The sequence below is a fragment of the Neofelis nebulosa genome, chromosome 2 (assembly GCF_028018385.1).
Source record: "Neofelis nebulosa isolate mNeoNeb1 chromosome 2, mNeoNeb1.pri, whole genome shotgun sequence".
Lineage (NCBI taxonomy): Eukaryota > Metazoa > Chordata > Mammalia > Carnivora > Felidae > Neofelis > Neofelis nebulosa.
The window spans coordinates 74380335-74668692 of NC_080783.1; the positions used below are offsets into that span (position 1 = coordinate 74380335).

The window sequence follows — 288358 nt, forward strand, 5'->3', positions numbered from 1 at the left end:
TCTTTCCATCTAATTCTTACCCTACCCAAAGGTATAAGAGTAGACACTGATATATAGTCTCCAGTTCAGAGTCAAACTTCTTCTCACATGGGAAACTCCACATAGCTGACTTCTGGGTAATAAGCAGGGATTTACTTATTTAACCATGTAGGATTCACTGGTCAGGAAGTCAAGCTGGAATACTAGTAAACATTTATTAAACATTTATTATATCCCCAGTACTGAGTGAATTACCTCACATGTATTATTTTATTTAATTCTCAGAGCTAACTTTATTTTTTGAGTTTATTTATTTTGAGAGAGTGTATGTGTGCGCATGCAAGCAAGGGAGAGGCAGAGAGAGAGGGAAAGAAAGAGTCCCAAACAGGCTCTGTACTGTCAGCATGGAGCCCTACCCGGGGCTCGATCTCATGAACCATGAGATCATGACCTGATCCGAAATCAAGAGGTGGACACTTAACCAACTAAGCCACCCAGTTGCTCCTCAGAGCTACCTTTTGAGGTGCAGTGATTCATTAAGGCTCTTTAGTTGGATCCCACATAACCAAAAACAGATTTATGAGTAGGCCTCTGGACTGGCTCGTGAATCAGAAGAGCTGCACAAACAGGGTTAGGAAAGACAGAAAGGACAACACTCTGAGGCACTCAGCCGCAGCTCTCGGTTCTCTTCTCCGTCTGTGGCCCTATCATCAGATGACTCTACCTACACTGCCTTCTACTTCTGTGGGTTTTCACTGACAATTTGAATTCCAAGCAGAGTTTAATTTGACTCCGCTGGAACAAAGGTACTATTGATGGCCCTCCCTGAGACAATGCCCACTATGGGCCAGAGGTACATGTTCAGTTATAGGGGGAAAAAAGAGTGAGCAGGAGGAATGGATCAGACCAAAGTGATAATTGCTTCATAAATAATATTACCCTCATTTTACAAATGGGAAAAAAAAAATTGAGCCTCAGAGAATTTGCAGCTTAGTAGCAAGTTGTAAAGCCATAATTTGAACCCACTTCTGCCCAACCTGAAGCCTGAATTCTTAACCACTATTCCCATCTTGGTATCTGCTGAAGCCCAGGAATCAAAGACAGATTCCAAAGCAGTTTCTGCATGAATTTCCAGCAAGAGTTGTGGTATTTCAGCCAATTTGGAGACCCAGGAAAGTAAATGTACAGTGAGAAATCTCTCTGTGCCTATTTTGTGAGCAGGTATTGATTGCAGTGTTGGATAAAATGGACATTTAAAAAAATGTTTATTTTTGAGAGAGAGAGAGAGAGAGAGAGAGAGAGAATGCAAGCAGTGGGGGTGGGGGAGTGTAGAGAGAGACACAAACACACATAGATAGGAAGACAGAGGATCCAAATCAGGCTCTGCACTGAGAGAAGAGAGCCTGATGCACGGCTGGAACACCCAAGCTATGAGATCATGACCTGAGCTGAAGTCAGATGCTTAACTGACTGACCCACCCAGGCACGCCTAAAATGGACATGTTTTATAGCTTAAGTGTGGTTGCAAGAAGGTAAAACCCAACTGTAACAAGCTTAAACCAAACAGTATTTATTGACTCAAGGGAATGGGCAACCTAAGGGAGAAACAGCCTTCAGCAAATCTAGATGCAGTGCCATCAAGACTGGTCCCTCTCACTCTTCACCTTCACGTTCTCCTTCCCTTTGTGTTCACTTCACTCCCAGGTAGACTCTATCTGTGTGAGAACAAAGATGGCCATCAGCATCACTAACAGTCAGCAACATCAAGGAAAAGAACTCTTTTTCTCCCTGCATACATGGCAATCCTGAGAAAAGATTCTGATTGGCTCTTCATGGATCAGGTGCTAAGTGACAAGCAGACCAATAACTGTGTCCAGAGAAATGGTGTACACATTCTGACATGCTGTTCTAACTCCTGTGTCGATTCCTATGGTAGATTACGTGGGACCACATGACTGACAGACTCACCAGAATCACACAGAGTGGGCTAAAATCATTTCCTAAAAAAAGAAAGAGAAAGGCTGTTGCAAAAAAATGGGGGTGGGGAAGGAGAGCGGGTATAAAAAAATTGTAAACACATTATAGACAAACCATGGTACACACCTTTGGGCCCAACTTCACCTACTGTATCAGAATATTTCTGCAGGATTCCTACACATGCTAAAGTTTGATCCATACTACAGTTTGTAAAATGAAAGGAATTCCAGGAAAGACATTGAGGAAAAATAAGATTATGAGGTGAAAGAAGTAAATCAGAGCTAGAATGAAGAGTAGGTAATAGATGGATGAAATAAAGGGGAGAAAGGGAGAAATAGAAAAGCAAAAACAAGCAATAGCACAAGCAGCATTTGGACAAACAAGGCATGTTCTCAGGAGTCAGTCAACTTTACCTTCATATATCCTAGGGGCTGTTGTATAGAAATCACTTCAGCACAGTGCTGGAAAGAGACGGGCTTAGGAAGGAGAAAGGCTTGGGTGTGAATTCTCATTTTGCCACTAATCAGCTTTATGAATTTAGGCAGATGACTCATCCTCTCTGGTATCAGTCTTCTGATCTATAAACTGGAGATAATGATATCTTGCTCACAATATTCTCCTGAGGCTCCAGAGACAGTAATGCATGCAAAAATAGTTGTTCTTGTCTTAGATGCCTCCCAGTTCTCTTAACCCTTGCTGCAGAATTAAGACCCAAGAGGTAGGGAAAATTTAGGAAGAGAAAGGCTTGTGCTTAATATGAAGAGCTTTCTAACAACTTGAGTCACCTTACAACCTAATTAGCTGTGACCTCATTGATAAGGACTGAATGTGTTTCCCCCGACCCCAGATTCATATGTGGAAACCTCAAACCCCAATGTGACTGTATTTGCAGAGAGAGCCTTTATTGAAGCAATTAAGCTTAAATGAGGTTATAAGGGTGGAGCCCTGATCCAATAGGATTAGTGTCCTTATAAGAAGAGGCATCAGAGAGTTTGTTCCCCTTTCTCCGTGGAAGGGAGACAGCAAAGAGGCAGCCATTTGCAAGTCAGAAAGAGAGCTCTCACCAGGAACTGATCCCTGCTAGAACCTTGATCTTGGACTTCCCAGTTCCCAGACCTGTGAGAAAATAAACTTCTGTTAAGCCACCAGCCGACAGTGTTTTATTATCACAGCCTGAGCAGACTAAGATCCTCTCCTCACTGGAATTAAAACAAGCTGACAGTCACCTTTCAGAGATACAGAGGGACTTTCCATAGGAGGACAGTAGAATAAGAACAAACTATCTCTAATTCTATCCCAGGACTTCTCAACCTTGGCTGCATATTAGAATGACCTGGGAACTTTTTATTCTTATTTTCCAAGATTAAATAATTATTTAAAAAAGAATACCACTCATGGGAGGGAAATCAACGTTATCTCCCATAATTCTCTGCATCTGGAACTATAGAAATATCACTGTCCCTGCCCCACAGCTTCAAATTAACATTCTCAAGTCACGACAATAACTCTTCCCAAAGGGACCTTCTGGAAAGACAAGCTATTTCATCAGCTCATATTTCCCTCTTTTTGTAGCATGTACTAGCTACCTATCCAAGAAATATACACTGGGGAGTAAGGAGGGGATCCAAGAAAGCCCCCAGTTGTTGACAGCCACAAGATTAGAGACAAGCACAAAGGAGTAGCTCAACATACTGGTAAAAAGTCCTATGACAGCTTGGGAATAACTTCATTTCGTTCATGGTAGAAACCCCACTGTCTAGTGCATAGGTAACAGAGCAGTGAGTTATAAAGCCACAAGGAAATGATGTCACCTAGGAGTTGAGGAATAAAACCCACAAAAAATCCTAGGATGCCCTCTTCACAATAGAAGGTTACTATGGGGTCACAAAGTCCACAGTACTTGGATTCTCTGCCAATGAATTGTACCATAGATCTCAGAGTTGGTCATGTGGAAGGGATTTATGATAAGGGTAGCAGCAGAACGAACCGTCATCTCTCCTGAGTTGTATCATTCATAACTTGGTCAAGGGAAGGTGTGACTTCTTTCTGTTCATTTCCAGGGCCTAAATCCTGTAAAACTTTACCATAGACCACAGTTCCAAGGACTCCTGAACACAGTCTTAGAGTCTGTGAACAACTCATGCTTCCCATCAATGCTCCCAATGTGCTGAACATGATAAAACAGACAGGAAACTGACATACTTGCTGCCCCCAAATATTTCATTCTATTGTTGGAAGAAGAGGCTTATATCCCACCTGGATGAGCACCTTCAAGTGCATGAGAGACTGGGACAGGATAGTGAGGCAGGAGCCCAGGAGCACTTGACAGACCATATTTGCTATGATGGCACCTGGAGATGGACAGACATATGGAACCACCAAGCAACTGAGTTACTCCCAGGTCTGACCTGGGAACTTTTTAAATATACTGATGAGAAAGAAAGAAAAAGAAAGAAAGAAAGAAAGAAAGAAAGAAAGAAAGAAAGACAGACAAAGGAAAGAAAGAAAGAAAGAAAGAAAGAAAGAAAGACAAAGAAAAGAAATACAAAGAAAAGGAAGGAAGGAAGGAAGGAAGGAAGGAAGGAAGGAAGGAAGGAAGGAAGAAAGGAAGGAAGGTACTGATGCCCAAATTCTCCCTCCTAGACCAATTAAATCAGGCTTTCTGGGTGTGTGCATTCTAAAATAGTGTTCCAGGTTACTTTAATGCGCAGCCACGGCAAGATTGAGAATCGATACCTTAAGAGATCTGAGACCCTTTCCAGCTCAGAGTTAGTATTAATTTATTGAGACTTACATCTGGTGACCTAAGAAAGGAGTATGTGTCATGAACCCCATTTTGCCAGTACGAAAGAGAGAAAAGAAATGAATTGTGAAGTTAGTTCCCCAAGTCATTAAACAAGCAGATAATGAAGTTGTAATATCTTATCTTTCCATGTATGACCTTTGGAATTCCTAAACTATATTTAACAGTGTAGTAGACATTTGTCATTTTTGCTAGCCAGCATCCTTCCCCTTGTATTGGAAGCAGCTTGTCTTTGGGGTGGCTACTCCTTACAATTCTATGGAGTCTTAATAGGACAGTCGATTACAAGATGCCCCATCACAAATTAATCCACCAGACTCTTTCTTCAGGGAGAATGACAGAGGGACTCTCGGTAGGTGGAGCTGTACTATTCCCATATCACAACTAAGGAAAGAGAATGTATTCCTCAGTGAGACCCTATAGCTCCCTCCTTCCCTTTCTTCCCAACACATGGCTCTCAGCATTTCCTTTAATTCTGTGAGCATTGGGTATGCTTCCACTAACTTCCTTTTTCCACCTAGATGATTCAGAGCTTCTTCCAGTAGTTTGCAGGACTGGTTCAAAACAGGTATCTGGAAGTAAGCACTGCAAGCAACAGAAATCTCAGCCGTGGAAATAACAGATGTAGGTAGGTACAAGGCAGTGGAAATCCTCCAATTCAGTTGAAAAAGTTGAAGCCAGTTCTTTTCTTGAAATTTCCAATTTTCACATGTATCAGTAAATTTCTTGTTTTGCTCAATCTAGTTCTGATTAAACAAGCTATGTATGCAAAATGCAAGGAGTCACAAGAGCAAGGTGTTCCCCTCTTTGTGGTTATTTGGGACATCAGTAGGTTGGGGCTGCCATTGGGTGGGCCTTATAGCACTTTTTTTTTAACCCATTAGAGTAGTCTTAATGCACATCAACACCTGGCTGAAACCAAGCCTTTTGCTGTTATAGGCCTCCAAACAATAAATGGGAATTGGACATTTAGGCCCAGAGTGTAGTACCCAACCAAACTCCCCATCTAAGATTGTTGTAATAGAAAGAGCCTATAGAAAGCAAAAAGGCAGAGACAGCAAGTGAACATAATAATAATGATGATGACCACCATTTGTTAAGCCCTTACTGTGAGCCACTGATCTATGATGTCATTTAATCCTAGAAGAGCGATACTATTATGTTTTGTTTTGTTTTATTTTGTTTCTAAGGTTGAACTGCAGATGCACAGAATTGAATTGATTCAGTCAGTCATTCTTTCCCGTTACTGGCATGATATAATCATCTGTCTAGACATGACCCCTATTTTTTCTATCTTCTTTATCCCTCATTCCTGAGTGTATCGAATATATGTTGTTCCAATCTATTCTCCATAGACTTACAGATCCACAAAAATATGTAGTGTAGTGTCTGCTTTTAAAATATATATAAATGGATCATACTGCATGTCTAACTCTGCAATTTGCTTTTTTTATTCAGCATTATGTTTCTGAGACCCATCCATGTTGATATATATAGAGAGAGCTAGTTCATCTGTTTAAACTGCTCCATGGTATACTATCATATGGATATACTATAGCTTATCTATATATTTCCCCCTGATAGAATCTATGTATAGATAGATATCTATGTATTTCTCCCTGTTGTTAATTCTTTCCTATTACAAAAAACGCTTCAATGAGTAATCTTGTATATGTCCCTCAATGCATTGGGCAAGAGTCTCTCTAAGATTTACCTAGAAGGAGAATGGTGGGGCTTTAGGCTTCATGCATTTTCAGTTTTAGTAAATCCTGCCAAATTACAGAGTAGTTTTGCTAATTTACACTCCCATCAACAGTATAGGAGAGTTCTTGGGATAGATACTATTATTATCTCCATTTTGCAGATGAGGAAACACACAAAATGTCCAAAGTTAAACACTATCTATCTGAACCACATCTATCTAACTCCAGGTCTACACAACACAATGTCACTACACAACATGCACTAATTAACACCTGGAAATACATTCAGCTGCAAGTGACAGAATCCCCTACCTGTGGCTTAAGTAGCATGAGTATTTATCATGCTTAACAAAAACTTAACAAAAACTTAACAAAAACTATCATCACTTAACAAAAACAGTAGAAGGAGGTGGTTCCAGAGCAGCTAAGCAGCCCAGCTATGTCATCGGCAACATGGACACTTTTCGTTTTTAATTTCGCTATCCTCTACTGTTGAGTTATCACCCCCATTTCATTTTCTCTCAGCCTTAGGATGCCTGACATTGCTCTGACACCATGTCTAAGTTCATAACAGTAAAGGGGGGTTGGGGATGCGCAGTGGCACCATGCATGAAGTTCTTCTTTTTCTTTTTTTATAATAAAGGAAAGAAAAATGCCTTCCATGAAGTCCCCACTCACTACATCCTTTGCCATTTTTTCTCATTGGTCAGAGCCCACAACTGGTCCAACTGGTCCAATCTTCGGGCAGAGTGGCATGAGATTATGCCTGGTTTAGATCAACCACAACTCAGCCACAGGGACTACAGAGAGGATTTATCTTTTTAATACCAAGCCATCTCCATGTCTCAAATCTGTTCTGTCAGCAAAGAAGAAAGACATTGGCTGTTGGATAGCAACTTGGTTTTCTTTCATCTTTGACATTTCTTCTCAATTTTTTTTACTGGCTTCTCCTCCTCACTCAGTTGTTAAATACTTGCTTCACCTTGGGACTTTTCTCTTCCCAAAATAGTTAAGAGAGGACTAACAGATGGCCAGCAGGTCAAAATTGAGTTTGTGACCCCTGCTGTATACCCTCTCCCTATGCTGACAGCATCCATTTTCATGGTTTCATATACCATCTACATATTGATAACTCCTAAATTTGTATCCCCAGTTTCTTCTTCTTTCTTGAGCTTCATATTCATATGTAACATAGCCTCTTTAGAGATTCCTCAGACATATCAAACTCAACATGTCCAAAACTGAGCTTTTCACCTGCTACCCAGACTTGCTCTTTCTTTTCTGGTACAGTCCATCTCCAAGAATACAATTCCCTTCCACTAGAGTCACCCAAGTCAGAGACCTGTTTCACTTCCCACACAATAGCTCTCAAGTTTGTTTGCTTTTCTTCACCTGTACTGCAAACACCTTAATCTAAAACTGCTAGTAGAGAGGCGCCTGGGTGGCTCAGTTTGTTGAGCATCTGGCTCTTGGTACAGGCTCAAGTCATGATCTTACTGGCATGAGAAGAGCCCCACATCCAGCTCTGCACTGACAGCACGGAGCCTGCTTGGTATTCTCTCTCTCTCTCTCTCTGCCCCTCCTCCACTCTTGAGAGCTCTATACCTCTCTCAAAATAAATAAATAAACTTTAAAATAATAAAACTGCTAGTAGAAACTTTGTGGTATATCTCCAGACCAGCACCTGTGCACCTGGGTTATAAATGCAAATCTTAGGCCCCACCCCAGATCACTCCTGGATCAGAATCTGCATTGTAACAGGATTCCCAGGCAATTAATTAAAATTTGAGAACTTTTCATGTTGACTTTTGCTATAGCTTATTAACTGGTTTCCCTGGATCAGTGTCTTGCCCCTAAAACTCTTTCTTGACACTACAAACTTCATAAGTCACTTCCCTTATTAAATCCTGTAACTAACCCTCCCCGCCCCCCAAGATCCCCCTCCTCACTGTTGCCTTGGAGACAGAAGGCAAAAGCCTACAGAATAGACACCTTATAGAAGTTCTCCTCCTGACCAATCTCCAGCTGCATTCTGGCTTGCCCTCTGGGCTCTAGCCACATTAGTCTTCCAATTTCTGTGCCCAGCCATCTTTTTCCCAAGTCAGGGACTTTTTGCCTACAATACCCAGCATGATCACAACTTTCTCTGGCACATAGCTAACTCCCACTCACTTCCTCAAAGAAGTCCCCCTCTCTTACAGGCTTTGGGAGGTCAGCCACTCTCATGTTAACCTCTCTTTTTGCACACTGTGCTCCTTCAGATATTTATCACAGTTGTAGTTAAAAAAAAATGGTGTGCATGTTTTATTGTTTAATGTCAGGCTTTCCCCATTGAATGGAAGCTCTAAGACAACTGCATCAGCTCTAGTGTTGTTACATCCTTCTGGCACCTAGAACAGTGCTTGACACATGTTCCGTACTCAATGAGTAGTTGTTGACTCAATGAATATGAATGAATAACAGTCCCCAGGGAGTTGTCCTGGCCCGCGGTGGCCCTGCTTTCTTAGTTCAACTGGAATTAAGAATCTGCAAAAGACTGAGGAGGGCCAAGGAAGCATAATTTGACCACCAGCAAGCTAACTGGGGATGAAAACGTCCAATTCTGACAGATGTACCCCGTGCACGTGCTGAAAGAAAAACAGAAGCAGCCGCCTGAGAGTGATGGTAAACATTTTGTTCCCCAGCCAGTGCCCTCCTCAATACACTCCCAAACTGACCTTTAGAAGGACTTTTGTATAGTGGGAGGTCTCTTTTAACCTCCAATGAATAAGAGTGTGAAGTGGTGTTTGCTTTTTTCCCTTTGTTCTCTGGCTGAGAAAAGTCTGGAGGCGGTAGAGTGAGGCTTAGCAATACAATTGCCTTCCCTTTCAAATGCTAAAGAGGGTTTTTGCTACTGGTTTAGTATAATCTGAGAGTTGTAGAGGTCTGGAAGGGATCCACTCCCCTTCCTTTTGGCATCTCATTTCCTGCAGGCTAGGGGCAACTTGGCAATTAATAGAAAAACCAAGGCTGCAAAAATATAGTCAACATTGTCCTCCAAGTGTCTCTGCATGGTGAATAGCAGAGAGCTAGATGCTTCTCTCAGGAGAAGTACAGGATGTATAAATTCCCACAGTTCTGGGATGGGCCAGAGATTGTGCGGTTTGTGGCTTTCTCTTCAACTGGGAGGGAGCTGGAATCAGAGGGCGACTCGTTCAAGATAGCTGTTAGCACAGCCTTTTGACTCCCCTCCCTACAGCATGGATCTGTGTTTTGAGGGACCATAATGTTTAAACAGTTTGGGCTCTTTTAAAGAAAGAGAACATAAAACTATGAATAAAAACAGATTCAGGGCTTTGGAAAGAACTGAGGGTCTTCATTGGCTTAATGATACATCCATCTCTGACCCCGTGAGTGTACAGGAAAAGCTGAGGCTTTGAAAGTCTTGGGCAAGTTATTCACTCCCTAGAGCCTTAATTGGGTAACCAAAAAAACAAGACCCTCTAGTCCTCCTTCTTAGAAATGGTTTAAGGAGAAGATGCATGAAACAAAAGTACCTGTTATTTGATAGGACGTGCTCAATAAAAATGTCATTTTGGAGACCTCCTCTTTAGGGACTTATAGATCCATTCGAGTCACCTTCTTTCCTTAGGTTTACTGAAGTTTTTGCAGGTGTTGCTATAATCTATCTGGAATAGATATGATTACTTGGAGACTTAATCAAAGTTCCCATACTGGTAGCTGAAATCAACACATTTTTTTGGACATTCCAAGGATCCCTAATAAATTTAATTTGTATTACTTTTTAAAAAGCTAGTCCACAGCTATTTGGTTTGGTTTTCGGTTTAATTTGATGTGTTGTTTAACGTGTGTGTGTGTGTGTGTGTGTGTACACATACCCAGGCTGAGAATCATATTGTTTACCATCCCTAACACTGATCATACTTTACCAGTTCTTTCTACGTGTATAATCCTAAAGGCATCTGAGTCTATAATAAATCAGGATCAGCAGTAAACCTGTGGAGGAATGGAACAGGAAGAAGGAAAATAAAAAGGCGATGAGGTGAAATCATAGCTAGCAAGTAGGTCAATAGTATTGGGGTTAGTGGGGGAGCCTCTGGCCTTGTACTTCCTTCTTCAACTCCCAGCTCTGCCACTTACCAGTTTTCACCTATAGCTACATTCATTCGAACCTTTTAAATCTCACTTTGCTCATCTATAAAACTGGGATATTTATAGGAGTTTCCTAAGAGGTTTGCTATGAGGATTAAAATGAGAAAATCCTCTCAATGTGCTAAGAACGGTAACTGGAACAGGGCAAACCCTCCATAAATGTTAGTTATTATTAAGAGCAATTCCTGCATAGCCTGCAGTGAGCATTACGTATGTCATGTCTTGTTCACAATACTGGGGGATTAAATGGCCCTCCCCAAATGGGGAACTATCAGAATTTAGACAAGAGTCCAGTTTTAATGAGTCTCTGTTTAGTGTTCTTCACCAAATCAAAGATCCATGGATTTGTAAGATGAATGCCTATTTCTAAGTAGTAAGATGTGGGGAAAAGTGTTTCTCAGAAATGAAATATAGTAGCGCTTTTTCCTCTGTATTACCTTTTGCATCTCTTCTACCGATTTCCCTTCACTAGAACTGTTAAAAGATAAACATAGGCATATGTAAAAATTTTAAGAGTTTATTTGGGCAAAAATAAACTCAAATCAAGCAGCATCCAAACTAGCAGACCGAATAGGGCTCCATGGAGCTGTACAAAATGGTAGAATTTTAATGATCTCGTGGTTCATGAGTTCGAGTCTTGCATTGGGCTCTGAGCTGATAGTGCAGACCTGCTTGGGATTCTCTCTCTCTCTCTCTCTCAAAATAAAAATAAACTTAAAAAATGATAGACTTTGATAGGCGGAAGGGAGCAGCTCTTTTTTTACTAGGCAAAAAAGTGGGTTGGTTATTGCAAGGTTACTTTCCTTTAGGGGGTGGGGCTCTATCAGGCGATTCCTGATTGAATGATTTAAGAATCCATTTCTGGGACAGCAGAAACTATGGTTAAGTCTCAGATTGGTGTTGTGGAGTTTAGCATAAGTGACTCTTCCTTGGGCCCACTGTGTTGTTTTGTCTTATTTTGTTTTGTTTTGTTTTACCAGCATATTGTTCAGTAGTGAATGTGCCCATTGCCAGAAATATTTATGTATAAAGTTAGGTTATATATAGAAACACCAGTGTGGAGTCCTGTAGAATTTTCATCATACCCTCCATTGTCATCACTTCAAGATATAATCCAGATACTTGGTAGATTAAGTTTGGAAGGCCACTCTTTTCCTATCTAAAGAAAACTAGTAGGCAACTACATGGTGATGTTCAAAATTATATCCTAATTCAGGTTTTGATCTGATGTACACTGTAGAACACTTTAGCTGAGGCTGAGAAGACTCAGATGTGGAAATCCCACTGTGGGGAACAGTGTGATGTAGTAAAGAAACATGTTTTTTGGTATGGAGGACTCAAGTCACAACTTCTTCAACACAAGTAGCCTTGAGACTTTGCGTGAATAATATTGCCTATAAAATGGCACCAATAATCCTACCCTGCCCATTTCTACCATCAGAGTAAGGGTCAGAATGTAACAAATGTGAAATGTGATACCTGTGGGTGTCCTGTAGAAATGTAACCTTTTTAAATGTAATTTTTAATTGCTATAGGTTGTTATTTTTAGAGGAAATGAGATGGTGGAAGTTGGACAAGTCATATGTAGAAAAAAATATATATATAATTATGTATGTATTCTGAAAAGTTTATAAGGGTATAGGCCAACTTGCTTACATGATGAGGCTTTCATATTTACTTCTTTATTTATGGATTGTTTGGATTCATTTTACAACAAGCATGTATTTTTATAATATTTTTATTTCAATAAATTCCTCTAAAAACAACAAAGAAGCCCTGTGCTAAAAAGAAGTTCTTTCAAAAGCTGTAATTTGGTCAAATTGAATCCATTTTAACACATTTTATTCCAGTCCCCCACCCCAGTATGTTATTAGATGATGTGAAAACAGCTCCTACTAACACACTTCTCTTTAAATTCTACGGCCTGGGGCGCCTGAGTGGCTTGGTTGGTTAAGTGTCGGACTTCAGCTCAGGTCATGATCTCACGGTCCGTGAGTTCGAGCCTCGCGTCGGGCTCTGTGCTGACAGCTCAGAGCCTGGAGCCTGTTTCAGATTCTGTGTCTCCCTCTCACTGACCCTCCCCTGTTCATGCTCTGTCTCTCTCTGTCTCAAAAATAAATAAACGTTAAAAAAAAAATTAAAAAAAAAAATTCTACGGCCTGATATTTGGTTGTTGGTTTTGGTTAGATACCCTCACATAAGAATAGAATACCTCTTTTGGAAGAAAAATGATGAATTTTCACAATTTCTAATCAAAAGGGACCCAACTGAGCAGAGGATTGGCAGTTTCCTCAAATCACAAGTATGATGTCTCAGAAATTGTTAGTTTCCATAACACGTTAAAGACAAAAAAGTTACTTGTTTAGAAAACTAAAATGTGTAATTTTACCTTGGTGGCCAGTCTTTGTCTGGCTCTTTTGCTACTCAGAATTCCTCCTCTCATCTTAGAAACTAGTAACATGTTTTATGTGTGTGTGTGTGTGTTTTAATGCAGCTTAACTTGTAATAGCCAAAAACTGGAAACAATTAACATGTCCATCAATAGGTGAATGGATTAACATAAATGTATGGTCACACAAATGGAATACAACTCCACCATAAAAATGGGTGAACTATTTACAAACACTATGGCATGCATAAATCTTAAAATAATATGCTGAGTGAGAGAAGTCAGATGAAAACAAGAGTACATACGTACCATATGATTCCATTTATATAAAATTCTAGAAATGCAAGCTAATCTACAATAACTAAAGCAGATTCAGTGGTCACCTGGAACCAAGTGGAGGGTGAAGAGGGATGAGAGGGAGGGAACCACAAAGGGCATGAATAAATTTTTGAGGGTGACAGCCACATTTCTTCTTTTTCTTTTTTTCCCTCATAACTATTCTCTTTATAGATAAGCTTACAATTGGTGGCAAATTTTTATAGAGTGGAAAGCTTTCACTATATATTGTCTATATTTAAAGCTTGTTTATCTTTCTGAAGAGAGAAGTTCTAAGACTAATAGGTACTGGAGCTAACAAATTTAAGAAATTAGATAAACTGCTAGTTTATTAAATTTGTTTAACCTGATAGTTATAGCTTGTTAAGTTAAAGTTATATATTTTGTTTGAGAGTGATTGGTAGTGATAAAAGTTATCGAAAACAATGACTCATGTGATATTTGGGCTTTAAAATGATACCATACTCCAAAAAGTATCAACTTTCATCTTTTAGGAATTGGTCAAATGTAAATACATGTTTTTCATTATATGTTTGTCTCTCTGGTTTATTTCTCACAATAGTTTTTGAAAACAATCACCATAACAGGGTTTATTTCACAGAGGGACTTATGCAGTGAAACATAGCCAACAAGCACTACTCATACACATAAGACAACTCAGTTACCAGTGCCTGTTCACATACCTTTTCTCTGTCATCCCATCTGAATGCCACACTCTCCAGCCTCAAGAAAACTGTCATTTTCATAACCAATTCCCAGATTACCAGGTCTGTCAAACTTCAGCACTCCTACCCCATCCATCACTCCCCATCCCCACCATATATACACACACTTCATTATAAATTCTTACATGCATCAAGCAACCTTAAGGAATTTAAAATCCATCATTCTAATATCAAATAGCTCTTTAAAAACTATGGTAAGCATAGAGCAACACAGAGGGCTTGTTGTAATGCAGATTTTCATGCCTACTCAGACCTTTTAATTTTATAGTTCTGGGTAAGGAATCAGCATTTTTATCTTGAATCTTTGACATTTTAATTATTACAAGTCATGGTGTGGACCTCCTTGGGTTTATCTTGTTTGGAGCTCTCTGTGCTTCCTGAACCTGGATGTCTACTTCCGTCCCCAGATTATGGAAGTTTTCAAGTATTATTTCTTCAAATAATTTTTCTGTCCCCTTACGCTCTTCTCCTTTTGGGATCCCCTACAATGCAAGTATTTGTTCACTGCTGTTGTCTAAGACATCCCTTAACCTATCCTTACTTTTTTTTTTTTTTTTAATTCTTTTTCTTTTTGCTGTTCAGCCTGGGTGCTTTCCATTACCCTATCTTCCAGATTGCTGGTCTGTTCTTCTGCATCCTCTAACCTGCTATTGATTACCTCTAATGTATTTTTTTTCATTTCAGTTATTGTATCCTTCAACTCTAATTGGTTCTTTCTTGTATTTTCTCTTTGTTGAAGTTCTCACTGACTTCACCCACTTTTCTCTCTAGTCTGAAGAGCACCTTCATGACCATTACTTTGAACTCTTTATCAGGTAGATTGCTTATCACTGTTTCATTTAGTTCTTTTTCTGAGCTTTTGTCTTGTTTTTTTTATTTGGAGCATATTCCTCTGTCTCCTCATCTTGCTTGACTTTCTGTGTTTGTTTCTATGAATAGGACAGCTACTGCTCCTAAACTTGAAGAAATGATTCTGTGTATGGTTGTACCCTATGTAAACTATGTGTGCCTGGTGACTTTGTCTGGCTGCCTGGAGCTGTGGCTGGCATGGACAGGGGGTCCTGGGACACTCTGTGCTGGGGCTGCCCTGGTGGGATGGCTGGTGCTGAAGTGGGCACAGGCCAGGGATGTCTATATTGAGGGCACCCTGGGATGACAGCTGACGCTGAAGTGGATGGAAGCTCAGGTATTTCAGGGTGCTCCATGCAGGGGAGACCTGGCAGGGCAGCTGAAGCTGAGGCATGTGTAAGCCAGATGCTCCATGCAGGGGCACCTTAGTGGAAAGAGTCTGGAGCTAAGGTGGGCTGTGGACCAGGGATCCTGAAGCACTCTGCGCAGGGGGTGCTGTGGCAAGACAGATAGAGCTGAGGCAGGTGCGGGCCATGGGGTCCTGAGGTGCTCTGTTCTGCGGGTGCTCTAGCCAGTCATCTGGAGCTGAAGTGGTGTCGGCCTGAAGTGTTCGGGGTATTCTGCATGCATGTCATGTTGGTGAGATGGCTAGAGCTATAGTGAGAGCTGACCAGGGGTGTCTCAGTAAGCTGGGGCTGCCTTGGTGGTACAGCTGGGACGGATGTGAGCTAGGGACCTGGGTCCCACTGAGATGGTAGACTGACTATGATATCCAGAATCCTGTTCCCATCTCAAAGTGGAAGGGGAATGTAAACCATGCACCTGCAAGCCTGTCTGACCCAGAGAGAGTTCCAGCAGCTCCCTTACCATTTGGCAGGGCTCTAATGTTAGTTCTTCTGTGTTCTAGTTGTTCTTTTAGACTACACCTTTTTTTTTTCCTGTGCCGTAGGGCATTTGGGGTTGGTGTGGGCTAGGGGCCTGGGGCCCTGCTGAGGTGGCAGGCCAGCTATGGTGCCTGGTACTCTGCTCCTGTCTGCACAATCAAGGTAGAGGGCAAATGTAAACTCTGGCACTCATCAGTTCCTCTGACCTGGAAAGAGTTCCAGCAACTCTCCTGCTGTTTGGCAGGTTTCTAGAGATGGCTCCTCTATATTCTAGTTGCCCTTTTAAACCATGGCTTTTTTTTTTGTGCCCCAGCGCAGATGAATCTGTTGATGGTCCCTGTACGTCCCTTCTTTACTGTAGTTCACCATGTGGGCAGACGGGGTTTCCCTTTGTTACCCTGCTTCCATCTTTCTTGCCATTCTCTATTTGCTCTGTTTTTGTTTTTGTTTTTGTTTGTTTGTTTTTCTTTGTCTATTTTTTTCTTCAGGAGGAATTGCTTTATAAATAGGTGTAGACTTGGTGTGTCCACCGAGGAAGTGAGTTCAGGGTCTTCCTATGTTGACATTTTGGACTGGAACTCTGATAACATGTTTATAGTCTAACCTCAGGCCAACCTTTTCCCTAACAGAATCTTCTATCCCTTTATTCCCCACACATCTGGTATCATCTCTTTGCGTGTAAATTCCAAATATTTTTCTCTAGCTTCAACCACTCTTTTCATTTCTGAAAGGCTTTTTAATTATCAACTCAATTTGGGTTCATTGCTGATCTCTCAACTCAAACATACTCAAAGCCAAATTAATCTTTTTCTTTTGTTCTTTCTCTTCCCCTCCTTTCCCTTCTCTTCCCTTCCCTTCCCTTCCCTTCCCTCCCCTCCCCTCCCCTCTTCTTTCTTTCTTTCTTTCTTTCTTTCTTTCTTTCTTTCTTTCTTTCTTTCTTTTTCTTTCTTTCTTTCTTCTTCCCTTTTGTCAAGGGAGACATGATAATTTCTCCAGCTAACTGGGCCTGGCCAAGACTATCATTTTATCTTGAACTTCTCCCTTCTCTGTGTCCATCTTCCCCACAATCCTTTGCTTAGACTTTTATTACCTACTTTGCTTCTTCCCACATCTACTTCCACCTCCCTGGTTCAGGCTCTTGCTTTCAAAGAAAACAACATGAGTGAAGAGAACAAGCAATGAGAAGCCCTCATAATGGGGCTAGCACAGGACTCAGAAATTGAAAGATATTTTCCTTGAGTAGAGAACTTTATTTCAAAGTAATGGAACATCATCAATAAAGGTAACCCAGGCATACAAATGCCTGGCATCATTAAATAAAGGCAGGGAAGCTTGTGGGGCTTTTTCAGGTTGGGTATGTATAGACATACTCAATGATTAGACTGGACAAGTATGTTCATTCTGGAAGACTTTGAATTTCATTCAGTAGCCAGTGGAAAAATACAGACTCATGTGGCATGAAAACCTGTTATAAAATTGTGTGATAGTTAAGAGAACATACCATGCAAGCATTAACTATGGCACTAGGAATTGATATACAACACATTTTGCTCCTAGAATTGATTGTTTTAGTGGCTAGTTGCTTGTGGGAGTGGAAAGGATGGGAGAGGAAGGTGCCAGAGATGACTCTGAGTTTGGTAGCCTGGGTGTTTATAAAAGCATGATTAACCTGAGGAAAAACACAAATTGAGTTTCGTGTTTGTGAATGACAGTGGAGTTCAGTCTTAGGCATGCAGAGTGTGATGTGTCAGTGGGATATACAGGTGGAGGTTTCCAGGACATACTATTACCTCTGTGAGGATGATCTAGAAAATCTATTCCTAGCTCACCATTGGATATATGGTTTTTATTTATATATTCCATCAACACAAAGACAACCTGTCTGGCCCTAAACCCATCATGACTGCCTTACCTCAAACATCTTGACCTTCCCACTGCCTCGGTTGGTTAATGACATTTTTATTTCCAAACCCCTTGTCTACTATCTATGGGTTGTTTTCAATTCCTCTCTTTCCTTTGATGCTCATATTTAGGCATCAAATCTTATTGATTTTTCTTTTACAGTGTGTCTCACATCTGCATATCTTCTGCCTCTTTTAACTTTACTGCCTAATCCTGGTCATTTTTTATAGCTTAATAACCACCTTCTAACAAGACTCTTCCTCCAGTCGGTCTGCTAAGAACCCATTCCGTCTACCACAATAAGATCACTCTTGCTAAAACATAAGTTGATCTTGTCACTCCCTTTCTCACAAACTTTCATTGACTTTCTGTCACCAATAAGAGGAAGTTAAAATTCCTTAATATTATAAAATTCATAATATACCTACTCTAGCATTCTCTCCAGCCAAACTGATCTATTCTGCATCTGACAACCTACTTTTCTCTCTCCCAGCCTTGCTTCATTGCCTGAAATGTTATTGGAAGTTTGTGAAGGGTGAAAGATGTTTATAGAAATATTTTGAGATGGAAGAAGAAAAGATCTTAGTATCCTGGCAAAGTCTCAAATGGGACGCTACTGAATATACCTAGCTCACCTGCCATGCTAGTGGGCTCCAATCACAGACCTAACATCTAGAGAAGGGAAGAAAAAGAAGAGGAAATGAGGGAAAGAAGGGGAGATAAAAGAAAGAGATGCATAGGAGTTATCCAGGAATATCAGAGCTAAATAACAGTCTTTATAAACCTAAGAGTGATTATTCTCTTGTCTTTAAGCTTCTCAAGGGCAGAAACCAGATCTTGACTCTCTCTGTCTCCTAGCACCCAGCACAATGGCTGGCATATAGATACTGCTCAGTAAGCATTTCTGAAATGAATTGTCAGCAATTGACTGGTCTTCAACTAAAAGATCTCAGTTCCCTCACTATTCCCTCGGTTGTATTTTGTAATTGTAAAAATTTCCTTTACTTTTTGTATGCCTTTTCCAATAAGTCCAGAACAATATTGAGGGAAAAAAAACACAGGACTCAAAAGAGTGTTTCAAATATGGTATATAATGGGGAAATTGATTTACTCCAACAAAGTCTTATTTTTTCAGTACATTTCCAGAATCAGACTTGACTTTTCTGTCTCACTTCCAGCTTATGAGCAACTTTAACCATTAACTCTTTCCAGCAACAATTATTCATTGTTAGTCACTGCCCTTGCTATGCTGGTATAATGTTTTCCCTCTTAATAAATGTATTACTCTGTGCTAGTTGCTAATGAAGTTCATTCTTTTTGCCTCCACCTCTTCTCCATCTTGCCAGACCATTTGGAATTCTAATCCTGTCCTGGATGCTAGCCCTCCTAACTGACGATGGGTGTCATCTGCTAACAGCATGTATCATCTGTCAGCTTTAGGAGCTTATTTTCTGTTCTATCCATGTAAATCATTGATGAAATATTAAAGAATCAGTCCCAGAATGAATGCTGTGGGACGTGATTTCTAATATCTCTGATTTTGACATCAATGCCATTGATAATGAACTTGTTGTAAGACTGCCTACCATACAGTCAACATTTCTCCAGTGTATTCATTGAATGCATTCTTGGAGAAGACAATCAAAAGTCTTTCTGGGGCCAAATAGCTATGGAAAAGTTTAGGGAGAAACTTAACATGCTGACTGCCTGCTTTTCTGCTAGGCATTTTATGTGTGTTAATTTAATCAATCCTTCCACAACTCTCTAAGGCAGTATAGTATAGTGGTTAACACCATGGTTCCTAAGGTTAGACTACCTGAGGTTGAATTTTTCCTCCATCACTTAGAGCTGTCTGATCTTGGCAAGATATAGAAATTCTCTGTGCTTTAGTTTTATCATCTGAAAAATAAGGAAAATAGAATTCACCTCAGGGGACTTTATTGAGGATTCCATTGCATGTAAAGCACTTAACCAGTGTCTGGCACGTAGTGAATCTTAAACGAATCTTAGTTATTATTATTATCCCACATTAAAGTTGAGGAAATTAAGGCTGGTATGTAATGGAACCAAAATTTGAGACCCAGCAGTGTCTGATTCCAATTCATAAGCTCTTTCTACTCTCCTGTATAGACTTTTAAAATTACATCCCAGGGGCGCCTGGGTGGCTCAGTCGGTTGGGCGTCCGACTTCGGCTCAGGTCACGATCTCGCAGTCCGTGAGTTCGAGCCCCGCGTCGGGCTCTGGGCTGATGGCTCAGAGCCTGGAGCCTGCTTCCGATTCTGTGTCTCCCTCTCTCTCTGCCCCTCCCCCGTTCATGCTCTGTCTCTCTCTGTCTCAAAAATAAATAAAACGTTAAAAAAAAATAAAAATAAAATTATATCCCAAATATTTTCAAAAGAGACTTCAGATGAAAATGGCCATGGCAGTCAGAAATATATTTGATTATACCCAAACTTTATGATTTAAGCCAATATATTTGGGGGGGGGGAGGGCGTTTATATTTGACTAAAATCTTTTTTAAAGACAAGTTACTTTATGAGAAAAACAATCAACATAAACTTAAAATAAAAATCATAGAATATTAGGTTTGAAAAACTGTAGGGATCATCTAGTTGAAGCTACTAGTGAATAAGAGATTTTGGAGGGTTTTTTTCTTTTTACTCCCCCCACCCCACCTCCCACTTACATAAGTGGTAAGTGCTCAACATACAAGACTTGGATAACCCTGAGAAGCTCTGAAGAGGAAAATCACCCATAATTCAAACATTAATGGCAATCATTATTAATGTTTTCATGTACGGACTTTTTAGTGTTATTCTTCCACGCACAAATATTTTTTTGACAAAATGGCATCACAATATATATGCTATTACAGCCTGTTTTTTTTTTCACTTAGTAACAGATTATGAGCATTTCCCATGTCATCATTTTATTGATGTTTAACATCTGTAAAATCTGTAAAAAATAAATAAATCATATGAGAGTACCATAATAATCTAATCCCCTACTGTTGGACATTTAGGTTGATTCTATTTTCTTTCCCACTATTATAAATAAAACTGTCATGAAGAGCCTTGTATTATGTTGTTGCATAATTCTCTCATTATGTACAAATCCTTTTTATCCTTAGCAGATGGTTAGCCAGCCTCTGTTTGATCACTTCCAGTAACAGGGAGCTCACTTCTTTGCCAGACAGCTCATTCCATTTATGGACAACTCTAATTGTTAGAAAGTTCTTTATTTTTAACCAAAATCTGTTCCCTTTAACTTACACTCATTGATTCTAGTTTTGTGGTTTGGAATTACCCAAAGCAATCTTTCCTTTTTGTACTTGGCAGCCCATCAAATACTTGAAAGAGGCCGTAGTGAAACTCCCCAAGTATTCTCTTCCTGAAGATAATTATCCATGCTCATGAATCTTATGATAAAAAAGGATGAGGAATTGGTAGCAGTAGGGGGTTCCTCATGAAAGATATACATTTGGTAACATAATATTTCCCTTTCTGCTTTGGCCTACTGGAAGCTCAGAGCCTCATTGGTTGCCCCATCTTTCTAACAGTATAACCCTATACCTGCATATCTTTGCGTTATCTTTGCCCTTGGGTCCAATAGCCTATATTTTCTTGGCTATTACTTTCCCTTAAAAAAATTTACTGAAGATGACTCTATAAGTTCTGTACCTCCATTGGTGCAAGGTATATTGTAATGAAAAAAAGTTTCTCTATTTCTTTTGGCAATTCTTTGTAGGAAACTAGTTGACATTTTTGTCCCCTCTCATCATTTAGGATACACGCATGTCTTCTACTCCCCAAAGCTCCCAGAACAATGGGATAGTTTCAATTCCCTGCCCCTTCTCTCTGTTGGAGAAGCTTAATGTAATGTGAGAATAGAAAGCCATCTCAATCCTCCTGAATCATTAGTTCCTATAAAATTGTCAATATCTCTTCTGTCATCCAGCAGCACCATTTTCTGTTCTTCAAAGAAATTAGAGAGCATACCTTTCCAGCCCCCAGATCCATGATGAACACGCGTGTGCCGCTGTAGGATGGGTAACCCTCCCCACAACGCCTCTGAGAGGATAGTAGTGTTATCCTCATTTACCCTAAGAGAACAGGGGCCCGACAGGCGAGGTTTGAACCCACGCCCCTCTGACTCTGAATCTGAGAGCCCATCCCGGTCCCTAAAGGGCGCGGGCTTCAGATGAGCTCTGGACTGACTCAGGCCACAAGGATTCCACTGCCATTGGGCGAGAGGCAGGCGACTCTGCATGTTCCTCCTTTCATTCAGGAATCCAGCTCTGATTATCCTCTTCCCACTGAGAGAAGTGTGGTGGCTGCCAGTTGCATATGGCTTGACGAAGATAGGAGAGGACATAAAGGCGGCCCCCCTCCTCTCTGTGCTCCTGGATGAGAATCAAGCAGATTGTTTCCTATTTGGAGGAAGTCGATGTGAGAAACCTAAGGCAGCAGGCAAACCCCAAATGGGTGAGAATAAAAAATACTCCCCCGACCCCCTTGTGAGGTTCTGCCTGGAGGAGCCAGGTGTGAAGGCACCAGGGCTGTCTGTGGGCCAGAGAGCTAGAATATTTCTGCCCCAGGAGCTTCCTTCCTGCATATCCCCTCCTGACGAGAGGCCGCGATTGCCTTCGGCCTCCCTCCCTGGAAGACCTCTTCTGCTGGCAGGCTGGCCTGTGTAACAGCTCTGAGTTGAAACCCTCTTAAAAATAGCTCTGTTCCCTTCTGGGTTGAGCAACTCACACTTGAAAAGCTCTCTATTCTTTATAATGAATAGAGAGCAGGGACTTTTCATTGAAAAAGAAGAGCGATAATGCAAAATAAAGGCAGACTGAGGGTAGTTGTTCTTTTGAAGCAGCGGACAGGGAGGGCTTCGGCACTCACAGCTTTTACAGGTAGCAACCCTTTCCTCGGATTATTCCTGGAATAGAGGCATGGAGAGGCTTTTGAGCGGCTCTTGCTGTCAAAAGCATGTGTGTGGTGGGCAGTATTTCAGGTGATAGCGCGGGCTAGAGACGGGGGCAGAGCAGCCTCAAGTTGAAATTTTGATCTCATTAATTGACTGAAGAAGCAAAAAGCCTCCCCCCTCGGCCCCCAAAAGAAAGCATAACTCTTTGCCCTCCAGACCTCTGAGGCTCACGCCTGTACCCTGGAAGGACCAAGAAAGGCTGGAAATTAAAGCGGGAGGCCAGAAAGCTGGTGCCTACCTTGGCAGGAAGAATCACAGTTAGGTGTGCTGTGGAGAGTCTTGTCTGTTAGGGAGGCCGGACTCTACTATTTGCGTCTCTTCCAGAAAGAAAGAGGAGTTCAGATGGAGAAATGAGATAAAACTCTTGGCCTGCAACGTCAAATCTTCTTTTGAAGTAGCGTGTCTCCTTTACATCAAGTTCAGTGCAACTCTTAGGATCCCAGTGAACCAGCAAACAGCTCTATCTCAGCTGTTACTTGGGTATCCTGCTCTATACCAGATATAAGCCTCTGAGAGGTATGTGTTGCATGGGAGCGAGGGGTTAGACATCTGAATTAGGCAGGGCAATTAAAGCTAGTTATTGTGTAAGAAAAAAAAAACAACAACTCCAGATCACAGTCTCTTAGGATAAGAGGTTTGTCCCTTACTCGCATGAAGTCCAACATGGATATTCCTGGTCAGGTAGCCATGCTGGGCAGCTCTTGTCAAGTGGTAACTCAGGGAATCTTTCCATCATGGGATCTTCCAATCATCCTCTGGGCTTTGCAATCCTTTGCTTCCTGCCACTCAGACCAGAAAGTGATTTAAGGTGGTAATGGGGAGATCATGGAGACATCCTTAAGGGGCAGGCCTAAATGTGGTGTACATTACTTCAGCCAGACTCAGGCACTTGGCTGTAATTAAATGGAAGGGGACTAGCAGATAAGAAGAATTGACTTGTGTATCCAGGAAGGATGGGTGAAGTAGATATTGATGGAATTTAGCATTCTTCTCCAAAATATCTAATCTTCAGGCCACATGATTTCTTGTTATTTTCTCTGTTCACCCCACGTGGTCCATACAAGCCAGGTGCTCTCTGTGGCTGCAGAATACAGTGAGGCTAGAAGCCATGTCCTCTTGTGGTCTTGCCACTTCTCTTGGTAAAAGGCATCATGGGCCCATCAAATCCTAACCCTTTCCTGCCTGGGCAAAATCTCTTTCTCTCTCTTCTCTGATCTTCTCTAGAACTCTCAGCATAAACTTTTCAACAAGCTCAGCTTTTCCCAGAAGATAAGAAACAAAGTTATTCTGACACAGCTTCAGGTTCAGCCAACCGATAGGCCAACCACCTTCTTGAAATGAAGGGAGAAGGAAAATACAGAGAACACATTACAAATCAACATTTCAAGAAACCATCATGCCACCAAAGTGCTTGAGTTCACTGGCATTCGTGAGACATTTGACTCAAGACACGTTTAAGCTTTTAAATTCAGGACTGCCATCTTTTCTTTAGACCTTTTTGATTTCCACCATAGCAATAAGAAATCACGTTTTCGCCCAGCATCTTTTTCATAAAGACAGAGCAGTTGTAATCACCATGATGAGATAAAGAGTACACACAGAACACATGGTTGAGATGGGGACATTGGGCAGGTGACTAGGCTGTCACCAGCTAGGTGAACTGATGCCACCTACCACTTATGAGAGTGGGCCAGACCAGATGCTCAGCAAAGTAACAAATGATTACCGACCATGGATCTCTGAATCTCTCAGGCAGTTGACAGCTTGGAGTGACAATTGCTATGGTTTGTTTTAATTTTCTCAAGAGACAAGATTTGGTAGGAATTCATCTGTTTGGTTTTTTTGAATTCACGTCTCTGGACCTTGGGAATTACATTCCAAGGGACTGAAGGAAATGCAAGTCCCATTTGACAGCCACAGAAATCTTAGAGGAATTGTGGTTCATGGGAGTGGCTTTAAAAGACAAGATAAAGAGTAGTCTGATTATCAGAACGGAGAAAAAGTGAGAATCATGGAAAATACCAATGTATAACTTGAAGGCTAATTCTTTTTAATACTCATCTAGGTTTTGCTAAACAGATAACTTGTAAGTTTTTATAAGAACACAATAATTGCTATGGACTGAGTGTTTGTCTACTCTCCCAGATTCATATGTTGAAACCCTAATCCCCAGTGTGATAGGATTAAGATACAGGGCCTTTGGGTGGTAATTAGGTCCTGAGGATACAGCCATCATGATGGAATTAGTGCCCTTAGAAGAGACACCAGAGAGCTTTCTGTCTCTTCCCTCCCTCTCTTTCTCCACCCCCTCCTCTGCCAACCCCAACTGTTTGAGGACATGAGATGGCCAACCAAAAAGTGAACTCTCACCAGAACCCTGACCACGCTGGCACCATGACCTTGGACTTTCCAGCCTCCAGAAGTGTAAGAAAATAAATTTCTGTTGTTCAAGCCTACCGGTCTAGGGTAATTTGTTATAGCAGCCTGAACGAAGATAACAATCATTTCAAACTATGATGTGTTTGCTCGGAATAAGTCGTACCTAATTCATTACTTTTCACTTTTTAGTTGGACTATCGTGTTGTCCGATTAGGGGAATATCATAGATCTGTCTTTAATCCTGATTATGTTGAAAGTCTTGAATAGTAATATATTTTGATACATTTAAAGCTGTTGAACAATCAAATGTAGGCTGAACAATGAGAAAAAGCCTGAGCTTTGTTTGGGGTACCTGGCTGTAGGTAGAGCATGCAACTGTTGATCTCAGGGTTGTGAGTTTGAGCCCCACGTTGGGTGTAGAGATAATTTAAAAAGTGAAAAAAAAAATTAATCTTTGGAAACAGGCAGTTAATAACAAATTGTTCTTATGTGCCTAGATTCTGAAGCAATGGACAAATAAATGTAGGTGTCAACCTAATAAAGAAAAAAAACCAAACAAAACCCCAGCCCTTGTTTTTGGTTAAACTGATGGAAGAACCTGACTGGGTATATGCCCACAATCTCTCCCCTAACAGTTCCTGATATTTCAACGCTATCCAGTCATGGCATAGCTGGGCCACAACAGGTCACCCCTGAGGAGACAGCTCAGTGTTTGGTGGAGAAGAGTTTCCTAGAGCAGAGGCAACTCCGAAGAACTCAGAGAGGATGCACTCGGGCTATTTTCAGTGTTTCTCCAAAAGTCACTAATCACCAACCATGGGCAGAAGTAGAGGGAGTAGACTAGAAGTGGCAGAAGTTATAAACCTGACATTTCTAGAAAGGCAGGAATTCTTATTTTACCAGCCAAGTCAGGAATGCATGGAGAGGACTAGAGTGACTACTCCTGGCAAACAATGAGAGAACCTAGAGTGAGTCTTCTCTTACTGCCACTGTTTCAGTCAATATTTTGCTATTTGATTCATATGAAAATACAGAAGGAATGTATATCTTTGTTGAAGCTGATGCCAAAATAGGGAGAATAGCTGACATGACAAATGATAACATTGCTATTAAACATTATCTTGGGGGCATCTGGGTGGCTCCATCAGTTGACTGTCCAACTCTCAATTTCGGCTCAGCTCCTGAATCCTGGGTCGTGAGATCAAGCCCCACATCAGGCTCCGTGCTGAGCGTGGAGCTGCTTGGGATTCTCTTTCTTTCCCTCTCTCTCTCTATCTCTTTTTCCCTCTGCCCCACACTCTCTCTCTCTCTCTCTCTCTCAATAAATAAATAAATAAATAAATAAAATAAATCCTTAAAAAAAAATAATCTCAACTGAGCTGGAATCCACCAGGCTGGAATCTCCTAGATATAACTGGCTTGCAATAAATATCAAGGCCTTTATTTAGGTGAAAATGTTAAAAAGAAAATTCCATACACAATGCAACTGCTCAGACACAGGGTAGAGACAGACAGCTTTGACATTAGTTTATGTAAAAAATGTTCTAGGGGTTTTAGTTTATCTGAACTTACTGTGACAACTATTATGTGTCTGCTGAAAATGTTAATGCAGTCTCCCTCTGCATTTGCTCAATAAATGATTGCTTACGGTGTATTCCGTAGAAGACACTGTGATGAGTTCTGGGAGCTGCCAGTAGCACAGTGTCTGGAGCAATCTGTCCAGTGAAGGGCACATACTTTATGAGCAGCATTAATAAGTTAAAATAGAGCACTGGTGGGTGAAGATTTAGTCCTACATCTTTAGGTTTTCATGAGGCAACTTTTACTAACCCGTGGGAACAACATTTGAGTATTTTATTGGTAAGAATTATTTTACCTGGACATGACAGAAACACTGATAGACCTAGCTTAAATAACAATAAGGAAATTTAGTTTCTTTTATAATTAAAACAACAACAACAGGCGTGCTTTGGTGGCTCAGCCAGTTAAGTGTCTGACCTTGGCTCAGGTCATGATCTCGCGGTTCGCGAGTTCGAGCCCCACGTCGGTCTCTGTGCTGACAGCTCAGCACCTGGAGCCCTCTTCAGATTCTGTCTCCCTCTCTCTCTGCCCCTCCCCAGCTCATACTCTGTCTGTCTCTCTCTCAAAAAAAAAATTAAAAAACAACAACAAAAACAAATGAACAAAGATAGAGCAAACCTGTTATAATTAGAGCTGGAAATCTATTTCTCTGCTCTTCTTTGCCTTTTCTCAGCCTCTAGGGGAAGGCTTTTTTCTTCAGACTGACTCTTCTGCAGTTAGAAGATGGCTACTCTCAGTCCTTGAACAAAATGCTTCCTCATTAGAAAATCTTTTTTCCAACTGTTCAAGCAAACGTCTTATTCAGTCTAATTAGGCTAGTTTGTATCATGTGCCCATCCCTGGTCCAATTGCAGGATCTAGAATAATGCTGTGCATTCTATAGCATTCTATAATAATGCTGTGCTGAAAGCTGAATTCTAGAACCAATCACTTGCAAGGGGATTAGAGGTACTACGATTGGCTTGAGTTGAGAATAGGGTCACCTTCCAACATTTGGGCAACGTGGAAGAGGGGTCTTCTATAAGTAACATTGGGGGTGTGTTTGAAAGAGACAAAATAGTGGGAGTGGGTGGCAAGTTGGCCACCAGAGGGGAAGGGCTGTCTTCTTAGATGGGTGAGTTTGAAGGAAGAGAAACTAGGTGTTTTTCCTTTCTCTTTCAGGAAAACCTGTCTACTAGTGGTGAAGCCTTTATATGGTAATAGCAGTGACTCTTATCCTCAAAACCTTGCACATTGGTGTAGATTCAAGCATCCTGCTTCTCTGTATCTGACTATGTCAGATAAGTTCAACTAGGTGGGGGTTATGAGGAAGGCTGATTGCAGTGAAGGTCCAAGTTGTACTCTCCATATATGTTTGCTGGAAATAGAGCTGACCTTTTGATCTTAATCTGCTGGATTCTAGTGTCTAGTTCTAATTAATGTATAATAATGGGAGACATGATTATCATCCCCAAAAACCTTAGCAAGTATGCCCCCAGCAGCAACCCAGAATCTAGTGGATTCTGAGAATTCTGTCACACAAGGGATATATAGATAGAGTTCAATATTGAGATATTCAGCTGCTATCAGTTATCTAGAGATGTCTAGATATATCAGATATTTAGAAAGTTCAAAGGGTGTGAATTTTCACAGGAATAGCTGTGGAAAAGGCTGCTCTGCTGGTAATGAGAACCCTGTCATTGGAAGTATTCACACGTAGACTGGATGACCATCTTCCAAGTATGCTTTAAAATAGAATTCCTGAACACAGTTGTTTCTACAGTATAATGCAACTTTTAGTTCTATGTACTCCTATTTTGTAGGTATCTTAGACCTGTAGTTTTCAAAGTGTGATCTCTGGGGCACCATCAGGATCACCTGGGAAGTTGTTACAAATGCAAATTATCAGGTCCCACCCTGGAATTCCTGTTATCTATTGTGTGCCCCCTGCCCCTTAAAAAGATATGTTGAAGCCTTAAGCCCTAGTACACCAGAATATGAAACAGGGTCATTACAGATGCAATTAGCTAAGTTAAGATGAAGTCGTACTGGAGCAGGGTGGGCCCTTAATGCAATATGACTGGTGTCCTTTTAAGAAGAGAGACATACCCAGAGACACAGACATAAGAGGTGAATGCTGTGTGATGATGGAATCAGAGATCAGAGCTACATACCTTCAAGCCAAGAATCACCAGAGATTGCCAGCAAACCCCCAGAAGCTAGGAAGAGGCAAGGAAGGACTCTTCCCTACCTAAGGAAGGCCTCAGAGGGACCACGGCCTTGCCAACACCTTGATTTCAAACTTCTAGCCTCCAGAATTGAGAGACAGCATAGATTTCTTTTGTTTTCAACCACCCAGCTTGTGGTAATTTGTTATGGCAGCACTGGGAAACTAGAATATACCTACTAAATCAGAAACTCTCAGATCGATGCCCAGCAATGTGTGTTTAATAATTCCTCCGGATGATTCTGATGCATGCTAAACTCTGAGAACCACCAATTTCTATTTTGGATCTAGACTGATGCCTCTTACTCGGACATGCGTATGAATGAATTAGGGATTTTGTTAAAATGCAGAGTCTCATGAAGTGGACCTGGGGTAGGGCCTGAGATCCTGCATTTCCAGTAAGCTCCCATGTGATGCCATACTGCTGGCTCAAGGATCAGACTTTGAGTAGCCACGCCTAGACCAGAACTGCCCAATAGAACTTTGTATGGAAATAGAAACATTCATATCTGTGTTGCCCAGCAGGTCACTAGCCACGTATAGCTGTCAGTCAAAGTGACTATTCTGACAACTGATTTTTTTTTAGTTTTATTTAATTTTAATGCACCTGAATTTATATAACCCCACGTGTTAGAGACAGTGCAGGTCATTGTATCCTTATTCCTAGACTTAAATGGCATGTTTTAGACAAAGCTTGCAGGGCTTCAACTTCTGTTCATCCAAATCATCCATAATTTAGTAGTTAGGACTAGTGGTGCCGTGCCCTATGGAAGACTATGTGTGCTCAACTGTGTACTAGGAGCCCCCGGAGAACATAAAGTAGATTAGAGGGTCTTTGCCCTTAAGGAACTTCCTGTTTGTAACCAACTCTCATTGTATTTCTACCAGTTTCTGCCAAGCCTGAAAGTGTTAGTTCAGTGTTAAAGGGGGAGGGGGGGGTGGAATTAAGAAATAATTAGAAGAGATGATGCTTGGCAGGGGCTTTTTTATCTCAAGGCTACCAGATTTTGTTCATGGAATTTGAGAACATGAGTGATTTGCATATGTTGCATAAATTTGCATCTTGTATTCAAGAGCCTTGACTCCAAGTCTATGAAGTACAATTTAATTAATTAGTGGAACCTACTAGCGTTGTATTCAGAACAGGATTCAGGGCATAACACACATGGAATAACTAGCTGTTGACAACAATTCAGGAGATTCCAGACCAGGTTAGGAGACCAAAAAAAAAAAAAAAAAAAAGGGGGGGGGGTAGTGGAAGAGGGTCACAGCTGAAGGGAAGGAAGAGGTACCAGGAGCTTTGTTATCGCTGACCCCTGCCTTCTCTGCACCTCAAGCCTTTGTGTAAGCTATGGTTTACTTTTCACAAACTGCACAGCGTCAGCTGAAGTTCCGCGAATGCATGGAATTATGCCTTTTGTCCCAGCGAGTGTCTGTTTCCTCCTCTTTGGTATACCCCACCTCTCTTGCCTTGCTTCTTGGCCTACAACTGAATTCTGCATGGGTGTCAACAGATCATTTTAAGGAGAAAAGAGTGGATGGTAGGCCTACAGCAAAAGAGAGGATGCTAGGCTCCGGGGGTAGAAAGTTAAATAACACAGGGTCTCTGCTGTGAAGGAGCGCAACATCGCAGCGGGGGGGGGGATGGACGCACGAGCAGTAACTACCATACTGTGTGTCAAGGAAAATGGCGCAGCTGCGTTTTAGCAGGAGGAGGGCCCACAGGAGACACAGCCAGACTCCTCTCCTGTGGAGGGGTGGGAGGAGAGTCTTCACACAGGAGGAGCTTCACGACAGAGAAGGACTGTGGGCGGGGTGGTGGGTTCCAGGCCCAGAGAACAGCATGGTGTGTTTAGCAAACTCTAAGCATCACTAAATGTGAAGGGGGGGAGGGAGGTCAGGGAGAGGTACGAAGGCCAGACCAGCCTATAAATGCGTCATTCACTCGCTTTCAGAGGCAGGGGGTTGTAACTAAAATAGAACACTTTAGGGGCACCTGGGTGGCTCAGTCGGTTAAGCGTCCGACTACGGCTCAGGTCATGATCTCACGGTCCGTGAGTTCGAGCCCCGCGTCGGGCTCTGTGCTGACAGCTCAGAGCCTGGAGCCCGTTTCGGATTCTGTGTCTCCCTCTCTCTCTGCCCCTCCCCTGTTCATGCTCTCTGTCTCTCTCTGTCTCAAAAATAAATAAACATTAAAAAAAAAAAAACAACAAATAAATAAATAAATAAAACAGAGCACTTTAGCCCACCTCACGGAGGAATGAAAACATGCCAGAAATCCAAACAGAAAGGCTAAAAGGTCTTTCCCCGAGGAACGATGTCATCCTCTCCTAGCATCTCCTGACCTACGTTTGCTGTAAATCTGCCTTAACATTTCCTACGTATGCCTTTTTCTCGGAGATTCTGAGTGCCTTTATGACCCGAGTTGACTAGGAACAAGCACCTATACAAAATAAGCTGTGTTTGAGGCACAGAACCAAATACACTCTCCTGTGTGCTGGGCGGCCGCGGGGGTTGGTTTAGACAGAGTGGATGCCAAACATGGCACTTAAGTAGATGTTCACGAAAACCACCCAAAGATTTCCCTCGATTATCTCACCTCTTCACTGTGATGGCATTTATTCCCTCTTTCTCTTGGAACCTCAGAATAAACATGGCCCCTGGGCGCAGCCCCAGAGATACTACAGATTCATTTGGACCCTGCCGTGGCCAAATCTGAGAGCCACAGATTTCCCATCACTGCCAAACTAGCAGGATGGCTCAAGGAGGGGGACTAAGTCTGGTGCCTCCCCTGTCTCACCCATGTAACGCTGCTGTATGAGAAGACTGGCTTCCACATCTCGTTGATTTACGAATTGTTTGCGAAAACACAAAGTATAGAATATAAATTAACTAACTCATGTACGTGCTCCTCAGTTTAAAAAATAAAACATTTCGGGCACCTGGGTGGCTCAGTCGATTAAGCATCCGATTTCGGCTCAGGTCATGATCTCGTGGTCTGTGAGTTTGAGCCCCGCGTCGGGCTCTGTGCTGACAGCTCAGAGCCTGGAACCTGTTTCGGATTCTGTGTCTCCCTCTCTCTGTACATCCCCTGCTTGCACTCTCTTTCCCTCTCTCTCTCTCTCTCTCAAAAATAAATAAACATTAAAAAGAAAAAGAAAAAAGAAAACATTTCAAGATCAGTTGAAGCCTTGTGTATCACTCTCTTCTCACATTCTGACCCTTCTTCTCAAGAAGTAGTCACTATCCTGAATGTGGTGTTTATCATACCAAATACTGTCTTTCTATGATTACTCTGGTGTATCATGTTTTAAATATTTTAAGATTTATAAAAATGTTATTCAACGGCATCCCGGTAAATGCTTAACAACTGGATCTCCAGGGAGGGAAAAAACTCGAAAATAAAAGACCTGATTTAAAGCATCTGCCAGTTTCTGTGGTGTAAACATTCCCTCCACAGCTGATTTCAAGCTACCACCTGATGTCAGTGAACCCGGAGCTGGGAAGGAATGAGCCCGGAAGACATGAACTAGCTCCCGGACTCCACTGATACGTCACACTGCTCTACATGTCCGGTAACTTGATTTTTTTCCCCCTCATCATTATTATATTTGAGATTTACTCACGTTGATGCATGTATTTCTAGGATCTTTTACTTCTAGTGCCATATAAGGCTGGGGATTGCGTGAATGCACTAACATTTATTGTTCCTTTTGATGGATATTTGGGTTACTCCGGATCGTTTGTGTCTTAAAAACAATGCTGTAAGAATCATTTCTGAATGTACTTCATGGTGCACTGATGCAAAAGACTCCAAATCTCAGAATAGAATTTCTGGGTGTTGGTTATTCATGTTTCAACAGGACTAGATTTTGCCTGATTTTTCTCCTCAGATTTCTTCTCCCACTAACAGTGTATGAGAGTCTCATTACCCTCATCTCCTATTCTTAGTTTTGACAGATGTTATGGGCTGAATCGTATCCCCTCAAAAGTCATATGTGAAGCCCCAACCCCCAATGTGACTGTATTTAGAGATAGAGTCTTTAAGAAGGAAATTAAGGTCAAATGAGGTCCTAATCTGATAAAACTGGTGTTCTTATAAGAAGAGGAAGAGGGGCGTGTGGGTGGTTCAGTTGGCTAAGTGTCCGGCTTCGGCCAGGTCATGATCTCATGGTTCATGAGTTCGAGGCTTGCGTCGGGCTCTGTGCTGACAGCTCGGAGCCTGGAGCCTGCTTTAGATTCTGTGTCTCCCTCTCTTTCTCTGCCCCTCCCCAACTCATGCTCTGTCTCTCTCCCTCTCAAAAAATGAATAAACATTAAAAAAAAAAGAAGAAGAGGAAGACACACCAGAGTTTTCTCTCTCCACCCACGCAACAGAGGAAAGACCCTGTGAAAACACAGTAAGAAGATTGGCCATCTTTGAGCTGGAGAGCTCTCACCAGAAACCAGATTTGCTGACACCTTAATCATGAACTTTTAACTTTTAACTTTTAACAACTGTGAGACAGTAAATGTCTGTCGTTTAAACCACCCAGTCTGTGGTATTTGGTTATGGCAGCCCAAGCAGACTTATTCTACAGACTTTAATTTTTGCCTTTAAACACATGCAGTTTTTCTTTGTTTTATTTTTAGAAACTGCTTCCTCCTAATCAAACGTCAACTCTTATCTAATTTGACAAAACAGGCCTCTCCCTTAAAAATGCACCTGTTTGCTTATTCCCAACTTACTTCCTTTGGTCCACCTAGGCTGATTTTCTCAGATTCCCCGAACATGCTCATTCTCATCTCTGGACCTTGCCTAGGATACTCTGCTTTCTTCCCTAAGGATATCCAAATCCTACCCATTTTTAAATACATCATTCAAATACCACTCTCTAAGAGTTAGGACTTTTGGTTCAAATGGCAGAAAATCCAAACCAAACTTCTGTGGGCACAAGATGGAAGTCTGGCTTCAGAAGAATGGAAGAACTTGTCTCAGGGAAGCCAGGAATCCAAACAGTGCTACGAGGTCCCTCTTCTCACATCCATCTTCCACTTCACTCTGCCTTGGACTTATTCTCTTTTCTATGCATTTCTTTCTCGACTGAAGGGGCTGACACAAGGCCACAGAAAGCTCCAAAGTTACATCATTCTGTCTTATGCATCACCCACAAGAAAGAACTTTTCCCTCTCTCTTTCACTTATAATATCTAGGGGGGAGGGGAGGAGGGAGGTTCATTGGCCTGATTTGGATCAAGTGCCATTCCCTTGTTCAATCATTCTGGCCAGAAGGGTGGGATGCTACAGTAGCTGAGCCTGGGCATATGCCCACGTATAGCCAGATACTTGCTCCAGAGAAGCTTTGCATTGTGTTATAATCACATGGTACTTGTAAAACCACTTGCAGGGTAGAAGATCAAGTACCCTGATGGGGTGCCTGGGTGGCTTAGTTGGTTAAGCATCTGACTCTTGGTTTTGGCTCAGGTCATGATCTCATGGTTTCGTGGGTTTGAGCCTGGCTTGGGATTCTCTCTCCCCCTCTTTCTCTGCTCCTTTCTGGCTGCTCTCTCTCTCTCTCTCTCTCTCTCACTCTCTCTCTCTCTCTTTCAAAAATAAATAAATGAACATTAAAAACATTTAAAAAAAAAAGAAAACAATATCAAGTTCCCTGAAGAAGGGATCTTAGGACCTACCACATGCCTTGTCCATGAAGCCCCCACTATTTCTCTAGCCTTCCTTACTTCTCGCCACTTCCAAACTTGTAGTGTATCTAAAGCATTTATCACTCAATTATCTTTGTGTTTCATGCTAAATTATATTCTTCCCAAAGTTAAGAATCATGTCTTCCCTTTCTGTGTATCCTTTGTAGCCCCTAACAGAGCTGAGCATGTAGGAGACGTCCAATAAATATATATTCATTCTTAGAACCTGTGGCCTGCTATTTCTTTCATTTAAAAAAAATAATGTTTATTCATTTTTGGAGAGAGAGACAGAACATTAACAGGGGAGGGGCAGAGAGAGAGGGAGACACAGAATCTGAAGCGGGCCCCAGGCTCTGAGCGGTCAGCACAGAGCCCGATGCGGAGCTCGAACTCACGAACCGTGAGATCATGACCTGAGCTGAAGTCGGACCCCTAACCAACTGAGCCATCCAGGTGCCCCTCTTTTGTTTTTTAAAAAAGATCTTATTTTCAAGTAATCTCTATACCCAATGTGGGGTTCGAACCCACAGCCCCAAGACCAAGAGCCTCATGCTCCACCGACTGAGCCAGCCAAGTGCCCCTGTAGCCTGCCTGCTATTTCTAATAGGAGCAGATCTTTTAAATCCATTCCCGTTGGCTTCAGCCACAGTTTTAACTCAGATTAGAATTCTGCAGCTATAATGAGATTCTGGAGATAACAACACTGCCAAAAACGTGTATAATGCATTGCAATTTAGGAAACACTCTCACATTCTATGATCCTTACAAGTGGATAGAAGGCAGGTGCTATCCCCATTTTATAGATGAAGGAACTGAGTCTCGGTGTAGTTGAGTGTCTCGCCCAAAGCAGACTGGCTGTTAAGTGGCAGAAACAGATAAACCACATTCTGACTGGGCTTTTGGGAACAAAGCTCTCTCTCAGCCCCTAGAGGAGGCTGAGTGTTGCAGAAAGTGTGACAGAAAGTGTGAAGAAGTGAGTCCTCTTCTAGAAACAGCACTCTGGGGGCTGTCCTCAAGAAGCTCTGATCACCTCTCATCACGTGAAGTGTCCATGAATGGACTGGCCTATGGAAACTCTACCTACTTTTGGGCACTCGCCGCCCGGAACATGTGTTTGAAGCCTGGAACTAAAGCATCTTTGTGGCCCTGGACGTTACTGAGGAGAGATTCAGCCCACATTTAAATGCCAGATGACAGAAGCAAGTGGCCAAGCAGTGCAGGCATTTTTGCCAAGTTGGAATGGGAGCAAGTGTGACTAAGCCAATGGGACTAGAGGTGGCAAACAATTCGTGTCTGGTTGGAACCAAGCACTGTGTTGGCGATAACACTTCCAGAACAAGCAAGGGTGACCATAAACCCGTGTTCCAAGGAGCCCTGCAAAGGAATGAGCTGCACACACTTCTGTTCTCTAACAGAAATTCACCAATGGGACCCATCTTTTAACCTCAGCAAGAACAGAAATGTCGGCAATGTCATCGCCAGCCTTCCCTGCTTCCTGCTGGCCCAGCAGAAGCTTGTAAAGGCAGAACTTCAGGGCCCAGACATCTTGTTTCTGTTGCTTTTGCCAGAGACTTGCTCCAGAGGAGGTTTGCATTGTGTTATAATCACATGGTTTGCAAAATGATAGTTAAGAGTCTGTTAGCATTTCCACCCCAAACCTCATATTTTCAGCTGCTCACAGTGACTCAAATATAAGAATTCTCTTTAGGCTGAAATTTGGCACACAGGGTCTCAGGCCCAGCTGGGGAGCAATTTCAACCTTTTTTGGGACCGGATTTCAATAACATCCATTTGGCTGTTTTTGAATAACAGCAGAAGCACAACAGAAGAGAAGTTAGCATTTTTATAGCAAAATGTTGCCATTATGTGACTCAAAAACTGGTGTGGGGGGTGGGGGGTGTGGGGGGGAACCACCCTAGCAACTTTCAATAAACCCTGGCAAGTGATTAGCCTTTGGGTGGACTAAACATGTATACTATTTTCTTAAATCTATATTAAAAAACCCAACCGCTAGTCTGTTGTTCAGAGCAGAGGAGAGATTTTGTTTAATAACATATTGTGTTTTTGAAAAGCAAAGTTGACTCAGGAACAATGACACATAGCGGTGGATATTGAATTTCTACTACACCCACACTCCTTGGTACAACTGGGGCAGTGGCAAATTTTAGGATGTAACTGCGTTCCCAAATGCAATGGGAAAAATTGCAAGGGGGAGGGAACCGGGAGAGAAAGGCAATGCCACAACTTGCAAAGATATGAGGAATATTGCTAATGATCTAAAATCAGGGACCCAAGGTCTTTCTTTCTAGAAGGAAGAAGACTTCAGAATTGAGTCTTTTCTCCACCTCTCTCATTAATGACAATGCATGAAATCACAAACAACAGATTCCAAAAAAGCAAATGATAACAAACTTATTTTTTAATGAACGATTTCAGAAAAAAATAGAGGAAAGCATGGGTAATAAAATATGTACCCATGTACCCACCACTCGGTGCATAAAATGAAACATTGCAAATACAATTGAACTCCCTTCTATGTATTAATCAGCATTTTTGATGATTTCCTTGTGTCTGTCTTTTTTAAATGTTTTATTTATTTATTTCCAGAGAGAGAGACAGAGAGAGAGAATGCAAGCAGGGGAGGGGCAGAAAGAGAGGGGGAGAAAGAGAGAGAGAGAAAGAGAGAATCCCAGGTGGGATCTGTGCTGTTAGTACAGAGCCTGCGGTGCTCAAACTCACGAACCATGAGATCATGACCTGAGCCAAAATCAAGAGTCCCATGCTTAACAGACTGAGCCACCCAGGCACCCCTCTTTGTCTCTTAGTGTAAAGGTTTATTATTGTTTTCTTTAAATAAGACGTTATATCTCCAGTTTGTATTTCACAGAAGTAATTATTTATGACCCCCCCCTCCTCTTCCTTCTACATTATTAAACTTTATCTAAATTCTGTTTAAATTCATGTTCCCCTCCCCACCCGGAATATTGTAGTTCCCACCTCTGAATAGTAGCCACCTATAGCAATGTTGAGAACTTGAGCTGCAGAAGCACCTTTTTGGTTATAGTCAAATGATGACAATTTCATCAGCCTCTGCCAAAATAATGCCCAACATACTTAAAGAATTTTCTGGCTGTTCCGTTGTAGAAGTTGATGCCCAGAGCCTCTAAATTCCAGCTTTGTATGCTTTCTGCCTATCAAACTGCTTATTCTGGGGTTTAGGAAAACTGCCTCTTGACATGGCCATCAGCCCCAACCCTTCTGCGCTGATCACTGCCTTTGCAAATAGAAACCTTGACCCACAGTCACCTTGATTCTGTGTGAGCCACCTCAGGTTCTCTCCTGATCTCCTAACCATGACCTTGAGAGAGCTTCTAACCAGACTAAAAATAAAATGGTCAATCCTGAGACTTAGAGATCCATTCGATCCAAGAAGTCTCAATGCAGCAGGCTGTAGAAATCACTGTAGTTCCCTCTCCAGAAGCCATCCCTTATCACTTCCTGGATCTTAGACCCCAATTTTGTTCAGGTGTCAGGTAGCCCTGGGCTTCAGGGAGGCTGGGCTCCTCTCCAGCCTCAGGGCAAGAAGCGGCACCACCACAGGGTGTAAGAATCTCAGCTCATTATTCCTTTATTTAGTAGTTGTGTGACTTCAGGTAAATTACAAAAGCTTTGTACGTTTCAGTTTGATTCTTGTGAGAAAGGGTTATAGCTGACATGCTGGGTCTGGCAGATTTCAATAAAAACAAACTTTGTCTAGAAACTTGTTAGTGTTATCGAGTCACTGAACTAACCAATCATAGAACATAAGCTCCCTGAAGACAGAGATTTTTGTCTGCTTTGTTTGTTCAAACGTCTCCAGCACCTAAAACAGTACCAGGCACTGTTGAATATTGGTTGAATTGAATTGTCTTGAATCTCAGATTCGCCAAATTTCAGACATTCCTTTTTGTTATACGAGATAACAAATATCCTCTTACTTATAGCCCAAAGCAACTTAATACTCAGATACCTTGTCTCCAGATAGTACCATCCTTTTCTAGGAACTGCCTCCTCACACCTAAACAAACATGGATATGATGGGAGCAAAGTTAATGCAGGGCGACCCTATGGTCACAGTTAATTCATTCAGGAATAAGTACCTGACCCAAACTTAGCCCTTACTAGGGAATTTGGAATTAGACTAAGAGAGTCAAGCTCTGTCTGGCTGCTTTTTGAAAATGGAAGAAATGTGAACTTGTGGCCTTTTGGTGGTATATTTCCTGTGAATACTCATGAGCACCAGAAATAGGTTAGGAGTCAGAAAGAGGGGAGAATGAAGCAGATCGATGGAGACACAAAGACAAAAGAGTATTTAAGTGTGGTTCCAGTTGTTTATGAGAACCACCTATATGCCACTTCTTGGATCTGGGAAACACATGTATATTCTTATAATGAAGTCTCCTCTTCCCTTGGGCTATGTTGAGTTCTGCTCATTGCAAAAAAAAAAAAAAAAAAAGACGCTAAGCATTTTTTGGTTAATTATAGCTATGAAAACTGTGCAAACTGTACCTTACTTCCTATAACATATATGTACCCATGAAAAGCAAAAGTTTAAAGTAGAAACACTGAGGGAAAACTATAACTCAAAACATAATCATAAACCTTTGGAAACTTACAGCAAGAACAAGCTATATGAGGCCAGTTGTCCCAAGTCTATTTTTAAGCCATCTTTTACAGCCCTTCCGATCCAATCCTCATTTGTCCAGACAAACATGGTGATCAGTTGAATATTCTTCAAGGTTTATAATGCCATGCTTCCCTATCACCCCCTGGTTTTTCCATGAGGTACATTCCATAACTAGAAACCCTTTCTACTCTAGCTGTTTAGTGCTTAACTCCTGTAATGCGCTCTTTTTTTGTTAGCTTCAAATAACTTTATGGTTTGGCTTCTATTTTCTTGGAGGCTTCAATGTACAATCAAGAACTATCTCTACCAACCTGAAACCATTGCTGGGTTCCACGTTGATTTTTTAATTTTTTTGCTGGACCATAAGGACCATCTGGTCTACAGCCATAGCTCTGTTTGCCATTTGTGCAGCTGCCTGCACATCTGTATGTTCTGATGCACCTTTTTATTGTCTGCTTTCCATTGCATGTTGTCAAAGACCTAGGGACTGCATCTGTTTGAATTTTATTTGTAGGCTGTGAGCATAAAGCAGTGTGTGGTTTGGAACATAGAAAAGATTCTTCTAAGCAAACTGGATTCATGGAGTCATGATGAATGGAAAGAACAAGAAAGATTTGAGCCCAGGAATAGGGACAGGATTCATATTCAACTCCTAGGTAAGAATGCTTGTTTTAAATGTTCCCATACTGAGCTACCTTCTTAGTGCATTGAGCTGAGACCTACTCATGTGATGGTTATTTCCCTGTAAATACTTATTATTTAGTTGAATGATCCTTTTACTCTTTCTCTCTCCCTCTCTCTTCACACACAGACATACATAGACACACACACACACACACACACACACACACACGTGTGTGTGTGTTCATTTGAAAAATCAGGCCTTAGGGCTGGATCTATACTTGGCCAACATCTTCAAGGTCACTGATGTTACCTCTTGCTTCTGCTGTGTGGGAGCCAACGAGAGTGAGTCATCAGGGTGAATAATGCCTGTGTAATACTACCAGATTGTGTTTGTCTCCACTTCAAAACTCTCAGCTTTAACAGAGTAGTATTTCTCCATCCCGCCCACCCAAACAGCAGTCTGGGGCTGCAAGGCAACAGTTAGATGAACAGTAGTATCATTTCCATTGGATGGACTATGCCTCCCACCCCCTAGACCCCCAAAAACTGCAGGACCTCTTGTGGAAGTTCTTAGGCCAAATTCTACACAGATTTTGCTGGCTGGAGATCACATCCCACCCCCTTTGTTTCTCTTTTTTCTTTCCTTCTTTCCTCATTCCCTCCCTCCTTACTCTTTCTTTCTTTCTTTCTTTCTTTCTTTCTTTCTTTCTTTCTTTCTTTCTTTCTTTTCTTTTCTTTTCTTTTCTTCCTTCCTTCTTTTCCTCCTTCCTTCCCTTTCTTTCTTTTCCTTTCCACTCTTCTTTCTTTTCTTCCTTCCTTCCCTTCCTTTCTTTTCTTTTCTTTTCTTTTCTTTTCTTTTCTTTTCTTTTCTTTTCTTTTCTTTTCTTTCCTTCCTTCCTTCCTTCCTTCCTTCCTTCCTTCCTTCCTTCCTTCCTTCCTTCCTTCCTTCCTTCTCTTTCTTTCTTTCTTTCTTTCTTTCTTTCTTTCTTTCTTTCTTTCTTTCTTTCTTTCTTTCTTTCCCTTTACCCATTTGCTTTTTTTCCATCCGAAAGAGTATGACTGGGTTTGTAAAAGAAAAAAGAAAGAAAAAGGTTTTATACCCTAGAATCTATTCCCATTTCCACAGCATCCTCATGACTCCTCTTGTAAGGGCTCATTATTTTAAAAGTCATGTTTATTTGGTGGAACCACAATGCCGTGGCCATGATGGAAAGAATAATGTCAGAATCACCATTACAGAGCACCTAACCATGGTGCCAGATATCTTATACATATGTTTTTTTAAATCCTCATAACCAAAGTAAGCCTTGTTATCTTTTTCAGACATGAGTAAAGTAAGGTTCGGGGATGTTGAATAATTTGCCCAAGGTCACAGCCAGTAAACAGAAAAATGGGATATATCTAACTTGATATGAGGCCAAGATCCATGCTTTCTTGTTCAGCAGCTTGGGTGAGAAGGGAGACATTAACTAGTATAGAATTCCTAATTTGTCCATGCTCTTCTTTCTAGATACCAATTTATGGAATAACTTGAAAAAGTATAATTTTCTTTCATCCTTCCTACGTTACTTCAGCCCAACATACCTCCTTGTGGTTGCTGATGGTATTTGAGTGTATCGTTCCCATACTAGTGAATAGGAAGCGTTAGACATTTTGCCAGCCCTTATTCATGTCCTACATGTGCTAATCAAAGTTCTTCTAGACCTCCAAGGTAATGAATGATATAATTAATCATACAAACTGGGACAATTTTGATAATGCAAAGAAGTGCTATTAATAACGATGCTGGGCAACTCAGGGCTGCCCCAGGCAAACTGGGATGCATGGCCACCCTCTTAGGATAAACTATAACCAAGCTAATATCTCCTATGCACAAAGAGAGTATGAATAGTCCAGCCTTAACTAAACACCACACAAAATAAGAGAACAGAAGCCAAAGCTACTAGATCCAAACCTCTGCCTCGCAAGCAATTGCTGCATTTCTGAGCCTGGCTGTGGGTGGTGGGAGAGGAAAGGCAGCTGGAAATGACTCAAAATTTGCATGATCACTGTTCCTATTTCTTCAGAAGGTGGCTCTCCAACTTCAGCGTGCTCAGGAATCACCATCGTTTTTATTCAAAATGAGGATCCCATAGCTTCAAGACGTTGAAAATACAGTGTGGAGTGGGCCCAGGAAACCATATTTTAATACCCACCCATAGAGATTTTGACATAGGTAATTTACGAACTGCCCTGGGGACGAAGAATGTTCTATGACGTAAAGTCTTTGCATACATACTTTGCAAAGACAGGCATGATTTCAGAGGAAGTCCCTGTAGGACTTAACACAACTGTTACATGACGATTTGTTCCCAGATACCATCTCTATGACCTGAGTCACCATCTGAATAAACTATGTCAACTACATTTACCTTATACTTACTTTCAACGTAGATTCCCAGGGATACGTGTGTATGTATATATGTACATACATTAAAAATAGATATATTTTTTCCTCTGTATCTTTATTTTGAATTCAAGGAAAAGAGAAAGCATGTTTTATGTTTTCTGATAATCACAGCAAAATATTTGCTGTGTATCGAATGATGCTCTTGCACTAGGAATTTATATACCTTTCTTCAAATACAAAACCCCTCAAAAGTAAGTCATGCTGTCTCTGTCTTATAGGGGATGGGTCCCAGGCTCAGAGAAGTTAGGGGACTTGCTGAAGGTCTCATAGCTAGTAACTGGCAGACGTGCCCTTCGAAACCAGATCAGCTGCCTCCCCCTGGAAACATGTAGAGAACTCCTAAGCACCCTGTGAGTACCAAAAAACCAAAACAAAAAACAAAAAAAAAACCACTTGCTGGAAGCTATATCAGGCATGTAAGCTAGTATGACCTTTCTAGAAGAGTAATTCCTAGACACAGAGAAGACCTGAGTGGTGACTTTGAGGAAGGCGGAGGCAATTCATTGCTGTAAAAAGGCAGGGGTAAAGCCAATTATCGGCTAACGTTTGGGACGCTTGGGGGTATTGCTAACCATCCTCCAGGCTGGTCTTTGGATTTATTTCTCTTTTGCTGGCTGTGCCGCTGCTATGGTCTTTATTCATATTTTCAAGGAAACACAAGTAAAGTGACTGTTCTCTAATTGCACTCCCTTGTTGCAGTCTGCCCGCTCCTTCTGAGCACCGCGGGCTGGTTCCATACACGGCTCGCATCGTGTGCAAGGGCTGGTGGCAGCTGCAAGTTGGTGTGTGACACATTGAGTAGTCATATTTCTCTTCTCTGTGGCCCTCCAAAGCCCTTTCCAACATAACTTTCCCCCATCTGTTCTCGTTTGCACTGCATAATAGGGGACAGGTTTTGGAACTTGGGATTCAAAAAACAACATTAAGAGAAAATAAAAATGAGATGGAATTTCAGTAGAAAGAAACTCACGGGCTCCACCCCCCCCCCCCCCGCCCCGAGTCTTCAGTTATTGGGATCATTACCAGAGTATTAAATCGATCAAGTTTGTACTTTAGCCTAGTTGGTCCTCTTTATGTGGTGGTGGGGAAATGTGAGAGCATTTAGAAATCTCTCTGAACTGTCTGCAGAGCAATAAGAAAGACAGCATGGCCAAGTCATTAGCAGATACGGTATTGCCCAGGACCTGACTTAAAGTTTTTCCACATTTGCTTAGAATCTCTAATAAGTTACGTTAATTGCCTCATGCCTCAGCTTCCTTCTCTATAAAATGGAATGTGTGATGTGAATTTTAGAATACTTAGAAACAGCGTTTTCCAAAGTGCCACGGGCCCACCTCTGTGCGTGCAGTGAATGGTTTGGAAACTATACAAACATCTTTAAATTTTAAAAGAAAGAAATTTCTTCTAATATACATTAGGGAAAAAAACCCTGCAAATAGCACAACATACCCATGATTTCCCAGATATTTTTTCATAGGATGAGCCTAAAGTAGGCATTTAAGTTCCAAAAATGAAAAATTTAAAGAAGAACATTCAGTAAGGAATAATAAAAGTGAATATGGCAGGGGTGCCTGGGTGGCTCGCTTGGTTAAGCATCAGACTTCAGCTCAGGTCATCATCTCACGGACCATGAGTTCAAGCCCTGCATCAGGCTCTGTGCTGACAGCTCAGAGTCTGGAGCCTGCTTTGGATTCTTGTCTCCCTCCCTCTCTGCCCCTTCCCTGCTCACACTCTGTCTCTGTCTCTCTCTCTCTCTTTCTGTCTCTCAAAAATAAACATTAAGAAAATTTTTTTAAATAAAATGAAAGTGAATATGAAAAAACAAAAGCAGAAGTACGAGAATGGTGGCTTAGAAAGCAACTGTAGCAGAGCAGTGGTTCTTTAATTCTTTCTTTATGGTTTTCTGGAAAAGCCTGGCTGTATGAGCCTCAGGGTCCCCATGTTGGATGAATCATATCCCTTGGGTCCCTGCTTTCACTATCACCATCCACCTAGTGGGGGCTTATCATCATTTTGAGATCACAGCCCTCTTTGAGAATCTGGAGAAATTTATGGATTTCCCCAGGAAAATGTATATTCTTATATATAAACAAACTCCTGCTTATAATTTGTGGGTGTTCAGGGCCACTTAGAGTTTATCTGTGGACTCCCGGAGATCTCAAGTTCATATATTCAAGGTTGTGTCCATTTGCTTGGCAATCCCATTCTTTGCTTTTTTTTTTTTTTTCCCACGTTTTTATTTATTTTTGGGACAGAGAGAGACAGAGCATGAACGGGGGAGGGACAGAGAGAGAGGGAGACACAGAATCGGAAACAGGCTCCAGGCTCCGAGCCATCAGCCCAGAGCCTGACGCGGGGCTCGAACTCACGGACCGCGAGATCGTGACCTGGCTGAAGTCGGACGCTTAACCGACTGCGGCACCCAGGCGCCCCCCATTCTTTGCTTTCTTAAGTTCATAGGTCGGCATTTGATCCTCTAAGCTACGCCTATATTTCTGCAAGGAACAGCATCTTCCTTCACTGTCTGCCCAGGGCAAAACCACGCAGGCTGCTACCAGGACTCATGTAGGTAGTACACAGAATACCCACTCTCTTCCCTCTCCCCACCATCCCCCCCTTTAAAGTCAGAAATACTACAAAAACGTCTGCAGTTGAGGTCTCTTGTGTTTTGTCCACCTCCTTTCCCTGCTCCAACAATGTGGTGTCTGTGAGTGCTGACATTTCCAGTGTGGCCATCACTGACTGGCCTCAAGCAAGGCACTTGCCCCAAGTCAGACAAGTAAGTGTCTTTCCAGTTTCCTTCAGAACTTGGAAAGAGATGCACATGATAGGAAACCCAGAAGAGGGTCCTTATTTGTTAATTGCGAAGAGAAGAATGCCAGGTACAGAGAAGTGGTCTCTAAATGTTTAAAAACGATTTTGTTAACGTTTATTTATTTTTGAGAGAGAGAGAGACAGAGCAGGAGCAGGGGAGGGGCAGAGAGACAGGGAGACACAGAATCCGAAGCAGGCTCCGGGCTCTGAGCTGTCAGCACAGGGCCCGACGTGGGGCTCGAACCCACAAACTGAGAGATCATGATCTGAGCCAAAGACTCATGCTGAGCCTCCCAGGTGTCCCAAAATAGTTTTGATGATACTGATTCCTTCAGCAGACCCCTTTGGAGATGAAAATGTAATCATTATCTTAACTTCCACTGTGATTTTTCCACCCTTTCCCCCAAATACCCAGTGATTTGTAAGAAAGGTGGAGATGTATTAATAAGAAGAGTAATGGAAACCCATTGCACTTACTGACCATATCGAGGGACCACACCACCCCACACTGTATGTGTACCGTCGTTTAATATCTTCAGCTCCCTCGTGAGACAGGTAATATTATCTTCTCTACTTTGCAGACAAGGAAATGATGTTTATGGCGTCAGAAAGGGCTAAAACCGGTCCACTGAACCAGGCCTGCCTCACTCCAGACCTAGCAATTTTTTTCTTCTAAACTTTGAACTTTTTCCTGTTCAAAGTAGTGAAACACCTTTTCCCTGCCTTTCTGTTGTTTCCATTCCCACTCACCCACCACTGTCTTCAAGAATTTTTGTCCAGTTGTACTAGCCAATATACATGGCTATTTCTCCTTTTTAACTCAAATGATAGCATGTAATTCAATTTCCTGAACTTTACTTCCCCACCCCCCTCCCACTTAACCACTATACTGAGGAGCTCAATCATATCAATACATTCAGAACTTCGTTATTTTGTTTTAAAAGCTTCATGGGATCGCTTCTGGGCCTTTTGGCTAAGATCAAGTGTAAAAGCTTCATGGTGTTCCACTGTAAGAATGTATCATAATTTAGGGACCGTGTCCTATCCATAAACATTTAGGTTGTTGGGGTGCCTGGGTGGCTCAGTTGGTTGAGCGTCTGACTTCAGCTCAGGTCATGATCTCGCGGTTCATGGGTCGAGCCCCACATCAGGTTCTGTGCTGACACCTCAGAGCCTGCAGCCTGTTTCGGATTCTGTGTCTCCCTCTCTCTCTGCCCCTCCCTTGCTCACTCTCTGTCTCTCTCTGTCTCAAAAATAAATAAACATTAAAAAAAATAAAAAAAAATACATTTAGGTTGTTTTCAACCTTTTACTTTCGCATGTAACGCTGCAATGAAAACTTTGTACATACATCATTTCATAGGTGGGTGAGGATATGTGCAGGAAATTAGGAATCTAGAATGGAATTGCAAGATCATAGGATAGGTGCATTTGTAATTTTGCAATATAATGTCAAATTACCCTCCACAGACCTTATACCAACTTCCAATTTGACCCTAATGAATGAGGGTAACTTTCAGCATTGTCCATATTTCAAGTATTTTTTTTTCTATTCCCACACCTGTAAGTTTCACCTTCTCTAAAATGTCTCAAATTGTTTTATTAAAAAGAAGCACATAAAATTTATGCCCAGTTTCTGCAACCTGGTTGCATACGCACAGGTAGAATTTTTTCTGTTGTACATTTTCACCTACTTTGCTTAGAGCTCCCCCTAACTTCCATCGGAAGCTCAGAGGATGCATAGTTTAAAGACTGGGATACCCTCAGTAAGTCAGTGGTGCATAACCACTCCATCAGCAGATGGTTGATCTCCAGGCCATTCACCACTAAGCCTTTCCGTAAGGTTTCCAAAAACATCTTCCTCCTCCCTATGCCCAACCCTCCCTCCCCTCTGTTCACCATCAGGCACACCCGCACAGACCCCCTGCCTTCGACCTTCCTAAGAGTTTGTACCCATTACATCTTTGCACCACCCCACTCTATTTATTCTTCACATTCTTTGGGAGGTTAATGACTTTGTGGAAATCTAAAACAGTCCCTCCTCAGGAAGTGGTAAAAGTCTCTTGGAATAACAGGAATGAGTCTTGAAAGAGTTCTTGAATTCATCAGCATTTTCAATTAATTAAAAATCCCAAAGAAGTAATGATATGCACAAAATTCAAGAGGCTATAATGAGCAGTGACCAAAACCTGATAATATGGATACTGTTATTTAAGTATGAACAATTCCAAATATCTAATGGGGGAACAGAAGCACCCTCCCTCCGTCTCTTTTTCACAAATTCACGTCCCTTCTCCTTTAAGTGATTTTTGGATATCCATTATTTAGGAAAGAAGACGAACCAGAAGCAGTAGCCTCTTTGTAGCAATAAGGCTTTGTCTTCACGGGAACTCAAGTTCAGTTCAGAAACTTTCAGACATGGTTTTAAAGGCTTTTGTGAGTCAACTGTAATGAATCACACAAAAGGGACCTTTATTAATAAGCATATTCTGTTCATTATAGAGAAATGAAAGCCTCAGAATAATTCACCAAATGTTTAAAGAGAAAACAAAAAACAATGTGGTAAACATATCAGGACTTGATGAGCTGTCTAGGTAATTGGTTGTTTCTGTGCACCTGGTTCCAAAGACAATATTTAATGTGTAATCTGTTTCATTTTGCTTGGGGAAGTAAGTGTAACTCTACCCCCTGGATCACATCTGCATTAAAATTAGGGGAGGCAGAGTCTTGTTTCAGTGAGTGGAAATTTATGCACATGAGTTGTCTTTTACATGGAGACAGCAATTATACCCCTAGAAATGCAGTCTGTGGGAGAAAATGACATATTCAACGCTGGGGAACAAAAGCCTAATGCTAAGGGGACATTAACAAGGTTGGGAACCCCCTTGCAACAATTAACATGATCATTTACAAAATCTGCAATCTATAAAATTATTTTAAAAACATGTTTTTTCAAAACAATGTGGTTTTTTCCTCCTTCTTTCTAAAAAAAAAAAAAAAAAAAGACTCAGCAGCAACCATGCAGAATCTATTCCACTGTAACAAGTAATATTTTAAAATCTCTTCAGATATATTTAAGGATTGAAATAAACAAACCCCACAAAGTGGTAGGTGACCCCTGTTTTAACAGCCTAATAAGGAAGGAGGGGAAAATGTAGCCAAGAATTTTTCATTTTTATGTGAGGAAGTTGTGGTGGTTGAAAGCAACAATTCCTAATCAGAATTCTAGAACACAGGAAGAATGCATGGAGCATATGCAAATAAAAGTCTGTAATAGCTAAAACTGGCTTTAAAGAAATGATTTGTTGGTTGACTTGTTAAAAAGGACAAAGCCAGAGCTGCTGAAATGGATTTAAGTTTTTGTTTTTTCTTTCCATCTTCTCTGGAGGCTGTAAGAAATGAATGAGGAGTTTTTTCTGCTCTCAATTCCACCATGTCCCCTCTACCTCCATGCTTCTTGGGAACATATAAAGTGTCGATGACCACACTTTATTTCACGCCCTAATCATATCATCAACAGAAAAATATATACCCTGCTTGACTAAAATAGGCTATAGTAAGTCAATTTGTCTTTGAGGTTTTTTACGTCTTTAGTGCTCGAGTCTACTTTTTGGTCTGTGTGTCTGTGCAATTTTGTTGGAGTAGTTTTGCTTCCCATTCCCAGTGAAAGCAGTAGCACTTTTCATTGGTCCGCTATGAGATTTTTTTGTTTTGTTTTGTTTTTTGGACAACCTGAGTCTCTGAATTAGTTTTGGCATTTTTTCAGAAAGTAACAGTTATAGAGTAACTTTAATGGGCCAGGCCTTAGGGAAAACCAAGCTGCGAATTCTAAGTCCTGACTAACTTTTGGAAAATACTGGGGATTTTAAATGTCAGCAAACGTGGCAGTAGAGTTTAAAAACGTTTCTAATGTTTTCTGAACCACCAGAACGCTAAAGACAGAGTTGGTGTAAAACTGTGGGATAGCAACATGGTATATGGGGAAGGTGTGATAGAATGGGATTAGGAGATTCCACTCTGTATTGATTCACTACCTCTTCTGGGGGGATTCATTATTTAAGCCTGCATCTCTTCAACAGAAAGTAAAATGGAGAAGCCCATTGAGCTGATCTTATCAACAAACTGATGGCGTCACCACCACCACTACCAACAAAACGGAGTGGAGTTGGGGGGAGGATGGAAGGATGAATTGATCTCAAAATTAAAGGAGACTTTATAAAACGCCAAACAGCCAAATGATAAAAAGTCATTGTCTGCATTCTGATCTGATAAAAGACTTCTCTGAGAAAGTCGATGCAATTAGACTCTCAACTGGGAATTGAATGTACCAAGTAATCATTAATTTTGTTAGGTTTGATAATGGCATTATGGCTGGGTAAGAAAATGTCCATATGTTTTAGACATGCTTGCTGAAATGCATAGGAATGGAATGCCATGGTGGCTGAAGTTTACTTTCAAATAATTTGCAAAAGCTAAGGTGGGGGGCAATGTGTGCAGGCTAATCTTGATCATTGCTCACCCAGGTGCTAGGTATATGAGGTTTGTTCTATTTTTTTCTCTTTCTGATTATTCTGTTTATTCTGATTATTTTCTGTTCGAAAATTGTCATTAAAAAGAAACACCCATATCATGAAATCTTTAAAAAAGGAAAAAGAAACCTGGAAGCTGTATTAAATCATTTCTAAATTTTCTTCAAAATAGAAAACCCCATCATTGTATTTCAAAGACTGAATAGTGATGGCTGTCAAAATATAAAGCCATTTTCAGGGGCTTCTGGGTGGCTCAGTTGGTTGAGCATCTGACTTCAGCTCAGGGCATCATCTCGTGGTTAGTGAGTTCGAGCCCTGCATCGGGGTCTGTGCTGACAGCTCAGAGCCTGGAGCCTGCTTCAGATTCTGTGTCTCCCTCTCTCTCTGCCCCTCCCCTGCTCATGCTCTGTCTCTCTCTCTCACTGTCTCTAAAAAATAAATAAACATTAAAAAAATAAAAACAAAATATAAAGCTATTTTGATTTTCAAAATCAAGTAATATCAAATTAAGGCTATGTTCTGGTTATTACATTTTATCGATGCCTGATATATCAGTGAAAACCCAGAAGTAGACAATTCACAGTGGAAGAACTTCTGATGAACAGAACAAATTTGTCACCAAATCTACACTTGATTTGTCAACAGGAAACCCCGACCTTTAGCAGCAGCAGAGTAAGCCTGGGTAAATGAAAAGCTCATCTCAGCTCTACATGAGGTTGTGGTATGTTCACCCAGATCAATAAATTGCCTTTTTCCTCTCTCTTTTTTTTTTTGTAATCAAATACATTATATGGCCATTTTATATCCATGAATAACACTCTCATCAACACTTTTTCCTTGGTGTTTGTGTATTTCTTTTGTTTTCCAAGGTCCATTCCATTATCGAGAGATTCACATGTTTTCATATTTTGCAACTCCAGTTTCTTAGATGTAATCAGATCTTAGATGTAATAACATCTTTAGCTATTTATTATTTTTATTTATTTATTTTTAACTTTATTTATTTAGTCTTGAGAGAGAGCGAGAGCAAGCAAGCGCGGGGTAGGCACAGAGAGAAAGAGGGAGAGAGAAGATCCCAGGCAGCCTCTGCATTGTCAGTGCAGAGCCCCATGCGGGGCTCGACCTCATAACTATGAGATTCTAGCCTGAGTTGAAATTAACCGAAATCAAGAGTGGGGCGCTTAACTGACCGAGCCACCCAGGTGCCCCTGTTTAGCTGTTTAAAGAGTGAGACGTTTACTTCCTTTCTTCCAGATAGGATCTCTGTTAGAAACTGGAGAGTCTGATAACCTTTAGTGCTCTGTGTGGAGCATCAGGAGGACCTGAGTTAGACTTAAACTTCAGACTGTTCATTGGTGTCACCACTCATGCTTGTTGGAGAGAAAAGTGAAGTGAGATGTAGGTGTATCTTCTACACCCTTGTGCTGTTTGATCCAGCATTGATGTCATTATCCCTTATAGGGACTGATGAATTTGGTTGAACACAACCTATATGGCTACTTGGGAAAATCAAAGCTTATTAATGCCGTTTTTATATTATTGGTAGTAAATATATTCTGGGGAGCTTTAGAATGAAATTAGCAAACAACCATTTTATCAAAATGTAAGGAACTACACAGACTGGTCCCTACCTCATCCCTAGCAATCTCTTTAGTACGCTAGAAATGCAGAGTCCCCCTAAAGAAAGGTAGCCAGTCCCACTGCAAAGATGTGGGAAATAATGACTGGAAACCAAGTTAATCTTTAGAAGTTATTAATAGATTGGAATGTCTACGTGCTCAGTGCTCAGCAGGAAAGAAAAAGAGAAAGCTCTCTATATTCTTATCAATAAAAATGATGCTAACATTCCAATGGAACAATAGGTAAAGGGTATTAACTGAAAAGAAAATTGGAAAAATACAAACAGTTGATGTATTTATGAGCAAGGTGCTAACTCATTAGCAATCAAATAAGTGCAAATGAAAACAGAATTTTTTTTAAATTTCCAAATTGGCAAGTATAATAGAGAGGGTCGTAACAGAGACAGTAAGGGGTGTGGTGAGTGGGACAAGCCCCTGGAAACGGTTCAAACCACCTAGCAATTGGAAATATGACCTAGATTCTTACTTTTAGGAAACTATCCTAAGAAAACAATGCAATGCTGTCAAACATGATACCTTCAGGGGTTTAAATCAATCCAAAAATCATACTCTCAGAGAGTATCTAATAACCTAGGAAAATCTTCGTAATATAATGAAGAAGAGCAAGGAAAACAATGCGTATTTATGTATAATATAATGTATATCAACAGAAAAGATAAAAAGAAAATTATCCAAAATATTATATCTGTTTATATTGGAAATAATAAAATTAAGTAATTTTACTTTCTTTGAAATACTTTTCTGTATTTTCTCTCTGGGTTTTTATAGTGAATATGGCATTATTTTAATTTTTTTCTTTTTTTTTTTGTTCTTTTAAATTTTTTAAAAAAAATTTTAAAAAATTATTTCTTTATTTATTTTTGAGACAGAGAGACACAGAGCATGAGCAGGGGAGGGGCAGAGAGACAGGGAGACACAGAATCTGAAACAGGCTCCAGGCTCCGAGCTGTCAGCACAGAGCCTGACACGGGGCTTGAACTCACGGACTGTGAGATCATGACCTGAACTGAAGTCGGACACCCAACCGACTGAGCCACCCAGGCGCCCCTATTTTAATTTTTTTCTAATAGATTTATTTTTATTACAAAAATAACAATCACTGCAAAATGTTTTGGAAATACGACACAAGAATAAAAAGTGTAAATATGGTGATGTACATAGGGTTTCTTTTGGGGGTGATAAAAATGTTTTAAAATTGATTGTAGTGATATTTGCACAGCTCTGTGAATATACTAAAAACCATTGAATTGTACACTTTAAGTGAGTGAACTGAATGGTATGTGAATTGTATCTCAATGAAGTTGCTGTAAAAAATAAAAAAGTGAAAGATCCCTTGTATTGCTATCATCCCAAGATGGCTACTGCCAGCATCTTGGTGTATAGCCTTATAGTCTCCTTTCTGTGCATCATACATACTTCCTTAAAGAATGAAAATCAGATCATACGATGCATACCATTTGAAAAATATTTTTAATTATAACATGTATAACTTTACAAACAAAAAGTATAATCAAACCAAAGGATGATTAGGACAACCAAGTTCCAGTTCCAGCCTTCCTTTAAGGAGCCATGAGAACTTGAGGAATCACAGGATTTTTCAGGAACAAACTTTTTCTTTTTTAAATTTATTTTGAGAGAGAGCACGATTGGGGGAGGATCGGAGAGAGATGGAGAGACAGAATCCTAAGCAGGTCCTGCACGGTCAACATGAGAGCCGACTGGGGGGCTTGAACTGACAAACCGTGAGATCATGACCTGAGCTGAAACTAAGAGTCTGATGCTTAACAGACTGAGCCACCCAGGAGCCCACCCCCTTTTTTAAAATGTAAGTTCTATGCCCAACGTGGGGCTTGAACTCATGATCCCAAGATCAAGAACAAAGAGGTGAATGCTCTATCAACTGAACCAGCCAGGTCCCCTGCAGGGACAAACTTTTTTATATGTAAGAGACAGAACTAGGACTAGATGAGATCTTGGTTCCTTCCAATTTTAGATTCCACGAGTCTCTGCTTCCCTGCGTGGGGCACAATAACAGAAATTTGGTATAATAGCTTTGTTATAATAGCAAAGTATTTATCAAGATATGCTGTTATATTGATAAATACGGGAGCAAAGGATAGCCGAGTGTATGGTATGCTACTATCCCTGTTAAAGCAAATGGGAATATGGGTATAGTTTCATATGCCTACCGCGTTTCTATAAGGATATAGAGAAGCTGGCATTAGGGGAGGGAAGTGGCTAGCTGAGAAGCTGGTAGTTCTGGAATTTATTTTTCACTATACAATATATCCTTTTGCACACATGCATATTTTGTATTTCTTTTTTAAACAAAATAATCGTCCGGGGAAATCTTGCTAATGGAAGAACATACATATCTTGGTCGTAATGATAAGTAATGTTAATTAAGCAAGCTTGTCACTCAGTCCCTTGCTTAGCCCCTTTCAGTCCCTTCCCTTGCACATTTCTTCTGAGACCTGCATGACTGGGCCAGGCCGCCTCAGTCCTCTCTAAGGCCTTTTGTCCACGTGGTCCTTTGATTCCTATCACCCTGGCTTCTGTCAGTTCCTGGAAGTCTTAAGCTCTCCGCCCCCAGAAATGTCAAATGCAGCATCCGCAACTTCAGATAATAAGCTTCTTTAGGACTTCCAACTCAAGTTGTGTAATTTCAAAACAGAGAGACCTCCAAAATGCAACCCATCCCTTACTTTGCACCTGAGGAGAAGTGAGGCTCTACAGTCTGAAGTTATCTGCCTGAGGTCACATAGCTAGTTCTCTGCTATATGTAATTAACCTTAGCAGCTGATCTCTGGAGTTTCATTAAACAAAAGTAGGTTAATAAAAAGGAAGCCTTTAGATTTTAGATATTGGTAGAGTGGGGCTACACTAGGACTTGGAAAATTAATTTGATTTCTTATCCATGAAAATGTCTTCATGATGCCAATGCTCAGAGGGACCAATCAGGCAAAAGAATGTTCCCTAAAAATGAAAAGCCTCTGTGATGTTGGATTCTACCAAGAACCACACAATTACATTTGAAATATATTTGTTTAATTTGAGGAAGAAATTAATTTGATAGTCCTGAGGGCATTCATCCACAGGACTAGCTTTTAAAATCCACATCTCCGCCACGTAGCTAAATTAACCGTAGTTAAGTAAATTAGAAACTCAAGCAGCTTCAGAATGTGAGCAAGACCACGGACAGTCCTGATGAGCATCTAGCCCTCAAGGTTACAAGGAAATGGGTCACAGACTGAGATGCAGGCAAAGGATGAGATAAGGCTGAGCCCTCCGGGAAATGATTTTCTGAAAGAAATGCACCTTCCTGCAGAGTACAGAAAATGCCAAATTTGAATTCCATTCTCTACACCCTACCTCCCACTTCGCAAGTATAAATTTATATGTAACTTTCACCAGTTAGGTTTTGTTCCATGATTGCCAGACTCTTTTAAAATATGTGCATTTCCACTTTATTTTAATTAATTAATGAATGAATTTTTCAGTAAGCTCTAGGCCCAAGTGGGGCTTGAACTATCAAGAGTCTCATGCTCTATTGACTGAGCAGTCAGGCACCCTGCATTTCTCCTTTCATAATGTGTTTTTTTTTTTTTTTAAATTTCTGCTTATAAAAGTAATGTTATAGAGAGGGTGGAACCCATAGACCTGTGTAAAGAAGAACATAAAAGTCAAACATATCCATGATGCAAAGATAGTTACTGTATATCATGGAATATTTTCCTCTAGTTTTTCACCTTTAAGGATATGTGAACATAAGAGATTCATGTGTTTATAAGGATTATGGAACCAAAATATAACCTTTATCATCCGTTTTTTTCAGTTTGTGCTTTATTGTTGGCATTTCCAAAATTAGTAGATGATTATCATTTTATACAAATCTTTGTGTGATTGATGATTATTTTCATAGCATAAGTTCCTGACATGGGATTAAAGTGTCAGAGGGTAGAAATATGTTTAAGGGGTTTGATACATATCACCTACTAATTATCTTCAAGAAATTGTTTTCCAGTTTACTCTCTCCGCAACAACTGAGCATCCCTTATAAAGTCAATCTTACCAATAGGGAATATGTTCATTTGCTGAAAAATTATCTGGAATATTTTATCTCAGTTTTGTTTATATTATCTTTCCTTGAATCTTTAAACTTTTTCCCTAATATTCACACATAATAATTTTGTTTTTGTCTATTCATAACATCTGACGAGCTTTCTATTAAAGGGTGCATTTTGTTGATTCATAAGTTTTTCTTTTTTAATATATTAAAGATTTTAACCCTTTGAGTATAGGTTGTAGGTAGCTTCACTACTTGGCTTTTCCCCTCCTTTTATTTGTTTCCTAAGAAAAAATTTAGGGAAAAATTTTTACAAAGTCAAGTCAACCAGTCTACGGCCATACCACCCTGAACGTGCCTGATCTCACCTGATCTCAGAAGCTAAGCAGGGTCGGGTCTGGTTAGTACTTAGTACTTGGATGGGAGACAAAGTCAAGTCAGCCAATCTTATTTATAGCTTTTACGTACAAAAGTCCTTTTCCCATCCGAAGATGAGCATCTACCTATATTTGCTTTGAGTTAACTTACAGTTAAAAAAAATGGTTAATTCTTATTCCCTCTGGAGATATTTTCAGGAATGGTGTGAGAGGGAGCACTAACAGTTTACTTTCCTGGTGCCTCAACACTGCTGAATGAATAATCTTTCCTTTCTGCAATGGTTTTGTAATGCCTCTTTTATCACATGGTCAGCCCATAGTTGTATGCTAGTTTGCATGTAACCCGCTGTGCTCAGAGTGTCTGGATTAACTTTCCCAGTGGGAAGCAGCTGTAGGCAGCTTGAGGACTCCCTGAGCAGCAAACACAGTTCCCTGAATATGGTGGGTGGCCAAAAAGGTCTTGTATGAAATGAACAATTAATGAGTCATTCCTACACCTGGGAAAGTTTAACTGGAAGATAAACAAGTGTCTGTCCTGACTGGTTAAATGTTTACCTTTTGGGGAAAGGGTGCCACGACTGATAAGATTTCTAGTGACCCTAACAGGTTATGATTTTCTCTTCTATCGCCCTACTGTTCTGATCCAGTTACTTCCATCTTTGGAAAGCAATAATGGTTTCTTATGGGCCTTAGGATTAGGAATAAATTCCATATCATTGTCATTCAATAAATTCATCATTTTCCAAGGATAGTTATGACGCAGCTGGGTCACTGTTTCTCATAATTTGAGTCCTATAAAGGACACCTTTAAAAAGAAAACAATCTCCACAGACCTTCAGTGATGTCTTAAATTATATTTATAAAAGTATCATTTCAATAAACTACATATTCTTATAGGTACATGGCAAAAAACGGGTAGTGGGATCATGGCTACATGATATTCATATGACCCAGAATATGCATCATATTAACATGATATTAATTTCTTTTAAAAATATCATTAACTGAAGCAAAACCACAAATTCCATGGATTCTATAGAAAACTTGGAGGTCCCTGGAGTAGGAGTCCCACTTCCAGTCTAACAAAACAGAAATTGCTTTCCCATAAGCCACATCCAACCCTCAAAGTCTGCCCTCTTTTTAAGCAGTTTGGATGCCTACCTTGTCTTCAATGCTCAACTTAAGTGTGAATAATCACTAAACTGGATGTGAACTAATCTCCATATGCTTATAACCATTACAGAACTGTAAAACCAAAATGAAATACGAACAAAGCTATAAAACCAATGTTTCAAATAACTTTATTTAATGAGACAGATGATATTGTCTTGCTGAACAAAAATGTCTGCTCACCTTGTAAACACAGTACTGATGTGTGCTAGGAACAGGGTTTTTTTTTGTTGTTGTTGTTGTTGGTTCTACATGCCCATACTGAGTGAACAGACTTATCAGAATTAGTTCATTTCTTCAACCATTAATCTTTATTTTTTATTTCAAGAAATCTTTAGAAACTAAACAGCAGCTTATCAGCCCATCAGGATTTTCAACAACAACACCAACTCTAAACATCCAAACATTCTAAAGAACTTGCTTCTGGAAGCTGGTATGTACAACTAAGCTGATGTTCGCTTTATAGGTTTTAATAAACCACGTTCTCTATACCACTATGAAAGGAGAACTATTTCGGTACCAAAGAGAAATAGCTTCAGGATGAAAGAAAAATCACTCAAAGTAGTTACTTAAATATTTTAAATGAAAAAAATTCTAAATATCACAATTTATATTCTATATCACTTACAATCTGAGTGCAGAGAGGCTGTGCGGTAAGTCCAAGAGCTTAATTGTAACAGGGACACTTGCTGCAAAATTTTATGGAATGAATCCTCCAAATTTTATAGGAAAATATTATACAGGACTCTTAGGTTGCTCAAGACTCTGTTTCCTAATAGTTTTTGAAAGCTGTTGACTTTTAGAAATGAACATGTTGATCTGGGTGTAAAGGAGGAGGATATGCAGAAAACAGAAGAGATGCCAATTCACAATGCAGCAGGCAATTAATTAACAAGAGTCGTGCTCCTTGAAACATATGATGGAAGAGATCTAAGAATCTTGGAATAACAGAAGATGTATTTCTTTCAAGTTACTTTACTTGTGTGATTTCTCCACCAGAGTTAAATCAATGGATTAGATGTTGGGGTAAAGGCACTAGTTCCCAATGGGGGCAATTTTGCTTCCAGGGGACATTTAGCAATGTCTGGAGGCATGTTTAAATGTTAAACAGTGGGGAGGTGGCACCTGGGTGGCTCAGTCGGTTAAGTGTCTGACTTCAGCTCAGGTCATGATATCATGGTTCATGGGTTCAAGCCCCACGTTGGGCTCTGTGCTGACAGCTCAGACCCTGGAGCTTGCTTCGGATTCTGTGTCTCCCTCTCTCTCTGCCCCTCCCCTGCGCCTGCTCTGTCTCTCTCTCTCTTAAAAATAAATCAACATTAACCAAAAAAGTAAAAACTATGTCACAGCTGTGGAGAGAAGGCATCCTGTTCGTATCTAATGGATAGAGGTCAAGGATGCTGCAAAACATTTTACAATGCACAGGACACACCCCACAGCAATTATCCAGCCAAAGATGTCAATAGTACCTAGGTTGAGCAACTCTGGATTAAGGTATCCAAAGGCAAAGGACTGTATCTGGGCTGTATCCTTGTGTGGCTAGGGCTTGTGTGACGGGCTATACCCTTGCGTATCTATCCTCCTGCTTCACACACACACATGCACATGTACACACATGTGCAATCATCAATTTATTGTTACAAGGCCACATGAACTACCTTGAATCCTCCCAGATAGTCTCCTGGAATACAAGTTAGTCACAGGAAGGTCGAGTTAGAGGGTTTTGCATTGAGCCAGTCACACAAGACCACTACTGAAGGAACACATAAAATGAACAGTTAAAAGCATAGCAGGATTCATTAGTTCATTTATTCACTTATTCAGCAAACTTTTGCTGGGCACCCACATGTGCCACTCTGCTAGGCATGATGATGATACACAGTGAACACCACCAAACCTGGCCCCTGCCCTCATGGAGCTTACAGCCTATGGGAGACTACAAAGGCCACCAAGAAGAGGCCAGTAAAATGAGAGCTCCAGAAACATACCCAATTGAGGAACATTCACACAGCACCTTGAGAAGCTTTTATGTAAGTGTAATTTCATTTGAATCACACAACAAACCTGGAAACAGGCTTTATTCCCTTCATAGAGGTTAAATACATGCCCAAGGTCACACAGTTTATAAATGACAGAGCTTCAGTTAAGTGACACTGAGATCCCTGTTCTAATGTTCTACAGAGTAGGTATGCATATAGGCACTTTTGCTTGATTGACCTGGAATTTCCACTCCTGATTCTCACCAGGCATACAGGTATTGTCTTTCCCTTTATGAAAAAATGCCCCCCCTTTTCTACATCTTTTTGCTTATATAATACCTGGGTATGATTTTCTAGATGTTTCACGTATATATGCCTTGCGTTCCTAATTGGATTGTAAACTGACCTGCAGGGACCAGATCTTCCATTTCCTTTGCAACCTTTGCAGTACTGCAGTCACCCAATAAATGCCTGCTGCATGAATGAACCTGTAGAGATAAAAATACTTTATGGTATCCCCATTTATTGGTTTCATGCTTTTATTTTGCTTTGTGATAGGACTGTACATTATAAGCTTCCAGAGGGCAGAGGAAATGGCTTGGTGCTTTCCTTACACTTCAGCAGGCACCATGCAAAATTTGATCCTCGCATGCCTTTTTGATGCTCTGGATAATATTAGAACACTGGAGTGTTTTTGTGTATCTAAGGACCGAGGTTGTCAGCCTCTCTGCGGCGGGGAATGTTCCTTCCTTTCCACAGTAAGCTCCCCTGGCGCCTAGGACAGGGCTAGATGACTGCAGAAGCCCCCTCCCCCGCACGCTCCCTCCTCCCCCTCTCCCCCCCTTAGTTTTATCGGTAAGGAGGCCGACTGCAAAAATGGTAAGCTCTTGCATAACCCCAGACCTTGCAAGGAAATGAGCAAAGTGGAAGGGGATTTGAAGGCAGGTCAGAAATGGCCTGGATGAGAACACTGAGGCTTCTCTCTGACCTGCAGGACCCCAGCCGGGCGCCGCCCGCAGTCCAGGGGCCCGGGAGGCAGCCCTCCCGCCCCTCGCGCCCCCGGGAGCTGTCCAGACGGCCCCGCCCGCGCCTACCTGGGCACTCACCCGCGCCGCGCGGCCTCTCCTCCTCCCACCCCGGCCGCGGGAGCCCGGCTCGGGCCTGCCCCGCCGCCGCCCCGCCTCTAAGAAGCCCCGCGGGCGGCAGCGCTCGCAGCCTCCTCCGGGCCCGCCAGACCGCGCCGGGCGCGCCGGGGGCGGCCAGGCCAGGCTCGGCGGGGCTCGGCGGGCTCGCCCCCGGCCGGGCGCCTGCAGGGGGCGCGGGGACGGCCCCGCCCCGCCGCCTTCCCTCTCCCTCCCGGCTCCCTGGATCCGCGCCGGGAGGAAATGATGTGTTGCTGCCTGGTTAATCACAGCTCCAGACACTCATTGGCCGAGCGCTCCGCAGCCACTTCCTTCTCCTCCTCCTCCCGCTCCTCCCGCTCCGGCTCCTGCTCTTTGCAGCCGCCGCCGCCGCAGCCTCCCCCTCCGCGCCGGGGGAACTTTTCTACTCTCAGTGACCGTCTCCCCCGCCGCCCCTCGGGCGAGCCTCCCCCCCGGGCCGCCCGCCCCGCCCGCGGCCGCCCTCCAAGCCCGTGCCGCTGTGCCTCGGGAAGTTTATTCCGCCCGCCCTCCTCCCCTTCCTCCTCCCCCCCCCTCCTCCTCCTCCTCCTCCTCCTCCTCCTCCTCCTCCTCCTCTTCACCCCGCCTCCCCTCCCTCCCCCGGCTCTTTCCCCCGGGTGGCTGCCGCTGCCGCCGCCGCCGCTGCCAGGCTGCTCCTCGGCCAGCCGCGCCGGCCCGAGGGCTGGGGAGCCCGTGGCCGCACGCACCGCCCGGCTGCAGCCGCCGCGGCCGCCGCTCGGGGTCGGCCGCCGGCCCTCGGCCCCGCAGAGTTCCGGGCTCTCTCGCCGGCTGCACCGCCCCGCCCCGCCCCGCGCCGCTCCGCGCCGACCTGCAGCGCCCGGCTGGCTCGCACTCCGCCTCCCGCGGCTCAGCCCCGGCCACGGCGGGACCAGAGGTGAGGGCAGGTCGCCGGCCGCGCCGCGGGACCCGGGAGGACCGTGGGAGGAGGGAGCCTGGCTGGAGAAGAGGCTGGGATTGGGGGTGGGAGGGTGGGCGTCTGCGGTGCCTCCCCCTTTCATTCCTTTCTCCCCCAGGCTTCATCCACTCTCGGTGGGGGAAGCAGCCGCGGAACAAAACTGTCTTGCTTTGGGCCTGAACTGCTGGTGGGATATGGGAGAGGACAGAGGCATGGAGTGGGGGGTCTCTGGTTTGCGGAGTGTGCGCGTGTGCCTCTGTGTGTGTGTGTGTGTGTGTGTGTGTGTGTAGTGAACTCCTTCAGGGTGTGCGCCGCTGACTTGTAAATCGATCTGGCCGCCTGGCCACGGGCTCACCTTCCCAGCTGAGCTTGGTACGGAGTGAAGGGATGGGCTAATCACCCCCACCCTCAAAATATCCGTCTCTTCCAAGAGGAATTTTCTGCTGGAGAGACAGCCAATAAACTCTGCTCAACTCCCTCCCGCCCTCCGTTCTTCCTAGCTGCAGTTTCAAAAAGCTTCAAAGCCAGGAATGTGGGATTCATCTCCCGATCCCCAGAAGGCAAATGTGGTTACAGATGTTGCACGGTACTTTGCCAAGTTTAAAACCCTTCCTTCAACACTGTAACCAAAACAGTGAGGCTAGAACCTTGGGCGCGCTGGGGAGAGATGTGGGGCCTCTGGGGCCGCTGGATTCACTAACTTCCTTCGGGTTCTAGGCTGGCTTAGGTCTGTCCAGTTTGCGCCAGACATGTCTCCCCTCCTCCCCTCATTTCCCTGGAGTTTTGAACGCTCCTTGCATGGGAGAAAAGCTGTAGAGGAAACTACTTAGGGAAGAAAACATTCCACTTAGTAGCAGAAGAAAAGTCTTGGTTGAAAAGTTGTGCTTAATTTGGCTTTTAAAGAGAGGTAGTAATCAGTGGATTTGTTCATTTTATTGGGCTTTCTTTTCTTTCTTTTTTGAGGTGTGTATGCGTGTGTGTGTGTGTGTGTGTGAGATGGGAGTTACCTGATGAGAAAAAGGACTGATCTCATACATAGTTTGTATATTTTTGAAAAGAGGCCCTCTAATTGTGACTTAGATATAACCCAGTGGTTTTAAAGAATCCTGTCCCAGAGATGCAGACTGCTCTGACAGCCCAAGGGAAGGCGGTGGCAAAAAATAGACACCACCTCCCTTTTCCCCCAAAAAAATTCTTCCTGGAAAGGTGGTGTTAAGAAATTTCAGAGATGGGCTGATCCAAGTGGCAGGCCTTAAATGGAAACACTATAGTATGTCTTGGCACTTGTCTCTGGAGCTGGGTGGCTGGCCAGGGGCCCGGGCTTGGGCAGCCAGCAGACATTAGACTTGTGCTGACCTCAGGCACTGGTCTGGCCATCCAGCTTTACAGTATGCCTAAGTGTGAAATATGGACCTCACCTATTTCACTGATGGGGACGTGGGTCCGGAAGTTATCTTAAGGCCTGGATGGGACTTGGACCATCTGGCTTCTAAGACCAAATCTCGTTTTTTGTGATTCAGTTGTTTTTTGTTTTCTGGCCTGGAACAAAAACCAAAAACAAAACGGAAGTCTTTTGAAGCTGAAAAGTGCAGGCCTTAAATTGATGGAATTGTGCGGTAGGTAATAGCATTGCTACTGTCACCTCTCATGCAAACACTCAAAGGTGGTGAATGAGGTTGCAATGAATTCTGGATAGCTGGCAAAAATCAAGGGCTGGAATGGGTATGGATGGGGTTCATGCTCATTTTCTGGTGGTTTGGGCGAATTTTACTTGAAATGGTGAGAGTGGTTTTGAATAAAATTTGATTTGGGTAGTAGTTTTACAACTTTTGTACCTTGGAAGAGAGTGATTATTTGAATCTGAGTAAGTTTCTTGTTATCTCTAAGTAATTTAAAAGAATATTAAGGATGCTGAGTAGAGATGGAGGAGTATGCCTTATTTGGGAATGTAATTAATTTCAGAAGTGGGGAACTTAATGCCATTAATAGCATTGTAATGATTTTTTTTTCAAAGTAGTGATTTACTAAATTTTCTGCATCTGTCCATGGAACAGCTAACAGTGATTGAATCGGTAGATAGAGACGATGCCTCTATCTTATTCTAGATTTCCCTGAACTAATACTGTGATGATCATGATAGACTTCTAGGTAAGGTTAGATCAAGTAGTCCAGCCTTCTGGGGGAGGAAGGGACAGGGCAGAAATGCATTTGAAAAATGATCCTGTGATTCAAGGTCATGAGGTGAAGATGGGATCAACGTGTGTGTGTGTGTGTGTGTGTGTGTGTGTGCGTGTGTGCGTGTGTGTGTGTGTGTGTGCATGTGTGTGTGTGTTTTGCAAGAACCTGGGGATCAGGGTGGAGGAGGTAGGTAGATGATAGAGCGTGGGTGACATTGTGGTTTTTGGGTTGAGTGGTGGGTTCAAAGGTGCTGATTTTATTTTTAGACTTCATAGCCTGCATACATAATACATATTTTTGTTTTGTAAAAAGATAAAATTAAACACATGACTATTAACATAATGATTACTTGGGGAATATTTCACCACACTATTCTGACTACAGGCTTAGCTTGGTGCTTGTGTGAATGAAGTAGGCATGCAAATCTGTTGGCCGATTGGTGAGACCCCAGGTGATAATTTTAAAGCAAGCTGATTGTTGTCATCCCTGAATGAGATTGCGGTATGTCCCCTCTTCTCTATTCTGCTGCCACATGCATTTCAATATTGTGACTAAAATAATAGCATGGGCTGCAGCATGGTTTCTCTTGATTGTGGTTATGGGAGACTTGGGCTTAGCTGAAGCTGGCACTTGTCAGCCTCACCTTGTCGCATACATCTAGTGCTCAGGATGGGACAAAAAATGCTGTCATGAAGTGTTAACAACGCTTTCCTTTTTACCCAGTGGGTAAGTATGGCCATTCCAAATGGGAAGCTGGTGTTTAAGTTAAAGCAAAGCCTGGGTAAAATGTTAACAGCATTAAACTGGTGAGGCTGGGAAATAAAGCCATCAGAGATTTTAATTGGAGTCCACATAGTCTCTTGTTTTATTTTCCCAAGCAAGTATTGGGCACTGTGGCTTTATTCCTGGAAATGAGAATTTGAATTCGGTTTCCTGGTACAAAATGCCTTCTTTGATCTCTTGGAGTGAGAACTTTGTGTTTCTTTCTGTGGCCAATTTCAACTCTCAGAAGGACCAAGTGGAAGGTTTACCTCTTCTTTTTCAGCAGTTGGCCATAGACTGCTCTTGCTTGCCGGACTAGTTTAAGAATCAGAAGTTCCAAAGTGGGATTTGTCTGTTGGAAAGGGCATTCAAATAAAAGATTCCTTTTGAAAGAGCTTCATCAGGATGGTGTGGTTGGCAAATCATGGCCTTTGGTTCAGATGGGAGGTAGTTTTGCTTGACCTTATGTTCCCCAAATGAACTAACGACACCTAGCAGATTCCTTTTTGAAGTTAAAACCGATACTTTCCCATCCCCAATATTCAAACTGCGGAGTCAAATAATATTCCTGTGCTCTTATATGCATTTGGGGAAATCTGAGCTTGTTTATATGTCTAAAGCCTCTTCTGTGATCCATGAGAGTTTTGTTTTTCAGAGCCACTACTCAGTTGTTTGATTTTTGGGTTTCAGCCTCTGACCAACATTCCACTTTGCCCATTCGGGTTGCTTCATTGTTTGCTCTGGGTACTTGGCCTTTATTTCTGTGACCAGGAAAGTGACACTGAATTTTAGTTTTTCCAAATTTTATGGAGGTTCATGCAGGTTGAATTTGTTTTTTTGGATCATGAGGCAAGTTTAGGGGGTCCCCTGTAGCATAGGTGTCCTGATAGGTTCTGCTCTTTCTCATCATAAGGCCAAGCCTTGGAGTCTGTCCCTTTGCATTGCCCTTCCCCCCCACTTTTGGGGACAGCCAAATCCTTCGGGGCTCAGAGTACTCTCATTATAGGAATGCTTCCTGGATTTTGTGTTTTGACATTTTCCTAGCATTTTGTCATCTTTACTACTCATCCTGGGACTTGATTGATATTTTTGAGGGCAAGGACTTCAAGTTATTCATTCCTCCATTTATTTGTTGGACACAATTCATTGTTCTTCCCAGTTTAAAACCTTTCAAAATTCTTTCACTGAGCTCTTTGAGGGCAAGGACTGTGTCTTATTCATCTTTTGTATATGTTTTGCGCCTAACACAATGCCTGGTCCAGACCACACAGTTAGTAAACCGTTTTTTTAATTGTTGAGAGACTAAATGGATGATTGCATATTAGAGAAGCAGACAAGCCCAGCACTCAGGGGGACAGCCTGAGAGAAGATGACCTCTGGTAAGACACAGAGGTCCTTAAGGATGAGTTTAGGAAATACTGTAACTTAGTGAATCATTTGAGTTTATGCTAACTTTTTTTTAAGGTTGTTTTGGATTTAAGGGCAAAAACCTTTTTTTTTTTTATTTTTTGGAAGAATATCTCAACTCATGCTTAATATACTACAGAACATGGAATCCTGTGTATATGGCTGGGACTCACTTTCTTGGATGAATTGACTCCTTCACTGACTTTTCTCCTGTTGAGCCTATTCACAAACGGTCGGCAGTGAAAACAGCATGGTAGGCAGTGCTCTTGTGAGAGGTGGAATGTGGACGACCTCTTTGGACGATGGATGGAATTCAGAGTGAACTTCTCTTTTGATAGGTTTTAAGGGCTGATTTGAGTGGGCGTGCCATGTAGACCTTTTCTGCTTGAATACTTGATAGTGGGGTGCCTTGCTCATCTTTGAAAGCCGGGATGGGTCTTTGCTAGCCTCCATGCAGCATGGATGACATTGAAAATAAGATGGTTCTGGGGTACCTGGCTGGCTCCGTCAGTAGAGCATGCTACTCTTGATCCTCAGGGTCACGAGTTCAAGCCCCACATTGGCTGTAGAGCTTACTTAAAAAATTGTAACAAAAGAAAATAAGAGTGCTCTAGTTTTTATTTTTCCCTTTTAGGCAATTATGAAAGAATTATTGATTGAACCTCTAAAAATAACCTTGAGTTTGATAGGAAGTGTACAGAGGGGATAAACGAACATAGGGGTAGTCTTAGGCAAAGCTGGATATTAGATGTGGGATGGTACTTGGAGTTTGAAGACAGTGGGTACTGAGAAAGATGTGCAATGAAAAGAACTTGAGGAAAAGCATTCAGGTGTAGAGGGGATGAGTTGAGGTGGTGTTTCTTTTTTTTTTTTTAACTGTCTTTAATTTTTAAAAAATTTACATCCAAATTAGTTAGCATATAGTGCAACAATGATTTCAGGAGTAGATTCCTTAGTGCCCCTTACCCATTTAGCCCATCCCCCCTCCCACAACCCCTCCCGTAACCCTCAGTTTGTTCTCCATATTTATGAGTCTCTTCTGTTTTGTCCCCCTCCTTTTTTTATATAATTTTTGCATCCCTTCCCTGTGTTCATCTATTTTGTATCTTAAATTCCTCATATGAGTGAAGTCTTATGATATTTGTCTTTCTCTGACTAATTTGGCTTAGCATAATACCCTCCAGTTGCATCCACGTAGTTGCAAATGGTAAGATTTCATTCTTTTTGATTGCCGAGTAATACTCCATTGTATATATATACCACTTCTTCTTTATCCATTCATCCATCGATGGACATTTGGGCTCTTTCCATACTTTGGCTATTGTTGATAGTGCTGCTATAAACATTGGGGTGCATGTGTCCCTTCGAAACAGCATGAGGTGATATTTTCAACCAAGTTCGGAATTGAAGCTGTTGATGAATGAATGACATTATGCTCTTGGTGAAAACATAATGTGCTTGACTGATCATTTTTCTTATGTTATAGGTTAATACTTATAAGTAAATACCACTAAGAAAGCTGGAGCTTTGGGGCTTGTAACTTGATGTCAGGGACTTACACAAGGAAGAAGTATACATAGGAACATCCAGTAGGAAGAAAAAGTGTAGGTGGTTATCTAGAGTTACCTTTACCTTCCTTTTGAGAATAAAGAACATGGTAAGGAGAAGTGTGCCCAGTGATATTTTCTTAAATGTGTTTTGAACTTGGAAGAACTGAACTGTTGTGTGCAACAGGTGGCAAGAACCAATATTCTCTTATTTTATGAGTATGGCCTAGTAAAAAATGGAAAGTTTCAATCCCTGGAGATTATATAAACATAAATGTTCTATTTCAGTGTTTTGAAAACATTTTCTACTCTCAGCAATCATTTTTTACATCATGACTGAGTACACACACATACACACATGCATATTAAAAATAAGGCTGAATTATATTTTTTATAAAACAGTACAGTGGTGGGGCACCTGAGTGGCTCAGTTGGTTAGGCGTCCGACTTCAGCTCAGGTCACGATCTTGCAGTTTGTGAGTTCGAGCCCCACGTCAGGCTCTGTGCTGACAGCTCGGAGCCTGGAGCCTGCTTCATATTCTGTGTCTCCCTCTCCTGCTCATGCTCTGTCTCTCAATAATAAACAAACATTAAAAAAATTAAAAAAAAAAACAATACAGTAGGGCTTCCTAATTTCTAGTCAGTTTTTTTATGTTTATTTTTGAGAGAGAGTGTGAGAGAACCTGGGGGAAGGGCAGAGAGAGGGGGACAGAGGATCTGAAGTGGGCTCTGTGCTGACAGCAGAGAGCTTTATGTGGGGTTCAAACTCACAAACCATGAGATCACGACCTGACCTGAAGTCTGACACCCAACTGTCTGAGCCACCCAGGCATCCCTCTGGTCAATTTTTATAAAAAAAAAAATCTGGTCTTGGGGTGCCTGGGTGACTCTGTCCATTAAGCAGCGACTTTGGCTTAGGTCATGATCTCACAGTTCGTGCGTTCAAGCCCCACATCGGGCTCTGTGCTGACAGTGTAGAGCCTGCTTGGGATTCTTTTTCTCTCTCCTCTCTCTCTGCCCCTCCCCAACTTACGCCTTCTCACTCTCTCAAAATAAATAAACGTAAAAAAAATTCTGATCTTTATTGACTAAATTGATTTCACAACTTGCTGATGAATTCTAGCCAGGAGTTTGGGAACAAAACAAAAACAAAAACAAAAACCTTCTAGATATTGTGGAAATCAGCCTTAATTTGTTTGTTGGACATTTGCTAACCTGGATGAGAATTTTGTTTTTCTTTTTGTATGAGTCTCAGTTATTCTACAGATGGCCTGGGCCCTTCTGCTCTCCCGCCGTTCCCCCCGAGCCATTGTTCTTTTCTCTGTGTAGGGGTCTTTGCGTGTTTCTCCACATCAGATTAAAGTGACTAATATGTGCTTTGGACCAGCTCCAAGAGGGTATCATCATCTTGATCCTAATCAGCATCAAAGGTGGGGCTAATTAATTTAAGCTGGTGGCAGGAGCCACTTAGCTCCCTGTTTGCTAAGATTATATTTGAATGGGATGGTGACTCTCAGTAATAAGGGGACAGTGGGAGTCCCTTTTTAGGTCACCTGTACCAAAAGGATGGGAGAGAGGTAGAGAAGATCACCCGATACAGTTATTGTTCACAAACACAAAACAAGGTTAGTAGGGGACAACTCTTTGCATTTAAAGATGTAAGAGCTTAATTGGTAGCTGCAGTCACCATTGTTGTCATTGTCCTTACCGTTTTTTTTCATTGTTCTTATCATTAAAATCTTCCTGCCTTGCTGCCCATCCTTCATCATTTCCCCTCTTCTTCTTCTTTTATTGAGCATTTATCAAGTCTTTCTGTCCTTGGGGCTGGGCATGGAGAGTACAGTAAAATAAAGTAGATCTTCAGGTGCACTTGAGGAAGGGATTGAAGAGTTGCACATCTAACTATAAATGGCAGAAGACCAAGTACCTTGGTCACAAGATACAGAGGGATAACGATCACGATCACACAACACCTTTGAGGAAGTGACTGTTTGGCTGGCCTTGGAAAAAGGTACCACTTTGATGTTATCCTTTTGAGAGAGATCCGTCTATGTATAGGTTGTGGAGTACGCAACCTGTCAAAACCGGGGAACGGGGCAAGTAAGTAAGAGGTAGTTGGCTTTTGTTTAAGAGCCAAGTTGTATAAAAACATAGTTGCCCATGTTTTCGTCGCTAGACTCAGACTCACCGCCTTGAGGTGCAGCTTCTCAGAGAGGCCTCGTGCACTGAGACAATTGGAAGGAGTGGCCGACTCATGTCTGGCTATGCGCTGATTCCACAGTCAAAGTTAAGTCCAATGGTGGGTACCATTTAAACGGTTCTGTTGTACCCCCTCCCCCACATTATTTATTTACTTTTTCTGCCGAGTGTGTATGGTAACTCCTGGAAGTCAAAAGCCTCAAGATGTGACGTGGCTGTGTAGAGTATACTGAAATGAGCAATGTAGAGGAAAGATTAGAAAGGAAGGCTTAGGGCCAAATGAAGGTTTATGTTGAATGCCAGGCTAACGATTTTTGACTTAATTCTAAAACAGCAACTGTAACGGAACATCTGTAAGGGAGGCCCTGGTCAGGCCCCTTACTTGCATTCTCTCATTTATCACTCACACCCACACTATGAGGTACCTACTTTTATTACCCCATTTTACAGAAGGAGAAACTGAGACTCAGAAGGGTGATGGAAAATGTCTGTAGTCATACATCTGAACTTTAACTTAGGCTGTATGTTCCAAAGTCACTTGCTGTAAAGCAGGGTTTGAAAACTGGTTGCCCCCCTGGACTGACTACACCTGAGAGTTATGTCCTGTCGGATTGCGCCTGTAAAACATTTTGTTTTCTATGTTATTTATTTATTTATTTATTTATTTATTTATTTATTTATTTATTTTTGAGACAGAGAGAGACAGAGCATGAATGGGGGAGGGGCAGAAAGAGAGGGAGACACAGAATCGGAAGCAGGCTCCAGGCTCTGAGCCGTCAGCCCAGAGCCTGATGCGGGGCTCGAACTCACGGACTGTGAGATTGTGACCGAGCTGAAGTCGGACGCTCAACCGGCTGAGCCACCCAGGCGCCCCCATTTTGTTTTCTTTTTGAAGTGGTTGCCGTTGTTTAAATATGGGGAGATTTCCTGTAAGAAGTTCCAATTTCCACCTTCTTCGGCGGAACTGCAAGCCCTGGCCGCCTGAGACCTGCATTCCTGCAGGAACCTGCCAGAGCCCCTTGTGATTCTGTCTGTCTGAGCGGACATGTGTGCTCTGTTTGCCACAGTCCTGGCTCACCCTGTTTTCTCCCAACACTGAGGCTCAGCCTCACCTGCTATTGTTCCTTTATTCTCTTAGCCTGCTCACTCTTACATCCTAACTTTACCTTGTCCCTACAGGCGTATGGGTTTGAAACCTCTGATATCTATAGCCTTCTGTATAGCCTGTTAGATAGCCACAGATTAATGGGAAGGGTAGAGGCCCAGCAGTCAAGGGAAATGAGAGTAGGTACAATTAGGGGTTTGGCCTTGGGCTGGAGAAGCCACAAGGTGAACAAATCATTTTTGTGAAGAAAGGAAGGGTGAGTGGGAGGCGGAAGTATCTGACGTATGGAACATGGATGTCCATACGAAAATGGTGTTGATCTTCAAACGAAGGGGTGAGAGGAGCTGGTTTTGAGCAGGGCTTGTATTGGGGTTCAGGTTCTGGTGGAGTAAACACATAGAAGAGGGCTTCCTTGAGGCTCACGTCAAGTTGGAAGTATGACACCTGGAACCGGCAGATAAGGGGTTGGCACTGTGGCTCTTAGATCTGTGTGAGAGGACGCTATCCTGGGACATTTGGATCTGGGGGAGAAAGGTCCCATTTGGAAACAGCAAGAAGTGGGCTAAGGTCTGAATGATAAAATGAACCAGTTACAAACAGCTCAAAGTCTCTTATTGACTTTTTTGGGGGTCAAGTGCCTTATCTTGCAAATAAATCAAATGTTTATCCTAAAAAAGGATACAGTAACAGTCTTCAAGTTTTGAACGTGGGACCTGATAAACATCTCATGGAATCAAAGACTGTTCTACTGTTTGAAGGATGACACCTGTACTTTATGTTTACGACTATTTCACTGAGCTTAACATAGGCAAAAAAAAAAAAAAAAAAAAAAAAAAGGAAAAAAAACCTGACAATGATTTTTTTTTCTTTTTTTAATATCACAGGTGATAGAAAAAGTGGTTGCTGTAGCCCTGAGATGGGGAAAGCAATGCCAGAAGTGAATGACTTCTTTTGAGATTTATTCTTTTAGCCTGTTTAGCATGGAATGTCCTTTTCAAATTACAGATGAGGGTTTTTTTTGGTTTGTTTTTTGTTTTTTCTTCTTATCTTGGCTTGTTTGTTTAGGATTCCCTCCAGCTTATTGTTACTTAATCAGCAAGGTCCTCCTCAGCTGCTCTCCTTCTCCCACTTGGTGCCCGTTTGGTCCCTGAAGGTCTTAACGGTTTAGGACATTCTAAGCACAGGTGGAGCGAATCTTTCACAGACGTGGATATTTAGCATGAAAATCTTCCAGGAGGGCATTTCCTTTGTTCTCATACTTTTATTTTAGAAAACATTTTTTAATATTTTTTGTTTTATTTTATTAAAAAATTTTTTTTTCATGTTTATTTAGTTTTGAGAGAGAGATGGAGCGTGAGCGGGGTAGGGGCAGAGGGAGAGGGAGTATCAGAATACAAAGCCAACTCCAGGCTCTGAGCGGTCAGCAGGGAGCCCTATGTGGGGTTCGAACTCACGAATCCTAAGGTCATGACTTTAGCCGAAGTTGGACGCTTAACCACCTGAGCTACCCAGGTGCCCGTTCTCATACTGTTTTTAAATTAAGCTTTTTATTTTAATTCCAGTACAGTTAATATACTGTATTGTGTTATTGTCATACCTTTTGTCTCAGACATTATGGTCTCCTTTTTGGGCCACATGACTCTAAAAAAATCACATTGGTGTTTTTATTTCTAATTCATAGCTTTATTTCATCACATGAGTACGTTAATATGGGTTCCCATAATTTTTTTCTTTTTTTAAAAAAAAATTTTTTTTTAACGTTTATTTATTTTTGAGACAGAGAGAGAGACAGAGTATGAACGGGGGAGGGGCAGAGAGAGAGAGGGAGACACAGAATCGGAAGCAGGCTCCAGGCTCTGGGCCATCATCAGCCCAGAGCCCGACGCGGGGCTCGAACTCACGGACGGTGAGATCGTGACCTGAGCTGAAGTCGGACGCTTAACCGACTGAGCCACCCAGGCGCCCCCATAATTTTTTTCTTAAAAATAAAATATATACTTTTTTTATAATAGCTTATGTTTTAGAGACGTCATTTATGTTGTATTACATGTGCTCCGTACAAGATTTGAAGTGTAGGAAGGTAACTTTTGTCCTCCAGACTTCTACTTTCTCTTCCTAAGGAAATACCATCATTAAAACTAATTGTAGGGGCACCTGGGGGGCTCAGTCAGCTAAGTGATGGACTCTGTTTCGGCTCAGGTCATGGTCTCACAGTTAGTGAGTTTGAGCGCCCAGTAGGGCTGCACAGCTTGTAGTGTGGAGCCTGCTTGGGATTCTCTTTTCCTCTTTCTCTGCCCCTCCCTTGCTCACACTCCCCGTCTGTCTCGAAATAAATAAATAAACTTAAAAAAGAAACTAATTGTATATCCTTCCAGTGATCATCTTTACATTTACAACCATACACTAATGTGTTTTTCTTATAAATACAGTATCATAGTGTGCATATTTCAGTTTTGTACCTGGCTTTTTTCACTCAGTTTATCTTGGAAATCTTTTCCTATTAGTATGAACAGTTTCCTTATTCTTTTGAAAGGTATTCCATAGTGTGGGTGTTTCATAATTTATTTAACTAGTCTTTTACGTATTTTAGGTAACATTATGTTACAATGTTGCAGTGATAATTTTCACATATGCTACTATGCGCGTCTATAGATTGGTTTATATGTAGGTGTAGATGTACCTGTCTGTCTGCTGTATATCTGAGGGTAAATATCAAAGACTGGAATTACTGAATCTAAGGGTTTTTACATTTTATTTATGTATGTATGTATGTATTTATTTTTTAAATGTTTGTTTATTTTTGAGAGAGAGAGAGAGTGCATGTGAGAGCAAGGGAGGGGCAGAGAGAGAGGGAGACAGAGGACCCCAAGCAGGCTTTGCGCTAATCAGCACAGACCCTGTTGCCTGGCTGGAGCTCACACACCCTGAGATCACAACCTGAGCTGAATTCAGATGCCCAACAGACTGAGCTACCCAGGTACCCCTACATTTTAAATTACAGTATAGGTTGTACCAAGAATTTAATTTTTGAGCTGTATTAGTAGAGCAAAGTGGCCTGGTGGAAATGACAGAGCAGCCCGCAAGACTCCAGCAGGGTCTGTTCTCTGGTGTAAACCAAGTTTATGGTCCAAGAAAGTCACTTTTCTGAACTTAAGTTTTCTTCGTGGTGCTTTTCTTTCCTCATCTGTTAGGAAGAGCATAGACTCAGCTGTTTCTAAAGTTTACTCATTTGTTGATTCTCTTTCAGTCTCCCTCCTTTTTGGTATTTCCAGTAAATGGAACCTGATGACTTTTTTTTTTCCCCCTGTGTAAGTTTGAGTCTAAAGAACCCTGAGCTTTGGAAGCCTTGCTAACCACAGCTTTACTTTGATTGTTTTAAAGCACCGTGTCTGGTTTGTGCTTTATGTTAAAAGCAGAGCTTATGGGGCTGATTATCTTTAAGAAAAAAAATACAGTGAGTGGTAAGTAGGCATTTAGTGACCAAGAAACTCGTATAGTCAGCTTTTTATTATTGATGAAGAATAGAGGCAATGGATTTTTAGACTTAGGGAAAAAAGTTTTATTTTTATAATAGGTTTTTAAAAAAGCAATAAGCCTTTGATAGACAGTTTTCAGGAAACAGCAAAATTTTATTTATGATTTGGGAGCATACCAGAGTGGACTGCTTTTGATCTCTCAAAGTTTTTATAATCTGAAGAAGATACAATAAGGGATTACTGGGAATTTTGAGTTGTCTAGCTGGTGTAGCTTAATAAAATAGTTGGGTTTTCTGGCAGTTTCCAAATTAGTTGATTTAAGAATTCAAACCCAAGTAAATAAAATTTAATATAAAATTCATGTTTTTTCCCATGCTGCATTTTTTCTTTAGAAATTGGCTCCCCCAGAATTAAGCAACATGCTTGGATTTTCCTTTCAAAGACCTAAAAATTTTGGACTGCTAGTATAAATGTAATTTTCCTTGAAAAGATTTTGAGCCCTTGGTTACTCAAAAGAAAAAAAATACCAACACTCTTTAAATATACAAATTTATTCATCTAGCTGTAGAGTAGCAACAACAACAAAGAAGGAAACAACTTAAATGTTCTATAATAACCTATGTATATAACATTTATATGTATGTTATATATATATACACACACATTTTTATTAATAAAATGGAATATTATATAATCACCAAAAGTATTATCCTAGATGAATTTTCAGGGACAGATCTCACCTTAAATGGAACCTTCTCAAAAGAGGGTTTTGCTGGCTATCCCATCTAGTTAGATTCTTCCTCCTTTTCTGTATGTTACATATATACTACTATATATATATATATAAATACGTATATGTATGTATATATGTATATATATGTGTGCGCGCACACACACACACATATATATATACACATATATATATATATATATATATATATATGTGTATATATATATATATACACACATACTACCAGTATCTCTGGGGTAAATACCAAGAACAGAGACTTTGTTTGGTACTCTGAGTGTACACGTGTATCCTGTGTCTAGTATACTGGTTTATTTTATTTTATTTTATTTAGGTATGCAGGAATTTTTGGAATGAATAGACCATGAAGAGTATACAAAACAAAATTAAGTAGAAAAAGTGGGACACAAAAATGGTACAATTCCGTATCCATAAATTGTATACAATTCCGTAAATGTAAGTAAACATAAAACATAGTACAATTCCACATTTGTAGTTATGTACGTATGGACATAGAAAAAAAAAAAAGACTGATAGGAAATAAACAGGAATATTAACAGTTACTGTCTTCGAGCTGTGGGTTGTGCCTAATTTTGAAGAGAAAAATCTTTTAATACAAATGGGTGAGGTAAATATTGGAAGATTATGTCACCTCAATAATGTATTTTACCCTTTCAGCATTAAAGGTGCTCACCTTACCTAAAATGATGTCTTACAATACCATGGCCTTTTCTCCTCTTGAGTAAAATGTACTGTATCTTTGTAGCGTGACAGGTTTTATATCTACTTTAGAATTAAATTATGATCTGAGAGTTGCACTTTTAAAAAACTGGTTTTAATTTTACATCAGTTGAAGTTAAAGGGTAGTGAAAGTATATTAGATCTGGTACAAGTGTCTAATTATAATTATTGACACATTTTCAAATGCTCTCTTAAGTATGATACATTGCCCATGATTTTGACAGCTGTGACTACATTAAAGCTGTTGGAACACTCTTTGCACAAAGGTTTGTTTAAACTTAGAATTGTCAGAAGGATTCTTTGTAAAGTAGATGAACACAGATTTGGAGGTCAAATGGTGCTTTATTTCCCACTGCGCCTGGTGATTTTAGTCTGTTAAATGTTAATCAGAAGATTATCTGGATTTAGTTTTCATTTTGAGAAAACTGGGAATTTTTTTTGTATAGTATAAAAAAAAAGGTGATGATACTCATTTATCTGCACTATTAACTTAAATTCTACTTACTTCTCTTGCTAAAGGTCCCCAACCATGAAACTCCAAAGCTTCAAACTTGATTCTGCATAACAACTTATTTTCTAAAGGTCTCCCTGGACCTTTCATGTATTATCTCCTTTGTGTGGCTACTCCTTCCTTCTATATAGATTTGTTGAGTAGCTACTATGTGCCAGGCACTGAGCTTATAACCATAAAAAGTCGTCAGAGAGCTCAGAGGCAGAAAGAAGAGTCCAGCTACCACAGAGCAAAGCACCAGAATGGAACTCTAAACATAAAGATGGGATGTGCAGTTTTGTTCGGGAGGGCATCTGAGGTCATCTTTTCAGAGGAATGATATTCTTGAGCATCTTAAAGGTTGAGGAGGAAGGTGGTAGGTGGGAAAAGGGCCTTTGAGGCACAGAAGTATCAGAAGAACAGTATCCTTCAGAACTGAATGTGACCAGAGCTCTGCTACTCAAAGGTGTGGTGCCTGGTTCAGCAGTAATGGGACGGTTTGGGCACAGGCCTTACTAGAAATGTGGAGTCTCAGGGCCACCCAGTTCTGCTGATTTAAAATCAGTGTGGCGACAGTATCCCCAGGTGATTTGAATACTTCTGAAGTTTGAGAAACACTGGACTAGAACATAAGGAATAGGTAAAAGATGGGAGAGCTGGGGACGTAGACGACCTGGTTAGGACTTTGGTCTTCGGTGTTCAAGCATGGGATTGATAATGAAGAGGTGACATTATCAGATTTATATTTTCCCCAAATTATGTGGAAGTACAAGTGAGGCAGCATGTTACAAGAAGTTTCTTGAAACCGAAATCAAAAAGTACACCACGAAAAAAATGCCCTCGAATAAGTTTGAGAAACGAAGGACATTATACCCTTTTCTCAGTGTGAATTTTCATACTACACTGAATGTTCTGAGAAGCCGGCATTGAGGAACACCTTATCTTAATCCTTTATCCTGGAATATCTCTGGAATATCCCTGGTCTTTCACATTATTCCACAGTGGAACCCTTTGTAGCTATATGCATAACTGTTAACACCCTAGGGAGAGTAGATAGCGTTTTGCAGAAAGCATTTTGGGAAATGCTAGCACTCATTCCCAAACTTTGGACACTGTCTTATCTGCAGAGGGTGGCCAAACTGTCTGGGATTACCTGGGACTGAACCATCCTAGGTTGCTGGACTTTCAGCTCTAAAGTCCTGGATCGGCCAGGTGAGTTAGGTACCCTTCCTAACTGTTTACTGTGCCTTTGACTAATTAGTTCCTTTTCTTTAGATGGGCTCAACCTTTTCCCTTAAATGCCTGTTTCAGGCTCATTCTAATGGGGCGATTCCCAAATCTGTTCTCACAGTGGAAGCACCTCACAGTGTGAGGGGGGTTCCAAACCCAGTGCCCATTCCCACCCCACAAGGTTGTGCTTTAATTGATCTGGATGTACCCTGTCAGTGGAAGTTTTAAAGGTCTCCAGGTTAGGGGCATGAAAGCTTGTTCAAGACAACCGTAACTGAAGATGCAGTATGGATGTGCACCTTAAGAATTTCATTTCATTTCATTTCGTTAATTTCTATTGTATAATAGAAACACTAATCACAGTAAAGAAAAAAAAAGTTTAAATAACTTTATCTAGGATCATATTGGGTGACCACCAGTAGGACCTGTTCCACACTTTGGGAAACACTTGTGTGGAGGCCTGGGGAGCATCAGAGTGGCCAAGAAGTGGTAACAAATGTAGCTGGAGAAGACACTGCAGATTTCAGAGCCATTTAGGGGGTTGAGCCGATGTGATCTGTGTGGTCTGGTAGAAAAGGAGGAGACTCTTAGGCTATAGCAGGTATGGATGGTGATCACATGGCTGAATAGGGAGGAGTAGAGAATGCAGGAAGGGGAAGGGCTGAATTTGATGAGTCCTGTTTGAGAGGCCTTGGGACCTCCTTGGGGAGGGAGGGTTGTCAGAAGAAAAGAGTCAGTGGCTAAAAAGGTCTGTTCTGGAAACAAGTAAGAGCCTCTCCAGGTCCGGGGGAAGTTCCAAGTGGGGAATCAACTTGCTTGGGGGAAAGGGTTGGGAGGGTGATCTACACCCAGGACCTCTGGTCAGTGTAGGGGTAAGGAGCCTGAGAGAAGAGTCTGGGACCAGCCAAGGAGTAGGCGTGATGCTAAGGAGAGTGTGTTTTCCTCCATTCGCCCCAAGGAAGGTAGACCTGTGAACCACAGATAGATAAGAGCTCTGGAGGGCAGTTTGTTTTGGTAATTTAGGACGTCATTAGTCCTGTTTGTGTAAATTTAGCATGAGGGAGGAAACAAGATTATAGCGAGTCCAGAAGAAACAGACTCACTAGAGCTAGTTTTAACTGAAGAAAAATCCTGGGATAGTATGGGATCTTAGGGAATGAATCTGGGTTTGTCTGGGAAATAGTCATCCTCTGGTTACTCATAGATGTTATTTCAACAAAGAGCAAAGATTATAACAAATAATCAGGTATTCACAGACAAGTTGCCTGAGCTCTCTGGGGCTCCATAAAATTGTTTTACTCTCCAATCATAGCCACTCACCGTTTCCCTCTTTTTCTTACTATTCCCTGGACACAACAATGTCAAATTCTGAATCTATATGTTTCTAAATGTCATTCAACATTTTTTTTTTTTTAATGCTGATAAGGCAGCTTGTGATTCAGTATGCCACCTTTGTTTCTGTGTAGTTCCCATTTGTGGAGGGCTTTGCAGTTTACCAAAGCAACACAGCATTTTATGTGAGCCTCTAAATAACCTTTGTGTAGAAGGCAGGGCTAAAACCAGTATCATTCCATTTTACAGGGAAAAAAGAGTAAAAGTTCTAAAGTTTAATATATTGAGGACTCGCCCATGATTAATGACATAATGATGGGTCCCGGATGGAATCCTGGTCTCCTGGCCCATTATTTTTTCCATCATATTCAGGAAGGGGTGGGGGCGGAGAGTGTGTTCTCCTCCCCCTTCCCCCTTTTTAAATTAGTTTATAAGTTCTTTGAGGGCAGCGACTGTGTTTTCGCTGTTGTTCATGAACTTCTTCACTCACTACTATGAAGAGGCCTTTGGAAGTGGCAGTGGGCAGAAGGGCCTGTTGGCCAAGCTTCCCTCTCACAAGATGCCTCACACTGGTCTTGACATTACTTTTGAATGACAGGGCCTTGGAAATAAAAAAAAAAACAGGATTGAAAAAAGGCATCATGAGTCGCAGAACACTGAACTTGTGTCTCATTACTGGACCATGTAATTATCTAGACACCAGCCCAGTAATATTTATTGGCCTAGCATGTTTTGTAAATATTTGATACATACACAGTTTTTGTCACTCTGTTTTGGCATTTCTTCATATTTTAATACCAGAAGTCATCTATAGCAGAAGAGGCCCAAACCTCTCTGGACATCAGAGGGGCTCTCCTTTATGGTATGAGATACTCTGACGGGCAGTGTGGAGTGCTGTGAAGGTAAATCAGCCTCTCTGACAAAAAAGTTCAGGAAAGCTATCTTATTGTATAATCCCTGCAAGGCATGTAGTGGGAGCTCAGCAAATACTTGTTATTTATTTATTTTTTTTCAATGTTTATTTATTTATTTTTTTTTATTTTTGGGACAGAGAGAGACAGAGCATGAACGGGGGAGGGGCAGAGAGAGAGGGAGACACAGAATCGGAAGCAGGCTCCAGGCTCCGAGCCATCAGCCCAGAGCCTGACGCGGGGCTCGAACTCACGGACCGCGAGATCGTGACCTGGCTGAAGTCGGACTCTTAACCGACTGCGCCACCCAGGCGCCCCAAATACTTGTTATTTTGAATAAAGGAGATGCTGTTTTGTATTCTTCCATTTTATCACCATAGACCATTACCAACTTTTTTTTTTTTTTTTAATGGTCTTTCTTTTCCCTGTGGGTCATTAAAGATACGGTGTTAGGATTTGGGGAAAGGGAATGATGAAAGAGAATGGAGAAATGGAATCAGCAGGTTTTAGGACAAGAGACAAGAGATTTTGAGTGAAAAGTTGAAAGCAGGAAGGCGTCGCCCAGGGGGAACTGGGAGGATGTCAGGCACTTTTAAAGGAGTCCACGGAGGGGAGGGGAGGATGAGACAGGAGTTATTCTAATCTGATGATGTCTTAGAGGAGAAAACCGAAGGTCTTTTTCAACCTTAATTATAGCCACAGGACAAAAGCACACTATAGCACTCACCCCCGCCCCCCACTTCTACTAAGGGTTGGTAGTGTGTAATCTTTTTTGTAGAGCCATGTCTAAGACTCTGTACCTCAGACTACATTAAAATATTTTATTTTTTAGAGCGCTACAGATTGAGGAAGAAGAATAAAATTTGGAGTCCCTTTTTTTTGTATTTACGTTAAAATTTCAAGCTACCGGTTCAGTATGAAGTGGGGAACTTTGTAGTCACTGAGGAAATTGAGGCAGATGAGTTAATGTTTGGTCATTAGAAAATGTCCCATTTGGAGCTTGTTTCTCTTGAGAGGAGAAAAAGGCAAAATATGAGTCAGAGCATAAGGGCATTTCTCGCACTTAATTCAGCCGCCACCCTCCTGCAGGACCGTTGACCCACAAGGCTAATTCAGACAGTCATGATGGCTGGCGTCTGTCCCGACCTTACCTCTGTATGGCTTCCCCCAGGATCACCCGCAGGTTTGCTCTGACTCCTGTATATGAAGTCAGCATTGCTGAGGAGCGGGGTGCAGGTGAGTTGTTTTTTTAGGGAAGGGGCTTTGATCAGTTTACAACCTAAAAGTGCCATCAAGTCTGAATGGGACCGAGTTTTCTTTAAGGGCCCTTCAGTCATTCATTGGCTTTCATGAAAGATGTGAAAAGGCAGTACTCTGGTTGGAGGAGTGTAAAGCTTTTTTTATGGATAAAGACCCCGCTGTGCATTGTGTGTTGGCCAGTCCTGTGGCCAAGTGCCATCTCTCTTTCCCTCTTTGTTCTTGATCTTCCAGTGGTTTCTATGTTGTGTTCCATTTTGCAGGTGATTCAGATAATGAAAACTTTGTGTGAATTTCTAACTGGAAATATGTCTATGGAAGATGGATGTGAATTGCTAGGAATAAAAAAAAAATGCTTCATTCATCTTTCTTTTTTCAAACTTTTATTATGTATTTATTGTCTTTTTATGTTTATTTATTTTGAGAGAGAGAGAGAGAGAGAGAGAGAGAGAGAGAGAGAATGAATAGGGGGTAAGGGGCAAATAGAGAGGAAAAGAGAATCCCAAGCAGGCTCCTTGCTGTCAGCATGGAGCCCATCACAAGGCTTGGTCTCATGAACTGTAAGGTCATGACCTGAGCCGAAATCAAGAGCTGGATGCTTAACCAACTGAGCAACCTAGGTGCCCCACCCCCACCCCCCCTTTTTTTTTTTTTTGAGAGAGAGAACATGCAAGAGCCAGAGAGAGGGGCAGAGGGAGTGAAAGAGAGGATCTCAAGCAGGCTCCATGTAGAGCCTGATGTGGGGCTTGATCTCATGACCACGAGAACATGACCTGAGCCGAAATCCAGAGTTGGGCTTGAGCTTAACTGACTGAGCCACCCAGGCACCTTTATGGTGTATTTTCACTCATGCTTTTATTTGTTCATTTTTTAAATCTAGTACAGGTGAGATGGTAGGCCCTGTGCTGGTTCCAAAGGTGCTGTTCCTAGCTTGGAGAATTCAGGGCTTCGTGAGCAAGACACACGCATCAGTGGTTGCAGTATAGATGGGCAAGTGCTGTCCATCACAGGAGTGTACAGAAGGTACAGCAGTGAGGCCAGAGAAGGAATACCTACCCCACCTTGCGGGGAAGGATCGAGAGAAGTTTCTGACCCCAGGAGGTACTGAGCACACACTTTAAAAATAAGCAACAATTAGCCTGACAGTGCAAGGTCAGGGTATTGTAGCACAGCAAACATTCAGAGTAAAGGTAGAAAGCATGAGAAGAGCATGGTGCATGCTGGGAGCCATAAGGGACTTTAGTTTAACTAAAGTTATGGTAGGTGGGGATTGATGCGGTGTGAGGTTGGAGAGATGGGCGAGGGCTGCATTATAAAGACTCCTTATTCTGTGCTGAACAATTTGATCTTACTCCCAAACTATGCTGGCTATTAGGGACTTTTAGGTAAGAAAGGAGTTTGGTTAGACTTGGATTTGGGAACATTTACTGGCAAAAGTTTTGAAGCTAATCTTTGATGATTTTATCTGTTCATCTATGCAGTGGACTGAAGTGTGTGTCCCCCCTGCCCCCAAACTTCACATGTTGAAACTCTACCCCCTCCCCTGCCTCCGCCCCAGTGTGATGGTATAGATCTCCCTCGACTTAGGATAGAACAATGTCCTACATTGAGAATATCCTACATTGAATATGTATTTAATACATTTAACTGAACTAAACATCAGAGCTTAGCCTAGCCTGCCTCAAATGTACTCACAACACTTACATTAGCCTACAGTAGGGCAAAATCATCTAACACAAAGCCTGTTTTATAATAAATTATTGCATACCTCATGGAACATATTGAACACTGTACTGAAAGGGAAATCCAAAATGGGTGTCTGGGTATGGAGCGGTATAGTAAGTGTATTAGTTGTTCACCCTCACGATCGCGTGGCTGACCGGGCGCTGCATTGCCGGGTATCACGAGAGAGGATCATTCTCTACATTGCTAGCCTGGGTAAAGATCAAAATTCAGAATTTGAAGTTTGGTTTTTATTGAATGTGTACCACATTCGCACCATCGTAAAGTAAAAAAATCATAAGTTAGGGACACCTAGGTGTCTCAGTCCGTGTCGCATCTGACTTGATTTCAGCTCAGGTCATGATCCCCGTGTTTGGTTCTGTGCTGAGTGTGGAGCTTGCTTGGGATTCTCTCTCTCTTTCTCTCTCTCCCCCTCCCCCACTCAAGCTCTCTCCCTCTCTCCCTCTCTCTCTCTGTCTCGCTCAACTCTCTCAAAAATAAATAAACATAAAAAAAATCATAAGTTGAATCATCCTAAGTGGGAGACCATCTGTATATGAAGAAAGGGTCTTTGGGAGATAAATACATTCAGATGATGTCATGAGGGTGAGGCCCTCAGGATAGGATCGATGCCCTCATAAGGAGACACCAAAGAAGCTTGCTGTCTGCCACATGAAGGCACAGCAAGAAGGCAGCTATCTGTAAATCAGGACCAGTGTATTCCTCAGGAACTGAATCGGCTGATCCCTTGAACTTAGACTTCCCAGCCTCTAGAACTGTGAGAAAGTGAATTTCTGTTTAAGCCACCCAGCCTACGGTGTTTTGTTGTGGCATTCTGAATGGACTGATACGGTCTATTTTATTTACTTGGGTAATAATGAAACTAGGCTTACTGGGAATCGATACCACTCAGAGGATCATGATACCTATGGTACCTATCTTGTGTGCGTTTGCATAGCTATGTAAACAAGAACGATGTTGAGTACCTTTATTTGTACGTGTGACTGTGTGTCTAAAACATGTCACCCAGCCCTTACTGTGTCCCAGATATTTTCAGGTTGAGTCTGTTCTCCTCTCCCAAGGTCTTGTTTATTCTCTGTCTGCCCTTTCCTCCCAACCTCCTCTAGTTTATCCTTTTTTGTTGGCTTTTGCCTTGAACTTAGAAATGGGTTTACATCTTCCCTATCATGAAACAAAATGTTTTGAACCCTATAACTTTCATAAGGTGCATCCTGAGGAAGCATTAAAAAAACAAAACAAAACAAAACAAAAAACAGTCTGTATTCATTGCTGCTGCCGCCTCTACAGCCGCTTGTCATTGTCCGTGAAACCTAACATTCTGTCTCTTTCCCCCTTACTCTTCTAAAGTTACTCCCCTTCACTAGATGTCTCTGTAATGCCAGGTTAAGGATCAGATGTGAGTGCCTCAGGGGTGTTTGTGGCTACCTCAGTGGTCTCTTCCTAGTGGTAGAGTCACAAGGTTGGGAGGCTCTAGTCCAACCACTCTGCAGGGCCTACCTCTGTGGGCATCCCCAGGGCTCACTGAAAGTCTGCAAAGTTAAGGGACACAGTGTCGACTATGAGCCCACTCTGCCTTTAGACAAGGTTGACTGTCAGGGGCTGTTGTTTGTTTGTTTGTTTTTGTCTGTAATAAGTGCAGCTGCTGTCCATCCTCTGGTCATAGTTCTTTGTTTAGCTATAAGACATAGAGTATACTACTGTATTTACATGATTAGAGCTTCCACATTCACCCCTGGTGCTCTTGTATCTGAGCAGAATCTCTCTGGAGCTTCTGGTGGTCTTGCCCACCTTGTTGCCCCTGTCTTTGTTTGATTGGAAGTCTTTCAAACTTGATATTTACAGCAGATTGCAATGTATCCGACTGCATTTTCTCTCTTCTAAGTTTTTGACTCCCATGCTTGTATTCAGCCAAAACTGCTATAATTCGCAGAGCCACATGGTCCTACTTAATTGAGGTGACTACCAATAGAAGTCTCAGAATTTCTGTTATATCATATCTACCTCATATCATAGATGCTGCTGCTGGATCATGTTTCCCTCGAATTCTGCTTGGTTACTGTGTCATTGTTTTTTATTCCCTTTACTACATAAAAGAACTGAAATGTACCCTGATTCATTTTCAGTTTGTCAGTTGCTATTTGTTGCAATAACCTTGAACATTTTGGATTCCATTTCCATAAGGTTAGGAAGACATGAGATCTTCCCAATGCACCCTTTGAATGCAGTAACTTACAGATACAACTGCTTATCTTTTTGCCCATCTTGACCACAGGTATTTCATAAGAGCCTTTGTCAGCCGCTTTGCTAAAATCTAGAAGTGTATGTTTCCTTGAACTCACAGTTTCAGAATCTTATTGAAAAAGGAAATTAGGTTAATCTTGTATGACCTGCTGTTAGCATTGGGGTCCCCAGGGATTATCACTCGTTAAGTGTTTAAAATCCATTCTCACATCTTGCCTGGGACTTTGGTCTGTGTCTGTATTCTGTTAACATTTCCCCTTGTTTAAAATTTTTTCAGAGCTTTTATTGATTACTTAATCCTTTCTGACTTGGTTCTTACTGGCTTCATTGTACCCTTTCCCCCACATTTTGGAATTTTCTGAGATAGAGTGTTTCTTTCTTTTAGTCTCCATCCTCTAAGATGATGATAATGATGATGATGATGATTCTTCTTCTTCTTCTTCTTCTTCTTCTTCTTCTTCTTCTTCTTCTTCTTCTTCTTCTTCAAGTTTATATAGTTTGAGAGAGAGAGAGAGTGTGTGTGGGTGGGGGGAGCAGGGAGAGGGAGAGACAGAATCCCAAGCAGGCGCCACGCTGTCAGCATGGAGCCTGACGCAAGGTTCGAACTCACAAACCATGAGGTCATGACCTGAGCCGAGATCAAGGGTCAGTTGCTTAACCTACTGAGCCACCCAAGGGCCCCTAAGATTCTTTTTTTTTTTTTAAGTTTTAATTTTAATTCTAGTTAGTTAACATACAGTGTTATAGCCGTTTCAGATGTGCAATATAGTGACTCAACACTTAACATCACCCAGTGCTCATCACAGGTGCACTCCTTAATCCCCATCACCTATTTCATCCATGCCCCCACTCCCTCCATTCTGGTAACCATCAGTGTGTTCTCTATAATTGAGAGCCTGTTTCTTGGTTTGTCTCCCCAGCCCCCACCCCCCTTTCCTTTTTCCTTTGCTCATTTGTTGTTTAAGATTCTTGATATTTCCATTGTCCAGTAAGGTAGCCACTAGCCACAATTTACATAGAGAGGTTATTGGCTCTAAGAAGGCTTCTGACTTCAAGTGGAAAGCCAGAGCAGGAAACACTGACACATAGAGTAGGAGGTTAAGGTTGACTATTCTGGGAATCAAAAGAAGAGCACCAAGGAGAAAAGTAGCCAAGATTTAACCAGTCACACTTGCCTGTTGCTATTGCCAGGTTATCCATGCATGGTATATTTGTGGCCCTGTCTGTTGCTAAGAATGAGTCATTTTGCAAATAAATATTAATACATTTTTGTGTGGAGTATTTTTTTTTAAATAAAGCTCTGTGGGTAGTGATGATTAGTTTTGCAAGCAAAATAAATCCTCAAATTGGTAATTTTGACATGTGATTCTGCATAGTGCTACTAATATATTTGTTGTCATTTCCCAGTGTTTGAATATTTTTATATGCTTCAGTTTTTGTAAATACTACTAAACTTAACATTATGTACTTATGAAATAATTTTTAAAAGAAATTCATAGTAGTAATGAGTGAAGAATATTGGAAATATTTTAAAAATAATTTGTGATTTCCAGAATTTCCAGGAATTCCAGCTTCTTGTTCTTAGAGCCCAACGGTTGATGTCTACAAGGGATTTGGACCCAGTAGTCCATAGTGTCCTTAGAGCCCAATGATTGATGAGTCCATAGTGCTTATCTCTAAAACTGCTTGTTCCTAATCTGTAATGTGATAGGTTCAGAAATTATGTTTAAGTGTTTAGAAGCTGTTAAGGCAGTTTGATGACTGACATGTGATCAGTGGACCCAACTCACTGGACAGGATGTTTTACATCCAGTATTGATCCATCCCATATGGTGAATTCAGCTGGATAAGCACTGGTCTGCATGAGAGATAGTGATGGCTTGGACCAGGCTTGGAAGTATGAGAAGAGGTTGATTAGAATCAGGATATGCTTTGAAGATAGAGCCAATGGGGTTTGCTGTTAGATTAGATGTCAGATTATTCTAGGTTATCTTTCCCTCAAGCCCTTCCTTTGTAAAATGGGACAGTTAGGAGATCTGCACTAGGGATTGTCTGTCTACCTCAAGTGTTTCTCTGGAGTTTGCTGGAAATCCCTTCTCTATGCTGCTGCTAATATAATCTCCCTAATCCATTCATATAATTCCCTTGACCTTTAACCCATCAACTACTCACCATTGCATGCAGAAGAAATTTTAAATTGCTTAGATTGATTTTTAAGATTATGTGGCATCTTCCTTCACACTCTTTCCCATGGTTACCTTCTACCACTTTCTCTTCTACTCTTGGCTGTACTATTCTAGTCTATTGCTGCACAATGTGCCATCCCAAATGTAGTGGCATAAAATTGCAACCGTTTTATAATGATCATAGTTTAGTGAATCAGGATGTGAACAATACACAGCAAAGACCACTTATCTTTACTTGTCTTTACAGTGTCTGGGGACTTAGCTGAGAATATTTGAAGGTCGGGGGCTGTAATTAATTGAAGTCTCATTCACTCACGTATCTGGTGGGTGATATTGTCTGTCAGCTACAACACACCTACATGTGGTCTCTCCAGGCTTCCTCAGAGTATGACGGCTGAGTTCCAAGAGCAAGTGTTGAGAAAACAGGGAATGGAAGCTGGTAAGTGTCTCGAGCCTTGTTCCTGGAAACCGTTACAATGTTACTTCTACCTCATCCTGTTGGTCAAGCATCACATAGCCCAGATCCAAGGGGAGGGGATATAGATCTCACGTTTTGATGGAAAGAGAGCCAATGACTTTTGGGGCCCACAACTTACTATTAGCCAGCTTCCTCTGTTCTGTGTTTAATTCTGTCCGTCAGCTGCTCTCCCTCCTCTTTCTTTCCCCCTCCACCCTCCCCTCCCTCCCTGGTTCAAATGCCATTTATTTTACCATGCAGCCCTTGCCACATCCTATTCTCTGGCTAAAATCAGTTTCTTTTCCCCTTAGTGCTTTATTATTTTCTCTATTGGTAGATTATAAACTTCTTGAAGGTAAAGGCCATATCTTGTTTACCTTTGCCTATCTCCTAGCAGATACGTTCCTCGAATTGAACATTCAGTATCAAACTCAGTCTTAAATTTGGGACCCAGATGGGTTGGGACTTGGCAGTAGTTAAGTAGAAAATTTTAATGAGAAACTTAAAAACTTACCTTTTAATACAGATTGTTTCCTTTTAATACAAATTGTTTGAAAGATTTTTTTTTTTATTGGCTTTCTGTTGAAAAGTGAAACTTCTGAACTTTTCTCCCCTGTAGCCTAACGTTGGAGGGGAGTAGCCTTTTGATAACATCTTTTTCCTGTCCAGTTCAATCCCTGTGAACCATGCTTTATTGTTTTTGCAAACTGTGGGTTGCTATCTATTACTAGATCAATTTAGTGAGTCATACTCAGCATTAGAAATAAAAGCTAATAAAAGTTTTGAATAAAAACTCACGTATTGCAAGAATAAGAATTGCCTTGTGAGATTTTTGTTTCAGTTTTATTTATGTATGCACGTAATGAGTTGAAATGTAAGATATTTTTTATTATAGGTGTGGATCAAAAAAAAAGCTTGAAAGATACTTCTATTCAATCGCCTTCTAAACTCTTGGTATTCTAGTTTGTTTCTTTTTCTTTAATTTTTTTAGTGTTTATTTAGTTTTGAGAGAGAGAGAGAGAGAGAGAGAGAGAGAGAGAGAGAGAGAGAGAGAAAGAGAAAGGGAAAGGGAGGGAGATAGGGCATGAGCTGGGGAGGGGGAGAGAGAAAGGGAGACACAGAATCTGAAGCAGGCTCCAGGCTCAGAGCTGTCAGCACAGAGCCCGATGCCGGGCTTGGACTCGCTAAGTGTGAAATCATGACCTGAGCTGAAGTCGGATGCTTAACCAACTGAGCCACCCAACCATTCCTTTTTTTTTTTTTTTTTTTTTTTAAAGTTTATTCCTTTTTATGTTTTTACCTAAGGGCTTATCTGTAGATAAGTACCATATATACATGATCTGGGTACTGTATATACATGATCTTTTATGCTCAAGCTTTTCTTCACCCCTCCAGCCCAGTGGCCCAGTGTGACATGTTGCTTTCTCTCTTCTCTTTTGAAGATTTTAAGCCTCCTCTTCTGTCCTCAAGAGAAGAGGTGGAATCAGATATATTTTCTTTTGTATTTTATATTATATTTTTTCTTTTATATTTTTACTGAGGTACTGCATACATACGGTAAAATATACACATCCTAAGCCTGTAGCTGAATGAATTTCGACATTTTATTTCATCCATGTAAACTCACACAGATGAAGATATAACACATTTTCATCCCAGAAGGAAAGAGCTTGTTCCTAAATCCTTTCTGGAGCAAGGTGGGTGGGTGAGTAAATTAGTAGATTCTCTCCAACTCCCTCCCTGGCATATGTAGGTAATAATGTTGAGTTTTGAAGTTCATGAGGGTCCAAAACAACGGAGTTAGGAAGTGTTAAAATAAAACATGTTGAACGTGAACTTGGGAAGACTAAAACAGGACTAGCCTAGGTGAACCAAGGGGATTGGTGAGAAAGAATCATTTTGGGAGGAATTCAGGATAAGAAAGGTTTATCCAAATTTCAGAGAAGAAAACATAAAACTTAGTTTGCTATTGCCACTGTAACAAATCGTGACAAAGTCAGTGATTTGAAACAACAGAAACCTATTTATTCTCTTACAGTTCTGGAGGCTCTGAAAGGGGAGCGTATTTCCTTTGGTCGGTGCCTCCTTTTTTCTGTTTTAAGCACACGTCCCTTTGTCCCTTGGGTCTGTTTCCATTGTCCCTTTGCTTTCTCTCTGCAGTTCAACCTCCCCCTGCCTTATTCCTAAAAGGACACTTGTGATTACATTTAAGGCCAGCCCGGATAATCCAGGATAATCTCCCCATCTCAAGATCTTTAGTTTAATCACATCTGCAGAGTTCCTTTGTCATAGAAGGTAACGTTCACAGGTTCTGGGGATTAGGACTTGGATACTTGGTTTCTGTTCTTCAAAGAATCTTTCTTCACAAAAGGAAGGTTTGTTAGATATTTGCTTCTAGTTCATTCTCCCTTTTCATGTTAGATTAATTTTCCTTGAACACTACATGGCACATTTGATTGCCTTGCTCAGACGTCTTTGGTGACTCCCGTATTAGCTAATAAAATTAACATGACCTAGATAGACGTTCCAGTCGCTGTCTCCCCTGTGTTACGTCCAGGCTTCTTTCTCTGGTCTCTGGGACCACAGTGTGCGTTTCCTCATTGTTGTTCCCCACCGCTGGTTCTCCTGCCTGTGCTGCCCTTGGCCATCCTGCAAGGCCTTTCCTCGAACAGCATTTTCTTCACCATCTGTGTTTGTTTCCCAGGGCTTCCATAACAAATCACCACAGACTTCGTGGCTTTAAAACACCAGGATTTTATTCCTACACGGTGGTGGAGATCAGGAGTCTGAAATCAGGATGTTGGACCTGGCTGTGCTTCTCTGATAGCCCTGGCGGGGTTCGTGGAGGGGAGGGAGAAATCCTTCCCCACTTCTGGTTTCTGGTGCTCCAAGCATTTCTTGGTTTGTGGCAACATGACTCCAGCCGCTGCTCTGTCTGCACATGGCCTTCTTCTCTTCTCTCCATGACTCTCTCTGTCTCTCTTATGAGGACACTTGTCTTTGGAGTTAGTGCCCACCTGGGTAGTCCAGGACGATCTCATCTGTACATGCTTAATTTAGTTATATCTGCAAAGACGCTTTTTCCAAATAAAGTCACATCCACAAGTTCTAGGAATTAGGATGTGGCTAGAACTTCTCTGTGGGGGGGGGGGGCACACCAATCAACCCACTACACGTCTCAGCCAGCAGTCATGGTTTATTCCACCTCTTGGCATTAGTGGCATAACTCTAGACTTGGAACCCCTCATCTCTGCCCTATTATTTTGTGTTTTAATGCATAATTCTTGCCCTTGAAGGCAAAAAGGCTTCTTTGGCTATGCAACCCTTAGCTCCTGGCAGGGAGCTTAAGAAATGATAAAGTTTTTTTTTTGTTTGTTTTTGTTTTTAAATAAACAGAAAGTGGCATGTAAAAATCCTGGCATGGTGATCGTTAGGGTGCCATTTTGACATATAGCAAGTGATCTTTCTCAGCGCAAGTTTTTTGTTTATTCATTTCTGGTATTCTTTTGGGGGGAGCTTCTTATTTCTCAGAAACCTTAAGTGAGGAGCTGGGAGAGGCTGGCACTGAAACAGAACCGAGAAGCCTTTGCAGGGTGGAGCGGACCTGGGGGGCCGGTGGGGTTTGGAGCCCTGCCACAGGTAAAGCTCTGGGGCTGGTTGGCAGACAGTCACTGTTGGAACTTTGTCTTACCTGCTCTCATGGAAGTTTTTAGCTTCACTGGAACTCTTTCCAGTGGATTCTGGAACGTTAGTGGACGGTTCTCGTAGGCACCAAAACTTGATCTCCCTCAGTACGATGGAGCACCCTGCTAAGGGCAGCACCCAACCTTGCTTTCCCTGAAGAGCCAGCCAGCTTCACAAGGTTCTCTCCTTGGCCTGCCCTGTGGGCACAGCTGCGTTCCTAACTGTTTTCGTCTCTTCATCTGGCTTAGTTTCAAGGTTATCTGATAATACCTTTTTTTTCTTTAGTCTCAGTCTTATTTTGAATGGATGCTGGCAGTCTAACCATATTAAAGTTTAAGTGGGACTCTGATGCTTTTTTGTACCAAGCATTTGAAGGTGACTGATTTTCAGCCTTTTTGGTATTTTCGAGCTGGTGATATCTTCATTTGGAATTTTACTATATCCATTGAATCCTAATATAACTGGTCGAGTCTGTGAAATGTAACTTGTTTACAGGGACATCATTCTGTGGCAAGATTGCTTCATAAGGTCCCTGTTAATCCTTCCCCATGATGCAGAGACTTTAACGGAATGGGCCAGAATGGCTGATGGTGTCATGAAACTGTGGGTGTGAATTTCTTTCTGCGGGGTCCAGCTTTGTGACCTTAGAGAACTTACTTAGCCTCTCCGAGCTTCAGTTTTGCTGTCTGTAAAATGGAGATCATAATTCCTGTTGCATCGTTATCCATGTTGGGGGACCCAGTGTGATAGTGGAGATGCTGATCTCTAACGGCACTCTCTGGTACTTGAGAAAAGTTTCAAAACTTGTGGGTGTTATTATTATTCACTTTGCAGGGAAAACTGGGATACTAGTAATACTAAGGAATGTTTCCAAGTTACCCACAGTAAGATCCTAACTTGTGGGATTTAGGAAACAGACCAGTGTTGTGTTGGGTGATGCAGTGTTGAATATGTCAGTCGTTATGATCTGGCTGTGTGATTATTTATTTGGTTGGATACCAAACATAGAAAAATGGCAGGAATAAAAACACATGGTCGGAGGCATGTATTGTGCTAGCTTTATAGAGCTACACTTCTCATTCGTTCAAGGCTTCTGTCTCCAAAGTCAATGGGAGGGTTGAATGTACAGTACGGCTCGATGAGTGTTAAGTTCATGTATTTAGTAATAATTTTGTGATGGTTACAGTCCGAGAGCTTTAAAGTCTGAGAGTAATTCTGTATCACCTGGCTTGTATACTAGAGATGTGATGAAACACATTGTTCTTTGTACTAGGAAAGCTTCAATTCATATACTGCCTCACTGATTTTCAGGTTGAAAAAAGAAACCTTAGTAGATGAGCATTGGAACAGTCCCTTGCCCAGAAGCATCATTGTGGATTAAAATGACTTTCCTTAAAGCCCCTCTGTGTATCAGATCATTTCAGGGGAAAAAAAAGAGGAGGGAGCACAAAGTGGTAGAAATTCAGTACATTGGGCCATCATCTTGATACTGAACTTTATTTTTGTGACTGGGTGTTGAAGACTTTTTCCAGAGTTAATTGGTTCATGACTTGAAGAATTCCTTCTATGTAGGGGTATTTGTTCTTATAATGGAGGGAATTTTCTCTCAGATTTACGTCCTTATAGCAGAAGACATGTGGTTAGATGCATGAAAGAACTTCCATGTAGAGTTTTCTGCCTGAATGTAAACTGCGTAAGAGTAGGAACTTGGTCACATTTGCTTAAAACAGTGCCTGGCTCCTTGTAGGTGCTCAGAACATATTGGTCAAGTGCATGAATGACCATGGGGAGGAAAGGCAGTGAACTTGGTAGGGTTCAGAACACCCTCTGCCCTCTATGCCGTTTATTTTTGGAGGGGCCTTCCCTAAGGGTCAAGAAGTTGTTTGGAAGAGAGATCCATCCATGCTGGGGGCATGGCATGTTGAGATGCCAACTGTATGCGCTGTGCCAGGTGCTAGAGATGAAATGGTGTAAAAGATCTTATCTAGGTTCTTCCTCACTATTTGGATCATTGTGGTTTCTCTGTTTCCACAGTGACTGTAACAAAAGGTATTTCCCCAGAATGACTCCTCCTGAAGTACTGGTGTGAACTCTGATTCAGGGGATCGGGTGGATCTTCGGCTAAGTCAGTCTTGAGAATTTTGGTCCATTTTATTGCCTTTGAGAAGCAGCTAGACAAATGCGTCATATGTTTACAGGATTGCCCTAAGTGGTTTTAGTGGGCTTCCTGTGCTGCTTTCTGTTCCCCACGAGTGAGGGGTCAGGACACCCTGCTCCCTCATATCCTCCAATAAAGAATGACTCTCGGGGTCTGGGATCCAAACCTCATGACCATCATGATGCAAAGGGGGGTTGAAAGTAGGTTGATCTTATTCTCTTCCTCTCTCTCGCAGTTCTGATCCTGTGTTGTACAGTGTCTTGTAAGCCCCAAACTGAGATTTAAGCCATAGGATTTTCAACTTTAAAGTCTCCTCATTTTGATCTTGGGGATCAGACGCCAGGTATGGATGAGATGAGGGTGGGAAGCAAGGCTTGCCAGGGCACTGAGCTCGCTCGCATGCATATGTCATCATTTTGGCCATCCCCCGGTTGTGCTGAATTTCTTGGGGGGAAAAAGGCCTGCAGTTAGTTCTATTACCAACAAGGGAGCAGGAATTGTGGTTGCTGTCGGGCCGGCAGCCAGGAGGATATTTATAGTTGTAGTGAGTGGCTGTGAGCCCACCGTGGTTCTGGATATGCCTCCTGCCTTAAAGTTCCCGGTGTTCTTGAACCGAACCCTGCCCTCGTTGGCCAGACAGTAGTTAATGATAAAGCGGACGGCTGCAGGATGTGGTGCGCGTGATGGCCTTGGCGGCTTGCAGCCTGCAGGTGCTTGTGCTTTGGCTGACCTGAAGCCCTAGCAGAGGAGCCGATGTCCCCCTCCCTCCTCTAGTCAGGGCAGCGACGCTTTCCTGGCCTTTCTCTGAGTCGGCTTCATTGATACAGTGCTGATGGACCACTTGCTGACCAGTGTCCACGTTTTCTGTGCCACATGGGCCAGGCCATGTTAAGGTCTGTGACACCAAAAGAAAATGCAGATCACGAATTTAGGTTTCTCGTTGCTCTTTCAATTCAGGTTAGAGGTTTAGACTGCCCTTGCAGAAGGGGCCCAAGTCAGACGATGCTTTGCATATTTTAGCAAATATGCACAAATAGGTGGCCATTAGGGTACAAGAACTAGAAGGGAAAAGTGAAAGAGTAAGTTCTCCAGGAAAACAACCAAAAATACAAAACCTTTTTCTTTCTTACATGGTAAGGTACAACATGTGTGTTTGTGTTAACCAGTGGGTGTTCTTAGGATGGAATGTTGGTTCATCTGTGAGTTTGCATTTGCAAGTGACAGAAAACCCAGACTGGCCTTAGTAAGATGAGAATTCAACTGTTGCTGTACTGGGGAGTCCAGAGTAGGGCAGGTTTGCGATTGAGGTTGACCTAGGACTGATGCAGGTGTCCCTGGGGCCCTATTTTCTCCCTAATTCTTCTTTCTTTGCCGGCTCCCTTCTCAGTCAGGTTCTCCCGTCATGGTAGTAAAATGGCTGTGGCATATTCTCCCAGATCCCAGTATAATGAGAAAATCAAACTTTCTTTTCGAGCGGTTCTGGTAAGATCCCAGGAGTCACTCTGATTGGACCAGCCTAGGTCACGTCCCACCCCACAATCGCATGCGGTGTGTCGATTGGGCCAGTCCCTCTACCCTAACATTCATTCAAGAAAGGAGGGATCGTAGCTCCATCCCAAGTCAGGGGTTGCTGCTGGAAGTGGGGGTGGTGTTGGAGAGGCACGCAGTTCCTAAAAATGATTCGACGATTCGTATCAGGAGCCTTTGTTATTACCATTTAAGAGTATTGTTTTGGGACCTTCTGGATTGTTGCTTGGTGGTTACCACCTTGGTTTTCAGGAAGTGGTAAGCTCTTGATGTGTTTCCTAGGTAAGTTTGGCGTCCGTGGGAAGCAGAGGGCCAGTGATTTTGCTGATGCCCCAGGGATGCTCACTGCAGGGTATCAAATTCCAGTAGGTCTTAATGGATGCCGCGCTGGGTAGCTCTTTGGTGTGACATTAGCTCAATTAGCTCTCACTGTATGCTGTGACATTGAAGATTGTAGCCGGACAGCTATTCTTGACATATGTTTTGTTTGTCCCTGAGAGCACGTGTTCCGTTTCTCCCTGGCCATTCAGGTTCATTTTGAGTGACTGTCAGCCCGGGGCTGGGGAGAAGGGAGGAAAGGCTGCATTTTGGCAACACTTCAAGCCCGGAGCAGCGTCCTGCAGCCAGCACCATAAGCTGTATAATTTGTCCACGGAGGCCTATGCATTATAGAAATGAAAATTCCTTCTCTGACAGCATTCATTGCTTACTTAGCACGCCGCAATTTGGCTGTCAGAAACAGCTGGCCCTGCAGGGTGGGACAATGGAAAGGAGAGACCGGAGAGAGGCCAGTGCTTACTCAAGTCTCCCACTGTGAGAAGATCAGGTTACTGAGACTGTCATTAACCACAGACTGCAAGGGGCTCTAAGGCAAAGCTTCCAGTGAGCAGGAGCCTGGGGCTCAGACAGTGAGTGATTTCTCCCCTGTTTCGCTGAATGGAACAAAAAGATAAATTGAAAATAAACTATTAACCTTTGCTGACTCTCAAATTTGGGCTTTTCCTAAATGTTCAGTTCGGATTGTGTCTTCTACGGGATGATGAGTGAGTGCTTCTGGGGAAGTCAGTCCCTTCTAACCTAAGTATGGTTGTTGTCGGTGTGTTCTAGAAAACTCAGAAAGGACAAGGGCGCAGAGCAGGAGGGATTGCTTGACAACTGGGCGGCTGAGGTCTGTAACTTTACTTTCTGCTTCTGTAGAAGGAATGCTGAGAAGACCAGCACCGAGGACCGCCTGAGGTGTGTGCAAGCCTGGGATAGAAAGCGGGTGTCCATTCCCCCCCCCCCCCCCCCCCCCCCCAGTGCATGTGCTGGAGACGGTAAAGGGACAGTTGCTGAGTGGCTTGAACCTGCTCCGCCGTGTGAATCTGCAGTGTGGCTGGCTCTGTGCATTTTCCTGTATTGATTCCATTACTCACGGAGTGATCTAAGCAAAAAGTGCATTTAAACTACAGAGGAGACAGCTGTCTGTTACAGGAGGACATATTTTCTGGGTTTAATGGCGCCAGTTTTTTTCCTATTAATGTGTACACTAGAGATGTACTCATTTATTATGTGTCATAAAGGGTCTTTATTTTTTTTTCTCTTTTTGAAAAAAAATGCATTCTCCTAAAAATCATCTTTCGAATATTATTCTTGACTTCTTTCACAACTGAATTTGCCACCCAAGAAATCAGTAATAATTTTTTTCCTTCTTTTTTTTTTTTTAAGCGACATGTCACAATGGGATTATTTTCATATAGCAAAGGTCTTAGAGGAGGAGGTTTAAAGCAACGCGGTGGGAATTACCTTGCCTTCTTGAAGTGAACAACATTTCGGAGATCTTGAATGGCTCCAGATAAGTTTGGCTGTTGGAATTTGGTTGTTGTTCAGTGTGGATGGAACGGTCTCCCCCCTCCCTCTAAATCTGTTTCCCTTTTATATGACAGAGGCTGAAGTTCCCAGATGTTGTTTGGATTAAAGATGTGTGTGCGGAGGGGGGGAAAAAGCTTTCTTAATGATAATAACAGAGTCAGACTGGCTGGTTCTGTACTGACAGGAAAATGGAGAGATAAAAACTCCATTAATGGTGTGTGCACTGCCTAAGTAGCCAATAAAACAATGCTGTCCTCACTGGAAGCCGGTCCCAGACTGGTAGTGCTTCGTGCCAACTGCAGGAGACAACAGCTGCAAAGAAGGGCAGAAGCATTCAGTCAAGAGTCTGTGTTCCACGACCGGCTTGGGGGCGGTTCTTTTGTTCTCTTCCCCCTCCCTTCCCCCCCTCCTCCGCTTCTTCCCCAACCTCTTCCCCTTCCTCCTCCTCCCCCTCTTCCTGCCCCCACTTCTGCCCATTTTCCTCGATGAGCCCTTCTTAATGCTCGCTGTTCCAGAAATTGAACCACATCTGATTAAAACTTAATGGTTACTCACAGAATGAAGTTGGCTGGTAGTTTCCAAGCCTATTTGTCTGGGTTAGTTTGAGTTTTTGACAATAGAAATTGGTAACTTATATAAAGTGTATCCAAGGGTTATGAGCCTTAAAGTTTGATGGTTCTGCTTAAGAACCGGGAGAATAGTCACTTGTCATTGATGTAACTCTGTAGTTTCTCTCCAGATATCTTTGGATTTCCGTTCAAAATTAGTAGTAATAATAATAATAATAATAATAATAATAATAATTTTTCCCCCAATGTATCTTATTTTGGAGAGTGGCAAAGGCTTGGTTTAATCACATTCATTCTGTGTGTGCTTTCTGAGCCCATTCTCTGAGTAAAGCCTCTCCTTGGACCCTGGGCCAGGCAAGGCTGCATGGATGGACCTCCCTTGAGAAACTTACTGTCTTGAGGATGGGTAAGCGCTGGCTGCCTCCAGAGAAGGGCAGGAAATAAATGCTATTTGGTGTAGAAAAGCAGTTTTGGAAATTCAAAAGAGAGGTGATGCAGTAACCTAGTGCTGTCTCTGTTTCCTGGGAGTTTATAATCTAAGTTACTTGGACTTTTCGATTTATGGTATATGAGGTGGAGGGAACAGATACTTGAGTGTGGCAGTGCTCTATCAAGACCTTCCAGAATGCTGGTATAGGGGGGTAGGAGCACCTGGAAGACTCTGTGGTGAGGACAGACAGTCCTGTATTTTTCAGCACACTCCTTTGAGTGCATGCCTTATGTCAGACATTATGCCAGGGCCAGGAGACGCAAATCTGATTTTAGGTGTGACCTGTGTTTCCCTTTCAGAAACTCCATGTTTGGATTGTTAGCATTCTCAAGGATCCTAGCTGGAGACCCGTCCCTCCCAGGCCACTTCCCTGCCACGCCACAGGGCCGATGTGGCCATGATGTCTGAAGCATGGTCTCTTCCCTCTTATGAATAAAGATAGCAATGTAAGGTTCATGGGCAAACTATCTTCTTTAGATTAAAAGAAGTTAAAAATTTTTTTTCATGCTTTTTATTTTTGAGAGAGAGAGACAGAGCGTGACACAGGGCTCAAACCCACAAACTATGAAATTGTGACCTGAGCTGAAGTCAGACACTTAAGTGAATGAGCCACCCAGGCACCCCTAGATGAAAAAAATTTTAAAGTGTGTGGCCTTTCCTAGTATAGTTTTTATTTAGATGGCAAACTCGAGAGACTGTTCTGAGGAAGCAGGGATTCCTCAGTGGTTAATATTAGGTGTTGAATGGCCTTTAACATGTCATGTTTACAGTATTGTGCCACCTTGTCTTTTGTGAAATGTCAGACCATCACTGTATTAATTTTACGTTATTTAAAGGACTTGGGAGAGCTCCAGATGTGAGTCTTTGGTTTTCATTTTTAGATTTTATCGTATATATGGCCCCATAGTGATTTTGATAGATGTTCATATATGCATGCATATTGACAGAGAGAGGCACTGTGTACCGAATTAAAGTATCGTTAAGTAGGGGCGCCTGGGTGGCTCAGTCGGTTAAGCTTCTGACTTCGGCTCAGGTCATGATCTCACCATTCGTGAGTTTGAGCCCCGTGTCTGGCCCTGTGCTGACAGCTCCGAGCCTGGAGCCTGCTTCGGATTCTGTGTCTCCCTCTCTCTTGGGCCCTCCCCTACTCACACTGTGTCTCTCTCTCTCTCTGTCAAAAATAAATAAACATTAAAAAAATTAAAAAAAAATAAAGTATCGTTAATTAAAGTGTCATTGGATGGTTGGTTGGTGGTGACTTGAATTCAGTTTTCTCCTCCATGGATAACTTCCAAGGGATAGAACCTGCAAAGTTGGCATCAATGTGAAGTTTCCTCTTTAGTCTGTCCAGAAACTCTACTGGTTGAAGGATCCTTGCTTTTGTCATTGGTCTGCAGTTCTGCAATGGGGCAGAGCTAGATGGCAGTTCAGTGTGAGTGTCACAAGTGCTTTATTATTTATTATTGAGGTAAAGAAGTTTTGACATATTTTAGAACTGATTCAGCACCTCACTCCCCAGTGCCTTCTATTATGTCTTCCAGAGTGAGAAAAGAGGGAAATTCCAAGATAAGCCAAAGTAACTATAGTTTTTAGTTGTTAAAAGTAAGAACTATTAAGAAAAGGAAGGAAAGGAGTATCATAAAAGTTAAGATTATGGTTCTAATAGTAACAACAGCATCAGCAGTAATGACTTACCCTTTAATAGTACATATATTTCAGGTTCTGTTCTGAGTGTTTTACATATATTCACTCGTTTAACCCTTGTAATAACTGTGAGGTAGGTACAGTTTCTTGTTTTTGTTTTTGTTTTTGTTTTAATCTTAATTCTGCAGTTGAAGGAAATGAGGCACACTAAGTTATGTGCCCAAGATAGCAAAATGCAGGGTCTAGATTCTGATTCAGGCCGTCTGGACTCAGTTCTGGGTTTTAGCTCAGTGTAGGGGAGGAAGAAGATATGATTGGGGTAGGGTACGGAGTGCTGGTAGTTTCCTAGGAAAAATAACTAGGCCCTTCACCAAAGGTTTTAGTTGCATTTTAAATATATATGGATTAAATATACATTCATATAATTCACATCCATAGATCACACTGTATTTGAGAAATAACAGATGGTGGGTTTGAGATACTTAGTTTCCTTACCATTCTTGATGTTGGATGTACAAAAACCCCTATAGTAGGGAACCGCTTATCTCCCTCTAGAGAAAGAGCATATTCATATACAGAAGTTTTGGAAGCTTTTCCCAAACCTGGCATACTACTTCCATGGAATATTCATATTTATTTGCCTTTTTTTCCCCCGTAAGTACCTTACATATTGGATCTCGTCTTTGCCAAAGGCATTAGGAGTTGAGTATAATTCTGAAGTAGAAGAGAAAGCATTTTGTGTGTGTGTGTGTGTGTGTGTGTGTGTGTGTGTGTGTGCGTGTGCATGCCTGTGTGTATGTGCACACGTGCATGCGTGCACATGCTAAGAAAGTTCATACAAAATTAAATGTAAAGTAAAATACCTTCTAAACATATATTTGACCTACTCATTATATGTCTAAAGTGAGAAATGATGGAAGGACTCCTCACGGTTGTGTTAAACCAGTCTAAATTTGGTTGTAAGTTCTGGGAGACTCCGTTGAGTTTATGCTAGAGTGTGTTTATTTTAAAACCTGGCTGCACAGCATTGCTGGTAGAACCAACAAAAGTGCTGCTCAGGAAACAACTAAAATTTTATTAAAAAATTATTTAAGAGACCCCTCCCTCACTGCTTCATGCTTTCAGAATTAGAGCTAGCAGAAGCTAGCCTTCTCTCTCCTGCCAACTTTGGAAAATAAGCTATTCTAAAACTTACAGAACATTATCATTTCCCTCTGGGATTTAAAAAAGTAAAAAAACAAAAACAAAATCAGGGAGACAAATATTTATAAAACGGACGAGGGTTTAGTGACGTGAAACTCAACAGAATTTTTCTCAGAGTTGTTGACAGTATGAATGGTAAACAGGGGCAGTTGCTAATGTTTTATTTCCTTTTAATACTCTGTGTGGTGCTTTCATGGCCTCGTCATCTTATTGAAAGAATCCCAGCTCAGTGATATGCAGCTCACTCTTCATTTCTACCAGAGAGCAATCTCCAGCGCTTTAGTGCGCAGCTGAGGAAGACTAGTTTGTTACCCATTGGTCTCTTGAGGATCGATCTTTGAGTGTGAGAATTTATTTGGCTATAGGGTAGCTTCTACCTGGGGGAGGGCAGGGCTGATAACTTGCTAGTCTCTTTAGTTCTTCTCAAGTTGTTTTCAAGAGTAGAAACTTGTGTGGAATAAAGTTGATACTTTTTAAATGTGTGTGTGTGTGCACATATATACACATATATATACACCGTGTGTGTGTGTGTGTGTGTGTGTGTGTGTGTGTGTGTGTATAGTTAGTTACTTGATCAAATAGAGCACATTTTAGGTGACAATGGTGGTGTTAAAACGACCATGAAGAATTAACTTCACATTAGAAATTCTGGCCCAGTTGGGAATTTGACTTCTTGATGGTAAATATAGATTGTTCGTATTCATTGTCAGGTAAGTTGTTTCTTAAGAGTTGGAATATCACAAATGATCGAAAAGCTGGTGTTATGACTTGTGCTGATGTAAATTAAATCACAGGTGTGGAATCTTGGGGCTTGCGATGAAAATCTAACACAGTCAACTTCAGGCATGTTTTATTTTATAGAATTAATCTGTAAAAAATGAATCCTGGTACAAAACTATGTGTTCTAATTAATAGTCCCAATTAAGAACCTATAGTTCCATTAGTGGACTGAATGCTTAATGACTCTTGAGGTGATTTAAAAGTATGGAAAATGTGTCTGCTTTGTGGTTACTCATAAAATTACTTGGGTAAAGTGGCACCTGGGTGGCCCAGTTAAACGTCCGACTCTTGATTTCTTGTCAGGTCATGATATCACGGTTATGAGATCGAGCCCTGCGCGTTCCATGCTAAGCGTGGAGCCTGCTTGGGATTCTCTCTCTCCCTCTCTTTACCCCTCCCTTACTATCGGTCACGTTCATGTACACTCTCTCACTCTCAAAATAAACAAAATAGAATTACTTGGGTAAGGAATCCAGACATTTAGGTGTCATAGATAATGTAGGCTGATAATCACACATGCTTCTAGGAGCAGGCCTATCCCATCTCCCTACCCTATGTCACTCTGACCCCAAAGCATCATTGGAACTCAATAGAGGATTCCAGAGGGGTTTGCCCTGATTCTAGGTAGGCTGGCCTCGATCCCTACTCTTCACTTACCACATCTTTTCTGCTTTTGTGTCTTTCCTTTAGTTTTCACCCGCCAGCTGGCATGTCCTTTCTTACAGCCCCTTCCATTTTAATTTTCTGCCATTTACCATCAGTCTGAGTGCGCTGGTGATCTGCAGACTCATTCTGCTCATCTGATAGGTGGGGGGGTGGGGTGGGGGGACTGAGGCTCAGACAGTAACATGCTCAAGATCCCAGAGCCTAGGAAGTGACAGACCTAGGTTCAGTTCCCAAACTGAGCTGTGATTTTCAAAACTTCAGCTCTTTCCATAGAAATGAATTGGGAGACACACGGAATGTCTCTATGTAGTTAACAAGCACAGCACAGCAAACGCTTAAGGTCTTAAGCTGTACAGAAAAAGGCCTAAGAGCTTCCAGACTGATTTTGTTTTCAAAACAGTTTTATTGAGTTAGTTCATATACTATAACATCCACCCTTTCGTGGTGTGTAATTCCGTGTCTTTGAGTAAATCCACAGATTGTGCGTCTGTCACCAGTCCAATGTTAGGCCATTTTCATCACCCCAGAGAGAAATCATAAGCGTTTAAGACTGATTTTAAAGCTAAGATTGTTGCAGTAGAAGCCAAAGTCAGGCTTCCAATCATCCTGTACACTGGGTCAAGGGAGAAGCCGAGCTCCTGGACCAGTCCCCTAGTGGGCACCAGGGTTCTTGACTGTGTCCCAAAAACCTTCAGAACAGTCATTTCTGAACCTGGTGGGTTTTTTTTTTTTTTAACTCATCCAATTTTGATAAACTGTCTGACATTCTTCTGCCCATTGTAATAAGAAAACGACAGGATTTAAGTTTTTTCCAAACACATTTATGTTTTTGATTTTTCTACAATATGTCTGCCACCCCCATTCTTTTGATTGGAGAATCATGTGCATCTCCAGACTTCTAGGTCATCTTCATTGCAGGTTTGCTTGAACATATTAAATGAATCCATACAGTCATGATTTGAAGTGACTCATGCATTAAGCAATTTCATGTGTAAACTTAAAGTGATCCTAGCCAGTGAGCACTACCAACAGCCAAGTGTTTTCCTTGGATCTTCCTTCTCTTTTCCTTAATATTCAGCGTTGGCCATTGCCTCCTTTCTGTTACCTACTTTATGCTTCTTGAATTAAGCTCAGTTACATTACATAGCAATTTATGCATTTGTTCTTTTTTTTCCTGCTATGTGGTATAGAAAGGTTGGGGCTGGGGAAATGGGTAGTGGGATGGGGAAGAACATTAAGAAGATAGCCTTGTCATGGTAAGAGCAAGAGCCCCCCCCTTTTGCCCACCCTGGCCCTCAGCACCTTTACTGAAGACATCTGGAAGGAGGCCAGGGAGTCAGAGCCTAGCCTTGAGAACCACATGGGGGCCTGGCTCCAAGTGACCATCTTGGGAATAATTTTGTGGGAAAAAGTTAATGTTTTTCTTATAAGATGAAGCATCTTCCTTCTTACATTTTACTGACAACATCTCCGTTTCCAGTAATATTACAGTGTTAGCATGGTATTTAAGTGTTGTTCTCAGGTTACTTTTCTGTATATATAATTTATTTATTTATTTATTTATTTTTTTTTTTTTAATTTTTTTTTTTTTCAACATTTTTTATTTATTTTTGGGACAGAGAGAGACAGAGCATGAACGGGGGAGGGGCAGAGAGAGAGGGAGACACAGAATCGGAAACAGGCTCCAGGCTCCGAGCCATCGGCCCAGAGCCTGACGCGGGGCTCGAACTCACGGACCGCGAGATCGTGACCTGGCTGAAGTCGGACGCTTAACCGACTGCGCCACCCAGGCGCCCCTGTATATATAATTTAGAAGAAGATTATGTTCTAAAGTGTTGGACTAGGAAATACTTCCCTGTTTTCATATGTAAGTCAGTCAGCGACTATGGTTTAGTGTATACATTTGGTTTACACATTGTCTTTTTTGTATGAAATGAACACTTTAGTTCTCAGTCTCTATAATTGAGGATTTGGGGATTTTTTTTTCTTTTTTGCCTTGAATTAAAAGCCATGACAGCACTAAAAGTGGATTCTGGTAGGCCTACCTCTTTTTTTCCATTAGCACAGTTCTCAGTTTTTATTGTTCGTATTTCTTTTGGAGCATTCCTCTTATGCTTTGAGTCCATTATCAGGGTTCACCCATTCATTCATCCATCAGTGTTTATTAAGGACCTGTTATTTATAAGACTGCCCCTGGTGTTCCAGAGATGAAAAAAATAGTACTTATCTTTGAGGAGTCACAGACTCACTAAGCAGTGAAATTAAAAAAAAAAAAAAACACAAAAAAGAAAAGTGAAATGTACTTTTTAGGCGCCATGATAATTACGTTTGGGAACAACAGAGGAGGGTGCATGTACCTCAGACAGGGTGTAGGCATGGGGACTTCAGGGAAGGCTTCCATCCAGAAGTGATTCTTGAGCTGATCCTGAAGCATAGGGATTTGACAGGTGGAAAAAGACATTTGGGGGTGGGGGGAAGGGTAAAGGCATGAAGGCGAACAGAAGTATGGCATCTACATAGTGCTGTATGGTGCAGTCAGGGTCAGAGTACCTGAAGGGTGGTGACTGATGAGGGTGGAGAGGTCTCGGGCCAGGTCGTGGAAATCGGGACTCTGTTCATGATGAGGAGAGCCGCTGATGGTTAAGCAGAGGAGAGGCTGCTCAATGGTTAGTGACTGCACTGTTGGCAGGTCCCCAGAAGAGATCACCGAGGAGGCAGTTGGAAGTCTTGCTGGTGGGAGACAACAAGAGCTGGGACAAAGGCACTGGTGGGGTTTGTAAGGTGAACCCCTAGTTTCTAACCTTGCCGTCGAGGTTCATTGGTGTGATTCCACTGTGTGAGATAAAACATAAGGGAAAACTGGCACATTTGGGGTGGTGGGTAATGTGGACATGCTGACTTTAGTTTTATTCATCTAGATTCCTTGTCTTGGGAACTGGGCATATTCTCATGCCCCTACTGTTCTTGATAGACACCCCACTGTGCCACTTCTTTTTGTGTATTTTCTTAATTATCCTTCAGTTGGCAAACAAATTATTGGTAAGCAAATTAAAAGCAAACCTCTATGAGTTAAGAACGAAACTGCTAAATTAAATGAAAAATGTTATTTTTCCCTTTTTTTTTTTTTTTTCTAATGAGTGGGTTGTGTGCCATCTCAGTACAGGAGTAGATTGGAAAACCATCTTTAATGAAAAGACGTAGCCTTTCTTGTTAGCATAACTCTTGAGGAATCCTGCTAGTGATTGTAAAAGAACTATCTAAACAGAAATTTGGAGCTGGAGGGAAACTTAGCAGCTTGGACCCCCATTCTCAATTTATAATCAGGGAAAATGGATGTCAGAGACGATAAGTGATTTCCCATTGTCACACATGTGTGGTGCAGGGACCTGTCAAGCTCCTTGGCTCAGTGTTTTTCCTCCATACCTTGAAGACAACCTACAATAATCCCATCAAGATGATGGAGCAGAGTGGAAGGCTATGTAATCTCTGGTAGACCCAGAGTCACCTGGATTCTTGAATTGAATCTTACTTTAATTAATCTCACTGTTCATCAGTCAGCAAATATTTGCTGAGTCGTATGGAAGGGATGCTGCCCCAATTATTATAAAGCTTAAAGATAAATAAGAGGCTATTTTTCTCTTTAAGAAGTTGCAGGTTAGTTTTTCAGATAACTCATTATGGGGCTGGCAACTACTTATAAAATGCATAGCTTGTCTGACATAATTATGGGTATGTAGTATACACACATGCACAGAAACAGTACAAGAAGACAAAGCCATATAGAATACTGTTCACTTTTAATTATTTTAACCTTACTGGTTTTTTTTTTAATTTTTTTATTTTTGCTTGTTTGTTTTTTGTTTTTTGTTGCCTTGTTCTCTCTGCACAGGGGGGCAGGTAGTTTTCTTGCGTCCCCTTGGAAATGCTTATATGCCTGTGAGGAAATACATTAAGCCAAACAATTAGAAAAAGAATGTCGATTGCCCTTTTTTTCCCCCAATTTATTCTCAGTGAATCTCAATTAGGGAGAATGATCTGGTAAAAATTTTATTTAGGTTGGTAATTGACATAAATATTTTCAGGAGGGCATTGGAAGAATGGTTTTTAAAAGCTTTAGTTCTCTCTTCATTTATTTTGGTATTCCTGTTTTACAGTGGCCCTTCAGTGTTTCTGGACATTTCTGTAGATAACAATTTTGAAAAACTTCACCTTAATTTGGAGTTGTTTACTTAATAAGTGTACTAAGAAAACTTACTGCTATTCTAAAGTGAAGCCTGCTTTTATGAAATAGTTTTTTTCCCACAATTTTTTATATGTTTCTTTGTGCTTTTTGTGTTAACCTGTTCCCCACAAATAAGAGTATTTAGTATGTTTTGCACTGTTCTGAGTTTAAATGTAGGGTAGAAACTTAGCCACTTAGTGATAGAAAAGCTTCTTTTAACAAGTTTAAGAGCTTGCAGTTGATAATACTTTGGATTTTTCTGTAATTTTAAGCTCCATTTATTCCACAAATACTTAAATGTCTGGTGATCATAGACCAGGTTTTGGAGATACAGCAGGATATTGTATACACAGAGTCCTCACTTCCAAGAAACTTCCCTGTTGAAGCTTTGCTAATGTCTATCTAGTGAGGGCATATATACTCTGGAGTGTTTACACCAGAGTACAGCTTAGGAGAAACAGAATGCCAGACGCCCCATTAGAAAACCAGAAAATCTGGTTCTGGCCCACGTGGGAGGCATCCCTGCGAACTCTTGTAAAAGTGCTTTGAGATCATCATCTGATGAAAGCCTCCATAGTTTAATGTGTGAGGGTGATCATCAAGGATTGCCACATTACTTCCAGACAGCAGATAAAACACAGCAATGGGGATTGCTGAAATGCTGCGGGAATTGGATTTACATTTGTTAAAGGTGACCCAACAGACTGAGAAAGGCAAGCTAATTACCAGGGAAGTCTAATTCTGTTTTTCAAGTGTATGGGTTGGGAGGATGGAAGAAATGACATGTTCCTCCTTTTTTTTTACCTCTAACCTGTTATTCATCCCTCTGTACACAAGGTATTTTGAGTCCTCACTTAGCACCTTTTTTGAAATTTAGAGATAGCTGGAATAGAGCTACTTGGGTTTGGGCTGGTGAGGGGGCTTGAAATTCAGATCTCATCCAGGAACTGTCATGACGCCCATGGATCAACCACAGACCCATCAGCTGGATGAGGTCTAGGAGGACTTGAAAAAATTAACACCTACGGTATGAATGGAAGATAGAAAAATAACAGGGAAAATGCAGCGGATCCATTGGATATCTTTATTGAGCTGCCAACTGCACTACGAAGCCTACCGAAAAGCTTGCTGTGCATTCAGGAACGTCAGCTGAGCAGAAGTGCTCTGTCCTTCCCCAGCTGGTTAACAGGACACCATTGGGCCTTGCCTAGGGAAAGAAATAATGAAGGGAAAGGACAAGGCAGCAGTGGAGAAGGAAGGAGAGAAGGAGCGAGGTACGTGGGCTACCTAGGAGTGAGGTGTATGTGTTTGTCCTTTGTTGAATTTTCTCCTCCCTAAAGTCACACCTCCTCTCTAGTGAGGAGTTGACTAAGGGGTATTCTATTTTAGTCTGCAGCCTTCCCATCTGGTGTCTGGATTCCTTCTAAGCTTCCCCCAGTGGGGGAATGAGGATGGGGTATTAGTCTTTCATGCTGTCTCCTTTTAGGCTTCCCTGCAGAGCCCTTTATAGTATTTATTTAAAAACTGCTATTTTTGTGAGTCAAAATGGTCAAATGTCAGCATTTTCAAATGATTCAGTGTAATAAGTCAACTCTTTTGATTCTCAGTCTTTATCACGGTCTCCTCCTCTTATTCCTGCTCCTTAAATACTTTGTTTATAATAACAGCTGCCATTTATTAACACCCACCACGTGCTGTGGGCTTCGCAAGGAAGTCATGATGTCCATTTTGCCTGCGAGAGACTGAGGCTCAGATGGTTGGCCATTTGGCCCAATATCACATGTCTAGTGACTGGCAGGGCTGGGACTCAACCCAGGACTCTTTGGTTCAAGCCTAGAACCCTTTTGGTGCTGCTGTATCCCACTGCATTTGTTCCCTTGAGTTTTATCCTTGGTCCTCATGCTTTGTATTTCTGGCACAAATAAATGAATCTTTGGCCGGACTGATGGATAAAGGGGATTTTGGTGGATCACCCAGCCACTTCAGAAGAGGGCGTTTGAGATTATAAACTATGAGCAGGTTATTTTCAGAAATAGTGTGGTGTTTAATTACACTTAACTCCTGTCATAACTCACAGCGAATGCCTGTCATGGCAGCCAAATTAGAACTTAAGTTCGGATATTTGGGCCTTAAATCTGTCACTGGGGCCATCACCTTAGGAAATGTCGTCTTCATCTGAACCTCCACTTAGGTGTCCCTTCTCTCTAGGCTCTGAGACAGACCTTAATCTTTTCCCTAAAACATCCCGGAGACTTTGTTTTTCCTCATCCTCCCTCCTCTCCTCAACGCTTTTTCTTCTATCCCTTAAAAGTCCAGTGAGTGTGATCTAGAGTCAGTCTCGCTACACCTGAAGAGAATAGTTTATTTCCATGGCAGAATTCCTTCCAGGGATTTCTTGGGAAATTTATGTCTTTTCAGATCCCCGGAGCAATCAGGTGAACGGGAAAAAGTGTGTTGCAATTCTCCTGTGAGAATTAAACAATTAGCAATAGAGACCGTGGTAGACTGAAGGAACCCACTGATGTTGAGTTGAACGTGAACCTGTGGAGCGAAGGATAAGACTGACATTGCCCAGAGCCAGGACAGGGTAGGAGCACAGAGGAAAGAACTGGTCGTGATTGCTTGTAGCTGTTGCTGTGTTATAAATATGTGTTTGTGGCCCTGTCTGCTGCTACCAGTGAGTCATCCTTGCAAATAAAATAAGTTTATATACATAGCATATTGTATACAAATCCTGTGAGTGGTATTCCAAGAAATATGTTTCTGAAGCAGAGTAAGTCTTGGAAATGGCAACTGCAACATGGGATTCGGTGTAGTGCGGTTAACCTTCCTCATAGATCCAAATGCAGGTTATTTCAGAGGTCAACAAACTTTTTCTCCAAAGGGCCAGATAGTAAATATTTTAGGCCCTGCAAGGCATATGGACTCTGTCAGAACTATCAGCTCTGCTGTTTTAGTGTGAAAGCAGCCGTAGACTATACGTAAAATGAACAAGTGGGGCTGTGTTCCAATGAAACGTTTGTTTACCAAAACAGACTGTGGGCTGGATTTGGCCAGCTATTGGAATACTACCCAATAATGTTCACTGGCATTTCCTAGCATTTGAATATTTGTTATAGGCTACAATCCTTTGTAAATAACACTACTTCTTACATATGTAACATTTAAAAAACAAAAATATATATATCCATAATAATGAGTAAAGAGTATTTGGAAGTATTTTAAGAAAAGCTATAATTTGGGGAATTCTGGAGAAATTCCTGGAAATTCCCATTTCTCATCCCTAAGTCCCAAAGATTAGTATCTGTTGAGAATTTGGATATGCCTGGAGAAGGGGATCTGCTATATCTCCATGCTCCTCTCTGCTTCCTGGTTCAGTCAGCTTTTATCTTTTCTCAGCTTTGTATGGCTTTCCTTGGTTTTTTTTTTTTTTTTTTCCCCCTGCTCCATGGTGTCCCCTGAGTTTATCAGTTGTCTAGGGCATGTGACCTAGATTTGTTCCACTGGGAAAGTGGTAATCTTGGGAACCGGCTGATATCTCCATTGCCTTTCTCCAGCATTACCAAGCAATCATACCTGTCTTTCTCATGTATTGAAGTGTCTGGAATAGATTATTCTTCAAGGATACTCGACATTGGTTGTAGTGAGACAAGAGGACATTTGTAGTGTGATTTTGTAGATGACTTGTGTTATTGTTTGGGATTGGTGTGCTTTCTGCTGTTCCTACCACAGTGCTTTAGCACTTTCTATTATTCTAAGGAGTAGAAAACAGGAAAGGGAACTGAGAATATTTACTATGAGCATTCAGCTCAGTTCTTATAAACAGTCACGATGCAATTTTACTTAATGGCAATTAACATAGATTTTGGAGTCTGAAAAACTTGATTCTTGGTTTTGCCACTTATTAAAAATTATGATCTTGGGCAGTTTTACTTAACCTCTCTAACATTGTTTTCTTATCTTTCAAGGGGGAATAATAACACCTTCCTCAGTTTTTGTGCTGTTAGGGTTAAATCAGATAATGCAAGTGTGCAGTTAGCATGGTTCTAGAACTAAGGGCTCACTAAACTTTCAAAGGCGGAAGGTATTTACCCTGTGTCATGGGAAAGGAACCTGAAACCCATAGAAGTTAAATGATTTGGGGAAGATCACATTAAGTAGGTTGGAAAACTGGGTTTGGCTCTTCCCTAAGTCCATGTTCTTACAACCATATGGTGCTTCTTAAAGTAATTTCAGGGGCGCCTGGGTGGCGCAGTCGGTTAAGCGTCCGACTTCAGCCAGGTCATGATCTCGCGGTCCGTGAGTTCGAGCCCCGCGTCAGGCTCTGGGCTGATGGCTCGGAGCCTGGAGCCTGTTTCTGATTCTGTGTCTCCCTCTCTCTCTGCCCCTCCCCCGTTCATGCTCTGTCTCTCTCTGTCCCAAAAATAAAAAAAAAAAAACGTTGAAAAAAAATTAAAAAAAAAAAAAAAAGTAATTTCAGTTAACGGTAATTTTACAGCAAGATCCACCATGGTTTATTTGGGTTATGGGGCTGGGTAGATAAACAGGGAAGGTATGGGTTGAATGTCTTTTTTTTTTTTAATTTTTTTTAATTTTTATTTATTTTTGAGACAGGGAGAGACAGAGCATGAACGGGGGAGGGTCAGAGAGAGAGGGAGACACAGAATCTGAAACAGGCTCCAGGCTCTGAGCTGTCAGCCCAGAGCCCGATGCGGGGCTCGAACTCACGGACCGCGAGATCATGACCTGAGCCGAAGTCGGACGCTTAACCGCCTGAGCCACCCAGGCGCACCTTTTTTAATTGAAGTATAATTGGCATTAAACAGTATCTTAGTTTCAGGTAGATAACACAATGATTCGAAATTTATGTATATTGCAAAGTGATCACTACAATGAGTTTCCTTAACATCCATCACCGATGTCTTGAAAGGGCAAGACTTTTCGGTATTTGGAAGCTGCAATTTCTGAAGGCCAAGGATACAGTTAAAATTAAATAGTTGAGGAAACTTGTCCTGAATTTTTTTTTCTTCCTGTTGCTTAGCTGCTATGTTGACTGCCAAGAACTTGTTTGATTTTAAGTATCTTTTATGCTTGCCTGTTACTCGGGTCCCATCATATTACAATAACTTTTAAGAAACTATGCATGTTCTCTTAAATTGGATTAAAGAAAAATATACTGCTATGTTAAACCCGCATTTGGAGTAAGAATTTTTTTTTTTTTTTATTTCTCTTTCTCCCCTTTCCTCACTCTCACCCTTCACCACTTCACAGGAATGTGCCTCTAGCTTCTATAAAGGGTCAGATTTTCATATGGCACGATTAGCCACCAATAATTAAACCTCAATAGCCAAACAAATGAGTTGGCTAAGATTTTAGGAAAAAACTCAGCTCAATGGAAGTTTCGGGACAAGATGCTGAAGTTTGCTACATAGATATTTTTATAGCACTTCCCCCTCTCCCCCTCTCTTCTCTCTCTTTCTTTTGGTTTGTTTTTATTTTTTTAATCACTCTTGGGGTTTTGTGCATAACTGCTTTCCACTACCTTTCAGGCTCTGCCAAGCTTGCTTATTGGCATGAAGTATATTTGTGGGGAGATGGGTCCTGAGTAGAACGTTTGAAGACCTAAGTTTTTGGCATTTGCTCTCCACTTAGCTCCCTTTTCACCAACCTGTTCTTCCTTGTGGTACACCACCGTTTTGACTTCAATCCATGGTTGAGAGCCTGATGAATTCTAAAGCAAATCTTCAATTACGTTTAATTTGAAGAGTTTTATCCGATAACTCCTGAGCACCAACTATGTGTTAGGTATTGGGAAGGAATGATATAGCAGAAGGATAATATGTGAATCTCTTCTAGTTTTAAATTGGCTGTGAGACAAACCTGTTCAAGGCAGGGGATCAAGTGCCAGGTTGAGTCATATAGAGTAAAAATACTGGAGGAATCGGAATGGAAAGATCTGGACAAAAGAAGAATCCTTAGAGAAGGCTGAACAGAGACAGGAGAAGCTGAGCCTGCTCTTGAAGGAATTCCTTGCGGTGAAGGTAATAGGTAAGACTGGGGAGTTGGAAGGGAAATAGAAGCACCTTTGTAATTAAACAGTCAATCTCTGACTGTTCTTTGGATGATTCTTGTTTTGAAAGAATCAGGAAAATATGCACCCGTGTTTCCTTATTTTCCTATTGTCTAAAGCCCCTTCCCAAACAGTACCTATGACTTAAAGACATGGTTAGTGCCAGGCGGGGTAGCTTAACAGCGGCCCCCTTCTAAAACACAGTTTTTTGCCCAAGGGGAAGGCAACGTCAATGTGAGACCCTGACCACCAAATTTCCCTGGCTCCAGCGGCTTGGAAAACACCGGGATTTTAGCAATTGGTTCTGAAACCGAAGGTTGTGGATGCTGCTTCACGAATGAATTTGTTTTCACAGATGTCCACTCTAGAAATGGGTTTTTACCCTCTGACTTCACTAAATGATTGCTGAAAATGCAAAATTTCTGGTTGACTTTCCTATGGGGGAAATATTGTTGTCTTATTTTTTGTGTGCCTTTTACATAGCTAGGCTGTCTTTTCAAATTGGTTGTGAGCCTTCATTTAAACTGAAGCAAGGAAAGAGTTGGTATTAGTTGTAAAGCATTCCCCTTGAATTTCAAGGTTCATGTGGTTTTCCTTCCCAATAATTATTTAGGAATGCTGTATTTTGGGTTTGTTTTCTGCTTAGATTTATTTACATGAACGTTTTCTTGGCAAAATGTTCCCTGAGGTTAAAAACAAAAAAAAGGTGCTGTTTTTTTGAAAGGAGTAAGTTCTTCAGTGTTTTGTGTGACTTATTTGGATGGAAAAATTTGGTTCTAATAAAAATTTCCTCTTCCTTTGGCAAATGTTGATGTTTTTAAAGTCTTCCCAAAGGAAAGGGGAACTTGGGTGGCTTTGTGTTTTTTTGTTAGTTATCTAGACCCCTTCCCTTCCGCTTGTTGTTCTTTCCCCACTATTGTTTTATGAGCCTTTGAACTAGTTCTGTCTATGACTGAGAATGGGTTGGAAGTGGACCTAAACCAGATTGCTTCTGGGTGGGATACACAAGAAACTGGTTACTCTGGTGCAATGGGCTATCTAGGAGCAGCTGGGGGTCTGGAGAGAGACTTTCATTCTATACCTGTGTACCGTTTGAGTGGTTTTGTTTTTAACCAAGTACATATAATAATTAATATGTATGAAGCCTTTTTTTTTTTTTTTTTGCTGTTTTTGTAATGGGCTGGAGTCCATGGTATATGGGCTTTGAAAGAACTTGATTTTGAAGTTTACCAACATCCTGCGTGTCATTGTTTTTCAGCTCCTAACATATATGCCTCAATTGTAAATTGGCCTTAGTTTTGGGGTCCCAACTGAAAGGCTTGTCAGGTGTGCACTTTGAGCCAGCACACTCACAACTGCAGAATTTTCTTCTCTTAGCTGGTGTTCTTTCTTTTTCCCCACCTGCAGCCCGGAGCCGCTTGTGAGTGTCACATTGCCAGAGCAGAACTACTGGGAAGCTTTTTCCTCCAGGAGACTCCAGGAGCACCTCTCCCACTCCGCTGGTCTCCGGTGAATGGGGGACGAGAGAGCGGAGCTCTGAACCAGAGCGCCCTGCCCGAGAGACCGTGGCGCGACATGACGGGGCACCAGCCCTAAGGTAGCTGAGTCAGCTTACCCAGGAGCTCTCCGGAGCAGCGTTGCCAGAGAGAGCCAGCTCTAGAGCCATTTCAACAGATCACCTCGTTTAATGCTCTTTGGCAGAGATCAAATCTACACGGTAAATTCTTAGCCACAGTGATTATTTCGTTGGTTTATATGAATCCAGTATAAAAAGTTTAGGACTCTAGCCTCATAGTGCTTAATTCTTGCGTTGCCTTGAAGGTGGGCTTCTCTCTCTCTGTCTCTGTGGCGGAGCTGCTTGGTTATTCTTTAACTTTGGCCAGTTTATTCCAATATTATCAATATTTCCCTACATATGAAATACTTCTCCCGTTCTTTCCCCCTTACGGGGCCACTTTTCTTTTTTTTCTCTTTCAGACAGACTATGTTTCATGGCAGTTTTAGAATGACAGCAAGATTGAGCAGAAAGTACAGAAATTCTCCTGTTCCCCCTGGCCCCATACACAACCTCTCCCACTGCAGCTGGACCCCCTTTTTTCGCCCCTTTGCTTTCCATGGTTTGTTGCCCACAGTCAGCCGTGGTCAGCAGATGAAGCAGATGATCCTCCTTCTGATACATGGTCAGCAGGTCAATAGTAGTCTAATGCTAGGTCACAATGCCTATGTCATTCGCCTCACTTCATCCTATCATGTAGGCATTTTATGTCACATCACCACATGAAGGGTGAGGTATTGTGCATAGAAAATATTTTGAGAGAGAGAGAGAGAGAGAGAGAGAGAGAGAAAACGTTTACATAACTTTTATTATAGTCCTGTATGTTGTCATTGTTTTATTTCACTATTAGTTGTTGTTGATCTTCTCCTGTGCCTAACTTACACATTAAATGTTATCTTAGGTATGTATGTGTAAGAAAAAAACATGGCATATATAGGTTTTGGTACTATCCATGGTTTCAGGCATCCATTGGAGGTCTTGGAACGTATCCCTCATGGATAAGGAGGGACTACTGTATCAGTGTAGTGGTACATTAATTACAGTTGTTGAGCCTGTGTTGACACATCATTATCACCCAATGCCCATGGTTTTACATTAGGGTTCACTCTTGGTGTTGTTTGTTCTATAGGTTGGGGACGAATGTATAATGACCCTATCCACCATTTCCAGTATCAAACAGAAAAATTTCACTGCCCTGAAAATCCTCTGTGCTCCATCTATTAATAATTCTTCTCGGGCTGCCTGGGTGGCTCAGTTGGTTAAGCGGCCGACTTCGGCCCAGGTCATGATCTCGCGGTCCGTGAGTTCGAGCCCCGCGTCGGGCTCTGTGCTGACAGCTCAGAGCCTGGAGCCTGTTTTAGATTCTGTGTCTCCCTCTCTCTGACCCTCCCCTGTTCATGCTTTGCCTCTCTCTGTCTCAAAAATAAATAAACGTTAAAAAAAAAAATTAAAAAAAAAAAATTAGTCTCTCCCCCAGTCACCCTCTGGAAACTACTGATCTTTTTATTGTGTCCATACTTTTACCTTTTCCAGAACTACATTTTCATAATATGCTTCCTATGGAGTATTTTGAAATCTATATAAAGCAGTCTTGCTATCATTGCGTTAAGCTATAGGGGTAATACAAATATTTTTATTTTATTTTATTTTAAAGATTTTATTTTGAGTAACCTCTACATCCAGTGTGGAACTTGAACTCGCAACCCTGTGATCCAGAGTCGCATGCTTGGGGTGCCTCAGTGGCTCAGTTTGTTAAGCACCCGATTCTTGATTTCAGTTTAGTTCGTGATGTTGCAGTTTGTGAGGTTACGCCCTGCTTGGGATTCTCTCTCTTCCTCTCTCTCTGCCCCTCCCCTGCTCATGCGCTCGCTCTCTCTCTCTCTCTCTCTCTCAAAATAAATAAACATTAAAAAAAAGAGAAAGAGGGGTGCCTGGGTACCTGGGTGGCTCAGTCGGTTGAGCGTCCAACTTCAGCTCAGGTCATGATCTCACAGTTCTTGAGTTCGAGCCCCACGTCAGGCTCTGTGCTGACAGCTCAGATCCTGGACCCTGCTTCAGATTCTGGGTCTCCCTCTCTCTCTGCCCCTTCCCCGCTCATACTCTGTCTTTCTCTGTCCCTCAAAAATGAATAAATGTTAAAAAAAAAAAAAGAGTTGCATGCTCTACTGACAAAGCCAGCTGTGCACCCCACAAATACCTACTTTAGAATAGAGTCTATAAGATGTTTCTGTGAGGGGAGGCCTGAAGTGCTAAATATTGGTGGGTGTGTCTCTTGAGCTGAGTGTTCAGGTTGCTCAGATATGGTTGGAAACTTGCATATAGACACAGAAACACGTAACTCAGGATTCAGGCTTGTAGAGGTCAGTCTATGCAGCCTCCTTGGTTCAACACTTTTGGAAAGTCTCCAGTACCTGTCCGACATTTTTGTTTTGTTTTGTTTTTAAAGGAAAGTCTAATTTACTATTTTTAAAAACTTTATTCTTTATATAAATAGTTTATTTTTGATTATTTAATTGCAAGTATTACAAAACAGTATAAAATACAGACATAGGTACAGGTAAAATTTCCTCTCTGTCTTTGCTCTTTTGCCCATAGCTGATAATTTGAAACACATACTTACTCATACACAGATCTTATCGTATTACAAACAGTATGCATATTCATTATGTTGAAAGCTTGATGAACATGACTATACATTTTGTTTTACAAGTTGCTTTTTCCTTCCACTTGATAAGTTGTGGACATTTTCCCTTTCAAGAAGAATTTTTCCTTTTAAGCAGAATGTCAGTCTAAATAATGACTGCTTAGTGTTCCTTAGAAGGCTGTAACGTAATAACCGGTCCTCAAGTGAGGGGTTAGCCTATAATTTAAAGGGGGGATGCGGGGGGAGACCTTTCGCATTAGGCAGAAAACAAAAGCCACGGCTGTTGACATTGGACTTTTAGTCTTAACGATGTGAGTTTTTATTTTCCAAGGCAGATGATGCACAGCTTTGGATTGTTGCCCAGGTGACAGTTATGGCAATGTTTCATCTTCTGTGTGACTGCAAGGAACTTCTTAGGCACCAGGCTGTGTTAATATATTAGTGGAATTGTTGGTTCTGGCTACCATTCTTGGAGCATTTTGAAATATTTTCATGCCCATTTAAGGTGGGCATGAGGTTGAATTAGTTTTAAGAGGAAGTAATGAATAACAGGGACGGAACTAAGAGACTGACTTTATTTTGCATATGTATTTGTTTGAACGAGTAGGAGATGATGGTGTTTGTTAATTGCTAACCCTGTGATTCTTAATTATGAAACAGGGTTAAGACTGTTCAGCTCACTGGTTTTCCAAGTGTGTTTGACAGTAAGAATCTCCAGAGAAGTGGTCAGATTTCTAGGGGTTAGAGATAAATATTTGTAATGTTTTTACTTGGTAAAATATTTATATTCAGAAGGTGATACAATCAATGTTTATAAGATTAAAAAGGTACAAAAGTGAGAAAAAATAAGCCTCACTCCTCCCCATCTCCCAAGTGCCCAATTATTCTTCCTAGAGGCAATTCCTACCAAAAATTCCTACAATTTTTTGTGTTTTCTTTCAGAGATTTCAGGGCATATATAATATACAACACATAACCTACAGATTATTGCAATTTCTTTTGTGTGTGTGTGTGTGGTTTTTTTTAACCCAGATGGTAACAATATATACTATTTTGTACCTTTTTTCACTGAGATAAAATTTCTTGGAAGATCTTCCATATTAATACTGCATTCTTTTCTTTTTAATTTTTTAAATGTTCATTTTTGAGCGAGAGCGAGCATGAGTGAGTGGGGGAGAGGCAGGAAGAGAGGGGGACAGAGGATCCGAGGTGGGCTCCCCACTGACAGCACAGAGCCCGACACGGGGCTCAAACTCACAAAGTGCGAGATCATGACCTGAGCAGAAGTCAGACGCCCAACCGACTAAGCCACCCAGGTACCCCAATACTGCATTCTTTTTTAATGGATGCCTAGTATTCCACTGTGGACCAGTGCTGTAATTTATTTAACCACTGCTATGTTGATGGCCATCTAGATCCCTTCTAGTTTTTTATTGTGAACACGGCTGTAGGGAATAACCTTGGACATATAATATTTCAAACAGGGTCACGAACATATCTGTAGGATCCATTTCTTGCAGTAGAACTGCTATGTAAAAGGGTACACACGTTTTAAATTTTGTATAAATTTATTGCCAAGTTGCTCTGCTCATTGAGCTTGTGGAGTTTTTTATTTCAACAGCAGTGGATGAGAACACTGCTTCCGCATACCCTTGCTGATCACAGTATGATTGTCAAAGGTGTTTTTCTTTGCCAAATAGATAGGTGAGAAATGACAGTTTAATGTAGCTTTAGTTTGCATTTTTATTTCTGTTGACATCGAGCATCTTTTCATAATTTTAAACACTTTCCAATTGTGTTCCTTGTATGTTGGTGTCCTTTGTCTATTTTCCTATTGGGTTATTGATTTTTTTTATTATCAGTTCATAGGTGTTCCTATGCATTAACAAAATTAAGTGTGACAAGTGATATTTATGTTTTGTCATTTGCACAGAAATAATTATTGTGCTGTGCATATTATTTAAAATCATGTATATTTAAATATACCAATTTATTCACTCAGCAAATACTTATCGAATGCCTCTTATGTATTAGGCACTTGTTCTGGGCAGCTGTGTATATATAATAGTGAAGAAAACAGATCCCAATTCTTGCTACATGGAGCTTACATTGTAGTGGAAGAGACAGTCAATAAAAGATGTTCAAAAACATTTGTAGCGCTACATAGATAATCAAACTTTCTGTGACTTCAGGAATTTGTATCACAGGAAAAAGACCTTTTCCATTTCTAAACTAAAAATCTATCTCATGGTGCCTTGTATGTCATGTGGCTCGGTGTTTTTTAGGTTTAAATCTTTGATCCATCTGGAATGTTAGGTATGAATCCAACTTAATTTTTCTCTATTAATTAGGATAAGGCTGAGTTGCTGTAACCAGGGGATATGCTATGGTTCAAAGAACATGGAAGTTGATTTTTGTCCTCACCTAAAGGTACCGGTGTGAACAAACCAGGTCAGCAGACCAGCCCCTATCCACTGGTCATTGAGACTTATGTTCCTTCTGTCCAGTATTTATCTGCATGGTCATAGATGGGTTGCTCCTGTATCTGGGCTCCCTCCATGCAAAGGACAATGGAGAAAGTCCAGGGCAAGTGATCAGAAGTTGCACATACACCACTTATACTTCCATTGGTGAGAACGTGGTCTTGGGGTGCATCAAGCTGCAAGGGAGAGTGGGGAATGCAGTCTCTGTGGGTCAGCGTGTGCCCAAGAAGCAGCCAAGAAGGAATTTTAGTGAGAAATTAGTGGTCTCTGTCACACTGGCTACTTGTTCCAATTCTACTGAAAGTCCCAATTTTTCTTCTTTGATTTCTTTTGTATTCTATATTCTCCTGTACATCTTGGTCCATTTTTGGGGTATCCATTTAGTTTTACTGATCTATCTGCCCATGCATGTACCAGGATCACAGCTTTTTAACTCTTAGAGCTTATGGGTGTTACTCCTTGTGATGGGGGCAGTTCCATTTTGCAGAATTTTCATATTTTCTTTAAGTTCCATTTGGTGGAATTTTAAAGTGCCATTTCACAGAATATTCATTCATGTCTATTTTCATGTGTGAGGTTTTAAAAAGTATATGGGCACTTGGGGTGCCTGCGTGGCTCAGTTGGTTAAGCATCTGACTCTTAATTGTGGCTCAGGTCATGATCTCACTGTTGTGAGATCAAGCCCCACATCTGGCTCCGTGCTGAGTGTGGAGCCTGCTTGCGATTCTCTCTCTCCCTCTCTCTCTGCCCCTGTTCTGCTTACTCTTTCTCTCTCTCAAAATTAAAAAAAAAGAAAAGAAATTAAAAATACATGAACTTTAAAATAATCATATCTAGTTACCACTCTCTCCCCTGTAAGAAGAACACCTGCTGATATCATTGTCGGGATTGTTATATGTATATATATGAGGGCTCACATCTTTATGATTTTAATTTTTGTTGCTTGATGATAGCTTTACACTGTGCTTGGGAAACATTGATCTGGACTCTACAATCTCCCTATATCCTTGGCTCATGAAACTTCTATAATTGAAGGAGGAGAGAGGAAGGACTAACCTATCATACGATGTATTAATTTTATTTAATACTTGATTTCTGATTATGACTCGCTAACTCATGCCTATTTCTCTATTAACAGTTAATAAACTTGGAACTTGCAAAAACAGTTTTCATGTTGAAGATAAAAAATAGTTGATATTTCAAAAGTTTATTTACAAAACCTTATTTATGTCACAGAACTGGGGAGATTTTTGTGTATATATACGATACACAGTGCTGTTACTTCCTGAGAGAGAGAGAGAGAGAGAGAGAGAGAGAGAGAGAGAGAGCATGCGTGTGTGTCTGTGTGTGTGTTTTATCATGAATGTGCCCTTTTTTCTGTTTTTGTTTTTGTTTTTTAACAGCACACATTCTGCTTTGGTCTTCTTTTTATCTTTTTATTATAAGATCAAACACAGCTATCCACATAAAGCATACGTAGTTTAGGTAATTATTATAAAGGGAATATTTTTTGTGACCACCACACAGATCAAGAGAGAGAGTATTAGCAGTTTCCCTTGAGCCCCTGGTGTGTCCCAGGCCAGACATAGCCCCTCTCTCCCTCCAGAAGTCACTGCTTTCTTCACTTCTGTAATAATTGCTCTGTTGCCTTTCTTTATGGTTTTATCACCCATGTGTGCATACCTAGCCTCTGTACTCTAGTCTTGAGCATCCTTTTATGTCTTTTAAGTCTCTCAAACCTCAGGTTCCCCCAGCAACCCTTTCCTTTCCTTCTTTCCTTATAGTTTATCTGTTGAAGAACTCATCCATTTGATCTCTAATTTCCTACTGGCTGGATTTGGTGATGGTAACCATGGTTCAGTTCAACTTGTTCTTTTTCTTTTAGTGAGAAGTGGTGTTTTAACTCCCCTGTCTGGGCACTAGGAATACATACTGCCTAGGTCATTGTTTCTAGGCCTTTTAGTAGACAAAGGATAACTATATATAGAATACTTCGTAAGTTCATACTGATGCTTCCAATTCAAATTGAGTTTATATGGTTCTTACTTAACCTTTTCTCTATTACATGTATATTTCCTTTATTTCACACACAGATTTCTGGTTCTCCGAAACAGCGGGAGATGCTAGAATTCAAATATACCATAGTAACTCATTTGCTTTCTGCCACATTATACACAGAGTATTCTCAGTACTGCCACAATCCTAACACTGAACCTCTCGTTATAATAACGGAAAGCAGTGAAAACAACTTATTGGTATGCTATTCCCATTTTCCCTGTAATTTTTTTTTTGTTGGGGGGGGAATGCAGGGGATGTTTATAGTTGAAAATCAGGCAAATTGAAACACTGATTAGCTTTTAGATGATATTTGGAAGAGGGATACTTTTAATTTTGTTAGGTGAGATGTTGATTTTATAGTTGTATTTAGAAGAAGTCCTTATTTGTGAGAGAATTTGCGGGTGAAATGATGTGACATCTGGGATGCTCATTAAAATACCACAGGAAGAAAATGGGCAGAACACAGGAAATAAGATCACTTATTTTTGAAACTAGATGGTAGGATGGTGCTTATGATTAAACCTGGGGGGTCAAAAATCGGGTTTTTAAAATACTTTTCAGTTTTTATGTAATTTGAAATATCTAATACAATTTTTTAAATTAATTTTGTAAACAATGGAAAGACAAGGACATATGGTGGGAGAAGAAGGTGGTAAGGATAGGAGTATACGAGTAACGAATGGGTGATCCCATTCTCTACCTGGTGGTTCAGTCTCAGCTTGGTGGCCTTGATGCTAAGGAATTGGGTACCATCTTGAGTGAGAAGAGGGAGCAGAGATGTGAGGCCCTGTGGGAAACTAAGATTTCAGGGATGAGTGGCAGAAGAGGAAAACCCCATCCAAGGAAACTGAAAAGGTCCAAACCATAAAAGTAAAGATCTAGGGAGAGTGGAGCCTTTGAATCCCAGCCAGGGAGGAACCCAGGGACAGAAGGGGGTCATCAGCAACACCATGTTGCAGAATGGGCAAGTGAGCCCCCCCTCTATTCTCAGTACCACCTGAATTGCTGAGGGCTTGGGGGGTTCCTGGGCCTCATGTCTGGTCAATCGAATCCAAATCTCAGATCCCTTACAGATATGAAGGATAAGGTAAGGTCTACAAAGAGACCCTTAACAAGAGGCACTTCAGTGATGGATTGGATAGAGGAGTGGGAGCACATGGAAGGAGCAGATTGCTCTTGCTAGAAAGTTTTCTATGAAGGATGAAGAGGGTCAGTGTGGGAGGACTAGGGCCTGAGGTAGGAGGTGGTTGTCCAAATAGCTGTCACTTACAATAATAGAAGAGGTTTGTCTGTTAAAATGGAGAACGTGAATGGTTCCCCAGGCAAGATGGCCGAATGGTCAGGCTCAACATGAGCATCTGCCACCCCTCAACCGGAGAGATTATTTTTTGGCAAGAACTTGATTTTTGATGGTTCAGGGAAAGCTTGGAAATCATCATCATGGAATAGATGTTCCTTTGATTTGTTATTATTTTGAATTACGTATTAAAAGAGGAGAGGCGCCCAGGTCTTCAATACCTTTGCTTCTCAAGTTCCATCAGGCCCTAGGGCCCATCCCTGAGGAAGGAGGAAGGAATGGGGTCTGCAGGACTGATCAGGCACTTGTTTTTGTCATTCAGGGCTCTCTTCGCTCCTCTTCTAAGTCTCTGATTTCTTTTTCTTGGTTTCCTTTCCTTCGTGCTCAGGTGGGCACTGTCATGTGCGTGGAACCTCTAAAATGTGTTGCCTGCTGTGGGGTGATAGTTTTCAGTTATTTGCTTTGGGACTGTTGGAGGGATTCCCACATTTCACGATTTCATAATCACAGTCTTAGAAGGTTGTGGGGAGAGGACTGAGAATCCCGTTCCTCCTGTTTTCCTCGGCCGGGCTTCGGGTCTTTGTTTTGTTTTGAATAACAGATTGGATTCCTCATTTCTACCCTGTAGGCTTTCTACCTCACAGTACTTGGGAGCATCAGCTATTTCCTAGATTTCATTTCTTTCTCCCCACGTAGTAGAACTCATTTATTTTTACGTTTAACTTGCCATTAATTTCTTTTTTAGGTCACGGAGTGTTTGGGGTTGGGCGGGTGGTTTTTCAGTTCCTTTGGTTTTCTGGTCTCTCTCTGCCCGGGATGCAGAACCTGTCCCAGCCGTGACTCCCCTTCTCCTCCTTGTTGTCTGTTGTGGTTACTTCAGTGCTAACCCGTTCGACTTGTGCACTGTCCCTGTGTACACAGTTCCATTTTCTTTCTCATGATCGTATTTATACTTTTGATGGATATATTTAAATGAACAGCTGTGCATTTGTTGAGTCATACCACAATTATCTGATTCTGCTTTAGCTGCTCAACTGGCAAAAGCATATTTCAAGCTAAGTTGTGAGAGAATTCCATTAATCACATTCTAGTCCGGGGAGGGGAGAGGAAGAAGACCACTAAGAGAAGTCTTTGTAGAGATTGTTAATTAGTTACTCCATTATTTTAGAGTAGGTTGATTTAGTTGCTCTTTGAGGAGTCACCTGAAGAAACTTGACAAAGATGTAAATAACTATAAAGGTTTAATGATATCAGTCTTGTAAGCAAAATTCCGCGGAATCATTGCTGTGTAGATAAAGATAGTAGCTGGTGCTGGTCTGTTTAAACAGATAAGGGGTCCTTTAAAAGTGCTCCTTTCTGTAAAGACCAGTATTTTTGATTGAACATTTCATGAATTCACTGGCAGAGTATTTTGTTGTAAGCCTCCTGGACAGATAACCTATGATACCGAAGATGTTACAACTTTTCTTTTTGTTCAAATATATTAATTGCTAATTGTAACTCTGATTGAGTCTTTGGCTTCCACCAGTAGGATCTGTTTTTCTCTTGACACTTCCTTGGGGTTCTTTCTGGAGGTTATTAATAGGCATGGAAGCATGGCTTTCCAAATAGCATCAATAACTGTTAGAAGACTGGGGGTGGGAGGAGGAGATAATATGTCAATTTCTGACTTGTAGAAGATGTATTTTCAAGCTACAGAAGCTGTCTCAGAGGTCACTAGGGATGGCTCTGGGCAGATCGGCTGGTATCTGCAACTAGAGCTCCATGCGGTCCTTTCCAAATGGGGTATTGTCCACAGGGAGTTGTCTGGTATACCCGGAGTCTGCCAGCCGACTTTTTGTTTGGCTGCTTCTCTTGGATGACACCTTGGAAAACTGAAATCCAAGTTACAAAGGAGATCTTTTCATTTATCTCAAATACCTGGTTGGTACTATATTAAATTGAGAATGAGGAGTATTACTCTCCCCCAGTCATTTCCTTGCCAGGCTGTATACAATTCCTTAAACCTCCCCTCCCTCTCCCCACCTGAACCAAAGCATAGCATAGACTAAGAAGTTAAAGTTACCGTGTCTTAATTGATATTGAGTGCCCAGTATGTGCCAGGCATGGCGATGTAGCCATGAGTTAGGTAGAATTTTTACTCTTGTGTTAAATAAAAAAAAAAAAAAAAAAAAAAAAAATATATATATATATATATATATATATATGTAATGTTTATTTTTTACTCTTGTGTTAAATACATATATATATATGTAATATATAATATATACATATATCTAATATTTATTTTTGACAGACAGAGCACAAGCAGGGAGGGGAGGGGTAGAGAGAGAGAGAGGGAGACAAAATCTGAAGCAGGCTTCAGGCTCTGAGCTGTCAGCACAGAGCCCAGTGTGGGGCTCGAACTCATGAGCCATGAGATTATGACCTGAGCCAAAGTCGGACGCTCAACCCACTGAGCTACCCAGGTGCCCCACTACTTATATTTTGATAAGTGGGGGAAGGAGGGATGGGAGAGGGGGGAACATAATAACGTGAACTAATAAATCAGCAAAACAGATTTCACAGTGCTAAGTGCTAGGAGAAAATTTGGCAGGATAATATAATGTAGGGGCGAGGGCGGAAAGGTCTGAGGTGGGAATAGGCTTGAGTGTGTGGGTAGTATGGATGGGAAGGAAGGTTCTGGTCAGGCTGGTGTATAAAAGGTGGGTTTATTTGAGGTTTTATTGTTTCTTTTTTGTTTTTGTTTTTTTACCTCCACAGAAATATGTTCTAGTGTCTCCAATGTAAAAAAAAAAAAAAAAAAAAAAAAAAAGAGAGAGATACCTCCTTGGTACTGGTGTCTCTTTTATTTCATCCTAGCCTTCCCTCCAGCCTTCAAATTATTATAGGTTAATCATATTAGCCTTAGAATTGGGACAGTTTTATCAGACAGTAGTTGCCTGAAACACCATTTGTCCAGTAATGGGTACACAAGTCTGCACTATTAGGTGAAAGGGGAAACTTCAGGCATAGTTAGAAATGAGAAGACAGAGGGTCGAGGCAGCATCTGACTGAGGATTTAGGGAGGAAGTGGGATTTTAGATGGACTCCACAGTTGGGCATCCACAAGTTTTGTCTCGGGCCAGTGGTGGGGGGAGGGAATAGGGATAACAGGGTCCTTCCTACCACTGGGTAAAAAAAAGGAAAAATCGTTCCAGTCATAGTATGTGAACTAGAGGGAGAGGCATGAGCCCTGAGCTACCTAGGAGAATATAACAAAACAGCTGGGAGTTGATGGGGTCCTGTAAGTTGAAACAAAGCAGGAGAGCCATGGCTATTTGATACACAGGGAACGAAGTGGAAAATGAGGGACAGTTTCCATGCAGTCAAGCATGTTGAAATAAAACCTAGTCTTTGGATACCAGTAAGGCATGCAGTGGGTGATCACAACATCAAAATCTCAGAAGCTTTGCTTAGTATTATCTGTAAATTGGGTAGGGGTGCAGCAAAGTCAGTTTCGTCCTGTATACATTTAAAATAAATTTACTGGGGACTCTTTGGTTCTTACATGCTAGCCTAACTTAAACCTTTCACTTTTCATTCAATGAAGGCTCATCTTCCCCACCCCCCAAAGCCCGTTCAGATTATATTGTTCTTTTCCTCTCCTTTCCAAGCCTTATCTTGGGTCCATCTGTCACAGCTGGAATGTTTGTAGTGTAACTCTTTCAGTCAAAACCCTTTCTTTCCTGAAATAATCTGTAATTATTTCCTCTAACTACAGGATGGACTGATCCAGGGGCTGGGTTTCAGTTCTATAGGACTTGTCCAAGAAGCTATTTGTATTCATCTATCGCGGAAGATCAAATTACATGCTAATATTCTGAAAGTAACATCCCACCAGAAACCCTGCAGCAGCAGTGAAGTCTATATAAAACCAAGCCCTGGCAACTTACACATTGCCAGTTCAGACACAGTGTGGTGTTAAATATATTTCACAGGTCATTTGTGAACTGGAGAAAAGTCCCTGACTTATATGGTATGATGGCTTCAGGTTAGCCTTTTTTTTTTTTTTTCCAGCGTAACTGACAGCCCTCTTTTCACCCCTCCACAGGTCCAGGTAGCTGCAAGCAAGCTGTCCTTGGGTTGTCTCTCTGCCTATTGAGCATAGAAGAGACAGAATTGTTGGTACATAATGGATGATTTTTGTCCTACTTGGGGGTGGTTGTTTTAAGTATACCCTCCTGCAAAGTTTCATGTCCAGAATTTGTCTTACTACTAACTCTGTCCCAAATGTGCCTGGCTTACACTAATTTCTGCTTTCATATTGAGATGTGAGCTACAGGAGAACCGGAGAGTGGGTTGAGAGTTGGGAGATGGAAACCACTTGATGAACAGTATCAGAGTGGCTTGGTTTTCCTTTCACATTTAGATCTTGTTTTCAGGAGTACAGAGATAATCTGAGTTTGCAGAGCCTATGAAATTAATTTGAGGTTAGAGCAATGGAAAGAGGGCATGATTGAAAGATGGTCCAAATAGCCGTGAGTAAAGATTATTTTCTAAGAGGAAAATCAAGATGGTTAAAGCACAGAATGTGTTGAAACTTGGATAAAATGTTAAGGATGACAAACACACATTGCTAAACTGTGGCTGGCTGGTTTAATGAAGGTTGTAAGTCATGGTTTAATAACACCTGAACTCTGGTCAGGTGGTCTTAGGTTTAATCTTGTGTCCTTTAGCAAGTTACTTCTACCCACTCATGTTCTTATCTGTAAAATGGGATTAATATGAGTATTATTTTAGAGTGTTTGAGGGAGAGATTGAATGAGACAGTGCATATGATCTCTAAGCACAGTGTCTGGCTAGTTAGTATGTGCCACTACTGTTAGGGTGAGAACTATGTAATGTTAACAGATAACAAGAGAAAACAGAATTACTCTTGCTCCTTTTCCTGCTCTGCCTCTACCTTTTATATTAAAGAGAATAAATTTGTTTTCCTAATGGAAGGCATGGCAGAGACCAATAAAGAAATACAAAGAAAAAAACTGGAAAAGTAGTGACAACCCTCACCAGTGATGAGAGAACAACCGCATGTAGATGGTGTAAAAGTTATTCAAAATTGGGAGAGGTGGGTATACAACCTCGGCTTTTAAGATTCTTTCTAACTTGTAAATTGTTAGAAGATGAATTGAGGAGAGTATCAAGGAAGTCCCTATTAAATAAGTACTCAGTAAATTATGTGTTGAACAAATGGACAGACCAAATGAGTTTAGACTGGTCCAGACAATGAACATTTTGTAGACCTTTCTGATGGGAAAGTATCTTAATTTGTCTTACAACTTTTCCTTCATCTCCAACATCGCAGATAACAAGCTGTTTGCTGTCCTTAAGTCTAGGTTTTAGGAATATCCTTTGTTCTAATAGTGGATTAGCAACTAGATTGCTTAATATGAGTTCCAAAAATTGAATATAGAAGTGTATTATACTCTTGTTTATTCTGTGATCAATATCAAAACGTTTTGTGATTTTGGGGGGAGAGGAGTTAATGTATTACAATGTGTCTCTGGCTCCTGTCCAGCTGTAAAAAATTGTGATGCATAAAACAAGTGCCACACTTGGTCTCAAGCCCACACGTGTTCAAAATTGAGCTCTTTGACTGGATATGTCTGATCTATAAATGGAGTTTAAAAAGTACCAGGGGATTTTGAAAGTGGATCTGTTCTGCCCTGGTGATATACCTGTTTGTAGCAGAAAAATCATGGGGCTGTTCCTTCTCCTAACTAAGAGAGTAGTCCTGAGACATTGTAAGAGATGGTGCTGATTTAAAGAGGGTACCTTAGTTAACATGGGTGGGTCCTTAAACTTTTTCTGAATAGCTCTTTCCCTTGTGTCTAAAGGAAAGACAGATCAATTACTAGGGATAGAAGACCTTATCCAAGAAAAGAAAGGAGATGACATATATTGGAGGCAAAAATTTATACTCTGTACGCTTCAGATAATAAACTGGAATCCCCAGTAGTCTATGATTTTTCAGTTAGCTAACCGTAGAACATTGCATATGGATTTTGGTTCAACCAAAGTAGATGAACAGTTGAGTACCTTCTTATCACAGGTTTTATGTCACATGTAAAAAATATTTAGTTGTGTACATAAAGTATTCTTCCTACATTCCAAACAAAAGTCTAATGCCTTCTTCCTTGACCATTAGACTTGTTGACTTTTTTGATGATAGAGAAGTTAATGAGATTTCTAAAGCTATAGAACAGTAACATTTTTGTCATGTATTGGGTAAATGCTTATCCTAAAATATCAGGTACCATCTGGTTGTCTGGTATGGTAGAAAGAATGAACATTTAAAAGAGTAGGGCAATGATTCTCAGAGTGTCCAGAATCTCGTGGAGTCCCTGTGATGTTCTCAGTGGTTCCAAGAGGTCCTTCCAAGAGTGTTTATGTATCAATCATCTCTCTGATTCCTCGGATATATATGTGCAAGGTTGTATTTTCTATATGTACTTCAACAAGTACAACATGGCATAGCAGATTGAATGCAGAATTATATAAGAGAATCCAGTTGTTTTCTACTGAGCCAAACATAGAGATTTGCAAAAATGGAAAATAATGCCACTTTTCTTACTACCTTTTTTTGGACAGGGTAGTATGTTTATTGTTATTTTATTTCTATTTTTTAAACAATTACTTGATTATTTATTTTGAGAGAGACAGAGAGAGAGAGAGAAGGTGTGCACATGAATGGGGGAGGGGCATAGAGAGAGAAAGAGAGAGGATCTCACCTGGGCTGTGCATGGTCAGCCTAGAGACCAACACAGGGCTCAGTCTCACAAACTGTGAGATCATGACCTGAACCGAAATCAAGAGTTGGACCCTTAACTGACTGAATCACCTTTGCACTCCAGCATGTTTAATGTTATTTTAAAACAAATACAGTATTAAAAAATTCTTCAGTTTAAATTTCTAATAGAGTAAATATTGATAGATAAAGCTCACATTGACAAGCTCCTTAAGGGGCTCAATACTTTTCAAGACTGTAAAGTTATTTTGAGACCAAAAAGTGTGAAAGCCAGTGGAGTAAGGCATCCCCAAACTATTGAATTATTGTTCCTCTCTTTTTCCACTACCAGTCCCTCTTTTTTGCCAACCTACATCTGAAACTTCATACGCCGAAATACTTGAGAGCAGGATAATTGAAAATTTACCTTTAAAAACAATATTTTCTTTTCAGTGTATTTTAAAGTTGGGAATAGATCCTTGAGGCCTCAAGTTGGGACTTTGGGATACTGATTTTTTTTATAATTAAAATATGACCAGGGAATTTATTCCAGAACATTCTCCTTTCTACATTCTTTTCCCCTTTCCTTTTAGATGTACTGTTTTTAATAGCTGAATTAACTGGTTACCAGAGACACTCCAGACACTGAACAAAATGGCAACCAGTAACGATGCTCATATTTTTTTACAAAGATTTTTTTTTTTTTTTATTATGGCAGGTTTGAGCTATCTATCCTATAAACAGACTAGATTGGGAGATTAACTTTATAATTCTTTTTTTTCCTGTTTTCCATTTATGAGCCTAATATCAATGTATTAATTTTGCTTGCATGATCATAATATGTTAAAATGTATTTTGGGCCATGGGTTTTTGTTAGCTTTGTGACAGGAAAAATTGCCAATGGTGATAGTCTTTTAATTTTAGTTTTTTAGGGTTTTTTTTTTTAATAGTAGAAAGATTCTTGATTTTGAAGCTTATTAACTGCTGACTTCTATTAGTACCCAAACTAAATGGTAGAGATTAAAGTCACAGAGATGATAAATATCTTAATCCTGTCATTTCTTTGCAGTGTGTATGTGCTTGTGTGTTGGGACATGGGAGTGATAGCTAACTCTTTAGAATTTAAACTTAAATTGAGCTGATTATTTCAGGGAAATTTTGAATTTAGTGATATTTAATGTGCATCTACTTGGTAGTGGTTAATAAAATTGACTGTACAATTTGCTACCACAGAATCTACAGTCTAGTGAGGAGACAGATGTTCAAAAGCACACACGGGTATGAACATGTAATTATTAATTATGATAAGTTCTGTGAATGAAAATTAACAAAGTGGTATATGAAAGTGTAATGAGGGCTGTGAGGGTTGAGGCGAGGACAGTCTAGAAGGAGGTGATAGTTGAGACTTGAAGGCTGAATAGGAATTAGCCAGGTTGGACTCTAAAAAAAAGGGCCTACTCTTGAAGAGCATCATGTATACAAAACTAGGAAGCCGACTGGTCAGAGTGCCTGGGAAAATGGATGGTTAGTTAGGGACCAGATGTGAGAAGGGAGAGGAGCATGGTTGGCAAGAATGTCCAGAGGTGAGTGAGTGGAGGGCTTCCCTGGGCTTTTTGTGCCTTATCGAAGTTCCGCCTCTGCCTACCTTCAGCCTTCTTGGGTTTCTCCACCCTCTTTAACTCTTCTTTCTAGGCTGGCTGTGACCCAGCCTGGCTTTTTTCTTCACTTCTGAAATATGCGTAAATTTGTAGGACTTCATGCTTGTCCTGGCTGTAGGGCCTCTGCGTAAGCTGAGAAGCTGCACCTTTCTCCTTAAATGCAACCCTCCACCTCAAGGTGCTACCCACCCCAACACATGCACGCACACACACACACACACACACACACACACACACACACACACATACATGCATGCTTACACACTCATCCTTGTTCTGGTATCTTCTACTCATCTTTCTGATTCCTATTTAGATATAACCTTCCTGGGGAAGCTCTTCTACCCAGAAAAATCTCAAGTTATTTTGTTAGCAGTCCTATTTAACCCATTTGTTTTTTTATAACTGGCACTTCATTTAGTTATTAATTATAAAATCATTTGGATAACTATTTGATTATCACCATAGATGAAAGCTCCATGCTAGTAAGGGCTATGTTTATATATCTTTATCATTTTAAGTTTCTAATGTCTAATACATGAGTAGACCCTTAATAGGTATTGAAAGAAGGAAGGAAGGAAAGGAGAATTGGGAATTCACAGATAAGAACAAGATAGTCCAGTGGTTTTCAAAGGCTTTTGAGGACATATCCCATCCATTAAAAATATTTTTAAGCATGTACCCTCACTGTGTGTGTTGCTTGTAAGTTTCATCTAAAATAAAAACTATGTATGATATAATATACATAAAATAGAAATTTTAAAAAGTTTGACAGTGAAATATTTAAGGTATTGTTAATGGTGATAACATTGTATTATTCAGGATAATGTTTACTATTTATGATACTGGAAGCAAATCCATTTTCAAGTAGTTTTTAATTTTGAATTTGGGGAGCCTGCTTCTTGTCAGATTGAAATGAATATTAACTGCTTTTTTTCTAGTAAAGTGATTAACAAACAACCACTAGGAATAGAGATATCAACTCCACCATTTTCTTATTCTTTCTGGTGCTTTCATTAATAATATATTCAATCTGTAGTTTTAGAACACTTGTAATCTGGGGAGGGCTTGTTTCATAACATACTTAAATTGACCCTCAGAAGTATAGTACATGGCTGTACTCTAAGCAAATCATGTCCACATTTCTTTCTGGAAGACATCTTTTGAACTAGACTGTCAAAGGAACTGAGAGAGACACCAAATAAAGCCTCAAGTTATTTATCGCTCTATTAGATTTTGCATAGGATACAAATTCTAGTATATACAGGCCCTGACTTCTCATGGTTTGACTAAAAGATTTTTTTGACTTTACCATGATGTGAAAGTGATAAACATTCAATAGAAACTGTACTTTGAATTTTGATCTTTGGATCCTTGGGTCTTTTCCTGGGCTACCAATATGTGGTATGACCCTCTCTCGTGACACCGAGCAGCAGCAGTGAGCTGCAGCTCCCAGCCACGCTGTCACAAGGGTGAACAACGGACACACCTACCACCATTCTGTTCCCCGACAACCATTCTGTGTTTCACTTTCAGTACTGTATTCAATACATTACATGAGGTTTTCAATACCTTATTGTAAAACAGGCTTTGATAGGCTTTGCATTAGATAATTTTGCCCAACAGTTGGCTAACGTTAACTGTTCTAAACACATTTAAGGTGGACTAGGTTGAACTCTGATGTTTGGTAGACTAAGTGTATTAAATGCATTTTCCACTTCTGATATTTTCAACTTAGGATGGATTTATCAGGATGTAACCCCATTGTAATAAGAGTAAGATCTGTATTTTCACCCTGTAATTCAGTAAATGTTCTTGCATGACCCTAGGATCCATGTACCTCTTTTAGGGACAGGAAGGTTAGCGTTGGAGACTGACTTAGACAAGTAATTGATTTCAAGTGGTGTTAGCCCAGTGCTGGGTGCTAGAAGTGACTGCTGATGGAGAGGTGTTTCACCAAATGCTTGCCTTTTGAGCTAGGTCATGAATGACAGGAGGAGGGGAGTAAGTAGAAGAAGGGTAGAAGAGGACGCTTAGGGCCGTTGAGGCAGAGGGAACCAGCAGTGTGCTCCCCGTTCAAAGGCATGGAGACAAGATGGTGATGGAGGAGTCTGTATCTGGTTGTGACGACACTGGCAGCCACATGAGGCACTTATATGCCACAAATCAGGGGCTTGTCATAGAAAAGATCTTTGTGAACGTGGACATGATAATAACAGTAAAAGAGGACACTCGAGTTTCATGTGCTTTAAAAAGTGTAAAAAGAAAGTACATTGCTTCTTCCTTACGTTGCTATTCCTTACATTGCTATTAGAGAAGGGGTAGACTGAAATATAATTATGGACCAATTGAGATGAGAGTGGTAAGATAAGATGGGGACGTGGAGAATGAACAGTCTTGACCACCAACCAAAATTTTTGATTTTAATATGAACCAGAAGGTGTCCACTCCAGACAGCTTAGATAGCAATAGGCTTTTGCTCTTTGCTTTGAGCTCCAAGTGTAAGTAGCACACTAACGTGTGCATCAAAGAACTTGACCAGTTTTCTTGTTTATTTACCATCCAGAAAATCACAACTAGTCAAAGGTTTAATTTTTAAAAATTATTTCTTGTACTAAAGAATTAGTATAACCAGACTCTTCATCATATTCCCAAAATTTTGCAGGAATTATTTAAGTTATTATTAAAAAGTTCTTTGTTGTAGTCCTTTGACTTAGAAAATTGAGCTTTTGCCAATTTAGGGCAATACCAACTTGAAACTCATATCTGGTATCTTACTTTCTCTTGATTATATAGTTTGATGTATTTCACATTTACATGATTTCTTCCTATCCTGGTCGTGTCTATCCTGCATTGCTTTGTCATAGATGAGGGATAAGTTGTAGGTTTTTTTGTGTTGTTTTTGTTGTTGTTATTGTTCCCCTTTTGGGCTGTGTGATGATGCTCTACCTCTAATTCTTTTAAAGTAGAAGTAAGGTTCAAAAATTATGCTTGAATTATTCAGTCACTTAATCTTTAACATCATGTTACAACAGTCTATTCATATTTCTCAGAGGTTTTAAATTTAGTGCCAATTTTGCATTTCATAGGATAAGATAAAATTCTAGCTTAAAATTCTTTGAGAATGCTTAGCCTTCTAGCTGGGAATTTTTTATGTCCTTATTGAGTTGCCTCTAAGAGGGTAGACCCTCTGGACTCAGAGAAAGTCGCAGCTGCCTTAGAGTGGCCACCAGTGGGAGGTAAATCTGATTAACTCCTTAAGATGATTTGTTTAGAAATACGTAAAGGGTATATGTTTAAATTTACCAAGAAATAAGGCGACATATGTGAGGGGGATTTGTAAGAAAGGCATTGAATGGCAGTTTGAAGATAGTATGCTTAATTTAATTTGTCATCCTACGGTTAAATTTTTTGTTTTACTTATATGTCTTATGTTTCCTCCACAGTTGTACAATGGTAGATGGAGTGATGATTCTTCCTGTGCTAATGATGATTGCTTTCCCTTCCCCTAGTATGGAAGGTAAGTGTCTCACAGCTATTTGGAGTAGGGTAAGTTTCTGTGTAGTGTTTGGCTCTCTGTGAACTAGGTTGTTCTTAATCCTGCCACACTTCACACTCCTCCATTCTCCCCCTTTGTTAAGACTTTATTTTTTTAAAGTCATGTTTTTGGTTCACAGCAAAATTGAGAGGAAGGTATAGAGAGTGCTCATATACCCTTTGCCCCCACACATTCAGACCCTTCCCCATCACCAACATCCCCCCACCAAAGTGGCACACTTGTTATAACTGACGGACCTACACTGACACGTCATATTTATCCAAGTCTGTAGTTTACGTTAGGGTCACTCTTGGTGTTGTGCATTCTGTGGGTTTGGACAGATGTATAATGACATGTATCCACCATTATAGTATCATACAGAGTATTTCATTGTCCTAAAAACCCCCTGTGCTCCACCTGTTCATTCCTTCCCCCCACCCTCCTTACCACTAGCAACCACTGATCTTTTTACTGCCTTCATAGTTTTATCTTTTCCAGAATGTCATATAGTTGGAATCGTACAATATGTGGTCTTTTCGGATTGGCTTCTTTCACTTGTGAGTAGGCATTTTAGGTTCCTCTGTGTCTTTTCATGGCTCATTTCTTTTAGCAGTGAATAACATTCCATTGTCTGGATGTACCACAGTTTTATTTATCCATTGACCTACTGAAGGGATACATCGGATGCTTCTGGGTTTTGGCAGTTAGGAATAAAGTTGCTGTGCAGGTTGTGTGTGGACAAAAGCTTCCAGCTCCTTTGGGTAAATACCAAGGTTTGTGATTACTGGATTTTATGGTAGAGTATGTTCAGTTTTATAAGAAACCTCTAAATTGTCTTTCAGAGTGACTCTACCATTTGCATTCCCACCAACAATGAATGAGAGAGAGTTCCTGTTGCTCCAACTCCTCAGCAGCATTTGGTGTTGTCAGTGATTCTGGATTTTGGCCACTCTAATAGGCGTGTAGCGGTATCTCGTTGTTGTTTTAATTTGCGTTTTCCTGATGACATCTGACGTGGAGCATATGCTTTTATATGCTTATTTGCCATCTTTCTATCTTCTTTGGTGAGGTAGCGGTTAAGATCTTTGGCCCAATTTTTAATCAGGTTGTTCGTTTGCTTATTTTTGAGTTGTAAGAGTTCTTTGCACATTTTGAATAACAGTCTTTTATCACGTGTGTCTTTTGCGCATATTCTCTCCCATTCTGTCACTTGCTTTTTCATTCTCTTGATGTTGTCTTTCACAGAGCAGAAGTTTTAAATTTTAATGAAGTCCAGTTTATTATTTCTTTCATAGATTGTGCCTCTAAAAAATTACTGCCGTATCCAAGGCCATCTGGATTTTCTCCTATGTTTATCCAATAATATTACATTCTGTAATACTACGTAATGGGCTTTACATTAAGTTTCTGTTGGACAGTGCCGTTGTAACCAATTTAGGTGTCTATAGTCTAGATTCTGCTCTAAGCAGTGTTAAAAACATTTCAATAATGCTACAGTACCGAGAAATTATAAATTAAGATATAAATATATAAGATAAGATATAAATTAAGGATCCCCTGTGGTAAGTTGAAAGAATTGGAGGTGTTTAAATCAGAAGAAAGGTTGGGTCCTAAGTTGTAAGAATTAGTAAGAATTGGGTTGGAAAAATTTGATGGTAGTTCAAATTTTTAACAGTCAAATTTTACCAGTCGTTCTCACCTGGGAGTTATTTTACTCTCCAAGGAACATTTGACAATATCTGGAGACCCAACAGGAAAACAGGAATTTTCCTCCTCTGTGTAATTGCTACACTATGGTAACTAGGAAAAAAAAAATCTACAGAATGTAGTGGCACAAAGTCCCTCCAAATTCCATTCCCTTCCCTAGATATAGTATCAGTTTCGTATGGTATTAAGCAGTTCTTACTGGTTTCATTTGATATCATGGGTGGGCCTGTGGTTGTGGGTATGTAGTATGAAGAGAGAAGAAGTGGCGAAAGAATGGAGAAGAAAGAAGGAGAAAAGGGTGTTTATGAGTCAATATTAACAACCATGTCATTGGTTGTTTTTTTCCTGCTTTTAGCTCTTGAACTGCCCAAAGAATCCGGCAGATGACCCCCTAAAGCCCCAGTGCAGATATGTCATGAAACAAGTCAGTCTGGCTGAAATGGAAACGGATTGCCCCTGAAGTCCTGCTCTTTAATATATCACCACCACTAGGATGTTTACAAGGAAGGAAAAGGACTCTTTATTCTTTGGTTGCAATAGCCTTTTTTTTTTTTAAACCAGAATATCCAGTGCGTGCTACAGCCTAGAGTGCTCTAATCCTAATAACAGTTGCCTTAGTCCTGTCTTCCCTTCATGACTCAACTTCTTGTTAACTGTCAATAGCATATTCTGTGAAAAGACTCTTTGTTTTTGTATATTTACTAGGAATTAAAAAAAAAAACCCACACTGAGAACCCTTGATTGTAATGTACTCTAATATATTCAACATTAGTCATAAAGCAAATGTTAAGTACAAAATATTTCACCAAAAGAGGTAAATAATAGGGCAGATAACTAAAATCTTTATACTAGCGCCAAAGATTGTTGAGTGCAGACCTTTCGACTACCAAGTTTAAAAGGAAATAGAACCATGTTTGATGTTGGCAAAGTAGCTATGGCACCTGATTGATTGTGCTTCAGTGGAGCTAGATGGCATTACTGGGGCATAAATAAGAAAGTCATAGAGATTTTATTCCAATATATTTTGTTGGGTAGTGTACTCTTTTTAGTTCATTGAAAAAAACAACAACAACTTTCCCTTTGTCTCCCAAATTACTCCCACATGTTTCTTAAATATTGATTGGAAATAGTGTGCACTTCAAATAATAGGTTCCCAATAGTGATTTTGGTAGAGTTTGGTTAGTATGAGTGTACTTTAGAATATTTCTCAAGTTGTATGGAATCCTAAATACTCCATGTCAAAAAAGACTAAATAGGTCTGGAAAATACTGCTTACTATAACTATCTCCTTGATGATCATAGGCAATACTTATTGAGTGGTGGCTAATATATGCCAAATGCTTTATATGAGTTATTTCCCATAATTCTCATGATTACCCTGATGAGATAGGTTTTTGGGGATGTGCCTTTGAATTGGTTAAAACTCTCGCTCAGGATTATACAGCCAACAAAAAGGTATAATATACTTTAAGGAATGGTATTCAAGAGCTTCAATCATTATCAACCTTCTTCAGAATATTGCTTTTTTTTTTCTGTACCTTAAATTAGCTACGTCCACACTGACATTATATCTGATGCATGCTAGACTCCCCCTCAGTCCAGTCTGAGAGCTGAGATGAGAGCAGATGATCAGGCTCCTTTACCTGGGTTTATGTTTTTTTTTATTTCTCATCTCTCATACCAGTATTCATTTTTCATGTTCATTATATACACAACTCTAGCTGCAGGAAGAGTTTTATTTGCTCTCACCGAGAAGAGCACTTGAGTCCTAATTATCCGTATATCCTTCCTATCCATTCCCATTAATAAGACTAATCATGCTCTAATACTGCTATTATGCCACTGGGGAGAAGTCCATTTTTGTTCCAGAACCTCCATGTTTGGCTTTCCCTTTGTCCCTGAGAGCATTTGCAGGTGACGTCCATGACACAAATACTTAAAATGGAATATTGCTTCAGAAATATTTCTAAGCTAAGATGACCCACATTTTATCAAATTTGCAAGCCATAGTTAGATTTTATTATAGCAGGGAGCACTGGACTTTTGCAGAGGTTTGTTGCAAGAGGTTTTGGCCTGTTCTAGAGAAGATTGCTAAGTTCTAAATTAGTTTGTGGGCTGACTTGATTTTATTATTTCCAAAGCCATCACCACTCAAGACTTTCCAGCCCAATTACCCAATGAGGGAAGGAAAGGGATAACTTCAATGGACTTTTTGTTAGGGTCCACAAAGGTGCCCCTCTTTGCGACTGTAGAAGAAGAATAGAATAAGCCTTTCTTTGAATTTCTCATTATTGAAGATTCAGGAAGTTCTTGAAGGGGCGAGTGAGTGTAAGAGAAATGTCTTTATTAAATTTGTTGCTCTCATTTCTCATTACTGTAATTTATCCCTTTTCAGAATAAAATCTTTTTCACTGACACATCATCAAATGAGAGACTTTTTGGGGAGAGAGATGAGAAATATTGAGCTATTGTTTGCCACTCATTACCGGGACCTAAAGTGTAAATATCTGATGGAAGTGCACACTTTTAAGATCCTGTTTCTTCATTGTCAGATTTTCTTCTCTAACAGACTGGTGGTGTGTTAGTTGATGTCAGGTGAACTACGACAAAGTTTCCTTTTAGTTTTTTCTTCTTAGGAGATGTTTGTTTTGGCTGTGGGTAAACTGAAGCCACATCCATTTTTTTTCCCCAGTGGACATTATAAAATGTTCATATTTAGTGCATTTATATGAGAGGAGGGTAGTAGCAGTAGGAGGTGGAGAAGACTCTAAAAATTCGATCTAAGTCAAATACTGAACAGATGTGAAAACAAATCGAAGACCCACGCTCATGAAACGATTTCCTTTTGGTCAGCAGTGAGAGGGCAGCGCAATAGCTTCTCGGCTTCTCTTTTTATGAAGATAGGTCTCAAGAATGAGAAGATGGTTGCCATCTCCTCTTTATGGAAGAACTTGCGAAGCAGGAAATTTGTAGATGTGTCATATATGCAACTTTCGCTCTTGGAAAAAAGTAAACACCAAGGAAAATAAGACATAATAAAAAATTGCTTTGTAACTCCCAAAACGCTATTAGCCCGTCCTCAGGAAGTTCCTTCTGCAGCCCAGCATGACCTCAGGCAAGCTTCCACAGATAATGATTATATGGAATAGTCATAATTACTCAGAACTCATGTCAAGTCCAAGATCATGTAAGACACAGGGCGGAGTGACTTTCAAACTTTTCACTGTGACTCACAGTAAGAAACATTTTAGCGTTGGACCCAGCGCATCTACATTTAGAAACGTTTTAGAGTAGGACCCACACACATCTGAAACACAAAATTCGTGCAAAAACAGCAGCTACTCTTACTATGTTTAACGTACTCCCATTTCTTCTCTTTTTTATTCCATTCGGCTTTATTTTAATTTAAAAAGAAAAAAAAAGAGACCTTGTTTTCAACCACAAAATCGATTTCCCTACCCACGAATGGTTCATGCCCCATGGTTTAAAAAGGTGACTCCAGTCTGCTCCTAGGAGCTCCCTGCCCGGAAGTGCCTGCTGCCCTCAGGTGAAAGCTCTGACCACCGACCTGTGCGTTCTCCAGCAGAGCTGGCCTGGAACCTTTTATTTTTTCACGAGTTCACGAAGCCCCGACCATCCTCTCTGTCCGAGCCAGTAGTTTGACAGGAAGAGGGAAGTTTACATTTGTGCCTCCTCAGCCTTGGTCGTTAACACTGGAACAGCTGCTGCCTGATTCTAATCAGCTGAATCTGAGCTCTGCAGAGCAGGGTGTTTTCCTAGATCCACAGTAATGCTCCATCTAATTCTTTGTTATGGGTTAGAGTGGAGCACCGACCTTCCGAGGATATGAAATTTGGGGGATGTGGCCAGGAGGGAAGAAATAAGAGGAAGAATGAAATTTCTTTTGGGCAGGAGGTGGTGAAAATCACCTTAAGGAAACAAAAACAACCACCTCTGCCTGTAATCGAATGGTGATTTGGAGTGGGAGTGGCCTTACGTATTTATTTAGTTAGTTAGTTGTATTTATTTCACCTTCTACATTCTGGTACCTACACCAAGCTAGTTTGTATGAAAAGAAGATTCGGATCCATTCAGAAAGGTTGTAAAGAATAGATAGGAAAAACAAAAACAAAAACCCATAGTCCAGTTTAGAATTGGACTCATCTGGTGTGTTTATAATACTACACACTGCCATGTTGAATTACATTGTCATGGCTTCTCTTTATCTTCAACATCGTGTCCTAATTCATCTGCTTCACAATGTCAGTTTTGCAAAGTGTTAGGGTAATATTTGGTAGGTAAAAATGATGTGGTTAGTCAGAGAGTCTTCTGAAGGGAAGGCTCTTGGCCATGCAGAGGAAGCAGGCCTTTCTCAGGAGAGAGACAGAGTGAGACAGAGTGAGACTGTGTCATGAGCCATGTTCTTTGTCTTCACTGCGTGTGTGTGTGTGTGTGTGTGTGTGCGCGCGTGCGCGCGCACGCATGCGCGCGTTATTTCACTTCTCAGGGTCTATTCCTGCAGCGGCGCGATGGAAACAGTGACAGGGTGGTTGTGAGGAGTTTATGGGGAGTACAAGCAAAGTGAGCCCTGGAGCGTAGGAAGCCAAGACTTCGTGGTGTTCATCATCTTATCCCCAGTGTCTAAGACAGCGCCTGGCATATAATTGGTGCTCAGTGAATATTTGACAAATGAATGAATAAATAATGTTGGCTACAATACTAATTATTATAATATAAGAAAAAAAAGAGGAGACAGGGACTGGTCTGGGCTGAGGAGATGAGAAGAGCACATCTTTCGAAGAATTTATTCTGAGTTTGGGAAAAAAGAATCAGTTGTAGCACAATCTTACAATCTCCGACTGATTAATTAGCACGAGTATGCTAGTAGGCGCTGGTGATGTCAGCATAACTAGAAGTGGTTCCTTCTGTCAAGGAGTCACAGTCTGGTTGGATAAGGCAAAGGTTAAAGCACAGCACCGGGGATATCAACAGGAAGGACCTTCATATCACACTGGGCTGGGACTGGGGACAGCAGTCCAGGGAGCAGGAGTTTGGCAGGATGAACGGGCATTAGACCAGCAAAGGAAGGGCCGAGAAGGACTTCTGATGCAGAGACGGGCCCCACCCAGAGAAGTCGTGGAGGTGGGGGAATGTGAGGACACCACCTGCACGGTCCAGCATGGCCAGCACAGTCTTGAGAAGGGAGCCGGGTTGAGAGTTCAGGTCCTACTGGCCCGGCAGGGTCTGGGGTACTGAGGCGGGTGTTCCCTATCCTGAGGGGAGCGAGAGCCATTGAAAGATTAAGTAGGGGTGGTTTGCATTCGCAAAGATTTGTGCAGCGGAAGTGGATCACGGGGTACGGCAAGGTGAGAGGTACACAGGTGAGGAAAACTGGTTCTCCTGTGGTGGTGGACAGGCCCACATGCCATAGTTTGGGAGGCCTCCCAACTGTGGCAACTTAATGGTGGCAAACAACAAAAACAAAACCTGAGTTCAAAGAGTAGACCTCTGTTACAGACCTTTGTTATTATTATTCACGAATAACAACTGCAGTGGCAACTGAGAATAAGCTAATAATAATTCCACTGCTACTTTTATTATGCAAACAGAAGCCTGAGCTGCTGACTTTTCTAGCAACTTTTGCAGGACATTTAAATCCCTCTAGCTGGCCCTTTGTTCCTGTGTTGCCATGGAGTGTCAATAAGCCCAGCTCAGAATAACCCAGGCGGTGAAATGCGAGGTACAGCTTGCTCGCTGGCATGTTGGCTGGCCAGGTTATACTGTTTTCATCGCTCCCGTCTTGGGAGGAGCACTGGGCAGCTGGTTGCCCTGGCAGCTGTGAAAGGTGTACGTCTCTTGGCTGCCCGGAGTTTGAAATGCAACCCAGGCTTGCCTGCCTACTGAGCATGTGCGGCTCCTGATTGAGCTGATAGCAACTGAAAATAGCCCACTGAGCACCTGTCCCTTACACACCAGCCCCTGGCCGACTGCCATTTAGGACAGTGGGGACTCAACTTGGTGGATAGGTGAGGGGCTGTGTGGATTTTAATGGTTCTTAGGAAGATCTTAGAAACTTTGGCCCTGGCTGAAAAGGAAGAAGAAGAAGAAAAAAAAAAAAAAGCAGCAGCCTCTTCTAAACAGTACTCTTTGGCACGTCTGGGGTTAGTGGGTGGTCACAGTGGCTGCATAATATACAGTATGTGCTGAAGACACCATACAGTTCTCTTTGCTCAGCCACAGTGTGGTCCAGTAGACTGAGAGAGAGGTATATGTTTTCTCTTGGAGATAATAGCTTTCCTGAAAAACTCCTGGAAGGTAGCCATCCAGGGTTTATACTGTTTCAGTCTTAGAACGGGAAGGCATGGCGTTAAACTATTTTGTTTGATTTTCTACCTGTTCTTTAATCCCCAGTGATTGTCAGTAGACCACTTCTGCATGGTGTCTCTTTGCTAGATTATTCTTTCTCAGCAGTCCAAATGCGGCCATAGAATAGAATCACAGCATGTTATGGGGCTGCCTGTGCCCCTTTGGGAATCCTTCCCTTTCCTTCTGGGCTTTCATGTCTTCAGCGGGCTTGCCATTGTTGGGCACAGTTGGCATGCCAGTGTGGATGGAAGCGGGCTCTGGAAGGAAATACTTCTGAAATGACTGGGTGTATTAAAGCTACTATTTAAAAGTGACCCTTCGGAGATACTTGGGTTACCTTCAGGCTGTCAGTGCCCTGCAGCTACAGGAGCTGATGGGAATCTGTGGAAAGTCTGGCCTGCTGCTTTCGCCTTAGTTTGTGTTTAGATATTCTTGCTCCCTAGCCAGTGGCCTCGTGACACATCTCAGATTTAGCTGCCTTTCTTCTGCCAAGGTTCAAGATGATTGTGGAAGCTGGGAATGGTATGCAGTGCCACAGAGATTGGGGGCGGAGGGGGAAGAGAGGGTTTGAAAAGCCAATTATGGTCCACAGCACTCTCAAAAAATGCTTTTGGTGTCTACCTTGAGCGTAGGCACCTGGAGCCTTTCTGCGGGCTCAGGGCTGAAAAAAGAATAAGCTCAAAATGACCCCCACTCAACCATGGCCTGGTGACTGCAGGATCCTTTAGTCTATTGACTACTACGCCAATCTTCTTAAGCGTTGAATTTGGGAGTTAGCGGCTTCTTGTGGACCATATTAGTTAGACTGATAGGGAAAAGAAGATATGCAAAGCAAAGATGAAGCTAAAGGCTGGAGTACAGATGCACAAGACATGTATTCATGGGATTGAAGGCATGGGATTCCTCTCGTAATTAACCTTGCCCTGGCGTTCTGGACCCAATAGGGCCTTAGGACGTGAGTTGGGAAATTGGGGGATAGGGTGGTAGCGGTATCGGAGGCTTGAGCAGTGCCCCCACTTTTTACCCTCGGATAGCTTAATCTCTTGTGCTTCATGCAGGCTGTAGAGAATGTAGTCTAGAAATCCCCTGTTCTCTCCGTGCATTTTTCTGGGGGTGGGGTAGAGTAGGGAGCTAGAGAGGAGGAATTTAACTAATTGTGGACATTTTTACCTTTGACTCCAGGTACTGCATTGCCTAGGGGCTGGCATTCTAAGACTATTGTTCAACAAATTGGAGCCCTGCCCATCTTCTGAGGGATTTATCTCTGTGGTTTGAAAGCTTCCAGAAAGGTTGTTGGGGATGTGGTGGTGGTTTGTTGATTGTGAGTAAAACCTTGAAGGCCAAGTCACCGGTAGGGCACAGAAGGGCAAATAGAGGTGGGAGCCTTGTGCTGAGTCCACACTATAGTTCCTTTCCCATCATCCTATACCCCGCAGAGCCCTTGGTTAAGGTTTCCTGTAACGGCAAAATTTTCAATACAGCACCTGGCTAGGAAACCCTTACTGGAGCAGCCGTGTACTCCCTAGTTAGCCTGGGGAACTCACATGAGTCAAGCACACCTCTTCCCACACTGTGAACAGGGCTTCTAGCCTCAACATTTGATAGACGGTTACCACATCGCTGGTTCTCTTCAAATCCAAATGACAAAGGGATCGCTTCTCTGAAATGTTTATAATCAACCAGGTCTTTTTCTCTCCACCCTCAGGCTGTGGTACTCTCTGTTACTCTTCCAATAAGTGGAGATTCACTCAGGGCCAGGCGTTGTCAATATATGCGGGTGGGGTGGGGATATTTTCTGGTCTCCAAGAGAATTCCTTAGTAGGTAATTTCCGTTAGGTTTTGTAATCATTTGTTTTTCTGAAGGGAAGATTGAAGAAGTGTGAAGACATGATGAAGAAAGGGGTCATTATTTTCCCCCTGTTAAAGAGTTGCTTCATTGACATAGTACAAGTATTAAAACGATGTCTTTGCTACATTCTGGGAATCGTAAAACGCATGGAAAAGACAGACCAATATTGTCTTAGGTCAATACCCCACAATGTTCTTTAACTTGTTAGTCACTTAAACACAGACCAAGTTTTTGGCTTTGAAATAGAAGGTGTGGCTGCTGCAATAGGGCTTAATTTACAGGGATTATTTCAGAGACAAGGAGTCAGCTCAGACACAAAATAAACAGATGGCACTTTTTTTTTTCCCCCCCCTCTCAGCTTCAGCAGTTCAAATGCAGGATGACTTAGGAATCCTTATCACCTTCAGCAAAGCAAGAAGGGGAAAATGATGTAATTCAGTCTTTCCCTACTCCCTGCTGAAAACGCCATTACTTTCACTGATAGGAGAAAAATGGCAGCAAATACCAGGGGCGTCTTTTTCACTGCTGAGCAGACAAGTCCTGCATGACTCCCCTAATGTGGCCGGAGGCCAGGCGCTTACTATGTTTTGATCATTCTGGTCACCTTAGCATCAGAGTAGCCAAACGTCCTCACGTCAGCCACCCAAGGAAGGACCATCCATACAAGCCCTGCTGTTCTATTAATGTGTTAAATAAGTCCTTGTTTTAGGGGCTCTTGTATTTTACCTCTTTCTTCTAACAACCAGGCAGACAGAACACCTACTGTACCACACCGCAAGTATTAATTTTCTACACTTGTAAGCCAGAGTAGGTGAACAGATGTGACGCTATGGCGAACTCCTCTAGGAAGAAATGGCTTGCACAGACATGCTGGCTCAGTGACTAAGCCTTGCCTTAAGATCTCTGCTGACATTTAAAGACTTTATAGGCTCAGTCTGCTCTGAAAACCAGCATCATGTCTCTTCCCACCTCTAAATCCTTTCCGTGAAGAGAAAATTCATCCGGAAGCAAATATCCATCAGGCTTGTACTCCTGTCAATCATTGAGGCAGGCGGGGGCTCTGTAACAGTGAGCAGAGTAGGGTCATTCCCTCCCCTCATGGCGCTCCTAGTCCGGAGGAGAGACTTGGACGTTCAGTAGCCAGACAGACACATGCATGTGAGTGTATACAGGTGGTTCTTACTTTAAATTTGAGTGTGTGAACAAAGGCTTCTTTAAGAGAAGGTAGATGCTAACTAGGTAAATGGAGTGTAGGCAGGGAGGGAGGTAAGCACTCCACATGGAGGAAATTCCCTACCTAAAGGACCTGATATTTTGGAACAGGGGAGGCCTCCCAAGAATGGAGGGGATAAGAGGGGAGCCTAAGGACGTGGGGATCAGCTCCACCAGGAAGGACTTCTGGCCACATTAACCCTCCTGTCTCTCTTTGGAGAGTCATAGAAGACAGAGAGGATTACATCTGAATGGGGATGTGATTTGCTCGGTTCCAGAATGCTGGAGGCAGGGTACATTTGTAGCTATCATCAGTTCAAAATCTTGGGAATCCTGAAATCATTTTATGTCATTGTTATTCTAATTTATATGTGATCCTATTCAATCTTTCTTAACTCCAGGAATATGTTTTCTTCTTCGCTTTACAACTTTGCCAAGTATCTGTTTCTCTGATCAGGGGTAAACAAACAAACAAACAAACAAACAAACAAAAACAAATGGAATTTGGGTTCCCTAGATGGGGGGTTTTATAATGAGAGCATTTAATGGTGTTTGGGGTACCGTATTCCCAAGCATATAGCTTGCCTTCTCACCAGACCGTCAAATGCCCTTCACTAGGCATTGCAGACTGACCTTTGTGTTTCTGTCTTAGGAGCAGGCTTCTGGCAGTGATACCTGGCATTGCAAAATCCATCACTGAGCCTTTGTTTAATGCCAGAGATCTCAAATGCTTTCCGATTCTGGAAAAGTGCCAAGCTGCACTTTCAGATTAGGAGGCCAAGGAAGGGCTCCCATATCTATAAGCCTAATATAGGCTGTCATTTCAAATGAATGAGTCGTTTATACTGTTGGAAGGAGTCCAGATATGTTTGGGGTTCCTTTTTTTAGCCTATATAGTTCTGAGCTATCTGACTTTTATAATAATAGTCTAATAACCATATTGTCATCTGTGCTACTTGGAAGTGAACCTCTAAGAAATTCAGCCTGTTCCTTTTGCTGACCTCTGGGGTGATAGTTGCAGGCTGGTTTACTTGTAGCAGTTTCTCATTTGTCTTTTGTGTCAAACTTTAGTGGGAGATGTGAGGTTTTGTGCACCATTTAGAATGGTAATCAGTTTAAATGCTTTAAAGCGTTATGGAGTGCATGACTGAGAATGTGGGGGATAAGCCCATGGTGGTGTGCTTAGATTTCTCAAGTCCCACTTAAAACATAAATGTGAAGATTTTTACTCCAAGGTACAAGAGCATCCCAAACTGTGGACAGACGTAAAAAGTCCACGATGCTCTCTGCTCTGCCTCTTCCTGTGACGACAGTCTGTCGTGAGGCTACGAGAGTAGGTGTGCACAGACGATGAGCCCAGAACGAGATCTTTTAAGAGGTTTGGGCTTCTGAGCCTGCACCTCTGGTTGTGGAGCCAGCCCGCAGTCCTCCCAGGTGGCGTCAAGAACTCCCTGCGGCTCCCAGCCAGACCTGTGAGTGTGTTTGCACAGACCTGGTCCTGGTGATACAAAGGGCACACAGTGCCAGCCATAACACTGAGTAATGCTGGGAGGTGCCTTTTAGAACAAACAATGTGGGTGAGCTTCGCAGAGAGGGAATACCTCTGGCTTGACATTTAAATTACTGAATTATTTAAATGAATGTCAATTAGGTGGAGTAGACTTGCTGCCTTCTGCCAGGGCACTTCCTAGTTGTTTGCAGAGGCAAGTGCAAAGGGCTTCATATCAGATACGGTGTTTCCTGTCTGTACTGTTGGAAATCAGTCACGGAAGGTGATTATCCATTCCTTGGTGTGCCTCGATGTGTACTATATGTATGTCACTGTTGGAGAAATCTGAGGTCCACAGACCCTTACCCGTGGCCCTAAAAGGGATTTTGTAATAGTTCTGTCACCCTGCGTGCCCCCTACCCCCAACCCACCCCAAATAAAAAAATCACAGGCCCACACATGTTATGGTTATTCCTAAAATTGGACAAGACTGAAACAGTGAGACATGAGCATTCTGGGGCCTGCTCTGTTCCTTAGAATTGTGGATGTTGAGATATGAAAATGCTGCCGTCTTGCTTTTAACCTTCTTTGTTGAATTAGTAATCCTAGCTCAGAAATCTCTTTGGCATCTCTTCGACTAATCCACTCTGTCAGATGAAACTGGCAAAGTGGCATTTAACTAATGTGTGTGTGCATGCAGGCGTGTGCGTGGTATATGTGGTCATTCTCATATTCTTATGAATTTAGGGTCTGCGTTTATATCTGGCAGTATATAAAAAATAGATTCATGATGGGCTCTTCTAAGTAGTTATACGGAAATACTCAACTTAAGAAGATTAAATGTTGGTGAGAAGCAAAATTGGACGTGAATCTGGTAAAGCCTGTGTACTTTCCCATTAGCTAACAGCTGGACTGAGCTCATGGTTCCTCATATCAGAGATTAAATTAATTATCACATAGCACTGACAACCGTCCTTCTTCCCCTTTTTTCTTTTTCTGGATTGTGGAGGTGAGGATATGAAAACTCTAGTTTTTGACACCTTAAAAAGAATTACCTGTTTAAAGGTAGTCAGCCCTCGGCCATCTGCATACATACAACTAGTAGAGGGATGTAAAGATTCAAGGAGAGTGTTTACTAAATGAATGAATCCATTTGACTCCGTTTATGACCCCCACAGGATAAGATCTGATTACAGTTTATAACCTGTCATGCCTCATAGTTGGGTATAGTGAATTGACCTTTACTGAAGTTGGTATTTACTCAGGGCTGCTCAATTCTGGCAAAATTCTGTAGGTTACATTCCAAACATCTGTCAGGCCATCCCCACATCCTGTCAAAAGCTAGAGACCTTGGAAGGGGGGTCCACATCTTAATGTCTGTGAGCTAGAGTTCAATTTCAGCTCTAATTTTATTATCTATCTATCTATCTATCTATCTATCTATTTTTAAGTAGTCTCCACACCCAACTTGGGGCTTGAACTCTTGACCCTGAGATCGAGAGTCATATGCTCCACCAACGGACCCAGCCAGGCACCCCAGGGCTCTAATTTCAAGAGCAGAGCTCACTCTGAGAGCACATTAAAGAAATCATTGTTGTTGTTATTTTATTATTATTTTTTAATTTGACCTTTTTTATTAGAACCACAAGATGTTGTCAATTCTTCTTACCAGGACTGTCCGTTTCCATAGGATCAGTGAGTGAGGCCTCTGTTGCCTACGGTTACTTGTTTGTGGTTGTTCCTACTGCACCATGGGCACCACGAGTTGAGGGGTGCATACTCCTCAGTCCATTATCAATCCCTGAACAGCTACTCTCTTAACGTTATTTCCATTTACCCTTTCATCCTCACACGAATCCTTCAGCCCCAACCCAGTGTCAGTAGACGCAGCCTCTCTGAGGATGTATATCCTGGGATAGCTTTGACCTCTGAAAATATTTAGGATTTTAAAATACATGTTTGTGTCTCAGATTTTCATACATTGTGTTATGGCACAGTTTTCAAATATAGTATTTTGAATTCCCTGCTGTAGATCACAAACAAATCAACATGATACCGTTAACCACCCCTCCCCTTATCCTGCCCATCCGTTTCCCTCCAAAGAATCATCACCTGTTGGGCAGCATAGTTGGCAGTGCTCAGCCCAGCTTTGTGCCATTCAAGAGTGGCAAGCATGTCTAGACTCCCTGGAAATATTATCTTTCAACTCACTTTTGGCAAGTGTAAACTTTTGCTGGGTTATGTCAACAGATATATATGTTTCTCATCCTCATAGAAATAGATTGGTGCTGGAATTTCTCTAGGCAGGGAAAATAAAGACTATCTTTTGGCTCATTAAAATTTTTGCTCATTAAAAATGTCTGAGGCTCTTGATTCTCGGGGGTGAGACTGGTGACATACATACACTGTCAGCGGCTATTTTGGATCTCCTGCTTTCAGGCATGTCTTTGCTCTTGGATGAGCCCCTTGTGGTTTTCAAAAGAACTAGCAAGTCAATTATAAATAGAAAGCTTGTGTCTGTGTGTCTGCATGCACTTACTCTGTGGGATGAGGCACCCACATTACAGTGGGTAGTGAACTATTTTTCACTTCTTTGAAGAGGGAAGAAGAAAGATTAAGAACACTTTTCTCTTTTTGAGATAACCCACGTCTCTACAAACACCCACACAAATCTGTGTAAATGAACTTGACATTTCAAAGACCTTACCTTAAGGTCTCCTCTTGAAAGCGCAGCTACCCGACCTGTTATTTTAAGAAAGAAGTAGTTATCTCACAGACCTGCTACAGAGGGTTCAAGAATCAGAAGGCAGTCACTCTGTGCCATAGACCTTTGGAGGGAGCTCTGAAAGCTGAATTTCTTTATAGGAAAACTGCTTTGGAACCTCTAGGACTTGGCTGTTTACATTCTTTCTTCACTTTTCTTCCCTCCTAGTGCAAACTGTTGGGACCAGCAAGTCTGAACTAATCATTCTCACAAGGGAGGAGAAAAGAAAGAGTGATTTGAAAAATTAGGCTGCAAAAATTAGATTGCAGATGTTTCCAGAAGGAGACAATTAGGAAGTCTGATTAGGTGTGCTTCACTGATGGACAAGGCACATCTTTCCATCACACCTTGGGCCTAGCAGGTGTTGACTGCTCCTGTGGTCTCACCTCTTACCTTACTTTTAAAACATTGCTCTTGGGGCGCCTGGGTGGCGCAGTCGGTTAAGCGTCCGACTTCAGCCAGGTCACGATCTCGCGGTCCGTGAGTTCGAGCCCCGCGTCAGGCTCTGGGCTGATGGCTCGGAGCCTGGAGCCTGTTTCCGATTCTGTGTCTCCCTCTCTCTCTGCCCCTCCCCCGTTCATGCTCTGTCTCTCTCTGTCCCAAAAATAAATAAAAAACGTTGAAAAAAAAAAATTAAAAAAAAAAAAAAATAAAACATTGCTCTATTCCCTTTGTCTCCTTGTACCCTCATCTTCAATAATCAGTGCCATTTTTTTTTTTTCCTGCCAGGCAAACATGTGTAAGCAGTGATTAATTTCCATTGTAATCAACATGAAAACTTCAGTGTTGTCACTATTGAAAAATTAATCTAAGGCATCTAGCTGGAAATATTGGTAATAGACATTTGTAATTACAGACTGCATCCTTGTAAACTCTCGATTATACTGGGCTATTGCAGATAATGGCAGGAACACCAGCATTCCTTGTATTACTAGTTGATGGATTAGTATGGAGTTAGCAGGAACTGGCATTAACAATTGCCCTATACTTAGGAGCCTTAAAAAAAAACAAAACATAAAATAAAGGTGATGAGCATTATGTCCTGGAAAAAACATTTTATTTTGATGTAAGAATTGGGATGTGAGAGCCCATCAGGCTGAAGAGAATGTGAAAACCACAGTGAGGGGAAGTTCATTTTCAGAAGCCTCTGAGTACATGATAACTATTCTTTGGCCTGGTATGATCTAAAAGAGCACACAGTTTGTATAAATGTGTTCCTGTACTGAGAGGCGATTATCATTTGGTAGTTGGTCAAGTGAGAAATACAAGATAACAAAATGTGGACATCATGGCCAGTGATGACACTTGGCCTGACTTGCTGTTTGGTGAATGTGTTGTAATGGTCTTGGAGAAACCATCTTATTGCCCTAATGGGGGTAAAACCCATGTAGTGATTTTTTTCCCTTCTTCTTGCTTCTTTGCAGATGAGAAGCCCAAGGTAAACCCCAAACTTTACATGTGTGTGTGTGAAGGCCTCTCCTGTGGGAACGAAGACCACTGTGAAGGCCAGCAGTGCTTTTCCTCACTGAGCATAAATGATGGCTTCCATGTCTACCAGAAAGGCTGTTTCCAGGTCTACGAGCAAGGGAAGATGACCTGTAAGACCCCGCCATCACCTGGCCAAGCTGTGGAGTGTTGCCAAGGCGACTGGTGTAACAGGAACATCACGGCCCAGCTGCCCACCAAAGGTTCCCGTGGACTTTTCTATTTCTAGATCAAGGGTTTCTGTTAATGTTGTTCTGTGTGGGTTAAAGATGGAAGTAGCCACAAGCTTTTCCTCCTACTCCTTGAACTAGAGGTCATGGGTGACAAGGAGGGTAGCTATAGATGAAGAAGGGAAAGGCATGGCCTTTTGGAGTCTGAAGGGGGATAAATATCTTTGGGCAAGTGAGCAAGATGTGTCCATCTTGGGGAACAGCTTGGGTGACCAGATCTCTCTTGGTAGTCATGAGCAGGTGAAGAGCTCCAGATACCCTTTTCTGTTGAGGAGCCATGGTGTCATAATTTATGAAACAGTTTGGCTTGGTAAATATTCATCTCTTTGTTGAGTGTGTAGGAAGTAAAATGGAACATAAGAATCCAGTGACTGAGTAGAATATGTTTCCTTCTTTTTGAGGAAAGAGACAAAGCCTCACTAACCTTTGCTCCCATATCTGATTTCCCAGTGAACCATTACTGAAGCTTGAAGCTGGGTAAGATTTCACATGTAGTTTCTGTGGAATCTTTTTCCATGTTGTGTTCAAATGGATTCCATTTTCAGTGGAAATCAGTGTTTCTCTGAAACTGTTTCCCCATAAAATGAGCCCTACATTGCTATCAAAAACTAATGTTCCTTAGTCTTTGTAGACTCACTCTAAGACAAAGTTAATTCTCTTAATCTACAGTACATTTTTAATAGGCATAATTACTTAATTTTGCACTCACAAAAAGAAGAAACAAACCAAGAAGTGGAGTAGGAGAGGGTACTAGCAATGCCCACTGTCAGAAATGTCAGCTAACAGGGGGAGAGACCGAAAAAGGAAAACAAAACAAAACAAGACAAAAAAACTGATGCAAGATTATGTTGTGCAGTGTTTCGGTTACGGTGGTGACGTTAAGACATATAGAAACTGTTCGTTTTGATAAGCAAATGTTAATTCTGTTAATTCATTGAATAATGAAAGAAAATTTTTAAGAGAGAGATTAAGTATTCAAATGGTTAAAACAAAAAGGGTGCTTGATGGAATAAACTTTACTCTTAACCTTTGTGAGTTAAATTATTATTAATAGAGTGGACGGACACAATCAAGTATCTGCACTCACACAAAAGTTATACCTACAATATGGAAAGTTCCTAATCTGCAGAACACTGCAAGACTCTGAGTTGTAATAGAAAATTTATTTTCTTTACTTAAGGAATCTCTAATTCAATTAGGGAGGCTCAATATTTATAATTTAATGTTGTATATAATTAGTTTGACACTTTATCGTACAAGTGACGTGTACCATGGAGTGTAATGTGCCAAGTTGGAAGTTAAATCTCCAAGATTTGGAAGGTTAAAAGAAATGTATAAAGGACATCAGGCCTGCACTTGGATTGTGGAAGGAGGCAGGGATGTGGAAAAGAGGCATATGTGGGGAAGAACAGGGCTCGGTGACACCATGTCATAAGGGGTCTGACATTCAGAGATAATTATTGTTTGGGGACTTTTTTAGTGTTTATTCATTTATTCAGAGAGTGAGAGAGAGAGAGAGGAAGAGAGGCAGAGAGGGAGGGAGAGAGAAGGTCCCAAGCAAGCTCTGCACTGTCAGCGTGGAGCCTGATGTGGGGCTCGATCCCATAAACCGTGAGGTCATGACCTGAGCCAATACCAAGAGTCGGTCACTCAATCAACTGAGCCACACAGGCACCCCTGTTTGGGGACCTCTTAATTATGGGGCTTCACTATCCAATCAAGAAATTTTTCATTTACCTCACTAGGCAAGTAGAAAGTCTTTGTGTGTATCTGCCTGAGTGGTATGTGAGTGTTGGAGCGAATGCACGGATGTTTGAATGGGTAATGTAATAATGCCAAGCTAGGGGGTGAATGAGTGATTAGGCGAGTGAGTGAATCAGTGAATGAATGTTTTGAGTGAGTGAATGAATATTGGATAAGTGAGTAAAAGAACAGATGAATGAATAGGTTCCTAGGCAGAAATCGTGATGTGAAAAGATCAATGAGAATTCTGCGGTAAACATCCAAGATACATTGAGGAGAACCACAGATTGGGTGATTTGGATTTAACTCAGATAGTGCTTTCTCATTGGAATATTACGTCATAATTTCTGTAAGGGCTGAGGATAAAGCATTTGTACAGAGATTTGTGTAGTACTCCATATTTGAAAAGTACTTTCACGTACATGCATTAATACAGTTGGTTCTCTGTGGAATCTTTTCAATCTCTGGCTCTGTCTAAACGAATAATGGTTCAAATGACTGGGCCATTGGCCAGGTGTTAGGAAGTATTTTAGTTTTCACGGTTTGTGACTTGCAAGACTATGTGGTCAGCATCAGGACCCACTTGTTAGGTGTTGGTTATGCTGAATAGTAAGTAAACACTGATCCTTACAGCCAATTGCCCTTTTCTCCCCCATCTCCAGGGAAATCCTTTCCTGGAACACAGAATTTCCACTTGGAGGTCGGCCTCATTATTCTGTCTGTAGTGTTTGCAGTATGCCTTCTAGCTTGCCTACTGGGAGTCGCTCTCCGAAAATTTAAAAGGCGCAATCAAGAACGCCTCAATCCCAGAGATGTGGAGTACGGCACCATCGAAGGGCTCATCACCACCAATGTTGGAGACAGCACTTTAGCAGTGAGTTTGTGACCCCAGGGAATCCCAACCATAACAAAGATGGCTAAAGATGCTTTCCCATTCCCACCATGAAATGCTAACCAGTAGCTGGTGACTGGACAACGTGCACACTTACCACTGGTCACTTGTGTCCTAGGCAAGCATATGTTGGCACCTGTTTAGTCTCCCCTATAGGAGAACATTTATTTTAGGCATTTATATTAAATAAGGGGGGGATTTATTTTAGTAGATTCTTGGTAGTTACTTTTCTTTTGGGAGTAAGGGAAAAGGTACAGAGAATGGTTGCCTATAATTTCGGGGTCGGGGGGGGCTTGAAGTAATTCAGTTACTCTATTTTTAGCAATAAAAGTACTTTCAAAAAAGCACCTTTGCTTAATATTAAAATCACTTTCCTTTCTAGATTATTTTAACACCCTGTAATTTAAGACTTTAAAATTTGACATCCAAAAAAGCAGCAATTAAACTTTTCATGCTCCTGTGCTGCCCCCTTGTGGAGTGTAGCCATTTGGTTAAACAGTGGTATCCAATAAAATATGTGTGCCATATATTTAATTTTAAGTTTTCTAGTGGCTCCTTAACAAAAACAAAAACAAAAACAAAAGTTTAAAAAAGCCCCACCATAGCTGATATTAATTTTAATGATATGTTTAACCAAATGAATAGAATTGTCATTTTGACATATAATCATTAACCATAAAGAATGATGAATGAGATATTTTACATTCTTTTCTTTCCTTCCCTTTTTTTTTTTTTTGCAACTAAGTTTTTAAAATCTGATGTATACTTTACAGTCACAGCATGTATATCAGTTCAGGCTAGCCACATTTCCCTTGCTAAAAGCCAACATGTGGCTGGTAGCTGCATTTATGGACAACTCAGTGTCAGACACCATTGTATTTATATGTTTTAAAGTTATTCTTTTGTATACTTTTAAATGAAATCACATTAAAATGTGTCTTCCTTTCTTACTTTTAAAATTGTTGAGTGTTAATTTTACAGAAACTTTAAACTTCAAGTGAGACAAGGGAACCGCTTGCTATAAATAGGTTACCATAAAATGCAAAAGAGAGGAGTAATAGCCTTCTGAAGTGATGCTATGCTGAGTCTGATGCATCCTTTGAAAAAGGTGAAGATGAGTGAGTGTTAGGTGTTAAAGACATGCTAATACGAAATCGAGACTCTCCTTGTCATAATTTGATGGAAGACCGTCAAGGTCATAGCTTTCTAATGTGATTCAATGTTATTTAATGCCATGGCCATGCATCACCTAAGATCATCTCATATTAAGTCTTGTGCTGCTAGGGGACAAGCTTAATAGTGTCTGGTCCTTCTCCACCTAAGCCTGCCCTGCAACTACCGTTTTGCTGGAGAAGACTCACCCTCACCTGTCTTTGTAGCTCTGGCGCTATTCTTGGACCAACTGGGCTAGTTGTTAAAACATTTGGTGGTAGCTGATACAGGCTAGGAAATATCCCATCCTCCTCTGCCTTCCTTGCTATTGGGCCACCGGTCAGGTGTACTTTTTTGTATGGAAAGGGGGAAGGAACCTCGTTTTCTTCCGTTCACCTATCTGTTTAGATTGTAGTACAGCAGAACTGGGAAAACAGGAGAAGAGGGCATTCTGTTTCCCAAAGAAGAGAACCACGGTTTTTTGTTAGAAATGTATTTTGGAGTTTATTTCAAATATTAAGGAAAATTAAACGAGTTTATTGAGGCAGTAGCAAGAAGATATGAGGCTGAATCCTGAGAAAGCTTTAGCGAAGCAGGATTCTCAAGTAGATTAGTCAGAACTCTGTTCCCCAGAGCTTGCCAACCACAATGGACAATGATAGGAATATCTAGTGTAAAATGCTGTTAAGTAGCTTCTGTAAGTCTGGAAGAGGAATGGGAGTGTATGCTAAAATAGTCTTCTCAACACAGCCATGTTGGATGACAGTATATAACGATATGATAGCACAGTAAAGAACACTGTTTAAAACAAGTTATCATTATTCATCTATATACTTGCTTATTTAAGTGATGTGCTCATATATGTGGTTCAACAAACTCTATCTTACTGAACAGCTTCCTACATTGAAAAAGAAGCCTTGGGATCCAGGAGTTGAAGTAGATGTTTGTTAGTCTGGTTGATTCTCCTCCCCCGCCTTAAGTCTATGAACCAGATTTAAAACCGTGATTATACATGATGAAAAAACAACACGTTTGTTTAATTTTCAGAGTTATTCTCTCAAAAAAATTGAATGAATAATGAGAAAACAGAACAGCAAAAGAGATGGTTAGGGAGATATGGAACTGCTTGATCTACATTCAATTTCTTGTTGATTATCCATTTTGTGGTTTTTAAGGATTCTAAATATCTTCCTTTGGATGTTCAGATTTTGGTAATTTTGCTGATCAACAGTACTTCCCAGTGGTGCTTAGAGTAAGGAAAAGAAGATGAAATGCAGATAAATCAATGTATTGCTCTAACAGGCTAGCTAAAACGTCTGGGAAAGGATGAGCTTTGGGGAATGTCAGCTCAACATTACTGCAACCACAACACCTATCACCGTGGGCACAATACTGTGTATTACAAATTATTAAGTCCTGATACAAAAAGGCATCTACTCTTTGACTTGCACTGACAATAAGAAGGAAAAACTTATGAATGAACTAATTGGGAGTTTTTCCCACAGTATGTTCCAGTAGGTTTGGGGCACGGTTTTATGTTTTAAATGAAAGTTTATTTTTCCTCTCTGCTTTGTGTATAATTCACACCGGGAAATGACATCGAGGGTTAACTTTTGTGATGCTTTTGTTCCTCACCTACCTAAAGGGTAACCTCCATCCAGGTGGCCCTCCTCTGCTTGTGTGTACCAGGGAGATGACCCATGTGGCCACTGGAGTCTTTCCAATATAAGCAACATTAGAATTGTTTGTTCCTTATTCCTAATTCATTTATTCCTTTTTAGAGTTCCTTAGTTGGCATGCCAACTATAGTGAATCCTTTCATAGATAGTTATGAACAGAGCAGAACGTGCTTAGTTATGCCCAGCCTTGGACTTGAAGGCCCCTCTTTTTGCTCCACTTGCTGCTCTTTCTCTTGCTTCCCTTTGCGCTCAGCCTTGCTCCTGGGACTTTGTAATTTGCATCTTTGACTTCGTGCCCTCAGCGTTTTGTTTTGTTTTGTTTTGTTTTAAATCTATATATTTTTATTCTAAAACTCTGGATGCACAAAGAGACTGCTTATCCCTCAGCAAAACCTGTCTTCTGTCGGGGAAAGGGCTAGCTTTTGGTTTTCCTAAGAAAACCAGTTCTTCCTCCAGTGGGACGTTCTGTGCACACTTACGGGCCACATGTCCAGGATTGCTGTGTCCGTGAGTGTTGCCGTGATACGCGTGCTCATACTCTGAACCGGGAACTGTTTCTCAGTAGTTTCTTTTTTTCTCCTTGTCTTGAACCACAGGATTTATTGGATCATTCATGTACATCAGGAAGCGGCTCTGGCCTCCCTTTTCTGGTACAAAGAACGGTGGCTCGTCAGATCACACTGTTGGAGTGTGTCGGTAATTCTTTTTTCTATTCCTTTGTGGGTTATCTGCAATGTTCGATGTGGCTCTAGAGGCAGGGTGGGACTTGAAAAATCTGCCCCTTGCTGCCCGTTGCTCATGAAATCACAGGAGACGGTGTGGCTATGTATCTGTTCGCTCTGACCTGCGTCAGAGCACCTCAACTTGTTGAAGTTCTTGTCAAAGGAATCTGTTGCTAGTTAGTATGCAGAATGGCTAATCAAAAGCCTTTAGTTGTAGGTAGACCCTTTGGGGTGATGGGAAGGAATGAGAAAAGAATTTGTATAGTATGGCTGCTCCTGACTACAGGCATTGAGTGATCTGAGGTGTGTAGGCGTTTGGACAATACACTTGCTTATGGCAGTTCTCCAATCCCACTCACTCTCCCACTGACTTTAAAAATAATGAGATAAATTTACTAAGGCTACCTTTAAAATTGTTGTATTTAAACAAGAGTGATATCCATTCCTCTGTGGCCTGTTCTATTTTCCCCGTCTAGGAACAGGTTTATATATAGATGTAACATAGTTTGTACACGATTTGTGTTCCTCCTGTCAGTTTTAAGCTCATGTACATTTCCATCTATCTGTACACATCACAAGTTTTTTAAAAGATTATGTAATCATGATCTTTTGAATGATCGTTGAATTTTCATGGTACTGCTCGGAAAGGCTTTTGCATGCCTTGCGTCTTTGAGTGCTCAGAATAAATTCCCAGGAATTGGGGTTCCTGGGTCAAAATTTGTGACATTTTTTTTTTTTTTTTTAATTTTTTTTTCAACGTTTTTTATTTATTTTTGGGACAGAGAGAGACAGAGCATGAACGGGGGAGGGGCAGAGAGAGAGGGAGACACAGAATCGGAAACAGGCTCCAGGCTCCGAGCCATCAGCCCAGAGCCTGACGCGGGGCTCGAACTCACGGACCGCGAGATCGTGACCTGGCTGAAGTCGGACGCTTAACCGACTGCGCCACCCAGGTGCCCCAAAATTTGTGACATTTTTATGGCCTGTTTATCAATTGCTGACCGCCCTCCGGGAAGATGGTACAAAATGCCCTTTTTTTGGGAAGTCCTGAGTTTTAGTAGTTTTACTTTTATTTGGCGGGTATTTCCGATCACCTGGTAGTTGTCATGAATTTCTCTTTTGGACGGTGTGCAGGAATGGCCATGGGGCGGATAGGTAGGCAGCGCCCCTACATGCTCTTTCTATTTCTCCAGCTTTCTTTTCTTTGCAGCTCCAGTCATCCCATCTTTTGCTTTTGGGAGGTGGCTGGCTGCCATTAGCCGCCTTCACCACTTGGCTGCTACCCTCTGACTTTTCTTTCTGTTTTCATGGAAATCAGGACCCCCTCAGGCCGGATAATGGGAAGGGGGGTAGGCAGCCTGGTAGGAGCAGCAGGCGCTGCCTTCGGGCACACAGGGGGCCAGCAGGAGTCCTTTGCCTCTGCTGTAGGTCTGCAGCCGCTGGGGCTGTCTTTGAACCACACTTCATGTTTCTCTTCTACAGTGGACCGTGGTGGGCAGAGAAAAATGGAAAAGCCCCAAATGTGCCCATTGCATACAACCAGGCTTGTCCTCTTGTACTACCTGACATCCCATTTGATTATGAACAGGGACAGGTATTTGAGTAGGAGTGAGAAGGCAGTGACAGGGATGTTTTCCTGTCTCGCTTCCCCCTACCCTCCTGTCCCATGGATGGTGACCATTCACAGGGCAGCCGATCTCAATAGCAGTTTTTAGAGACTGAGCCCAGAGTCCAAAGGGCAAAATATTACTGTGCCTTTAAAAAGACATGCTGTTTGGGGTAGTGTGGATATTCTTGAGCATTCTTTGAAATAGTGTAAATTCAATTATAGCATTTTGTTGCTTCGGTGCTAAAGACTTTCATAAAAGCAATGCCATTTCAGTAGCTTATAGTTAGTGTTCATGTGGTACAGTCTTGAATAAAAATGTAAGGGATGAACTGCTTGGATAGCACGTTACCATTTCGGGTTCAAAAGCATGGGAAGTTGGGCTAGATCAGTTGTTACCAGATAGTGATTAGTGAACCCCCCAAATTTCAGATACCTTAGGGATTTCCATGGGGGCTCCATGGCCAGTACTTTTGGGCAGTCCTGCTTCTGTTTTTAGCGACTTCCACATAAGGTTGCATTTCTAAAAAGCATTTGACAACTTAAAAGCATTTGAAAACCATTGAAGTTGAAGTACGTTTCTATTTTAAATCTGTCTACTTATCCTGACATCCATCTCTGTTTTCTTACAAAAAAAAAAAAAAAAAAAAGGGATTTAAGGCAACTTCATAGTAATGTATACAACTCTCCGGCATGTTTTTTCTCTCCTTCCTAATGAGAATATGAGGACAAAGGGCAAATAAAGATACAGAATTTTACCAAAGGCAAGAAAAGATCAGCATACTATTTTGTAGCAGCCTATTTTATACTGTCTTAGCACTAGCCTTCATCTCGCACTACAAATGCTGGGCAATTGCTATGACTGTATTAAAATTAGTCCTGCTCTAAATACTATTTTTGTGACCTGACAGCAGCCCACAGTGATGACTTCCTGGCCCCATTTAACATCCTTTTGGAAGTAGTCATTGGTATTTAATAGGGACATTGTTTATCATGAGGGATTCTAGATTGAGTGGTTTGGATTTTGTGTCAGGACGTAATCACCTGGATAGGCGAGCTTGCTTCCTCCATGTTTGGGTTTCTTCCTCCATGTTTGGCTTAGTTTTTTTTAGCAAAGAGCTATGTCCCTGTGCATGCAGGTGGTGCTGCAGCTGCTTATTACAAGCTGTGACTCCCAGCAGCCACTGGCCCGGTGGAAAGCCCCACTGCCCCGCAAGGTGTATCTCCTGCCTTTGTTGTATCTAGGTGCCGCGTGTGTCTTTGCCCTGATTATACCCTGTGTTGATCCCCTTAGTCTCGTGGTAATTACCTCCTCCTCCCAGCCTCCCCCATCACCCCTACCTATAATTAAGGAGAAGAATGGAAGAGGGAACAAGCGGTGGACCGGCTGACGGATGTGTTGCTGCTGTAGGAGGGGGCGTGCCCCCCACAGAGCAGATCACAAACTAGAGACACCACGTTTTGGGAAATGCCTTCTCCAAGGGGCCTTTGCAATGTGGCCCACTTCTGGCACCACAGGGGCTGTCTAACAAGCAAATACCCATGACCAATGTCGGGAATCAGAACTGTTCTGGGATTATGTCTTTAAGACTCTGCAAATCCTCTTTTGAAATATATCCTCTGCCAAGAAATCCTTTAGAGAAGGTAGTGGCTGCTTGTCGGTCTCCTACACAGCACTGTTTTTTGTGTGTGTGTTTACGTGTGATTTTTTTTTGGGGCGGGGGGGATCCTTCAGAACGCATATCTCAAACTTAATAGCCTCTCCCTTATGAAAAATATAAATGCATATGTAAATTCACAGATTTGGACTCCCAAGAAAATATCTACGTTGATCTTGTTTGAAGGGAAGGAGTCCAGAAAGGTATTCAATTTGGACACATGCAGGTTTTTTATTTTTTTATATTTTTGGCTTTCAGCACAACAGTGAAATCTAATACTCTGTACCATTTTCTTAATTTCACTAACTTTCAGGTGCTTTTAAAAACCATATATGTTTCATAGGTTTTAATAGAGGAATTTAACTGTAAACTTCGTAATTAGCAGCCAGTTGTACTGTGCAGACACTGAGGGTGTTGAATTTGTTATGACAGTGGGTGGCCAGGAGGGGCAGGTTCCGGCTTACTTTTGAATGTCTTCACGGGAGAAAGGTGATGGTGTTTATAGCCCCAGATTCAGTTCTTGCAAGTAAACAGTGAAAGGGGGTAATAGTTGCAGGTAAGAGATGTCCTGGCTACCTCTCCTGTTCTCCAGTCCCACATCACCTCTGTGTTGCTTTCTCCAGGGAAGGGCCGGTATGGTGAGGTGTGGAGGGGCAGCTGGCAGGGGGAGAACGTCGCTGTGAAGATCTTCTCCTCCCGGGATGAGAAGTCATGGTTCAGGGAAACAGAATTGTACAACACTGTGATGCTGAGGCATGAAAATATTTTAGGTAAGTACAAAGATAATCCCCTCGTTAATTTTATCCAGAAACAAAGAGTTGCTTCCCTTTGCCCTCTCAGAGTTGGTGGATGTGAATTTGCAAGTCTCCCCCGAAAAGGGATAATAGGGATCGTCAGCATTTATATAAAGTTTAATTTTCTTTTAATGCTAATTTCTTGTTTCAATCTGCAAAGAAGCGAAGTTTGAAGATTCTCTGGATGATGAAAATGAAATCATTATTGCTAATTCTTATTCTGTAGGTTGTTATTTAAGCAACAAAAATTTACCCCATATTGTTCACTTCAAGGCTTCCTCCGTTGTTCTACTTACCGCACCCTTTTTGAATATTTATTGAATCAAACTAAGAAAGCTCTTTGGACGATTTCCTAGAGATTCACAGCTCCCAGGGACATCATAATTAAATGCACGTTCCCTCAAACTAGGCATGGTTTTTAAAGCCCAGATTTACAGAGGGATTTAGCATCCATTTTAATTTGGAAACGAAGGCTTAGAACCATTTGTGAAATATGTGAGGAGCCCATTGAAATACTGCTTTGGAAGTATAAGGGGTGAGAATATTCCTTGTTCCCATTGACTTCTGTGTCTTTGGAAAGTTTCTCTAAATGTGTTTATACTAATACATGTATGGGGAATGCTGCTCAGAGTGCTTTATTGGTGGGTATACAGTTTATATAGAAATGGACTCTATAGGATAGTGTTGGACACCTCGTGGCTATTGGGTGAGATGCGGCTTATAGGAAGGCCATTACTAGAATTTATTTCTATTCCATCGCTGCCAATTTCGTATTAAACCCGTCAGGTTGTCCGCAAATAACGGTTTGACAGTTGTCTACAGTTTTGCTTTGACAGGATGGTTGTGTGTTCCATCTTAGAATTGTGGATTTCTGCTGCTGTCTTCTCCCCTTACCTTACCTGCTGGGCTCTCACTGTCACCCAGTCGTGCTCACTTGCGTCATTGCTGTTGGTCTCCCGTTTCCAGTCCATCTTGCTCCCCTGCTATACTTCTCATGGAGTCTTTGATGACTCCTGCGTGGCCTGCCACATTTGTGCCTTCTGGGCTTGCCAATCCAGACTCCTTATTTGTTGGGGTCCCAAGGAGTCTCAGACTTCCTCTACAAATATCCCCAGAGGGCAGCCACTTCTGATATTTGCCATTACTTGGGATTGCCACGAACATTCAAGTGTCCGTACCTTCGTTCGGTGGTCTTGATCACCCATGAGTCCACCCCACACTCCGCCGACTCCTCCTTCCATCAAAATTGCCCAATTCCCTTTCAGTTTATCCCAGAGGACTTACTTGTGCTTTTCTGCACGCCCTCGCTTTGTAACTGCGCTGTGGCCCTGCTCACATACTACCTTGTGTCATAGTTCGACGCACGTGTGTAACAGCAACGACTACTCAACACCAGTTACACTAGTTACTACTTACACTGCTGTACACACTTAATGTGCATTTTCTCGCGTAATCTTCACCACAGTCATAAGAGGGTGGATACTCTTGTTTCATTAGTTTTAACGGATGAGGTAACCAAGGTATAGAGGTTCCCGGCACCCATCAGGTTAGAGAGTAGAGCTGAGAGTCACGCTGGGCAGTCTGTCTCTAAATCATAGTTCTGTACTCTATGTGGCAGCTAGCTCGGGGAACTGCATCTGTGATTCTACAGTGAAGAGTATGAGGTGAAAATTCATCCACAGTCAAAACTACCCTTAAATGTCCCAATTGTTCCTCTGACACTGGGACAGACAGGTTGAGTAACAGATAAAGCATCAGTTATGTTAGAAGCCGTGATGTATAAGAAGTACTTATCTTTCAAGGGTGGAATTCTGTTAATGGGCAGGTGCACATACTCTTAATAAGTACGTATGTGGGCTCTGAGATTCATTAGAAGAAGGGCATGTTTAGGCACCCCTTCTTATTCTCATGGGCTCACAGGTTCATCGAGCAAAACGCTCTAGATATTGCGGGGCTATGCAAATCATCACTTTATCAGTGCTTTTGAGTTAAATGAACTGTGATACCATACCATTGTATACCGAGAACAAGAATCATTTCCATTGTTTTTACTTTCATACTCAGAACCAAGGACAGTACCCAGCACATGGTAGGTGCTCAGTAAATGTTTGTTGTAAATTAGATTTAATCATAAGAGAAATCTGAAAGTCACTTTTGCAATAATGATTCACATGAGAGAAGTGACCACATAGTTGCAAAACACTGTTCATTTCTTATTACCAAATGATCCAAGGAAATTCTGTGTTCATGAGATCCTTCTAATAACATCATCATAATTGCAGCTGTATGAACTGATTTTACTGTGTAGTTCTTTTAGTTGAGAAAGCTCATTAAAAAATGCATCACTTTTTCTTTTTTTTTCTTTTTTGGCTAAACTTGGTTCAACTTCTTTCCCTTGCTGTACCAGTTTTCTGGATATAGAGACTTTAAGGTTTTCTGTGATCATTTCCTTTTCTATCAAAGGAGCATGTTGTATTGGCTATCGGATCATGATTTCCGTCCACCCTTGAGTATTGCTAACTCTAGCCCCTCAGAGTAAAAAAATTACAAACATTTACACATATATGCATACATATAAAACTCCGCACCCTCATTGTTTATCCCCCTCCAACAATATCTTTCAAATGACTCGTGTGGCTTTCAGCTCTTCCTTCTGCTCTGTCTGGTGTAGAAGTCAACAGACAAGTGGGTAATGGGAGGCTGTGCTATGTGGTGGCAGGAACGGTGGTCAGGAACTTGAGAAGCTGGTTTCTACTCTCAGCACCACTAACAACCCCACTGTGTGACTTTTGGCCAAAGTTATATGTTGCTGAGCGTTCTTTTCCTCATTACTAAGACCAAGGGAGTTGAGTCAATGTGAGAATTTTACTCCAAAGTCTCATCTTACACTCTTTAAAAAAAAAAAAAATAGTAAAATGTGAAGTTTACTTTTTTAATCCTATTAAGCAGGAAGTTCAGTGACATTAAGTACATTCTCCGTGTACAACCATTGCCACCCTCCATCTCTAGAACTGCCTCATACTCCTAAGTGGTACTGCCTAACCATTTAATCAGAATTTCTTGAGACCAAAGTGGAAGTAAAGGAAGCCACCCGCAAAAGATGGTACATTACAAAATTGTTGTGGCTTTAATTGAATACTGAGCTATTCTAAAATGTAGTACTAACCAGCTATTCTCGATACTTCCTGTGTTGGGCATCATATGAAGCACTGTACCTATAATTACTCTTCTATTCTCACAGTACCCCTTTGAGATTGATGATGACGTTATCCTTATCTTACAAATGAGGAAGCCAAGGTGGAGATCTTACATGACTTGTGTGAGATCACCCAGCTCAGGAATGGTGGAGCCAGTTGGTACCCAGCCATCCAGCTCTGGGGCCCAACACTCTACAGCACGTGCCCCACAGTGTAGTGGCCTCACTCCTCAGCTGTCATAGCTACCCAGCTCCTGGTTCCTGGGCGGATCACCAAGGAGAGGCTCACAGGGGCCACTGGTGACCTAACATAATATTTTGGGTTTTATTTTCATTTTCATTTTTGAGGAGGCTGGGAGGATGACTTTAGCTGTTAAATAAGAGGCTTTTGTTCTTTTAAAAAAATTTTTTTTTAAATATTTGTTTATTTTTGAGAGAGAGAGAGAGAGAGAGAGAAAGTGTGAGCAGGAGAGGGGTGGAGAGAGAGGGAGACACAAGAATCTGAAGCAGGCTCCAGGCTCTGAGCTCTCAGCACAGAGCCCAGTGCAGGGCTCCAGCTCACGGACCGCAAGATCATCACCTGAGCTGAAGTCAGATGCTTAACTGACTGAGCCACCCAGGCACTCCTAAGAGGCTTTTATTCTAATCACTTTTTCTCCCTGTTAATGAACACATCCAATGGCTGTGCCTGCATTCTGCCCAGGTACCTGTTCAATCTTCCCTAACAGTAGAGAGCTTTGACTGAAATTGCAAAAGTTCCATAAGAATACTCTAGCACTCTCAAACAAATGTAGTTCTATAATTCACACTTGGGAGATAAACAGTTAAAAAGAAATCCTGCCTATTTAAAAGTCATTTTCCTGGAAGGTCTAGAGCATAATTAATGGGACAAACAAAATCCTTCTCTGAAACCTAAGGGGCTTAGGGGAAGGTAAGTGAATAAATAAACTAACTAACTTACTTACTTTCTTTCTTTCTTTCTTTCTTTCTTTCTTTCTTTCTTTCTTTCTTTCTCTCTCTCTCTCTCTTTCTTTCTCTCTCTCTCTCTCTCTCTCTCTCTCTCTCATCAATCAGTCAGTCAGAGACTGTTCTTTCTCCCTTAAGCAGAGAAATCAGTAGAGGCTATATAAATACACAAACAGTAATTTAATTTCTTTTCAGTGGTGCTTATAGTTTAGGATATTTATTTTTGAAGATGATTAACAATATCATTTGGTTTAAAAGGATAAAGCAGAAACATTTTCTTTAGTAAGAATGACTAATAGGTAAGTACACATATTATGGCCTGTGAAGGGCTCCAGGAGAAATGGCTATGGGGTGACACAGACTGGAGAGGGGAAGGCGTGCAGGAGTGAGGCTGCCTGGGGGAACCAGCTCAGAGGGAAGTGGAGAAGGAGGTAGGGTATCACGTGTGGAAACATTATTTCCTTTACTTTGCAGATGTCCAATGGATACAAGTGTCAAATTGTCTTTCTCTGAGTAGAAAGGAGCTTGTTTGGGGGCAGTATGGCATCATGGGTAAGAGTAGGGGTTCTAGAGCCAGGCTACTGGGACCATTACTGGCCTTAACGTCAATCATGTCCTCTGCCTCCTTTCTGTCGTTTTTGGAGGATTAGTGCAGACCATGTAGAACTGCGCCTGGCACCTTGTTAGTCCCAGTATTTACTAGCTGCTTCTGTTGCTGATGATGACGATCAAATAGGGGACATTTCTTTGTTCCCAGAGTTTTCTGTGTAAGCAGCGGTGTAACCAGATGGCTAGCACCAAACTTGGGGTCGGCAACTACTTAGTGGATGTGTAATTTGGCATCTCCTAGCAGCAGTTTCATTATTTATAAACTGACTGTAATGATATCTGTGTTACTAGTGTATTGAGAAAAATCCCATGAGAAAATACATGTGAAAGTGACAGGAATTTTATATCGAGCACTATGCAAGTGTGAGGCATGTTCCACGTATTTGTGTTTTTCTGCATCCCTTCACAAGTCATTTAATCCTTCCTGAAACCACATCTTTTCTTTTGTTTTTAATATTCTTTTATTTATAAGTTCCAAATGTCACTGCTTGTAGTGGACATTAGTGGGGTATTTGTGTGTGTGTGTGTGTGTGTGTGTGTGTATTATGTGTTTGTGTATTATGTGTGTGGTTGTATAAATATTTACATGTGCATATATAAAATATGTATATGTGTGTATATAAAAAGATGTGTGTGTGTGTATGTATATATATATATGGAGAGAGAGAGCATGTGAGACTGAGTGCATGGAAAACACCTCTAGCAGAAAAGGCAAGCATGCACATCACAATTTATTCCATAGGTTAGAAAGTTCTAGAGGTCATTCACTTTGCTCAAGGGTCCCCTCAGAATGTCTAGAAAAATCTCTTCCTACCATTTTATTGACCTCTGTCAAATCTCACTTCTTGAAAAGAAGTCTTGAAAAGTGGTCTTGAAAAGACCACTTCAGTTATCACTTGTTGGTGGAAGCCTGTTGTAACATCTGGTCTGAATTATTAGCAGTCCCTATTTGGGACTCATGTTGCCCTTTACAGATGTAACAGTACTTTTCATTATATTCATTACATTATATTGTAATTTTTCCTTTTTATATCTGTCTTCTTCTCTAGCCAACGGACACTATTATCTTAGTTTTCTTGTGTGATTGACAAAGAGCATCATAGGTGCTTATTATATTTGGTTTCTTTTTTATTTGATGAGTAGTCAGTCATTTAATATAAATTTATCCCTTTATCTTTCATCTGAGTAGAGATAATCCAGAGAACCTAAACGAGTGGCCCAGTGTTACACAGCAAATCACAGGCAGAGTCAATATGAGAACATAGGTGTCTAGATACTATATGTTTTTTTTTAATGTTTAAATGTTTTTTAAGGTTACTTATTTTGAGAGCAAGCAAGAGTGTGAATGGGGGAAGGGCAGAGAGAGGGGGGAGAGAGGATCCCAAGCAGTCGCCACACTGTCGGTGTGCAGAGCGCTGACACAAATTGTGAGAGCATGACCTGAGCCGAGATCAAGAGTCTGTCGCTTAACTGATGGAGCCACCCAGGTGCCCCTAGATACTATGTTTTTTTATTCTTTTTGGGTGGTCGATGAATAATCTATGCTTGGAATATGAGCATGATAAAGAGTTTGATGCTATCATTATGGGTAAACACAAAGATATTATTCCTATCTTAATGAAATGTATAATATTTTAAAGGATTGTCATGGAAATGAATATGGAAATTTCCTATTCATTAGCAGTACCTTGTTATGGAATAAATAGTATTGCATTTTTCTGTTGATGCCTCTGTAAACCTCCTTTCATGGAAGTTGAATGATTTTTTGTTGTAGGTGGTATCTATCTTATAGGTTTCTATTTCTGTGTACCGAAAGTTATAATGTGAAATTCTTACATGTCTGCTAATTTTGTTCTTGCTCTTTCCAGGTTTTATTGCTTCAGACATGACATCAAGACACTCCAGTACCCAGTTATGGTTAATTACACATTATCACGAAATGGGATCGTTGTATGACTATCTTCAGCTTACTACTCTGGATACAGTTAGCTGCCTGCGAATAGTGCTGTCTATAGCTAGTGGTCTCGCACATTTGCACATAGAGATATTTGGGACCCAAGGGAAACCAGCCATAGCTCATCGAGATTTAAAGAGCAAAAACATCCTGGTTAAGAAGAATGGACAGTGTTGCATAGCAGATTTGGGTAAATTTTTAAAAATATTTCTTAATTACCATTTTTACTTCTGTTGCAGTCCATCCTTTAGCTAGGTTGCATCCACCCCCCCCCCCCACACACACACAACCTTTCGTTATGAAACATGTCAAGCATGCAGACAAATCAAAAGAACTTCATAGTGAATAGCTGTATACCCACCGCCTAGGTTCTGCCATCAGCATTTTACTGTTCTTAAGCTTTGCCACACATCATCCATCCCCTCTCATCAATCCATCTTAATCTTTGATGCATTAAGTAAACTGCACACCAAAGAGCCCTTTCTTGTAAAGACTCGAGCATGTATACCACTGTGTCATTCCCCAGAGTGACTACTATGTGTTTACTTTTTTCTTTCCAGGTGAAATTTCAATTTCATGTGAAACGAACAAACGTTAAGTAATACATTCTCAAAGTTTTGACAAGTGCTGTAAAATCCAAATGTCTATCGAAAGTTAGACCTTCGCATTACTTTGGAAAGTCACTTCATGCTCATGCAGTGCGTCGCTGCCCCAGCCCACCCTCAGAGGCAACCAATAGTGTGTAGCATTCTCATTTCCCAAACCTTTACACAAAGTAGGTACACAAATAACCTAGGGAATGAGTTCATCTTGAAAATGTTTCTAAAGTTGTTTTTTTCTGTAACCGTGGCAAAATTATCAATGAAGAAAGAGAAAACCTAACCCAGTTCGCAATTTGCCCTGCTGGGATACCTCATTCCTGTGGTGTTAGGATACTGCTCAGTGTGAGCTTTAATTGCATTATAAATAAGACTGTTTTCATTTATAGCGACATTGTATATAAAACCATCTTCAACTTAGACTTGGATATTGGCTGAGTAGTTATGCTAATGGGAACTGAATTGTAATATTGGTTATTCATGTCAGTGGACTATTGAGAGTCCTCACTCTATTTGATTAAAAAATGGTTTATATTATTTTCTTCCATATACCTGTGGTTATTGTTCCTAGTATTCCCATACTTGTAGGCTGATAAAGGTTTAGACAGTATTAGCTCTATGATATAAATGATAGAATTTATTCTTGTTTTTAAACACAAAAGACTCGACATGTCAGGAAAATTCATTTCTTTTGTATTTCTTTACAGTCTTTGCATTCATGCTGAGAATTATTTTACAATGTTTTGCAAGTGTGAGAAGACAGCTACTAAGGATAGCATTGAAAGGGCATGGCTCTAAAGCTTTTTGTTGCTTTGCAGTTGTAGTTGTGGTGTATTGGACTTTCATGGCAATGCCATGGCTTTTGGAGCAGGGTGATTTGGGCTGGAATCCTGATTTTCCCAGTTATTCACCCTGTATATCTGTGCGGGTGTTTTAATCTATTTACCTGCCCCAAGTACACGACCACTTATTTTCGATGTTAGGATAAGGGCTTAGCAAGGAACACTTTAGCGTTTGACACTGTGCACTGTACTTCTGTACTGTTTCAGATGTTCATAACGCTGCGTTCAACTATTACTCATGTTACTAAAAATCACTTATGCCTACCTCACATGATTCTTACAAGATTCAGAAGTTACAATACTTGCGTTGCAAATGATAAGCATTCAGAGGGTGGTTGCTGTTATAGTCCAGTGGTCTAGGGGAGATGGAAAATTGAGGAGGCTGTTGGCTTTGGTTATGGGACTTGATAGGGAGTCAGAGGTGTTTTTCAGTAAGTCCAAGTAATTCGTGATTCGTCTGTCTTTCTTTTGGCCTGTAGCCTTCCAGTTAGATACACGGATTTGTAGAAACATCTGTGTTAAGGTGTTTATTATTCAGGGAGTAGATCCTTTGAACAGAAGACAGCTCGTCCTGTAAGATCATCATTTGTTTAATTTTTCACTTTATACCCAGAAATTAAGGATCACTCATTAGAAATCATGTTCTATTATTGAAACTGCAAAAATTTCAGTATTGTATTTATTTTTCTAACTTTTTATTATAAAAAATTCAAACATACAGAAAGGCTGAGGGAATAGTTAAGTATAAAGATCATTCATACCCACAGCACTTAGATTCAGCAGTTGTTAAAATTTTGCCATATTTGCTTTATCTATATGTAGCTGAACATGTATCTTTGCTGATACATTTGAAAATAAGTGGCAGACATCACAACACTTCTAAATATTTCAAAATGCATCTCTTAAAAATACCAAAATATATCTGCATGATCATTTTATCAAACCTAAAATTATTGATAATTCAATAATATCATTTAATGTCCATTTTCAGATTTTTCTGTTTTTTTCAAACAAGAAATCAGCCAAGGTTCACACATTGCATTTGGATATTTTTTCTCTTTAAGTAGTGTGATAATTATCTATTACTGGGTAACAAACTATCTCTAAAACTTAGCAGCATAAAATAACAAATTCGTTATCTCACATAGTCATTTGAGGGTCAGCAATCTTGGAATGACTTAGCTCTACGGTTCTGGCTCAGGATCTGGTGGGGGTTCCAGTCAAGCTGTCGATTAGAGCTCCAGGCACCTGAAGGCTTGATGAGGGCTGGAGGAACTCCCAGGATGGCTCCACTCACATGACTATTGGTGGGAGGCCTCAGTTCCTTGTCACGGGGACCTCTCCACGGGGTTGTGTGAGTGGCCTCGTAACACAAGAGAACTGATAGCGAGCAGAGAGGAAGCCATGATGCCTTATATGTCCTAATTTTGAAGATATACACTCATTTCTGCCGGGTTCTGTTTGATAGCACAGCCTACCCTCAAGGCAGAGGGAGTGGAACTTCACCTCTTGAAAGGAGAAGTCTCAAAGAACTTGAGGACATATTTTTAAACCACCACAGTTAGTACTGCCATGATCTATTTAAACTGCTCCTTTTTATATTCTGTTATTTTGACTCCTTGGTTCTGGAAACAGTAGAGAGGTATATATGTTTTGGGAGACAGCGGCCACAGAATCTTGGGGTTGATTATAAAAGGTAGGGAAAGAGGAACCGGTCTGATTTAGTGAATGCAATCGCTGAGGTCTCTAGTAATTTTTCAGGGTGAGATAACAGGTGCCATCCCTGTGGCATGATAAGGAGTCATCATCCCACACACTCAGAGCCCCAGAGCAGGAGCAGAAGTGTTCCTAGATGGCCTGAGGGATCCCCAAAGGATCCTTGGATTGCAAAGGTTTACACAGGCTGCTTGTTCCAATGTGGCACTTTTCATTGTGTGTTAAAGGAATTATTTTCAGTTGGTCAGTATGGACATCAAAAAGTAATTTCATCCTCACAATGAATCATGCATGTATCTGCCTAACCCTCCTGGTCTGTGTGGAATGCCAGGTCACTCTGATTGAGGAATTCTGAAATGAGGGATGGTTTAAGAAAGGGCTTCAAACCCATTTAACAGGAGAGCTGTGCTTTGAATTGAGGGTTAGTTTAATGCTGTCTGTACGCATGACTTTAGAGAAAAGCCTGTGGGCTTGGTCAGCGTTGCTAAGTCTCAAGTGAGCATCCCTTCCTTAAGGGATGGAGTCTGCCCTTTAAGTAGTGATACGTTACCGCAGATTCACTGCCTCACACTGTTGGAAATTTGTGTTTGCACACAATTGGGAGCTGTGGCGGAGCAGAACTTAATTTCCTTCTGGTAAGACACTCGGAGATTCCCACTTAACATGTGAGCCTGTTTTCCTGTGGACTTCAAACACTGGCCTCACAGTGCTTCAGTTTATTATTCCCCCAAGTCTTTTTGTCTCAGGGGTTCATGTGTTAACTTAATAGCGTCAGAATGTTTCTGGCATTAGTTCTTTTTTCTATTGGTGACAGGTGTCATCACAACAGTATTCCAGATTGCTCTGGATGTAGTGCAGCAGTGACCACGATTACCATGAGGGGGCGCTTCTGATTGGGGTTGGTTGAAAAGGCCTTCAGCAACCCTCTGTGAGAAAGGTAGTGAACTGACCCGCACTGTTGTCTTCTTCCCTTTAGGCCTGGCAGTCATGCATTCCCAGAGTACCAATCAGCTCGATGTGGGGAACAACCCCCGTGTGGGCACCAAACGCTACATGGCCCCTGAAGTTCTAGATGAAACCATTCAGGTGGATTGTTTTGATTCTTACAAGAGAGTTGATATTTGGGCCTTTGGACTTGTCTTGTGGGAGGTGGCCAGACGTATGGTGAGCAATGGTAAGTATCTGATCTCATGTAGTAATGTCCTTTTCCAAGTCGTCTTGATTCTACGATCTTTAAAAGGGCAAAGGAAATATTTAAGTCCACAATGCACCATGAATCATACTTATTCCTTGAATCATACATCAGGCTATCAGCATCTATATTTGATTTATGGCTAGTAGGTGGAATGTAATGGCATTATATTTTAGCTACACAAGAGGAAATGATGGTTGAAAAAGAAGAATATTTTGGGCTGGGACATCTGCTCCTAGCACTGCCTCCCCAGTACCTCAAGTATAAGCCCCCAATAAATGCTTCCTGTCTCTTAAAAAAAAAATATTTCTGGAAAAGACTGTTCTTCAGCTTTTCTTTTGATTGGTCCATATTTCATTCTTTCCTTTCTCCATCTTCCTATTCTCCCTTTCTTCCCACCCTCCCTCTGCCTCTTCTCTTCTCTTCTCACAAGTGAGGTTTAACATGAAAGAATGCTTGAGTAAATCGAAGGGTGAATCCTGCTATGTTAGATATTTTTACTTCCTAAAGTTGGATTATTGAGAAAATAACACTCAGGTTGCACACTCAGAATTCACTTGTGAGAAGCAGTCTATACCTTCTTAATTAATGAAGTTTGAATTCAGGAAGTCCTGAACAGGTGGTTAATGTTGGGCCTCTTATAAGTACGTTTTCTGAAATGGTGTTGTCGTAGCACTGAGAGAAGCATAGGTCAATCATTTTTAACCTGTGACTCATACAATAAAGTCTTACTTACTCTTGTCTTTCACGTGTCCCCATTAGCCACAAGTACGTTGTTGAACTTTACTAGAAGTACACTGTATTCTGAAAGAACTAAGTATACTGTTCCAAATTGCACACGCCCCAGCTACCCACAAAGTGGTTATTATAGCGAGCTCTCTTGACTCACCTAAATAAACTTCTTCTTCTGAACTGGAAGTCTTATTTCAGAGGACATGTCTGAAATTGTTGCAGAAAAACAGGAAAATGGCATATATTTAGATTAATACTCTTTCAAAAGACACTTTCCCCTCCTAGCACTTGCTGGAATCCTGGATTTGAAGTATTAAATAATGTGCGAACTCTCAAGGATTGAGATTCTTGGGGCAATCATAATTTTCCTGAACAACATAACCAGAGAATAGGAAGTTCTTTGAGGAAAGTTGAATCGGGGTAATTTAACATAGCTTTCGTGTGCAATAATTAAAACTGGCATGCCTTCACGGTAGCTGCTGAAGCTGCCGCTTTTCCTTTTTTCTTTTTTTTTCTCTAACAGCAAAGCCTGTCTGGCTTTGATACCCTTAGGGAATTTGTTAAAAGCAATGTTTCAGATTAAACATAAACATACATGCATCGTAACTGGACAGTTCTTTTAGTTTTCTTTTTCTTTTCTTTGTTCTGATGGAGCCATGAACATTTTCTTGGTAATTGTTTCTCAATCATAGGGAGCTTACTGACTTGCATTTTGTGCCATTCAAGTGCCTTGAGAATTATCTGCAACAGGGAGATTGTTTTGCTGATGTATGAAGTTCTGAACTTTGCCTGGAATTGCACATCGGCTTCATTTGCCTACCCCCTCACCAATAATCCTTGAGCATCTTGGAACTGAAAATCTAATTGTAATTAGTTTATTTTATCAAACAACTTAGAGACGATTGGCATCATAATGAACCATGCAACAGGGAACCTGCCCCAAATTAAGCGGAAACGAATATCCCAAGGCTAGGACGGTGGCAGTCCGGCGGTGGGTGTGCTGGAGCAGCACCAAGCAAGCCTGCATGACGAAAGCCGAACTTGGCAGAGATTTGGGGTTTGAGCTTTGTAAGAATTCTTGTTGCAAACGTGTTCCCTGTGTCACAGGCATAAACCCAAGTGGCTCTTAGAAGCTTAATAGGAGTCCACTTGAAATTAGAATCATCAGTTTAAAATTTAGCTCAACAAATGGTCGTTTGCATCATCTGTTTAACATTATTTTGGGGAAAAAAATCATGAGGAGAGAAAGACTATTTTGGTGGGTTTTTTTGATTGATTTCCTCTTACGTCATCATTTAGGTGGTTCTCAAGTTCCTAAAACTCTGGTGAGTCGAGCTTCTCTTCTGTGTTGTGGTTTGAGTTTTTGGAGGAGGTAAGGGTATGTTGTGTCTCATTTTAAATCAGTTAGTGTCCCTTAGCAGTGACTAATTTGATATTTTCCCGTCTCTTTTTAGTCCCCCTTTTCCCATGAGTGTTCACATGTGCACGCACTCATGCACACATGGAAATCACCTTATCTGAACTCAGAGTAGGTTTGCATGTGGGATTGAACACTTTCAGGTTTATTATTAATATTTTAGTTATTACTACACGAAACAGAAAAGTGAGAGAAAATCTGCCCTTAGTTCAAACATCTATGCGCCTTTCCACTTCTCTGTGCACCCACGTGTGTGTTTCTGACTCCATTGTAATCATAGTATATATACAGTTCTGTATCATCTTTTTTCATTTGAGTGTGCCTTTAACGTTAAATAGTCTGGTTTTAAGTGGTCACGTGATATTTTAGTGGCCACTTTCATATTTTAGACATCCCGTCTCCTCCACCTGGGGCATACTAGTTCATACAACTTTTTCACTTGGGGAATTAATTCTTAATCCGAAAACAAGTACACCTAATAGGTCAGAGTATGGAGGTTTTTATGGCTTGATACATATGCCAAATTGCTTTTCATAAGAGTTGTACTAATTTACAATATCTCACTCACCCCAGGGTGTGATGTACCTATTTCACGTTCTTGCCAGCTTTAGGAGCTGTCATTAAAAGAATATATATTTTTGAAATTATTGCATATAAAACGTACCTCATTTAAATATATGAATATCTTAGGAAGGTCATTATAATTATGCATCCTTTGAGTTTCCGAGCCCATGATAAAAATTGATGACCAGATAGTTCTCCTGGAGCAGTATGATCCTCAAGTGAACCATGAGTATAAAAATATGTTGCATTTTGTATTTTCATTGGAATGTTACATTTATTTGCTGCTAATAATAAGCTTCATGCTGTTTCTGTACAGGAAATGAGAATTAAGTCCATTTGCACATCTGAAGACTTCTCAGTAGTGTCTTTTGGAATTCACTTCTTATGTTTAGATTGACACTGAATTTGGAATTGGTAGCAAGGAAAATGGTTTTCTCATCTGTCCTGTGTGAATTTTCTGTATCAATGTAAGGCAGGGGTTGGCCTGGATCAGTAGTTCTTTAAAATGAGTGTGTGTCAGATTTGTCTAGAAACACAGAATGCTGAGCCCTCCCTGCCCCGCCCCAGAGTTTCTGATTTAGGAGGTCTAGGGTTGGACAGAGAGCTTCCCTTTCCAACAGGGCTGCAGGTGATCCCCACATTACTGTTGGGTCAGGGGCCATAGTCTTGAGATCTCATGTGAACATGGAATCAGTCAGTCTTCCCAGGCCGGGAAATAGACTGCCTCCAGAATGTGGACAGTCTGTCCCAGCACGATACCCATGACTTGTTTCTGATGCTTTAGGTGTAGATACTTGCTCTCTCTTGTATGCTTAAGAGGGGTTCATTTCTTTAAGAGTCTTGTATATAGACCCTGGCCTTTCTAGATTTTTTGCTACTTCTCTGAGAGTATTCTGGCAGTATTCTTTTCTTCTTTTGATAGTTCTGCGGATACATTTGTGTCTGGTTACCTGAGTTCAGTGTGGTGTGAGGACAGCACCTTACAGGGGGGTTGCATAGGTAAATGGGTACATCATCACTGTCAACTTGTGCCATTTAGCTTTGGTCTGATAGAAGACCTTTAGTAGCCCCTTCGAAGCATCCCCCAGTAGCGTATTACCCCTCCAGGATAGAAGCCCTTTCCCTGGAGCATCAGCTTTCAGTGTTCTGCCTTGTTCATATCTCTGTATGCAGAAACCCCATGGTTGTGTTGTTCTCGTACTGTGATCACCTGCTCATGGATTTCAAAACCAAATAAGATCATCTCCATCACCCATCCTCCAGCATATTTTTGTAGTGTCATCTGGGCAGAATGAGCCTCTGTTCACCTCCATGCAGCTCACAGTCTACTGTTACATATTTTAACAGTTTTCATTGAGATTTAATGTCATATAAGTTTGTCATTTAGGTGATAGGCACACTTCACTATCGTCCTTACACTAGCAATTTTGAAAAGGCACTATACCCAGATTGGAGAGGCAGACACATTCCGAAGATAGGATAGATACTGTTCCTTTATTGTGTTTGGGTGCTGAACATCTTGTTGTGACACGTTTCTGTCTTCCCTTGCTGTGGCTTTCCTTGGGGCCAGAGCACCGCTCCTAGAAGCTATTGAGTGGTGCCCTTTGTGTGCCACTGCCCTTGGGCCCTCCCAAGGCGGTGCGACATCATCCTTAACATTTCAGGCTGTGAAATCATACTCTCCGACTTGATCACTTACGTCAGTTTCATCATCCAAAAAATATTGGTGGTGATAATATTCACTTTAAAAAGCTCTGATGATGAACTGAGACAATGTATGTAAAGCATCTTGTGTGTCTCTGGCATGTAGTGAGTGTTCGGTAATGGGGCCATGGGTATTTACTGTTCCATTGAAAATGAGTGTCAGGGGGCACCTGGGTGGCTCATTCGGTTAAGCGGCCGACTTCAGCTCAGGTCATGATCTCGTGGTGAGTTTGAGCCCCATGTTGGGCTCTGTGCTGACAGCTCAGAGCCTGGAGCCTGTTTCAGATTCTGTGTCTCCCTCTCTGGCTGACCCTCCCCCGTTCATGCTCTGTCTCTGTCTCAAAAATAAATAAACGTTAAAAAAAAATTTAAAAAAAAATGAGTGTCAGAGGACAATGGTGTGCTTGTGGACCTCAGTTGGCCTTCCTTCACCTCTCCGTATGTTAATCCTTCACTCAGATATTACATTTGTTTTTCTCTTCACTTCCCATGGGAGTGCTGGGTGGACACACTCTTGTTTCACCATTACTGGCTTTATTTTGCGATGGACTCCAGTGTTAAAATGTATCTCATAAAAAAAATCCTTGCTGGCCCGGCTGCATCTTTTAATGGGGTGAAGACTAGGAAATATTTGTTAGAATGGGTTTTACAAAGTACGTGTGTCAAACACGAATTTATTCTAAATAATCCTTGGGCTTCTGTTCCTAAGCACAGTGCACTTGTATATGAAAGCCATGACAACTTTTATTTTCTTTAGTAACTTAATATCCACTATATTTCATGATTTCATCTCACTAGGGTATATTAAGTTTTGAACAAAGGGAAGAATAATCATATTAGGAAATTTTTTGAATATTCATGAATTTCTTTCAGGTGTTTTTTGTTTGGTTGAGCCTTTAATTATAAGTGGCTGGGGACAGGCATATGGAGGTGGAGTGGGAAGGAAGGGTATTTTCCCACTGATTCCTAGAATTTCACGTCCCTGGTTTAGAGATCCAGACCAGAGGACGGCAATCATGCCCTCATGACAAAATAACCTGAGTCAGGCAGAACTTCATTGGGTGCTGTTCAAGTAACAGTGTGTTAAACCTTGTAACAGCCCGGCATGCAGTGAACAATACACTCTTCACCTCATAGGAGACCCCTGGAGGTGCCAACTATTTGGACCTTCTGTGGAACTGCTCTCTTTAGGTTTTAACACTGTGCCAGATCTAAGCCCTCTAAGCTCTAGCTTAGAGCAGGGCTCTGTAGCTCACCTACACTTTTTGTCCCCCTCCTCTGACAACTGTGACATTAATGTATATTGCTAGTAGGGCCTCACTACACAGTAACCTACAAACCATTTGCTATGTTACGTTGATAAGAATCCCCAAGATAGCAGTTACTTTTATAATTCTAACACAGATCTCTGAGAACAGAGTCAGTCTTGACTTGAGGGACGTGCATGGTCCCATATGCCTGTGGATTGCAGTACGGGAGGAGGCGTGGACCTGCCACATGTACACTCTATCTAGCAGGGAACAGAGCTGTTCTTCCAACCCGCTTCCTGTTTCAGAAAGGAGTTCTTGGCTGTGGGGTAAGGCAGGGCTTCCCAGTGAGTATGCGGTGTTAGGTTACAGAAATGCCTGAGGTACTGATTCTCTTAAACCTCCGGCAGGGAGACGGGGCCCACGGGGACCAGAACCCCCTACACTGTCGGCACCTCTAATTCAGCAGCCTCATCCATTTATCTGTTAGTAATGTTTGATGGGGGCCATGACACAAAAAATGTTTGAAGTCCTCCCGTTAGGAATAAGTGAGACGACACACATCTTAGAAATACCTTTTTGAATCTTGGAAAACAGAGTTCACGGAAAGGCATTCTTTCCGGTGACACTGACTTATACATGTATTACCTTCATGCTTTTTTCCATACCAAAATGGTACTTTTACCATTATTTTAATCTTTTTCTTTTCATTGGAGTTTTTCAAACTTAGTCTTTTGAGGTCTAGCTGATACACAATGTTACATTAGGTGCAGGTATACAACATAGTGAGTCAAGTCTGTATATTATGTTGTGCTCACATAACTGTAGCAACTCTCTGTCACCATACAGCACTATAACAATACCACTGACTGTATTCCCAGTGCTGTACTTTCCATTCCTGTGACTTATTCTGTAACTAGAAACTGTTACCTCCTTTTCACCCATTTTGCCTCACCCCCTTCCCCTCCAGTACCCATCAATTTGTTCCCTGTATTTATGGGTCAGTTTCTGCTTTTTGTTTGTTCATTCGTTTGGGTTTTTTCAGATTCCATAGTAGATAAATTCATCTGGTATTTGTCTCTTTCTGTCTGACTCACTTCATAGCGTAGTACCCTCTAAGGCATCCATTTTGTTGCAAATGGTGAAATCTCATTCTTTTTTTTATAGCCGAGTAATATTTCCTTGTGTACCTATGTATGTGCACAGAATGCCTTTCTGTGAACTGTTTTCCAAGCATCAAAAAGGTATTTCCACTATGTCTGTTGTCCCACTTATCGTTCCTAACAGGAATACTTCAAACACATACATAGAGTCTTTACCCATCCCTCTGTCAACGGACATGTGGATTGCTTGCATATCTTGACTATTGTAAATAATGCTGCAATAGGTATAGGTGTGTATAGATTGTTTTGAATTAGTATTTTCATTTTCTTGGGTTAAGTACCCAGTAGTGGGATTACTCAATTGGATGGTATTTCTCTTTTAAAATTTTTTGAGGAACATCCATACTGGTTTCCACAGTGGTTGCACCAATTGATATTTCTACCAACTGTGCACGAGAGTTTTGCTCTACGTCCTTCACAGCACCTGTTTATTTTATGTGTTTCTGACACTAGCCCTTCTGACACGTGTCAGGAGATACCTCATCGTGGTTTTGATTTGTATGTCCCTGATGATGAGGGATGTTGAGCATTTTTTCATGTGTCTGTTAGCCATCTGGATGTCCTTGGAAAAAGATCTATTCAGGTCTTCTGCCCATTTTTATTCAATTTTCTTTTTGGTATTGTCTAAGTTCTTTATATTTTGGATATTAATTATTGGATGTATCATGTGAAATATCTTGTCTCATTCACTGAATTCCCTTTTCATTTTGTTGGTTTCCTTCACTGTGCAAAGCTTTTAATTTTGGAATCATCTCAGTGGTTTATTTTTCCTTTTGTTTTTGTTGCCTGAGGAGACATATCTAGAAAAATGTTGTTATGGCCGATACCCAAGAGATTACTGCTGATGGTACTTCTAGGAGTTTTATGGTTTCCGGTCTCACTTTTAGATCTTTAATCCATTTTGAGTTTATTTTTATGTATGGTGTGAGAAAGTGGACCAGTTTTCCCAGCACCATTCATTGAAGAGAATGTCTTTTTCCCATGGTATATTCTTGCCTGCTTTGTCCTTGATCAATTGACCATATAAGTATGTGGGTTTTTTATGGCTGTCTATTCTCTTTCATTTATCACTGTGTCTGTTCTTTACTGGTGTCATACCGTTTTCATTATTATAGCTTTGTAGTGGGTCTTGAAATCTGGGAATGTGATACCTCCATCTTTCGCTCTCACGATTGCTTTGGCTCTTCAGAGTGTTTTGTGGTTCCACACAGAATTTGGGATTATTTTAGTTTTATGAAAAATGCCATTGTTATTTTGCTGGGGATTGTATTGAATCTCTAGATTGCTTTGGGTAGTACAGACATATTAACGGTATTAATTATTCCAGTCTGTGGTATATCTTTCCATTTGTGTTCTCTTCAATTCCTTTGGTTAGTGTATAAAACAGAGTTTTCAGAGTACTAGTCTTTCATCTCCTTGGGGAAGTTTATTCCTAGGTATTTTATTCTTTTTGATGCAATGGTAAATGGGATTGTTTATATTAGTGTATAGAAATGCAGATTTCTGTGCATTAATTCTGTATCCAACTTTACTGAATTCATTTATTCTGATGGCATTTTTTTGGTGGAGTCTAGGGCTTTCTATATATAGTGGTATGTCATCTAGTGACAATGTTACTACTTTCTGACCATTTTGGATGCCTTTTCTCTTTTTCTTGTTGTGGTTAGGACTTTTCAGTAGTATCCTGAGTAAAAGAGGCAAGAGTGCATAGCCTTGTCTTATTTCAGATCTTAGAGGGAAAGCACTTATTGGCTGTGAAGATCAGTTTTGTCCATGAACCACTTCCCATTTTCTCACGTGCCACTCTTGAAGGAAATGCTGTATTAGCTTATAGTTCTCTCAGAAGCCAAATGCCATCCATTCTAATACTTATTAAAATGGCTTCAGTTTTAAAGTTCTAGTCTTTGAAAGATTTCAGCATTTTTGTAGGAGTTAACAGGAGCTGTCCATGTGGATGCAGGTGCAAGGGACTAGGTTCTCTTCACCTGTTATCTGGATTTCAGTTGTGACTACACAAGTTGGAGGACAGTGAAGAGAGTGAACATACTGTGACAGGAGATTAATGCAGAGAAGCATATTTTATTATGTCATTGTTGGCTTGTTGGGAGGAATTCTAGAATATAAACAGGGCATTGGATGCTAGTTTAGTTTTGCCATTAATTACCTGTGAACTTGGACAAATAGTTTTCCTGTGTGGTCCTCAGTGTTTTCTTCTAAAGGAAAGGAGGACTGTGACATAATCTACATGATTCTAATATCCCACGGTGTCTCTTCACCTTACCTTCAGATTTTTCAGAGTACAGCCAGATCCATTAGGGATTATGGGGTGAATTCATTTAGCAGACTTGACCTTAATTGACATGAGTCTATTTATAGCCTTTATCCCATTAAGTGGGACTATTTGTATATTTCACTACAGAATGTGTTTGGTGTGGGGTATCCCTCCGACTCTGCCTGTGTGCCACATAAATATGGTGTTTGCCTCTTTAAAATGTAAAAAATTCCAAATTCTGCAAACACAACTAACCTCAAGGGTTTTGGATAAAGGACCATGGATATATAATCAACATTCACTCAAGTAATATGTATGCAGTGTGTATAATACACGAGGTATTTTTTTAGGCTCTGGGAAGCAGTGGAGCAAAAAAAAAAATATATGATTTTAATATTTCTTTAAGAGATTAAGCCACTATGGTTGAGGTATACATGGAGGTGATTGAGTACAGGGAGGACACTGAATTTTTCCAGGGTTCCGGGATTGTGGTAGCAAGGTGGGAAGGTCTTCTTGGAAGATAGAAAGCATGAACTGAGTCATAAGTGAGACGAATAGGAGCTAGTCAGTTGTACTTAGTCTGGGCAGACGTGTAGGTGAGAATGAGAAAATTCGATGGTGATAACAATCGGTATCCCAGGCAAAAGGAAGCACCGTGGGGAACGTAAAGGTGCCCTGGTGCTAAAGCTACAAGCCACTGCGGTGTGGCTGACACCCAGATGGGTGAAGGAGCACTATGGTGGCCCATGAGCAGGATCCCATGGAGACATAATGAGCTTTTCCCAGTTTTTCTCCCAAGGCTTTTTTGCAGGGGCTGATGGGATATGGTGGATGGCTAGCAGGGGAGGCTTCCAAGCACAGATACCTGTAGGTCCCAGAGACAGCTGTTAAAGGGATAACAAAATGGTACACTAAGGCTTTGGTGGGGAGGATCACAAAGGCGGCTTTCTTTCCAGAGGGTGGTTTAAATGCAACTGTGGCATTTCATGCTTTTTGGAGCACTGTCTAGGACATTCTTCTTGGTCTGTGTATCAGCTTTGTGATGTGTGAAGGTGTTGGAACCAAGGCATGGCAATTAAGGGGTTTACTCAGAACCGTGCAACAAATGAATAGTAGGAATATTGGTTGGTAAAGATATATTTGCCCCACAGAATAGAAAAGTTCCAAATAGACATATGCCCAGGGGAAAAAATTAGCGTATAAATCAGATACATATGCCAAGGGTTGTGGGGGAGTAGGTTATGAATAATTTCTGATTCCTTTCTTGCCCTTTGAGTCACGCCAGCCACCTTTCATGGGAAAGCAGGGCCTGGCTCAGTTCATCCTTCCTCGATACTGTTTCCCATGCTCCTGTTCTCCTGCATTCCTGTGCCCTTTGTTGTGCACACCACTCATGTGCCACTCAAAGTACTTTGCAATTTTAGTCACTTTTCTTGCTGTCTTCTGCTGGCTCATAATTTGGCACTTGTTCATCGAGTGCTATCTATAAAGGGACTTAAGAGTTCACTTTTTGCCCAACTCCCCAGATTTCTGCCAGAAATGAGGAGCACTTGTAACTTCCCACCTTGACAACACATCATTTTAGTCTGCCCTTGACCTCTTGCTCTCCCTACCACTATGTGCACCTGACTTCAGCCACAGGGAATTCTCCATCTTTGCAATGGGTAGGATCCTCTGTAACCCTTTGTCTTCATCGCCACCACCCCCCCCCCCCCCCCCGCCATGAATGTCCCCTGTTAGGCCGTGTTTCTCATCCCCATCCTCTTCCCTGCCTTGCAAACTGCTGATATTTCTAGGTCTGCCTGAGCCCTAGCTCTTGGAAAGCCTACTGATGGCACCCAGTTACATTTGGTACTGAAGCCACACAGCTGTTTTTTTTTTTTTTTTTTCCTCTAAGACTGGTTGAGTACCATTTCCCTGCATCTTCTCCATGCTCTTACTGCTAATGCTAGTTTGTAATTTCTCGTATTTCCCTTTCCCCTTATTCTGGGCCTCATTGCCAGCACTGCATCTTTTTTATTTTTGTATCCCCAGTGCCAAGCACAACCTCTGACTCAATAACCATTTTGATCCCTTAAACTATGCGTACCAATTTAGGAACTAGCATGTACAGATATATTCTGAAAGGCAAAGATAGTAGTGGGTGAAAAACATCTTTGAGCTTTTACAAGATTTCCATTATCCAAGGAAAGAAGGGCTTGTCCCCATCTTACGCTAGATTTTGAGTTCCTCGACAGTCAAGAGCATGTCTTCCACTTTTATCATCCTCAACATTTAATATGGTGTTCTACACATGGTAGGTACATAATGAACTTTCTATTCATTGAAATGGTTGCTTTCTTTGACCAGAGGAGTTGCACGTGACTGCCAGAGTTTAATCCCGGATTTATTTGGCACTGGTCTTGCTTCTCCACAATGAGATGGAAACCATCCACAATTGACCAGTGGTTGAAGAAGGAGAGGTGTGACTAAATCCCAGGCATAATCAATTAAATGATCTTTTTAAATTTGATTCTTTTTGTTAAAACATGGGACAGTTAATGAGATTAAAGTATGGGGAATATAAACAGGAGGGAACACTTCAGCTTTGCATAGTGAAGTTTGTTGTTTGGGATCAGTAGATCCGTGTTTAAAAAATTCACCTATGCTTTTTTCTTCTGCCTTTATAGAAAAGGTCCACTTAGCCCTTCCCAAGCTAACCAGGCAAATTATCCCAAATAGCTGGCTAAGCAAATGCAAACAGTTATACTATTATGCTAGATAAAAAAAAAAAAAAAATAGAATAAATGTTAAAAAAAGATTTGTTTAAAGGGGCGTCTGGGTGGCTCAGTTGGTTAAACATCCGACTTCAGCTCAGGTCATGATCTCACAGTTGGTGGGTTCCAGCCCTGCATCAGGCTCTATGTTGACAGCTCAGAGCCTGGAGCCTGCTTTGGATAGTTTGTCTCCCTCTCTGTCTGGTCCTCCCCCACTCAGTCTGTCTCTTGAAAATAAATAAATGTTAAAAAAATAATAATAAAGTAGGCTAACTGTATTCTCCTTCAGAGAAGTGGACAGACCAGTAAAGGACCCATCTCTTACTATGGCCTATGAATTCATGTGGCCCCTAGAAAAAGTATAAATGACCTTACATGTCCAGTTGTGTGATATGTCTTAGTACTAGAAGAAAATAGTTTTGTTTGAAAGCTTCATGGGATCTTTCCAAGAGGGGGAGGTAAGGCCTTTGAGATGGGCTGTCACAAATCCTCTGAAAGTGGTGGTTTATGTTTTGCCTTGAAAAGCTTTTAATCCATTGACTAATATAGTTTACAAATGCAATTGTGCAATGTGGATAACTTATCTAGACTTAAGCGATCTCACCCAGAAATTTATTTTTACATTACTGAAAACGTGGAATATGGTATAAATTAACTTAGTCAAATCTGTGAAGTTTAAGAAAATCCATATGATTTCTTTAACATATTCCTATTATCATGGCTAACCTTGTGCATCAACAGTGTATATTTTTATAGGGTTTGTGAAATGGATTCTTGCACTTAATTTCTCTGAGCAGTGAAAAGGAGATTGAAGATTTTCAGGTGGCTTGTAGGAATTAGAACACTGTGAGCAAAGTTATAATTCAGTTTTTCTCTCTTTTTCTCAAACAACCTGTTAGGTATTTAGGAACAGAAGAAAGTGACATGGAGAGAGGAGGAGGGCAATAGACCAAGTAGTCCCCTCAAAGCCTTTGATGGTGCAAGAAAAATGGATTTCCTTGGTTTCTTCTCTTTAAAGGGAAGAATCCATTTTCTAATTCTAAGTGATGAAGTTTTAAATTTCTCTATTTGTAAAATTACATCAATTTCTTTCACAAAGAAGAGTAGTTTTTCTGGGAAAAAGGGCTTCTAAGGCATTGGAAGCCATGCCGGGGTAGAAGGTAAGCTGAAATGAACCACTTCCATACTGGTTTAGGGAAGGGGAGAGTTCATCCTTTTGTCATTCTTGTCTTTCCAAATGACTGTCTTTTCTCTACATTTTCTTTTGTGCCTTCAGTCTGAGAGTAAATAATAGAGCCATCAAGCACACAACTGTGTCTGGCAGTTTGAGGTTGCTCATTGACCATAGAGTGAATGAGGAAATGAATATTTCATATTGTTTGCATTCTTCCAATGGGGGGAATTATTTCATAGCAGTGATTTCCCCCCTAAGCATCTCATAACCAACAGGAATATCTTGATGATGGTCGTGGATTAGCTACGTGTTTCTATTTGTGGTCTGAAACCACTAGATTCATGTACCTTTTTTCAGAGGCCTTGTCTCTTTTTGTTTTTTTTTTTTTAATTCAAGTATAGTGGACAATGTTACTTTGTTTTAGGGTTACACCATAGTGGGTTTCACAACTTTCTTCATTATTTCATGCTCATCACAAGTGTAGCTACCATCTGTCACCATACAGCACCACTCATCCTCCCTGACATTCATTCCATTAACTAGAAGCTTGTGCCTCCCACTCACCTTCATCCCTTTATGTCCACTTTCCCGACTATTTTCCTGCTACAGCCACCAGTTCTGTGTTTACGGGTCTGTTTCTGCTTTTTGTTCGTTCTCTTTTTCCACGTAAATGAAATCCTCTATATTGTCACAAATGGCAAGATCTCATTCTTTTTTTATGGCTTAGTAGTCTTCCAGAGAGAAGGGCTGGGAGAGGTGTGTATAATACATCTTTATCCATTCATCTACTGAGGGGCACAGGTTGCTTCTGTATCTTGGCTATTCTAAATAATTCTGCAATAAACATAGGGGTGTGTATATCTTTTTGAATTAGTGTTTTCATTTTCTTGGGGTAAATACCCAATTGTGGAATTACTGGATCATATGACATCTCTTTCATTTTGGGGGTAACCTCCCTACTGTTTTCCACAGTGGTTGCACCAACAAATTCCCAGCAACAATGCACAAGGGTTCCTTTTTCTCCACATCCTTGCCAATATTTGTTATTGATCCTAGCCCTTCTGACACGTGTCAGGTGCTATCTAACTGTAGTTTTGATTTTCATTTCACTGATGATTAGTGATGTTGTGCATCGTTTCATGTGTGTTAGGTATCTGGATGTCTTTGGAAACATGTCAGTTGAAGTCCTCTGCCCATTTTTAATTGGGTTGTTGTTAGTTTTGGTGTTGGCTAAGTTCTTTATATATTTTAGATATTAACCCCTACTGGATATATCATTTGCAAATGTCTTCTCCCATTCACTGTGTTGTCTTTTGTTTTGTTGATGGTCTCCTTCTCTGTGCAAAATATTTTATGTAGTCCCAATAATTTTTCCTTTCATTTTTATAGCCTGAGGAAACCTATCCAGGAAAATGTTGCTAAGGCTGATGTCCAAGAGATTAGGGAGTTTTATGGTTTCAGGTCTTACAGTCAGGTCTTTAATTCATTTTACTTTTGTGTATAGTTAAAGAAAGTGGTCCAGTTTTCCCAACAACTGAAGAGAATGTCTTTTTCCCATGATATAGTCTTGTCTGCTTTGTCTTTGGGCTATCTGGTTCCATCCATCTATATGTTTATTTTTGTGCCAGTACCATTCTATTTTGATTACTATAACTTTGTAATGGGTCTTGAAAGCTAAGATTGTGATACCTCCAGCCTTGTTCTTCTTAAGATTGCTGTGGCTATTCCTGGTCTTTTTTGGTTCCATACATATTTTAGGACTGTTTGTTCCAGTTCTGTGATAAATGCTATTGTTATTTTGATGGGGATTGTACTGAATCTGTACGTTGCTTTGGGTAGTATGGACATTTTAATAATATTCTTACAATCCACGAGAATGATAGGTTTCTTTATGTCATCGTCAATCTTGTAGCTTTTAGAGTACAGGTCTTTCACCTTCTTGGTTAAGTTTATTCTTGGTATTTTATTCTTTTTGGTGGAACTGTAAATTGAATTGTTTTATTTCTTTTTCTGCCTCTGTTATTAGTGTATAGAAGTGCAACAGATTTCTGTAAATGAGTTTTGTATCTTGCAGCTTTACTGGATTCATTTATCCATTCTAATAGCTTTTTTGAAGGAGTCTTTAGGGTTTTCTATGGAGTCCTTGGGATTTTCTGTGTGTAGTAGGTCAACAGCAAATACTGACAGTTTTATTTTTTTCTTCTTACCGATTTGTTTGCCTTTCTTTTTTTTTTCTTTTTTTTTTTTTTTTTTGGTACTTCTAGTATTTTGAATAAAGGTGGTAAGAGTGAACATCTTTGTCTCATTCCTGATCTTAAAAAAAAGCTTTTCCCTTAATTCTCAGTTTGTAATATATAGCCTATATTATGTTGTGGTACAATCCCTCTAAACCTAAAAAACAACAACAACAAAAAAACCTCTAAAAAACCTTTTTGAGAGTTTTTATAATGAACAGATGTTGAATTTTGTCAAGTGCTTTTTCTGCATCTATTGAGATGATTATTTGATTTTCATCTTTTGCTATTGTGGTGTATGACTTTGGTTATGAATATTTAACCATCATTGCATCCCTGAAATAAGTTCAACTTGATTGTGGTGAATGATCCTTTTAATGTATTTTTGAAAACAGTTAATATTTTCAGGATTTTTCATCTATTTTTATCAGGGATGTTGGCCTATAGTTTTTTTGTTTTTGTTTGTTTGGTTTTGGTATCAAGGTAATGCTGGCTTCGTAGAATGTATTTAGAAGCTTCCCTCCTCTTATTTATTTTTGGGGGGAATAGCTTGAGGAGAAGAGAGATTAACTCTTTGAATGAATGGTAGCATTCACTGGTGAATCTGTCTGGTCTTGGACTTTTGTTTTTTGGGAATCTGTAGTGATTCAGTTTCAATACTAGTAATTGGTCTGTTTGGTTCCTATTTGTTTCAGTCTTGGAAGATTGTAGGTTTCTAGGACTTAAATTTCTTCTAAGTTGTCCAGTTTGTTGGCACATAATTTTTCACAGTAATCTCTTTGATCCTTTGTATTTCTGTGGTCTGTTTTTATTTCTTTCACTTATTTATTTGGGTCCTCTCTTTTGCTTAATGAGTCTGGGTAAAGGGTTATTAATTTCCTTGATATTTCATAGAAACAGCTCTTGGTTTCATTGATCTTTTATTTTCTAGGTCTTCTCTAATTGTCACTGTTTCCTTCCTTTTACTAACTTTGGGTTAATTCTTTTCTGGTTTCTTGAGTTAGGCCTGTATTGCCATATACTTCCTTCTTATAACTGCTTTTGCAGTGTCCCAAAGATTTGGAAGTGTCCCAAAGAAACCACCATTGTGCTTTCATTTTTATTTGCCTCCACGTGTTTTTGTATTTCCTTTTGATTTCTTTGTTGGTCTGTTCATTCATTAGTAGTATGTTCAGGCTCCATCTGTTTTGTTTTTCCACAGTTTTTGCTTTTTTGTGATTTTGTGTTTCTATTCATAAAAGAATCTTGGTATGATTTCAATCTACCTAAATGTATTGAGACTTTTGGGCTGAAATGTGATCTTCCCTAGAGAATGTTCCATGTGTGCTTGAAAAGAATGTGTACTCTGTTGTGTTTGGATGGAATATTCTATACCTGTTAAGTAAATTTTGTCTAATACATCATTCAGAGCCACTGTTTCCTTGTTGATTTTCTGCCTGGAATATCTATCCATCCATTGATGTAAGTGGGGTATTAAATCCTGTACTATTAGGGTATTACTGTCAATTTCTCCCTTATGTCTGTTAATATTTGCATTAGATGCTCCAGTATTGGGTACATCTACATTTACAATTGTTACGTTCTTTTTTTTTTTTCCACGTTGAGAGAGATTGAGACAGAGTGTGAGTGGGGCAGAGAGAGAGGGAGACACAGAATCCAGAGCAGTCTCCAGGCTCCGAGCTGTTAGCACAGAGCCTGACCGGGGGCTCAAACTCACAAACCAGGGGGGTCACGACCTAAGCTGAAGTCAGATGCTCAACCAAGCCCCATCAGGCCACCCAGGTGCCCCAACAATTGTTAACTCTTGTTGGATTGATCCTTCTATCATTATGCAATGCTCTTCTTTGTTGTTACAGTCTTTGTTTTAAAATCTATTTTGTCTGATAGAAGTATTACTTCCCAGGCACTTTTTAAAAAATTTTTTTGGCTTTCGTTTGCATGGAATCTCTCTTTCCAGCCCAGCCCTTCACATTTGGTCTGTGTCTTTAGGTCAAAAGTGAGTCTCTTGTAGGCAGCATATAGATCGGACTTGCTTTTTTGATCCATATCTTTTGATTGGAATAGTTAGACCATTTACATTTGAAGTAATTGCTGAGATGGGATGAGTTAAGATGGCAGAAAAGTAGGGGGACCTGGGCTTTCCTCATTCCTCAAACACAGCTATATTGAGGTCAGATCCTTGGAGCACCCAGGAAACTGATCTGCAGAGTGGCAGAAGGATCTCCACAGTGGGAGGGAGATAGCGTGGCAGGTGTGAGGTACATGGAAGTGAATTGAGAGAAAAACAGCAGTGCTGCAGAGGGGGAGAGAAAGAGGAGTTGATAAAGTGTAGCACTGAGTTTGCACAAGAGGAAAACATCTCTGGATCATAGACTGGGGAACAAGAAGTACTGAGTAACACAGGTTTTTTTGTTTTTGTTTTGTTTTCATTTGTTTTTTGCTAGCAGCATTTGGAGCTCAAACTCTGAGGTTCTGGTGGTGCATGACTTTCTCCAGAATGGAGCTGTGGCACGTGCTCCTGGGGATAAGGGAATTGGCCCCTCAGTGCATAGCATGGTGTAGGGATCTCCTGGGTTCATTGGGAGAGAACATTACCCTTCCTGGAGTACTTTTGGAAGAGGGTATATTGCCTCCCCAAGGACAAAAGACACTGCAGGCACCAGCCAAAAGCCTTTCATCAGCAGGAGACAGAGGTGCACCCAGAGGGAATATAAACTTTGCTGCGTTTAGTTGTGCTACACCACAGATTCCATGCACTGTGCTGGTGTGGGATGGTTTTTCAGGGACAGGCCTTCAGACACTGTGGAGAGGCTCTACTTCAGAGGAGAGGGTTGGATCCATGAGGTGCTGGGTCCTTTAAGGCTTTGGGTTTTGATCCTAGCAGTGAACTTATGGCACAGGGTGAGCTGACTGGCCTACCTATTCTGTGAGGGCTGCCTGAACAGTCTGGGAACATGAGATTGAGGTGACTCCATTTTTCCCCGCAACACAGTGGGACTTAAGAGAGCAACACAGTATGGCTCTTAATGGAGGCAGGACCTGCTTACACCAAACCCCACCCCCTGTGTCTGGCAACTGCTTATTTACTGGGCCAAGACTGAGCCAAAACAGAAGGCCTCTCCTCCAGAAGATCAGGACAGCCAGCACCCTGCATGCACCAAGTGTACTGAAAATCGAGCACTTCAAAACGATACCTGTAGTTCTGGTGGAAATAGAAAAAAAGAAAAATTAAGCCTGGCCCTATTTTTTCTTTCAGAATCAGGCTCATAGTTTGTTTTTTTTTTTTCATTTCCTTTTCTCTCTTTTGGATTCTCTTTTTAATTCTTTTTCTTTTTTTCTTTCCTTCTTTTTCCTTTCTTTTTGGAATTAGCCCTATAACTTTTCAATTCTCTGGTTGGTTTTTTTTGTTCCCTTTTTCTTTTTGGGGGGAGGGGGATCAGGCTTCCCCCAGCCTTTTTCCAGGCTTATTTCAACAACAGAAACAACAACAAAATCAAAGCACACCTAGTTAAAAGGCCAAACACTCCCCACTGCAAGCAAGGAGGAGCTCTGCGGAGGACTGATCAGTGGGAATGAGCAGCCAAAATACAGTAATAGAGTATACACCACACACACCAGAAACACTTCAAGTGCCAGGCCCAGGACAGTGTATGATCCCTTTTAATGCAGTACTCTCAGGTGCAGGAAACATATAACAAGTTTTTAAAACATGCAAAAGACAGAAACTTAGCCAAAATGACAAGATGAAGAAGGTTTCCCCAAAAGAAGGGACTTGCTCAAAACAGATATAAGCAATATATCTGGACAAGAGTTTAGAACAACAGTCATTAGACTACTAGCTAAGCTTGAAAAAAGCACAGAAGACACCAGAGAAACCCTTACTGCACAGGTCAAAGACCTAAAATCTAGTCAGATTGAGATTTTAAAAAATGCTATAACTGAGATGCAATACTGACTAGATACAGTCATAATGAAGATTGAAGAAGAGAAAATAGGTGATACAGAAGAAAAAATTATGGAAAATAATGAAACTGAAAAAAAAGAGGGAAAGGAAATTATTAGATCACAAGGAGAGACTTAGTGATTCCATAAAATGAAACAATATCAACATAATAGGAGTCCCAGAAGAAAAGCAGGAAGAAGGGGAAAAAGGGTTATTTGAACAAATGATAGCTGAGAACTTTCCTAATCTGAGGAAGCAAACAGGTATCCAAGTCCGAGAGGCATAGAGTACTCGCTTCAAGATTAACAAAAACAGGTCAACACCATGACATATAGTGAAAAATTGCAAAATACAAAGAGAATTCTGAAAGCAGCTAGGGACAAATGGGCCTTAACCTACAAGGGTAAGCACATAAGGGTAGTAACAGACCAGTCCACTGAAACTTGGCAGGCCAGAAGGGAGTGGCAGGAAATACTTAACGTACCAAATGCGAAAAATACGCAGCCAAGAATTCTTTCTCCAGCAAGGCTGTTATTCAGAATAGAAGGAGAGATAGAATTTTCCCAAATAAAAACTAAAGGAATCTGTGACCACTAAACCAGCACTGCAAGAAATTTAAGAGGAACTCGGAGTGGAGGGGAAAAGAAAGACCATAGCAACAAAGACTAGAAAGGACCAGAGAACATCACTAGAAACACCAACTCTACAAGTAACAAAATGGCATTAAATCCATATCTTTCAGTAATCACTCTGAATGTAGATGGACTAAATGCTTCAATGAAAAGACATAGGTATCAGAATGGATTTTAAAAAATTCATCTATATGCTATATACAAGAGACTCATTTTATACCTAAAGACACCGGCAGATCAAAAGTGAGGGGATGGAGGGGCGCCTGGGTGGCGCAGTCGGTTAAGCGTCCGACTTCAGCCAGGTCACGATCTCACGGTCCGTGAGTTCGAGCCCCGCGTCAGGCTCTGGGCTGATGGCTCGGAGCCTGGAGCCTGTTTCCGATTCTGTGTCTCCCTCTCTCTCTGCCCCTCCCCTGTTCATGCTCTGTCTCTCTCTGTCCCAAAAATAAATAAAAAATGTTGAAAAAAAAAATTAAAAAAAAAAAAAAGTGAGGGGATGGAGAACCATCTATCCTGCTACTAGATTTTAAAAGAAAGCTGGAGTAGCCATACTTTTATCAGACAAACTGGACTTTAAAACAAAGACTAACAAGAGATGAAGAAGGGCATTACATCATCATTAAGTGTATATCCATCAAGAAGATCTAACAATTATAAATATGCCCTCAATTTGAAAGCAGTCAAATATATAAATCAATAACAAACTCATTTAATACAATAGTGGGAGACTTTAATATCCCACTTACAACAATGGACACATCATCTAAGCAGAAAATTAACAGGGAAACAATTGGCTTTGAAGGATACTGAACCAGATAACAGATACATTCAGAACATTTCATCCTAAAGCAGAATACACATTCTTCTCAAGTGCACATAGAATATTCTTCAGAATACATTACAAACGGGGTCACAAATCAGCCTTCAACAGGGGGTTGAGGTATGATTGAGATCAGACCATGCATATTTTCAGAACATGATGCATATTTCAGAACACAATGGTATAAAACTTGAAATCAGCCACAAGAAAAAATTTGGAAAGCCCTAAAATACATCGAAGTTAAAGAACATCCTACTAAAGAATGAATTCAAAAACCAGGAAATTAAAGAAATTAAAAATATATGGAAGTAAGTCAAAAAGAAAACATGACAGTCCAAACCCATTGGGATGCAGTAAAGGCAGCCCTAATAGGAAAGCAATTTCAGGCCTATCTCAAGAAGCAAAAAGGGTCCCAGATACACAAGCTAGCCTTACACGTAAAGGAGCTAGAAAAGGAGTAGCAAATAAAGCTGAAAGCCAGCAGAAGAAGGGAAATTATAAAGATTAGAGCAGAAGTAAATGATATAGAATCAAACAAACAAAAACCCAGTAGAGCACATCAGTGAAACTAAATGGTGGTTCTTTGAAAGAATAAACAAAATTGATAAAGCTCTCACCAGACTTCTCAAAAAAGCAAAAGAGGTTCCAAATAGATATGAATGAAAGAGGACAGATCACAACCAACACCACAGAAATACAAACAATTATAAAAGAATACTATGAAAAATTATATGCCAACAAACTGGGCAATCTGGAAGAAATGGGCAAATTCCTAGAAATTCGCACACTACCAAAATTCAAACAGGAAGAAATAGAAATTTGAACAGACCCATAAGCAGCAAAGAAACTGAATCAGTTATCAAAAATCTCCCAACAAACAAGAGTCTTGGGTCAGATGGCTTCCCAGGGGGAATTCTACCAGACATTTAAAGCAGAGTTAATACCTATTCTTCTCAAGCTGTTCCAAAAAAATAGAAATGGAAGAAAAGCCTCCAAACTCATTCTGTGAAGCATTACCTTGATTCCAAAACCAAAGACCTCACTAAAATGCAGAATTACAGGCCAATATCCCTGATGAAACTAGATGAAAAAGTTCTCAACAGGATCCTAGCACATCAAATTCAACAGTACATTAAAAGAATTATTCACTATGATCAAATGAAATTTATTCCTGGGCTGCAGGGCTGGTTCAGTATTCGCAAATCAATCAACGTGATACACCACATTAATAAAAGAATGCATAAGACTCTTATGATCATTTCAATAGATGCAGAAAAAGCATTTGACAAAGTATGGCTTCCATTTATGATAAAAACCCTCAACAAAGTAGATTTAGAAGAAACATACATCAACACCATAAAGGCCATATACTAAAGACCCACAGGTAATATCATCCTCAATGGGGAAAAACAGAGCTTTCCCCCTAATGTCAAGAACATGACAAGGATATCCACTCTCACCACTGTTGTTCAACATAGTACTAGAAGTCCTAGCCTCAGCAATCAGACAACAACAACAACAACAACAACAAAAGGGCATCCAAATTGGCAAACAAGTCAAACTTTCACTCTTTGCAAATGACACAATACTCTGTATGGAAAACCTGAAAGACTCCACCTACAAACTGTTAGAATGGATATGAATTCTCCAAAGTTGTAGGATATAAAATCAATATACAGAAATTGGTTGCATTTCTATACACCAATAATGAAGCAGCAGAAAGAGAAATCAAGGAATGAATCCCATTTACAAATGCACCAAGAACCATAAGATACCTAGGAATAAACCTAACCAAAGAGGTAAAAGACCTATATGCTGAAAACTGTAAAAAGCTTATGAAATAAATTGGAGAAGACACAAAGAAATGGAAAAACATTCCATGCTCATGGGTTGGAAGAACAAATATTGCTAAAAATGTTGATACTGCCCAAAGCAGTCTGCACATTCAATGCAATCCCTATTAAATAACAATAGTGTTTCTTCACAGAGCTAGAACCAACAATTCTAACATTTGTATGGAACCAGAAAAGACCATGTAATTTTGAAAAAGGCCAAAGTAATTTTGAAAAAGAAAACCAAAGCTGGAGGCATCACAATTCCAGACTTCAAGCTGTATTGCAAAGCTGTACTCATAAAGACAGTATGGTACCGGCACAAAAACACACACATAGATCAATTGAACAGAATGGAGAACCCAGAAAAGGACCCACAAATGTATGGCCAAGTAATCTTTGACAAAGCAGGAAAGAATATACAATGAAAGAAAAGACAGTCTCTTCATCAAATGGTCATGGGAAATCTGGACAGTGACATGCAGAATGAAACTGGAATTTCTTATACCATACACATAAAAAAATTCAAAATGGATCAAAGACCTAAATAGGAGACAGGAAACCATCAAAATCCCGTAGGAGAAAACAGGCAGCAACCTCTTTGACCTCGGCTATAGCAGCTTCTTACTAGACATGTCTCTGGAGGCGAGGGAATCAAAAGCAAAATGAACAATTGGGATCTCATTAAGATAAAAATCTTCTGCACAGCAAAGGAAATAATCAACAAAACTAAAAGACAACCAAGGTAATAGGAGCAGACAATTGCAAATGACATATTGGATAAAGCATTAGTATCCAAAATCTATAAAGAACAAACTCAACACCCAATAAACAAATAATCCAGTGACAAAATGGGCAGAAGACATGAATAGACATTTTTCCAAAGAAGACATCCAGATGGCTAACAAAAATGAAAATACCCAGCATTACTCATCATCAGAGAAATACAAATCAAAACCACAATGAGACACCACCTCATACCTGTCACTATGGCTAAAATTAACAACTCAGGAGACAAGAGAGTTTGGCGAGGATGTGGAGAAAAAGAAACTCTTTTGCACCGTTGGTGGGAATGCAAACTGGTGCAGCCACTCTGGAGAATGGTGTGGAGGTTCCTCAAAGTAATTAAAAATAGAACTGTCGTATAATCCAGCAATTGTACTATTAGGAACTTATCCTAAGGATACAAAAATGCTGATTCAAAGGGGCACATGCAACCCGATGTTTATAGCAGTGCTATCAACAATAACCAAATTATGGAAAAAGCCCAAATGTCCATCAGCTGATGAATAAAGAGGTCGTCTGTACGTACACACACACACACACACACACACAATATTACTCAGCAATAAAAAAAAAAAAAATGAAATCTTGCCCTTGCCAACAATGTGGATGGAATGAGAGGATATTATGCTAAGTAAAATAAGTCAGAGAAAGACAAATATATGACTTCACTCATGTGGAATTTAAGAAGCATAACAGATGAACATAGGGGAAGTGAAGGAAAAATAAGATAAAAACAGAGTGAGGCAAACCGTAAGAGACTCTTAAATAACAGGGAATAAACTGAAGGTTGCTGTAGAGGAGGTGGGTGGGAGAATGGGCTAAATGGGTGGTGGACATTAAGGAGGGCACTTGTTGGGATAAGCATTGGGTGTTCTGTGGACATGATGAATCACTGGGTTATACTCCTGAAACCTTTACTACCCTGTATGCTAACTAACTTGAATTTAAATAAAAATAAAATAAAAGTATTTGCTGATAGGTGTGTACCCATGTCGTTTTGTTCATTGCTTTCTGGTTGTTTTTGTCATTCTTCTTTTCTTGATCTCTTTCCTTGTGACTGATGACTTTCTTTAGCAATGCTTGGCTTTGTATTTCTTGTGTACTATTATAGGTTTATGTTTTGTATTTACCGTGAGATTTATATATGGCACGTTTATAATAGTCATCTAGTTTCATAATTTTCTTCTATTTTTTTTTTCCTTTTTCTTTTCCACCTAAAGAAGTCCTGTTAGCATTTCTTATAAAGTCTATTTAGTAGTGATGAGCTTTAACTTTTGTCTGGGAACTCTTTCCCAGCAAGGTTATTTAGAATTTAAGGAGAGCCATTCTTGACTTTAGAAGTTTTTTCCTTTTAGCACTTTGAATATATCTTGCCACTCCTTTCTGGTCTGCAAAATTTCTGAATAATCAGCTGATAGCCTTATGGTATTTCCCTTTTTATGTAACTATTTGCTTCTGTCCTTATCTTTATTCTTTGACATTTTACTTATCATGTGTCATGGTATGGAATTCCTTGGTTTCCATCTTGTTCAGGACTTTTGGTGCTTCTGGACCTAGAAGTCTGTTTTCCCCAGATTAGGAAAGTTTTCAGCTATTATTTCTTCAAATAAGTTTTCTGCCCCATTTTTGTTTTCCTTCTGGGACCCATATAATGCAGATGTTTTGTGATATTAAGAGATCTCTTAACTTATCCTTATTTTTTTTTCCTTTTTCCTTTTCAGCTTGGCTGCTTTCCAATAGATAAATGATCCATTCTGCATCCTCCAATTTATTGTTGATTCCCTCTAGTATAGATTCCATTTCAGCTATTGTGTCTTCAACTCTGACTGGTTGTTTCTTTGTTGAAATTCTTCTTGAGTTTATCCATTTTTCTCTCCAGTTCAGTAGCAACTTTATGGCCATCCCTTTGAACACGTTACAAGGTAGATTGCTTATTTCCATTTCATTTACTTCTTTCTCTGAGGTACACTCTCGTTATTTCTTTTGGAGCATCTTCCTCTGTCTCTTCATTTTGCTTGGCTTTCAGTGTTTCTATGAATTAGGGAGAACAGCTAAACTTGAAGGGATGGGCTATTTTATGGTCCTCCCCTGTGAGACTGTCTAGTTACTTTGGTTGGCTGTCCAGAGCTGTGTCTGATCTGTGCTGGGGCTGCCTTGATGGGATGACCAGAGCTGAATTGGTCAGAAGTCTTGGGGCTCTCCTGTCAGAGGATGCCAGCTGTGGGTTCCTAGGATTCTCTGCATGGAAGGCATCCTTGCAGGACAGCTAAAGTGGCTGCAAGCCAGGTTATTCCAGGGTACTCCTACAGAGGGATTCCTGGCAAGGTAAGTGGAGTTAAAGTGTTGTGCTACAGAGGGCACCCTGTTAGGTTAGCTTGAGCTTAAACAGGTATAGGCTTGGGGCTCGAGGGTCTTGTGTACTGGTGGTCCTGGTAAGTTGTCTGGAGCCTAAGTGGTATGGATCTGGAGTGTTCCTGGGTAATTTAGCCAGAGGGCTGGAGCCATAGTAAGTGCTGACCAGGGGTGTCTCAGTGTGTGGTTGCCTTGGTTGGGATGGCTGGGACTGGTGTAGGCTATGAGCCTGGGGCTCACCAAGGCCGGAGCCTGGCAATGGTGCCAAGACCCCACTCCTGTCTGCACTATCAAGGTTGGGGGGCACTTAAGGAGTGGTGTTCACACCAGCCCCTGACAGAGAGAGTTCCAGCAGATCCCCTGGCATTTGTTGGAGTTGTAGGGCTAGATCTTTTATATTCTAGTTGATCTTTTAAACTTTGGCATTTTTTTTCTGTACCCCGAGGAGACCAACCTGTTCGTGGTCCCTCGGTACTATTTCTACCCACAGTAGTTCAACAGTGTTGGGGGTGGGGGGGTTCCTTTCATTGCCTTGTCTCCATCTCTCTGGCCATACTCTGTGGTCTTTTGTTGTACAGAAGCTTTTCATTCAGCACTCAGTTCTTCAAGAGGAATTGCTTTATAAATAGGTGTAGATTTGGGGTGTCCATGGAGATGAGGCAGGGTCTTCCTATATCACCATCTTGTACCAGAATGTTGTCTCTTTTTGATCACCAGAGGAATTTTGTCCTCTGTTACATTTTGGGTATCCTAGAGTTGTTTATATGCACTCTTGGAGCATTTTATCAACATTGTAATTACATGAGTAGTAGCCACATTTTCTTCCAACAGAATTCCTAGGCAGATTTGGAGGAAGAATAATTACTTATTACCTTGTTCTCCACTTATTCTGTAGCTTTCAGAATCACCATGAAGAGAAGATATTCAGTACTTTTTCCTACCACATTATAATCTGTGGCACCGATCAGTAAAATCCTAGGGGAGACTTCTGCTCTCTTGCTAACCAACACAATTCTTGTCCATGTGTGCAGGTATTGTGGAGGATTACAAGCCACCATTTTATGATGTGGTTCCCAATGACCCAAGTTTTGAAGATATGAGAAAGGTGGTCTGTGTGGATCAACAGAGGCCAAACATACCCAATAGATGGTTCTCAGACCCGGTAAGAGTGTCAGTTTCTTAGTTCTAAAACTATCTTCACCTTTTTACTAGGTGAAAGTCCAGAGCAAGCAAATAACATAACTCCTGAATGATTTGCCTTATCTATTGCTTTCTCTATTTTTTGTAGAAGGGCCTTAGACCTAATTGAGTAGGTTCACAAAACGGTCTCGTTGCTGAAAGAGCATTCTGATTGATCTTGCTAATAAATGATAATATTCACAAGAATTTCAACTATTGACTAACTCCAGTAGTTAGGAGACTCATTACTATGCCACTAGCCCTAGGACTGCAGTTTCACAAGTAAAACAAGTGATGAACCTCTTTTCCATCACTGCATATCTGAAACTCCAAACAGAAGCTGTTTGGCTCAAGATTCTTATTGCTTCCCGTTGGGAGCAGCAAATCTGAAACATGGAGAGATGACTCCATCTGCAGATTTCATTATTAACTCAGGGGTAGCATGATCTCTTTTAGCAAACATAAAGCATCAGGGGGTGCAGCCCATCCCATGTAATTTACCTCAAAAATCAGCTGGTGAAAGGAGGAGTGCAGAGGCCAGGGTTCATGAAACTGAAGAGGAGCTCCGTATCCGGCAGTCACGGCCTTGATTATTTGTGTAAAGAAGGTGGCGGGAACATCGCTTAACATCCACCCAGTTTCTGGGGCCACTGAAGAGCCACTGTTTTAACTGTGGTGTTTGTTTCTTTCTCCTCAGACATTAACCTCTCTGGCCAAGCTGATGAAGGAATGCTGGTATCAGAACCCATCCGCGAGACTCACAGCTCTGCGGATCAAAAAGACTTTGACCAAAATTGATAATTCCCTAGACAAATTGAAAACGGACTGTTGACATTTTCACGGTGTCAAAAAGGAAGATTTGTCGTTGTCATTGTCCAGCTGGGACCTAATGCTGGCCTGACCGGCCGTCAGAACAGAATCCATCTGTCTCCCTCCGCAAGTGGCTGCTTTGACGAGGCAGACATTCTACCCAGCCGCGTGCGGGGGAGACACCAAAACCACCCTAACCTCGCTCAATGACTGTGAACTGGGCATTTCACAAACTGTTCACACTACAGAGACTAATGTGGGACAGACGCTGTTGCAAAGGTAGGGGAACTGGAGGAACACAGAGAAATCCTAAAAGAGATCTGGGCATTAAGACAGTGGCTTTGCAGATCCTTCACAAGTCTCCTAGACTCTCCCCATGGGAAACTCACGGAGGTGGTGAATTTTTATCAGCAATATTGCCTGTGCTTCTCTTCTTTATTGCACTAGGAATTCTTTGCATTCCTTACTTGCACTGTTACTCTTAATTTTAAAGACCCAACTTGCCAAAACGTTGGCTGCGTACTCCACTGGTCTGTCTTTGGATAATAGGAATTCAATTTGGCAAAACAAAATGTAATGTCAGACTTTGCTGCATTTTACACATGTGCGGATGTTTACAATGATGCTGAACATTAGGAATTGTTTATACACAACTTTGCAAATTATTTATTACTTGTGCACTCAGCAGTTTTTACAAAACTGCTCCGTGCATATGTTAAAGCTTATTTTTATGTGGTCTTATGATTTTATTACTGAAATGTTTTTAACACTATACTCTGAAATGGACATTTTCTTTTATTATCAGTTAAATTCACATTTTAAGTGCTTCACATTTGTATGTGTGTAGACTGTAACTTTTTTCAGTTCATATGCAGAAATGTATTTAGCCATTACCCATGTGACACCACCGAATATATTACTGATTTAGAAGCAAAGATTTCAGTAGAATTTTAGTCCTGAACGCTGTGGGGAAAATGCATTTTCTTCGGAATTATCCATTATGTGCATTTAAACTCTGCCAGAAAAAAATAACTATTTTGTTTTAATCTACTTTTTGTATTTAGTAGTTATTTGTATAAATTAAATAAAAGGTTTTCAAGTCAAAAAGTGAATTTTTTTTTACCATATAAAAAATATCTGCATTCTAGAAAGCATTTTATTATGGGAACAATAGAAGCAAAAAAATGAATTTGTAAACTGAATTTGCTTTTCAAGTCTAGTAACAATTTTGAGGGTCCTAGGAGGATGATTTCCAGCTTGAATTTGGTATCAGAAGATTTGAATCTTGTTCCTTTGTGATTGTTTTTTCTTGGTCTGTGTTCCTAACTGTGAAATGAGTGTAACGGAACTATCTAACCTGCTTTCTTCACATGGGGGTTGTGAGTATAAATGGGATGAATGATGTCCAAGCATGTCCATTTATAGTCATGGGGGTTGCCAGTATAAATGGAATGAATGAGGTCCCACATGAGTGGAAAGCAGTGTTCTACATCTCACCCTACTGGCTTGGGGAGGGTCCATTGCTGGCTTTTTCCACTTCTTGTGTTCACCAGGATTGAAAAGGTAAGGTTTAAAATAGCCCGATTAAGAGGTGTGAATTTTTGGAATGTTTACCAGAGGTAAGTTGATAACATCATTAAGATACATTTATTTATGGGTTATTACATTGACTTAAGTTGTGATCAAATACACATAAGAGTTTGCCATCTTAATACCACTGGACTGTCCATTTAAAGGTAGTTAAGTATGGGGTACCTGGGCAGCTCAGTCGGTTGAGTGTCTGACTCTTGATTTTGGCACAGGTCACGATCTCACAGTTTGTGAGTTTGAGCCCTGTGTCAGGCTTTGCACTGGTGGTGCAGAGTCCACTTAGGATTCTTTCTCTCTGCCCTTCGCACGCGTGTTCTCTCTCTCTCTCCCTCCCTCTCTCAAAACAAACTTAAAAGTGGTTAGGTACATTCACATTGTTTTGCTGCTGTCTCCACTATCCATCCACAGATCTCCTTTCATCTTGCAAAATTGAAACTCTCTGCCTATTAAGCAATAGCTCCCCATTCCTAACTCCTTATAGTCCTTGGTAACCATCATTCTACTTTCTTTCATTATAATTTGACTACTCTACCTGCCTCATATAAGTGGAATTATACAGTATTTGTGAGACTGGCTTATTTCACTTAGCATAATGTCCTTAAGATTCATCCTCATTATAGCATGTATCAGAATTTTTCTTTTTATGGCTTATAATATTCCAGTGTTACGTATATAGAGCATTTTGTTTATCTGCTCGTCTGCTGATGGAGAATTGGGTTGCTTCCATCTTTTGCCTGTTGTGAATAATGCTGCCATGAACATAGGTATGTAAATCTCTATGAATCCTTGCTTTCATTTTTTTTTTTTTGGCTACATACCTTAAAGAATAATGGAATCACATTTAACTTTTATTGAAGTATTGCATACATGTATAAAAGTATACCTATGTGCAACTATACAGCTTGATGCATGTTTATAAATTTTTGTAAATTGGTTACTGTCATGAAAACAGCACCCAGATCAAGAAGCACAATATGGACTTCTCTAGAGTGAAGTTAGCATCACAGTGGCATGAATTACTTTTCTTCTTACCTTTGATTTACAACTAATTGTACGTCAATAACCAAATAAATGTGCCTCTGCATAGCACACCATGACACCTGGGCAACTTCTACCCACATATGCATCTGAAAGTGTGTGGATAGGACCTCGGGGAGGAGACTGTGGATCCAAGGGAGTGAGTGAACCTGCCTCAATTCCCTTTGCTATGATCAGGAAAGGGGGAACCTGGAGAGCACAAAACTGGGTGACCACTCAAAGGAGATAGAGAATTTATAGAAGTTTAGCCAACGTGACAGAAGATCCCAGCAGGATAGGAGTTTGGAGGCAAAGGAGAGAGAGGAACTGTGTGGTATACACTAGATGGCTGGTTTGTACAGGCACATCCTGAATGCTTTTGTTAATCACTATCCTGAGAATATATAGAACCCATCCTACCTCTGTAGCTCATCAAGCAGAAGATATAGAAGAATGTGTCATTCAAGGTCAGGGGCTCTGGGGATGGCCAACCTGGAGCATCTTCTTTGTAACAAAGAATATGTGGATGGCAGACCTTGATCTCCTTAGAACGCTGGCCATGCAAGGAGGGGAAAGGCTACAGATAGTTGATAGTTCAGTTGCTACACTATAAAAACTTACCTCATGCAGATTCCAGCCATGGATGCTTTGTCCAGTCTGCCTTAGACTCCTTTGGTCTCACAGGACCACCCCCCACCCTTGGCCTAGAGTCTCCTGGGTTACAGTTACATTGGAGCCCACCAACACTTTCTCCAAGGGTGTCATGGCAATATACCAGGTTTTTGTTGGCAGCAGTGAGTAGCTACCTCTCTGCTAGAGGGAGTGGAAAGCAAAAGTGGTTGCCCGCTGGCAGGGGTTGAAGCTGAAGTGACCCATCTCTCTCCAGTAGGACCCTGGATTTCTGAGAGGGATCTCCATCACCAGGAGGAAAGAAAGGAAAGGAAGAGGCCAAAAAAGAAAACCAATCAAAAGAGACAAAGAATTCCAACCAAAGGAATGTCTTTCCAGCTGTCTGCAGAAGGTCCACCTATGGACCTCTTGGAGTCCCACGCTGGAGAATCCCCCTATCAGCCATGTGCACCCCCCCTAAGCCCCACATTGTAAGTCCATGCACCCCTTCTGTCAGCTCGTTTTGTATGCTGAGTGCAGTCCCCAGCCCCCATAGAAGAAACTAAAAACTTGAGCTATAGCACCACCTCTGGGACATGAAAAGTTTCTAATCATCAGCCACTTGAACTGTAACGGCAAAAGTGAACAGATTCTTCACTAAAGAAAGGATATGCACCTCTGCTTTTGCATTTAAAGTAATAAACACTACAAAAAAACAACAACAAGGAAATATGGTATTACCAAAAATAAATGATAATTCTTCAGGAATGAAACTCCAAGGCACAGAATATTGTGAACTGATAAAGAATTCAAAATAGCCATTATGAGGAAATTCAAAAAGCTACAAGAGAACTAAAAAGGCAATTCAGTGAACTCAGGAAAAAAAGTTCTTTACCAAAGAAATTTGTTCTTTTTTAAAATTTCAAACAAATTCTGGAGCTGAAGAATTCTGTGAATGAGATGAAGATGACATTAGAGAGCACAGGTACAGGATAGAGCCGATGAAATTAGAACAAGTGATGTGGAAAGAGAACTAAGATTTTTTTTTTTTTTAAAAAGCAGAAATCCCATGAGAGCTACCAGATTCAATCAGCAAAAGCAAATGGACTTAACAGCTGTAGTTAGAACATTTCATCCTAAAACAGAATACATATTCTTTTCAAGTGCAAATGGAACATTCTCCAGAACAGATCACATATTAGGTCACAAAATAGGCCTTAACAAATACAAAATGATTGAAATCAGACCCTGCACCTTTTCTCACTACAATGCTATGAAACTAGAAGTCAACCACAAGAAAAAAAAAATTGGAAAGACCACAAATACATGGAGTTTAAACAACATGCTACTAAAACAATTGGTCAACCAGGAAATCAAAGTAATTACAAAAACGCATGGAAACCAATGAAAATGAAAATACAATGGTCAAAAACCTTTGAGATGCAGCAAAAGTGGTCCTAAGAAGGAAGCATATAGTAATACAGGCCTACCTAAAGAAGCAAGAAAAATCTCAAATTAACAAAGCCTAAAGCCAGCAGAGGGAAGGAAATAATATAGAGAGGAGAAATGAATGATACAGAAACTAAAACTCCAATAGAATGGATCAGTGAAAACAAGGGCTATTTCTTTGAAAAAAATAATAAAATTCATAAACCTCTAGCCAGATTTATAAAAAAGAGAAAGGAGCCAAATAAATAAAATCACAAATGAGAGAGGAGAAACCACCAGCATCACAGAAATACAAATAATTAGAATATAAAGAAAAACTATATGCTAACAAATTGAACAACCTTGAAGAAATGGATAAGTTCCTAGAAATATACAAACTGCCAAAAATGAAACAGGAAGAAATAGAAAACTTTAAAAGACTTATATAACCAGCAAAGAAATTGAATCAGTAATGAAAAAATTTCCAACAAACAAGAGTCCTGGGCCCCATAGCTTCCTAGGCAAATTCTACCAAACATTTAAAGAGTTAATACCTATTCTTCTCAAACTATTCCAAAAAATAAAAAAGGAAAGTTGTCCAATTCAATCTATGAGGCCAGCATTACACCGATACCAAAACCAGATAAAGACTCCACTAAAAAGGAACTACAGGCCAATATCCCTGATGAACATGGATGCAAAAATTCTCAGTAAAATAACTAGCAAACTGAATCCAAGAATACATTAAAAGAATCTTTCACCACGATCAAGTGGGATTTATTCTTGGGTTGCAAGAGTGGTTCAATATACATAAATCAGTCAACATGATACGTCACATTAATAAAAGAAAGGATGAGAACCATATGATTATTCCAATAGATGCAGAAAAAGTATTCGACAAAGTATAACATCCACTGATGATAAAAACCCTCAACAAAGTAGATTAAGGCATATATGGCCATAATAAAGGCCACGTATGAAAACCCATGGCTTTTTGTCATCCTCAATGGGGAAAAATGGAAAACTTTTCCCCTAAAGTCAGGAATAAGACAATGCTGAGAGTGGACATCCTGGTTATTTAACATAGCACTAGAAGTCCTAACCATTGCAGTCAGACAACAAAAGGAAATTAAAGACATCCAAATCAGTAAGGAAAAAGCCAAACTTCCACTCTTTGCAGATGATCTGATATCTATATAGAAAACCCAAAAGATTCCACTGAAAAACTAGAACTGATACAAATTCCATAAAGGATATAAAATCAGCATACAGAAATCTGTTATATTTCTATACACCAATAATGAAGCAGCAGAGAGTTATTACGCAATCACATTTATAATTGCACCAAAAACAAGATACCTAGGAATAAACCTAACCAAAGAGGTGAAAAACCTGAACTCTGAAAACTATAAAACATTGATGAAAGACACTGAAGAAGACACAAGGAAATGGAAAAAACATTCCCTGCTCATAGAAGGGAAGAACAAATATTGTTAAACTGTCTATACTACCCAAAGCAACCTACACATTTCATGCAATCCCTATCAAAATATCAACAGCATTTTTCACAGAGCTAGAACAAAAATCCTAAAATTATATGGAACCATAAAAGGCCCCTAATAGCCAAAGCAACCTTGAAAAGAAAAAGCAAAGCTGGAGACTTCACAATTCCAGACTTCAAATTATATTACATAGTTGTAGTGATCAAAACAGTATGGTACTGGTGCAAAAATAGACACATAGATCGATCAAACAGAATAGGAAATCCAAAAATGAATCTACAACTATATGGTCAATTAATCTGTGACAAAGCAGGAAAAAATATACAATGGGAAAAAGGCAGTCTCTTCAACAAGTTGTCTTGCGGAAGCTGGACAGCAACCTGCAAAAGAATGAAACTGGACCACTTTCTTATGCCAAATACAAAAATAAATTCAAAATGGATAAAAGACCTAAATGTGAGACCTGAAACCATAAAAATTCTAGAGAAGAACACAGGCAGTAAACTCTAACATTGGCCATAGCAACTTCTTTCTCGATAGGTTTCCTGAGGCAAGGGAACAAAAGCAAAAATAAACTATTGGGACTTCATCAAAATAAATGTTTCTGTACAGTGAAGGAAACAAACTAAAAGGCAACCTATGGAATGGGAGAAGATATTTGCAAATGACATAGCTGATAAAAGGTTAGTATCCAAAATATATGAAGAATTTATAAAACTCAACACCCCAAAACTGAATAATCCAATTAAAAATAGGCAGAAGACATGAACACTTTTCCAAAGAAGACATACAGAAGGACAACAGACACATGAAAAGATGTTCAACATCACTCATCATCAAATCAAAACTATAATGAGCTATCTCCTCACACCTGTCAGAATGGCTAAAATCAACAACACAAGAAACAACAGGTATTGATGAGGATGTAGGGAAAGGGAAACCCTCTTGCACTGCTGGTGGGAATGCAAACTGGTGCAGCTACTCTGAAAAACAGTATGGAGTTTCCTCAAAAAGTTAAAAATAGAACTACCCTACAACCTAGCAACTGCACTACTAAGTATGTACCCAAAGAATATAAAAATATTAATTGAAAGGAGTACATGCACCCCAATGTTTATAGAAACATTATTGACAATAGCCAAACTATGGAAACAGCCAAGTGTTCATCAACTGATGAAAGGATAAAGAAGATGTAGTGTATGTGTGTGTATACAGACACTACAGAATGGAATATTATTCATAAAAAATGAAATCTCACCATCTGCAACAACATGGATAGAGCAAAAGAGCATTATGCTAAGTGAAATAAGTCAGGGAAAGAAATACCATATAATTTCACTCATATGTAGAATGTAAGAAATCAAATAAAGGAGTAAAGGGGGAAAGAGGGGGGGTGGCAAACAAGAAACAGACTCTTAGCTATGGAGACAAACTGATGGTTATCAGAGGGGAGATTGGTGGAAGGAATGGGTTAAATAGGTGATGGTGATTAATGAGGTGGAAGGAATGGGTTAAATAGGTGATGGTGATTAATGAGTACACTTCTTGTGATGGGCACAGGGTGATGTATGAAAGTGTTAAATTATTGTACTGTACACCTAAAGTCAATATAACACTGTGTGTTAACTAACTGGAATTAAAATAAACACTTAAAAATATTAAAAAATAAATTATAATACTAAAGAACCTATTGTAATCAACCATGTTAAAATAAAACTGAATTATCTTTCTCTACATTCTATAGGGAAAATCTTGTAATATTGTTATCCTGTGAAAAGATGGTCACAGAATATAGCCAAAAAGTAGAGGAAAATAAAACTGTTGTAGAAGTTCAGATTCTTAATTAAACTAAATAAAGTTGTAATTTAAAAAAGATGCTATTGGAGGAGGAGGAGGAGACAACGATGGCTTGCTGTACCAGAAGAAGGGGACAGTTTATTTTAGGAAATAGCTGAAAACTTCCTAAATCTGGGGAAGGAATTAGACATACAGGTTCACAATGTTAATAGAACACCTATTATCTAAATGCAAAAATACTTCAAGGGGACAGAAAAAAAGTAGACTAATGAGATTTTTTTTGCAAGTTATCAGGTTTTTCAGCATAAACTCTACAAGTTGGAAGACAGTGGGATGAAATATTCAGTTTTGAAAGATAAACTGCCAGCAAAGAACACTCTGGGAAAATCTCTTTCATATCAAGGGTAATTTTGCTGGATAAATAAAAGCTGAGGGAATTCACCTGTACTAGACTTGTCTTGTAAAGAAAAACGAAGAGATACTAATTAGTGATACAAAAACTATGAAATACATCATGTTCTGGTAAAGGTAAAAATGAGAATTCTATGTTTTATATAAGCTTCACGGTAACCACAAAGCAAAAATCTAAAAGAGAATCACAAATTCTAAGGGAGAAATTAGGAACTGGTGATTTTCCCTTGATGATGTGCTCTGATGATGTGCTCAAAGGCAGGCCGAAATGGAAAGAAACGAAATAGAACTACAGAACAAAACAGAACACAAACAATAAAATGGCAGTAATAACTACTTAGGGATTGTTAATCACTCCAAATGTAAATGGGTTGAATTCACCAATCAAAAGGCACAGAGTGGCTGTATTTTTTTTTTAAAGGCCCAACTATATGCTGCCTACAGAGACTTCATCTCTAAAGACACACATAGGCTCAAAGTGAAGAGACAGAAGGGAATATTCAATGCAAGTGAAAAACACCAAAAAGAAAGCAGTAAGAGCCATACATCAGCAACAAAGCTGATAGAGCCATACTTCTATCAGACAAAATAGACTTCAAACCCCCCCAAAAAACCAGTTACAAGAGACAAAGAAGGTTGTTATATAATAAGAGGATCAATAAATGTATACATCATAAATATATACACACCCAACATCAGAGTACCAAAATATATTAAGCAAACACAGACCTAAACGGAGAAGTAAACAATACAATAATGTAGGGGACTTAAGTCTATTTGTTGTAAAGTATGGTATAATACCCCACTTTCAGCAATCGATAGGTCACCCAGACAGAAAATCAGTAATGTTAGAACTTAAAAGATATTTATAGAACATTCTGTCCACCAGCAGCCATATATACTTTCTTTTAAATATTTATAGAATCTTCTCCATGGTAGATCATTTGATAAAACACAAAACAAATCTTAGCAAATTTAAGAAGACTGTGCTCAGAAAAGATAGTTGGTATGATTTCAGTGGTATAAACTAGTAATCCTCAATAGGAATACTGGAAAATCTACAAATATGTTGGAACGGAACAAAACTCTACTGAACAACCAATGGGTCAAAGATGAAATCAAAAAGGAAATAAATTATTCAAATAAAAATGGAAATATGACATGTCAAAATTTATGCAGCAAAAGCAGTTCTAAGCAGAAAGTGCATGTATGAAGAATCAGAAATATCTCAAATAATGTAACTTTAATGTTTTTTTAATTTTTTTAAATGTTTATTTTTGAGAGAAACAGCATGAGTGGGGGAGAGGCAGAGAAAGAGGGAAACAAAGAATCTGAAGCAGGCTCTAGGCTCTGAGCTGTTAGCACAGAGTCTGACGCCAGACTTGAACTCATAAACTATGAGATCATGATCTAAGCTGAAGTCAGATGCTCAACTGACTGAGCAACACAGGCTCCCCTCAAACAACCTAACTTTGTACCTCAAGCAACTGGAAAAAGAACAAACTAAGCCCAAAGTTAGTAGAAGGAATGAAACAATAAGGATCAGAGCAGCAATAAATGAAATAGAGTCCAGAAAAACAATAAAGATGAATGAAACTAAGAGCTGGTACTTCAAAAGGATAAAATTGACTAAGAAAAAAATACAAATAAAATTATAAATAAAAGAGGAGACAGTACAACAGATACCACAGAAATACATAGGATCACAGGACACATTTGAAAAATTATATGCCAGCAAATAAAGTAACCTAAAATAATTGGATAAATGTCTAGAAACACACAACTTAACAAGACTGAACCATAAAGAACTAGAAAATCTGAACAGATCATTAACAAGAGATTGAATCAGTAATCCAAAAGGCTCCCAACATAGGGGCATCTGAAGTAACCTAAAAGAATTGGATAAATGGCTAGAAACACACAACCTAACGAGACTGAACCATGAAGAACTAGAAAATCTGAACAGATCATTAACAAGAGATTGAATCAGTAATCAAAAAAGCTCCCAACATAGGGGTGCCTGGATGGCTCAGTCTGTTACACATCTGACTTTGGTTCAGGTCACAGTCTCAGGTGAGTTTGAGCCCTGTGTCAGGCTCTGTGCTCAGAGCCTGGAGCCTGCTTTGCATTCTGTGTTTCCCTCTCTCTCTGCCCCTGCCCTGCTCATGCTGTGTCTCTCTCTCATAAGTAAACACACACACACACACACACACACACACACACACACACACACACGCAACAAACAAACAAACCTCCCAACATAGAAAAGCTCAGACCTGACAGATTTGCCGGTGATTTCTACCAGACATTTAGAATAATTAATACCAATCCTCTTCAAACTCCTCCAAAAACTTGAGGAGAAGGGAATACTTCCAAACTCATTCTACAAGGCCAGTGTAACCCTGATAAAATAAAACAAAGCCAAATAAAAACACCCTAAGAAAACTATAGACCAACATCCCTGATGAATATAGATGCAAAATTCTCAACAAAATATTAGCAAACCAAATTCAAGAACACATGAAAAGGATTATACATGATGACCAAGTGGGATTTATCCCTCAGACACAAGGATGGTTCAACAAATGCCATCAATAAGTGTAATGCATCACATTGATTGAGAGGTAAAAATTACATTATCACTCATAGGAACAGAAAAAGCATACAGCAAAATACAAACATACTGTCACAATAAAAATTTTCAAAAGAATGGAACATATCTCACCATAATAAAGTCCTCATATAACAAACCTACAGCTAACATTATAGTCAGTGGAGAAAAACAAAGTTTTTCTTCCACGATCAGGGACAGGAGTGCCCACTCTCACATTTTAATTCAATATAGCACTGGAAATCTTTGCTAAACAATTAGGTAAGACCAGGAAATAAAGGTATTCAAATAAAAAAAAAAAACCTAAAACTGATGCTATTTCCAGACGATGCAGTTTTAACTACAGAAAATCTGAAGACTCAACCAAAAGACCATTGGAACCAATTAACAATTTCAGTAAAGCTGCGGGAAACAAAATCAACATTCAGAAATTAGGTGCATTTCTATACACTATTTTTCATTAAATAGTTTCCTCATTAAAGAAAATAATCCCTTTTACGATAGCATCCAAAACAAGTGCTTAGGAATAGATTCAACCAAGAAAGTAACAGGTATATATAATAAAAGCTATAAGACTTTGCTGAAAGGAATCAAAGGGGACACCAATGGAAAGCCATCCCATGTGTATGGACTGGAAGATTATTATTGTTAAAATGTCCATACTACGAAAAGCCATCTATAGATTAAACACAATCCCCACTGAATATCAATGGCATTCTTCACAGAAAAAAAAAAATCCTAAAATATGTAAGGAAACAAAAAAGACCCTGATAGCCAAAGCAGTTCTGACGAAGAAGTGTGAAGGTGGAAGTATCACAATCACTTCAAAATATACTACAAACCTATAATAATAAAAACATACGATACTGGCACAAAAATAGACACACTGATTGGTGGAACTGAGTAGAGAGCTCAGAATTAAACCCCTGCATTTCTGGTCAACTCCTATTTAGGAAGAATGGAACCAAGAGTATTCAAGGGGAATGGATAGTCTTTTCAACAAAGGATGTTGGGAAAACCTGCAGAACGATGCTATTGGACCCCTATATTACAATACTCACAAAAATTAACTCAAAATGGATCAAAGGCTTAATTCTAAGACCTGCTACTCTACAGCTCCTTAAAGAAAAAGTAGGAGAAAAACTCTTTAACATTGGTCTTGGCAATGAGTTTTTTGATAAGACACAAAAGCAGAAACAGCAAAAGCATAAACCAACAAGTGGGAGTACATCAAGCTTAAGAAGGTTCTGCACAGCAGGATGAATAGTTACCAAAATGAAAAGGCTATATACAGAACGGGAGAAAACTTTTGCAAGTCATATATTGGACAAGGGATTAATAGTGATCTAAACTGTATTTTAAAAATTATACAAATCACTATCAACAAAAAGTCCGATTTTAAATGGGCAAAACTAAATGACAGTTTTCCCAAAGAACACAGTCAAATAGCCAACAGGCACATGAAAAGATGATTAGAGATACTGAGCATCAGGAAATGCAAATCAGAACCACAGTGAGCTCTCTCGCACCTGGTAGAATGGCTAGCATCAAGAAGACAAGCAACAACGAGTGCTGGCCAGGATATGAAGGGAAACCTGTAACGCTGTTGATGGGCATGCAAATTGATTCAACAACTATGGGGCTTCCTTAAAAATTTAAAGATAGGTCTACCATGTGATCTAGCCTTTTCATTTACAGGTGATATTTAAAACAAGCGAGAACAAGGTTTTGAAGAGATACTCCCATGTTTATTGCCGCATTTTTCACAACAGCCAAGGTATGGAAACAACCTAAGTGCCCACTGATAGATGAACAGATAAAGATGCATATTTTACATTCAGCCATGAGAAAGGAGGACATTTTGCCATTCGCAACATCCTTGAAACATCCTTGAGCAAAATATGTGAAGTGAGATACGTCAGAGAAAAACAAGTAGTGTGTGGCATCACTTATAGTGGAATGTAAAAAAACCAAACTTGTAAAAGCAGGGAATAAAATGGCAGTTGGGCCCAGGGGATGGGGAGTAGAGGGATAAGACAGATGTTTAAGGGTACAAACTTAGTAGTAAATAAACCCTAGAGATATAATGCACAGTATAATGAATATAAACAATACTGCATTATAAGCAACAAACTTGCTAAGAGACTAGTATTCCAGCCACTAAAAAAAGACAGTTATGTAATGTGATCGAGGTGGCAATATTACAGTGTGCAAATGTGATCACATGTTGTACACATTAAGTTTATGAAATGTATATGTCAAATATATTTCAGTTTAAAAAAGCAGAACATTCGAAGCACCCTAGAAGCCTTCCTTCTCCTGTCTCCCTTGTCAACCCCCAGAGTAACTACTATCCTGATTCCTAAAAGCATAGATTATACTCATTTATTATTGAACTTCTTATATAATTATACAGTATGAATGCTGGTAGGTAGCATATAAGAGTACAATCGCTGGATTATAGGGTTTGGAATAGGTGTGGCTTTAGTAAACATTACCAAACCATTTTCCAAAAGGGATTCAGTTTATATTCCTAACAGCGATGCATGAGAATTCTGGTTGTCCTGCAACTTCAATAGTACTTAATTTTTTTTTTTCATTTTAGTTATTCTGGTGGATGTTGTATACGTGTTTCAACAAAACAAAGAAGGGATGGAGTAAATGATACTGTTTACATAGCTCTTGCCATTCTCAGTAACTGTCGAACCCATGTGAGAACAAGTCCTAAGATGTATGTATAGATTTCAGTTCCCAGGTGATGGCTGAGTCTAGCATTTTGTGATACATGTTATTATTGACACAACATAAGCCTTCAACAGTCTAACAGCTTCATCTAGTAACTCATCCTTTGAAAGAGAAGTCCCAACTCTAGAGGACGATCTGGCTGTGCAGACTCATAGGTTACCTCTAAGTTTCAAAATGGCATATTTCTAAGCAAGTCTGACCACATATGATCTCTGCCTCATTTGCTGATCTTGAAACGTCACCACAATTTAAGATTTATGTACGTGAAGAGGTCAGGGACAACAAAACACACCAGTCCCTCTAAAAAGCCAGGTTTACAAAGAATCATACTATCTTGGTGTCCAGTAAGGAAACTGAGGTCCAAAGAGTTTTGCTGGTGAGTCGGGACTAGACCTTATGATCTAAGACCACTGCAAACTTTCTCAGGGTACATTGCAGTTTTCAAAAGTAAACTCTTCCACCTTCATTTGTATGGAATCACATTATCCAAGCTGCATAGCCACTACTGAAAGCTCTGGGTGAGGACTTACTTGGTCTGCTCACTTTCTTAAGCATATCTGCCCCCCCCCCCCCAGTTGTCTTTTAAGATAATGGAAATGTCCTGTTTCAAAGGACCTGTAAGAAGAGACAAGCAGGCTGTTATTCTCTTATGGGCACTGTACCAAATGTGAAGCTGTTATCTCCCAGCTGAAAACCTACCCTTTTATAATGCACATTGTGATGGTTGGCCTAGGGGCACACCAGCTTGGCTCTGCCCTCAGGGCAAGAGGCATTCGAGGGAGATGAAAGGCAAGAAGACAAAGAGGGGACTTGCCCCTTATACCAAGCTTTCTGTTCGGTCAGCAACATTCCAGCAGGGGCAGTGCCTTCTAGTAGTAGCAGGCAAATCCAGTTTGTTCTAATATTTGCAGAAGTAGCTTTGTTATACCCCGCCTCAAAATTGAGCACCAACTTTCAAGCAGTCACTTCTTAGAGGGCAAAGTACCAGCTGCCTGGGGGCCCACCTCTAAACTCAGGGCTGTTGGTGTCAGCCCATTAGCACACCATGCTAGATGTGGCAGTTCTGTGGTCCTCCCCCTTAAACTTCTAAGTTCCAATAATTCCACCCTCCTCCCTTTGTTACTCTACCCTTAGGGGTGTAAGCTGCTCTGGTAGCTGCTTTCTTTGCCTCACTTTAATGTGTCTGGTTGGCCTTTTTAGTTACCCTATTAATAATTTGTTACACCTAGTTAACTATTCTAATAAAAAAACAGAAATGTGGTGTGGTCTCCTGACTATTGCTGATAGAAGCAATATCCCATTGCCTCTTTCCTGACACTTTTTGAGGCAGAGATGTTTCAACCCCAATTTATAGATCAGAAAACTGAGGCAATAGTAAAGTGTGAGTGTTCAGCTAATTAGAGGCAGGTCTAAAATTGGATTAAGTTTTTAGGTAAGAGCTCATTTACCTTGTGCCTCCTTCATGCCTATCCCAACACTTGCCCCCAGTTTATAGATATCCCTAGGATAAAGACTAAGAAAAGGAAGGCCATTTGGCCTGGTGTTTGTGGTTTTATTTCTGACTGTGTTTGTATTCCACAGGAAGATCAAGTGACACATGGCTTGAACTAATGGCTTTTCCCCTAGAATGTTCACTTCTGTACAGAAAAGCCAGTCTAGCTTCCTTCCCTCCCTATTCCTAAATAAATGACAATATGTCAACTTAAATTGGAATGCCTTTAAGGATTCTCTCAGCTATTGGAGGTCTGTGTTATCATTGAACACTTCTTTAACTCCCAAGTTTTCTTTCCAAAGCTTCCTGCCTCATCTTCTCCCTCTGTCAGACACCCAATACAGTTTTTCAAAACCCAGTTAGTTCACATATTTCAGGAGGTGTCCAACCATGCATGACTTACACTCTGAGTTTACTCCCTCAGTCTGTTTTGATAGTTTCCACCAGCTCCAGCTAAACCACCCTCAATAGCTATTCCCCTCTGCATACAATCTTCTCTTAATCCCAAAGTTATCAAGTCTTCAAGTCACTCCACGAATGCTAAGGTTTGTCACTAAAGTGCGTCTATGATTCACTTATTTAACAAATTAACATGGGAGTATCTACTAAACCTCTCCAGAGAGCAGAGACTTTTTTCCTGTCCTTCCTGTCACACTGGTAACACTTTTTGTGTGGTTTCATGACAGTCCTTTGCTTATCCTGCCCTGTGTATATTTTTTCAGTGTGAGTTTCAACCTCTACATGGTTATTAAGCATAATAACTTCAGTAATAATGGTTCATATTTACTGAGCATTTACTACTGGGTGCTTGGTACTGTGCTGTTTTATAGGTACTCATTGCAAGAGGAGCAGGTAGGTATTATCATAATTTTATTTGACAGAGAAACTGAGGCGCAGGGCAATTGTGACTGTTTCTATCCCACAACCAGAAAGCAGTAAAGCAAGATTTGAACCCAGGCCAACTGATTCCAGCACCTGTGCTCTCCATATACTATGTACTGCGGCTTGTTAAAACAAAGTACTCATTTTTTCTGCTTTCTTTTTCGCTTGGAAATAAAATCACTGACTTTCTTTTCAGTTGAACATACATACTAATTTTCTAGATTATGAGTTGTGAGAGGTTGGCATTTATTTTCTCCCCAGGTGATTTTTTTTCCTCTTGTTTAGTTCCAATGATTTTAGAAATGAATATAGGACACAAATTTGCATGCCAGGTATGAATTCAGTTGAAAAAATACCTAGAAAAAACTCAGATTATACAAAACTAACAGTATTAGCTTTTAGTAGTGCTAATCCAAGTTGTTTCTTCATATTTTTATATTTTCCATCTTTCTAGAATGAGAATGGGGGTGCCTGAGTGGCTTAGTCGGTAAGCATCCAACTTTGGCTCAGGTCAGGATGTCACAGTTTGTGAGTTCAAGCCCCATGTCAAGCTCTGTGGTGATAGTGGGGAGCCTAGAGCCTGCTTCAGATTCTGTGTCTCCTTCTTTCTCTGTCCTTCTCCTGCTCATTCTCTCTCTCTCTCTCTCTCTCTCTCTCTCAAAAAAAAAAAAAAAATTAGAATGAGAATGTATTATAAAATGTTGAAGGAATGGCCATTTTGTACTAGTTTGAGAAATCTGGTTTTTCTAGTTAATGAGAAACTTGATGACTAAAAATTATTTTAGTGAACTTACAATTTTATTTTTTCTTAAGCTATGCATGTCATTATATAAAAAGATGGATAGTTCTAAAAGGTTTATAATAGCAAGTGACAATCTGGAGTCACATCACCATGATGGCAACATAGATATTCCTGATGTTGCTCTACTTCATAAAAACAACCAAAAGCTATTTCATGGATAAGACATCACACAAAGTTCTAGAATACGAGGGTGAGGCTGCAGTACTTCCTGAACCACAGATACCAAGACAGAGTGCATTAGAAGGGTATGAGGAGTGGCTACATGATGACCTCATTGCCCCACCTCCAGGCTGACACAACACAACACAGAAAGGTCTTCCCTGGGCCTATGGTTCCTTTGGGGCAGTAAAGAGGCCTCAAGATGGGCATCAAGCTCCCTCAGCATTGTGGATCACTTTTTTGGGAATCCCCACTTTAGTGTCATCCTATGGGGATTGCAGGAGGATCTATCTGAATGTGACAGAGAGGTGGGGAAGGTCTTGTAACAATCAGTGCTCAGATCTTGGCAGACTGAGTTCCTACATCCAATACCCAAGTAATGGTACCTACCAGTGGTTTTGCTTATCTGTAGAATGAAGCTGACCAGAGAACTAACCAGAGAAATTGGTAGTGTACAGGTCTGCCTGATTCAGGTACTCAAACAAAGAGGCTAGCCAGCCGTGGAGACCAGTCTGACAGTCAGGCAGGGATGTGGAGTCATATTCCAGTCCATTGCTGAATGTAGCTTTTGATCCTGCTTGGCCAGAAAGGCTGGCTAGAATATCTGGAAGTTGCATAGCCCATATTATCAAGCAGAGAGAATGGAGGCAGAGAAAATAGTCTAACAAGCAATGCCTGGGGGCATGTTTGGCCAGGAGCTTGGTGGGAGAGTTGCCTTGAATCAAGACCATAAATAAAGAGCCTTAATGGCCTTGAAGCTGGTTCACCCACTATGCCCAAGTATGCAAACTTATTTCTAGACCTGCCATTGCTGAATACAGCTTTTAGCCTACCAAGCAGGGAACCTAAACAAGCCACAGAAAGCTGATAGCCCATCCAACAATCCCGCTTACAGTGACACTTCAACAGAACACAGCCTGTGGCTTTCCCTATATGTACAGCAAATTAGTGGCCTTGTCTGGCCAGGGAATTTAATTCACAGTCTTGCCTAATTTAAGTCCCCAAACAATGAGCTGTGAAGACACTTGGGTGCATCCTGCTGCCCTGCCAGGACAGAGCAGCTTATTTATAGCCCTCTTACTACAGAGGATAGTCCTATCTATTAAGCCTGACCAGATAACCCAGGAAAACCCAGAGCCCATCCTATAGTCCCCCTTATGCACTGAACCAAGCCAGCAGTCATCCAAATGTTCATAGCCAGTGGCACTCTGTACCCTCAGCCTAGAGCAAGGACAGTGGCCTCATCCAAAAAATTGGACATAATAGCAGATCCCACTGCCCAAAGAAATTACCATCAGACATATATAGAAACCCCAAACTGAGCTGAGTGGTCAGGAACCATCTCTGCCAAAATCAACCTCTAAGGTGTGGAAGAGGAGACCACTTTTTAAAATGCACAGGTACCAATGTAAGGAATTAAGGATCCTGAAAAATTAGGCAAACATGACACCATTAACAAAAACGAATAAAGTTCCAGTAACTGAACCTAAAAGAAATAGAGGCATATGAGTAAAGAATTCAGAATTATTTTAAATTTAGTAACCTGTAAGAACACACAGACAGCTAAACAAATTTAAGAAAACCATGCATGAACAAAATGAGAAGTTCAATAAAGAACTAGAAAACATAAAAAGAAACAAATCTTAGAGCTGAAAAGTACAATGACTGAAGTGAAGAACTTAATAGAGCTTCAAAAGCAGACTAAGCAGACCTGAAGAACGAATCAGTAGCCCAGGATACAAGGCATTTGAAACTGTATACAGGAGAAAAAACAAACAAAATCCTAAATCAACCAACCAAAAACAGTAAAGAAGGTCCAAAGGACTAAAATGAAACAATATCTACATTTTGGAAATTCCAGAAAGAGAAGGAAGAAGGTGATTGGAAAGTATATTTAATGCAATAATGGCTAAAAACTTGACAAACCTGAGAAGAGAAATGAACATCTAGATACATGAGGCACAAAGGATACCAAATAGGTTGAACCTGAATATGGCTACACAGAGACATCTTATAATTAAATTATAAAAAGTCAAAGAAAGAATTTTGAAAGCAGCAAGAGAAAGGCAATAAGTTACATAAAAGGGAACACTCATAACACTCAGATTTCTTAATGGAAACTTTTCAGGCTATGAGAGAATAAGATGACATATTCATAACATTGAAGTGGGGGGGAGGGGGACAGAATCCTGTCAACTGAGAATCATATACCCAGCAAAGCTGTCCTTCAGAAATGGATAGTTTTCTGAATCAACTAAAGCAGAGAAAGTCCATCATCACTAGACTTGTCTTATAAAAAATGCTAAAGGAAATTCTGGGAATAAAGGTAAAAGGATGCTAATTAACATCATTAAAAACATAAGATAGCATAGCAATCACTGGTAATGGTAAATATATAGTCAAAGTTAGATTTTATAATGTGGTAATTTGTTATATAATTCATGTACAACTCTTAGTTTTAAAGTTAAAGAACAAATGTGGTTAAGGTGACCGTAATTACAATATTTGTTATTAGATGCACGATATAAAACATGTAAACTGTAACAATAACCTAAAATGTGAGAAAGGAGGAGAAGTGAAAGTGAAAAGTTTTGGAATCCTATGGAATTTGAATTGTTACCAGTTTAAAATAGAATATCATTTTAAGATACTTTATTTAAGCCTCATAACCACACACACACACACACACACACACACACAACCTGTAGAAATTACACAAAAGACAAGGATAAAGAACTCCAAGTGTAATGATATGAAAAAATACATAAACAGAAACACAGCAAAATTAGAAACAAGGAACAATGGATGTACAAAACAGCCAGAAAACAATAATCAAAATGGCAGTATTAAGTCCTTACCTACCAATAATTGCTTTAACCATAAATTGATTAATTTCTCCAAGCAAAAGACATGGAGTTAATGAATTTTAAAAAATCCAAGAATGGGGCGCCTGGGTGGCGCAGTCGGTTAAGCGTCCGACTTCAGCCAGGTCACGATCTCGCGGTCCGTGAGTTCGAGCCCCACGTCGGGCTCTGGGCTGATGGCTCGGAGCCTGGAGCCTGTTTCCGATTCTGTGTCTCCCTCTCTCTCTGCCCCTCCCCCGTTCATGCTCTGTCTCTCTCTGTCCCAAAAATAAATAAAAAACGTTGAAAAAAAAAAAAAATTAAAAAAAAAAAAAATCCAAGAAGAGGTTGCCTATCAGAGATTATTTTAGCTTTCAAAACACAAATAGACTGAAAATAAAGGAAGGAAAAAAATACTTCAAGCTAAAGGTAAAAAAGGCAGGGGTACCTATACTTGTATCAGACAAAATAAAATTAGAATATGGTAAGGAGACAAAATAGGTCATTAATTTAATAAGGGATCAATCCATCAAAAATATTTCTATTTTAAATATTTATACACCCAACATCAGAGCACCCAAATACCCATAGCAAAACTAACAAAGATAAAAATAGTAATAAACAGCAACACAATAATAGTGGGGATGTTAAATCCTACACTCAACGATGAATATAACAGAGGAGGTGCCTGGGTGGCTCAGTCAGTTGGGCATCCAAGCCTTGATTTTGGCTCAGGTCATAATCTCACAGTCTTGGAATGGAGCCCCACAATGGGCTCTGCGCTGAGCATGGGGCCTGTTTGGGATTCTCTTTCCCTCTCTCTGCCCTTCCCCTGTTCACACACTCTCTCTCTCAAAATAATAATTTAAAAATGCATGCAACAGAGAATCAGCAAGGAAATAGCAGATTTAATCAACACTACAGACCAAATAGACTTACCAGACCTATAAAGAACACCAATCTAATAATATCCAACAACAGCATTTCCATACAATCCAACAATAGCAAAATACACATTCTTCTTAGGTGCACATATGGGACATATTCTAGGACAGGTCACATGTTAGGCCACAAAACAAGTCAAATACAAACAGGTCAAAATCATACCAGTTATCTTCACTAACCACATGGGATGAAACCAGAAATCAACAGCAGCAGTTAAACTAAAAAAAAAAATCATGGAAATTAACATTCTCCTATATAACTGACTTTCAAAATACTTAAAAACAAATGCAAGGAGTTAGACATATGAAGAAACAAGGAAATATTTCCAAAGAACAAGAAAAAAATCAGAGCAAAAGAGCTGAATGAAAAAGAGATAAATATGATTGATAAAGAATTCAAGGTAATGATCGTAAAGACTATATTACACTTTAGAAAAGAATAGATAACTCAGTAAGAACTTAAAAAAAGAAAAAATATGGAAAGCAAGTGATGAGATGGTAAATGTAATAAGTGAAATAGAGTATAGAAAAAAACCCAGCATATTAGAAGATTCAGGAAGAAAAAAAGAAGCAGTGACCTAGACTACAGGGCAATGGAAAGCAACCAAGCTGAGAAGCATAATGAAAAAAGAATTAAAAAATAAAAGTAAGTTAAAAGAACTCAGCAACATCAACAACCATAACAATATTTGCATTATAGGGATCCCAAAAAAAGAAGAGAAAGAGAAAAGGGCAGAAAACTTATATGTAGACATATGTAAACTTAAAAAATTGTATGTAAAAATAAAGATGTAAAATATGACAACATACACAGAAAAATGTGGAGGAGGAGAGTAAAAATGAAGTTCCTTTAGAATGTGTTTGAACTTAAGTGACCATCCAGTTAATATAGACTGCTGTATAGTTAGGATGTTGTGTATGAGCCTTATGGTAACCACAAACTAAAAACCTGTAATAGACATATACAAAATAAAAAGGAAGCCAAATAGAATACTAAAGAAAGCCATCAGTCATAAGGAAAGAGACCAAGAGAAGAAGAAAGGAATAGAGAAGAACTACAAAAACAACCAGAAAGCAAAGAAAAAAATGGCAAGGGAGTACACACCTATCAACAATCACTTTAAATGTAAATGGTGTGTATGCTCCAATCAAAAGGCATAGGGTGACCAAATGGATGAAAAAGCAAGTCCCATCTATATGCTGCCTACAAGAGACTCACTTCCAACCTAAAGACATAGACAGACAGAAAGTGAAGGGGTGGAAAAAGATATTCCATGCAAATAGAAGTGGAAAATGAGCTGGGGTAGCAATACTTATTATATCAGAAAAGAGAGACTTTAAAACAAAGATAGTGGCAGGAGATAAAAAGGGTGCTACAGAACATAATGAGAAAGGGATCAATCCAACAAGAGGATGTAATAATTGTAAATATCTATGCACCCAACATTGTAGCATCTAAATACAGAAAACAAATATTAACAGACTTAAGGGAAGAAACTGACCATGACACAATAATGTCGGGGGACTTCAACACCCCACTTACATTGATGGATGGATCATCCAGGCAGAAAATCAGCATGGAAATAGGGGCTTTGAATAGTGCATTAGACCAGATGAACCTAACCTATATGCAGAACATTCTGTCCCAGAACAACAGAGTACACGGTCTTTTTCAAGTGTACCTAGAACATTCTCCAGGATAGGTAACATGTTAGGCCATAGAATGAGTGTCATTAAAGTTAAGAAGACTGAAATCGTATCAAGAATCTTGTTCAAGCACAATAGTATGGAACTAGAAATCAATTGCAACAATCTATCTGGAAAGAACACAAGTACATGGAGGCTGAACAACATGCTACCAAAGAACTGATGAGCCAGTGAAGAAATTATAGAGGAAATACAAAAAAAACATATGGAGACAAGTGAAAATGAAAACACAATGGCCCCCAATCTTTGGGAAGCAGCAAAAGCAGTTATTAGAGGGAAGTTTAGAGCAATACAGGCATACCTCAATAAATAAGAAAATCTCAAATATACAACCTAACCTTATATCTAAAGGAGTTAGAAAAAGAAGAACAAGCAAAGCCCATGCCAGAAAAAGGAAAAAATAATAAAGATTAGAGCAGAAACAAATGAAATAGAGACTAAAAGTACGAAAGAATAGAATGATGAAACCAAGATCTGGTTCTTTGAAATGATAACCAAAATTGATAAACCTTTAGCCAGACTCATCAAGGAAAAAAGAAAAAGGAAGTAAAAATGGGGCAGGGAGGGAGGGAGGGAGAGGGAGATGTTGAAGATAACCAAAACCAAATGTAAAGGTATGCCATTCTCACGGATTGGAAGAATTAAATATTTGTCTATACTACCCAAAGCAATCTACAGAATCTATACAATCCCTATTAAAATACCAATATTCCTGGAAACATGCAATCTTCTAAAACCAAATCAGGAAGAAACAGAAAATCTGAACAGAGCAATTATTAGGAATAAAATTGAATCAGTAATAAAAAAAAAATCCCAACAAAAAATCCAGGACCAGATGGACTCACAGGTGAATTCTACCAATCATTTAAAGGCTTAATACCTATTCTTCTCAAACTACTCCAAAAAGCTGAAGAGGAAGAAAAACTTCCAAATTCATTCTATGAAGATAGCATTACCCAGATAATAAAACCAGATAAGGACACCACAAAAAAGACAACTCTAGGCCAATTTGCTGATGAACATAGATGCAAAAAATTCTCAACAAAATATTAGCAAACCTAATTCAACAATACATTAAAAAAATCATTCACAGTAATCAAGTGGGCTTTATTCCCAGCATGTGGCTGGGAATAAATGTGGCTTGATATTTTCATATCAACATGATATATCACATCAACGAGGGGAAAGAAAAAAAAAACAACATATAATCATTTCAATAGATGCAGAAAAAGCATTTAACAAAGTACAACATCATTCACGATAAAAATTCTCAACAAAGTGGGTTTAGAGGGAACATACCTGAAGATAAGGAAGGCCATATATTAAAAACCCACAGCTACCGTAAATATTTACTGATGAAAAACTAACAACTATTTCTCTATGATCAGGAAGAAGACAAGGATTTAACTGTCACCACTGTCACTATTTGCAGATAGTATGATTATCTAGGAAATCCTAAAGACACTACAAAAAATGATTAGAGCCAACAAATGAATTCAGTAAAGTCACAGAGTACAAAATTAATATGCAGAAACCAGTTGCATTTTGATACACTAATAATGAAGTAGCAGAAAGAGAAGTTAAGAAAACAACTCCATTTACTGGGGCATCTAGGTGGCTCATTCCATTAAGTGTCTGATTTGATTTTGGCTCAGGTCATGATCTCACAGTTTGTGAGTTTGAGTCCTGTGTTGGGCTTTGCACGTGACAGCGCAGAGCCTTCTTGGGATTCATTCTCTCTCTCTGCCATTCCCCTGCTTGTGCGTGTTCTCTCTCTCTCAAGAAAAGAGAAAAAACCAACAACTTCATTTACAGTAGTGCCAAAAATAATAAAATACCTAAGAATGAACTTAACAAGGAAGTGAAAGACGTATGCTCTGAAAACTATAAGACATCGATGAAAGATGTTGGGGGCAACTGGGTGGCTCAGTGGGTTGAGAGTCCAAGTTTGGCTCAGGTCATGATCTCACGGTTTGTGAGTTCGAGCTCTGCATCGGGCTCCGTGCTGACAGCTTGGAGCCTGGAGCCTGCTTCAGATTCTGTGTCTCCCTCTCTCTCTCTGGCCCTCCCCAACTCATGCTCTGTCTCTGTCTCTCTCCCTCTCAATAACTAAGTAAACATTAGAATTTTTTTAAAAAAAGAAAAAGGTAGAAGATAACCAAAAGCAAATGGAAGTGTATGCCATGTTCATGGATTGGAAGAATTAAATATTTGTCTGTACTACCCAAAGTAGTACATTGACTCTACAGAGTCAATGCAATCCCTGTTAATATACCAGTGCCATTTTTCACAGAAGTGGGTAGATCATCCCCAAATTCGTACAGAATCACAAAAGATCACAAATAGCCAAAATAATCTTAAAAAGAACAAATCTGGAGGTATCACAATCCCAAATTTCATGATATACTACATAGCTGTAGTAATCAATATGCTATTGGCACAAAAATAGACATAGATAGTGGAACAGAATAAAGAGCCCAGAAATCAACCTACTCCTACATGCTCAATTAATCTGTGACAAAGAGGCAAGAATATACAATGACAAAAAGCCTATTCCCTCCAATAAATGATGCTCAGAAAACTGGTCAGCTACATGCAAAAGAAACAAAACTGAACCCCTTTTTTATACCATACCCAAAAAGAAACTCAAGGTGGATCAGAGATGTTAATGTGACACCTGAAACCAAAAACTTCTAAAAGAAATAGAGGCAGTAATCTCTGGACCATCATCCTTAGAAGCATATTTATGGATATGCCCCCTCAGGCAAGAGAATCAGAAGCAAAAATAAACTCTTGAGCCTACATCAAAGTGAAGAGCTTTTGCATGATAAAGGAAGCTATCGACCAAACACAACACCAACCCAGTGAATGGGAGAAGATATTTGAAAATGAAATATCTGATAAAGGGTTAATATCTAAAACACATAAAGAACTTGTACAATTCAATGCTAAAAGAACAATCTGATTAAAAAATGGTCAGAGGACCTGAATATTTTTCCAAAGAAGACATACAGATGGCTATCAGACACATGAAAAGATGCTCACTAATCATCAGGGAAACGAAAATCAAAACCACAATGAGATGTCACCTCACCCCTGTCAGAATGGCTAGCATCGAAAAGACAAATAGCAAGTCTTGGCAAGGATGTGGAGAAAAGGGAACTGCCCTGCACTGTTGGTGGGAATGTAAATTGGTACAACCACAGCAGAAAACAATATGGAGGTTCTTCAAAAAATTAAAAACAGTAATACCGTATGACCCAGTAATTCCACTACTGGGTAATACCCCCCAAAATTTCAAATACACTAATTCCAAAAAATATACAAATGCCATCTCATGCTTATTGCAGTACTTATAAGAGCCCAAGTATGGAAGGAAACCAAGTGTACATAAACAGAAAGATCGGAATATGTGATACACAAATGGATTATTTCTCAGCCATAAAAAAATGAAATATTGGCATTTTCAAGTAATGGATAGATGGATATTACGTGAAGTGAAAATGTTAGAAGGAAAAAGTCCAATATCATAGGATTTCATTTATATGTAGAATTTCACCATCAAATGAATAAACTAAGAAATAAAAAGCTGAACAGATCCATAAATACAGAGAACAAGTTGATATTTGCCAACATCGAGGGATTAGGGAATGGGCATGAGTGACAGAGTGAGAAATAGAGGCTTTCATTTATGGAATATATCATGGGGATCAAAAGTACAACATAGGTAATATAGTCAATGGTATTTAAATAGTGTTTGTCATGCTAGATGGTAGCTGTACTTTAGGTAACCATAACTTGTAGTTTCAAATCACTATGCACCATATCTAAAATTAATGTATTTATCTGTATACACTTTAATATACATATACATAAGTATATATAATGTATACTAGTGTAGGTATATATATGTATTATGTGTATACTCATATAAGCACGTATGAGTATATAAGTGTGTATTTATATATGCGTATGTTTATATATAGTATATATATTTTATATATACATATGTTTATATATGATATATATATATTTTAAAATATATATATATTTTATAATTAATAATTTAATATAAATTAAAACCATATTTACACAATTTTAAAATTGTGCTTAGGACCTAAACATATACTCTTATAAAGGATATATGACTGGCAAATAGGTACATGAAATGATGCTCAACATTACTAATCACTAGGGATATGCAAATAAAAACCACAATGAAATATAACCTTATACCTGTTATAATCTCTGGTATTAAAGAGAGAAGAGATAACAAAGTGCGGCTGTGGAAAAAAAGGGATTCTTTATGCACTGGTGGTGGAAACGTAAAGTTGTACAGCTGGTTTAAAACCAATATTGAGGTTTTCCCCCAAATTAAAACTAGAACTACCATATAGTTTATCAATTCCACTTCTGCAAATGTATCTAAATATAAACATTGTGTCGAAGAGCCAGCTGCACTGGCATTTTCATAGCAATGTTATTTAAAATAGCTAAGGGATAGAAGCCACCTACAGTTGAAGCCCTTAAAAGATGAACGGATCAAGTTGCTATACGTACATTTATATATATGTATACTTCTACATATATATATGTATATATATATAGATGTCCACATACATACACTCACAATGGAATATTATGAAGTCACTAAAAGGAAATTGTTCCACTTGTGACAACCTAGATGGACCTTAATGGCATTATGCTTGGTAAAACATGTAGACAGAGAAAACCAAAGTATTCTATCACGTATACGTGCGATCTTACACATGTACAAAGCGAACTCAAAAACCTAAAATTTGTGATTACCACAGGCTAGGTTTTGGGGAGGGAGAAGTAGATGAAGGTGGTTAAAAGGTACAAACTTCCAGTTATAAGTGCTAGGAACATAACAAAGATCATGATAACACTTCTGCATGGTATATATAAAAGTGGTTAAGAGACTAAATGCTAGGAGTGCTCGTCACCAGGTTCTTTTTTCCCCTTTTGCTGTCTTTTGCATCAGTTTGAGATGATGTAGGTTAACTTATGTGGTAAACATTGTTCAATATACATAATTTAAATCACTTTGCATTACAACTTAAACTTCTGCAATGATGCTTTCTGTCTCACTACAACTGCAATAGTAGCTATCATTTGTGATTTCCCACATCCATTTCCTCATTCCACAAAAGCAACCATTACTTCTAAAACTGTCTATTCTGGCTTCTGCCTTTGTTTTTCTTTCTTTTTAATTTTTAAAAATATTTTACTTTTTGAGACAGACAGACAAACACTGTGAGCAGGGAAGGGGCAGAGAGAAAGGGAGACACAGAATCTGAAGCAGGCTCCAGGCTCTGAGCTGTCAGTACAGACCCTGATGTGGGGCTCAAACCCATGAACCATGAGATCAGACCTGAATCGAAGTCAGACACTTAACCGAATGAGCCACCCAGGTACCCCAAGTTTATTTTTGAAAGAGAGAGAGAGAATGAGAATGCAGGTGTGAGAGGCAGAGGGGCAGAGAGAGAGAGGGAGAGAGTATCGCAAGCAGGCTCTGCACTAACCGTGCAGAGCCTGATGTGGGGCTAGAACTCACGGACCAGGAGATCATGACCTGAGCCTAAGTTGGACACTCAACCAACGGAGCCACCTAGGTGCCCTTTGCCTTTGTTTTTCTAAATAGAATTATGCTTTAAGTTGTATAGATTATCAAGTTTCATGGAAGATGACCATTTATCTCTTACCAGATTTTCCCACATCCCCATTCTACCCCCGACTGATAAGAAAAAAGGCAGTGATGAACAAAACAGACAAAAATCCTTTCCTCAGATTTTTACAGCATGTAATTTTGGGTTGAGTCAATGTCCACTGTTTATTTTGTCATCAAGTAAATATTATTCACCAACGATTGTATTTCCTTTCCTATAAGTTTTGGTATCTTTGAGGTGATTTTCTTTTTGCATTTGCTTAGTTTCCCACTCACTAGAATTATTGACCAAGCATGCTGCCAGTGTGTTAATGTCCTCTCTGTTCATTCATATAAGATAATCAATATTTTCCCCCAAGGATACCCCTTCTGGAGTCCTCTGTCCCTCTGTGCAAACCTGAGCTGGTTGCTGTCTAAACCTGCTATAGCTGTGCTCCTGAGATATTCCATCACAATTATCTTATGAATTTCCTCTGGCTCATTGGTGTGTTAGGAATCTTGATTCTTAGGATCTTTAGCACTTACTCCTTTGTTCTGTTGAAGCGCATTGCTTTCAATACATTTTTGATAGTGTGTTTAGTAAATGTTTTGAGTGCTTTCAGGTCTGAAAGCATCTTTATTCTACTGTATCCCCTAATTAAGAGTTTGCCTGGGTACAGAATTTAACATTATAAATCTTTCTTAAAATTTTGAGGGTATTATGACATGACCTAGCTTTTTCTGTTGATGTTGAAAATCTCATGTATTCTGATTACCAATGTTTGTGATAATCAGCCTTGTTTCTCAGAATTTTTAGAATCTTATCTTTGTCCCCACATTTCTATCTGAAGATCCTATTTGGATGTTGGACCTTCTTAGCTAATCTTCTCATTTAAAAAACTTACTATCCAGATTGTTGTACTTGCCTTAGCATGAAGGTATGAAAACTCCTACACCTGGTAGCGGTGTAATTGTGACGTCACTTTATTTTTGGGAAATTTAGTTTCTTCCTCTATAAATGGAGCTAGTAGTACCCATCTCACAGGTTTGCTAGGATTAATACCTATAAAAGACTTAGAACAGTGCCTGGTACATAATAAACTGTCAATAAATATTAGCTACTGATATTTCTTCAGTTTTACCTTTTAATAGTTGTTTTTCATTTTTCAATGTTTTTATTATAGATTCCATAAGGTAGGTTTCATATTTCATTTGTTCACAATTTCCAAAAGTTGAAAAAGCACCTTTTTAAAGACTCTTAAGTAAAATTCTATCCTTCTCAGAGTGTTATAGGTAAATGTTCTTTAACACCTTCATTTGTTTCTTCTTGATTCTTATTCAAGTTTGTGTTTCCCATGAGACAAATCCCTTAACTGTCAGAAGATACTTGGTTGTCTATTCATATTTAAGAGTAAGACACTGGAAAGCCAACTAAAAGTTTATTATTTCAACAATATTAGTATTTTTCATAATGTTTGAGAGAGCGAGCATGAATGACCTGGGGAGGGACAGAGAAAGCAGGAGAGAGAGAATCCCAAGCAGGCTCTGCACTGTCAGCACAAAGCCTGACATAGGGCTCGATTTCATGAGCTGAAAGATCATGACCTGAGCCAAAGTCAAGAGTTGGAAGCTTAACCGATCGAACCACCCAGGCACCCCTATATTAATTTTTATAATTGTTTTATTACTGTTCATTATTAAAATTATGTGTGAATCCATATTTAAGTCTCTTAATCAAGTTAGCCAAAATATTTGATAATCATGCTTTTACCTAATGGTAGGAGTTCTGCATCAGCTACATTAAGAACAGGATAAGAGTGAGGACATCCAACATGGAGAAGTAGGGGGACCCAAAGTTCCCTTGTCCCTCAAACCACAGCAGTGTTGAGGCCAAAGGACATTGAATTCTAAGAGTCCAGACTTCAGGATGACAAAGACCTCTCCAGGGACCCACAGGGACAACCTGGCAGGCCATAGGTGTGTGATTGCAAACTAGGAGAAATAAAGTGGGGCACATAGGCATGGATGGAAGGGATCCCCTTCTGCGGAGAGACAAAGGGAAGAGAAGGACGCTGAAGAAGTACAGAGGCTGAGGAAGTGTAGGACTGACTGTATGTGGACAAGAGAAAAACCATGGACAGAGACAGAAAGATCCAGTCTCTAACTATGGGGCTTTCTCCAATCTGGGGCTGGAAGCCCTGTTTGCATGCCTGGGGTGGAGGGGAGCCAGCCCAGCCAGCCCAGGTCTTGGTACTTAGTTCAGAGGCACAGTCCACAGTGGGAGAAAGCAATCCTCTCCCTGGAGTGCTGTGGGAAGAAGGTATCTAACCATTCAAAGGATAAAGACTGCCTGTGCCCACCAGCCAGAGACCATATATCAGCGGTGCCCCAAAACTGGGGCACATGGAGTGGGACCCTTTAAGACATTGGGTTTTAAGTCCCAGCCAAGTGCCAGGGAGGCACGGGAGTCGGCAGAGCAGGACAAACCACCTCATTTTCTGCCTGTAGCACCATGACAGTGGCTTGAACTAAGTGGTTTGGGACACCCTGTCCATGGAGGGGAGACTGGGGTGCTGCTCTGCTTCTCCCCATCACCTACAAGGTAGGGCTTCAGGGAACAGTCAGTGACTGGCCCCCACAGTGGAGGTGGGACCCTCCTACACCAAACCACAGCCCTCCCCGCCTGATAACTGTATCTACAGGAGTGGGATTGATGGTGACCAACCAGACAGCCCCTCCTCTAGACCAGTGCTGCCTTCGGTTCCAAGGCACCCAGAAGTTTTGCACTTCCTGATTTAATTCCTGGGTGATTCTTTTAAGTATGTTTATATTCTTTTATACACACACATATATATGTATTATATTTCCTCTTCATTTTCTCATTTCTTCCCTCTCTAGCCTGGTTATTCTGATTGTTGGTTTGTTTAAGCAGACATATTTAATCTATTCTCTTTACAGCTTAATCCAAGGAGAGGGAAATAAAGGATATATAGAACAGGTATAGAGCCTCTCTGCCTGGTAAATTTTCTTTTTCTTTTCCCCCACCCCTGTCATGTCTCTCTTTGTATGGGATAAGGCCTCTTCATTCAACACCACCATCACCACCACCCCATTGTTTTGATGTAGCTGGTTTTTGTTTTTTTGTTTTCCTTTCCAGGACTACTTCATCAAACAAATCAAAGCACATCTGGTGGAGGGTCCAAAACATCCCTATGAGTAGGGAGATAAAGCAACCAGAGTCACAACAGCAGATACAAGTAACACACTCCAAAAAATACCTCCTGAAGGGCCAGGCCCTGGACAGTGTATGACCCCTCTTTGATATAGCAGTGCTTGCAGGTACAGGACACATAACAAGCTTTAAACCACATAAGGGACAGAAAACTAGCCAAGATGATGAAACGGAAGATTTCTCCTCAAAAGAAGTTCCAGGAATAAATGAAAGCTAAAGAATTAATCAAAACAGATACAAACAATGTAACTGAACAAGAACTTAGAATGATAGTCATAAATTAATCTCTGGGCTTGAGAAAAGCATAGAAGACAGCAGAGAATCTATTGCTGCAGAGATCAAGGAACTGAAAAATAGTCATGATGAATTAAAAAATGCTATAAATGAGGTGCAAAATAGACTAGAGGCACTCACAGCAAGGATTGGAGAGGCAGAGGGGAGAATAAGTGAAATAGAAGATAAAATTACAAAAGGATGAAGCCAAGATAAAAAAAAATCTGGTCCACTGGGGAGAATTTTAAAACTAAGTGATTCAATGAAACAGAATAATGGCTCAGGGGGCCAACATGGCAGACAAGTAGTGGGATCCATACTTCCTGCCTCTCCTAAACAAAGGAGAGCTGAAGTCAAAGGACTTTGAACCCCAAGAATGTGGGAGGCAAAGAGACTATGTCTACCAGGGAGAAACTGGGACAACTTGAGAGACCATAGGTGGATAATTGTGAACTGGGGGAGATAGAATGAACCACAAAGGCATGGAGGGGAGCGATCCCCTTCTGAAAAACAAAGGGAAGAGAAAGAGCCACTGGGAAAGTGTATCTGTATCTGGACAAGAGAAAATAAACCTCGACTGGGACGGAGAGAGATCCCATCTCTAACTGCAGGTTAGAGGATCTCTAAATGCAGATCTCTTCAGACTGGGGCCTACTGCCCTGTTCGCATATGTGGGGAGGAGGGGAGCCTCCCCTGGGTTTAGTGGTAGATCAGAGGTGCAGTCAGCAACAGGAGAAACTGGTCCCCTCCCCTGAAGGGATGTGGCACAGGGAAAAACCATTAAGGACCTCATATTGGGAGATGCTTCCCCAGTACCAAGGCACATGGAGTGGGAGCTTAAATCCCCAACCAAGTGCCTAGGACAAAGGAGTCGGCAGAGCAAGACAGCCTCCTCTGCACCCACGGCATAGTGAGGATGGCTCCAAAGGAGTTATTTGGGACACCAGGTTGTGGAGAAGAGACTGGGGGGGTCGCCATTTTTCTCCCCACCACCACCTAGGTGGGACTTCAGGGACCGGTCCACAGGGCCCACAGTGGACACAGGACCAGCCTGCACCAAACCACACCACTCCATGCCTGGTAACTGTGTTATCTACTGGAGCCAGATAGATGCTGTAAACTAGACGGATCCCTCCTCCAGACCAGTGCTTGTGCATTGCCTGGAGTAATTCTAGGAGAATTCTTGATATATATATTCTCCCCCTCCATTTCTCCCACTTACCTCTTCTCTCTGCTAGGCTGGTTACTCTGGTTATTGGTTTGTTTAAACAGACCTATTTAATCCATTCTCTTGATATATGTTATACATCTCTCCTTCTTTACATTCTTTTCTCTATGGAATAATCAAGCCATATAGTTTCTCTGGGTAACTTTATCTTCATTTCTTTTTCCCCTGCTTCCTTATTTTCCTTTCTCTCTCTGGATTAAGTCAGTTTCTCTGCCTGGTCAATGTATATTCCTGCCCCCCCCCCCCCCAACTATCATTTCTCTTTTGGTATGTGCTCTTCCATCAGCACTGCCTCCACCCTGTTCTTTATTTGTAGCTGGTGTTTCTGGTGTTTGCTTTTGTATTGTTTTTAGTTTTTTAGTTTTTGTGTATTTATGTGTTTTCTGTTTTCCTTTACAGGGCTACTTCAAGGAAAAAAATCAAAGCACACCTGGAAGAGGGTCCAAAACATCACTAACAGTAGGGATATAAAAAAAGCAAAGTCACAACAGAGTAAGACACAGTCCAAAAAACATCTTCTGAAGGGTGAGGCCCTGGACAGTGTATGACCCCCTTTAAAATATCAGCACTCCCAGGTACAGAGCACAATACAAGTTTTAAAACTCACAAGGGACAGAAAACTAGCCAAAATGATGAAACAGAAGAATCCTCCTCAAAAGAAATTCCAGGAAGAAGTGACAGCTAAAGATATGATCAAAAGAGATTTAAGCAACATAAATGAACAAGAATTTATAATAATCATCATAAAATTACTGGGCTTGAAAAATACACAAAGGACAGCAGAGAATCTATTGCTACAAAGATCAAGGAAATAAAGAGTCATGATGAGATAAAAAGTGATATAAATGAGGTGCAAGATAAAATGGAGGCAACCACAGCAGGGATTGCATAGGCAGAGTGGAGAAACGGGGAAATAGAAGATAAATTGTGGAAAAAGAAGCTGAGAAAAATAGATTAAAAAAACTCATGATTACTTGGGGAGAATTAGGAAACTAGTGGATTCAATCAAATGAAACAATATCCTTATCATAGGAATTCCAGAATAAAAAGAGAAAGGGGAGAAAGGTGTACTTGAATAAATCATATCTGAGAACTTCCCCAATCTGGGGAAGGAAACAGACGTTGAAATCCAAGAGGCACAGAGCACTCCCTTCAGACGTAACTAAAATCGATCTTCTGTGCAATATATCATAATGGAAAACTGGAAAAATACAAGGATAAAGAGAATTCTGGAAGGAAATACAGAAAAATGGCCTTACTCTACGAGGGTAGACACATAAGGGTAGGAGCAGACCAATCTACTGAAACATAGGAGGCCAGAAAAGAGTGACAGGAGATTTTCAATGGGCTGAACAGGAAAAACATGCAGTCAAGGATCCTTTCTCCAGCAAGCCTGTCATTCAGAATAGAAGGAGAGAAAAACATTTTCCCAGGCAAACAACAACTGAGCACAGGGTGTTGTATGGAAACCAATTTATCAATTACATTAAAAAATAAATAATTTTAGTACCAAAGAAAGAAAGAGAAAGAAAGGGAATAATATCCTTATCACAGGAGTTCAAGAAGAAGGAGGAGGAGAGAAAGGGGCAGAAGGTGTACTTGAACAAATCATAGCTGAGAATTTCCCTGTCTGGGGAAGGAAACAGACATTGACATCCAGGAGGCACAGAGAACTTGCTTCAGATGTAACTTGAGTCAATCTTCTACATGACATCTCATAGGGAAACTGGCAAAATACAAAGATAAAGACAATTCTGAAAGCAGCTAGGGACAAGCAGGCCTTAACCTACAAAGGTAGGTTACTTCAGGGCAACCTTCAGGGTAGACACTTCAGGGTAGTGGCAGACCTATCTACTGCAGGCTAGAAAGGAGTGGCAGGAGATTTTCAATGTGCTGAATAGGACACACATGCAGTCAAGCATCCTTTCTCCAGCAAGCCTGTCATTCAGAATAGAAGGAGAGATAAAGGCTTTCCCAGGCAACCAACCACTGCAGGAGTTCATCACCACTGAACCAGCCCTACCAACGATGCTAAGGGGGACTCTGCATGAAACGTTGCAGAAAGTACAAAGGACCAGAGGCATCATTACAAGCATGACACCTACAGATAACACAGTGACTTTTTAAACCCATAGCTTTCAATAACACTGAATGTAAATGGACTAATGCTCCAATCAAAAGACATAGGGTATCCGAATGGATCAAATAAACAAGAAACGAAAAACAAGACCCATCTATTTGCTGTCTACAAGAGACCCATTTTAGACCTGAGGACACCTTCAGACTGAAAGTGAGGGGATGGAGAACCATCTATCATGCTACTGGCAGTCAAAAGCAAGCTGGAGTAGCCATCCTTATATCAGACAAACTGGACTTTAACCTAAAGACTGTAACCAGAGATGAAGAGGGGCATTATATAATACTTACAGGGTCTCTCCATCAGAAAGAGCTAACACTTGTACATGTCTATACACTAAATTCCGGACCACCCAAATATATAAAAGAATCACAAACATAAGCAATCTTATTGCTAAGAATGTGGGAATTGCAGGGGACTTTAATACTCACAACAATGGATAGATCATCTAGACAGATCTCTGTCGAGATAGACATCTAGACAGAGAATGTATAAGGAAACCATGACCCTGAATGATACACTGGACCAGATGAACTGGACATATTCAGAACTGTGCACCCCAAAGTGGCCACATACACATTCTTTTCAAGTGCACATGGAACATTCTCCAAGATAGATCACATACTGGGTCATGAAAGAGCCCTCAGTAAATACAAAAGAATTGAGATCATACCATGCACATTTTCAGATCACAATGCCATGAAACTTGAAATCAACCACAGGAAAAGGCTTGGAAAACCTCCAAAAGCATGGAGGTTAAAGCACATCCTACTAAATAATGAATGGGCCAAGCAGGCAATTAAAGAAATTAAAAAATATGTGAAAACAAATGAAAATGAGAACACAGCAATCCAAACCGTTTGGGATGCAGCAAGGGCAGTCCTAAGAGGAAAATACATTGCAATCCACACCTATCTCAAGAAAGCAGGAAAATCCTAAATACAAAATCTATCAACACATCTAAAGGAAATAGAGGCAGAACAACAATCACATTCCAAACCCAGCAGAAGAGAAATATTAAAAGTCAGAGCAGAAATATAGAAGCCAAAAAAAGCCCCCCAAAAACAAACAAAAAAACAGAACAGATCGATGAAACCAAGAAAGAGTTGGTTTTTTGAACAAAATTGATAAACCTCTAGCCAGCATTCTCCAAAAGAAAAGCGACAGAGAGGACCCAAACAGATAAAATCATGCAGGAAAATGGATTTATCACAATCAATACAAGCAATTATCAGGGAATACTATGAAAAATTATATACCAATAAACTGGACAACGTGGAAGAAATGGACAAATCCCTAAACACCCACACATGACCAAAACTCAAATGGGAAGAAATCGACACTTTGAACACACCTGTAACTAGTGAAGAGATTGAATTAGCTATCAAACATCTCCCCACAAGTAAGCATCCTGGACCAGACTGCTTCCCTGGGGAATTCTACCAGATATGTACAGCAGAGTTAGTACCTATCCTTCTCAAGCTGTTCTAAAAATAGAAATGGAAGGAAACCTCCCGGACTCATTCCATGAAGTCAGCATTACTTGGATTCCCAAACCAGACCAGAGACCCAGCAAAAAATGAGAACTACGGGCCAATACCCCTGGTGAACATGGATGTAAAACTTCTCAACCAGATACTAGCAAATCAAATGCAGCAGCATGTAGAAAGAGTTATTCACCACGATCCAGCGGGATTCATTCCTGGGCTGCAGGGCTGGTTCAATATTTGCACATCAAGCAACGTGATACCTCACGTTAAGAAAAAAAGAGAGGAGCCACACAATCCCATCAATGGATACAGAACAAGCACTTGACAAAATACAGCACCCTTTCTTAATAAAGACCCTCACGTTGGGATAGAATGAACATACTTCAACATCACAAAAGCCATTTATGACAAGCCCACAGCTAATATTCTCAATGGGGAAAAACTAAGAGCTTTCCCCCTGATATCAGGAACACGACAGGGATGGCCGCTCTCACCCCTGTTGTTTATTGTAGTGTTGGAAGTCCTAGCCTCAGCCATCAGACAACAAAGTGAAATCAAAGGCATCCAAATTGGCAAGGATGAAGTCAAACCTTCACTTTTCTCAGACAACCTGATACTCCATGTGCAAAACCCGACAGACTCCACCAAAAGTCTGCTAGAACCAATACAGGAATTCAACAACATCTCAGGGTACAAAAACCAACGTACAGAAAACAGATGTATAGTTTTATTTACCAATAATGAAGCAACAGAAAGAGAAATGAAGAAGCTGATCCCATTCACCACTACACCAAGAACCATAGAACACCTAGGGATAAACCTAACCAAAGATGTAAAAGATCTGTATGCTGAAAACTATAGAAAGCTTTTGAAGGAAACTGAAGAAGACACAAAGACGTGGGAAAACATTCCATGCTCGTGGACTGGAAGAATAACTATCGTCACAATGACAATACAACCCAAAACAATCTACACATTCAATGCAATCCCAGTCAAAACTGCACCAGGATTCTTCTCAAAGCTAGAACAATCCATCCTAAAATTTGAATGCAACCACAAAAGACCCCGAATAGCCCAAGTAACATTGAGGGAGAAAACCAAAGCAGGAGGCATCACAATCCCAGACTGTAGCCTCTACTACAAAGCTGTAATCATCAAGACAGTGTGGCATTGGCACAAAAACAGACACCTAGACCAATGGAACAGGATAGAGGACTCAGAACTGGACCCACCAATGCATGGCCAACTCATCTTTGACAAAGCAGGAAAGGGTATCCAGTGGAAAAAAAAGACAGTCTCTTTAACAAATGGTGCTGGGAGAACTGGACAGCAACATGCAGAAGAATGGAACTAGACCACTTTCATACACCATTCACAAAAATAAACTCAAAATGGATAAAGGACCCGAATGTGAGACAGGAAACCATCAAAACCCTAGAGGAGAAACCAGGCAACAACCTCTTTGACCTCCGTCCCAGCAACATCGCACTTGACACATCCCCATAGGCAAGGGGATTAGAAGCAAAAATGTGCTATTGGGACCCTCATCAAGATAGAAAGCTTCTGCACTGCAAAGGAAACAATCAACAAAACTAAAAGGCAACCGGCAGAATGGGAAAAGATATTTGCAACTGACATATCAGATAAAGGGCTAGTATCCAAAACCTATGAAGAACTCACCAAACTCCACACCCAAAAAAAACATATAATCCAGTGAAGAAATGGCCAGAAGGCATGAACAGACACTTTTCCAAAGAAGACACCCAGATGGCCAACAGACACATGCAGCGATGCTCAACGTCAAGCCTCATCAGGGACATAGAAGTCAAAACCACACTGAGATACCCCCTCACACCAGTCAGAGTGGCTACAATGAACAAATCGGGAGACCACAGATGCTGGCAAGGACATGGAGAGACAGGGACCCTCTTGCACTGTTGGTGGGAATGCAAACTGGTGCAGCCACTCTGGAAAATAGTGTGGAGTTTCCTCAAAAAGTTAAAACTACAACTACCCTAGGACCCAGCAATAGCACTGCTAGGAATTTACCCAAGGGATACAGGAGTGCTGATGCATAGGGGCACATGTACCCCAATGTTTATAGCAGCACTTTCAACAATAGCCAAGTTATGGAAAGAGCCTAAATGTCCATCAGCTGATGAATGGTTAAAGATGTGGTTTATATACACAATGGAGTACTACTTGGCATTGAGAAAGAATGAAACCATTTCATTTGCAGTTCAGATGGAACTGGAATGTATTATGCTGAATGAAATAAATCTGAGAAAGCCTGTTATATTTTCACCAATACATCGATTTTAAGAAACTGAAGACCATGGGGGAGGAAAGGCAGAATAAAGAGAGAGAGAGAGAGAGAGAGAGGCAAACCATAAGAGACTCTTAAATACAGAAAACAATGTGAGGGTTAATGGGGGGGGTGGGGGAGAGGGGAAATGGGTGATGGGCATTGAGGAGGGTACTTGTTGGGATGAGCACTGGGTGTCACATGTAACAAACAACGGGAATCTACCTTAAAAGCCATGAGCACACATTACACACTGTATGTTAGCCAATTTGAAAATAAATTTTATTAATAGGATAAGATTTATATTTGTAATTTTTTGGTTGCTTTTGGTTGCATTATAACATTTAACCTGGAGTTTCCTTGTATGTTTCCCTTTAAATTGTCATTTTCTAGGAGTTGGTTTGGCTTGAAGTAGATACATATTTCACCAATTCACTTAACCTTAAGAACAATTCGTTGTAATACCTTGAAAGCAAACAAATGCTTGGGGGAGGGGTGCTCTGTTAGCTCATCTTCATTGGGCTTTTCTCCACTCTTCTGATTTGCAACAGAAGTAATGTTGCCAGTGTCCACCCTCATAATGCTTAAAATCTTTAGATGTCATTTGAATATATACACCCATAGAAATTTCTTCATACACCCCCACCAGATGCTGTTAGGCACCTCTGTGATGTATGGAGCCTGGAGTCCCTTCTGGAGATTCATTTTCTTATTATCATCACTGGGCTAACTCAGATCTCAGGCAGCTGGGAAGAGGCAGTAATTAGAAACCTGGCTTCATAGCAGGGTTCTTTGGTGGTAAGGAGCTAAAAAAAATATGAATTCTGATTTTAAGACTAGATAGGTCATTCTGAATAAAGCCCAGGAGTTTATCACTTTTCACATCACCTTAGGGATTCAGAGACCTTTGTTACTATTCATAATAATTTTGGAATGAGAAAATAACACTGGACATTGAGTCAGGAGATCCAAGTTCAGGTACCTCACTGCCAGACTACTAATCTGGCTAAGGCACTTGATTTCTCTTCAGGTCTCTGTTCAGTAAAATGAAAAGGTTGGAGGAGAGATGATTTAAAGTCTCTCTCAGTGCTAATATTTCATTAATCACCCACATGGCAGGGAATGTCTTTTTTCCCCTAAATGGGTTGAAAATTCTTCAGAAATTGACATTGACATTTCCATATTTTAAGATGTTTGAAGAAGGTGATTTTTAGCTTTAAAGAAACTTAAAAATTGAAGTTCAGAGAAAATAATCCGTAAGAGTTAACCAATGTGTCAATCTATAGTCAGGTATTAGAGCCCAAATTGAGTTTACTGGGGAGCTTGTTTGGTTCAGTGGATTAAGCATCCACCTTGGGCTCAGGTCATGATCTCTTGGTTCACGAGTTTGAGGCCTATGTTGGGCTCTGTGCTGACAGCTCTGAGCCTGGAGCCTGCTTCAGATTCTGTCTCCCTCTCTCTGCCCATCCCCCACTTGTACTGTCTCTCTCAAGAAAGTAAACATTAATTACAAATTGCATTTACTGACCTCAATCTTTCATCACCCAATCTCCATCAACAGGTGTTTTATTTACTCCAATACAACAGCATACATTGACAATGACATGTTCAGGAAGTGCCTTTTGAACAGTGCCCTGAATGAACCACCTTATGGAAGAACCTAAAGAACAAAGACCTGAGAACAAATACATGTAGAGACTGAGGTTTGTTCGGGGAACAAATGTGAGGATAGCTACAGGAAGTTTAAAATCCAGATGAGGTGGAGTTAGCAAGAGCCCAGTCACCAATGGCAGGGAGCTCATGTTTAATGACTGGAAATAGGCTAGAGAACTTCGCAGGAAAGTCATACACAAGCGGGTACTGATACAGTACCTTTTAAGTTCAGTTGTGGGCCTGATGCTGCAGGCAGCTAGACTCCAGAAACCATTTTGAGGCTTAATGTGTAGAAGGGGCCTTTCAAATTCAGAAGTCTGACATGTGGACATTTTAAGTCTAAGGAACCCTAAACTACTGACATGCCACTCAATCAGATTTAAAAAAAAAAAAAACAAAAACAAAAAACAAAAACATTATGAAGCCAGATTTAACACATCTTTGTAACCAATCCATTTGGTCTGATTAGATACTCTTTACTAACCACTAAAGAGATAAACGTACTCTGAGGACCATTATGACTCATGAAATTGTGTTCTTTCTTCTTTGTACTTTTTTTTTTTTTTTTGCTACTTTATTAGGTATAGCAGTTTTCAGAATTTTCTTTATTTTATATATAACTATGATTTCACTTAGAGCTATGAAGGACTCACTGGTACTTGTTTGGGCGGTCAGGGTCACGAGACATCCAGAGGCTCTTCGTGTAGGCAACTCCTTTTAGGAAAGCAGTTGCTTCCTGGGGTTTACTAATCATCTTAATCATTTTTTAAAAAGTTTTTCTCAAGCTTCAACTTCCAGCTGTTATAGCCTCAGGAAAAATAGATCATTAAGAGTAAGGGAGTAAACTTTGCTCCCACATTCTTGGTCTAACTTCAACTGAAAGTGTTTATAAAGCCTTTGTTAGCAAAGCATCTTGTAACCTAAAGGGTTCTTCTTATGGTGTTCTTCCGCCATCGCATCAATAAGTGTTGTAGCAAAAACGTGATATATTCTCAAGCTACTGATATGCAAAGGTAGGTACGTCTTAGGAAAAATCCCCAAATGTATTTTCGGGTTACCATTAGAAAAGGAGGAAACGCTATTAGGTGCAACTTATATTGATCTTCTCAAGTAGGACAAAATTGGCATAGGAGCTAAGAATTTGATAAATTTAAGACATTTTTCAATAAAAAATGGGAAACTTTCAGATCACATGCTTTCCTCTTTATTGTGATACGACGTATAAAATCTAAAACGTAACATTTTTACGGTTTTAAAATGTATAATTCAGTGGCATAAAGTACATTTACAATGCTGTGCAATTACCACTCTCCATTTCTGCAATTATTCCAAACCCTGTAACCATTAAATAATAATGCTTCTCATTCTACCCTCTTTCCAGTCCCTGATAACACTATTATTCCTTCTTTCTGTAGGAGTTTGATTATTCTGAGTACCTCAAAGGTATGGAATTACGTAAGATTTGTCCTTTTAGTGCTGGCTTATTTCATTTATCATGTTTTCAAGGTTCATACCTCGTCCCATGTATTAGAATTTCGTTCCTTTTTAAAAATTGTGGCAAAATGCATGTAACAAATTTTACTCTCAACATTTCAGTGTAAAGTTCAGTAGTGTTAACTATACCCACATTGCTGTACAACCAACTTCCAGGACTTTTCGTCTTGCAAAACTGAAACCATACCTATTAGACAACTCCTCACAGCTGCCTTTCTCCCAGCTCCTGGCCACCACCATTCTCCCATGTCTCTAATGAATTTGACTACTCTAAGTACATCCTATGTGGAATCATCTAGTATTTTTTTTTTAACTGGCTTAACTTACCACAACATCCTTAAGGTTAATCCATGTTGTAGCATATGTCAGAATTTCATTTCCTTTTTTGCATTGCAATTTTTATTTCCATTTATTATAAACGCTAATTATGATAATGCATTAAAAAAATTTTATTGGAGGTATTTGACATAACATTGTTTACATTTAAGGTGTATAATGTGTTACTTTGATACATTTATATATTGTAATAGGATTGTTGCTATAGTGCTATTTACATTATATAATTATAGTAGAATATTGTCACTATACTGCACATCCACTTTGGTTTATCTACTCCTTGGAAGTGTGTACTTTGAAACACAAACTATTACCCCAACCCCCACCCCCCTGCATCCCCATCTTCTAGTAATTACTGTTTTTCCTCTTTGAGTTTGACTCTTTTTAGATCCCACATAAATGATTACAGTACTTTCTCGGATTTATCTTACTTAGCATATGTTCAAGATTCATCCATGTTGGCTCACATGGCAAGTTATCCTGTCTTATGGTTGAATAATATTACACTGTGTATATATACCATATCTTTATCATCCATTTATCTGTTGTGGACATTTATTTTTTCCAGATCTTGGCTACTGTGAATAATGCAGTGATAAACCTGGGAGTGCTTAGGTCTCAAAATTCTGTTTTCGTTTCCTTTGGGTATATATCCAGAAGTGGAATTGCTATATCATAGGGCATTTTTTCATTATTTGAGGAAACTTCACATTGCTTTCCATAGTGGTTGGAACAATTGCTATTCTCACTGACAGTGTATAATGGTTTCCCTTCACCACATTGTCACCACCTGTTGTCCGTCTTCTGGATAATAGCCATTCTACCAGGTGTGAGGTGATAGCTCATTGTGACTTTGATTTGCATTTCCCAGATGATTAGTGGTATTGGGCATCTTCTCAGGTGTCTATTGGCCATTTTGAGATCTTAGAATAGGCAGGAAAACGAGGACATTTTTCCAGTCAGATTTGATTTTTAGATATATTTTGTATATTATTAATCCCTTATCCAAAATATGGTTTGCAAAGATTTATTATTCTCTCATTTCATTCATTTTGTGAATTGTTTCTTTTGCTGTGCAGGGGCTTTTGAGTTTGCTGTAGTCCCATCTGTTGGTTTTTGCTTGTGTTGTTTGCACTTTTTGTGTCAGGTCCAAGAAACTCATTGCCAAGACCAATGTTAAGCGAGGAGCTCATTTCTTACATTTTCTTTTAGGAGTTTTAGCGCATCAAGTCTTATGTTTAAGTCCTTGATCTATTTCAAGTTAATTTTTGTAAGTTGTGTGAAATAGGAGTCCAATTTCATCATTCCTCATGTGTTTCTCCAATTTTTCCCAGCACCATTTGTTGAAGGGTCTATTCTTTCCCTGTTCAGTGTTCCCAGCTCCCTTATCAAATGCTGAGAGTCAATTCTGGTCTCTTAGGTCTTATCGGTCTGTGCCCATTTTTTTTTTTTTTTTTTTTTGCCAGTACCATACTATTATTATGGCTTTGTAGTATAGTTTGAAACCAGGAAATGTAATACCTCTGGCATTTCCCCCCCGGATGGATAAGAACCAAACAAAACAAGACTCAACTAGATATTGCCTACAGAACACTCATTTCAGCTCTAAAGACACACATAGTATCTACTTCATCCCCTCACTTTGAACCTGAGGGTATAACATAACCAATCTTATCACACAAAATACATTTCAAGCCAAAATGGTAACAAGAGACAAAGGAGGGCGTTATACAATGACAAAGGGATCTATCAAGATCATCTAACAACTTTGGGGTGACTCAGTCGGTTGAGCCAAAATCAAGAGTCACTCAGGACATGATCGCAGGTTTGCGGGATTGAGCCATGGGTTGGACGCTGTACTGAGCATGAGCCTGCTTAAGATTCTCTCTCTCTCTCCCTGTCCCTCTGTCTCCCCACCCTTTTTTCCTCCCCCTTGTGCACATGTTCTAAATAACAATAATGATAATACAAAGATCTAACAATTGTAAATGTATGCTCCCAACACACAAGTACTGAAATGTATTAAGCAAATACTAACTGATCTTAAAGGAGAAATAGACAATATATCATTCAGACAGAAAAATCAACAGAGGAATGTTGATAGTGAACCATACTTTAGAACAAATGGATTTAATAGACTTAGGACATTTCATCCAATAGCAGAATATACATTCTTCAAGTGCACATGGAACATTCTCCAGAATAGATCATATGATAGGATTAAAAAAAAGAAATCTTAGCAAGTTTAGCAACACTGAAATCAATTATCTTTTCTGACCACAATGATATGAAACTAGAAATCAATGAGAAAATGAGAAGAGCTACAAATACGTGGAAGCAGAACACCTCTAAACAACATACAGGGCAAAGAAGAAATCAAAATAGAGATCTCAAAATAAAAATGAAAATAGAGCATACCAAATCTTGTCGGATGCAGAAAGAGCAGTTTTAAGAAAGATTAGGTCAGTAAAAGCATATATTTGAGATCTAATTTCTTAAACGAATTTCCTTACTTGTTAAGATAAATTACTTAATATATTCATTTAAAATTTTTTAAGTTTTTAAAAAATCTTAATTCTGGTGTAGTCAACATACAGTATTTATTAGTGTCAGGTGTACAATATAGTGATTCAACACTTCCATACGTTACTCAGTGCTCAGCAAGACAAGTGCCCTCCTTAATCCCTTTCACCTATTTCACTCATCTTCCCATCAACCTCCCATCTGTGACCATCTGTTTGTTCTCTATAGTTAAGATTTTGGTTCTTAGTGTATCTTTTTTCTCCCTTCATTTATTTCTTCAATTCCACATATGCATGAAGTCATATGGTATTTTTCTGATTTATTTTGCATAGCATTATACTCTCCTAGATCTATCCATGTTGCAAATGGAAATATTTCACTTTTTCATGGCTGAATAATATTCACTGTGTGTGTATATATACACAAACACCCCCCCCCCCCCAATATTCCTTATTCACCTATTGATGGGAACCTGGGCTGCTTCCATAGTGTGGCTATTATAAAAAAATGCTGCAATAAATATAAACATATGCATAAGCATATATGCTGCATATATCCCTTTGGATTAGTGTTTTCATATTCTTTTGGTACATAACCGTAGTGTGGTTACTGGATTGCTAGGGGTTTTTTTGTGTGTGTGTATGAGGAACCTCCAGGCTATTTTCCACAGTGGCTAAAGCAGTTTGTATTGTCACCAGCAGTGCAAGAGGGTTCCCCTTTTTCCGCATCCTCACCAACATTTGTTTCTTATATTTTTCAAGTTTAGCCATTCTGAAAGGTGTGAGGTGATATCTCATTGTAGTTTTGATTTTCATTTCCTCGAGGAATAACGCTGAGTATCTTTTCATGTGTCTGTTGGCCATCTGACTTTTTTTTTTAGGTTTGAGAGAGGGAGGGGCAGAAAAAAATCCCAAGTAGGCTCCATGCTGTCAGTGCAGAGCCCGACACAGGATCTCATGAACCATGAGATCATGACATGAGCTGAAATGAAGAGTTGGATGCTTAACTCATTGAGCCACCCAGGCACCCCTGTAGGTCTTTGGAGAAATGTCTTTCTTCTGCCCAGTTTTGAACTGATCATTTAATTTTTTGTGTGTATTTAGTTGTATCAACTTATATATTTTGGATACTAACCCTTTTTTGGGTAGGTCATTTGCAAATATCTTCTCCCATCAATATGTTGTCTCTTAGTTTTGTTGGTTGTTTCCTTTGCTCTGCAGAAGCCTTTTATTTTGATGTAGTCCTAATAGCTTATATTTGCTTTTGTTCATCTTGTTTCAGGAGATGGATCTAGAAGGATGTTGCTATGACAAATGTCAGAAATTGTTGCCTGTGCTTTGTAGGATTTTTATGGGTTCAGGTCTCACATTTGGATCTGTGAGTTTCTTTTTGTGTATGTGTAAGAAAGTGGTCCAGTTTCATTCTTCTACATGTAGCTTTCCAGTTTTTCCAACACTATTTGTTCAAGAGACAGTATTTTTCCCATTGCATATCCTTGCCTGCTTTGTTAAAGGTTGATTGACCATATAAATTGGGGTTTATTTCTGGGCTTTCTCTTCTGTTCTATTGATCTCTGTGTGTATTTTTGGGCTAGTACAAAAAACTCCCAAACAAAAGTCCAGGGCCAGATGGCTTCACAGGTGAATTCTACCAAACATTTGATGAAGAGTTAATATCCATTCTTCTCAAATTTTTCCAAAATATAGAGGAAGGAAAACTTCTAAATTCGTTCTATGGCAACAGTATTACCCAGATACCAAAATCAGATAAAGACACCATTAAAAAAAAGAAGAAGAAGAACTATAGGCCAATATTGCCGAATAGATGCAGAAACTCTCAACAAAACATTAGCAAACTGAATTCAACAATATATTAAAAAAATCATTCACAGCAATCAAGTGGGATTTATTCCCAGGATGCAAGCGTGATTCAATATTTGCATATCAACATGATATATCACAACAGTGAGGGAAAGGAAAAAAATGTATGATCATTTCAATCAATGCAGAAAAAGCATTTGACAAAGTACAACATCCATTCGTGATAAAAATTCTCAACAGAGTAGATTTAAGAGGGAATATAACTCAACATAATAAAGGCCTTATATGAAAAACACACAGCTAACATTATTCTCAGTGGGGAAAAACAGAACTTTTTCCTCTAAGATCAGGAATAAGACAAGGATATCCACTCCCACCACTTTTATTCAACATCATACTGGAAGTCCTATCCACAGCAATTCGGCAACAGAAGAAATAAAAGGCATCCAAATTGCTAAGCAAGAAGTAAAACTCTATTTGCAAATGATACTATGACTGTAAACCCTAAAGACCCCACCAAAAAGCTACTAGGACTGAAATCATTTCAGTAAATATGCAGGCTATAAAAAAAAATCAGTGTACAAAAATTTGTGGCATTTCTATACACTAAATCCCATTTACAATTGCACCCAAAACAAAGTATATAGAATTATATGTATTTTATATATATTCGCAAGGAGGTAACCTGTACTCTACAAACCATAAAGTACTGATGAAAGAAATTAAAGAGGACTCAAAGAAATGGGAAGACCTTCCATACTCATGGATTGGCAGAACAGATATAGTTAGAATGTCTATACTACCTAAAGCAGTCTAGACGTTTAGTGCAATCCCTATCAAAATACTAACAACATTTTTCACAGAACTAGAACAAATATTCCTAAACCACAAAAGACCTTGAGTAGTTAGGGCAATCTTGGAAAAGAAAAACATACTGAAGGAATCATAATTCCTGACTTCAAGCTCTATTACACAGCTGTAGTAACCAATACCACATTCATCAATACATCTGTTGATGTACACTTGGGTTTCTTCTACGTTATGAACAATGCTTACAGTTTTAGAACATACGTGTACTATTTAGTTCACACTACTTTTAATTTTTTGTAAATTTGCTTTCTCAATGGTGCATGTTATCAATATCAAGTATGACATATAACATAGAAGTATTTAAATTCTGACTGGCAAGATATGATCAAGCGTGGCCTTGTTTAGGCCCCAAATAAAGATTAGTTATAAGGTTGGGAGGTTGGTTATTGCTTGGCAGGACAACAGTAATAGTGACTACCTGGGGCAGTTTGACTACAAAGCTTGGGTTCTCAAAAATATGCACTTTACCTTCTATCAAGGGATGATTCCCTTATGTTAGTCATTTGGTAATGTGTAGAACTCAGGACAGGGTGGGGAAAGTCTGATGGGAACTAGAAAGAATCAGGAATTAGGCTGCAAGGATATTTCCTGCATCCAGAAGACCAGGACCATTTCTAATTGTAATGGATGGTTCATGCAATTCAGGTTTTTCTGGGGAAGGGGTACCTAAGAGAAATGCTCAGGAATCCTCAGGAATGGGTTGGTCTTTTGTTTTGCTTTTCCATGAAAACACTCTGCATTTAAGAATTCTAGATTTTCTGTAGTTTGTTTTTTGACAAGAAGCTAATAATTTTTGTTCACAAAAGTAGATTTAGGCATGGACAATGGAGAGACCAGTTTTTTTGAAATATGAATGGCTAAAGATGATGTGACAATAAGTCTAAGAAACTGAGGAGAAAAAAATAGTTTCCCAAGTAACAAAGTATACCTGAAACCTTCCAGAAAGTGGGTAGCTTCTTAAAGTTAAAACTTGACCACATTATGACTGATAGATCTCATGAAACATAGCCCTTGTTTATTAAGATTCTAAAATGTTTTCCTATTTGATGTTGACGACTAGGGCATGCTGGCTTCATGTTCCTCATGAATCTTCCCCAACCTCTTATTTTTTTCTAGGTTGGTGGGGGAAACGGAGTGTGGGGGGGGGGGTGGGTAGAAACTAGATAATTCCTAGTTACCCAGATAAACCCGGATGATGCACTAAAAAAATTAAGCAACAATTAAGCTTTTTATACTTTCCTCCTATATAGTTACTGTTTTCAGGGCTCTTTTTCTTTTGCAGAGCCACACCTTGTTCTGGTACCATTTTCCTTCTGCCTTTAATACTTTTAAAGTTTTTTTTTTTTTTTTTTTTTTTTTTTTTTTTTTTTTTTTTTTTTTTACCTTTCTCATTGCTTTTAATACATCTTTAATTCCTGTTTTTGAACATTTGATTATCTTTTGTTTTCCCATTTTTCTTCTTGCCATTTCTTGAGCTTTTTAAGCCTAAATATATTGTTTAAGTTTGGAAAATACAGCTCTTCAAACAATGTTTCAGTTCCCTATGTTCTTCTTCCCCTTGGGGATTTTAACTATGTGTATATTAGGCTGATGCTATTTTTAATAGTTTTCTTTCTAGGTTTTATTTTAGGGAGTTTCTACTACTGTCGTGAAGTTCACCAATCTTTTCTTTTGCAAGGTCCAATTTGATGTTAATCTCATCTAAGTGTTTTTCATCTCACTGTTGTGGTTTTCTACTTCTAGAATTCCAGTTGAATCTGTTTTAAAAATATCTTCATGTCCCTAGACTTTTGCTTACATAGGATACAGTTCAATAACTGTATCATGTCTATGGCTTCTAACACCCATGGCAACCTCAGGGCAGTTTCAATTCATTCATTTTTCTTCTCATTATAGGTCCTATTTTCTTGCTTCTTTACAACCCTGGTAATCTTTTATTGGATTCCAGACACTGTTTAATTTTACCTTACTGGGTACCAGATTTCTTTTAAATTCTTCTAAATACTTTTATATTTTCTTCTTGGTTCAAGTTACTTAAAAGCAGCTTAGTCATTTTGGTTCTTGCTTTTTAAGATTAGGTGGGCCTAGAGCTGTGCTTAGACTAGGGACAGCTATTCCCTCTACTGAGGCAAGACTTTTCTATGTACTCTGACCAATGCCCCATGAATCAGTTTTTCAAGCCTTAGTAGAAATAGGCATTACTCCTGGTTGGGTGTGAAAACCAAGGACAGTTCCATCCAACTCCTTTCAGGTTTCTCTTTCTCCAGCTTTGGGTAGTTTTCTTACACACACGTGCTGATCAGTACTCAGCTGAACACTCTTCATAAAATTACTGGCCTTTGCCTCCAGAAGACATCATTTGAAATCTTTATACCGCTTTACACATATAATTCATAGCATGTATTTTCTCTAGTGCTTAAAAATTAAGTTTGGATTTTGAGTAGATACCTCAGGACATTGGTTCTCTAAGTGTGACTCTTAAATCAATGGTATCAGCATCGTCTGGCAGATTAGAAGTGCAAACCAGGCTACACCTAAGACCTACAGGATTGCAAACTCTGGACAGGGAGGCATTGTGTACAGCCAGCAATCTGGGTTTTAACAAGCCCTGTAGATAATTCTGATAGGTGCTCAAGTTTGAGAAACAAAGTCTTAACATTCACAGTTTGAATAGGTAGAGACAGAGCCCTAAGGAATATCTCCAGTGCCCTGGAGTCCTCAGAATCAGGAAGCTGCCAGTCTCACTTGCTTACAGGTTGGTTCTGATCAGGCAGGGGATTGAGTGCAACAGGGGTTACTTAAGCTGTAGAGAATATAGGAAGTAGAAAACAGCCTCTTTTCTTGGAAAGTTTCTTGATTAGAAATACTCTTTTCAAATTTTCTCTTTCCTCATAGCAGAGGGAGTTTGGGAAATGAGAGAGTTGTACAGAGTTGGGAACTGGTGGTAACTAATCCTATTTCGCACATAAGGCTTTCAAGGGAAATGAGCTAAGGGATCACGCTCAGGGACCATAGCTTCTGGGATTTCTTGATCCCTAATGCCATGTTGGGTAAATAGGCTATTGGCTCCAGAAAGGAAGTTGGCAGCCTTTAACAAAAGGGGAGAGTTCATGCCACAGGGCAGCATGCATTGAAAAGGAGTTGCAACAGTGTTGGGCAAAAGCATTTATCTTGAGAAAAAATAGGCTTTCAACAGCAGCGGGCCAGATTCCCAGACAGGCAGATTTGTTTGTCCTAAAAGCCTCACTCTAGCCTTTGTTGTCTCTTAGCCACATAATGACCCCACCTCTCCTGCCAGTCAAGAAGAGCACAAGAACAGAAGAGGAGATAAAAGTGGCTGCTCTCTTGATTTCTGTAAGTGGTTTGGCTCTTCCTTGCCAAAGGGAAAATTTGTTCCTTGTTCAACTGATCAGGCTCTTCCTAAACAGACCCTAATTTGAGAAAAGATGGTTAGCTTGAGGAACACTGTGGGTAGTATGAAAAATTATAAAGAAATTGATTTTGCTAATGACTGGACAAAATACACAGTTGATACAATCACCCACAAATTTTGAGTACTCAAGACTTTAAATTGGTAGCACATTCTTTACCCATAGAGGTGTTGAGTTGGCGAGATGGAACGCCTTTACCCTCACCTCTGGCCTCAGCCCTGCCATTCCTAAGGTTTTGATATCAACCTAATTTTAAGTCCTCAGTTGTTAATACACTTCTTTCATGCACTTGTTTTGATAAACTTTTATTAGTTACCTACTAAGAAGCAAGCTTATAGCAGGTACTAGGAAACTTTAAATTTCCATTTAAAAAAAAGTGTGCAAAAATGCAACGTGTATTATCATAGTAACAGGAATCTTTAGCCAGGAATTTTTATTGCTGCAAGGTCTTTATAGTTTTGTTTTGTTAGCTGTAGTCTGAGCTCTGCACATGTTCCCTGTAATCAAATTTGTTCTGGTTCCCCGTCCTCATGTTCCTTCACCTCACCACTGCCACCATAATCAAGTTCCTTAGAAAATGGTCTTAAGACTTATAAGAGTTTAATATTAAAGTGAATTTATAAACTCATGGACATTTATAAGCATTTGTTCCAAGGTGCTCTAAAGGGTGTTAACATTAGCTCACCTACTATATCAAGAACTCATTTAATTCTCCCAATCCAATGAGAGGTTATCTTCTCCATTTAAAGAGGAAATTGATGTATGGAGAATTTAGATAATCCTCACTCCTGCCTTGCATTGACAGTCTCCTTCAGTTTTTGGCTTTCTGTCCTAAATGCAGATTCCCCTGAGTTTATACTTGCCACCTGGAGGAATGTGGGTTACAGAAGAGACAAGCGGTTTCTTACCTGGGTCTTAGTGTGGATCTTACTGTACCTGGACTGTTTATCTAATTGCCTCTCCTACTAGACAAGCTATTTAATAGAAGGATTCACTTGGCACATACTTGGTACAGAATTTTTTTTTTCTTCCCTTTATTATAAATGCTGCAGGTGTCATAAAGGCTGCTGGACCTTCCTGTAGTGCCGGTCTTACTTGGTAGTTTTGTCTAGTCCGAGGCTCTTACATTTAAATAAGTCAGGTAGGCTAAGGGTGATAGAAGGAGTGGCAGGGATTGAGACATACTAGAAAGTATGTGTTCGATCAGTGGAGGCAAGTGTTATTCACTTCCAGCCAATTGCTGCCATACAATGACAACCCCATGTTGCCAAATTTTCCAGTTTTTTAAAGTCAGAAATTTGTATTGTTGTGTAAAATTTTCCACTAAAAAAGCTGCTACACCAGTATCGGAGGTTCAAATTTTTTAGATGAGTCATGTATGTTTTACTTTTGTAAGAGCTGAATTTTTTTTATAATTGGGTTAGGATGCAGAGACACACATGAGTACTAAAAATGGTAGTTTATGAGGATATCCGTAATGATGACTTCATTAAGTTAGTAGAGGCAGCAGGATTTTGAAAAGAGAGAGAAAAAAGTGAAGAATAGAGGCCAATGAAAAAACTAAGATAAAGGGGAAGTGTAGGAAACTAATCGCTGGGCTAAATAGAGCTTTCACTAAATCTGTTCTCTTAGAAAAGTGGCTGTTCATAGGATATAGGCTAAGGAGTTGTGATGCTTTGCCATTGTGGCATCCATGTGACTGGATGACACTCGGTTTTGGAGTTCAGGAAAATGTTTCTGCTGAGTTGCTTTGTTCATTGGGGAACCTGCTGATTTGTGGAGGTATTTTCTAGAAACTCCCTTTGCCTGCGATCCTCATCATTATCTGACCAAGGTCCATAACACAAACAAGGTCTGAAAAAGATTTTTTTCCCCTCCATAAAACCCCAAGGTTTTGAGTACACCATAGGTTCATAGGGAATGTGTGAAGAATTTCCTGGAAGATGGCACCATCTTGAGGAAAGAGAAGCATTTGCTAATTTTCATGACTGTTTCTTCAACACCTATCATGCACCAGGTGTGTTTGTAACATTCACTGACGAATAGGTAAGAAATAAAAGCTGTCATGTCTAGATTTCCAGAAATGTATAATTAGCTTCCAAAGAAAACTGAGCCAGCCACAGGGGAGTACATTTGAGGAAGTTGCAAAATATGAAGGAGGAAGGGAAAAAAAAAAAAAATCAGAGAAGGGAACAAGCATTCTGACTTTTGACTGAGAGTTTCTCTGCCAATATCTCTTCACACAGTCTTATTTTCTTTCATACTCTTGCAATCTAATATTGCAAAAACAAAGTGAGATTTCTTATTTTTAAAAAATATCAAAAGTCTAGGCCTTATTAGCTTTTGCCAATCACTGCAAAAAATTAATATGACCTTTAAATAACAAACCTTAAAATGTGTGGTCAATTGTGACTACCTAAGATCAGAAGTGGACATACACAAAAAATGAATTTTTATAAATAACCAAAAAGACCAGGGTGACAGGGGCACATGGATGGTACAGTCGATTAAGCATTTGACTTTGGCTCAGGACATGATCTCATGGTTTGGTTCATGGGTTCTGGCCCACGTGGCATGCCATGTTAGCACAGAACCCACTTCAGATCCCATTTCCCTCTTTGCCCCTTCCCTGCTCATGTGCATGCTGTCTAAAAAATAAACAGACATTAAAAAAATAACTAGGGTGATATCACCAAGATGGTGACGTAGTTCATTCCTGACTTTATCCCCCCCCCAAAACAAAAACTGTTTATAAAGACACTATTGAGAAAATCCTAAAACACAGGGGTAAGGCTGAAGCACCCCTTTGTACTACAGAAACCAAGTTAGACGTAAAATGGCTAAATGCTGATTGTATTGCCCTTCCTCCAGACAAGGGTAGGTCTCTGTGGACCCAGGGGAGACAGTTGGAGGTCTACCCCTAAGCCCACGGTTCCTCTAGTGGGAAAAGAGCCCACGATGGACACATCCAGCTCCCAGAGCATTGTGGGTTATTTCTTGGGAAACTCACTCTGGCCTTACTCCATAAGCATTAAGGGAAATCTTTGGGCTTTATCACTGGGAATCTGATTGTGATGGGGGGTGGGGAGAGACTCAAATCTTGGCAGACCAAATTTCTATTTGCAATGACTAAATAATAGTCCCAGCCAGTGGCTTTGATCATCTGCAGAACCAACTTGGTGGTATAGTCTTATCAGGGAACTTGGTAGGATATAGGTCTGCCTTATTTGGGTCTTCAAACAAAACATTTTGCCAGCTCTGGAGTCTATTCTGCCCCAAGTAAGGTAGGGGGATTAGTCATAGCCCAAGCCCACTGGTGACTGTATCTTTCTGCCCCACCTAAACTGAAAGGCTGGCCAGAATACCTGGAAACTGCATAGCCCAGCAATGTTTGGGGTGAATATGGCAGGCAGAACTGATCATCCACAGAGCAAAGATAGTTGGCCCTATGTGTCCAGGAACACGGGTCAGCTCAAGTCAGGACTGCAGAGAAGAAAATAAATAAATAAATAAAAGGCTTGTAGGACTTGGAGCTGGTTCTCCTGCTCTTCCCAGGCAAGGAAGTGAATCCATAGCCTCACACATTACTGAACGACACCTTCAGCTTGCCTGTCCAGGGAATCTAATGAAAGGACATCCAGTGGCCCTGCTTATAGTGGCATCTGAACAGAGAGTATAGGTTGTGGTTTTCTCCATCTGTGGAACAGAACTTCATGACTTGTCCAGCCAGGGAATTCTGTGTGCATAGTCTTGGTTAAAGTCAGGTCCCTAAACAGTGAGCCATGCAGGCCTTGGGGCCTGTTCTGCTGTCCCAACAGGTCAGAAAAGCTAATTCATAGCCCCAACTACTACTCAGTATAGCACCTGGTCCTGAGCATGTAAGAAGCCTGAGTAGAGAATGCTGGAAACCATGGAGCTCATCATACAGCCTCACTTGGGCAGGAAACCAAGCCAATCCAATTCTTAGCCAGTGGTACCTCTCCTAACTTCAGAGTTCAATCAGTGGCTTTGCTCAAAATAGACCGTAACAGCAAAGCCTATCTGTCCAGGGAGGTTATCAGTGGACATGTTTATAAGCCCAAACTGAACTGGCTGGTAAAGAATGGTCTCTGAAAAAAAAAAAAAAAAATATATATATGTTCTGGAAGAAGAGATCATGCCATCAGATGTGTAGATACTAATGTAGTAATATAAGAAATCAAGGATCACAAAAAAAAAAAAAAATCAGGTAAACAGGCCACCAAAGGAAATGAATAAACCTTCAATAACCATAAAGAAACAGATCTATGAACTTCAAATAATTCAGAATAATTCTCAAGTTCAGTGAACAATACAGATAACTGAACAAAATTAGCAGAACAATGTATAAGGAGAAAAATCAAAGAAATAGAAACCATCAAAACAAACAAAAAAAAAAGACTAAATGGAACTACTAGAGCTAAAAAAAAAAAAAAATCTAATAACCAAGTTGAAGAACATGGGAGAGCTTCAAAAATTAATCAACCGAATAGAGTGAGGGAAGGGGAGAAGTCAGTGTCCTGTTAAAAAAAAAAAAAAAAAAAAAAGTGGACATTTGAAGTTATTCAGGCAGAGTAGAAAGAAAAATGAAAAAGTGAATAAAGCCTATGGGAATTACAAAGACAGTAGAAAGAAACAATATATGTATTATGGAAGTTGCAGAAGGGAAAAAAAAGTATATTTTAAGCAATAATGGCTAAAATTTTCCCAAACCTGGGTGAGAAAGGGATATCTGGATCCATGGGGCCCCAAAGGACTCCAAATAGGTTGGAACCAATAGGGCTACAGATTATAATTGTCAACAAAGACAAATAAATACATTTTGTTTTCAATACACAAAGAGCAGAAAAGTTCTATATGAAAAACCCTTAATAAAATTCAGATTTCTCAAATACTTCAGGCCAGGAGAAAATGGGAAGATATATTCAAAACGTGGAAAGAAAAAGTTGTCAACCAAGAAGCCCATACCAGGCAAAGTTGTCCTTCAGAAGTGGAGAAAGGAAGACTTTCTTGAACAGAGAGTTCAACATTAGACCTGTCTTATACCAAATGCCAAAGGAAATTCTTTGGGTGGAAATTAAAGGGTGTTAATAGGATAAAAACCTAAGTAGTGCCAAAATCACTGATAATATATAGTCAAAGTTAGATTCAGTAATATAGTGTGTAATTCACTTACACTAGTAATAAAAGTTAAATCATAAAAAAACCTAATAATTAGACTGTTATTGAATAAACCATATAGAAGTATGTAAAATAACTTCAATAAGCTAAAATGTGAAGGGGAGAAATAAAAGTTTAGGACTACTACTGAAGTTGTAGTAAATTGTTACAAGTTTAAAATAGGGTATTATAACTAAAAATATTTTATGTAAGCCTCAAGGTGACCACGAAGGAAAAAAACCGTAGAAATTCTACAAAAAAATTAAATAAAAATTTTATTTTTAGAGAGAGCGTGTGCGTGCAAGTGAGGGAGAGGGGCAGACGGAGAAAGAAAGAGAGAGAGAGAGAGAAGGAGAGAGAGAGAGAGAGAGAGAGAGAGAGAAGGAGAGAGAGAGAGAGAGAGAAGGAGAGAGAGAGAGAGAGAAGGAGAGAGAGAGAGAGAGAGAGAGAAGGAGAGAGAGAGAGAGAGAGAGAGAGAGAGAAGGAGAGAGAGAGAAAGAGAGAGAGAGAAAGAGAGAGAGAAGGAGAGAGAGAGAAAGAGAGAGAGAAGGAGAGAGAGAGAGAGAGAGAGAGAAGGAGAGAGAGAGAGAGAGAGAGAAGGAGAGAGAGAGAGAGAGAGAGAGAAGGAGAGAGAGAGAGAGAGAGAGAGAAGGAGAGAGAGAGAGAGAGAGAGAGAAGGAGAGAGAGAGAGAGAGAGAGAGAGAAGGAGAGAGAGAGAGAGAGAGAGAGAGAAGGAGAGAGAGAGAGAGAGAGAAGGAGAGAGAGAGAGAGAGAGAAGGAGAGAGAGAGAGAGAGAGAAGGAGAGAGAGAGAGAGAGAGAGAAGGAGAGAGAGAGAGAGAGAGAGAAGGAGAGAGAGAGAGAGAGAGAGAAGGAGAGAGAGAGAAGGAGAGAGAGAGAAGGAGAGAGAGAGAGAGAGAGAGAAGGAGAGAGAGAGAGAGAGAAGGAGAGAGAGAGAGAGAGAGAAGGAGAGAGAGAAGGAGAGAGAGAGAAAGCATCTCAAGCAGGCTTCACACTCCGAATGGAGCCTGGCACAGGGCTTAATCTCACCACCGTATCGTCATGAACTGAGCCAAAAATCAAAAGTCAGCCATGCAACCAACTGAGTCACCTAGTTAAAATTTAATAAAGTTATATTTAAGTAGTTCAAGAAATTATACAGAAAAGACGTTATAGCATCAAAGCATACTACCAAACGATAACAAAGACTACAGGATAAGAAATAAGGAAAAAATGGATCTACAGACAGCAAGAAAACAAAATGGCAATAGTAAGTCCTTACCAATAACTACTTTAAGTGTAAATGAACTAAGTTCTCCAAATAAGAGACCTAGTATGGCTGAATGAATTAAAAGAACAACAACACAAATCCCCTAATATGCTGCCTGTAAGAAATTCACTTTAGCCTTAAAGACACAGATTGTGCTCACTTCAGTAGCACATATACTAAAATTGGAACGATACAGGAAGATTAGCATCGCCCCTGCACAAGAATGACACACAAATTCATGAAGCGTTCCATATTTTAAAGAATATTAGCTGAAGTTAAAAATAGAATCCCTTTTTATGGAGGTAAAAAGTAAAAGCTAGTCAGAATGAAATAATGTTGTAACTGAGCTGCAATCTCCAATGAATGCCACAGTGGCAAGGATGGATGAGTCAGAACAGAGAATCAGCAATATAGAGGAGAAACTTCTGGAGAATAATGAAGCAGAAAAAGAGGGAGACTAAGGCAAAAGAGCACAATTTAAGAATTAGACAAATAAGTGACTCATTAAAAAGGAACATCAGAATCCTAGGAGTCCGAGAAGATGGAGAAAAAGTGGTAGATGGGTTATGTGAGCAAATCATAGAGGAAAAATTTCCTAACCTGGGGGAAGACACAGACATCAAAATCCAGGAATCAGAGGGCTCCTAGGAGATTCAACAAAAACCGACCACTGACAGGACATATCAAATTCATAAAATACTCAGGCAAGGAGAGAATCATGAAAGCAGCAAGGGAAAAAGAGTCCCTAACATAGAAGGGAAGACAGATCAGGTCTGCAGCAGACCTATCCACAGAAACTTGGCAGGCCAGAAAGGAGTGGCAGGATATATTCAGTGTGCTGAATCAGAAAAGTGTGCAGCCAAGAATTCTTTATCCAGCAAGGCTGTCATTCAAAATAGGAGAGATTAAAAGTTTCCTGAACAAAAATTAAAGGAGTTTGTGACTACTAAACCAGCCCTGCAAGAAATTTTAAGGGGGGGGGGGCTCTTCAAGAGGAGAAAAAGATAGACAAACAAATAATACATAGCAAAAGCAACGAAGACTAGAAAGGACCAGAGACCACCACCAGGAACTCCAACTCTACAATTAACATAATAGCAATAAATTCTTATCTTTCAGTACTCTCTAAATGTCAATGGACTAAATGCTCCAATCAAATGACATAGGGTAACAGAATGAATGAGAAAATAAGATCCATCTATATGCTGTTTACATGAGACCCACTTTAGATTATAAGACTCTTCAGATTGAAAGTGAGGGGATGGAGAACCATCTAACATGATAATGGTCAACAAAAGAAGGCTGGAGTGATCAGACAATATAGAATTTTAAAGACTATAACGAGATGAAGAAGGGCATTATATCATAATTAAGGGGTCTATCCACCAAAAAGACCTAACAATTGTAAACATTCATGTTCCAAATGTGAGAGAACCCAATTAATCACAAATAATCTCATTGACAGGAATACTCTAGTAGTAGGGGACTTCAATACCCCACTTACAACAATGGACAGATCATCCATTCAAAAATTCAACAAGGAAACAATGGCTGTGAAGGACACACTGGACCAGATGAACTTAACATATATTCAGAACTTATCACCCTAAAACAGTGGAATATACATTTTTCTCCAGTGCACATGGGATGTACTCCACAATAGACCACATACTGGGATACAAATCATCCCTCAACAAGTACAAGAAGATCGAGATCATACTGTGCATATTTTCAGACCACAACACTAGGAAACTCGGAATCAACAAGAAAAAATTTGAAAAGGTAAGAAATACTTGGAGACTGAAGAACATCCTACTAAAGAATGAATGGGCTAACCAAGAAGTTAAAGAGGAAATTAAAAAGTACATGGAAGCCAATGAAAATAACACTACAACCCAAAACCTGAGAGGCAGCAAAGGCTGTCCTAAGAGGCAAGCATATAGCAATCCAGGCCTTCCTAAAGAAGGAAGAAAGATTTCAGATAGACAACCTAACCTTACACCTTAAGGAGCTGGAAAAAGGACAGCAAATAAAACCCCAAATCTGAAGACAGAAGATTAGAGCAGAAATTAATGCTATCAAAACAAACAAACCCAGATCAATAAAACCAGAAGCTGGTTCTTTGAAAGAATTAACAAAATTGATAAGCCACTAGCCAGTTGGATAAAAAAAAGAGAAAAGGACCCAAATAAATGAAAGGAGAGATCACAACCAACACAGCAGAAATACAAACAGTAAGAGATTTGAGCAATTATACACCAATAAAATGGGCCATCTGGAAGAAACGGACAAATTCCTAGAAACATGTAAACTACCAAAACCGAACAGGAAGGAATAGAAAGTTTGAACAGATCTATAAACCAGTAAGGGAATCAAATTAGTAATCAAAAATCTCCCAAAAAACAAGAGTCCAGGGCCAGATGGCTTTCCAAGGGAATTCTACCAAACATTTAAGAGTTAACCCCTATTCTCTTGAAGCTGTTCCACAAAATAGAAGTGGAAAGAAAACTTCCAAACTCTATGAAGCCAACATTACCTTGTTCCAAAACCAGACAGAGACCCCACTAAAAGGGGAACTATAGACCAATTTTCCTGATGAACATGGATGCAAAAATCCTCAAGATATTAGCCAACAAGATCCAACAATACATTAAAAACATTATCTACCACGACCAAGTGGGATTTATACCTGGGATGCAGGACTGGTTCAATATCCACAGAACAGTCAATGTGGAGAGAGAGAGAGGAAAAAAAAACAAAAACAAACAAAAAAAAAAAAACAGTCAATGTGATTCATCAATAGAAGGACAAGAACCACATGATCCTTTCAGATGCAGAGAAAGCATTTGACAAAATAAAACATCCTTTCTTGATAAGAACCCTCAAGAAAGTAGGAATAGAAGGATCATACCTCGAGATCACAAAAGCCATATACAAAAGACCTAATGCTAATATCTTCAATGGGGAAAGAACAGCTTTCTGCCTAAGGTCAGGAACAAGACAGGGATGTCCACTTTTGCCACTACTATTCAACATAGTATTGGAAGTCTTAGCCTCAACAACCAGACAACACAAAGAAATAGGAGGTGGTCAAACTTTCACTCTTCTCAGATGACATGATACTCTATATGGAAAACCCAAAAGATTCCACCAAAAAACTGCTAGAATTGATTCATGAATTCAGCAAAGCTGCAGGATATAAAAATCAGAGCACAGAAATCAGTTGCATTCCTATACACCAACAATGAAACAGAAAGAAATCAAGGAATCAATCCCATTTATAATTGCACCAAAAGCCTAAAATACCTAGGAATAAACCTAACCAAAGAGGTGAAAAATCTATACACTGAAGACTATAAGAAGCTTAAGAAATTGAAGACAGAAAGTGGAAAAAAGATTCCATGCATCTGGACAGGAACAAATATTGTTAAAATGTCAATACTACCCAAAGCAATCTACATATGCAATGCAATCCCTATCAAAATAACACCAGCATTCTTCACAGAGCTAGAACAAATAATTCTAAATTTTGTGTGGAACTGGAAAAGACCCCAAATAGCCATAGCAAGCTTGAAAAAGAGAACCAAAGCAGGAGGCATCACAATCCCGGACTTCAGGCTGTACTACAAAGCTATAATCAAGACAGTATGGTACTGGCACAAGAACAGACACTCAGATCAATGGGATAGAATAGAGAACCCAGAAATGGGCCCACAAACATATGGCCAATCTTTGACAAAGCAGGAAAGAATTTCCAATGGAGTAGAAACGGTCTCCTCAGCAAGTGGTGCTGGGAAAACTGGACAGCAACATGCTGAAGAATGAACCTGGACCACTTTCTTACACCATACACAAAAATAAACTCAATGGATGAAAGACCTAAATGTAAGACAGGAAGCCATCAAAGTCCCAGAGGACATAGCAGGCAAAAACCTCTTTGATCTTTGCTGCAGCAACTTCTTACTCAACACGTCTCCAGAGGCAAGGGAGACAAAAGCAGAAATGAACTACTGGGACCTCATCAAAATAAAAAAGCTTCTGCACAGTGAAGGAAACAATCAGCAAAACTAAAAGGCAACCGACAGAATGGGAGAAGATATTTTGCAAATGACATTATCAGATAAAGGTTTAGTATCCGAAGTCTATAAAGAACTTATCAAACTCAACACCCCAAAAAGAAATAATCCAGTGAGGAAATGGGCAGAAGACATGAATAGTCACTTCTCCAAAGACGACTTCCAGATGGCCAACCAACACATGGAAAAAAAAAAAATGCTCAACATCACTCATCATCAGGGAAATACAAGTAAGAACCACAACGGAGATACCACCTCACACCTGTCAGAACGGCTAACGTTAACTCAGGCAACAACAGATATTGGCAAAGATGCGGAGAAAGACAAATTCTTTCGCATTGTTGGTGGGAATGCAAGCTTGTACAGCCGCTCTGGAAAACAGTATGGAGGTTCCTCAAAAAATTAAAAATAGAACTATTCTACGTTCCAGCAATTGCACCACTAGGTATTTATCCAAGGGATACAGGTGTGCTGTTTTGAAGGGACATACGCATCCCAATGTTTATAGCAGTACTATCAACAGTAGGAGAAGTATTGTAAGAACCCAAATGTCCACTGATGGATGAATGGATCAAGATGTGGCGCGCGCGCGCGCGCGCACACACACACACACACACACACACAGTATTACTCAGCAATCAAAAAGAATGAAATCTTGCCATTTGCAACTATGTGGCTGGAACTAGAGGGTATTATGCTAAGTGAAATTAGACAAGGACAAATGTCATGACTTCACTCATATGAGGACTTTAAGACACAAAACAGACGAACACAAGGGAAAAGAAGCAAAAGTATAAAGATGGAGAGGGAACAAAACGTAAGAGACTTTTAAATATGGAGAACAAACAGGGTTACTGGAGGGGTTGTGGGAGGATGGATGGGCTAAAATTGGTAAGGGGCATTAAGGAATCTACCCCTGAAATCATTGTAGCATTATAAGCTAACTGGAATGTAAATTAAAAACAAGAAAAAAATAGAAAAAAAAGACACTTTGAGGATGATGGGATGGGTAAAAGATATTTTAAGCAAATTGTAACCGAAACAGGTAAGCTGTATTTATACAGACAAAATGGAATTTATGCTAAAAGTATTGAGGGACAAAGAAGATCTTTATATAATGAAGTTGTCGATCAAGATATAATGATTGCAAATATTTATTCACAGAATATCAGGGCACTCAAATTATACTAGGTAAAATAAGTGAGACAGAAAGACAAATGTAGTGGGATCTTACATGTACAATCTAAAAACCAAAAGTAAGACCACTACCACCCTCCCAAACTTAGAGTAAAATAAAGCAAATTTGTGGTTACCAGAGGTGGAGGGGGTAGAGGGGTGTCAGGATCTAAAATTAAGGCAGATGAATGTGGCTAAAAAAGGTACAAACCGCCATTCTGAAGATAAATAAGTACTAGGGGTATGATGTAGAATGAGGACTACAGTTGATACTGCTGTATGGTCAACTTATAAGTTGTTAAGAGACCAAATTCCAAGAGTTCTAATCATGAGGGAAAAAAGTTATTTTTCCTATTTGTATCTGTAAGAGTTGATGGATATTAACTTATTTTGATCATGATTTGACTAATATTGTGAAATGATTGTTTTGTCACCTTCAATTTATGAGTGCTAGGTATCAGTTATGTTTGAAAATAAGTGGTGGGGAAAAAACTCAAAGATCCCACATCTTAGAAAAGGAGCAGTGTATTCATATAAGCTCACAGCTTTATAGTAAAATTTTCAACTACTAGGAGATGTACCTTAGTAACTCCATATCTACATCTATTTATAACTTGTGAGTTCTAACTTACAAGAAGTAACTGTTTAGAGATCTAGGAATTAGAATTTTTCATTTTCTCATTTACATTCTAGTTTACAAAAATATAAATGGCAATTAACTTTATGCTTTTGAAAGCCTGTTGCCAATGGTATTCTTAAGACTGTAAACAGTAGGGTTTAATGTTATATAAGAAGTTACTTTTGGGGTGCCTGAGTGGCTCAGTTAAGTGTCCAACTTCAGCTTAGGTCATTATCTCTTGCTTTGAGTTTGAGCCCCATGTCAGGCTCTGTGCTGACATCTCAGAGCCCGGAGTCTGCTTCAGACTATCTCCATCTCAGTTCCTCCCCCACTCACCCCTGTCTGTGCATCTCTCTCCAAAAATAAACATTAAAAACTTAAAAGTTACTTTATATTTAGGTCTTAAGCCACCTCCAATATCAAAATTGGGAAGATGTTATGATGGATTATTTGCTCTTTGTTGTAGGTAGATTAATGTTACTAAGGATGTTATCCTCCTTATCTGCAGAACTCTAAAAGGTTACATGGAAAAGGGGAATTAAAAGGGTGTAGATGGAATTAACTTTACTCACCAGCTAAACTTAAAAGAGGGAGAGTGTCCTGGATTATTCAGGTGAACCCAATGTAATCACCAAATTTAAAAGTAGAAGGGTTGGCAGAAGCGAGGAGTTGGAGACATGTGACTATGGAAACTACGCGTAACCGATGCAATGCTTCTGGCCTTGAAGATGAAGAAAGACTGCCTCTAGATGCTGTAAATCAAGGAAACAGATCTTCCCTTAGAGCTTCCAGAAAGGATTGGACTTTACTGAAGTCTATTTTTACCCAGTGAGACCAAGTCTTGGTCTTCTGACCTACACAACTGTAAGATATTATGTTTGTATTATTTTGAGCCAATAAATTTGTAGTAATTTGTTTTGGGAGCATTTGGAAACTAACACACCTTTAAAATGAGTGAATTATAAGATTCTAAATTTTTATGTTTTTTAAATTGTTAGATTTACTTAAAACATAATCCAGACTTCCTGAGTGCAAGGAAGTTCTGGATTACCTTCTTACCATAAATAGAAAATTGGATGAAATATAAAAAAGAAAATGAAAACATTATCAGGGAGTACAATGGGCAACACTGGACTGTGACACCCAGGAGGTAGGAGATAAGGGAGTTAAGCTTTATAATGACATTCACTTTCTGCTGTAAAGAATGGAAAGCCAAATGAAGTAAGTCTTCAAGAATAGGTAGAGAGGATGTAGAGATGGGGAACAATAAACAATCCTTGAAATATTTCCAGGTTGAGCAGATTGGAGAAACCATGGCAGCTGGAATTTGCATAATTCCCTCCTCTCTACTACTCTGTCCCACGGACAAAGAACAAGATGTAGGGGGTGTGCTCAAATCTCTGGCTGAATAACAATTTGAACATGCTTAAAAGTTCTTATTGTCTAGCCTTATGAAGTTCTACCATAAGGAATAGATAATCCTAGGGGAGATATAGAGTTAAGAATTCCCTAAGTTCAAGCATGTATAGAAATTGTTCACAATAGCCAGAGTAAAGAATGCTTGTTGAATACCTAAGTATTCTGCAGAGACTTCAGAAGGGCTATGTCTTAGTAGCAGGGTTTAATTAACCTTAAAATAAAGGCTCTCATAAGCGTATTCTAGAACAAAAACCAAGCACACACAAGCCAATTATAATTTTCAAACTCCTTCACAAATAATTTAGATATTCTCCCAAGTCCAAAACTCCTTAAATCTAACAAGGCCCCTTGCTCAACAGGGAGAATGCACAATGTCCAGCATATAAGATTTGTTGCACATACAAGGAAGCAGGAAATAACTAAATGACCACAAAGACAATACAGATCTAGATTATAGAAATAGGAGGGGAGGATGCTAAAACAGCTAAAACAGTCTAAATATGCTTAATGTGTTCATAGACTTAGAATGTAAACATAAAGAGAAAACAAATGAAAGATGAGAAGTTGAACCACTAGAGGTGAACACGATCCTATACAAAGTGGAAATGTTACTTGTTAGGATACCAGATTAAAGGAAAAAAGTTAGTAAACCTGGAAGACATAGCAATAAAAATTAAAAAAAAATATGAGAAAAAGTGCTTCAGTTATTTGGGGACAATATCAAGAAGTCTAACACCCATGTAATTGAAGTCTCAGAAAGTGAGGGGAAAGAAAATATTTCAAGGAATGAGGCCTAAAAATTTACCAAGTATGATGCTTTCTACACACAGATCCAAGGAGATGAATGAAAACCCACAAACCAGAAGTCAAATAAACACAAAACCAGAAAAAAACTAAGAAAAATCATACCGAGATGCGTCAGAATCCAATTGTTAAAAATCAGTGCTAATGTGGATTTTATGAGAGTCCACAATATATACATAGGAACAATTATTCAAACTTTTCATTTAAAAGTATGCAAGTTGAAGTCATTGGAAGTGGCACTCTTTTTGGTAAAGGTTTTTATTTTTGAGAAAGTGAGCAGGGGAGAGGCAAAGAGGGAGAGATGGTCAAAGGAAAGGATATTTGATGCAAACTTGGATTTACAAAAAGGAATAAGGAACACTGGCAAAGGTAAACATGTTGAAAAATATACAAAATTTTCATTTGAAAATCTTTAGTTATATGGCAGTGTCTAGTTGAGTTTGTAACAAGAGAAAACATGACAATAAGAGGAAAAGTGAAACTTTATAAATATACATTACACATAAAGGGATTAATTTGAAGGGATCCATATTGTAAACTCTAGACCAGCCACTAAACATAAGCACAGACACACATAGCTTATAAGCCAACAGTAGAGAGAACGTAAGATATATTCACTCTGAAAAAGACTGGCCCGTAAGAAGTCAGGAATAGAGAGGAGAAAGACCTGAAGTAGGAAAAAGGTGGTAAAAAGGTAGATTTAAATAAAATAAATAGTTCAAATAAACATACCAATTAAAAGTCAAGAACCAATTCTGTGCTGCCTATAGGAAGCTCACTTTAAAAATAAAGAGACTGATTAAGTAAAAATGAAGACACAGAAATAAGTTATCCAAATCCCAATTAGAAGATACCTGGTCTAATTTTAACACCAAAGCTATCAAGCCAAAGGACTCTATCTGGAGTTCAATTGATCCCCTGTGAAAGTTCCTGTTAATCAACCAAATAGAAGGTATCATAAATATGTATGGACCTAGAAATAGGTTGAAAAAACCCCAAAAGATCACAAATGATGGTTGGATTTATTGTTCAATATTCTTGGTTATTGCAAAAACAGGTAGATATTTAGGTCATCTACATAATTTTAAACCAACTTGACCCAACTTTTATATACAACTCCCCACTCATCAACAGAAATGAATTCTTTTGAAGTGCAAATGGAATATTCACCAAAAGACCCTAGATCCTTGGTCACAAAAGTAGTCTCCATAGATTAAAAAAAATAATTGAATATAGATTATGGTCGTTTTGACCTCCACAGAATAAAAAAATTAGAGTATTTCCCAAGTTAGGAGTTAGACACTGAAGTACCCAATGGATCAAAGAAGAAATCAAGATAATTGGAAAATATCTTGAAGAGAATACCAAGTATCAAGATTTTGGAGATGCAGCTGAAACAGTGCTTAGAAAAAGTTCATAGCATCGAAAGCTTCTGTTTAAAAAAGATTATCTCAAAGGATTTAGGCTTCCTTGAGAAGTTAGGAAAAGAAAAGCAGTTAAATCTGAAATAAAAAAATATAAAAGCAGAAACGTACAAAATTAAAAAAAGTGAAAATCTGGGTCTTCGAAAAGCTGAATAAAATGTGAAAACTGATCAAAAGGTCAGAACATAAAGAGATGTACATTATCAGTATCAGGAACATGTAAGGAGTAACCCTAGAGATTCTCCAGACATTCAGAAGGATAAGATCAACAAGTTTAGGTCAGCAAATTTGACAACCAAGGTAAAATTTCCTCAAGCACAAATTATGAACAGATTTAAGTAATATAGAACATAAGCAACTTCATATGCATTAAATAAACCCAGTGTATATTTTAAATCCTTACTGTGAAGAAAATTCAGGTCTGAATATTACTAGGAAGTTTATCAAATGTTTAAAGAAGTAATACCAACCCTATGCAAACTATTTAACGACTGTCCATGTATTTTATGAGGCCAAATTAGCCTGCTAGCAAAGACATTAGCAAAATTTCTCATGGACATAGATGCAAGACTTCTTAAAAAGTTAAGAGAAATAAAATGTGGCAATATATAACTTGAATTCAGCCACATACAAAAACTTGGGTCCTATCTGGGAATGCAAGTTTGGCTTTATGATTGGCATCCAAATTGTAGAGGAAGAACTAAAATGGTCACTATTTGTAGATGATAGGATATTATATATGGGAAACTTGAGATTCTACACACACAAAACAGAACTGATCAGGGAATTCAGTTAAGTTGCAGAATATAAATGTCAGTGTACAAAAAAATGTTGTATTTTATACACAAAGTGAAACCATCAGAAATTAAGGAAACAATCCCATCTATAATTGCATCAAAAGTACTTAGGAATAGGTTTAATAAAGGAGATAAAGCTATACTTAAGATTACAGGACAGATAAAAGAAATTAAAGAAAAAAAAAAAATGGAAAGCTATTCTGTGCTAATGGGTGGAGAAATTTTTTAAGTGTCCATACTACCCAAGGCAATCTATAGAAACAACCCATATCAGATTATCAATGGCATTTCCCACAGGAATAGAAGGATTTTAAGATCTGTATAGAACCACAGGAAGACCCTTAATAGCCAAAGCAGTCTTGGGGGGGGGGGGGAAACTGGAGGCATTTTACTTCTTGATTTCAAAACATGTTATAAAGTTATAGTAATTAGAACTGTATGGTATTAGCATAAAAGACACAGAGCAATGAACAGAATAGAGAGCCCAGCAATAAACCCATACATAGATGGTCGATTAATTTACAACAAAAGATGCCAAGAACATACAACAGGGAAAAGATGGCAAGAACATACAAAAGATGCCAAGAACATACAACACTATAAATGGTGTTGGGAAAACTGGTCAACCTCCTGCAAGAGGAATGAGACTGGGCCCTTGTTTTACGTTATACACAAAAAATCAACTCAAAATACATTCGAGACTTGCATGTAAGACTGAAACCATAAAATCCTAGAAGAAAACACAGGCAGTAGGTTTCTTGGCATAGGTCTTGACAATGCTTTTTAAAGATTTGACACCAAAAGCAAAGGCAACAAGAGCAAATATAAACAAATGGGACTACATCAAACTAAAAAGCTTCTGTACGGTAGACTATGAAAAGGTAATATACCCAATAGGAGAAAATATTTGTAAATCACATACCTGTTAAGGAGTTAATATCCAAAGTCTTTAAGAAACTTCTGAAACTCAGCAAAAAGATTAAAGAACCGGCAGAGGAACTGAGTAGACATTTTTATAACAACAAATGGCTTAGTGATCCATGAAAAGGTGCTCAACATCACTCATAAAGTAAATGCAAATCAAAACCACAATGAGGCATCATCTCACATTTGTCAGGATGGCTGTCATTGAAAAGACAAAAGATAAGTGTTCATGAGGATGTGGAGAAAAGGGACCTTTGAACACTCTTGGTGGAAATGCAAATTGGCAGTGCTATTATACAAACTGTATGGAGGTTCCTCAAGGAGTTTAAGAATTCCCATAGGATCTAGCAATTCTATTTCAGAGTGTATGTCTGAAGAAAACAAATCATTGTCCTATGAAGATATCTGTACCCTGTGTTTACTGCAGTATTATTTACAACAGCCAAGATGTAGAAACAATCTAAATGTCCAGTGATGGATAAAAGGAAAAAGTAAATTGATGTATTACGTGCATATAAAACACGTGCACGTATATACAATACAGGAATACTATTCAGCTGTAAGAGAAGGCAATCTTACTGTTTATGACAACATGAATGGACCTTGATTTGAGGGCCTTGTGGTAAGTGAAATACATCAAAGGAAGATACTACTATATATCTCCTATGTAAAATTGAGTATAAATCACCTCATAGAAACAGCTTTTAAATTTGTGTTTGCCATAGGTGAGTGGTGGAGGAATTGGGTGAACATGCTGAAGAGGAGGCTACAGTTATTACCAGATTTGAAAGTTACTAAGTAGATATTAAAAGTTCTTATCACAAGAGGAAAAAAAATTTAACAATGCAAGGTGATGGATGTTAACTAAATTTATTGTAGTTGTTTCACAATCCATAACTACTTGATATATAAAGGTATACAAGATACATGTATCCGTTATGTCTAAATAAACTAGGGGGGAAAGAAAATATCAATTTAATCCAGCTCTATGTATTTTGAATCCAGTCATATAGACAAAGTAGAATACATTCTGGGAATGCAAGTTTGGTTTATCATTATGAAAGCGATGAATTTCCAATCTAAAGATGGCAGACTGCAAGAATCCTGAGCCAACCTCCTTCCACAGACAACCAAGGCTGCAACTACAGTTGACCACTGAACAGCATGGGGTTAGGGGCACCTACCCACAATGCAGTTAAAAAAAAAATCTGTGCAAGGGAGCCTGGGTGACTGTCAATTAAGCATCTGATTCTTAATTTTGGCTCAGGTCATGATCTTATGGTTGGGAGACTGAGCTCCATGTTGGGCTCTGCACTGGGTGTGGAGCCTGCTTACAATGCTCTTTCTCTCTGCCCTTCCCCTGCTCATGCTTGCTCTCAAAAAAAGAATTTTAATGGTATGTTAATTGTCCCAGAGGTCCTTTAAACTAGCCTAACATCTACTTCATAGGAGTCCCAGAAGAAGAGTGAGGAGTCAGAAAATACATTTGAAGAACTACCTGAAGACTTCCCTCACCTAAGGAGGAAAATGGAAATCCAGGTCTAGGAAGCACAGAGGGACCCCAACAAAATGGCAGATGAAAGCAATTCATCTCTAACAAAACACCCATAAGGCTAATACCTGATTTTTCAGCAGAAACTTTGAATAGATCATGCCACCTACCTCTCTGGCCTGTGAAGTGTTAAAAGGAAAAAAAAAAAAAAAAACTACAATGAAGAATACTGTACCCAGCAAGGTTGTCATTTAGGATTAGAAGAGACCGAGTTTCCCAGACAAAAGTTGAAGGAACTCATCACAACTAAATTGATCTCACAATTGTTAAAGGGAATTATTTAATTGGGGGTGGGGGGTTGGGGGGGGGGGAAGGCCACAATTAGATTATGAATGAGAATCTCACCAGAAAACCTGTTGAAATAGTTTATCAACCATATATAAAAACTAGTGTAAAAGTTAAAAGACCAAAGTGGTAAGGTCAGTTATGTCTGTGATAATTAGTTAAGGATACAGATCCAAAAATGGTGTAAAATAGGTCATTAAATACACAAAGTGTGTGTGTGTGTGTGTGTGTGTGTGTGTGTGTGTGTGTGTGTGTGTGGGGGGAGGAGTAAAACATTGCTATTCGGAGGTGTTTTAACTTAAGTGACCATCAACTTAAAAGAATGCTATATAGCTAGGGTGTTACATTTGAATTTCATGATAACCACAAACCTAAACTCAAGAACAGATATGGAAAAAGTAAAGGAATTTAAATATGAAAGCTATTGAATCACAAGGCAAGAGAGCAGAGAAAGGAACAGAACTTCGAAAAAACAACCAGAAATCAACGAAAAAAATGGCAATGAGCACATACCTGTTAATTTTTTTTTAACCTATTAGTTACTTTAAATGTAAATGGTCTAGGGGCACCTGGGTGGCTCAGTCAGTTAAGTGTCCGACTTCAGCTCAGGTCATGATCTCAGTTTGAGTTCGAGCCCCACATCAGGCTCTGTGCTGGAAGCTCAGAGCCTGGAGCCTGCTTCGGATTCTTTGTCCCCAGTCTCTCTGCCCCTCCCCCACTCTCACTCGGCCTTTCTCAAAAATAAATGTAAGAGAAAAATTAAACTTAAATGGTCTAAATGTTCCAAAAGACATTGGGTCACTGAATGGATAAAAAAAATAAGTAAATAAGACTCATCTATATACTGCTTACAAAAGACTCACTTTTGACTGGAGGACACGTACAAATTGCAAGTGAAGGGATAGGATAAAATAGACCATGAAAATCGAAGGAAGAAAGCTGAAGTAGCAATACTTATAGCATTACATAATTATAAAGAGATTAATCCAAAGATATATAGCAAATATAAATAATGCTCCAATATGGGAGCACAAATATAGAAGGCAAATATTAGCTAACACAAAGGAGCAATTGACAATACAGTAGAAGACGACTAACTTACATCAATAGATAGACCATGGCGGGGGGGGGGGGGGGGGGAAGAAGTCAGTAGGGAAACAGCAGCCTTAAACATTAGACCAGATAAACTTGGCAGCTGTATATAGAACATTTCATCCAAAACAATACACTTTAAGTCACGTGGAACATTCTTCATGACGAATGATAGCATTTCAATTCTCTTAAGACTAGTCTATCAAGCATTGTTTTCTAATAGCAGTATGAAATTAGGAGAGAAGAAAAACTAGGAAGAAACATATGCAGGCTAAACAACATGCAAGTAAATAACCACTGGGACAATGAATAAACCCAAGAGTCAATCTAAAGATAACGAGACAAAGGAAAATGAAAACAATGTTCCAAAACACCTATGGAACACAGAAAAAGCAGTTTGAGAGAGATTTATAGCCATACAAGCCTACCTCAAACAAAAGTCTCAATCTAACCTTACACCTTAAGGATCTAGAAGAACTAATGATGCCCAAAGTTTGTAGAAGAAAGGAAATAGGGATCAGAATAGAAATAGATGAAAAAGAATAAAAACAATGAAGATCAATGAAATGATGGGCTTTTTTTAAAGACATTAGGTGGTGAGTAAGTCTTTACCAGACTCAAAAAGAGGACTCAAAAATCAAAAAGGAAATTACTAGTAACACCAGAGAAATCCAAAGGATTAGAGACTACTATGAACAATTATATGCCAACAAGTTGGACAACCTACAAGGAATGGATAAACTCCTAGAAACACAATCTTTCAGGAGTGAAAGGAAAACAAAACAAAAAAAACAAACAAAAACAAAAAAAACAAAAACAAAAACAGGGAAATCTGAACAGACTGATTACTAGTGAGATTTACCCGATAGTAAAAATCCTCCAAAACTGAAGTCCAGAACCAGAGGTTTCACAGGTGAATTATCAGACATTTAAGGAAAAGTTACTTATTTTCAAACTATTCCTCCCCCCCCCAAAAAAAAAAAAATTGCAGGGAATGCTTTCAATTTGACTCTAGGAGGCGAACCTTATCCTGACACCAAAAAGCAGATAACACTCAAGAAAATTGTATGCCAATATCCTTGATAAGGATATATACTCAAGTAATTTGACTAAGCAAATAATATTAGTAAGCAGAATTCAGAAGTATATTAAAAGGTACATAAACCACCATAATGTGGGATTCATTCTGTTGATATAAGGATGACTCAATAACTAATCAACAGGATATGCTATGTTAGCAAAATAAGAGAAATCATGATCTTAACAGATGCAGAAAAAGCATTGGAAAAATTCAACATCCATTAATAAACTTGCTCAACAAGTAGATATGGAGAGAATAGAACAAAGTAACAGCCATTTATGACAAACCCACAGCTAACATTTTATTCAATAGTGAAAACCTGAAAAGTTTCCTCTAAGATCAGGAACAACAAAACATACCTAATACCGCTCTTTTAGGATTACAAGACCCAGTTCCAATGTGGGGGGAAGGGGTTCCCCCCCCCCACAACAAGCCATTTTTAGACACCAGCCAAGTGTCTGAGACTACCAACCAAATTCTCAAATTATTTACCCAGAGACCACATCAAATTTCACAGGTTTTTGGACTCCGTGAGTGCCACATGGCTGTCTTTATCCCTTCATCCCTTACTTCAGGCATCACTCATGGGCTTCAAGCTGTGACCTGTGCTTCTGACCAACTGGCTAGATCAGAGTTTCTCAAGACCTCTTCCTTAGGTTCTCTTGTTATAGTGGCTCACAAAACTCAAGGAAACCCTTCTGCTTACTACTTTATTAAAGGATATGATGAAGTTTATGAATCACCAACCAGATGAAGAAATACACAGGATAAGGTATGGGGAAAGGGCACAAAAGCTGCCATGCCCTCTCCACTTCTTACTCTCCCCATTATGTCCAGTGTGCTCACCAACCCAGACAGCTCTCTGAACCCAGTCCTTTTGGTTTTTTAGGGAGGCTTCATTGCATAGCTGTGATTGACTCCATCAAGGACTGTTGGCTGAATCTACCTGCAGCCCTTCTCCCTTTCCTGGAGGTCAGGAAGTAGGGCTGAAAGTCCCAATCCTCCAATTCTGTGGTTGGTCCTCAGGGAACAAGCTCCTACCCCAAATGGGGTCCAAAAGCTACCTGCATTAGTATTAGGACATCCATGTCCCCTAGATGTTCTGAAAGGTTTTTAGGAACTGTGGGTGAAAACAAAATATGACCAGATAGATTTCTCAGATATAAGAATAACCAACAGGATTTTCTTACAAGTTGTTACATCACAGTCCAACCCCTGGTATTCAGACAGATGTCTTACAGGTTTGTAGGCTTCTATTTGATCTTGTCAGATTCCAAAGGCTGGAATGGTCTCAGTACTAGACTTCTCCCTTTCAGCATCTGGTATAATCGAGCTAAGAAGTAAGATTCTCTTGCTCCAAACCTCCTTCCAGGTGTTAATGAAGTATTGGAACCCATTTTTTTCATTCCCTCACCCTCAGTTACTATTTTTCTTTCCATTTAGATCCACTTCTTTCCATGTAGATCCATGTATGGCCACCGTGCTGGTCTAGATTGCAGGGAGCAATACTCGTCTAGGAAATGCTGACCCGTCGGTCTACTCATTTTCCTGGAATAAGGCCCCCCCCCCCACACACACACAGAACCAGTGCATTATCTGGCAATGTAACTGCATTTACTGCTAATCCCAATTTTCCAAGATAAAGTGAAGGCACATCTTGCCCCATCAGGCCCTTAGGAATTCTGACAAGTTTACAAAGTGTAGTTACAATTTCTTGCTTAGAAATTATCCCAGTTTACAGCCCTTGTAATTGCAGTCCTGGTCTTATGACTCCTGCATCAAGTAGGTAGTGGACAAAAAAAAAAGATGTGGGGAATAAAGAATATCAGCACCTTCTCCAGCCCTACCTCTGCAGATCCACCGATGGGTGGGGGGTGGGGGAGATTTATCCAGCGGGACATTCCTTTAAGCCTACTTATGTTCCTATGGAGTGTGGCTGGCTGCATACTCATGAAGGCATGTAAGCCAGTCCTTCAGGCCTTTTTCTAGCCCCCTCCACCCACCCATTTTAGAAGACCAGTATTTTAGTTGCCCTGTCCATTTATCTGTTAAACTTACTCTGAAGAGGATAACTCTTTTCCCCTTGTTGGGCATTATGGACTATGCTTCAGCTAGGTTCAGGGCATTCTCACCAAGGAATCTGCCACATAGCCACTTGAAATTGGTCTCACTTGTTGGCAGACAGAACTGTTCTTACTGGCATTTTATGCCTCAGAAGATAGAAGAGAAATATGCCCAGATTCAGCCAGTTTCTGCATTGCTACAGCATCCCCATGTCCACTTGTTTAATGGACCAAGATGGCCATCTCAAGGGGGCCCCAGGAGATATAGTTTTTTTTTTTACTTACCTTCTGAACCTGGAAGGGAGTTCTTCGGATGGGAAGCATTCCTTATGTTCCTAAGTTCGAGTGTTTTTCCTAGGGCCATTCCCCACAAGGGTATTCTTAGTCCAGTTTTCTACTGTACATCTTCTTGACCTTATGGCCAGTCCATTGGCCACCTCCCATAAGCCAGTAAAAAACCTAAACATAAGGGCTTTTACTACTTACTGTTCAATTATCCAATGACTGCTAGAAAAACAGCATGCAGTTTGTCCCACCAAGCTTGTTTTTATCTTCAATTATGGTTGTAGCCTTCAAAATAGTATGTTGTCCATTCACCTTGGATCAATAAACCAAGCAGCTCTGTTCAGCAGAGAGCTGTTCATAAGGCATTGTTCATGTGACAGTTCATTCTGGAAGCTTCTCAGGGAGCTCCAAAATTTGTCCTAGAGGAAAAGACACCCCTTGTTTTTGACTATCTTCTTGTATTCAGCAGGCAGCATGGTTTTACATAAGCCATTTCTATGTGATGGAATTTTTCTGGGCACTGCCATTTCTATTAGGGCATTCCTCCAACACCATTTTAGACACTGTGGGTATTTTGTGTTTTAGGATCATTTTAGGTCTTTAAGCCATGGGTTGGCTTCAGTTAATGATGTTCAGTAGCAAGGTGGTAATGCCCCTCAGGTGGAAATTTTCTAGTCCAATAGCCAAGTAGCCATCATTGAGAGGGACTTACAGGCTCCTGTCACAAGCCCCAGTCTAGGTTCCACATAGGGCGAGGGCATAGAAAATTGGTCACCACAGTGCTTCAGTTTCTACTCTGCACTGGGTGGGTTCATGCAATCTTATTGATTACCATTTAGCATGTTCAATTAATACTGCTTGAAAGCAAGTTTTATATGCCTTCTTTTTTTACAACTCTAGAGAAAGATTTCCCAGTGAAATGAATTGTCCATCCCCACAATAGTCAGGTAAAGTAAGCCACAATTTCACTTAGAGCATTTCTAAACTACAAAATTCTAGAAGCTTTTAATATTCCATCAACTCATATTTGTAACTGTAGCCTCTGTCAGGACTTCACCTAGAAGACTCGGTTTTACAATATTGTGTAGGTAAAGGGTTTTTTGGCCAGACATAATACTTCTTCCCAGTTAACCAATTCAGGTAGAAGAGACCCTTCTTTGTGGAATAGCTGCTTAAACATTCCAACTTCATAATCCTAGCAACCATTATATTTTTAACTTTTAATCGTAGGCCATGTCAAACCTTTACTGATGGGTTTTGGTACAATGGTCCATGGAACTCCCATGCCAGAGTCCTGGAAAATTTTCTTCTTCACCATCCCCACCCCACCCCAGGCCATTTTAACTACTTATTTGTAGAAGACTTTGGGTCCCTAGCAAGGGGTTGAACCAAGGGTCTCTGGCTCTTTTTGTCAACCTTCAACTTGATTACCCTGCCAAAACTCTGCCCCAAGCGGTTGCTGGTCAGGTATCTCATAGCCTTTGCCTTTTTTTTTTTTTTTTTTTTTTTTTTTTAAATTCTTCCAAATGGTGGTTAATAGAACGGACTTTTTGGGGGGCCCTTTAGTTGGGGGAAACAAGGGGTCCCTTTGTTCTATTCAATCCCTATTAGTGCTCCATCAAGATCTTTATTTTAACTCCATCAATGTTGACTTTACTCATCCTATTTTTCAATAGCCATCTAAAGACTTACACCTTGTTTGTTCCAGTCCCTTGACTCCTCCCCTTTGTTCACCACCACAGCACCCTCCGCAACCATTTTCTTAGTTACCTTAATGTTTATAATATCAGTAAGAACCATACAGGGAAGATAGTAAATAGCATAGGACTCAAACAGTTTTCAGTTTTGCAGCAGAAAAGTTACATGGCATGCTAATGTAACACAGGCCTCCTTAATCACACCATTTGCCCCAACATGGGTAACAAGTATATCCAACATCTCAGTCATCATAAAGCCAATTCCACATGGTTTGCACGTGAAACATAGCTGCTTCATCTGAGGTGTTCCGCTTGGTATTTACTGAGGGGAGTTGGGCAGCCCCTCTTGGGATAAACACAATGAAAAGTGGCTTTTATCTAGTCCAACAGGCTGGCTCTTCCCTCTGGAACAGCCTCCTGTGTGTCTGGATTACATACAGTCATCTGTGATTGCTCCATAGTGAGCTGTGGGTCCTGCATCAAACTAAATATGCTCTTGTAGTCTGTAGCATTCAGAACAAAAGACACAGCCCTCAAATTGGTTGCTCTCACAATTTCAATGAAAGGTTTCTCAGGAAGTTGATGAAAGTGATCTATAAAAGGAAACCACCCCTTCACATTAAACCCTCTGATTTCGATAGTTTTCTGGTTTTGCCTTCCTCCACAGCACTGTTACAGATAAAATTCTATCCTGTGGTTATTGTCTTTTTCTTATTAGGTTGCATTTCCTTATATATCAAGTGAACTAACTCCCTACCAGTTGGAACCATTTTTAAATTCCATTGGTAACTCTTGCTTTTAATAACTGACTGCAGCACAGTTGCCATTCCAGACCCTGAGTAAAGACATGGCCACCCTGGAATCAAAGGTTTCTAACCCTTGCCTTTCTGTCTTTTCTCTTAGAAAAGCCACATGTTTCTGTAAGCCAGTGCTGGTCTAACAAATCCCACTTCACGGACACCAACTCCCCTTATACCAACTCTTTTTCGGGGTCTCAAAGTTCCACTGTGAGGAGGGGATCTCCTCACAAAAACACTACCAAGCAATTCCGAAACACTAGGAGGGTATTGGAGAATTCAGCCTAATTCTAATACTAATACTACTTACCCAGAGACAGCATCAGATTCTACAGGTTAAGAGATCAGTGCTTTCCCTCACAAGATGGTCCTTTACCCCATACTTCAGATGTCAGTTGTAAGCCCCTAGTTATTTCCTGGGCTTCTAAACATACGGACTACAGATTGGAGTTTCCAATGACCTTCTCCACAGACTTCACAGATACCAAGTCTAGGTTGTTACCTATAGTTCTGACTGACTAGAAGTCAGAGTCCCAGGAGCTCCTCAATTTCTTTTGGTTTACTATAGTGGCTCACAGAAGTAAGGGAAACATTTACGTTTGCTACTTTATTAAAGGATATGATCAAGTATACGGATCACCAGTCAGAGAAGGAGATATATAGAGCAAGGGACACAGGGTATGAAGTTTTCCATGCTTTCCACAGCTGCCTCGTTCTTGCCTTACCTCATGTTCAGTAAATCAGAAGCTCACTGAACCCAGTCCTTTTCAGCTTCTAGGGAGGCTTCAGTCATAATTAACTCAGTCAATGGCTATTGGCTGATTCAACCTCCAGCCCCTCTCCCTTCCCTACAGGTGGGGAGAGGGAGGAGGGGCTAAAATACCCTCTATTCACATGGTTGGTCCTCCTGGAAACCAACCCCTACCCTTGGATGGGGTAAGGTGGCTATTTTTATTAGTATCAAGACACCCATGTTGCCTTCATAACTCTGAAGCATTCTTAGGACTTCTGGATGACCAAATACATCTGAGAAACATTTTGGTCATCTAAATGACAAAATACATACATTTCTTATAAATTGTATGGCAACAAGGATGCCCATTCTTCCTGCTTTTTATTCTATATAGTACTGGAAGTCCTATCCTAAGCAAAAAATAAAAATGGAAGTCGTCCAAATTGTAAATAGGAAGTAAAGAAGTCATGGGGTGCCTGGGTGGCTCAGTTGGTTAAGTGATGGGCTCTTAATCTGGGGTTAGGTCATGATTTCACTGTTTGGGAGATCGAGCCCTGCATTGAGCTCCATGTTGACAGTGCCTAGCCTGCTTGGGATTCTTTCTCCCTCTCTTTGACCCTCCCTTGCCCGTGCTGTCATCTCAAAAGAAAAAAAAAAAGATGTCAGAATAAAAAACTCTCAAAGTGGGTTTAGATTCCCATGCCAACATAACAAAGGCCATATTTGAAACACCCACAGCTAACATACTCAATGGTGAAAACTGAAAGCTCTTCTAAGATCAGGACCAAGACCAGGATGTCCACTCTTGCCAATTTTATTCAACATAGTACTGGAACCGTAGCCACAGCATTCGTACAAATAAAAGAAATACAAGTTGGTAAGGAATACGGTCACTTCTTGCAGAGGATATAGTTTATATAGAAAAACAAAAAAAAACCCACCAAAAAATTAGTACACATGAATTCAGTAGTTGTAGGATATAGAGAAATCTGTTGCATTTCTATGTACCAATAATGAAGTAGAATAAAGCAATCCATTTAGAATTGCACCAGAATAGTAATAAACTTGGAGTGAGGAGACATATACTCTAAGAATTATGAAACATTGATGAAAGAAACAGGATGATACAACACATGGAAAAATATACTGTGTTCATGAAGAATGTTTGGGGTAATATGGGCATTTTAACAACCTACAAATTCAATGCAATCATCAAAATACCAATATTTTTCACAAGGCTCGAACAAATAATCCTAAAACTTGGATGGAACCAAAGACATCCTCATCTACCCAAAGCAGTCTTAACAAAACTTGAGGTATCATAATCCCGTATTTCAAGATAAACTACAAAGCTATAATAAATGGAGTATGCTGCTGGTGCAAGAAGATACATAAATCAATGGAACACAACAGGGTACCCAGAAATAAACCCATACTTATATGGTCACTAGTCTACAACGGAAGGAGGCAAGAACATACCATGTTGAAAATAAGTGGTGCTGGGAAAAAGAACAGCTACATGCCAAACAATGAAACTGGATCACTTTCTTACACCATACACAAGAATAAACTCAAAATGGATTAAGGACCTAAATGGAACATCTGAACATCATACTACTACTAGAAGTAGAAGAAGTAATCTCTTGGGACTTTAGCCTTAGCAACATTTTTCTAGACAGGTCTCCTGAGCAAGGGAGACAAAAAGCAAAAACAAAACAACAACACAACTATTGGGACTACACAAAAATTTTTTTCACAGTCAGTGAAACCAACAAAATGAAAAGACAACCTACTGAATGGGAGAAGTTATTTGCAACTATATCCAATAAGGGGTTAGTATCCAAAATATGTAAAGACCTTATACAACTCTACACACAAAAAACAAAATAAACTACACATAATCTGATTAAAAATGGGCAGAGGACCCGAATAGACATTTTTCCAGATAAGGCCTGCAGATGGCAAACAGACATGTGAAAAGATGCTCAAGATCCCTAATCTTTACAGAGATGCAAATCAAAACCACAATGAGATATCACTATACACCTGTCAGAATAGCTCCTATCAGAAGCACAAGAAATAAGTGTTGGCAAAGATGTAGAAAAAAGGAAATGGTCATGGAAAACACTATGGAGGTTCCTTGAAAAATTAAGGAATACCATAGGACCCAACAATTCATTCTGGTTTTTCCTGAAGAAACTAACATTGATTTGGAAAGATAGAGGAACCCTTATGTTTATTGCAACAAGATCTGAAACAACCTGTGTCCATTGATACATGGTTCTAGAAGAGGTGGTGTACACACACACACACACACACACACACACACACACACACACACAAAATGGAGTATTACTCAGCCATAAGAAGAATGAAATCTGGTGTGCCTGGGTGGCTCTTAAGCATCAGACACTCGATTTCTACTCAGGTCATGATCTCCCAGTTTAGGGGATTAGCTTTCTGCTCCCTGGCTCTCACATGCTCTCCTTTACTCTCTCAAAAAGGATTTTTAGAAACTGAAGAATGGAATCTTGCCATTTACACAAACATGGATGGACCTACAAGGTATTATGTGAAGTGAAATAAACCAGACTGAGAAAGTCAGAGATCATAGAATTTCACTTATATGTATAATCTAAGGATAAACGAACAAAATGAAACAGACTCAAATATAGAAAAAAAAAAAAAACAAAAAGACAAACAAAAAAAACTAGTGGTTGCCCAAAGGAATGGGGGTGGGGGCTTGGCAAAATAGGTGAAGGGGATTAAGATGTAAAAAACATTCCAGTAATAAGTCACAGGGACATACTGTAGAGCATAGGGAATATAGTCAATAATCTTGTAGCTGTAGGATGACAGATGGTAACTAGACTTATCCTAGTAATCATTTTGTGATGTATATGAATGCCAAATCAATGTTGTACACCTGAAACTAATAGGATTTTGTGTGTCAACTGTACTTGAAAAACCCGATGTATTTAGTCATGTTAAATGGATAAAAGAAATATATACATGATTTTAGGAGATACAAAAAAATGTTTGACTAACTTAATACCCATAGGTAATAAAAAAAACCCCTCAGTCAACTAGGAATAGTGGATTTTCTCCACCTGACAAAAGGCATCTATGAAGAGTCTACAGCTAACATGCTTAATGGTGAAATGCTAAGTTGCTTTCCCCTTAAAATTCTGAACAAGGGCGTAGCCTTTATGTTTTCTATTTAACATTGTATAAGAGGTCCAAGTCCAGCCTTAATGCAAGAAAGATTGAAAAGCAGAGTTTGGAAGGGAAGTAGTAAAACTACAAGATCACATTTAACACAATAGCTATCAAAATAGGAACAGCAGTTTGCAAAGCTAGAACAAAAAGATTTGTATGGAACCACCAAACATCCCCAAATAGCCAAAGCAACCTTGAAAGAGGAAAGCAAAGGTGAAGGCCTCACAATTTGGGACTTTAAGCTGAATTACAAAGCTATGATCATCAAAACCGCATGGTACTGGCACAAAACAGACACATAGATGAATGTAATAGAATAGGGAACCCAGAAATGAGCCCACAACTATCCAGTCAGTTAATCTTTGACAAAGCAGGAAAGAATATCCAATGAGGAAAAGACAAGCTCTTCAACAAATGGTGTTGGACGACTGGACAGGGACATACAGAAGAATGAAACTGGACCACTTATACCATACACAAAACTCACAATGGATTAAAGATCTAAATATGAGACCTGAAACTATCAAAATTCTAGAGGAAAACATAGGCAGTAACCGCTTTGACATCAGCCACAGCAACTTCTGTGGATAGGTCTCCTGAGGCAAGGGAAAAAAAAAAAAAAAAAAAAAAAAGCAAAAATAAGATATTGGGACTTCAAAATAAAAAGCTTCCACACAGTGAAGGAAACAGAACTAAAAGGCAACCTATGGAATGGGAGAAGATATTATATTTGCAAATGACATAGGTGATAAAGGGTTAGTATCCAAAATACATAAAGAACTTATCAAACTCAACACCCTAAAATGAATAATCTAATTAAAAAATACGAAGACCTGAATAGACATTTTTCCAGAGAAGATATACAAAAGGCCAACAGACACAGAAGATGCTCACTCATCAGGGAAATACAAATCAAAACTACAAGGAGCTATCACCTCACACCTGTCAGAATGGCTAAAGTCAACAACAAGAAACAACAGGTGTTGGCAAGGATGTGGACAAAGTGGAAGCTCTCACACTGTTGGGGGGAATGCAAACTGGTACAGCTACCCTGGAAAACAATATGGAATTTCCTCAAGTTAAAAATAGAGCTACCTATGATCCAGCAATTACACGATTAGTATTTTTGTATACTAAATACCTGATTTGGGTAAATACCTAATTCAAAGAATTTCATGCACCCTGTGTTTATAGTGGCACTATTTACAATAGTCAAACTATGGAAACAGCTCAAGCTTTCATTAACATATGGATGGATAAAGAGGTTTATATATACACATGTGTACATGCACATGCACACTCACAATGGAATATTACTCAGCCATAAGAATGAAATCTTGCCATTCTCAAGGTAATGGATGGAGCTAGAGTTTTATGATGAGCAAACTAAGCCAGAGAAAGACAAATACCATAGGATTTCACACATACGTGGAATTTAAGATACAAAATAAATGAGCAAAGCGGGGGGAGAAGAGGCAAACCAAGAAACAGACTCTTAATTATAGAGAAACTGATGGTTACCAGAGGGGAGGTGGATGGGGGTGGGGGGGGGGAAGATGGGTTCAACAGATGATGGGGACTAAGGAGAGCACTTGTCATGATCCATATCCAGGTGATGTATGGAGGTGTTGAATCACTAGGTTATGTAGTGTAATTAGTTTCAGGTGTACCACAGGAATTTAAAGAAAAACTTAAAAGAACTTGGAGATGTTTGCCTTAAACTACATGATCATGCGGTCTAGGACTAAATATAGATAGGAAATTCCAAGGAATGCATAGATGCCATTAAAGGAATTTAGCAAGATCAATTTACGATAATCAATTAGACTTCTACATAGCAGAAAACAGTTGGAAATAGAAAGGACACAATACCACTAACATATCAAATAGCATCAAATCTGAATATTGCTGATGGGAACGCGTCAGCCAACTGATTTCACGCTTAGGTACTTTCCAAAAGAAATGAAAGCATGCCCACACAAAAATAGAGTAAAATACTTTTAATATTTATGGTAGAAAATTACAAATAAAACCTAAAGGATATAGATGTATACAAAACAGAAAGTGAGAATACTGCCTCTTTTTCCAATCCTCTTTCTATATATTCACTGTTAATAGTTTGTCATAGCAGATCATTCTGGACTTTTTAATGCCTAAATAAGCCCAAAATAAAACTAAGAACTGTTACATTATGCTGTAATGGACACTAACTGTGACAGTAACTTTTCCAACAGCTGATTATGGCACTATAGTTCACTTAATAGACGTTCTATTAATGGACAGTTAGGCTATTAGTGTTTTACTATTACGAAGTTTTAGAACACATCTGTATATTTTTATGTATTTGTGGAAGTCCTTCAGAATTTTAAAAATGAAATTTTAAATTTTAGTAGTTACTGGCAAATAGTCCTTCAGGATCTTGCTAGGTACACACCTATCAATAGCATTCTTAAAAAGTTACTTTAAAATAGAATAATGCAGAAGCAAAGGAGTTCATTTTTTCCCTTCTATTGTTCAACTTGAGAAAAGATTTAAAAAAAATCTTTTTTTGCTTATAGCTGGATTAGAGACCACACCATCACCTTCTTTGTAGCTTCAAGTTCAAGATCTCGGTCTTGGAACACTAAATATCACTTATGGGTGTTACTGATCATTTCTTTATCCAAGTATTTAGAAACATCTGGTGATCCATTTAAGTGGTGATATTAGTTCAAGTGTAAGTGAGACTAATAGATTTTCTTGATTTTAATTTTATCCATATGGTTACTTTTAGGAACGTGAAGATAGATTATGAAGACATGTTCTTTTATCTATTGATTAACTTCGTATTAGTGCAATGTTCTCTCCATGCACTTTAGGAGCATTTAAGAATCTTGGCTGGAAGAGTACGATATTCAAACAGGTAGAAATGGTTAAGACACAAACTGTAGTTCACTTGTATTAATGGATACTAATAGACCCTTGTAAGAAATTGGTTAAAATCATTCTCTATTATTTAGCAAATCCCTACTATGTATAGAACATGGGTGATGGGTATTGAGGAGGGCACCTTTTGGGATGAGCACTGGGTGTTGTATGGAAACCAATTTGACAGTAAATTTCATATATTAAAAAATAAATAAATAAATAAATTAAAAAAAAAAGAACATGGATAGGCTTTAGAGAGACTATGTACTTTATTATCCTTTTAAAACATTCAGTAAATCATATCAATCTTCATAAACTAAAGTCTTAAGAACCACTTACATAAGCCTGTTCATCTTAAGGGAAAGGAACTACTTAAAGATAGGGCTCAGCAGGGGTCCAGTCTATATTCCTAATGAGAGTGCAAGACCTTTATGGGGTCAATTATTTGCATTTTGCTTGACCAAAACCAGAAGGACCTTGGAGATATAGGTTGGAATACTTAAGCCCAGTTTTTATCATAGGTTCTAAATCCTTTGAGCCCATATTCATGCATCCATTAGATTATAATATTAAGTGATGGAAATATACAAATTGTCAATGTAGAGTCTTTGGGGTTTGTCCTCTCCTTTTTTCCTTCTGACAACTTCACAGCCCAGTAAGACCTGATACCCAGTTTCATCAAGAAAAAGTGCTACATTTGAATTTGAAGAAGACTTACTATTAGGGGGAATCAAAGGCCACTTAAACACAGCTGATTTTGACTGTAGAGAAATTGGGAGTTCTTTGATAGAATGAGGTGTGAGAGCTCCATGTGTGACCTGACCGTTAATTCAGAGTCGGTGCCACCATAGAATTTTCCATTAATGCCTCAAGGCTTCTTATGTTAGGCTCTGCACCATGATAAGTCTCTGAAAGAAAATACTCTAGGTATGTAGTATGTAGGCACATATTTAAGAACTGGTGAGGGGACAGAGGAAAGGAGGGGAGGAAAAAAAAGATCAAAGGGGCTCAATGTGAAGCACTTGCTTATTTTTGTGGTGTAAATACCCTCACCAAGGCAGATTTCAAGCTACCTGAAAATAAGCTTGAACAAGCTACCATAAAATACCTGAACAAAAATTTAGGAAGAGATATATACAATTAATCTAGCATATTACTGGCTCCATGGAATCATAGAAGGACATGCTGATTAAAGGACCTCAACTGTCATTTAGCAGCTCCTTAACAGACTTATATTAACTCTCATTAAGTATGTGTAGTAGCTCGGTGTAGAAGATTCTAAATTGTGGTCAGTAGCTGCAATATCAAGACAATAAATACTGTGTGCTACAGACACTTGCAAAATTCCTTTTTTAAGATTTGTTTCTCTAATGCATAATTCTTTAGGATTTAGAAGCTCAAATCATGAAAGCATCTTCTTTTACACATGGTCTTTGTACTCTTTGTTCAACAAATATTTTTTATTCACCAAAAACCTACTGGGTCCCTACTCTATGCCAGATACTGGAATATACAACGGACATGGCCTCTGCTCTCATAGAACTAGAATCCAGTGTTGGAGAGAGAACTTTTTATATTTACAAATGCAAGTACATGCTATAAAAGAAAGTGCTATAAAAGAAATCTGTTAAGCAAAGAAGGATGAGCTTGAGATCTGAAGGAAGAAATGGAAGTTAACCAAATACAGAGGAGCTGGAAGGGGAGGGGAGAGATTAAAACATGAAAAATAGCCGACATGGTTGGGAGTGCTGGAGGCAAGGCTAGACCAAAGGGCATAGGTCTGGCATGCAGCTCTTGTAGTCTTGTCAAGGGTGTAAGGATAATGGAAAACCACTGAAATGTTTTAATTAGGTAAAGAATGAGATCAGATTTAGCTGTACTGTAGGAGAATGGATTACTACCTCTTCACTCATTTCCTCTCCAAACCTGCATGAAAAACCTTCTGGTTAGGCTCTGTAGTCAGTCAAAATATAGAGGACATAGTCATGCTCTTGAAATGCTTACAGTCTAACTAGGGAGAAAGGCATTTGTGTTAGTTTCCTACTGCTTCTGTAACAAATTACTACAAACCTAGGGCTTAAAAAAACCACAAATTTGGTACCTTACAGTTCTGGAGATCAGAAGTCTCAAACGGGCTTCACTGCGCTGAAATCAAGGTGTCTGCAGGATCATGTTCCTTCTGGAAGTTGTAGAAAGGAATTGTTTTCCCATTTTTCAGCTTCTAGAGACCACAGTTCTTGGTTCGCAGTTCTGCAACGCTCCTTCTTCCGCTTCCATGGTCACATCTCTGACTCTCCTGCCTTCGTCTCTCCCTTTTAAGAAGCTTGTGATTCCATTGGGCACACCTGGAGACTCTCCCATCTCAAAATCCTCAATTAATTCCACCTGTAAAGTCCCATTTGCCATAGGAGGTTAAATAGTCACAGGCTTTGGGAATTAGAATGTGGACGTCTTGGGGGAGGGGCACTATTCTTTCTATCAGAGCATGCAATTAAATGACAGACATAAAGCTGAAAAGGACAGTTGGAACCCAGACAAGAACATCTCTCTAATTTGCCTTAGTTTTGATAGGTACCTGAGTATGCTGTTATGATTCTGCAAAGGACAGTTTGCTTTCGTGTTTTAAATCAGACTGATTCTGAAATATTTTTACATCTGAGTGAAAAACCGTATATATAGAATCCTTCAAATCATCACTACAAAAGAGCAAGATGGATTATTTGTTTTTGTGATATGATAAATAGCAAAATTCATCAGGGTTTTTATCTATCTCCTAGGTGTAAATTGAAGGGAGCATAGAGCAGCATTTTCCAAACTTTAATGTATATAGAAATCTGGTTAAAATGCAGATTTTGATTCATCAGGAGTGCAATCTGAAATTCTGCTTTTTAATATGCCTACAGGTGATGTGGTGCTGTTTATCTGAGAACCACACTTTGAATAGCAACGACTGAGATTCCTGTCAAAAATTATCCTAAGAGGGACGCCTGGGTGGCTTAGTTGGTTAAGCATCAGACTCTTGATTTCAGTTTGGGTCACGATCTCAGAGTTGTGAAATTGAACCCTGCGTTGGGCTCTGTACTGGGCATGGAGCCTCCTTAAGATTCTCTCTCCGTCTACTGCTTGTGCTCTCTCTCTCTTTCTCAAAAAAAAAAAAAAATCTAACATGTACAAAAGAACATATGGAGTACATAATTTAGGGGAGGAAATAGTCATTAGCTCATGAAAATACTAAGGGGTGTGTGTAAATGCAATAGTTTATTAACTACTTATGCTATTTCATGCAGAGGAAGAGCTTATTCGTAATTTCTCGGGATCAAGGATCAAGAAATGCAGAAAAAGCTTTGCCTCTGAACTAATCTTGACTGGGTTATAAAATTGGTGTGGGGGGGTAGGGTGGGGGCGGGGGTGGAGGAGTTCATTCCTCTAGGCACTAGTAGAGGTAAACTTTTACCTAAACAGCTCAATAGTTAAGGCATGGAGCCATTGATGTGCCAGAGCTGGTAGGAACAAGTAATGGTGAAATAGTCAGCAGTTTTGTGAGCTGGTTCTTAAATCACTGGTAGCTTGGTACCATCTGTGGTGGGAGTATTCACATGATGGAAATGGATTAAATGCTACAAATGGGGCTGGCTTGCTTTCTTGCTTTCCCAATTTACTAGCACACCGCTGCCGTGAACCTACTGTTGCTTTTAATTTGTTCATTTTAGCAACTGGCAGGCGGTATGCTGGGTCCAGACTCAGTCTTTCTTCCAAGGTCACCTGCCTTTGCACACTGCCCGTGGCTCCCACTCTATAAATGCAACTCTATGTGTGCAAGTAGCTTCACATGCATCCTCTAAGCCTGAACATCTAATTTTCTAGAGCTGAGTTGCTGTTTTGGACAATAAGTGAGTTTCTCAGAAGTAATTTAATGTACTCTATAAAGAATCACACACTCCACTTGAATTTCTAGACTTTTCTTGCCAGATGCTCCAAGGGCATCTTGGAACAAGCCATTTATCTATAAATCACTCCTTTTAGAAAGCATGTTGGCCCAGTCATGATATTCATTCTGCCATTAGTGGTCTACTCTGAAGAGGGACAGCTGAGAGGGAACATGTAAAAATTAAGCCTGGTGGGTGTGTGAGAAAAG

General features: G+C 40.1%; 1 protein-coding gene, 1 long non-coding RNA gene, 1 other non-coding gene and 1 pseudogene across 6 annotated transcripts; 2 read left to right on the top strand and 2 right to left on the bottom strand.

Moving 5' to 3' along the window:
* Positions 1-3097: 3097 nt before the first annotated feature.
* LOC131503659 (mitochondrial carrier homolog 2-like) lies at positions 3098-60264 on the bottom strand (annotated as a pseudogene).
* Positions 16767-30048, bottom strand: LOC131503660 (uncharacterized). The gene is made up of 3 exons (XR_009257514.1): positions 27261-30048; positions 19516-19598; positions 16767-17262 (listed from the first exon to the last, which is right to left on the bottom strand). It is a non-coding gene; the product is annotated as an uncharacterized LOC131503660 (long non-coding RNA).
* A 538-nt stretch (positions 60265-60802) lies between the features above and the next one.
* ACVR1 (activin A receptor type 1) lies at positions 60803-200935 on the top strand. 4 transcript variants are annotated; one of them, XM_058715208.1, is made up of 11 exons: positions 113210-113510; positions 120569-120730; positions 133698-133771; positions 150601-150864; positions 153297-153508; positions 156954-157053; positions 160967-161113; positions 167777-168052; positions 171996-172193; positions 198871-199001; positions 199716-200935. In XM_058715208.1, exons 3-11 carry the CDS (start codon positions 133705-133707, stop codon positions 199848-199850), a joined length of 1530 nt encoding a protein of 509 aa, XP_058571191.1. In that variant the 5' UTR covers positions 113210-113510; positions 120569-120730; positions 133698-133704; the 3' UTR covers positions 199851-200935. The 4 variants fall into 4 exon arrangements, with proteins under 4 accessions (XP_058571193.1, XP_058571191.1, XP_058571190.1 ...); XM_058715210.1 differs by lacking the exons at positions 113210-113510; positions 120569-120730 and adding an exon at positions 60803-60898; XM_058715207.1 differs by lacking the exon at positions 120569-120730.
* Positions 200936-257425: 56490 nt separating this feature from the next.
* Positions 257426-257531, top strand: LOC131505774 (U6 spliceosomal RNA). The gene has a single exon (XR_009258550.1). It is a non-coding gene; the product is annotated as a U6 spliceosomal RNA (small nuclear RNA).
* Positions 257532-288358: the final 30827 nt, after the last annotated feature.

What these genes read in the sequence shown, in the direction of transcription:
- ACVR1 (XM_058715210.1), top strand. Translation starts at nt 133,705, where the DNA reads ATGGTAGATGGAGTGATGATTCTTCCTGTGCTAATGATGATTGCTTTC. An exon ending in GGCCCAGCTGCCCACCAAAG is followed by an intron (nt 150,865 to 153,296) that starts GTTCCCGTGGAC and finishes CCCCATCTCCAG; the next exon opens with GGAAATCCTTTCCTGGAACA. An exon ending in GAGGCATGAAAATATTTTAG is followed by an intron (nt 161,114 to 167,776) that starts GTAAGTACAAAG and finishes TGCTCTTTCCAG; the next exon opens with GTTTTATTGCTTCAGACATG.